The sequence below is a fragment of the Eupeodes corollae genome, chromosome 1 (genome assembly GCF_945859685.1).
Source record: "Eupeodes corollae chromosome 1, idEupCoro1.1, whole genome shotgun sequence".
NCBI lineage: Eukaryota > Metazoa > Arthropoda > Insecta > Diptera > Syrphidae > Eupeodes > Eupeodes corollae.
This window is the reverse complement of record NC_079147.1, coordinates 225,135,455-225,423,812: the sequence shown is the minus strand read 5'-3', so window position 1 is coordinate 225,423,812 and position 288,358 is coordinate 225,135,455. Positions and strand designations below refer to the sequence as shown.

The 288,358-nt window shown below is 35.6% G+C and overlaps 4 protein-coding genes across 4 annotated transcripts; 1 reads left to right on the top strand and 3 right to left on the bottom strand.

The window, feature by feature from the left end:
* Positions 1 to 42,404: 42,404 nt before the first annotated feature.
* Positions 42,405 to 43,496, bottom strand: LOC129948926 (uncharacterized). The gene has a single exon (XM_056060079.1). The coding sequence runs from the start codon at positions 43,494 to 43,496 to the stop codon at positions 42,405 to 42,407; it is 1,092 nt and encodes a 363-aa protein (XP_055916054.1).
* A 42,384-nt stretch (positions 43,497 to 85,880) lies between these two features.
* LOC129941365 (TWiK family of potassium channels protein 7) lies at positions 85,881 to 277,993 on the bottom strand. The gene is made up of 6 exons (XM_056049980.1): positions 276,776 to 277,993; positions 153,086 to 153,989; positions 134,147 to 134,303; positions 127,571 to 127,667; positions 114,371 to 114,500; positions 85,881 to 87,540 (listed from the first exon to the last, which is right to left on the bottom strand). The coding sequence occupies exons 2-6, from the start codon at positions 153,258 to 153,260 to the stop codon at positions 86,906 to 86,908; spliced, it is 1,194 nt and encodes a 397-aa protein (XP_055905955.1). The 5' UTR covers positions 153,261 to 153,989; positions 276,776 to 277,993; the 3' UTR covers positions 85,881 to 86,905.
* On the bottom strand, positions 176,458 to 178,497 carry LOC129941366 (uncharacterized). The gene is made up of 2 exons (XM_056049981.1): positions 178,312 to 178,497; positions 176,458 to 177,688 (listed from the first exon to the last, which is right to left on the bottom strand). The coding sequence occupies exon 2, from the start codon at positions 177,649 to 177,651 to the stop codon at positions 176,713 to 176,715; it is 939 nt and encodes a 312-aa protein (XP_055905956.1). The 5' UTR covers positions 177,652 to 177,688; positions 178,312 to 178,497; the 3' UTR covers positions 176,458 to 176,712.
* Positions 277,994 to 284,338: 6,345 nt separating the features above from the next.
* Positions 284,339 to 285,338, top strand: LOC129938831 (transmembrane emp24 domain-containing protein 2). The gene is made up of 3 exons (XM_056046620.1): positions 284,339 to 284,586; positions 284,664 to 284,998; positions 285,060 to 285,338. The coding sequence occupies exons 1-3, from the start codon at positions 284,448 to 284,450 to the stop codon at positions 285,207 to 285,209; spliced, it is 624 nt and encodes a 207-aa protein (XP_055902595.1). The 5' UTR covers positions 284,339 to 284,447; the 3' UTR covers positions 285,210 to 285,338.
* The last annotated feature ends 3,020 nt before the right edge of the window (positions 285,339 to 288,358 follow it).

Here is a 288,358-nt window from a genome sequence, read left to right as displayed (position 1 = left end):
TACCTGTGAATTTCGTTCCACATGTACATTAAAGTTTTGAACTTCATTCCTGTTTTTAAACCTATCAACATCTGCGACCGCACGCTTCTCATGCAATCTCTTTTTCCTCTTGAGAAGTCGGTGTTCTTATCGCCTCTTCTGCTCATAGAGCTCATGAGCAGCTTTCGTCCTTTTATGCAGCGCCGCTTTGCGTGCCTGTGGTTTTTTTCTGCATTTGCCTGCCGACATTCCTCATCAAACCAGGATTTCCTTGTTGGTGGTTCCTTGAAACCCAGCACATCAAAAGCGGTTTCTCAGATTGCATCTTGTCGATGTTGCCACTCGTTTTCGATACATTGTTTTGGCGGCAGGAAACTTAGATAGAGGTTACTTGTAACTCGGTCGGAAAAGGATTTGGCGATCTCTTGCGATTGTAGCCATTCGACGTTGTACCTTCCCAGCACTTCCCTGTTTTGCCTTGAGTCTGGAAATCCGAAGTGCTACCTTGGCTACAATACGTAGTGGTCCGAGTAGATGTTAGCTCCTCGGAAAGTTCGGGCATCCATGATGCTGGAAGCGTGTCTGGCGTCGATGGCAATGTGGTCAATCTGTTTGACGGTGGATTGATCTGGAGATCTCCAAGTTTCTTTGTGGATGTTGCGGTGTGGAAAACGCATACTTTCTACCATGACGTTTCGCCCCGCAGCAAAATCTATGAGTCTGAATCCGTTGTCGTGCAGGCTGTTTTTGCCGATTATTCCACCAAAGATGTCTTCCCTTCCTAGCTTGGCATTAAAATCACCCAGGACAGTTTTAATATCGTAGCTAGGACACAGTTCACATGTTTTGTAGAAGAGCTCGAAGACCACATCTTTGGTGTTGTCATCCTTCTCTTCTGTGCGGGGTGTGCTCGCATATCAGGGTAATGTTGCCGAATTTGATGCGGATGGTCTTGAGACTCTCGTTAATGCACCTATAGCTCAAGAGTTGTTGCCTAACTCTGGCTCCAATGACAAAGCCGCAACCAAATAAGCGCTGTTGGTTTTCGGGGTAGCAGCCACCATAGCACATGTCGCAGTTTTTCATCCTCTTTTTTTGCTAACCCAAACAACTTTCCACTGGGGCCGGAACCCAATCTCCAGTTGAGTTAATAGGCACCCGATGTTCACCACGGGATGGTGAGAGACTAGTTAATAAACAGAGGTGGGGTTTTCAGAAAAACCTGTGGACCCTTGTGTCCTCTTAAATGCACATGTCTTCCATTTGAACATCCTTACATTATTTAGCATGTACAAGATAACAGCTATAGCAACTAAACTAACTAAATTTCAAGAAACTTTTGGTGGGCGGATGTGGTAGCTGTAATTCGACGGATAGTGTTGACATTTGATAGATCTTAGATTTTTGCCAGAGTCTCAACTACGTTGCCTGTTTCAGTATCTACAAAAATATACCAGATTGTAAGAGGTGTTTCACAATTTGATGATTCCTCTGGAGTGTAGAACTGTTTGCTGTAAACAGTGTTTTTCCTGTTCTTACTCCTAATACATTCTTCTCTGCTAAAGGATTAATTGTATTAGATATGTGTGTTGCAGGGTTGATGTTTTCGAAGAAAGGTTAGAGCGTTTTGAGCCATTTTTCTGAAAGCTCTAACTTTTGAAAATGTGTGAAAGTTGTTTTCAAAAGGTATTGTAGTTTAGGATACTCATCTATCTAAGGGTAGCGAATAGCGTGTTTTTCTGCAAGGTAAGCGGCATCATTTCCTTCTGTTCCGTAGTGTCCTTGTATCCAAGCTAAGGTGATATTTGTGTTGTAGTAGAAGCAGTTTCTTAAGGTTTGGAGAGATGGACTTTTGTTATTAACATTGCCTAGCCCCTTGAGTATACCAAGATTGTCGGTGAGGATTAAGAAACGTTCAGAATTTAGTTGAGCTGCTTGCATATTCTGGAAATTAAGCCTGGTGAAAAGTGGTGAATTAGGCATTGTGTTGGAACTCTACAACATCATAAGAGCACGAATGATATTCTTTTTGCGAGCTTTGCGTCCGTGTAAAAGATTCTGTCTGCTTTTATGTTTGCGATAAGTTCTTCATGTAGCATTTTGTATATAGCACTCGAGCACTACCAATTCGAATAGCTGTTTCTATATGTGGTCCTCTTTTCTTTGATCCGCTTATCACCTTGTTGACATGTTAATCCTATTTCAAGTTCTTTGGAAATATTACTTCAAGAATTTTTGCTTCTTTATTTTTAATGGACTAGGAGCGTTACGCAAGGAGAGTGGAATGCAAATGCATTTTCTTTTTCTGCAAAGATGAAGTGTCTCAATTTTTGATGGTAGTATAATTACACCCATTTTTTCCGGACCACCTTGACATTGACAAGTCCGCTTGTTGACTAATATTTTGAACCTAACTTGGGATGCCGGCACTACAACTTAGATATTATCGGTGTAAACTCCAATAAAATCAAGATTGTAAGTTGGTTGTGAAAGCTAAGTTATCAATGAGTCTATGCATGCGTTGTACAACACTACAGAAAGTGGTGAACCTTGAGTTGTGCCATTGTCCAATTTCCTTAGGAAAAGTCGTACCCATCCACATTTACGTTAAAGGTTCTTTTAGCCATAAAAGATATAAGTATTTTCTTAAGTAAACCCATTTATAAAGCTGCTCGATTACCGGAACCATTGTTACTCTGTCAAAAGTTACTCTGTCTTTAGTTTTCAAAAAATGTTCTGCTAGTTTATGTTCCAATAGATGCAAAAGCGTTGATAATCCTCTATTTGGCCTGTAAGCGCGTTGTTCGAAGCTAACCTTTTTCTCGAGTAACCAACTATTTCAATATTTTTTCGAAAATAAAATAATGTCATTGAACAATGCACAGAATCTGTTTTTGAGGCTTGTATCACTAAGTTCAATCATCTTGCAGGTGATTTTGTCTTCCCCCGGGCTGCTTCCTTTTGGTAATTTTAGTGTCATTTGATTTTCGATAAGCTCTATTACTTTGCACTCTTTGCAGTGCTTCTTAACCACTTTTGTAACCATTTCAGTTTGTAGGAAACGATATAGATCACCGTTTTTACATACAGTTTTGTTTATAAAAATAGCAGTGCTAGTACCATTTTATTATATTGTCAAGTATTTAAAGAACGAAAATTCTTACGAAAAAAATTAACATGTTACTTGCATCTAACGGTCTTTCGTTTTCATATTAGAGACTTTTAGCTTGAAGTTATACTCTACTTTTCCCGGTGAACACTCATTATTTCAAACTCTCTGGATATAGAGTGTTCATAAAAATAGCAGTGGTTTTGATTTTATAATTAAAAAGTGTTAAAAATTCAATTTTTTAAATTTTTCGGTAAATAAATATTTTACTATATAAAGTTTTAAGTATTTGTAACATACTAGAATATAAACAATTAATAAATATTAGCTTAAAAATAAACAATCAGACGGTCAATACACTGCACGCTTTAAAATGGCAAAATAAACTGAAAACGCGAGACCCAAAAAAGATGACTACTGAAAGAACTGACAGAAAAATTGTTCAGTTAGCAAAAGAGAGCACTTCCATAGGCTCTAGGAAAATAAGAAATGGGCTTCAATTGTCTGTTAGCGTTGTCACAATACGAAGACGTCTTTTATAAGCGAAGTTACCAGCCCGAAGTCCACGCAAGGTACCATTCTTGACGAAAAGGCATGTGGCCAAGAGAATGGAGTTTACTAGAGCGTATAGAGATTGGGCAAAAGAGAAATTGAGAAATGTTCTGTGAAGCGATGAAAGCAAAGTCTTCCTTTTTGGGACCAATTAATGGTCGTCGAGAATATGTGAGAAGACCCTAAAATGCAGCATACTATCCACGGTACACTAAAAGAACAGTGAAGCATGGTGGAGGAAAAATTAGGATATGGGCTTGGTTTTCATATAAAGGGGTTGGGCCTATTTACCCCATGGGGTGTATAAGGGATGCAACCGTGTATGTTAAAATTCTCAAGGAGGTTATGTTACCATATGCTGAAGAGGAAATGTCGTTGGTTTGATTATACCAACAAGACTATGACCCAAAGTATACGTCAAAAAATGCAAAATCATGGTTTGCGCAGAAGAAGTTATCCGTTATGGAGTGTCCCGCTCAATCCCCCGACCTTAACCAAGACCTTAACCCCATCCATAAATTTGTGGGGGGATGTTAAGAACGCAGTTCATAAAGCAAAACCCAAGAATTCGAAAGAACTGTGGGAAGCAGTGCTTGATTCGCGGAACGCAATACCAGTCGAGAGGTATTAAGTTTTAGTGGACTCGATGCCACGTAGATGCAAGACAGTCATAAAAAACAATGCTTATGCAACAAAGTACTAATTGTAAGCTAACATTATTTGTATACTTTCATATAATTGATTACAGTTTTTCTTACTTCTTACGTAATAGATTCAGTACTTTGTCATGCACTGCAATTTTTATGAACAGCCATATATTTAAAAAAACGGTTTTTACTGTGACAAAGCTAACGGTAAAAAAGTACCTGGGGTGCGACCCACACTGATAACTTCCCATTCAGTCTGTCGATTTGTCTTGCTTAAAAGTTTGTCTTTATGTACTCGTATCAATTTTTACCAACTTTGCGTACTATTTCTTGTAGATTTTATTTTTTATGAAAAAACGGGCTGTTGGATTTTTATATAAAAATTACTGAATATCGAAAACACTATTTTCTGTGAAATAAAATAAGTTTGAAGTCAATATTTTTAATTTTTGAAAAGCTATTTGAGTCGAAAGTAAATTTTTACCAACTTTTGTTATTTTTTTTCGGTTTTTAATTTTTTTGTAAAAAAACTGTCAATTCGATTTTTTTCTAAATTTTACTGAATGTTGACAACAATATTTTTTGAAAGATAAAAGTAAATTAAAGCCAATATCTCAAAGTTTTGAAAAGATATTTGAGTCGAAAATCAATTTTTGCCAACTTTTACTAATTTTTTTTTAGGTTTCTATTTTTTGTAAAAAAAAACTGTCAATTCGATTTTTCACAACATTTTTCAGAATGTTGAAAACAATATTTGTTAGAAGAAAAAATAAGTTTAAAGCCTCAATTTCAAGTTTTTGAAAAGATATTTGAATCGATATTCAATTTTTACCAACTTTGAGTAATGTTTTTTTAGATTTTTATTTTTAAAAAAAAAAAAACTGTCAATTCGATTTTTCTCAAAATTTGATCAGATGTCAAGAACATTATATTTCGTTGCACAAAATTGTTTTGGAGATGAAATCATATTTTAGTCGTACATTTTTGGAGGTAACAAATTTTTTTGTTCAGTTTTTTTGATTTATAAAAAAACCGTTAAATGTACATATGTGTTTCGATTTATTTCATGTTTTCTTAAGTACGGAAGGGATCGTAGACAAAAATGCAAAAACTCTTTTCTGAATGGCTTTGAGTCTTGTGACATGTGTGGCGTAGTAAAGTGACTGTCCAGGCATATTCCAAACTGGTCTCACAAATGAAACTAAAAGTAATTTTAAAACATATCGATTATGGAAATCACGATACAATCTCTTAATGAAACCAAGAAATCTATTTACTTTTTTAACTTTTAAATGTTAGTTCAGAATCTACGAATCTCGTAAGACAACACCCAAGTCAGAAAATACGTAAACATACTCTACTTAAAGGACAAGAATCAAATATGTAATTGAAAACGATTGAAACTTTTTTGCTTAAAAAACTTAAGATTTTAAATTTGGCAACATTTAAACAAAAAGCCGATTATTATTGCACCATTCCCTGAATATTATTAAGTCTTCTTGCAAAAGAGGACAGTCAGATGTAAAGTCATTTTTTTTTAAAATTAAGTCATCAGCATGTATTAGGAGAGACCAATTTTGTATGATTGAAACCAAGTCATTTATAAAACAAAAAGCAAATAGAATAGGACCAAAATAGTTACCCTGAGGGACACCAGAATACACAACAAATGAACTTGAACACTCGTGACGAAATTAAACACTTTAACGTCTATCTTTAATATAAAAGGAGATCCAGTTAATGAAATAGTCGTTAAGGCTTTGCTGAAATTAGTAAGACACTTGTTAACGTCTTTCAAAAACATCTAAACAAAAGGACATAAAGTGAAACAGATTCGTAACAGTTGAACGCTTTTAAGAAAACCATGCTGGTTATCACAGATGATTAAAATTCTGCTGTACTACAGTGACTTTTCCAACAAAACACACGAATATTTGACAGTCAGTTTATGAAAAAGTATTTGGTTTCGAGCAGTATTAGTTGTAATATAGTTTTTGAATACACTTAAGTATAGGAAGCTTTCGTGATTCTTTTGTTTCTATAATTCAAAATTAATGCATCGGGTTTTTCAATATGAGCGCTACAAATGTTTTTTTGAATAAAACAAAAACGGTTTTGGATATCCATGAAATTGTATATTCCTGTGAAATATAAATCGATGCCTTTATGTATGGAACACTTGCAGAAGTCCAAACACTGAACCCAATTTTCTACGGTTTTCAAGCATAAATCGGCTGACACTGCTGCAATTTAAAGTTCGATATTAGTACGAAGTTCATCAATTGTCGCTGGTTTGTTGGCATTTACCGTAGAATTGACGTAGCCCCACAGGACAAATTCTAACGACGTTAAATTAATTGCCCGACCGAGCGGCCAAGCAACTGGGCCATGTTTCCAATAAATTGATTGTGACATTCGCTGGGTGGCATGTGCGCCGTCCTTTTGGAACCACATGTCTTTCAAGTCCATATCATCCAATTGGGGTCAAAATGATTCGGTTATTATTAAACAGCAGCGATCACAGTAACGTGCCAATCCTGATCATCACGGAAGAAGTCCGGTCCAATGACGTTACCACGGCCCATAAACCACGCAATGATGACTCATGGAGAACGTGTGGATTACTGCCTGACGAGTACCCCATATTTTGTTAATTGATGAATCAATCCAGCCATAATTGAGCCCTATTGCTGAAGATGATTTTTTGATGAACATACGACTGACGTTTCTGGTGGTCAAGCGGCTTCAGTTCTTGCGTCAATTTAGTCTTGTAAAGATGTAGGCCAAGACCGACGTGTGAGAGACAAATTTGAGCTTTCTTTCAACTGGAACTTCATCGGCAGCAATATTCTCGACTCAACGGACACTTCTTTGTCTCACTGGCATGGAAACATTCTGTTGACCTGCTAGGACGATTATGACGACCATAAATTGGACGTAGCGTTCTAAACATTAAGGCCACTGACTCCGAATTTCGGCAGTAAATTTAAATTATTTCGACTCGTTGCTGGCCCGTATATCTTTCCATCATGAAATGTCAAACTTTACTGCAGAGAAATGTCAAAAGAGCGTCAAGAAATATGGCGGCATTTGCTGTCCCTATCTCTCTACTTTTATAGCGTCCCTTTTAGAAAAACCTGTGCAACTAAATGCAACTCTTAACTTTCAAAAAACATGACACTTTAGTACAATCACGGGTGTGCTGGTGGCGCTGGTGATTTCCCTCCAATTCTACCCGAATAAGTTGCTTGATGGCTGTCTACCACAGATGTCGCTTCGGTCATTCCTCCCTATAACACTTTTAGTGCAATAGTGTATAAATAATGTAAAATATTACAAAGATATCTTTGGATGGAATAAAATTTTACCAAACCCAAAACACAATTGTCGAAAATTCACAACAACACACACAAAATTTAAGAACAAACAAATGAAGGACGTGTCCATCAGGCACAGCCAACGCATTGATACCATAAAACAAAATGTTTTAATTTACTTTTTGTTTAATCGAATTTACCAGAGATTAATTTTTCTTTTGTATACGCAGTGGCGTGCATTTAAAAGCTTTGGCGAAACTTTTTCGGGACAAACGAATATAAAATCATCGAAAAACATCCGTTTAACATTAATTGCAATTAAATTTTTAATATGGGCAATTAAACTTCGGAGTTTTGGTATGTTGCGTTTTTCCATTTGTTTGTTTTTTAATTTTGTTTTTTTTTTTAATGTTTTTTAAAGATATTGTGTACATAGGTTTTAAAATAAACTTTTAAGTGAGCGCAAAAATGAGTGTAATGCGAAAAGTACATTGAAAAGTCGTCTGCTAAAATTGTCGTCGCAGTCGTACTACCATGCGTCGTCGCGTCGTTGTCGACGTCGTGGTCGTGGTCGTGACGCGTCGCGTTGGTTGGTCGTAAGAGCAAACAAACTTATGTCCAGTATTTTATTTTTCAATTTTTATTTTTTTTTTTTTGTTATTTTAAGCTCCCTGATGGGTTAAGCGGTTTTTCAATTCTGTAAATTATGTGCTTGCTTCAAGAGTATGTATAAGTAGTGCGGCCAGAGCGGCGAGGCGTATTTGGGATGCGTTGTACATTAAAAAAAATAAAAAAGGACTCTTTGGCAATGCAACGGTTTTCATTAATTGTTAATTTTATGGGAGAGCATGTCATGAAACCAGGTGAAGTGTATTTCATGCTTGTACCAATTAAAATAAATTAATTGAAAAAAATGTTGTACAATTGTTCATGAAAGGTTTTTTTTTGTTTTTAAATTTTATTTTGTCTGAAAATGACATTTGGTAAAACTTGTAGACGTTTTCATATACGACAAAAGTCAATGCGTGTGGTTTTCCTGATATTCATTTAAAAGCAAGGACATTTTTAAAATTTAATAAAATGATTTAACGAAAGTTTTGTTCTTTGAAAAAACATATTTCAATGTTCAAGTATTTAGGTTGGTAGCGATTTTTTGGATTATTTAAAAAATCGAACTTTGAAATCGAATCGGCCTTCAAACGAAAATATAGAGAATGTAGGAACGGTGCATCTGTTGTCGGCCATTCTGCAGACGGTGTTAATAACTGAATATTATGATGGGAGAGAAAATATGCAAAATTGAAGCTTCAAATAACAATGGCTGTTATTTTTTATTGTACGCAATTTTCAATAATAGGCGGAAAGTAATTTTAAAAGTCCTGTTATTTAAATGATTCGATATAGGTATTCCCAGCATGCGGAATGGCTTCATCAGGTGTTCTTTGTTTATCATTATATTAATAGGTGGACATATTCAAGAGAATACTATTGCCATAGTTTAAATTTGAAAAAGAAGATAATGGAATTTTTTTTAAATGAATAAGATGACTTTTATTCAGTTTGAGGACATATTGAATGCATATCGAAAAATCTGCATTCATTGAATAATTGGTTAAGCGAAGGACCTCTACAACCCATTTTAAGAGTTAAACGTGTTTATTTTTCATATATGTATAATTAAGTAACACCCAAAATATTGCATTGTGGGTTATCTAGGGTTTTCTTTATTTATTTTTCACTATCAGATCTTTGTTTAAGGAAGCTTAACGCAGGCTATGTTTTACGAACAAAGAATTGGTAACACAAATTGGTCACTTCTGGGTCATCACTTGAGCAGTGTTAGTAGTTAGCTTGCAAGGATCAGACCATAGCAGACCTCTTAAAGCGACACGTATGAAGTTGTGTAAAACTGATTCTATCTTTCTCATAAAGATCCTGAAATTCTTTAGGCCAGCAGTGTTGAATAAATCCTCACATTGAGTTGGTTTTACTAACTATCAAATTAATATGCTCTGCGAAATTGCTTGACATTTGATTGGTTTAAGTCTTAGCCCATTCTTTTTGTACCAAATAACCAAACTTGTAACATCATCTTGGAGTTTTAATCATTCGTTTAGAGATTTAATGATTTTGCTGATTTTCATGTCATCTGCATTGATTAAAATGTTACTGTATCTTATAGAAAGAGGTGCATTAAATATAATCATCAGATAAAAAGTGGTGGTCCTTAATGACCACCATGGGGAACTCCTGATTTGGCAATGAAAGTTTAGGAGAAAGAACTTCTAAATTTAACTTGATAAGACGTATTTTTGAAGATTAGAAGAAATCCATGTTATGAATTGGAGGAAACCATATTACCTTTAGCCTAAATGTGATGAAAGCATGAGAAGGTTGGTCAAAAGCCTTATAATAATCAGTTTAAATAAAGCTCTTGACCCATTTCTAGCGTATTTGGACTTATTAAATGTAGATCTAGAGAGAGAGGAGAGGAGTTTCTACTGAGGCACCTCTCCTTATCCAGACGAAAACAGAGGAATTCCCGAGATGGCATTAATGGTGGCGTCTACATTTCCAGTCAGGTTGAACTACTTAGTGAAACACCTTATAAGGCTTCTACGATATAAACGGTGATTTTTTAAGAGCTTGAGAACTTTTTAAAAAAAAAAACGCATAAAATTTGGAAAATATCATCGATTCTTTATTTGAAACGTTAGATTGGTCCATGACATTTACTTTTTGAAGATAATTTCATTTAAATGTTGACCGCGGCTGCGTCTTAGGTGGTCCATTCGGAAAGTCCAATTTTGGGTAACTTTTTCGAGCATTTCGGCCGGAATAGCCCGAATTTCTTCGGAAATGTTGTCTTCCAAAGCTGGAATAGTTGCTGGCTTATTTGTGTAGACTTTAGACTTGACGTAGCCCCACAAAAAATAGTCTAAAGGCGTCAAATCGCATGATCTTGGTGGCCAACTTACCGGTCCATTCCTTGAGATGAATTGTTCTCCGAAGTTTTCTCTCAAAATGGCCATAGAGTCGCGAGCTGTGTGGCATGTAGCGCCATCTTGTTGAAACCACATGTCAACCAAGTTCAATTCTTCCATTTTTGGCAACAAAAAGTTTGTTAGCATTGAACGATAGCGATCGCCATTCACCGTAACGTTGCGTCCAACAGCATCTTTGAAAAAATACGGTCCAATGATTCCACCAGCGTACAAACCACACCAAACAGTGCATTTTTCGGGATGCATGGGCAGTTCTTGAACGGCTTCTGGTTGCTCTTCACTCCAAATGCGGCAATTTTGCTTATTTACGTAGCCATTTAACCAGAAATGAGCCTCATCGCTGAACAAAATTTGTCGATAAAAAAGCGGATTTTCTGCCAACTTTTCTAGGGCCCATTCACTGAAAATTCGACGTTCGGCTTCAGTTCTTGCACGAGCTGTATTTTATACGGTTTTACACCAAGATCTTTGCGTAAAATCTTTCATGTGGTCGAATAACACAAACCCAATTGCTGCGAACGGCGACGAATCGACATTTCACGGTCTTCAGCAACACTCTCAGAAACAGACGCAATATTCTCTTCTGTACGCACTGTACGCATTAGTGTGGTTGGTTTAATGTCCAATAAAGTTAACTGAGAGCGAAACTTGGTCACAATCGCATTAATTGTTTACTCACTTGGTCGATTATGTTGACCATAAATCGGACGTAAAGCGCGAAACACATTTCGAACCGAACACTGATTTTGGTAATAAAATTCAATGATTTGCAAGCGTTGCTCATTAGTAAGTCTATTCATGATGAAATGTCAAAGCATACTGAGCATCTTTCTCTTTGACACTATGTCTGAAATCCCGCGAGATCGGTCAAATACTAATGCATGAAAATCCTTACCTCAAAAAAATCACCCTTTATTAGAGCCCAGGCCTATAAGAAGCGGTTTATCTGGCTTCCCGTCATTGGAGGATCTGGCCCTCCAGGTTGAGGATTGTGCCGACAGGGTGACTTCCTGGTCACGTAAAAGCTTTCATAGTTGCGAAGCACCAACAAGCCTCGGATACGGACGGATTTACTGTTGACAACCCACATAAGCGAATTAAGGACAACGAACTTCGGGTATGGACGTGTAATGTTAGGTAACTTAACAGACCACGTAAAGCTGAACAATAAGCGGAAACCCTTAACTGCTGCAAGGCAAATATTACCTCCATCCAAGAAGTGCGATGGGATGGACTGGGCAACGCAAACTATGCAATGTATACTACGGCGACTGCTACCGAGGACAAAGACAGCGTCTATTTAGGTGTGGATTTGTTGTTGGAACTAGGCTCAGGCAAAAAGTCTTGAGTTTCAACAGTGTGAGCGAGCGCATCATGACAATCCGCATCAAGGCTAAATTCGCCAACATAAGCCTAATATGCGCGAATGCCCCAACAGAGCAGAAAGATGAAGACACCAAAGACATATTCTTTGAGCTCTTGGACAAGACATATGAGCAGTGCCCTGGCTATGACATTAAAATTGTCTTAGGAGATTTTAATGCCAAGCTAGGAAGAGAAGACATCTTTGGTGGCATAATCGGGAGATACAGCCTGCACGACACTACCTCCGACAACGGATTCAGGCTGATAGATTTCGCTGCGGGGCGAGATTTAGGGGAAATTGAAATCTCTTGATCAATCAACTTGGCCACATTGCGTTCGACGCACGAAGGTTTTAAATAGAGTGATGCGCTGCGATGCGATTTTTTTTAACATCGTACTTGAAAGAATAATTCAGAGCTCCCTCTTCAAAACTAGAGGTACTATCCTTCAAAAGTCTGTCCAATTATTAGCATATCGCATATGCTGATGACATTGGAATAATCGGAAGAACTCAGCGTGGTGTCAATGGGTCTACACTACAAGTATTGTGGCGAGGCGGCAAAAATGGGTTTAACGTTTAATGAGGGCAAAACAAAGTACATGGTGCCATCAAAAAAGGCTTACAACACCAAACGTCTCGGTCAAAACGCCACCATCGACACACGTAACTTTGAAGTAGTCAAGGCCTTCTATTTAGGCTTCGCTATGAAGGGAAGTGGAGAAGAAGATAGAACAACGAGCAGGGCGGGCTATACAGTGACGTAGACTTTCCCAGAAGGGTAAAAGTCTATCGACTAAGATGGCTGGGTCACGTAGAGCGCATGGAAATCAATGCTCCAGCCCGGAAAGTCTTCGAATCCACACCCACTGGACAGCGCAGTAGAGGAAGACCGTGGATCTGGGAGTTTTGAAGGTATGTGAGTGTAAGGTTTTATTGGAAACTTTTACTTTATCTATTCATTACAGAGGCCAAAGATCCAAAAACTTTTCTTAAAAAGGACAATGTCGTAAAAAGGGTTTATTTTGAATGCTTGCACCTTACAATAAAGAGGAAATACTGTTAAATTGATCCATAGTATGCACACCTAGAATACTACAAAGATATATTTAGATGAAGATGGATTTTAAATTGATTAAGACCTTGAAAATGGTTTAGCATAACAATTACTCAATACCTGACGTAGAGTACGTTTTAGATAATAAGCAAAATAAAAATGATAATCCGGATCCAGGAGCAAATGAGACTTAAAAAATTGTTTTGCTCTTATCATGTTAGAAGAATACACTTCCTTTTCCCTTTCTGTTGGAACAGATAAAGTGACGAAAAATACATTATTCATAATACAAAAAGAATAATAAATATACATATATATCTCTTAAAACAAAAACTCATGAATTATTCAGTCAGTGTTATTTATTAAATGATTCCTGCAGACAACAATCTGCATTTCAAGAAACCAACAAAGAATAAAATAAAATAAAAAAAAATAAACTATATCAAAAACTAAGACACAAAAAGTAAAAAATAAGGACGACATACATACATACGTACATACATACATCAAACATCAAGCAAGAAACCGGAAACGGAAGGCTAAACAAGGATGGTGATCCCAAAAGTCATTTGATTGCAAATGAACATGCTACAAAACCGAAATGTATCCCTGATAAAACAAATACTCCAGAGGCAAGATTACGATTACGTACTGATACTGAAGTATTAGAGCTGAAGTGAAGATACGAGTATATTTATACTATTGAACTCAAGCTGAAGCTGTGAAGCAAGCGTATGTACGACTTGAGTATATATATACTCGTACTTAGTCTAAAATGGTTGGTCTTAATCAGATGCAGAAAATTCATCATCGTCATCATCATCATCATCGTCATCGTCATCAATGCAACATCTTGGGTCGTCGTTCTCATTTCTAAGAAAATATTTGTTGGTATTTTGACGAAATTCTTCCCCGCGAAGCAATAAGAACAAATATCCTTCTTCATATTGTGCAGAGAGGGATTGAAGAATAGGAAGTGTTATGTCTTATGTTCAGTTGATGTTTTAAGGGAGGAGGAAATAATAAAGGAAAAGGGTAGATGGATTTTTCGTTTTGTTATTAGTTCAGTATAAAATTATCTATAAACATAAATATAAATGTATAAAGGATGCGCACTCGAATCAAAATTAAAAAGAAAAAACAATTTTCTATCAGGATGGGAAATTTAGGTTTTCTTTTTATTTCATCGCATCCGATGTTTAGAATAAGGAAGAAAAATATAGCAAGAGTTTTCAATGGAAAACAATCAAAGCTTTGTTTACAAAACAGAAAATGTTTTTTTTTTCTAATAGATTATTATTAATTAAGTACATTTTGATCGGAAGGAATCAACTAAAGTATATTCTTTACGTATTACTCGTAATTCACTATTACTTTAATATTCCAAGTGCTTTGAGCTTTTTTTCTTATTTTTCTTAAAACATTTTAGTTTATATTCTCTGCAAAAAAAATATCACTCAAAAACAAAAACTAATCGTGGTACACAGCACATCACTTTCAAAAGCACTAAAATTGGTAAACGATGGAAAGTGTCCTTGGTATTCCCATGGAAGTGCTTAGGTTGGCATTAAGAAAAACGGGCTAAGGCATGTGATGGGTGCTCACGGAGTCGGCAATTGCAATGATATTGGTGAGCGTAGCATTGACTTCTGCAATGCCTATGGTGGCACTATGTTTGAACATAAACCCTGTCATAAAATTAGCTGGACAGGCAAGCGTCTGACAACCAAATTGACCACTTCGCGATTGGTCGACGCTTTAGAAGCAGTCTCTTGGATGTACGAAACAGAAGAGGCGCCGATATGGGACTTGTCCGTGACCACCACTAAATGATAGCTACTCAAGATTGTGTACACCTGCAGTTCGAAGATCCAACGGAACAACACGAGCCCCAAAACTCAACATCGCCAGACTAAAGGCTCCCACGACCCGTTAACAATTTAGGGACCTCCCGTCACACGAAATGAGAATAATCAGCAGCACAGTACATGACGACATCGAACACCATTGGAATGCTGTGAAAAATGTTTTCATTTCAGGTTCTGACAGAATAGTGGGTCGGAAAAAAGGAAGCAACAACGTTTGGATTTCAGAAGAATCTTGGGCAATAATCAACGAACGCAAACAGTTAAGGGCTCGAATAACTGCTGCACAAGAGGAAAAAAGAAACGAGCTGGAGTCCTCGTATCGCATTACAAAGAGAGAGGTTCACCGCAGTGTGCGCCACGACAAGCGTAACTACATCCACGCATTGGCGCAAGAAGCAGAAGATGCTGAGAACAGGTACAATAGCAGGATCCTTTACAGAACAACCAGAGAGCTGACTGGTGCACACAGCTCCAAGCAACACCTGGTGAAAGAAGTAGATAGTACTGTGATAAGTTCGGTAGATGAGCAAGTCCGAAGTTAGAAAGAACACTTTTCCTCGGTTTTAAACCGCCTGAAAAAACTGATCCCCGAATCCGCACCACACCTCCTAGTAAAGGTGAGATCGTTGCCGCAATTAAAGCACTTAAGAACTACAAAGCGGTAGGGCTTGATGGAATTCCCCCAAGCAGCACCAACGTCATCAAGCGAATTGCTTCATCCACTCATAAAAGAAGCCTGGATCACTGAAAACTTCCTCTGTGAGTGGAAATAGGGAATTATCGTCAAGTTCCCAAATAATGAAGATCGAACAAAGTGCGAAAACTGGGGAGGAATTTGCGTTCTACCAGCCGTTGCCAAAATAGTAGCAAAAGTTATACTAGAACGCATCAGAGAACACCTTGAGGCCACACTCGATGCCGAATAAGCAAGATTCCGCGCTGGATCCTCCTGCATTGATCATATTAAAACCCTGCCGATCATAATGGAACAGTGCGTTGAATATCGATCACCACTGCACCTGCTGTTAATTGACTTCGAGATGGCCTTTGATAGCGTTAACAGGGAGTATATCTGGTTAGCTTTGCGGAGGAAAAGCATCCCAGAAAAAAGAATTGCTACAGTACTTGGAAGGTTACTTCAGCCATAACAAGAAAGCTGCAAACCTTCGTAAATAGATGTCTTCGTAACATCCTAAGGATTTTATGGCCAGGCCGTATATCAAATGAGGTCCTTTATAGAAGGACAGGTCAGGAACCACTAGAATATATAACATGAAGACGTAAGTGGTAATGAATTGGACATGTGCTTCCAAAAGTTAACAACTGCATTGCAGGCCAAGCAGTGGAATCCGCTCACACAAGAAAGAAGAAGAGTTGGGCGACCGAGAAGCACATGGCACAGGACGGTCAAGGCGGAATAAGCGTCACTAGGCAAGAGTTGGAGTGAGCTGAAACATATCTCCGGAAACCGTACACGATAGCACGTAAGCTTGGTAGAGGCCCTATGTTCCTTAAGGGGTTCCCAATGGACTGAACACGTCTAAGGACCTAAGTAAGTAAACATAGAAAGGTATTGAAATGGGTCCGATCTGTCGAATTGGAAATAATTTTGACATTTCTTGACGTTTCCAGGTCCCTAGAGTCGAAATAAAGCATTTTTAGAAAGATGTCTGTGTTTGCTAGTGTACGTACGTTCGTACGACTGTACGGTTTCAGAGCCAGTTACTCGACAGTGTACCAAATTTCCTACGAAGCTAAAAGGAACTTTACTATTTCTTCGTGGATTTTAAAGCAACGTTTATGCGGAGGACAAAAATAAATAGGTTATCAGATGTTGTCTATACTGACTTTTCTAAAAATTTTGACAGAGTCAATCATGATGCTTTACCTATGATGATAAATAAAGTAGGTTTTCACTCAAATTTTTTGAAATGGCTAAATTCATACTTAGGGGATCGTATTCAGTACGTTCGTATAAATACCATTATTTCTGCACCGGTATATGTTATGTCGGGTGTCCCGCAAGGAAGCCATCTTGGTCCTCTTCTTTTTTCTTGTTTATAAACGACATTCCTGATATGTTTTTAAATTCAAAGTGCTTGATGTACGCAGATGATCTTAAGGTATTTCGTTGTATAAAATCTGAACATGATTGTTATCTTCTGCAACAAGATCTTGATGTTTTATCGGACTGGTGTTTAGCTAACTGTTTACATTTGAACATTTTCAAATGCCAAAGCCTAACGTTGTCTCGAAACCATCGTCCAATCAATTTTATCTATAAAAACAATCATATGCCATTGTCCGTTATAACCTTTAAAAAAGATCTTGGTGTGATTTTTGATAAAAAACTTGACTTTGTAAAGCATATAGATGTTTTAGTTGCTAAAGGTTAAGGCAGTTCAATATTAGGTTTCATATTGCGAAACTCAAAGGAGTTTTCCGATCCATACACCTTAAAGTTTGTAAGGTCTAATCTTGAATACTGAAGTGTAATCTGGAATCAGTTTGAGGATCAACTTATTTTCCAAATCTTTTATTTTCACGATTGATAGTTTTTAAAGCTTTATTAGAGCCGTAAAGGATGTGTTGTGATAAAAACCCCTGTCAGTTATGGTAAAGCAATTGACATTTAGGTCGTTAAATTTAAAATTATTGCAGCACCACACAATTGAAGTGTGTTTCGAATGTCATTTGATTTAATTTATTTTAAGCATATAAATGAGCTGTGAGTTGAAAGTCACTAAGCTCTAGTTCTCAACGGACTGTTACGCCACCCGAAGCTCTACTACATTTTAATCTACAGTTCTTTTATTATCGGGCGTATGAGTGCTTTTTTACAACTCTCAAATATTCCTATTTGCGAGTAATGTTATCAACCATGAAGGGGACCTACATTTATAAGCCGAATCCAAATCCTAATTTAGGAATGCATTTTTTAAGAAAAGAAAAACTCTTGGAGGATTTGTCAATTTTACGCAAGAGGCATGCAGCCGTGAAAAACACTTTTCATCGAACAGACAGGGGTTTAACCTAAGACCCCTGAGAACGACAGTCCTAGGTAGTAACTATCACGCCACGAGTATTAGCACAACTATGTTTTTTATTTTACTAACATTAAATTAAATTAACTTCGAAAAAATTTTACACAAATGTTTTGCTACTAGTATTTAAAACTTCAAAAGACTCCTATAACAAACAGAAATGCCACTCCTTAGTGCAGTGCACGGGTTTTCCTAACTCCAATAGATTAGGAAGTTTTGAAATGATGAAAAATAAAAGTCTCTAAATAGGTTTCGTAATGTTACCTCTAAACAAAAAGCCCCAACAACATGCACAAACCACCAATGGCACCAATTGTACTACAGCATGAGAGCTTCCGCCTTTACTAGAAAATTACAGTTCTCAACTAAGACATACCCCGTATCAAAAAAGCCAAGAAAATTACATGTCCTCTATCCTATTTTATATCCCTAGCACTGCTGTAGCTGAAAATGAGAGCTACATGCGGTAAGTTACGAACATAATTGGTGCCCTGTATGATGGTTATTAACTTCATGTTGTTTTGTTCAAACAATTCACCAATTTAGGGTCTTTCAAAAACTCTTGAGCTAGTCAAATAAAAGGGAGAAAAGTATTGTTTATGTGTTCTCGAAACACTAAAAATGAATAAGTTGTGTAATAAACTAAATGTTGTTGTACTAAAAACATGGAAATTTGATGTTCTTCAAAACAATTTTGAGACTTTAATCGAAACCTTATTCAACATAGCTCTTTTCTTTAAAATACATTTAAACTGCATCAAGGATAATGATTGCACAATGAGCTGAATTTTAAACAACAAACCAATTTTTCGTTTTGAATTCGAATAACATTCGAACTGCTGTTACCTTTTATCTTGATCTTTTTTTTTTAATGGACAATCCCTGAAAAATCAAGATATCCAAGACAAATTTCATTCTAATAGAGTTTTAAGATTTATGTATATAATTTTTGTCATGATAAACTTCTCTTTAATAAAAAGCCTCGATGTAAAAATTTACTCTCTGTTTTTTTTTGAGTCCTTTATCCTATTTTATATCAAACCCTACCCAGTTACAGCCTTGGCCACAACCAAGTCCAATTGATTACATTCGTAATTGTACTCCAAATAATAATATACCTACATTTTCATCAACAACAAAAAGTATATAAAATAACAAGTCAAAATGGAAAAAAGGGAATACCTACTGTTTGAGAGGTTTGGGAGCATAAGGACCTAAGTCCATTTGGTTTTTGTTGCTGCTTTTGCTGTTGCTGTCACTGTCGTCAGTCCCTAATTCAAATATAAATACATAATAATCTTCAGTAAAAGTACTGCCTCGAGAAGAATTGTCATTTCATCTCCTTCGATATGTGTATTGCTGTGTGTGCGTGTGAGTTGGTGTGTACGTGTATTTGTCATCATAATCAACGAAATACTTGGTCCCTATTTCCGAAAATTAACTGACGAAAATTAAACCCAAACCAACAACAACAATGGCAACAAAAAACTCCAAAAAACCCGAGAAGAAAACAAAATGGATTACATCTCGAGAAGGCCCAAATTCTTGAAGGAAATATGTTTACAGTTATGGCTTAAAACAAAGGAACATTACTTACTTTCGAGTTCAACTGTTTATTTGTTCAATAACAAAACTAACTAAGCAACAGTCCTTGGAAAACTAGATCCTTGCCACCAACAACTCTCAACCATTCCTGTTCGCGATTGATTTCAGGACACCTTCAGTTTTGGTGCCTGCGTCGTTAGTTAGATAGATCGCCAAAGGTCAACAAAACCACTTTTTCAAAACTATATCCGTAACTGTAAACTCAATAATTGTAATTAATGACAATAAAGTCAAGTGCTTAGAAAATCTTGTGGAGCACTCAGTCTTGTTCACAATCCTCCGGTTTATGAAATCAGTTTATTCAAACTGAAAATTAATTGACTTTTCACAGCTATCATGAAGGTAGTTAAAGAAAATGGAATCTTTGATAAAATTATCTATCAAACTATCTTACTTTTATTTTAATACTTATTTGCTAAGCTTTATGAGATTTAAAGCCTTAATCGACGTTTTCCATGTGAGATATATCTCCTATGTCATTGGCTAGAAGTGGTGCATCATCTGCACTCTGGAGGTCTTCTATGTCATTGGTTCCTCTTCGTCGAGACCGAATCCATATTTTATCAAGCGTTAAGGAGTGAAATTGTGGAAAATAGGGATGTCTCAAAAAGCTAGATGACCAAGTCTTGTACGAATTTGTTGTTCTTCTCGGCACCAGCCTTCTGACGCAGGGTTTCAATGATGGCATAATCTGGGTTAATTTCCAAGTGGTTCCTACAACATCTATGTCGATGAACAACTGAGAGCTTGAGCTTTTATTGTGCTTTCCATGTTTACTGTCCAATAAAACTGAGATGTTACAATACAGCAAAGAGAATCAACCAAATTAAACGGTTTGAGATAACGACTTTCTCGACTTCGTTTTTCAAGATTGGCTTCAAAATTGATTTTGCCTTCTTATCGAATCATCTTTTCCTCTTCTGGTGATTCCGAAAATTCCTTGGCCACTGACATCTACTATTTGCCTATGCATTCCTTCAATAACTGGATTACGTACGCTTCGAAGGCTTCAGTTATATAGATGACGTCAAATCCGCGTTTCTTCACACGTGATTACTTCATCCTTGGACTCTCCAGTGATGAAGTCGATTTGTTTCTGGTTCTTCTTTATGTGGCTGCCATAGTAGTCAATTTTGGCGTGGTTCGGTTGTTGATTTCAAATTTTTTATGAATTGGTCATAAAATTTCTTGTAGTTTTCCCTGTCCTCACTGAATTCCTAGAACAGCTTCATACACTTCTTGATCAAGTTCTTGCGGATGACTTAGCGAACCTTGTTGTGTTCGACATCGGAAAGTGTTGAATGATAGATCCTCTGAGTACACAACAAATTTAAGTACTTTGGAATGTGTCCATTGCAGTTTTCCATGATGAACAGACGTCAGGGATTTGTACAACTTACCATATTCTTATTGCCTCATAAAATATGTCTATAATAAGACCGTTTTAATGTCAATAACGCTCTGAGTTTAAAGGACAAAACCTTCTGACTAAACAACTAACTAAAAAGCTGAACTGTGGACTCAACTCGAAGAAAGGTGTTTGTACCAAGTTATTATTAGTAAAACTAAGACTCTAAATGATCTATCAACAAATGCAAATACATTTTACTTTTTTGTTTAAAATCACAAAAAAGAAAATAGAATATTTATCATTAAAATTAAATGGTTCAGTTTTAAATTTTCTGCCTCACGCATTTTTCAAAAGCTATATAATTAACAAAAATTATTTAGTGTTCCTATTGTTTTGCCCATAGCTGTACGTATTGTATGTGGAATGTCTGTATAGGTATGAAATGTTAAGACGAGATGCTTTCACTTGAGGGGGTTAGTTCAGGTTTAAGAAAATGGGAATTACTTACAACTGTTGGATACGTATTTTTCTTCGCTTAACCATAAAGACCGCACCAAGCCAAGACGCAAGACGGAGGAGTAGCAAAAAAGTAATTAGCGTATTTAGCATTTTTATGACGAAACATAATTGTGTTTCTTTTTTTTATAAACTTTCATTTTGTTTTTTTTTGGGTTGGTCTCGATACTGTCAAAAGTTCGTTCCCTAAGATCAACCGACCCACGATGATGACGATGACGACGACAACGAACGGGCGGCGGGCGGCGCGCGGCGTCGCCTTTGTTGTCCTTGTTGTCCTCTCGACTTCGACATCGTTGAACCGTAAGTAGTAGGTGGAATTTTTGTTTTGTTTTCTTATTTGTTTGAGTGCCTTGGTAGAGGATATTGCAAGACGTATAATCCTACGGAATGTTTATAATCACACCTCCCTCCGGTTTGCTTAGCTTGCTTGGGTTGCTTATAGGAGAGACAAGGGTAAGGCTAATTTATCAAAAGTTTCTTTATGTGTAGTTCTTTTATAAGTTTAAAATTCGCGGGTTGAATTATTTAGACCCTTGCTTTAAGGACCTTGTTTGGTTTTTGAGATCATATTTGCTTTGGCATTATTCCAGTTAAAGGGAATAACATTGGAGAAGAAATATGTACATATATCTCTTAAGTTCGACTATTTCTGTGTCAAGGTCTCGAAACTTATTTTAACTATGTAGAAATCTGGTGTCGCGGAAACTTCTTCACTAAAGTAACAGGAATAGTGTATAATAATTTTGCATCAAAAATTATTTTAAACCATACATTTTTACCCTGCTTCCTTCACCCTTTTTGTCGTCACTAATGAAGCTGTTGTTTGTAATTCAAACGAAACTTATTCGTGTGTTGAATGACAGCTGTCGTGACGGCCTAATAAAATGTGCATTACCATATTTTTTTAATTGAAATGTGATAAATACGAGTTAAGATAACAAATGACGAACAACTGTCAGTATAAGCGGCATATAAGAATTATTTGACAAGTTTTACTATCGTAAAAAAATTGATTTGAGATTTTAATCTGACATAACCATGTTAGTCAAGTCAAAAAAGTCGGTCCCGGGATTACTTCCGTTCGTGACCTTATTTTCTTAAATTTTCTCAGGAACTCATGAACCGATTTCTGGACAATACTATGTCTTGATAATATTAAGTGATTAAAATCATCAATATTGTTCTTTTGCATTTAAAAAAAATCGTACAGAAGTAGCACGTAAATATGACCAGACTTCGTGCTCCTCAAACACAAGATCAAAGAACGATAGTTTTCGGTACACATTCCAACAATTAATTTATTATTTGAGGAAAGCTAGCTTGTTCAAAAACTATCTTCTTGTTTTGCAGTCTATTAAAAATCAGAATAAACTGCCATAACCCAGGAATATTTCCGCAACCAAATTTTGTTACCAAGTAACGTCATTCAAAATTTAACTAATGTCTTAAAATTTCTGTACTTGTCTCAGTTTTTCTTGATTTTATAAATTTCGAAAAACAATTTTTAATACACTGTCAAAAATTCATCTTAATGCAAATCAATTTTTCCATCCCGAACTGTAAGCCACTATGTACTTGCCACATTCAACTTTTCTAATATGTATCGTAAATCATTGCGAATTGTGTTGGCACTTCAATTTACCTGCTTTTAATATCTTAATATACCTAAATTCCTATCGAAATAATTGTGAGCAAAGACATAGTAGGTTTTTGAATCATCAGAAACTTTGTTTTCAATATCCTCTTTTTCTTCTCTAATATCAAACCTACCCATAAGTAGGTGAACGCAAATTTCCAACGAAAATCATTTATCCACATTGACCAAACATTAAGAAATCTATGGAATTAATCCCAAACCCCAAAAGGAAATAAGACACATAAAAACCATAAAGCTTCGATAACATTGATTACCACTGTTAAATTTTTCCTGGGATAAGTTTCTATTTTCAGTATGATGTGTTCCTGAGGTATGGACTAAGATATGCTTGGTTTTAACCGCCCACAAACTAATTCCTTATGGTTCTTAGCTAAGGTTTTCCTAGGTATGTGATGACGTAAGAAATAACTCATCCCAAAAATATGACATACTTTGAAACTTAGTTATCAAAAGATATGGTTTGTGTATACGATTAGCTCGTTCAAAAACAAAAAAAAATTCCATTGATATATTTTTCCCCCAGTATTCCATATTTGAAGCCTAATGATTCTTTTCAAGTTATTGCCTCAACGATCCGTTGAGAACTAGGGTCTAGTGACTGACAACTTTTAACCATTCCTGTGTGTGTGTGACGTTGTTTCGAATGGAGGGGACCAACAATTTTTAAATTTGAGAAAGCACTTTTCCTAACAAGATTTACTCTTAGAACATTTGTCAACTCCTGACAAGAGGCAATATCCGTGAAACAAAACTTTAGATGAAACAGGCAGGTATAAAACCCAAGCCCCCTACCATGACAGTCTTACGCTCTAACCAACACTCCACGGGTACTATATTTAAGTAGTCAATTTATATTAAATAAAAATCCAATCCAAGTCTAAAAACAGCGGGAAGTTGCTTCGGAGTTGAAGATATCGAAGGGCTGCGTTCCATTGAGTGGCACGCTGAAACTGGTATTCTTGAGGATAAACTACACTCAGGACGATATAGATCTACAACTACAACCAGAGGATCTTCTAATAGTAACAACAAGCAAACGAAACAGGAAAAAAATAGCACCGGAAATATACGTGACGAAATAATTCAAACTTGGGACAAGCAGCTATCATTGACAACGGTCAAACGCGGAGGCTAAGATGCTGGACTAATTGGACGAATTGCAGTTCGACAAGCTCTCCTTCGGCCACAAAACAAGGTAAAACGGTTAGAGCGGGCCAAAAAGAATAGAGACTGGACTCCGAAGAGATTTCAATCGAGTTATTAAAAAAATTAACAAGGAGGCGAACATGAACAATAAGCCCTTACAGTTTCTACACCGAACGTTTAGCCATATTTTGACAGCATTGATTTATCTTAGTTTTTGAAAAACTCTTAAAGTATTTTCTTTACTGAGTTGCTCATCTCGTATATGGCGCAATGACTCAAATGAGCTCCTCTTTCTAAGTTACCAAAATTAATCAAATTCACTTTCCCTGGTAACCTTTGGTCCTGGTTTTTCCCATATTTAAGTATTGATTTGTCAAGCAATCCAAATCAATGTTCCATGCTTGTAGGATAACCACAACCACCAATATACTCTCATGATGAGGCAGCCATCCCATATATGTCCCTAGATTTAACCAGTGGGCTGACTGCTAGTCTTCGATGAAGTAATACCGAGGGAAAGGAATTCTAGAAATGGTCGTCAAACATGATAAAAAAAGTAATTGAATATAAATAAGGATTTGTATTTCACTCAAAATTTTCTTCGATGCTAGAATTTGGTTTTCCTTCGTTAATTAAGAACTGACTCTAACTTTTGGCCTAGAGTATAACAAATAAAAACGAAACTCGACCCAACTTCAACTCAATACTTACATTTTTATCAAAAGTTTGTTAAGGGACATGAAGCTTAATATACAAAAATAATTGAAATAATTTAAACTTTAACACCTCATACGAAGCGGACTGAAAATCTAAACGAAAATTCATAAACCCAAAAAGATTAAAAGAAATGAAAAGTTCATAAGTTGTTGTGTTTGGAATATTGTTTAGAATATTTCAGTTCGCTCAAAATACAGAACAACAATTTTTTAATAAAAAATTCTGATTAGATTTCCTGGTATCTCTCGCAAAAAATTCTTAATCTGAGCGGTAAAATTAACTAGAACTGCGTTTTTAAGCTCTCAAATAAACCATCTAAATTTCTAGTGAATTAAACAAGAACTATAAGTTTCAAAATTTTACAATGCATGTACTGTACATCAACCCATTCTCCCCTATGGTATTATACATTACGTTGTTTTGCTGCAACAAAAATTTAGAATTTAGAGGTTTTTTACGACTCTGTTGTTTTTTTGTGGAGGTAGTCCTTCACGTCGAAAGGGAAAATCCCACTTAAAACACGAAACCATAAGCTTGAGATTCATGCATGTCCTCATAAGTTGGGATGTAATTGTAATGATATGGCACACAGGTTATGTTGAGACACAACAAATTCAAAACAACCGTCTCTATCCCCAAAAAACAAAACTTCATTTTTGTTGTATGCCAAGAGAGGGCTGGTTTACATTTAAGTTATAACGGTGCGGATAATTTCAAGTGAAATTCTAAAGCTGAAGCTGAAGCTATAAACAGAGGGATTGAAATTACTATACTATATACCTTCTATAATAGAACTGCACATTGAAACAGCGGCATTTTTTTGAAATTTATGTTTACGTTTCAAAAAAATATACACATACATGTATACAAATATACGTTCGTACATACGTTGGGGTGATAAAAATAATACATAATAAGACAAAAAAAAAAGAAGGAATAAAAATGGGATCCAAATTAAAAATAAAAACAAGATTTATTGTTTCCACCTCCACGTGGTCTTTGTATTCGGATTATATAAGCGTGTTGCACGACTGGGTGATGCTTAACTGGAATCCCCGAGCGAGGGATTACAAGCTGGTTGGTATGGTAGTGGTCGCGGTCGATACCAGTGGAACATTCTATACAAAAGCAAGGTTACCAATTAAGTTAGTTTTAAATCGTCAAAACTTAAGTTACGAACAATAATTCTCATTGCTTTGATTAGGGCTGAAAACCCTTATAGACTTTTAGAATGCGATACTATCATTCTGTTTTTTATTTTAAAAACTCTTACGAACAAAAATGTTTAAAATTTAATGTCAGATGTTCTTCAACATTTCTCCCAAACGAATCACTCTTCCAGTAACAAACTTTTATTAGTTCATTATTTTTTAATTGATGGTGTTTAAGGTTAATTAAGACCAAATGTTTGCTTCATGAAAAAAGGATCATTAATATTTCGGTTGGTAAAGTAAAGCTCAATAAAACACACACGGCGATAAACTTTTGATGAATGTTTGATTCCATTATGAAGTTTGGACTTTGCAATTAAATTGTGTCAAACAATATCATTCAATTTGTCGCATTGGAAATACCAGTTTTTGAAGTTATTCGCATAGTAACGGTATAACAGCATGATATAGCCAGAATTTGCAGTTAAGCGTTCAGACAATTTCTCACGCAATTAAGCCACAATTTCTTAGGAGCCGCTATTTTGGAACCATATATAGTCCTATAAACAACCTTTAATCATACAAATCACAATGATTTTATCGTGTAACACTTTATTTACTTACTTAAGATGGCGCTACAGTCCTGTGTGAACTAGGGCCTCACCCAACAAACTTCTCGATCTAGCTCGGCCCCTAGCTAGATGTCTCCAGTTTCACGCTCCAAGTTGAGTGAGGTCACTTTCCACTTGTGCGCGTCACCTGATACACGGTCGTCCTCTACTGCGCTGTAATTGCAAAAGCTTTTGAAAGATAGTGCCTCTAGTGTTGAAGTTTAAAAAAACTGCATGACAGCGCATCACCTTGTCTATAAAATTTTTTGACATCGACAGGTTCTGTGAAGTTGTTCCAACCTTCATGGAAAAGCATGAATTCTCCATAGTCATTCTGCACAAACGGACGAGATTGGCAGTTACCAAAACTAGACAAAGTTTTTTACAGCTCGTCCCTGTAGATGCTAACAAATGCAGCCTTGAAATCGATGAAAAGATGGTGGATGTCGATTTGGTGTTCTTCTGTTTTTTCCAGGATCTGCCGCAATGTTAATATTTGATCGACTGTGGACTTTCCTGGTCTAAGACCACACTGATAAGGACCTATCAGGTTGTTGACAATGGGTTTCAGACGTTCACATATTACGTCAGTGAAGATTTTATAAGCGATATTAAGTAGACTGATTGCTCTATAGTTGGTTCAGTTTAGAAGGTCTCCTTTTTTCAGAATCGGGCAAACAATACTGAGGTATCATTCATCGGGCATGCTTTCTTCCGACCATATCTTACAGATAAGTTATTGCATGCTACTAACCAACTTATCTGCAGCTGCTTCAAAGAGCTCGGCATTCAAGCCATCCGCTCCAGCGGCTTTATTAGACTTCAGCTTAGTTAGGACAATCTTTACTTCGTCTAAGTCGGGAGGACGGGTTTGTTGGCTTTCGTTGTCTATGTTGAATGGATCATCATGCCTTCAGCGGAATTCAGTTCGTCGTCGCCGTTATACAGTCTGCTGCAGTGGTCCTTCCATATCCTCAACATTGACTTGACTTTCGAACTTCATTCCTGCTATTAAACCTCTCAACATCTTCAGAAACACGCTTCTCATGCCCTCTATTTTATCTTCTGAGAAGTCGGTGTTCCTCTCGCCTCTTCTGCTCATAGAGCTCTCTCGTCCTTTTATGCAGGGCCGCTTTAGATGCCTGTTGTTTGGCTGGATTTGCCTACCGACATTCCTAATCAAAACAGGGGTTTCTTGTTGGTGGTTGCTTGAAACCCGGCACTTCAGAAGCGGCTTCTCTGATGGCATATAGGCAATGTTGCCACTCGTTTTCAATACATTGTGTTGGCGGCAGAGAGAGGTTACTTGTAACTCTATCGGAGAAGTATTTGGGGATCTCTTGCGATTGTAGCCGTTCGACGTTGTACCTTCTCCCAGCATCACCCTGTTTTGCCTTGGGTCTGGAAACGCGAAGTGCTACCATGGATACAACAAGGTAGTGGTCCGAGTCGATGTTAGCTCTTCGGAAAGTTCGGACATCGATGACGCTGGAAACGTCGATCGCAATATTGTTAATCTGGTTGACGGTAGAAGACCAAGTTCTTTTGTGGATGTTGATGTGTGGAAAACGCGTACTGGCTACCATCACATTTCGCCCGCCAGCAAAATCTTTGAGCCTGAATCCGTTGTGGGAAGTGTTGTCGTGAAGGCTGTTCTTCCCGATTATTCCACCAAAGATGTCATCCCTTCCTAACTTGGCATTAAAATCGCCCAGGACAATTTTAATATCGTAACTAAGACACTGCTCATATGTTTTGTTTAAGAGCTCGAAGAACATATCTTTTCTGTTGTCATCCTTCTCTTCAGTGGGGGCATGCGCGAATATCAGGCTAATGTTGCCGAACTTAGCCTTGATACGGATGGTCATGAGGCACTCGTTGATGCGCCTATAGCTCAAGACTTCTTGCCTAAGCCTGGCTACAGTGACAAAGTCGCATCAAAATAAGCGCTGTTGGTTTTCTCGGTAGCAGTCCCATTGTATTTTCTGGATGGTGGTGATATTTGATTTATAGCATTCTAGGGCCTCCACTAATTCTTCGGCTGCACGTGGTCTGTTAAGGAACTTAACATTCCACGTGCATATCCGAAGTTCGTTGCCCTTAATTCGTTTGCTTAGGTTGTTAACTTGTAATCCGTCCGAGGCTCGTTGGTACTTCTTTACTTTATTTATTATTATATCAGCAACGGACTTGCAGCAATATTTTTTAGACTGAGTGTAGATTACGCTGATGCAAAAGCCTTTCAACATCTACGACACTTCTCTTTACTTTTCTTTACAATTTGACCGATTGTTTGTGTGTAACGCGTGAAAAGTAGTTATTTCTAAATCACCAGTTTTTAAGTAAGTTTAATAATTTAAACTAATTTTTCAAATGTTAATCGATCTGTTGTCGTAAATGCCGATATTCAACCAATGTTTTGAAACTTCAAATGACTGCTGTTATTGACAGGTCTCATAATGCCAACGCTATCAATTCGAAACAAAATGTATGACCTTGTAATTAACTTTAAAAGCTATTTCAATAATATGCCACAGATTTATATTTTCTTAGAATGAATATTTAAAAAAAGCAATATAATCTAACAGAACATATTATAACTTGTCAAGACTCTTTTAATCCAGAAATCTAACCACAAATTCAAAACTGCTGCGTTGTAAGCCTATGGTCTTAAGTGTAGTCACTTATTGATCCAAGACTTGGGTTTTGAGTTTAAGTCACCTTAAACTCTTATTGGTGTTAGAGTAAAAAGTCTTCTGGAGAATAGTTTTAGAACAAAAGTTGAAAAAAGAGAGTGTTTTGACTCCGCCTGTACTTGAGAATGTAAATGATTTTATGGAAGTAATCTTCTTTCGTAGTCGTACTAGCTAGAGTCCTTTAAGATCTGCTTATCATTTGAAAATCCGCTGAAACCGATATTGTTCTTGAAGAAATGTTCTTCAACCTTGGAAAAACCACTGCGTAAGCGTTTTTAGCTATCGTACTCTTCAAGTCTCGTTCTGAACGGATGAAAAACAACATTTGTCCAGAACTTACCACAAAAAGTTAAATTCTTCTCCCCCTTATTTATCGACAGATTGGACTTATGTCTCTTCTTTCTAAGTCCATGAAAACAATGCTTTATTATCAATTCAAGAAATGTCTTTAAGACAGAAAGCTTTTCAATAACCGGCAATACGGCTTTCGAAGCAATAGATCCACTAGTGATCTCATTTTTCATTTCAAATGTGGAACAAATCTTTGCATCGTTTTGGAGAAAGTAAGATTTTTACGGTTGATATTTCAAAAGCATTTGATAGAATTTGTCATCATGCTTTTTTATAAAAATGGGTGAATTACTGCTTCGATGGACAAAAAATTACCTTTCGACCCCCAAAATAGCATGTAATATTGAATAGGTTAAAGTCTGGAAAACACAAAATAAATACCGGAGCGCTCCAAGGCTCTGTTTTGTCTCCAACACATTTTCATATTTTATTAATTATCTCTTGTTAGTAATTCGAACTTTTTGCTTTGCAATTGCTTAAATGTCTTGACAGTTTTAACAACCAACCATCAACCCGGGAGATAATTTGTTTGTGTTTTCGTAGGAATTCGTAGTACCCGTGGCATGATGGTTAGTGCGTATGGAATGTCATGCCAAAGGTAATGGGTTTGATCCATGCCTATGCCATCTTAAATCTTTTCACGGGTACTGCCTCTTACAAGGAATTGACAAATTCTCCAAGAGTAATTCTTGTCAAGAAAATAACTTTCTCAAAATAGCCGTTTGGATTCGGCATATAAACTGTAGGTCCCCTCCATCCCTGCAATTACTCGCACACAGGAATGGTTGAGAGTTGGAAGCCACTAGACCCTGGTTCGACGGACTGTTGCGCCACCTAATTTATTTAATTTATTTAGACGAATGTGGAATGCCTTTCCGCACTCTTTCTTTTCCTGTTATTGCAATGTTTAAGAGTTAAAAACCAATGTATACCGATACCTTCCTAATGCTCATACTGTGGTTCCAACATATCAAAGGTATTTAAAACCCTTTGAGTGTGTTCTAATCATATACAAAAATACTTGGTTTCATTGACAAAACGTCACCATCACAGCTTTAACTTTTAGGTAGTTGAGGACTTTGTCTACCTACTACGCTGCTTCTTTGGACTAGATAATAAAGTTCTCTCTCGAGCATCTAAAAACACCATTTATAAGACACTCATCATCACGGTTCTCAATTAGGGTGCTGAGACCTGGACCCTATCAAAAAAAGATGAAAGCGTCTTAGGATGGATAAAAATTCTTCGGGTGATTTTTGGCCCCTTCTGCATAAATGGAGAATGGAGGAGAAGATATAACGACAAACTGTACGGGGTGTACAGCGGCACTGACCTAGTAAATAGAAATAAAGTCTAACGGTTTGGATGGCTAGGTCATGAATGGAATCAACGCTCCAGCCCGGAAGGTCTTTGAATCCAATCCCGAGGGAAAGCGCAGCAGAAGAGGACCGTGACTCAGGTGCCGCACGCGGTTGGGTGAAGAACTCAACCAACTTGGCGTGCGAAACTGGAGACAGTTAGCTAGGGACCGAGCTGGCTGAAGACGCATGTTGGTTGAGGCCCAGGTCCGCCCCGGACTGTAGCGCCACCTTAAGTAAGTAAGTATTGGTTTTCATTTGTTATGTCTTATAAAGAAACCGTAAGTGGTCTTAAAATCCTATCAATTCTCAATGAGGCCTTATAATGCTCAGAATTTTTGTTTTGTTTTAATAAGCACACATTCAAGATGATATTACTACCCTTATTATGCAGAGACACAGTGTGAGCATTAGGAAGAAGAGAGAGGGTTTGAAATTAGATGTCGGTGCACATTGGTTTTGAATCCCTGAATATTTCAATGGCTGGGAAAACTAGAGTGTGATAATGCATTCCACATTCGCTTAGTACGACTAAGGAACGAATCATTGTTATCTATCTTAAACTCATTCAGTTCAAGTGAAACATTATGCAATCGGGCAAGTCGAGTCCTTTCCTTAAACGACGATGCTTCTGTTCGCAAAAGAACCTTCATGATGGATGGTTGAAGATTCAAACTTTGTTTACTCATTACTCTTGTTAGAAAATCTAGATGCAATTTCAAATTTTTAATATATCAACTCAAATTCTTCAAAATAGGTGTAACCAAAAACTTTAATATCGTAAGACAAGGAATTATTAATGGTAGCTAGGAAAACTCGGTATTTAGATCCTAAGTCTATGTTTTTGTTTGAGAAGGAAGTTGGCCACATTATGTTGAGAGCTACTTCAGCTTTTTTATTCTTACGCTGAACATGTTTATTGAAGCTACCGTTAGCAGACATTAACACTCCTAGATATTTGAATTCCTGTACTATTTCAATAGGTTGGTTGTTAAGGAACCACCTTTCTTCTCTCAACCTTCTACAACTCCGTGCCTCAAATACCATTATCTTTATTTTCTCTGAGTTTATTGTAAGCTCCCAGATATTAAAGTACTTTTGGACCCTATTGATATGTAGCTGGAGAGAAGATTGGTTATCCGATAGCATAACCAAGTCATCCGCGTAAAGATGTACTTTTATACGAATATCAGAAAAACAAACTCCACCGGGTAAATTATCTGAAATATCATCAATGTAGAGGGCAAACAAGATTGGTCTGAGGGTACATCCTTGGGGAACACCTGTAGCCGTTTGAAACCAATTTGAAACCTCGGACCCATCCCAAACTGTAGCATAAGTTTTACATTCAAATTGTTTTTAGATATTTAGAAAATTTCTAGGTATACCAAGTGAAGCCATTTTATAAATCACAGCATGTCGATTGACGGTGTCAAATGCAGCTTTTAGTTGATAAAGCAATCAAACATCTTCTTTTTCTTTTGGATAAATTTGTTAGCAATACTCAATAAAGCAAAAATATGGTCTCCGTTAAAAAGCCCTTACGAAAATCAGCTTGAAACATACTTAAGCGTTTGTTTGATTCTACACAATTGATAAGTCATTTGTATAAGATTCTAGGAAATACTTTTCTAATGGAATTTAAAATTGATTTGAATGCCTATAATTCTCAGGTAAGCAAGCATCACCTTTCTTTAAAATTGAGAATATAACAGCTTTAAGAAAGCTCATGTTAACGCAAGCGGAATCGTACAAGTTGTTGTAAAAAGAAAGAAGATATTGCTTGTATTCTTAAGATGAGTTTTTAAGAAATTCAACGGGAATGCCATTAATTCCTGGGGGCTTATTGTTTTTCATGTTAAAAAGAGCAAGTTCCAGTTTATTAAGGACTATTAAAGAATCAAGCAAATTATCAAGTGTCTGGGGAAGCGTAATGAAACGAGTGCAAGTTATCTTGACATGTCAACAAGGATCGGAAATGGGATGCCATAACTTCAACTTGTAATACACTTGAAGACGTACGATTTTTTCCATCCAACTCCCTTACATTATACGAAAAATTCTTTGAATCCTTACACCTTTCTAAGCAGGTCGCTAAATTAAGTGTATAATTTTTTTGTATATTTTGTTAGCTTCCAGATATGCAGACTTAAAATGGTCTAAATTAAATCTTCTAAATAACTTAAGGAAAGCGAATGATTTTTTTCTGAGCCTCAAAGATTCGGAATCAAACGATTTATTTCTGAGTTGCAGCTGCTAGGGATTACTAATACGCGAAGCAGATAATCTAACAATTTCGCTTATTTTTTCTCCTAAGTGGTCAATTGCAGAGGGGCAGCGACCCAACGTAAAGGTTTAATCTTTCTCGGAATAGCGAGTATTACGGTTGAACTGTTTAAGGGGAGGGATGAAGCTGGCTATTTCATGGTAGAATTAAAGTCTCTTAATATACTTCAGGACGAACAAGTTCACCCTTTCTGAGAATGGTTTGAGTTAATATATTTGAATTTCCATCAATTTTTAGTTTTAAAAAATTAAAATCCCAGTACCAAGGTGAAACGTGTTGTTGATGTAACTTTTATTTCACTCTGAACACTTTTTGGGGATCCGTTTGTTGTCATAAAATCGTTTTTTTCCGATGATGTTTCGATTTGTTTTTAACTTAATTAGATAGATTTTTTAATTGGCAACCATGCCAACGTTATATAAAACCAACCAAACGAATTACTGATGCTTTGTGCATTCTTTTTGTTTTGTATTTCCGTCCGTATTTTTTTTGTTTAAGTTCAAGTGAAACTATTGATTTTAGCCGTGAGGTTTTAGCTGAAAAGGTTGAGTTTATGTATTCATGGCTTCAATGGTTAATGATAGTGCAAGTTGCAAATACCACTGTTGTTCGCACAGACAATGCGTTTTTAATTGGCTGCATCAATTTGTTTCACGATGTTCCTACAACAATGAGAATTTGTGCTCGTCAATGTTTTATTGATTCCAATACACAAAAACACCAAACAGAATAAAAATTTAAAAAATAAAAACATGTCGTCGTGAATTGAATTTGTTGTGTCAATCTTTTTGTAGTTGTCGATAAAAAATAAATACATATTATTTTTTAAGGGTATGTACCTACCTCTATACAACATACCCTGGAAAACAATAAGTAATTGTCGGTATTCAAAGTTGACAGCTGTTGTGTTGGTTTGAAAAGGTTTTTGAAACTTACTTTAAATTTCCTGGTTCCGGGTTGGGGGTTTTTCGGTTCCGGGTGTGCGATAAAGTTCGCATCATGTACATGGAACATTTTATATAAAAACAATTGGTTAGCCATATCGAGAAATCAATCTTGATAAATGTGATGTGGGTTTGTTTCTCCTTGTTTTTCCTTGTTTTTCCCAGTTTTTCCCTGTTTTCTTTTGTTTTTTTTTTCTTTTTTTATTTGCATGTTTTCTATTCAATTAAGGCTGATGCCTTCCTTGGTGGGAAAACTTGACATTATTTGATATGGAAACACTTGGATTTTCATTGTGATGCTGCACAAAGGAAGAAACACTCTTTAAAAAGAATTATTTTGACACTTAAAATGACAGGTACAAAATACTTGCTTTTATCGTTGAAAGATTAAAGTTTGACTTGAGATTAATGACGATAAAAAAGACGGTGGAAGTCTTAAAGATGCGAAAAGTAATTTTAATGAAATGTAAATAAAAGTTTAAAAGCTTAAGTCTGCATGACACTATGTAGGTTAGTATTTAGTGTGTACGTATGTACGTACATTTGATTTTCTTGATTTTTAGCTCATTAAATGCTGCTTAGGCAGCAGACGAGAGGAAAGCTCATCAGAGAAGGTATTTAAAAAATAATTACGAGCACAATATCTCTGAATGTAGCTTATCATTTTGTATAGCCTGCAATGAAATCGATAGATTGTTCATTTGTTTTGAAATGAACAATAAAATGATGAAAAAGTTCAAAATAATAGTTTTTACGTTCCGTTCATTCTTCGTGGATCTATAAATATCCATTAAAATTAGCTGAAGTCTTCCACAGCAACTTCAAGGCTTCGGACATTGTGGTAAACAACATCTCTCCGGGTAACCAAATTTTGACATTCTTATAGGTGATTTCTTTGCTATTTTCTTTTTGGAAATACTGGATTTGACAGCTCACTCACATTTCGGGGTTTGTCCCACTTTGAAACATCTTCTATTTGGTCTATAATTTAACCATGTATTTTTACACAAACGAACTGTGCATATGTAAATAATTCGCGCAAATGCAAGCACAACTTTAAAATATTTAAACATTAATTAATTTTCCTAAATTCATTTAGTTCATTTTAAATAATATTAAATACGTTCCACAAATTGTTAAATAAGATAAGAATGTCATTTGAATGTCAAGATTATATAACGAAATTAATGGATTGTATATATTTTGTATTGTACACTAGGTCATATGATAAAAATTAAAGATTATTCTAATTACAAGTTTGAACAAGACAACGTCAGTAGCAATTCACCGAGAAAGTCAGCAGCCGTAGCCGCAGCCGCAGCATACAAGCACTAAGTCGTTGCTTTTCTTGTTAGTAAAACCAGTCCTGGAAAAATTATATAAGTATGGGGAATTGCAAAAGGGGTTACTTACAAAAATCATCAACAACCTTACTAATTTCAAAAAGGCTCCAAAAGAGCGGAGAACACCAGCTTAAGCATCACAAACTGGCTTGCTTTTCACGACAGATTTCAGGCTCTCATCCATAAAAACACGATCCTAGAGGACATCGACAAACTGCATTTCCTACAAACGTGTTTAACAGTGATGCACATCGTTTTATGCAAAACATTGCTGTTAAGTCTGCAAGGTATGAAAAGGCATGGGAACTTTTGGAACAGCGCTACAATCATCAATGCATTCTGGTGTAAATCCAAATGCAATTGCTTTTTGGTCAACCCTTATTGACGCGAGAAACGGCATCTAGTCTCAAGGAGCTCAAGAGAATGTTTTCTCGATCTTAAAAACTTTGAGGTTCCGATTTCTTGGTGGGATACAGTCTTGATATGTTTCCTTGTACAAAAGCTTCCTAGTACAAGTCTAAAGTTATTGGGGGAAAAATTAGGGAATAGCAACGGCTTACCGAAATTTGATGCGTTTTCCGAATTTTAAGAGACACGATTCCGTACGCTTGAAGTTATGGGCCAACAAGAGCTAGCTTCGTCCACCAGGCACAAAGAAAAGTCATCTGTTAATTTAAGGCCACGCTTTCAACCATCGACTTCAAAGGTTTTACATACAAAGCATCAACCTCAGAAAATTCCGAAGCACTTTCAAACTAGCCAAAGTTCTTTGCAAATTCTGCAACCAAAACAATTACTCTCTTAGAAAATGTCAGACATTTTTGGCAATGGACAGTGTCAAACGCCGAGAAGTAGTTCGGGGAATCCATGTTTGTGAAAATTGTCTCACATATAGGCATTCTCTCCAGGAATGCCAGAGATTGAGCCGGTGCTATTTTTGTCAGCAGCAACATCACTCACTCCTGCATTTGCAACATCAGAATAACTCTTTTCAACCTCAACAACTAGGTTCTGAACATCAGCCTCAAGTCGAAACATCAAGCCAAGGTATGCCAGCCGTCTCAACTACCGGTTCTAGTTCTAACACATTTCAGGCGTCAGTGTAGTGTAGTCCGAAACGTCTTTCATAACAGAAGCTGCTGCTCGGATGCTGAAGTTGGAAAAGTGACGTGACATTGTTGAGGTATCGGGGTTGGGGTTGGTCAGCAGCGGCTAAACGCAGCATATTGTCGAAGTTCATTTTGCTTCTCGCCATTCGACGTTTGAAACTTCCACACAGGCATTGGTTTTTAAGACGCTGACTGGGTATCTCCCGGCCCAATGAGTGGTACCCAACAATTGGAATCACCTCAAGGGTCTTTCGTTAGCAGATCCCTATCCCTACAATCCTGCTCCTATCGATTTATTGTTTGGAAGTGATGTTTGCACCCAAATACTGCTACCGGAAATAAGAAGGTATCGGGATAACAACGGACCGATAGCGCAAAATACGCATTTAGGGTGGGTCGTGTTAGGGAAAGTTCCAGAGGAAATTCCCCGGCAAATTCGAAGTTTCGTGCAGGTTACTGACCTCGGAATTCAGCTACAGAAGTTTTGGGAGATGGAAGAAACGCCGTTCAGAAACATGAAACCCTAGACACCATTGCTTCTGCCGTTCAAAGAAGGTCTTCCAGCGATGGGATCCAGCCGTCAAGGAGCTACTCGACGATTTCTCCATCTCGAGAAAATACTCGCCGCGTATCCTAAGCTTTGTGAGGACTATTCAAAGTGCATAAATGAGTACATCAAGCTCAAACACATGAAAAAAATAGATGAAGACGACACGGTTTTGGCGACCCCTTACCACTATTTTCTTCCGCACCATGCAGTTTTTAAGGAAGCGAGTTTCACAAAAATGCTAAGAATAGTGCTTGACTCAGCTTCTAAAGCTTTGGATGGGAAATCCCTCAATGAACATCTCTTCTTGTAGGTCCAAAATTGCAGACCAATATCATCGGTCTTCAAATAGACGATTAACTCCAAGGCTCTTCTGGAAGACATCACTGCTGAGGATCGAGAATTGATTTGGAACTCCCGCTTAACACCTCAAATCATGTCAAGACACTCGGCATCAAATGTTTTCCACTTGACAACTACTTTTCGTTTCAAAATCTGTTAGTTTCACCAGAAGACATCACAAAGCGATCAATGTTGTCCACCATCGCTAAGCTGTTTGACCCACTTGGTTGGATATCACCCTGCATCATCACGGCGAAACTAATGATGCAACGCCTCTGGAAGCATAGTTGTGATTGGGACGATCCAATTCCAACTGCCTTAAAGACGGAATGGGAAGCTTTTTTGTTAAACTTTTAATACGTGTTTCAACCTTCTCTTCCTGTAAAGCCGCCTTCAGGTGAAAGGTGAAACTCAGCTGTCATTTGAAGCGTTATAATACCAGTTGAATTTTTGTCATTTACGACAATGAATCACTTAACAAACGAGTAACACGTTGAAATTATTGAAAAGCGTTATGTAATGTCTATAAATCTATGAATTGTGAAATTCAAAGAGAGTTTAATCATCCCTTACAAAAAATTGACATGCTTGAAATGACACATGATCAAGCCTATGGAGGTTAAAACAAATTAAACCAATTAACGGCATTAAATGCTGTATTTATTTATTTATATAAAGATTTGATATGGCCTCCTAACTCAAAATAGGTTTTTAAGGCCCAGTAACATTAATATTTTACATTTTTTTTTTCTCTTAAAACTAAGTGATAAGATGAATGATAGATATATGTATAATGCATTACATAAATTATGTTCAAAGAAGATTAAAATAAAGTGTTTTTAATTCTGTAGATAATACAAAAGAAAAATAGAAAGATATATTCATGTGATTCAGAATTAAAAGAAAACAAAATAAAGAGAAAGAATTATACATGGGTAGGTATTCTCGATAAAGTAACTTAACCTAATATAAAAAAAATAATTATGTACGATATAACAAAACAACAAGAAACATTTTTTATTTCCTTAAATTAATCTAAATTTTACTGTAAAGTCCAATTTGTTTAAGAAAATTAAGACATCGTTTTAAAGAATTAAAATCATTTTGGTTTAATATATGGATATTTTGTATTTCAAAAGAGTTTCTCTCCTGTGCAGATAAGAAACAATTCTCAAATATATGTCTAACAGACAGAACCCCACTGCAAGCACATCTAGGGAGCTCGTTAGGTTGTATAAATAAGTAATCATGAGTGAGTCTAGTATGACCTATTCTAAGCCTGGTAATTATTGTAGCTTCTCTTCGACTAAGGAAATCTATTGAGTTAAATGGGATATCTAACCTATCTTTTATGAATCGGAGTTTATTTGTTGTTGGCAGTGATATCCACTGAGTATTACATTGAATTTTTATTTGTTTCTTTATATGTTGTTTCAAATCTTTGTATTGAAAAGCAAAATTTCTGTCTGTAGGTTGTAAGGTTGATTTTTTTGCCAGACAATCAACTTCATCATTAAAACCTAATGCTAAATGACCAGGTATCCAGAAAAATACGAAATTCTTATCTTGCTGTTTATTTAATATGTCTTTGATTTGTATTGCTATTGAGTTTGTTGTATATAATTGCTGCAGGGTCTGGATTGCAGCTAGTGACTCCGAACAAACTAAAATATTTGAGATGTTACTTTTTTCAAAATATTCTACTGATTTAAATATCGCATAGAGCTCCGCAGACAAAATGCTGGTATTTTCTGAAAGTTTAAATAAAAATTCTACAGAGTCAATTTTAAATGCACATCCAGTTTGTCCATTTAAAACAGAACCATCAGTATAGCATTTTTGAAAATCTGTATATTTTGAGTCTAATTGTTCCAAGAAAGTTGCCATGAACTGCTCCTTAAGGGTTTCTTTTTTAGTGAATTGGGTGAGGGATAGGTTGAACTTGAAATTTTTAAATTGCCATGGAGGATATTTCTGAAATCTTGTTTGGTCGAAATTGTGATTTAAGGGAATTTGGAGTCTATTGAGTGTAGTTTTTGCTCGAGTTATGGAAGATTGAAATCTTAGAGGTCTATTTTTAAGTTTATTAAATATTTCATCATCTAAGAACTTTTCGTAGAGTATATGGTTCTTAATAGAAAGTATCTTGATCATATAAAACGAAATTTGCTTATCACGGCGGAATCTAAGGGAAAACTGTTCGCTTTCAGCTAAAATGCTAGGTACAGGACTTGTTCGAAAAGCACCTGTAGAAATTCGAATTCCAGTGTTGTGTATAGATTCTAGTTTGTTAAGATTTAATTTGTTTGTTGAGCTATACAGAAAACTTCCATAATCAATTATCGGGAGTATAACCATGTTATGGATTCTAAGAAGAAGTTTTCTGTCTGATCCATAATTAGTATTTGCAAGAATTTTAAGAAGATTGAGAGCTCTTGTTGATTTTGAAACAATTTGTTTTATATGCTGATTCCAGTTTAATTTTGAGTCAAAAATTATGCCTAAAAACTTATGTTCTTTTGTATATGTGATCAATTGATTATTCAAAAACAGGTCAGGATAGTATACATTTTTAATTTTTCTAGTAAATAGTATGGCTTTTGTTTTGTTGTCTGAAAATTGAAATCCGGTTTCGTTACTCCATTCGCTAAGATTATCTAACGCACTTTGGATAGTTCTTTTGAGTTGGTCTAAGTTTTTTGATGTCGAAAAAATTATTAGATCGTCAGCATACATCGCTATTTTAACTTGTGATTTGATTTTAACAAAAATATTATTAACAGCAATAAGGAATAATGAAACACTTAACACAGATCCTTGAGGGATTCCGTTTTCCATTTTTTGAATAGATGACATATATTTTCCCAAAACCGTATAGCAAGTGCGATCTTCAAGAAAATTTTCGACAAAATGAACGATATGCCCTTTAAGACCCATTACTAACAATTCTTCGACAATTTTACGTTTCCATACCATATCATATGCTTTTTTAATATCAAAAAAGATAGATAGGACGAATTTATTGGAAGCAAATGCTTCCATAACTTCAGACTCGAGAAAAATCAAATTATCAGATGTAGATCGGCCCTGCCTGAAACCTGATTGGCATCTACTAATTTTGTCGTTGCTTTCGAGAAACCATTTTAAACGCTTATTAATCATCCTTTCTAAAATCTTACATAAGCAATTTGTCAGGGCTATGGGTCGATAACTGGAGGTTGAATTAGAATTGTTTCCCTTTTTAAGAACTGGGATGAGAATAGCTGTTCTCCAATTAGATGGAAAGGTGTTGGTTAGATATACTTTATTAAAAAAATCAAGTAAATAACATTTATTCCAGAAGTCCATATTTTTGATCATATCATAGTGTATTTTATCAGGTCCAGCAGATGAACCTTTACAATCTAAAAGAGTATTTTCAAGCTCATCAATTGAAAAGGCTTGATTATAACTGATTGTTTTATCAGGAGGAATTTTAAGACGTTTGGATTCAGATACATTTTTATGATTAAGGAAAGTTTGAGAATAATTATCAGAGTTTGAGAATTTATGGAAAGAGACGGCAATTTCTTCACAAATGTCTTTTTGTAAAGTTATTAATTTTTCATTAACAATAAGTGACGTAATTTGGGTAGATTTAGATTTCCCGTTAAGCTGTCTAAGTTTCTTAAATACTTCTGATACAGAAGTTTTACTAGAAATGCTACCGACGTATTCTTCCCAGGATTTTTGTTTATGAAATCTTATTATCTTTCTGGTTTTATATTTTACAGCTATAAAATTTTTATAGTCAACCAAATCCAAAGACCTTTTATATTTGCGAAATAATCGGTAACGAGTCTTAATAAGGTTCTTAATTTCATCATTATACCATGGGACGCTTTTATGGCACTTCGCATTCTTTGAAAAAGGCATTGATCTATCGGCAGCTGTTAAAATATTGCGTCTTATAAAATCTTCATACTCGTCAATTGTTACGTCATCATTTTCTATTTTTAAGTTGAGTTCTTGTCTAAAAATGTCCCAATTTGCTTTTTTTGTTAAATAGATTTCCCTGTGATTATTATTAGATTCTGAGTTTAGAATTGGCATGATGACAGGAAAATGATCACTGCTATGTAAATCATCTTCAACAAGCCATTCAAAATAGTTTTGAATAGTGGGGGAAACAAGTGTGAGGTCGATTGCACTAAACGTTTTATGGGCAAAACTAAAGTGAGTTGGTTTACCATTATTCAAAATATTAAGACAGTGCTCATGAATAAGATTTTCTATTATTTTACCTCTAACGTCACATTTTTCAGAACCCCAAAGAAAGTTATGAGCATTAAAGTCACCGAGTAAAATATATGGAGCATCTAACTGGCTTATAAGATTCCCTAAAACTGACCTTGAAATATTTTCTGAACCAGGTAAATAAATATTGCAAATTATAAACTTTATGGGATAAAAAATTTTAACAGCAATGGCTTGTAGATCTGTTTGCAGTGAGAGCTCTTCCGAAACAAAATTTGAGTCTACTAAAGTAGCAACTCCTCCATGAGAGTTTGTAGTAGATTCACAATTTTTATAAAAAACATTATAATTCTTAAATGAGGGTACATAATTTTCTTTAAATCTTGTTTCTTGAATACAAAAAATAAATGAGTTATATTTATTAACTAATAATTTAAATTCATCGAAATGGTTGAGAAAACCATTGCAATTCCACTGTACTAAATTAAGTTGTTTACTCATGATCGCTTAGATTTAAACTGGATAAGCTGCTTACTTCCATCTTATTATTTTTGTCGGTTTTATTTTGTTTTTTAAGTTCTCTTTTCTTTCGTGTACTTAGCTTAGTTGGAAGAATAGAAATTCTCTCTCTTCCTGTGTCAATGATTTTAATGGGTGGTTGGTCATTCGATGATGATGTTGATAATGATGACGCAGATTCTGCTTCTTTCACACGTTTGTTTGTTTCTACATTATTTGGTTGTTCTGCAAGTGTTGTTGTTGTATTGTTTTTCTGGGAGACTTTAGGTGTTGTTTCTTTCTCTTTTGCCTTACAGGTGCAGCGGCATTGGCAATTTTGATTTTTGATGGTGGTGGTAGGTGGAGATGTCGAGGTTTGTAGTCGTTCTCTATGTCTTTTGATTGCTTCTTTGATGCTGACTCGTTCTAATGCCTTGATTTTTTGCACCTCTCTTTCATGGACGTATTTAATGCAAGACGTTGAAAGGGCATTATGGTTAAGTTGGTAATTGATGCAAAAAGGTGGTCTGTTACATTTCTCCATCTCATCTTCTCCGCTGTTGCTATGGAAAGTTTGGGAGCAGTTGGCACATTTTTTTTCGGCAGTGCAATTAACAGTTATATGTCCAAACCTTAGACATGTAGTGCAACGTAGCGGTGCGGGGATATATGGCCTGATTTTAATGTTATCGTAGCAAACGCTAATTTCTTTAGGAAGGTCGTATGATGAAAAATGAAAAATATAAAGATTCCCTTCTTCGTACTTATTGTTGGTTGGGTTTTTAGTTTTGATTCTTTTAAAATCAATTACGAGTTGGTCTTTTAATCCATCAAGTATTTCATCTCTTGATAAGGAGTTAAACTGAGGACAGTGTGCTACACCTTTACTTCCGTTTAGGGTCTCATGTTCCGATATTGAAATTTTGATGAAGGGATTTAGAGTTTTAAGCTTTATGAGCTTGTTAGCTTGGGATAGTGTTTTTGTTTTAAGCAAAATCTTTCCATCACGCAAACGAGTGCACTGATCGATGGGACCACTTACCTTAGCAATCACGCGTTGTAGCAAAAAAGGGGAAACGTTATTCATAGTTTGTCCATCGCATCTCTCCATAAGTAAAAACTTTGGACCGATTGTTTGGTTTTTTAATTCTATGGAGTTGTCGAAAAAAAGTTCTTCAATTTTTGTGAGATTGGATGAATTATTTGTTTCACCCATTTTAAATTATGTTGCACTTAGTTAATTTTATTTAAAGTAGGTAAACAAACACTTTAAGGTCACTTCAAATTTCACACTTCACAATTTAACTGACAAAAGATTAAACGACCCGTTCGTGGAGACTATCAATGGTCAACTGAAATGCTGTATTAAAAGTTTGAGAACTAAGATCTACAAACAGCCCACACCAATAAGAGGCAGAACGAGTGACCTTGCCAAATCTTATTTTACTGCAAGTGGGTAGTATTGATTTAGTAAGAGATAGTCATCTTGTTATAGCATTGATCTCTGCCACTACAGTATGGAAGTGGAAATCTCAAGTTAGTCTATTTTCAAAGTTTAAACCTAAATTTTGAATTTGAGTAACATACTCGTATTTAATTATGAAATTATTTAATATTCCGAAAAAAAAAATGTTCAGGTTTGTTTTTTTTTTTTTTTTTTTTTTTTTTTTTTTTTTTTTTTTTTTTTTTTTAACTATTGGAAGAGCTTTTGTTTTTCCGGTATTAAGTTTAAGCCCGCTACGTTACGACCACTCATGATGATAGACTGCAATGTTCATGTACAGCGCCTTTAATCATGCGTTAAGGAAAAATTATTTATGAATGGACTTCGTCAGTATAGATATGATATTGGCAGAAAGATAAAGCAAGGGCCAGTATGAACAGGAAGGATAGATGTCAGTTTATTTATGCAAGATAAGTTAAACTAAGTCGTCAGTTTATAACAAACTTCGCCATCTAGCTCGGTCTCTAGCTAGTTGTCTTCACTTTCATGCTCCAAGTTGGTTGAGGTCACTTTCCACTTGTGTGCGCCATGTGATCCATCTTAGTCGTTGCAATTTTACCCTTCTGAGAAAATCTATGTCGCTGTGAAGCCTGTATAGCTCGTCGTTCCATCTTCTCCTCCACTCCTCTTCGATGCATACGGGGCCGTAGATCACACGAAGAACTTTTCCCTCAAAACGACCGAAGGTGCTTTCATCCACTTTTGTCATAATCCATGCTTCTGCACCGTATAGCAGGATGGAATGATGAGGGTCTTATATAGCGACACTTTGGTCCCTTGTGAAAGGGCTTTGCTACTCAATTGCTTTCTTAGCCCAATGAAACAGCGGTTATCAAGAATTATTCTTCGTTTGATTTCAGCGCTGGTGTTGTTTTCTGCTTTCATAGGATAGGTATAGCCTAGGTAGACAAAGTCCTTAACTACCTCAAAAATACGTCTGTTGATGGTGACGTTTTGACCAAGACGTCGGTGTTGTATGTCCTTTCTTGACGACAGGATGTGCTTTGTTTTTGTCCTCATTAACCGTTAAACCCGTTTTTGCCGCCTCTGTCTCAAAAGCCCTATTGACATTGCGCTGAGTTCTTCCAATTTTGTTAATTTCATCAGCGTATGCTAGAAATTTAACAGATTTTTGAAGGATAGTACCTCTAGAGTTGACGTGGGAGCAGCTCTGCACTATTCTTTCAAGTACGATGTTAAAAAAATGTCATGCGCATCACCTTGTCTTAATCCTTTTTTGACATCGAAAGGTTCTATGAAGTTGTATCCAACTTTTACAAACGGACGAGTTTGGCAGGGATGCCAAAACTAGACATGGCTCGTCCCTGTAGATGCTGTCATATGCGGCTTTGAAATCGTTGAAAAGATGGTGGGTGTCGATTTGGTGTTCTTGGGTTTTTTCCAGGATCTGCTGTAATGTTAATATTTGATCAACTGTGGACTAAACCACTGTGTGGTCTAAAACCACACTGATAAATACCTATCAGGTTGTTGACTATGGGCTTCAGTCGTTTACATATTACGGCAGAGAAGATTTGATAGGCGATGTTAAGCAGACTGATTCCTCTATAGTTGTTGCAGTTTAGAGGGTCTCCTTTTTTCAAGTTTGGGCAAACAGTACTGAGGTTCAATTCATCGGGCATGAGTTCTTCCGACCATATCTTACAGATAACTTGGTGCATGCTATAACCGAATTATGTCCAGCTGCTTTGAAGAGCTCGGCATTTAAGCCATCTGCTCCAGGGGATTCATAAGACTTCAGCTTAGACATGGCAATCTTTACTTCGTGTAAGTTGGGATGCTATAGTCGTCTATGTTGAATGTGTCATCTTGTCTGACACCGGAATTCGGTTCGTCATCGCCGTTATGTAAACTACAGAAGTGGTCCTTCCATATCCTTAGCATTGACTGCGGTTCCACTATGATGTTTCCACTTTCGTCCTTGCAGCCTTCGGTTCTAGGGTTATGTACCTGTGAATTTCGTTTCACAAGTTCATAAAACTTTCGATATTCATTAGTGCTTTTAAACCTCTCAACATCTTCGACCACACGCTTCTCATGCGGTTACTTGTAACTCGTCGGAAAAGGATTTGGCGATCTCTTGCGATTGTAGTCGTTCGACGTTGTACCTTCTCCCAGCAACTTCCTGTTTTGCCTTTGGCCTCGAAACCCTAAGTGCTACCTTGGCTACAACGAGGTAGTGGTCCGAGTCGATGTTAGCTCCTCGGAAAGTTCGGATATCCATGATGCTGGAAGCGCGTCTTTCGTCGATCGTAATGTAGTCAACCTGGTTGACGAAAATGAGTCGTGCTTAAATACAAAACACTCCGAAAATGGTGAGCTTTTTATTGGCATTGTCAAAAAGCAACTACAATACTTGATTTTACCAAGGTCGAAAATTTGTCCCCTTCCTAGCTTGGCATTAAAATCGCCCTGGATTATTTTAATATCGTAGCTAGAACACTGCTTATATGTTTTGTCTTAGATCTAGAACAACATATCTTTGGTGTTGTCATCTTTCGCTTCTGTGGGGTCGTGTCCGCATATCAGGCTAATATTGTAGAATTTAGCCTTGATCCATATGGTCATGAGGCGCTCATTGATGCACCTATAGCTCAAGACTTCTTGCCTAAGTCTGGCTCCAATGACGAACCCGCATCCAAATAAGCGCTGTTGGTTTTCGTGGCAGCAGTCACCATAGTAAATATCGCAGTTTTTCATCCTCTTTTTGCCCGGCCCATCCCATCGTATTTCCTGGATGGCGGTGATGACTGCTTTATAGCAGTTTAGGGCCTCCGCTAATTCTTCGGTCTGTTAAGGGACCTAACATTCTACGTGCAAATCCGAAGTTCGTTGTCCTTAATTCGTTTGCGTAGGTTGTCAACTGTAAATCCGTCCGTATCCGAGGCTTGTTGGTGCTTCGCAAACTATGAAAGCTTTTACGTGGCCAGGAAGTCACCGTGAAGGCACAACCCCCAACCCTTTCTGCATCTTTATGAATTATTATCTGTTTCACAAAATTTGTTTGAAGTCGATATATCTTTTGGTTCTTGAGCTATGAGAACGATAAAAACGTCGCGAAAGTAAAAATCTTTCATTTAGACTCTAGTGACCTCGAAACGTCGAGAAATGTCAAAATTTTCAATTTGTCAAATCGGACCCATTACAATAACTTCCTATGGGAAGTTAAAAAACGAAAAAGGATATAAAATAGGATTGTGCCAATTTTTTGTGGTAAATTTTACAGTTACTCCGTTTTTTAATGTTTGTATTGGAAACTTTAAACGACGACTTTTTTAAGCTTGCCAAAAAGTCTTTAAAGGCTGGCTTAACCCCTAAATGAAACCAAGCTGTTGAATATTGCCAGACGCACATCTCCAACAATAATTCATATTTAAACTTGTAATTTATAACGAATATGAGTATAAATGTAAGTTCTGCCCCCTTAAAATTAAAAGCACTTATCCGCATAGGAATCCTTAAAAAAATATTAAATTCCCAGTATTTTGCCTGCAGCATGATTTATTTTTTAGTTTGAATGAAAATGTATTTGTATAAATGCAAATCTAATCAAAGCAAATACCTTACAATGTTTGAGAACTCTCAAATATACAAAAACAACTCTTTTTTTCGATGTATGGATGTGCTATTTCGTTTAATTTAAAATCATAAATGTTGTAATTGGATTAAAACAGCAATTGCAAAATAAATTTATATTGAAAACGATTTCATTTAAATTTGAAAATAAATAAAAATTATCAATGGAAAAATACAAACTTAAAACTTCCTTTAAATTACATATTTTTAATTTTAATTTACATAATTTACTTTTATCCTTATTTTTATTGTACACAATCATTAATTTGTTAACATGAAACAAAAACAGATACGAATTTCTTTATGTGCAGATATAAATTCAAAAGTTAAATAATTAAGAAGGTAGGTATGTTTGTGTTGTGTTGATTTTAACACTTGACTGGAAAAACCTTTTCCCATCATGTATTGATTTTATCATTTTATGCTTTTTGTAGGTATGCATGTAGCTTTGAGGTATGAGACTTTGTTAGGAAATCAAGACATCTGTCAAAGGTCAAGTTATGTTCCCTAAATACAAAATCTAACTCCTCCCTTACAAATATAATTTGAATTATTTCATTAAAGATGCTGGGCAACAATTTATATTGATCCTTATCCTTATACCGCCATCGCTACCGCTTTCGCCGCCACAATGCGTACAACATGATATAACGAATATTCTGCGGCACATTAAATTCAAGGTCCTTTTCGAACCGAAAAAGAAGTAAATTTGAAATGTCAACTGCACGTCCAAATGGGAATATGAAAATACACAAACCAAGAGTTAATACGTTTCTTCATTTTATTTTTTTTTTTTTTTTGAGAAAGAAGTCCTTTTTTGGGGAATGAGGAGCGGTTGGGATAGAGAAAGAGGTTGTTGTTAAGGGCTGTTACCAGGAAGTTCTTAGCTGCGTATATGGGGTAGTTTGTCATTTCGCCGTCTCGTAGATCGCAGATAAGAGAGATTAATGTGAAGAAGATAAATATTGCTGGTAGGGCTGCAACAGGGACTGGTTTATAAAGAGGATACGCTATAGAGGGATAGGGATAAGGACACAGCTCCTAAAATTACATCGTTTACACACATACTCGTATATATGAAATAAATGGGTTGAAGCCAATACATAAATTATTCAAAGGTCACATATGTGAGTTAGTCAAGGGAGAGTCATTGTCGTATAATTCGTCTAGAAATTAATTTAACCCAAAAAATAAACAGCTAACGAGAACGAAAATAAACTTTGGAGAAGTGGAGAAGTCTAAGCGAAAGTGTCCAAAATGTCAACTAAACTAAACTTGCATACTTAAATTCTTATATGCAAAGAATTCGAGACAAAATTATGGTGGCGCCACATGTAAAATTAATCCAAGTCCAATGACTTTAACTCTTCATATACGTACGACTGGGTTTTAAGTTGAACTTGCTGAGACCTTACAGCACGAGCACCGAACATAAAACCAATTAAACTTAAGATAATGTTTTTCGACAGTCACGATGTGATGATGATGGGATGAAGGCTCAGGGTGATTACGATACGAGTGGGAATTTTTGGAAGTCTGAAAATTTAATATTTTAAGATATATGCCAGAGGTTAATACAAAGTGGTGTAGGTATTAAAGTAATTAAAAAAGAAACAATCCCATACCTGGGTACTTTTTGATTTAGAGACCAAAAATATTGTTATGGAAATAATTTGATACCTTCTATCACGGGAGTTAAAAAGACTAACGACGACGGGTAGACGTTGAAAGCGGCGACGTTTTAGTTAAGAAGAATTTGATATTAAGTCCATTAATTTTCAGATAGAGGAGAGGAAAGAATTTAAGTTATTGACTTGGTAAGAAAATGTAGATTCCAATCAAAGGCATTTAAAGAAAAGTCTTCAGCAAGTGATTTAAAATAAAGATGCAGGAGAACATTGATTACAATCTTCTAAATATCATTGCCTATTATTTAATGTTTTACTATTTAATGGTTACATTACAATTTAATAAGTTCGCAAAATCCCTCCTTAAGAATTTGTTGTACAGTCTCATTTATTTGTTAAACAAAAAGCAACACATATACAGCGACTTTTAAAATCCATCCAATCCTATAAAATCCAAATGCACCCGACTTGACAGCATTCATTAAGGCTTTATTGAAATTTAACTAACTTTTTACTTTTTCACATCATTCCTTCTTTATCGAAGGCTTTTGCAACTCTTATACGTAACTAATTAAAAGAAATTTATTCAAGACAAACAATTTCTTCATCCTCTGCAGTCAGGATTTCAGTCTAGACATAGTCGCGTTTCAGTTTTGCTTGATGTGCATGATAACATAAGACTTATGCCTTAGACAAAAGAAAACATATTATGATAACTTCACTTGTTTGCGTAAATTCTAATCTTGGCTGTGATAAGCTTACACCTCATGTTAACATCTTTAATTGTATGCAAACCGTATCTTGTAATGACGAACTGAATTCGTCCTGTTCATTATGGTCTTCCGCAAGAATGAATCCTTGGACCCTCATTGTTTTCGTTACTAAATCATTTCGTTCTGTTTTATCGTTCTGATAATTTTATATCTACGATTATGATGATGATAACGGTCTGCACGACAACACTTCCGATAACGGATTCAGGCTCATAGATTTTGCTGCGGGGCGAAACGTCATGGTGGCCAAAACGCGCTTTCCACACCTCAACATCCACAACGGAGCTTGAAGTTCTCCAGATCGATCTACCGTCAACCAGATGACCATATTGCGATCGACACCAGACACGCTTCCAGCATCATGGATGTACGAACTTTCCGAGGAGCTAACATCGACTCGGACCACTATCTTGTTGTTGCTGAGGTGCTGGGAGAAGGTACAACGTCGAACGGCTACAATCGCAAGAGATCGCCAAACCCTTTTCCGACCGAGTTACAAGTAACCTCTCTTGAAGTTCTTTGCCGCGAACATAATGTATCGAAAACCAGTGGCAACATTGCCAAGATGCCATCAGAGAAGCCGCCTCTGATGTGCTGGGTTTCAAGCAGACACCAAAAACGAACCCCTGATTTGATGAGGAATGTCGGCAGGCAAATGCAGCCAAACAACAGGCACGTAAAGCGGCGCTGCATAAAAGGACGAGAGCTGCTTATGAGCTCTATGAGCAGAACGGGCGAGAGGAACGCCTACTTCTCAGAAGAAAAAAGAGAGGGCATGAGAAGCGTGCGGTCAAAGATGTTGAGAGGTATAAAAGCAGGAATGAATTTCGAAAGTTTTATGAACAGGTGAAATGAAATTCACAGGTAAATAAACCTAGAACCGAAAGCTGCAAAGACGAAATTGGAAACTGCAGACTGTATAACGGCAACGACGAACTGAATTCCGCTGTCAGGCAGGATTATCAATTCAACATGGACGACGAAAACCTCCCGACTTAGACGAAGTAAAGATTGCCATGTCTAAGCTGAAGTCTAATAAAACCGCTGGAACGGATGGCTTGAATGCCGAGTTCTTTAAAGCAGCTATAGATAGATTGGTAAGGAGCATGCACCAACTTATCTGTAAGATATGGTCGGAAGAAAGCATGCCCGATGAATAGAACGTAAGTGTTGTTTGCCCGATTCTGAAAAAACTAGACCCTCTAAACTGCACCAACTATATAGAGGAATCAGTCTTCTTATCATAGCTTACAAAATCTTTTTCTGCCGTAATATGTGAACGTCTCCAGCCCATCGTCAACAACCTGATGGGTCGTAATCAGTGTGATCTTACACCAGGAAAGTCTACAGTCGATCAAATATTAACATTACGGCAGTTCCTGGAAAAAACCCCAAGAACATAAAATCGACACCCACCATCTTTTCATCGATTTCAAGGCCGCATATGACAGCATCTATAGGGACGAGCTGTATAGAGCCATGAGGGCAAAACAAAGTACAAGGACATACAACACCGACGTCTTGGTCCAAACGTCACCATCGGCAGATGTAACTTTGAGGTAGTTTAGGACTTCGTTTACCTAGTCTCCGCTGTTAACGCAGAAAACAACACCAGCGCTGAGATCAAACGCAGAATAACTCTTGGTAACCGGTTATTCTTTGGGCTGACTGGTAAAGTCCTCTCTCCAGCGAGCAAAGTGTTGCTTTATAAGACCCTTATAATCCCCGTCGTGCAAAGATTGCAACGGCAATATTAATTTTTAAAGACAAACAACAATGGAACTAAATCGAAAGATGGAAAACTAGTTTTTATTGATTTTTCTTATTTTGACGCAAATCAGCTGATTTTGACACTCCGAAAGTATTTCTCTGTTTCAATGCTTTTTTGATTTCGTTCAGGACTTATGATCTAAATTTGTTCGTCCTCGCCGTAAAAAAATTTTTGGGGGCTCTCTACGAGGGACTCTGTGATAGAGGTGATTGTTTTGTTTGTGCTACAAAAAAAGAACGAAATTTTGTCGACCAGTGTTATCAACCATCAGGTATTTGGTCATAACACATAACAAGTTTCCTTTTCAATCACATGTAGCTAAAAATAAAATTTTGATGTACAGGCAACTTTTTTAGAAATTTTTAGATAGATGATACAACCTGGAATCGCTTTGAACTTGAATTGTATCCTCATGGGTGCAGCCAGTACATTTCAAATCTTCATATTTGTATTCAGATACCTTTATGCTGAAACTCTTCAACCGTATATTCGAAAATAATCTATATTCCATCCTCTCAAGATAAAAGTCAATAAAAATAAAAGACTTTTAGTCAAAACAATTTGCATTTTCCTTTCCTCTGTTTACTTGCATCTGCATATTTTTCCTCTGCAATGTTATTTACATTTCAATCATTTTTACATCCCCACATCCACGAATTCGATTTGTGGAAAGTGTATTTCAAACAAAACATTCAATTCCATGCGGTTTTAATCCAATTGCTATGTTTTTTTATTTTGTTTTGTTTTCAATCCAATATTTAAAATATTGAAATGCTCTCTAAATTGTCACTTTGAAGCCACATCCTTTATTGTTTATTTAATTTTAGAATTTATATTTTCATTGCATGGGTTTGTTAAACATTCATTTATTAGTTTTTGATTAAAAATAAAAATTCATATCATTTTATTATTTTACTATGTACCCACTATAAAGGTGGGTGCTCTTCATGTACACCTATTTTTATGTCAGGTGAATAGGACGATGGTTTTGGGTACATTCAAAATGATGATAACTTTTTGTGGAATTTTTGTTTTCATAAATCTGCAACACACGTCAGTGAAATATTAAATAAAAGCAGCAGATATTTCAGCACATTCCCAACAAAAGTAAGGATTATATTTTTTTTTGTTTGTGTTGAGAGAGATGGAACTTTTAAAAATATATAAAATACTTTATACATAAATATATTTACATATACGTTGCATGGTGCTTCTAAAAAGAATGGAAAATATGTTTGGGTGTGTTTTCGACAACGACAAACTTAAATACCTTTTGAATATGTACCGCACCATAGTTTAAATTGCCAGAAAAATCACGAGTAGTCGCTCTTTTCGAAATTCTAAAGCTTCTTGTAGATTTTGTTCTTGAACTTCTTGATAAAATTTTAATGAAAACCTTTTTGTATTTTCAATTCAGTTCTTAAAATTGAATTATTACCATTGTTAAGTCCCGATGAAGAAGTTGAAAAAATATTCAAATAATTGTTAAAAAGGCGGTGCAAAATTTTGTATCAGTACAAGCAACAATCTTAATAAACAAATTTACAAATTCAAAAATGATTCACTCAGTACATTCCTAAGGAATTTAACGACTGATGCTTCAACCGATTTTTCGCTATGGAAAGCAGCCAAGCACCTGAAAAGACCGCAGTTACAAAACTCGCCCTTGAAATCTCAAGATTGGAAATGGATCAGTCGCCCGAAAGAAAAGGCTAACCTTTTGGTTGAACATCTTGCGAATGTTTTTAAGCCATAGGTACTCATCAAACGCGGCTGAAAATAACTTACAGTTTGTTGATAAGAAAGATGAAAGTGAAATACCAATTGTAAGACTACCAAATAAAAAGTCACCAGGTTACGATCTAATTACTGCTCAGGTTATGAAAGAAATGCCATTAAAAACCTTAATAAAACTACAATATATAATAAATGCATGCCTTAAGCAACGGTATGTCCCGCACCATTGGAAAATTGCTGAAGTAGGCCATTGTGATACCACATGAATCTTGAGGCTTCCTCCTAAGCTCAATGGAAGCAGCTTGAGTCCCTTACGAAAAGTGAGAGGCTGATTATACCGATATGATTTAGATCGTTTAGATCGTTAAGGAAGAATTCTCCTAGGTAATTCTTGCGTTTTCGAGCTAGAGCAGGGCATGTGCAGAGAAGAACCGTTTCTTCCTCTTCCTCGTCCATACAGCTTCTGCAAAAGTCATTTGAGAATACGCCTAGTCTCGTGGCGTGCTTTCCTATTAGACAGTGTCCGGTTATGATACCTATTATCGAGCTTATATGCGATCTGCTTAGAGAGAGCAAGCACCTTGAACGTTTTAAATCCAGTGTTGGCCAGATGTTTTTTGTGGCTTGACACGTGGTTATGTTGGTCCACCTGGTGCCTGCCCTCCTCGCAGCGTCTTGCATTAGTAGCAGTTTACAAGTAGCGATTGGTATGCCAGTGATTGCCAGTACTTGCCAGACGTGGTAGGATGGGCTGTACTGTACCGTTCCTGGCGAGTTCATCTGCCTTACAGTTGTCTCGAATGTCTCTATGGCCCGGCACCCAGCAAAGGTGAATATTAAACTGTTGCGCCATCTCCATTAGAGATGATCGACAGTTATGGACTGTGATAGAGTTTGTAGAGACAGAGTCCAGAGATTTGATAGCGGCCTGGCTGTCAGAGAAAATACGGATATCAGATGTTGATATCACGTTTTCTTTGAGCCAAGACAAGACTTCCTTGATCGCCAAAAGTTCCGCCTGGAACACGCTACAATGATTGGGAAGGCGGAATGAGAGACTTAATTTCAGTCGTTCAGAGTACACACCACCACCAACCCCTTCTTTGGTTTTTGAGCCATCTGTGTAAAAGTGGATTGACGCATCCTCCAAAAATGTCCTATCCTCCCAAAAAGATCTGGTAGGTATAGAAATCTGGAAATTTCTGTCGAATTGTAGTTGGGGGATGGTGTAGTCTGTGTGCTTTGGAATTGATTCTAAGTACCTTAGAATTACGGAGTGGCCAATGTTGTTGTTAGTCCACTGCGACGAAGCATTGGGGCGAATAGCAGAGCTTGCAGCTATTTGTTTACTTAATATGTCAAGAGGTGTAAGGTTGTGCAAGGTGTCTAGTGCCGCAGACGGGGTCGTGCGAAGCGATCCGCTTATACATAGCCAGGCTGAACGTTGGACTTTATTTAACTTATCCCTGTTTATACCTTTCTCTAAAGCAGTCCACCATACTGCTACACCGTACGTTAAAATCGGTCTGATTACCGATGTGTATAGCCAATGCGTGATTCTGGGTTGTAAACCCCATTTATTACCAATAGCTTTTTAGCAAGAAAAGAGAGCTACAGTAGCTTTTTTGACTCTTTCCTGTACGTTGCGTTTCCAATTTAGTTTTTTGTCTAAGACAAGACCTAGGTATTTAGCCTCGTCTGAGAATTTTAATTGGATTCCTTTAATTTAAGGTGGGTTGACAAATGGAATTTTGTATCTCCTCGAAAATAAGACCAGATCGGTTTTGTGTGGGTTAACACCCAGTCCACACCGATCAGCCCAAAGTATTAGTCTGTCCAAGGCATTTTGTAAGAGTTCTTTCAGGATATTAAGGTGCTTTCCTGAAACTGCTATAGCAACGTCGTCCGCATAGGCTGTCACTCTGAAACCCTCCGCATCCAGACTAGTTAGGATATGGCAAAAGTTTTTGAAAAACTGCTTCTGAAGAGACTTAGCAAAATCATAAAAGAGAGAAGGTTAATCCCAAACAATCAGTTTGGCTATAGAAATAAACATTCCACTATAGACCAAGTTCATAGAATATCGGATTTAACAGAAAAATCATTCGAAGAAAAACAAGTATGTTCAACTATTTTCTTAGATGTTGCTCAAGCTTTTGACAAGGTTTGACATGAGGGACTTGAGTAAAAACTGCAAAGGGATCTTCCCAGGCAGTAGTTTGAAATATTAAAATCGTACATCTCAGACCGATTGTTTAGAGTAAGGTACAATCAAGAATACTCGGAATTGAAGAAAATAGAAGCTGGTGTACCACAAGAAAGTGTCCTAGGTCCTACCCTGTATTTACTATACACAAGGGATATTCCACTTGGTAATCACACCATAATGGCTACTTTTGCAGATGATACCGCAATTTTGGTACCCGATAAATGCGTCTCTAAGGCAGCAGTAAAACTACACAGTGAGAGCTTGGACTGAAAAATGGCGTATCAAACTCAATGAAACAAAATCTTCACATATAAACTTTACAAATAAAAAGATGAACAATATTCCAATATTCATTAATAATCAAGCTGTACCTTACGCCAATAAGGCCAAATACCTTGAAATGACTTTGGATGCAAAGCTTAAGTGGAAAGAGCACATCAAAAAGAAAAGAGAAGAACTAAACTTGAAATATAGAAAAATGTACTGGTCATTTGATAACAACGCTGATTTATCAATCCAAAACATAATAATGCTGTATAACCAAGTACTAAAGCCTGCTTGGACCTATGGAATCCAATTATGGGGCTATACAGAGAAAACAAATACCGAAATCATCTAAAAATTCCAAAACAAAGACCTTCGTGGAAAAGTTAATGCACCTTGGTACATAAGAAATACCGATCTACATCGTGACTTACAAATAGAAATGGTTACAGAAGTTGTTAAAAAATACGCTGTATCACACAACCAGAGACTGCAAAGTCATACTAATTCTGAAATGGAGTCCGTCTTGAATAGAAGGGACCATGTTCGGAGATTAAGAAGAACCAAGCCTCATGAGCTTATGGTCTAAGAAAAAACATTGGAAAGTATTAAAAGTTTAAACTTCCCCCAAAGTGATTGTACAAAATTAAGAAAGAAAAATCGGAAGTCGATCCTTCAAGATTGGTCCTGATGAAGAGGTGGTTTTAGTGGTTGAGAGTTTTTGAAAATGAAACGTCGATTGTTGCGCCGATTAATAAAGACCGTTTGTAATATTTTCATATTTTACATTTCACACTAATACTTGTTCGTTAATATTGGGATTTTTAGGCATGATTCTAAATAAATATATCAAATACAACTCTTTTCATTGAAAAATTGAGCAAAATATTGTTGGAAATAGTGAGGCTTTTAAAGCTCTATTGCAGTTTTGAGGACCACGCTTATTTCCAGGTGTGTGGAAAAATTTAAACATACACTGAGTTAAAAAAAATCGGGGCAGTCATATTTTATGATGTATTGTGATTATTTTGATAATATATCACTTTATTTTTAAAGATATATTAGGTGCCTTAAACCCTTCGAGATTGTCACCAAACAGCCGTTGAAGAGTCTCACAGACTGAGAGGGATCACTTTGAATGCTTTGATTTTTCTGGGCAAACAATGAAAAACCTGAGCCACCACGATACCTTCACAAGGAGGTCATCCCATATAATGTTCATGGAATTAACAATGGGGCTGCAATATGTCCCGTGGTACCACATCTTCAGTAGGGTGTTAATATAGGTCCTTGATGTGTTGCCATTCAGGGAAGATGACCCTAGAAGTGGCCGCTAGGCTTTATGTGAAGCTATTATCTCAAATTTTTGAAAAGATATTTGAGTCGAAAATCTTTTTTTACCAACTTTTGTTAATATTTTTTCGGTTTTTAATTTTTTGTTAAAAAACTGTCAATTCGATTTCCTTCAAAATTTTACTGAATTTTTACAACAATATTTTTTGAAAGATAAAAGTAAATCAAAGCCAATATCTCAAAGTTTGAAAAGATATTTGAGTCGAAAATCAGTTTTTATTAATTTTTGTTTTAGGTTTGTATTTTTTGTAAAAAAAGTGTCAATTCGATTTTTCTCAAAATTTTATCAGATGTCAAAAACATTATTCTTCATTGCACAAAATTGTTTTGGAGATGAAATGAGGTGAGAAATTTTTTGTTCAGTTTTTTTGATTTATAAAAAAAACGTTAAAGGGATTTTTTTCAAAAAATGTACTTCTTTGATATCACGTAACAATATATATATGAGCAGTGAACTGGCTATGACATTAAAATTGTCTTAGGAGATTTTAATGCCAAGCTAGGAAGAGAAGACATCTTTGGTGGGATAATCGGGAGATACAGCCTGCACGACACCACCTCCGACAACGGATTCAGGCTGGTCAATTTCGCTGCGGGGCGAGACGTTCTGGTAGCTAGTCCACAAGGGGACATGGAAATCTTTTGATCAATCAACCGTCAACCAGAATGACCAAATTGCGATCGACGCACGACACTTCTCCAGTATACAGGATATCCGAACATTCCGAGAGGCCAACATTGACTCGGACCACAACCTCGTTGTAGCCAAGGTACGGCTACGGATATCCCGATCCAAGCCAAAACAAGGAAGTACAGTGAGAAGATTCGACGTTCGACGGCTACAATCGCAAGAGACTGCCATGTCCTTATCCGGTCGAGTCTCTAATAACCTTTAAAGGAGTCCTATGTTGCCTGCATTAAGCATTGAAAACCAGTGGCAACATTGCCTTGCAGACATCAGAGATGCCGCCTCTGAAGTGCTACGTTTCACACGGCCACCGCAGCGAAACCCTTGGTTTAACGACGAATGCTGGCAAGCGCACGCAGCAAAACAAGAGGCATACAAAACGGCGCTGCACAAAAGAACTAGAGCTGCTCGTGAGCTCTAAAAGCAGAAGAGGAGAGAGGAACATCGGCTTCTTAGACGGAAAACAATAGAGCATGAGAAGCGCTCGATCGAGAAGATAGAGGGATGTCAGAACAGGAATGAGGTTCGTAAATTTTACCAAAAGGTAAAAAAAACCTCCCAAGGGTACCAGCCACGAACCGAAGCCTGTAAAGACGATCAGGGGAACATCGTAGTTGAACCACAGTCGATGCTGAGAATATGGAAAGATCACTTCTCCAAATTATATACCGGCGATGACGAACCGAATTCCGCTGTAAGGGAGATAGAACCACTCAACCTCGGCGACGCAGATCAACAATTCCGCCTACCCGACCTTGACGAAGTGAAAATAGCTATATCTAAACTTAAGTCAAACAAAACTGCTGGAGCTGACGGCATCGCTGCCGAACTATTCAAAGAAGCAGGCGATGACTTGGTACGGAGCATGCACCAAGTCATCTGCATGGTCGGAAGAAAGCATGCCCGATGAGTGGAATCTCAGCATAGTGTGCCCGATACATAAGAAAGAAAGAAAACCCTCTAAACTGCGCCAACTGCAGAGGTATCAGTCTCCTTAACATTGCATATAAGATACTCCCTGCCGTATTATGTGAACGTCTAAGGCCATTTGTCAACAACCTGATTGGTCCTTATCAGTGTGGCTTTAGACCAGGAAAGTCCACTATCGACCAAATATTCACACTACGGCAGATCTTGGAAAAAACCCAGGAGCTTCAAATCGATACCCACCATCTCTACCGAGCAATGTCTAGTTTTGGCATCCCTGTCAAACTTATCCGTTTGTGCCGAATGACGATGGAGAATGCACGCTGCTCTATCAAGGTTGGATAAGATCTCACCGATGCATTTGATGTCAAAAAATGTTTAAGACAAGACGATGCACTGTCATGCGACTTCTTCAACATCGTTCTGGAAAGAATTGTGCAAAACTCAACCGTCAACACTAGAGACACAATCTTCCAAAGGTCCATTCAATTACTTGGATATGCAGATGATATTGACATAATTGGAAGATCAAAGCGTGATGTCAGTGAAGCGTTTTTGAGCATTGCGACGGAAGCGAAGAAGATGGGTTTAGTGGTCAATCAGGGCAAGACCAAGTTTATGTTGTCATCAGAAAAGGACACTGAACGACGACGTCTTGGACAAAACGTCACCATGGACAGCTATAACTTTGAGGTAGTTAAGGACTTTATTTACCTAGGCAACGCTATTAATGCAGACAACGACACCAGCGCTGAAATCAAACGAAGAATAACTCTTGCAAATCGCTGCTCCTTTGGACATAGAAGGCCATTGAGAAGTAAAGTTCTCTCTCGAGCATGTAAAATCACCATCTATAAGACACTCATCATCCCGGTTCTCATTTATGGCGCTGAGGCCTGGACCCTGTTAAAGAAAGATGAGAGCATCTTAGGATGCTTCGAAAGAAGAATTCTTCGGTTGATTTTTGGTCCCTTACGCATAGATGGAGAATGGAGGAGAAGATATAACGACGAACTATACGGGCTGTACAGAGATACTGACCTAGTTAGCAGAATTATAGTCCAACGGCTTAGATGGCTAGGTCATGTAGAGCGGATGGACATCAACGCTCCAGCCCGTCAGGTCTTCGAATCCAATCCCGAGGGACGCCGCAGTAGAGGAAGACCGCGACTCAGGTGGCGCACCCAGGTGGGAGAGGACTCCAACCAACTTGGCGTGTGAAACTGGAGACGCTGTCTGGAGACGCTTGTTGGTTGAGGCCCAGGTCCGCCCTGGACTGTAGCGCTACCTTAAGTAAGTAAGTAAGTAAGTAAGTAAGTAATTGTAAATCAATATAATATTTAAAGTAAACTCAAGCTTAGCAAAAATGTAAAGAGTAAAACTTTAACCTGATAGACATCCTTAACAAGTTATTTTCCTGACTAATTTTAAACACCAGCATAATCTTGTTTTTGTAACCACTTTTTTAAGAAAATATCTATCTATCGATTAATGCAATAGGATTAGTTTTTAATTGAAAGGAAATTCTACGAAAATACAAACAGATTATCTCCCATGGAGGGGAGGTCATGACCCCAAAGACCCTCTCCCCCTTTGGATCCACTATTGAACGATAAAAAAAAACACTCCAATTAAATCTTTTAATTAAAAATGTCAAGACATTTTGTCTACAAAAACGAAAGATACCATATGGATTAAGCAAATTGCAAAAAGTTCAAGTACCAATTGAGTGATTTCAGCTTCAAGAAATAGTTAGATGCTATAATCCTTTAAAATTAACTAAATCATCTTTTAAGCTTAGTTAATTGCTAAAAATGGCTTAAACTAATCATTATCAAAATTTTGTGCCAACAGAAATTATATTCTTTGGTTTCATATCGAACTAAATAATCTTATTCGAAAACCCTTGCCAATAAGTTCCAACCAAAGTATCTTTCTTAAACGATTGCAGATTTTTGAAACAGGTTTATATATGTATTTGAATATTACCAAAACATTTTAATAAAACAAAAATGCACCAGTTTATGCATAAAGTGAGTAAATCATACGCACTTAGATTATGAGCAATGAGTTTGAATTTTATTTTTTAAAAAGTGTTTTGTACTTATGAAAAACATTAAAACTTCTATTATTATGTTTTTTCTCATTTCAGTGTTTTTTGATGTTAAAATTAACTTTTCCACTTGAAAGAAGAAATAAAACCGTGAGTATAATAAAAATATTTTATATCTGCCTTTAAAAGATCTGTTGCCATTTTTCGGTGTCGTCTATATGACATCTCTAAAAAGTACAAACACATATCATAGACGTATCATATATGTACTGTTATGATAACAAGACGAATCACAATTCAAATATACGCATTTTTAAGGACTTTAGTCTGATATTTTTGGGCTGCTGTTATAACTAAACTTAATACTTTTGGTAAATTTCGTTAATGTATGTATGTTAATATGGAAACTTATTACAAGCTTCACTACCATCCCCTTTTGGTTCTAGAAAATGTTGGCTTAAAAAAATGATAATTATTATTATGGAAAACGAGTACTTTTAACTCTTTAGCTATGAGCCCCTCTTTTAGAAGAAATAAAATTGTGTTAATAACACAGGCCTTAATATTCTTAGAAGTTATTTAAGAATAACTTTAAAAGTAGACATTTGTCCCTAATTCATTCGTGCGAAGCTTTTATTCAAGGACCGAGAACTTTTTTTTCACTTTTTTTTTATAATAAACGGGCACTCAAGGGGTTATTAATATCCTTAACATGTTTAAAGTTTAAACACAGTGCGAGCGTTAGGAAAATAGGGAAGGACTAAAGAGGAGATACCGATGCACATTGGTCTTAAAGTTTTGAATATCAAATGATAGGGAAAAACAGAGCTGGGTAAAGCATTCCACATTCTCGATGTGCGGTTAAAAAAAGAATATCTATACTAAACAGTACGTCCGAAATTGAGCTCAAGGTTAAACAACGAAAGGCATAAACCATTGCGGCAGTGTTCAAGTGACGTAATTGTTTTGGTTATAGTTCAATCGCCTATCATTTTCCAAGCTCTTTTGGATCCTGTCCAAGATACTTAAACTTGGTTTGGGGCACCTGCCCAAATATGGGAGTTATATTCAAGTTTTGGACGAATGAAGGCTTTTTAAATTACCGCCAGATCAGAAGAGGTGAAAAATTTCTTGCACCGTCGGAGAAATCCTAAGCACCTAGCAGCATTTTTTACAATATCGAATATGTGATCATTCCATAAGAGGTAATATGTGATCTTCATACTGAGTACTGAAAGTTGATTAGTTTCCTGGATGCAAGTGCCGCTCATGGATAGCGGCATCTGGGGTGGGTTACGCTTTAGCGACAAGAGACAGCATTGAGTTTTCAAAGCATTAAATTCTACACGGTTTTTGATTCCCCATTGTACAATGCTATTGAGATTAGAACTTTCTTTGAAGTTCCACATCCGAAGGACAAGGATGAGAATCTAAAAACGAATATGAAAAGCTGAGGGTACTGTCATCAGCGAAACAATTTAGTGGATTAGAGGTTTCAGAAAAAAGATCATTTATAAAAATAAATAAAAGTGTGGGAGACAAAACGGAGCCCTGGGGCACACCAGCGTTTATTTTGTGAATATCAGATTAGATTACAAATTATTTGGCCTCCAACACTTAAAGGTTTTTAAGGCCCTGTTCCATTTAAATAATTATATTTGACTTTATAAAATAAAATAATACCTTACAATTTTTTTTTCCATAATTGAATGAAATGTGAAAAATAGATAAATACGAAAGTATAATATGCATAAATTTATAATATTAATAAACAAATTTACAATAACTTCAAAATTCTTAAAAAATTATTTGAAACAGAAACAATAGAATTCAAAAAGGATAATTAATACTTATTTTAATAATGATTTAAATTTTATCATACAGTTGAATGGCTTTCAAAAATTCTAAAATGTTCTTCATATCAGTACTTATTTCTGAGCCAATAATATCAAAACTATTTATTTTAAATATTTTTCTTGAATTTATATAATGAGTACATTCCGAAAAAATATGTTTAATAGAAAGTACATAAGCAATGTACTGGTTCAGTTCTATTTATTACAAAATTATGAGTTAGGTTGGTGTGCCCTATTCTTAATCTTGTCAATACAATTGAGTCTTTTCTTTTAAAATTGTATGTTGTAAACCATTCTTCAGTTGTGGCTTTTAGAGATCGGAGTTTGTTTGTAAGGGGAACGTCTTGCCATTTGTGTTTCCATTTATCGTTTATTGTAAATTTAATTTTTTCCTTTAAATCTTTATAAAAATACAAAAAATATTCATCGAGAGGTTCAAATATTGATTGTTTCGCTAGTTCATCTGCACTTTCATTATGTCCAATATTCATATGACTGGGAACCCAAAAAAGCACAAAGTTTTTTGGAGATTGGTATTTAAGTTCTTTTATTTTGTAAGCGATTGGATGACTACCATAAACTTTTTTCAAAATTTGAATAAAACTTAATGAATCTGTGCAGATTAAGAAATTTGAAAGGCTGGTTGAAACCGCATAAGCTACAGCTTTTTGGATTGCGTATAGTTGTGCTGTGCAAATGCTTGAAAACTTTCGATTGAGTTGTGTTTGAATGCACAGCCCGTCTCAGAATTTAAAACAGATCCATCTGTAAAAATTTGATCATAATCGCTGTATTTTAAACTACATCTTTCTTGGAAAAGGGCTTTAAATTGAAAAAGAAGTGTTTCTTATTTTTTAAATTTTGAAAGGGTTGTGTCTATTTTAAAGCAAGTAGAAAGCCAAGGTGGAGAAATCTGGGTTTTTTCCTTATTAAAAATTATAACTTGGCTGATGTTTTCTTGATAGCTACATTTAAGTCGGACGTATGCTGGCTGGTAATTTAGTGGGCGTGTCTTAAGTTTAGTGAACATTTGCTCATTTTGAATTTTATCAACTAAAGGATGAGATTTAAAAGAGCCTATTTTGGTATAGCAAAAAAGTTCTTGCTCCAGTCTTTTAGATTCCAATGGGCGTTGTCCTGCAGCAACCATTAGACTATCAATTGGACTGGTTCGAAAGGCTCCTATATTTATTCTTACACCAGCATTATGAACAGAGTCAAGTGATTGGAGTAATGATTTTCTTGCAGAAAGATATAAAATGCTCCCGTAGTCTATGATTGGTAAAACTATCATATTATGTAATCTAAGTAATAGTTTTCTGTCAGATCCATAATTTGTGTTAGCAAGAAGTTTCAAAAGATTTAGATTTTTGGATGCTTTAGCCTTTTTTTTCTTTTATATGTTCCGTCCATTTCAATTTCTTGTCAAAAGTCATTCCTAGGAACTTATATGATTCAACAAACTTTAATACAGTTTCATTTAGAAATAAATTGGGCAGTGTTATAATTTTTCGCTTTCTAGAAAAAAGCATGCCAACAGTTTTTTCCTGAGAAAAACTAAAACCTTTTTGATCACACCAGTGCTTCAGTTTATCAAGGCATGTTTGCAATTTGATTGTCAAAATATTTATGTTTTTCGAGGAGCTAAAAACGACTAAGTCATCGGCATACATAGCAATTTTGATAGGATCTTTAACTTGGGAAAGGATACTATTAACAGCGATCAAGAACAATGTAACGCTTATAACTGATCCTTGCGGGATGCCATTTTCGAGTATATTTTCATCAGAGAAACAATCGCCTATTACAACTTGGAATGACCTTTCTGTAAGGAAATTACTAACAAATTTTACTAAGTTTCCTCTTAATCCCATTTGTATCATCTCGTCGATAATATTTCTCCTCCATACGGTCTCGTAAGCCTTTTTCATATCAAGGAATATAGCCAAGAGAAATTTTCTAGCTGCGAAAGCCTCCATAACTTCAGATTCTAAATACAAAACGTTATCAATAGTACTTCTATGTTTACGGAATCCAGATTGAAATTTATTAATTAAAGAATTACTTTCTAGAAACCATTGAAGTCTTTTGTTTATAATTCGTTCTAAGACTTTGCAAAGACAATTTGTTAGGCCTGTAGTTATTCGTATTAAGAGGGTCTTTTCCATGCTTAAGTATTGGTATTATTAAAGCTTTTTTCCGCATTTTTGGAAAGGTGCCGGTACTAAAAATTTTTTTGTAAAAATTAAGTAAACAGGAAAGGTCAAAAGTGTTCACATTTTTTATCATGTCATAATGGATCATGTCTGGACCTGGAGATGATCCCATGCATTCTGAAATAGCGTTTTGAAGTTCTTGAAAAGAAAATGATCGATTACAAATATCAGTTTGGTTTGAAGGGATATTCAAACCGACTGATTCGGTATAATTTTTATGTGCTAAAAATAATGAGTTGTAGTTGTTTGAATTGGAGTTTTCAGAGAAAATTTTCGAAAATTCTTCTGCAATATCTTTCATATTTGTTAATATTTGGTTGTTAGATAAAATAGACGTAATATTTGTAGATTTTATTTTTACGTTCATACTTCTCAGTTTTCTAAAAACTTCTGAAGACGGTGTTCCGCTAGATATTGTACTTATGTATTCCTCCCAAGATTTTTTTTTAAACATACGAATCATTTGTCTTGCCTTATATTTAGCTGATATAAAATTTTTGTAATCGGTTAGGTTTAATGTTTTATTATAGATTCTGAGCAATTTTTGCTTTTTGCTAACAGAATTATGAGAATGTGATAATGGTATAGACTTGTTAACTGCTTCGAGTATTTTAGTACGTATGAAATTTTTATGTTGGTCAATGTCTTCAAAATCAGTGTTCTGTAAATCTAATGATAAATTTTCTCTATAAATATCCCAATTTGCTTTTAACCAAAAATTGTTTACGTTTGTTATCTTCATTTGTACTATTTATGATGGGTATTATAATAGGGAAATGATCGCTACTATGTAAATCGTCACAAACAAACCATTCAAAATAATTTTCTAAAGTAGGTGATACAATTGTAAGGTCAATACAACTATAGGTTTTATAGGCTAGACTGAAATGTGTAGCGTCGCCATTATTAAGGAGACTTAATTGATAAGTATTCAATACATTTTCTATCATTTTTCCTCTGCTATCAATTTTAACAGAGCCCCACAAATTATTGTGGCAATTAAAATCTCCCAATAGTAAAAATGGGCTGTCAAATTGGTTAATAACATTTTCTATATCCAATTGAAAAATAGTTTCAGATCCTGGTAAATAAATGCTACAAATAATAAATTTAATAGGAAAAAACATCCGTATTGCCACACCTTGAAGATTGGTTTGTAAATTTAGTTCTTCACAACAAAAATTATCTCTCACGAATAAGGCGACACCACAATGGGAAATCGTATTGGAATTAAAAATTTTATAAAATATTTTATAATTTTTTAGTTTTGGATCGTGATCAAATTTAAATTTGGTTTCCTGATACTACAAACTAAAGGCTTATATTTAGTTCAAATAAGTTGAAATTTATTATAATGGCTATAGAAGCCATCACAATTCCATTGAATTATATTTAAGCTATTCATATTTATATAAACTCTGATTCTGAATGTAAATCACTTGATAGACTTAAGCTATCGTTGTTGTTATTTTTACTATTTTTAACTTCCCATAGAAAGTTATTGTAATGGGTCCGATTTGTCAAATTGAAAATTTTGACATTTCTCGACGTTTCAAGGTCCCTAGAGTCGAAATAAAAGATTTTTAGAAAGATGTCTGTGCGTGCGTGTGTACGTACGTTCGTACGTCCGTACGTCCGTACGTTCGCGACGTTTTTTTCGTCGTCCATAGCTCAAGAACCAGAAGAGATATCGACTTCAAATAAATTTTGTTATACAAATAATAAGGCAGAAAGATGCAGAAAGGGCTCTCAAGAAAATTGCGTACTTGGTTTTTTTTACCATAGCAGTTTAAAAAAAAGGTGAAAATTTTGGTTAACCCTTAATATCTTACGAACCAAAAACGCTAGAGACTTGAATTAAATTTTATATAATAGACTGTAACGTGATCTCAAAGAAGTATATTTTTTGAAAAAAATCTATCTAACGGTTTTTTTCTAAATCAAAAAAACTGAAAAAAAAAAATTTGTCACCTCCAAAATTTTACGACTGAAATATGATTTCATCTGTAAAACAATTTTGAGCAACGGAGAATAATGTTTTAAAAATCCGATAAAATTTTGAGAAAAATCGAATTGACAGTTTTTTTTATAAAAAATAAAAATCTAAAAAAACATTACTCAAAATTCGTAAAAATTAAATATCGATTCAAATATCTTTTCAAAAACCTGAAATTTGGGTTTTAAGCTTATTTTATCTTATAAGAAATATTGAGTTCAACATTCAATAAAATTTTGAGAAAAATCGAATTTACAGGTTTTTTTACAAAAAATAAAAACCTAAAAAAAAAATTAATAAAAGTTGGTAAAAATTGGTTTTCGACTCAAATATCTTTTCAAAACTTTGAGATATTGGCTTTAATTTATTTTTATCTTTAGAAAAATATTGTTGTCAACATTCAGTAAAATTTTGAACAAAATCGAATTGACAGTTTTTTTTATAAAAAATTAAAAACCGAACAAAATTTGGTAAAAATTGAATATGGATTCAAATATCTTTTCAAAACTTTGAGATATTGGCTTTAATGTACTTTTATCTTTCAAAAAATATTGTTGTCAACATTCAGTAAAATTTTGAATAAAATCGAATTGACAGTTTTTTTTACAAAAAATAAAAACCTGAAAAAAAAATTTATAAAAGTTGGTTAAAATTGATTTTCGACTCAAATATCTCTTCAAAAATTTTAAATATTGGCTTCAAACTAGTTTTATCTTATAAGAAATATTGTTTTCAACATTTGGTAAAATTTTTAAAAAATTCAAATTGACAGTTTTTTTTACAATAAATAAAACTATAAAAAAACAATACTAAAACTTGGTAAAAATTTACTTTCGTCTCAAATAGCTTTTCAAAAATTAAAAATATTGGGTTCAAACTTATTTTATTTCAGAGAAAATATTGTTTTCAATATTCAGTAATTTTTATATAAAAATCCAACAGTCCGTTTTTTTCATAAAAAATAAAATCTACAAAAAATAGTGCGCAAATTTGGTAAAAATACATATAGACAAACTTTTAAGCAAGACAAATCGACAGACGGGATGGGAAGTTATCAGTGTGGGTCGCATCCCAGCCTCTTTTTTTTATTTGTATTTTTAATGTTACGCTTTGCTCTATTCGATAGTTTAGCGGGATATATTTTAAGAGTACCTTGGTCTTTCGTAATAATTTTTTTAAGGGGAAGGTCCAGAGAATTTTCGTCTGATGACTTAATGGGTTTGAGTCTTTATTTTTAAGCAGTTCTAATTGTTTCTGTGAGTGACATCGACAACAACAACTGATGATCGAAAAAAAGAGCGGATTTCTCTCACGGTAAAGTTTTTTTGCTTCTCCTATGTCCACTTTTTCCAATACTCGGATGCGCTGAATTTCTTTCTCATTAATAAAGATTGGGCATAGCCTTGAAAATGCATGATGACATCCAAGACAGTTCATGCACTTACTTGGCTTTTTACATTTCTCTTCTTCTTTAAGGTGGAATTTTTCTGAACAGTTAGAACAAGTTTTGGTTAATCTGCAAACTACTGCAACGTGACCAAAATGCAGACAATTCATGCACCTAAGTGGAAAAGGTATATAAGGGCGCACTTTAGCTCTCATGTAGCCAATATCAATGAATTCGGGAATACATGAGGTCGAAAAAATTAATGTGTATAGACTGCTGTCTTCTAAGACACCTGTTGATTTATTTTTCAACTTCATTAGTCTTATGTCAATGACATTTCGTTCACTTAGATTATAAAGAATATAATCTTTTTCCATGTAATCAAATTCCGGACAAAAAACAACGCCTTTTACATTATTAAGGGTAGGATGTTCTGTAATTTTTATGAAAATGTTTGAACTTAAATTTGTGAATTTTATTAATTTATTTGCTTGTTTTATGTCTTTTGTATATACTAGGACAGTTCCGTTTCTAATTTTCGCGCACTTAAGAACGTCACCACAAACGAGAGAAATTACTTTTTTTAACAGAAATGGGGACACTTTTTCATACTCATATTCTGCTCACATCTCTCAATAATCAAAAATTTAGGGCCTGGTGAAACGTTAATTAGTTTTTTTGTTTCGTCGAATAAAAGCTTATTCCACAATAATTGCGACTGTTCTTCCATTATGAGAGAAAAATAAAGAAAACAAAAATTGGTATCGATCACTCTTACTAGCTTCTTTACTCTTTTGTGTGAATATCAGATTTGAACCCGTCCAACACTACTTGAATTGAACGGTCCGAAAGGTAATTTCTAACCCGACCAAGAAGGGATTCTTCTATACCAAAAGCACGCATTTTTGATAAGAGAGCTTGGTGCTAAACTCTATCAAATGCGTTTTGAAATATCAAGTGCAATAATCTTACTTTCTCCAAAACGATGTAAAGATTTGTTCCACTATTCGGTGAGATAAACCCTGACATCACCAGTGGACCTATTGCTACGAAAGCCATACTGCCGGTCATTAAGAAGCTTCCGTTCTTCAAGATATTTCTTAAGCTGATATTTAATCAGCGTTTTCCTGACCTTGGAAAGAAGAGACGTGAGTGCTATTGGACGATAGTTAGAGGGGAGGGGGGTACAAATGCTATTTTCCATCCGTTTGGAATTTTCCTACTCTGTAGAGTAGGAAAAAATATAAAATCTTACGCAGTGGTTTTGCCAGGGTAGAAGAACACCTCTTCAGAACATTAGGGGGAATACTATCCGGGCCATCGGATTTGTGTATGTCAAGGTCTCTTAGTACTTTTGAAACTGCACGATTGCAAAAGAAGATTCGTTCAAATAATAATTCAAGCGTCGCAATTTTTACCATTTATTGTTCGTCGAGATATGTGTACTTAATTTGTTTGTTCTGAAATGGTTAATTAGTTTTGAATTTAGGCTCCTAAATTACTTTTGTTTTACTATTTACTTTTAATTCATATTTTGTAATTGAGGATATTATTGTATTCATGTTGTGAAAAATATCGGCTTAAGTCCCTCTAGGTGTGTAAATATGAAAAAACCTCACATCCACAACTACATATGCATGTGTACCATTTTACATACCTAGTACATGAATAAACTGCTCATTGATATTTAAAATATGGTTAATTTTTGACATGCTACTGAAACACAAAATAATATTCATTAAGTTACACACACCATTGTTTATTCAATTCACCTATATTCTATTATTATACACTTTCTATAATAGATGGCATAATAAAATATCATGACCGCAAACATGATAGCCTTTAGTAACATAACCTAATTAGTGCTTGACTGATTTAAACTTTACCAAATATTATGTATTAAAATTTTAAAATTGAAAAAAAAAAACATAATGAAAGACATTTCAACAATTTGTTCTGACAGAAAAACAAAAATATATATTTACGTATAATAAAATAATTAATAACAAATAAAATAAGTCTGTATAAATATTGTTTTTTATTTGTTTTATTTTTTGGTAAGTAGCTATCTAATTAAGGTATCACAATAAAATAAATTACCAAATTTACTTTTCATTTAGTTTATGCTTCCGCAGTGAGCTTATACAAAAAAAGTTATATATAAAAAATACCAAAATCATAACTCAATATCTCAAAAATAAAAACCTTTGCAAAAAGGTGAACGAGATACACTCCGCTTCAACTGAATAGACACACAAATTGTGTGGGGTATGTTGTTAATTTTTTCATAACATTGAGCTGCCACCATTATTCGTTATTACTTTAAATAGTCCAGCGAAATTTAACTCAACGCTTATTTAATAGCTACTATAAGGGACTCTCTGTCCCCAAACTGACGGCCAGACTGATACACTTTTCGTACGAACCACCTCCATACATTTTCAATAAGGTTCAGGTCGGGTGCCGTACTCATCCGACCTGAACCTTTTCAATTGAAGCAATTCAATATTTTAGTCCTGTATCCAACTTTTGACAACGTGTCCTGTTGAAAATTCCAATCATTATTTCCAAAAATATCCGAAAATTTTGGAAAATTTCTTCCCAAAATTCTTTTGTATGTAATCGCAGTCACTTTTGACGTTGAAACTCAAGTTCAACAGTCCCATATTAGGGAACTGCTCCCCATACCAAAACTCCACCTTGCCGACTATGGTGCTGCTCTAAAAATCTTTATTCTTTCCTCGCATCATGAAAGTAATAATTAAAACCATCAAACTTACACTTTTTTTTTATCAGAAAAAAACTACTTTGCGCCACTCAATTTTCCAACTCATATGAAGTAAATTCTACACGAATCACCTTTTTTTTACGTTTAAGAGATCGCCAAACCCTTCTCCGACCAAGGTACACGTAACCTCTCTCGAAGTTCTTTGCCGCCAACACAATGTATCGAAAACCAGTGGCAACATTGCCAAGATGCAATCAGAGAAGCCGACTCTGATGTGCCGGGTTTGAAGCAGCCACCAACAAGGAAGCCCTGATTTGATGAGGAATGTCGGCAGGCAAATGCAGCCAAACAAAAGGGACGCAAAGCGGCGGTGCATAAATGGACGAGAGCTGCTCATGAGCTCTATGAGTAGAAGAGGCGAGAGGAACACCGACTTCTCAGAATTAAAAAGGAAGGGCATGTGAAGCGTGTGGTCGAAAAAGTTTAGAGGTTTAAAAGCAGGAATGAAGTTCGAAAGTTTTATGAATAGGTGAAACGAAATACACAAGTCCATAAGCCTAGAACCGAAGGCTGCAAAGATGAAAGTGGAAACATATAGAAGGACTACTTCTGCAAGCTGTATAACGGCGACAACGAAATGAATTCCGCTGTCAGGCAGGATGATCCATTCAACATAGACGACGAAAGCAAACAATCCCGTCACCCCGACTTAGACGAAGTAAAGATTGCCCTAACTAAGCTAAAGTCTAATAAAGCTGCTGGAACGGATAGCTTCAGTGCCGAGCTCTTTAAAGCAGCTGGAGATAAGTTGGTTAGGAGCATGCACCAACTTATCTTTAAAATATAGTCGGAAGAAAGAATGCCCGATGAATGGAACCTCAGTATTGTTTGTCCGATCCTGAAAAAAGAAGACCCTCTTAACTGCAATAACTATAGAGGTATCAGTCTACCCAAAATGGCTTATAAAATCTTCTCTGCCGTAAAATGTGAATGTCTAGTATTTTTTTTTAGACTAGGAAAGCCCACAGTCGTTCAAATATTCACATTACGACAGATCAAGGAAAAAACCCAAGGGCACCAAATCGACACCCACCATTTTTTCATCGATTTCAAGGCCGCATATGACAGCATCTACAGGGACGAGCTGTATAGAGCCATGTCTAGTTTTAACATCCCTGCCAAACTCGTCCGTTTGTGCAGAATGTTGGAAACAGCTTAACAGAACATTTCGATGTCAAAAAAGGATTTTTTAATATCGTACTGGAAAGAATAGTGCAGAGCTCACACGATAGCACTAGAGTCACTATCTTTCAAAAGTCTGTCCAACTACTAACATATGCTGATGACATTAACATAATTGGAAGAACTCAACGTGATTTCAATGGGTCTACACCACGAGTATTGTATCGTAAAAATTATCTTGAAGAACAAAAGCTTCTTAATTACCGTCAGTATAGCTTTTGTAGCAATATAGGACCACTAGTAATCTCATGGTCTTATCGAAACTGCGTGAATTTGGTATTGATGAATTTCTTCTTGGTTGGGTTAGAAATATTCTTTAGAAATTTTCAGTTCAAGTAGTATTGGACGAGTTCAAATCTGATATCCACTAAATAAAATCTTCGTGTGGCCAAGGTCTCCGTTTTGTCTCCGAAACTATTTCTTATTTTTTTAAATGATGAAGCAAGGATGCGTTTTAAGTGCGTTACTGTTCAGTCTATACATAAACGATATAACAAGCTCAGTGAGAGGTGGTATAATGCTTAGTGGAAAATCCATTCCTGGTCTCATGTATATGCTGACGATATAGTTTTCATGACCAAATCTATAGATGGAATGCAGCAGATGATGAATAGACTTCAGTGCTATTGCAAAGTCTGGAACCTATCAGTTAATTTATTAAATTCCAAAAGAATGATATTTAGAAGCGGTTGATGTAGATCTCTAGAATGGAAAAATTGACTTTTCAAGTAGAAGCCGTAGAAATAGTTAAGGAATACAAGTATCGGGGTGTATTGATAACTTCGAACCTGAATCTCAGAAATACAGACACCTCCGTGCGTGCAACGTCTGGAGAAGTTGTTTTTTTAAGAAATCACGTTTCACATATTGTTAAATACAAAGTGTTTCGAGGAACTGCAATTACAATTCTTTTTTTATGGAGCATAAGTGTAGAGATATAAGAGTGGTATATAATGGCGAACGATTGCTCAACAACTTTTTAATATCTATTGGAGATGACCTTTCTTCTCTTAATTCGAAATTTGATGCTTTCTTGATGATAATCGGAAACAGGAAGTATCATAATTATGTAGAGCTTACTACAGTAAAGTTAACTACTTAATGGAAAAAAGACCTACTTCTTGGCCGATTACACCATATTGCGTATGTATCAGTACAATCTTTACAAAGAAAATTGTGAATAGTATTAAAATATTGAAGTCAATAAAACTAAAACTTATTAAACTACAAATACTGTTCTGTCTGAAACTTCTAACCCACTGAATTTTTATGATGATGAAAGTATCCTCAGCTTTTCATATTCGTTATAAGATTATTAAAAGTGTCCTTCGGATGTGACGAGCCGTATTATAAGCTCATTCATCAATCAATCAAAAACCTTAAAAAACTAATTGCTTCGAAAACTCAATGATGTCTACTGGGCAAAGGCGGAACTTTCCCTAATGCCAATATCCAAGGTTGGCACTTGCATCGATAAGGCAGAAAATGCTGTTAAGTGTTTAAGTTTTCCCGGACAATGCAAGAAGCTTTGTTTCGTCTTCTGATCTGGCTAGAATTTATAAACAATTGAGTCTCTTAGACATAATTAAAAAAAGAGCTCTTAACATGATAGGATATCGTTGTCTTACTTTTGCATTTGCTAATCTTGAACACCACTGTAAGGCCTCTAGCCTATCATTTTTTTACCAACCAACATTTTCACAAGCAATGCTCTATTTAAAGAGCCAGTTGCATTCATTCCCTTAAACAATTTAACCGGAATACCTGTACTTTTAAGAATGTTCATTAGTGATCTGAATTTTGGACGTACTGTTAGGGATTCTTTCTTCAGCTGAACCACAAGAATGTGTAATGCTATACCAGGCTCAATATTTCCCACTCATTTCAATGTTCAGCCATTCAAACAAATGTACATCGGTATTTTCTTTCTAATCATTATAAGGGTATTCATAAACCAATATGAACAAAAAGTTTTCCTGATTATCAGAAAGCAATTGAAAGTGCAATATCGAATTGTTTTCGATGAAAATAGAAAATCATGATGAGAACAATTTGCAGAACAAGACAACGTCAAAGATTTTACATCTATAATTGTTTTTTCTCTACGGCTACGCAAAAAACCGTTTTTACACAAAAAGCCCTCAAACTGTAGAACCTAATGGCAAATTAGCAAAATTTGACTTACTTAACTTTGGAAACCGATGTTCAAGTGGTAGACATGTGCATTCAAGAGGACACAAGCGTCCACAGGTTTTTCTCAAAACCCACTTCTGTCTATTAACTCCTACTCTCACCTCCCCGCGGTGAACATCGGGTACCAAGTACCTCAACTGGAGATTGGTTTCTAACCCCAGTGGAAAGTTGTTGGGGGCAGCAACCAAGAGGGGGGAGAGGTGTTTCCACTCAGGCACCTCTCCTTATCCAGACGGCAACGGACGAATTCTTAAGATGGAATCAACGGTGGCGTCTACAGTTCCAGTAAGGTTGGACTTCTTAGTGAACACCTTATAGGGCTTCTTCGACTTATTCGGAGCCCAGGCCTGTAACGAGCAGTTTATCTGGCTCCCCTTCCTTGGAGTTATATTAAGGATCTGACCCTACAGGTTGGGGGTTGTACCGTCAGGGTGACTTGCTGGCCACGTAAACAATACCTTTAGTTGCGAAGCGCCAACAAGCCTCGGATACGGAGGGATTCACTGTTGACAACCCACGAAAACGAAATAAGGACAACGAACTTCAGATCTGTACGTGAATTGTTAGGTCCCTTAATAGACCACGTGCAGCGGAACAATTAAATTTCTGCAAGGCAGATATTACCGCCGTGCATGATGGTTAGTGCATTGGACTGTCATGCAAGAGGTCTTGGGTTCAATCCCTGCCTGTGCCACCTTAATTTAAAAAATTAATTTTCGCGGGTACTGCCTCTTGCGAGGAATTGATAATTTCTTCAAGAGTAATTCTTGTCATGAAAAAGTGCTTTCTCAAATTAGCCGTTCGGATTCGGCCTAAAATTGTAGGTCCCTTTCCATTCCTGACAGCAGTACTCGCACACAGGAATGGTTGCGAGTTGTAAGTTACTAGGCTCTGGTTCACAACGGACTGTTGCGCCACCCAATTTATTTATTTTATAGATATTACCGCCATCCAAGAAGTGCGATGAGATGGACCGGGCAAATACAAATTAAAAAACTGCGATATGTGCTACGGCGATTGATTCCGAGAACAACGACTGCGTCTATTTGGGTGTGGATTTCTTGTTAGGACTAGACTCAGGCAAAAAGTCTTGAGTTTCAACAGTGTGAGTTGACAACAATCCGCATCAAGGCTAAATTCGCCAACATAAGCCTTATATGCGCGCATGCCCCAACAGAGGAAAAATGTGAAAACACCAAAGACATATTCTTTGAGCTCTAGTACAAGACTTATGAGCAGTGCCCTGGCTGTGGCATTAAAATTATTTAAGGGGATTTTAACGCCAAGCTAGGAAGAGAAGACATCTTTGGTGGCACAATCGGGAGATACAGCCTGCACGACACCACAACCGACAACGGATTCAGGCTGATCGATTTCGCTGCGGGCGAGACGTTCTCACATATTAATATCCACAAGGGGACATGGAAATCTCCTGATCAATCAACCGTCAACCAGATTGACCTAATTGCGATCGACGCATGACACTTCTCCAGTATCCAGGATATCCGAACATTCCGAGAGGCCAACATTGACTTGGACCACTAATTCGTTGTAGCCAAGGTACGGCTACGGATATCCCAGTCCAAACCAAAACAAGGAAGTACTGTGAGAAGATTCGACGTTAGACTGCTTCTATCGCAAGAGACTGACATGTCCTTTTCTGATCGAGTCTCTAATGACCTTTTAAGGAGTCCTATGCTGCCTGCATTAAGCATTAAAAAATAGTGGCAACATTGCCTTGCAGCCATCAGAGATGCCGCCTCTGAAGTGCTAGGTTCCACACGGCCACAGCAGCGAAACCCCTGGTTTGACGACGAATGCCGGCAAGCGCACGCAGCGAAACAAGAGGCATACAAACGGACCTGCTCGCGAGCTCTACGAGCAGAAGAGGAGAGATAAACACCGTCTTCTCAGATGGAAAAAAGAGAGCACGAGAAGCATGCGATCGAGAAGATGGAGGGATATCACAACAGGAATGAGGTTCTTCAATTTATCAAAATGTAAAAAAAACTGTAAATACGATCAAGGGAACATCGTCTATGTTGAGAATATGGACAGACCACATCTCCAAATTATATAACGGCGATGACGAACCGAATTCCGCTGTAAGGGAGATAAAACCACTCAACCTCGGTTACGCAGATCAACAATTCTGCCTACCCGACCTCGATGAAGTGAAGATAGCTATATCTAAACTGAAGTCAAACAAAGCTGCTGGGTCTGATGGCATCGCTGCCGAAAAAAGCAGCAGGCGATGACTTGGTAGGGAGCATGCAGCAACTCATATGGTCAGAAGAAAGCATGCCCCATTAGTGGAATCTGAACATAGTGTGCCCGATACATAAGAAAGGAGGCCCTCTAAAATGCGCTAACTATAGAGGCATCAGTCTCCTTAACATTGCATATAAGATCCTCTCTGACCTATAATGTCAACGTCTGAAGCCGCTCGTCAACAACCTAATTGGTCCTTATCAGTTTGGCTTCAGACCAGGAAAGTCCACAATCGACCAAATATTCACACTACGGCAGATCTTGGAATAAACCCAGGAGCTTCAAATCGATACCCACCATCTCTTTATCGATTTTAAAGCCGCGTATGACAGCGGGAAGAGCTCTACAGAGCAATGTCTAGTTTCGGCATCCCTGTCAAACTTATCCGGTTGTGCAGAATGACGATGGAGAATGCAAGCTGCTCTATCAAGGTCGGAAAATATCAAACCGATGCATCATTTGATGTCAAAAAAAGTTTTAGGAAAGGCGATGCACTGTCATGCGACTTCTTCAACATCGTTCTGGAAAGAATTGTTCAAAACTCAACCGTCAACACTAGAGGCAGAATTTCCCAAAGGTCCATCCAATTACTCGGATACGCAGATGATGTTGACATAATTGAAAGATCAAAGCGTGATGTCAGTGGAGCGTTTTTGAGGATTGCGACGGAAACGAAGAAGATGGGTTTATTGGTCAATGAGGGCAAGACCAAGTATATGCTGTCATCAAAAAAGGACACTGAACAACGACGTCTTAGACAAAACATTACCATGGACAGCTATAACTTTGAGGTAGTTAAGGACTTTGTCTACCTAGACACCGCTATTAACACAGACAACGACACCAGCGGTGAAATCAAACGAAGAATAACTCTTGCCAATCGCTGCTTCTGTGGACTTAGGAGGCAATTGTGAAGTTAAATAATCTCTCGAGCATCCAAAATCACCATCTATAAGACACTCATCATCCCGGTTCTCGTTTATGGTGCTGAGGCCTGGACCCTGTCAAAGAAAGATGAGAGTGTCTTAGGATGCTTCGAGAGAAAAATTCTTCAGGTGATTTTTGGTCCCTTACGCATAGATGGAGAATGGAGGAGAAGATATAACGACGAACTGTACGGGCTGTACAGCGACACTGACCTAGTTAGCAGAATTAAAGTCCAACGGCTTAGATGGCTAGGTCATGTAGAGCGGATAGACATCAACGCTCCAGCCCGGAAGGTCTTCGAATCCAATCCCGAGAGTCGGCGGCGCAGTAGAGGAAGACCGCGACTCAGTTGGAGCACCCAGGTGGCGTACGAAACTGGATACAGCTAGCTAAGGACCGAGCTGGCTAGAGACGCATGTTGGTTGAGGCCCAGGTCTGCCCCGGACTGTAGCGAGTAAGTAAGTAACTTTCGAAACCGAAAAATGTATGAGCTTTTACTAGAACCTAAGAGGAAATGGTTAGTGCGTGAGACTTCCTAGTCTCTTGAGGAACCGATAAATCCTATTGTTTCGATAAAGTTCTTCCCAAATCATTAAATGCCTTGTCACTTCTTCCAGTTTTACCCATAAGCTGCGCCATGCCTTGGTTTTATAAAAGCTTTCCCTGGCATATTTTAAAAATAGCCAAAGATTGAAATAATGGCTCGATTCATAGTCAAAAGGCTTACCTGAGGGTCATGAAATTACCACAAAATAATAACATTTTAAATTACATTTCTTGTTCGCCTTTATTGATTTGTTCAAAACTTCATCAAAAATTTGTTTAATTTTTTTTTTGTTTTGTTTGTGTTTCGTATTTTTCAACACATTATTATTACACAAGTTTTTTGTTTTCTAGAATTGTTTTATTTGTTTTTTTTTTTTTTTATTTTTAATATAAATCCTGAAAATTACTTTTTTTTTTACTAATTTTCACATTTTATTTTCATTATTTTCTTATACAATTTAATTTTATTAATTTTTTACAAATTTACTACTTTACAAGTTCATTTTACGAATTCGATTTACTTAAAAAAAAATATTTACTTAGTAATTATTTTTTATTTATATTTAAGGACATGCATTATAGTTTTTTGTTTTAATTTTTTTTTAAATTTATTTCTATACATTTTTTAATTCTAATTATTTTTGTTTACGAAAAAGAATACCTTTTTTTTGTAAGGATTAATGATGTAGAATAATTTGTTTGGTTTTATATAATACTCGTAATTTGAATTTTGTTTTTTAATTATGTGAATTGGCAAATGTTTGTTTTCCTATTTTTATATATATTTTTAACACATTTATGTATATAAATATTTAGGTAAACATATTTTCTATACATTTATTTTAAACGTACATATGTTAAAGTTTATGTTTGATGTTTAAACAAAAATAAGAAAAAACAGTTAATAAATTTAGAACTATGATTTTTGTTTTGTTCAATATTAAATAAATTACTTTGTATTGATAAAACTTAACAAAAGTGATGAGTTATATTTGGTTTTTGTTGTTGTTTTTGACTAATTTATTTACAGATTTGTAAGGCTTTTTGATATAGAAACTTTTGGTTCTGTTTAAAATTAAGGACAAAAATGCGTTTGATGATGTGTGTTTATGTTTTTATTTTTGTGTTTGTGTTTTTTAAAAATTAAAACACTGCCTGGATATTTGAATTTTTTTATTTTTTTTGGTTTTTTATTTTGTACAACTATAAGATCAAATTTTTAAAATTTATTTTAGTATCAAAAAGTTTATTTGTAATACATATTTTGATTTTTATATTTTTAGTTTATTTTTATATCTTACATTAATTCTAAGTTTTTGTTTTATGTTTTGGCTTGTAATTTTTGGCATTTACATTTATATATTAATTTCTTAATAAATAAAAAAATAAATAAGAAATTGCGATTTCAAATTTAGCGAAGTTAAAAAAGAATGTTTGGCTTTCATATTGCGTCTCGTTTTCTTTCTTCCCCTTTTCGAATATCTGCTTTTTGAAAACTCTGATTTTATCAGACACGCTTTCTTTTTATAAGATCATAGAAGAGATTATCAAATGAAAAGCTTTTTAATAGAACCAAATCACATTATAATCAATCAATAAAAGGTTTCATTTTGATACTCAAAACCATATCAAATTAATTTTCATTTTATTACCAAGAGGAAATCATTACAATAGGTACGTTTTTGGGCAAAAATATCCGTTGTGAAGTTGGATTTTACAACTCTTCACTGCAGATGAAAGTAGAAGTAGAATTGAAGTGTAGATAGAATTTTGACAACTACTAGAGTCTCTTACAAAATGTTGGAACTATTAATAACTCTTGTGTATCTCGAAGGCATGTTCGTAGAGTATGATAAGAAGTTTGTTGTTTCGAATTTTTCAATTTTAATTGAGAGCTCACGCTTTGAACTTAACTTTTAAAATTTCATGTTTTATCTTAAACCAAATTAACGCGGAATAAAAATGCAACAGAATTAAAACACATTATTATAAGAAAAACTGTGAAAGCTTTGTAATCTGTTAACTTTAGTAATCCATGGTTTCAGCAGTAATCGCACTGTAAGACCATAATTTACGAACGAACCCCCTTCGTTCAGTTTTTATTTTAATCATCGTTCTTTACTTTCTTGATACATTAAAAATCTTTTAAGGAATTTCAAAAAATCATCGAATTAGCGAATTACCCCAGACACAATGATACACGAAACCTACCAAGATTAGAACCATGAATACAAAGAAGTAAGTTACTTCGAGGAGATAACAACCGATATGAAGAAATGCTCAACCTCATTGAAGATGCTTACCAAGCAATCAATAACCAAGACCCGGCTGCACATACGAATCAAAAGACCTGACTTCACAATAGCAACGCTATAAACGGCAGAAAAATAAAATAGCTTTATTTGTACGTTAATACAATAAACTGAAGGAAGTTTTAGCTCAATCACTGTCAATTCTGGCATGCGAACAATATTTAGAAAAGTTGGAAGAGTATTGGAAGGACATCATGCAACCTCACGATGACATCATAGCAAACGCTATCTCTCCAGACGAATCAGACTACCTCAAGCAGGACGAATATGCTGAAATAGAATAAATGTACCAAGAAATCAGAAAAAATATCTTTTGTATCGACGTTTTAGTCCCGCCTCACTAACATATGAAGAACTTGAGACCATAATGATAGAAATCGAGGCAGTTTTAAGCTCTCGACCTGCTAATGACTTAACAGCACTTACACCAGGCCATTTCATCATTGGTGAACTATTAACTAATACAACAGATACAACCGCCGAAACACTTCATGTCAAGCCTTCGAAACAACTCAAAATGATTGCAGACATCAAAGAAGAATTCTGGAAAAGATGGAAAGATGCACACCGAATATCTCCATTAACTTCAACAAAGACATAAATAGCAACGAAAATGGGAAAACCTCTTACCGGAAACAATGGTAATTATAAAAGAAGACAACTGTCCAGTCATGAAATGGCCCATTGGAAGAGTAATTCAGACGTTCCCTGGTGCAGATGGAGTGGTAAGAGTCGCTAAGATCCTGACAGCAACTAGTACATTACGAAGACCAATACACAGACTAGCTGAAACAAACACAAATCAGCAGGCTTCGACATGTATAGCAACATTCTCTAAGCCAATTGAGGAGCTTGAAGACGGTGAGATTGGACAAGGCGATGACATAAGTCCATCCGAAAAGAAAATACAACCCCTTCAATATTTGGGTTGCAGTACTCACATCCTTACTAAAACTACCAATGGTCATGTGCAGCCAGGTCAATGTACCACCATTCAAAACAACCTCCGGAATTCACTTTGGAAAAATTGGGAACTGCACATATCATCTCTGAGTAATGGGATATACTTCGTCTTAAGCCTCCAAAAGGATATACTTTCTATACAGTTGTTTACTTTTTCCTAAACCTCGTTCTTGGAGCTTGGAGGTATATGTATATGCTGAAACAATGAATAAATGTCCTGTTGCCATTTAAATTTTTAAGCACAGTATTTCGACGTCAGTTAATCGAAAGTCGTCAATCAGGTAACTAGTGAGAGTATTGTTGATAGCGACAAGAATTCTGCCACCAACGCAACGGCGCGGTGTTTGAATCGAGGAGTCAAAAAGCTCCGAGTCCGTGATATCGTGAGGAAGATTCTTAATGTTTTTGTAAACCATGTTGGTCTTTGTCCGAAGTCCATTTACGTTTTGGTAGTGGTCCATTTACCTTTTTAAGTGGTTTAGCGTTTTTCGATACTGACGATAAGGGTTGTTTGACTTATTCATTAATTCATGAACTATTACTCCTTTGGGCCAAAATGATGGTGAATGATTAACATGGAAAATTGAGCCGAATTGAGACGAATACTTAATTATGTAAATTTTTCTCAACATTTAACGTAAATGGGAAACCCACCTTTTCGGACAAGTGATTTATGTCAAATGCATTTGTAGACGGGAGATGATAGTAGAGTAGTTTCGTAAGTGATTTTTTTAAATACGGAGGTTGCAACTTTCTTTGGTAAATGGCATAAATCAGAATTTTCTTCGTCAAGATCATCGTTTTTCGAAAGAAAAGTAAATTGTTTCTCCAGTTTTTCCAGGTATATTATATTTTTTATGACGTCTCAGACAAAATTCTTTTCATGAAAAACTCTTCGACAATTACCGCTACACATAATGGAGTCGATCATGTAATCAGAGAGGGTATGGTTAATATTTTTAGTTTGTATGCCGTGTTTTGTGTTTGTTTATAAATTAAGTTTTAAATTAATTTTAAATATTGATTTCAAACTTTTGATTTTTAGTGTACTTAGAAAATATAAAAATTTAATTTTAGTACGAGTTAAGTCAAATAAAAATGATGTCAAAGAAGCCAGAAGGTTTGGTTTCTGTCACATTACCGACTTCCGTATCGTCGGTGTCACCAGTTACCCTTAAAAGCACAAATTTGCCAGCAGCATAGAGACACTGGCTCAGTTTATATTCAAAATTTATGTACGTGCTTCTAGCCTCGAGGAGCAACCAGATAGCCAAAAAGTAGCATTGTTGCTACATTATATGGGTCCTGATTATTTCCTTCCAAAGGTGAATATCATAATGGAAAGGTATTAATTTTTTTCCAGGCGGCAAGGTCCAGACGAATCCATTGATGAATTTGTTACATTGCTCAAAAACCTATGTTCGTCCGACATGCGACTTTGGAACCCGACATATTCATTTGTGGCCTTCATAAAAAGTTTTCTCATTTAAAAATAATCTTCTCAATGAAGACAAAATAACTTTGGAAAAGGCAGTCCTAACATCCAGAAGCATGGAACTCAACAAAGAGCACGTCCAACAATTGCAAGCCCAGCAAACAAGCAGTCTCATCGGTGCTTTGCAGAAACATAAGAACAACTCGTCATCAGAAGCCCAGAGTCATCGTCATCGTCGTCATCACCACAATCTCATATAAATCCGTCTTCAAATCGTCAAAACTCATTTCGCTATTCACGTCATAACCAGCAACAAACCGGTCGAAAAAATTATAATCAGCAGAGTTCACAGTACACTTCATCGAACGGTAAGAACTCGTGTAAAAATTGTTGATTGGTTCACAAATACACTTGTCCAGCTATGGGTGTAACTTGCTACTGGTGTAGAGGTAAATATCATTTTTCGAAAATGTGTTCAAGGAATCTTCAAGTCCGCAACATCGAATTTGCTCCTGATGTGTTTGATACAGAATCAGCCTTGTCAACATTGTTTATTGGCGTTCTAAAACAACAACAGAACTAAAAAATCAACAACGTCAACGTCATCATAGTCCCCATCATAAGTTCAAAATCAACAACGTTATCAACATGATGAAGACGAGTTGATAAAATTAAATTTATAATTGTTGAAATTGATTGCAAGTGTCTTATAGGTCTTAAAAAGTGTTTAGAAATGAATTTAATTAAGAAAAATGACGAACATACTTTAAATGGAATACAATGTGTTCTGAAATTGATTAAAAGGATATTCATAATTTGGCAAATTTTGTAAAAGAGTTTAAAGATGTCTTTAAAGGTTTAAGTTGTTTAAAAGAAAACTGCCATTTTAAAGTTAAATGTGATGTCACTCCGGTAGTCGACACCTCTCGTAAAATTCCATTCGCGTTAATGTCGGATTTTAAAAAAGAGCTCCAAAGGTTAGAAAATCTTACTGTCATAACAGAATTTAAAGAGCCTTATACTCCGTGGGTTAACTCTTTTGGTTAAAAAAGCCAATGGGAATTTACGTTTGTGTCTTGATCCATGTAACTTAAACAAAGCGATTCTTCTCCCACATTTTCAATTTCCGAATGTGGAATATTTTAAAGCCCAATTGAGTGGTTCAAAATATTTTTCCGTTTTAGATGCAAACTGGGGTTTTTGGATGATTCAATTAGACGAAGAATCTTCAATGTTGTGCACTTTTCATACGCCTTTTGGCTGCAGCGCCTGAAATTTTTCATTGTGAAATAGTTAAACAGTTCAGTGATATCCCAAACCTAGAAATTTATATTGATGATTTTTTGATTCATGCTAAGACCAAAGAAGAGCATGAAAAAGTATTGAAGTTTGCTAAGAGACAGGGATATAGGTTTAAAGTTTAATCAAAGTGAAGTAAGATGGTGTTCGTCCTGATCTATCCAAAGTTGAAGCGATATGTACTATACCCAGGCCAAAGTCCAAGACGGAGTTACAACGCTTCCTGAATATGGTTAATTATTTAGGTACATTTGTCATATACATTTTAAAGGAAGATGTAGAATGGCATTGGTCCGTTGACCATGCAAAAGAATTTAAAAAACTAAAAAAGTCCTTACTTATTTTGATTTCAATATACCATTGACACTTTCAGTTGACGCGTCTAAAATGCAGTTGGAACTGTAATTTCTCGTGAATTTTGTTGAGTGACAATGGGCCCACTTATAACTCAGATGAGTTCAAATAATTTTTTGAAAAGTGGGGAATTGTTCGTATTACCTCAAGTCCATATTTCCCTAGGCCCAATAGATTGGCTGAACGTTCTGTTCAGACCATTCAAAATTGCTTAAAAAATGTCACGCAACAAATTCAGATCCATACGTAGCTCTTGCACTATAGGATAACTCGAAAGGGAAATATTAACTCGCCTTAAGAACTTTTAATGTCTATGCCTAGATATTAGGAATAAAACTACCCGTTTTAAATGAAAATTTAAAGCCTGTCAATGTTGACCAAGATGAGCAAAATAAGAAAATAAAACTCCATCAAAATAAGACCCGTGATTATTATGACAAAAATGCTTACGCATTGCCAACTTTGACCAATGGTCAACATATTTATTATAAGAAAACTCCAATTTCAAATTGGGAGCCAAGTATAGTAGTACAGAAATATCCAGAGCCTCGGTCTTATTTAATTGGTTCAAAAGACAGCTCAGAATATCGTCGTAATAAGGAGCATCTCCTAGAGGGATCCTCAATTGACACTGAAAAAATTAAATCAAAAAATGTTGACGATATTCGAATTATGAAAAATGTCAGCAAGAATCTTTGGCTGTCGAATTAAAAGGTAATGAAGATGTACCTCATGTACCTCGGGTGATTCGAATAGCCTCACTCCAACGCCTGAGCTTATAACTCGTTTCGGAAGAATCGTTTCGGTTTTGATTAAAATTAATTATCTACTGAAAATACATACAAAAAAATCCAATTTTTGAATTGTAAAATTTTATAATTAATTTTTGAATTATTAAATATTTTATTCATCTTTTAAATATGAACTGTAACTAAGACAATATTGAATAATTAAATATACATATGTATTAATTTTAAATATCTTTTAAATGTATATTATATATATTTTTAACTGGATGTCAAATGTCCTTCAAATTTATATCATACATTTAAAAGATATGTAAAATAAATATACCTAAGTAAATAATCAAGAACTCGTTAAAGTTCTTTAAATGATTGTTTTGCATATTTCAAATAGTGAAAGAAATAAGTTTAAAGATATTTATTGTGAAAATAAAAAACAAATTGGTTAATAGTATTTCTTCACCATTTCTTGCAGTGCATTGTTATTATTCCTTTAAAAAGTGTATTATTCCATGTTTGTAATAGCATACGTTTTACTTGTCAACTGTCAATAAATGACAGCTACAAAAATGACAGTTGCTACAGATAATGTTTGCTATTCAAATTGAAACCCCCTAATGGAAAATAAATCAAAACCTAGACTGATAAATTATTTATATGTTTCAAAATGCGGATATTCGAAAGAAATTATTATGAAAATGTGACGCAATTTATTCAAGTGACACGAAGTGTATAAAAATGAAACTGCGCATATTATCATAATGGTTAAGAATGAATTAAGGAAAGACTAAAAATAAAAACATTTCGCCACATTACCCTCAAATCTACACATAATATCTTATAGTCTTATTATCTAAGCCTCATACATCTTAAAGATACACATACATACATTACTATATACCAACTATAATGCCATCTACTTGTTTATACACATATAACATCGCCTGGCGATGAGCTTTTGAGATCATTGCCGTCTTCAAGGCTACACGTTTCCTTACCTTCAACCACCCTGTATTCGACAACTTCTTCGTCGTTGATGCCTTCGGATGGTCACAATTGTTCACGTCACATAAACACATCTCCACTAACTGGCCCTGTCACTTTTCTGGGTGTTGTTGGGACACCATGCGGACAAGTTGTTCCCTTGCCGCTGGACTCGTCTTCGAACGTAACCATTTTTTCGCGAGGTTTCATTAGGATCTGTGGTGGGGGCGGTGGAGGTGGGGCACACATAATTGTCTGAGTCTGTAAATTATGGCTGGTATTGCTGACTTGAATGGGCGAACGTCTTGGCGGTGGCAGAGCCAGATCTCCCACACCTGAGAGATTGAACTCACTTATACTACGTGGCACAAAATATTCCATGTGGTTTTCTGGAACTCCAACTCCAGTTGACCTACGGACCGGAGTATTGCGTTGGAAGGCCGACGAACGACGCGGCAGCGAGCTGTACTGGGTGAGTGTGTGCTGTGCGAAGAGTGGATTTTGATGGTTATTGGGCATGAGTTCGGTCTGGCGCTGTCAGGACTTGGGGGTCACAGACACCGACACCAAAGCAACATCATCGGAAGCGGGCAGCACATGGTCTTGCACACTAAATTTGCGCAACCAGAGAATTATTTCGGTCTGAATAAGACTGAAGCACATGGCGACTACCGCCATTCCGATGAGAATATAGCCAGAGGCCAGGTAGAGACTTAGATTGCCCGTGGGAGCGAGATCGCCGAAACCGATGGTACCGAGAGAAGTGAAGCAAAAATACAGAGATTCCAGAACACTCCAGTTCTGCATTTTATGAAATATTACCGCCCCCAGGGTTACGTAGCATATGAGTACCATGATGCATATGGATATGGGCACACTAGGCGAAGTGGCGAGTTGATATGATGGCATTGTGTAATGGTGAATCTTGCCGGCTGTGTGATGAGCAAAGTGATTGGCTGCTGCACTGGCTGATGGGTCTTGTGGAGGTGCCTTCGTCCCGGATGAGCCTCCTGGATTTTTCGGACGTGCCTTCCGGAACAGACAACGCATTGCCGACGATAATCCCTCGCCCATTGCAGAGAGATAAAGCAGAATAATTGGAATGCCGAAGAGGGCGTAGATTAGAGCAGCTATCCGGCCCCACTGGGTTCGAGGGGATACACCACCATATCCTGCAAAGAAACACACAAAAAATGAGAAGAAGAACAAAGCAAACAAAAAACGAATGAAAATCTTTGAAAAACGATTAAGAACACAGATAATGGGAATTGGTTTAGACTTTTGGAATTTAGGAATTTTTCGTTTGTAACTTTTTAAGTGTTTTATTCTTTTACCATCTAACAGTTCTTTTGTTGAGCATCGCAAAACAGACAAATTATACGATGGTGTTTTTTTTTATTCGTTATTCTTTATTTTTATTTCACTGTGATTGGAACCAAGATAAATTGGTCTTCTTGCTAAGTTTTACAAATTTCCAGACAGGTACGAGTATCTATTGATTTATTTGCAGGCTTTGGGATTGGAAGAATTTTTTTGCGTTAGTACATATATAAAATGTAATTAACGTAACTAAGCAACTTTGAGGCATTTAATAGAATTTTTGTTGAGATTGAAGAAAAATAAAAAAGCTTATCCTATTACAGCTAAGGCTGTGTCTTTAATGGGGTAAGGGCTGAGAAAAATATCTTTTACGTTGTTTTTTTTTTTGTCGATGGATCCAAAGAATTTAATTTACTTGCGGGAGGTTTTGCAGTGAAATTAATTTACTCAGGTAAGTTTGTTTTGGATGGGTTGCTTTAAAGTGGAACATTGCTTCAAAAATAGTGTTTCAGAGTCAAAAATGTCTTTCAAAACTTCTAATCGATATTTTCTAAGTTTATGAAGGTGTTTAAATTGGGCTCTTTTGATTTTGGAGGTGACTTATTTCATTTTATCTTCATTTCTTCTCGTCTCCAGGGCAGTGACTTTTAATTTTTTACTGAGTAAAAGGATGTAATGTGAGAGGCCGACATTGGCTGCCTTCATTCGCAGGTAGCTTTTTGTTAGTGTCTCACATGTAAAATAACAGATCATCCATAATAGCTGTCAAAAAATAAATCCAAAGCTATCTAAGAACTTCAAGAAGCAGAATACGATGTTCATAGGGAGGCAGATCATAAGGATCTGCCCAAGGAAGACCCTTTAGGGCAAAGCAAATAAAATTATGTTGAATTGATTCAATACGTTCTCTATGAATTTCAAGATGAGGACGAACATGACAATTGTACAAAGAAAGAGTATCATGGGGACCTTTGCCCTGCCCAGCGTTTTATAAAACCAAGCATAGAAGTTGCCTTATCGACAATTAAATTAATGTAATGCTTAAATTCTAAGTTGGAACAGAAATGAACACCTTATCTTTAAATGTGGAGACGCCACAGAGTTTATGCTGTGATATACAATAATCAAATAGACTACCGATTCGTTTTTTTAGTAAAAGTTATCATCTGGCATTTTAAAGGGTTGAGTGAAAGGCTATTTTTCCCACATTAAATGTGAAACTATCAATGTCGACCTGTAAAAGAATACCACCCATGACTTTATTTTAAAAATCTTCATGTCATCAGCAAAAGTGAGAAGTTCACTTAAACTTAGACATGACGATACATCGTTAATAGATAGGATGAGAAGGAAAGGGCCAAGGTGGCTCCCCTGACTTTCAGAAACAACTTGTTTAAACACCTTGTTACCTTACCGTCTTGTTACCTTTCTTGAAAATTGGCGTTAGAAATATTTTGGGAAATTTTCCAGTTTTTAGAGAAAGTTTGAATAAGAACGTAAGAGGTTCAACTAAAGCATTATAAAACTTTTTAGGTACTAACAGGGGAATACTATCGGAACGGCTAAATAGTCATCATTCAAGGCGGATAAGAGATCAAAGACGTGTATTCTGTAGCGCAAGTATGTGACTACATATAGTTTAAGAAAAGGAGTGACGATTATAAAAATATACTTCATCAACTTCTTGAGGGCTATTAATACATGACTTACGGACATTTACTGCGAAAGCGTTACAGATATCAACAGATTCATCTAATGAAAGGCTCTTGTAAGTGAAGTTAACTGGCAAGCCACCTCATTTTTTCTTTACGTTGCTAGTTTCCAAAAGCGGTGCCCATATCAGTAACATAACAAGCGTATACATAATAAGAAAGAGACTTAAATTCATTAAAGAATTCAAGCAGGACTTAATGGCTGCATTGCGAGAAAAAAGTCGCAAAAAACAAATTGGAAATTTCGAAGACATCTTTGGTGAAATAATCGGGAAGAACAGCCTGCACGACAACACTTTCCGCAACTGATTCAAGCTTATAGATTTTGCTGCGGGGCGAAACGTCATGGTAGCCAGTACGCGTTTTCCATACCTCAACATCCTCAAAGGAACTTGGAGTTCTCCAGATCAATCTACCGTCAACCAGATTGACCACATTGCGATCGATGCCAGGCACGCCTCCAGCATCATGGATGTCCAAACTTTCCGAGGAGCTAACATCGACTTGGACCACTACCTCGTTGTAGCCAAGGTAGCACTTCGGGTTTCGAGACCAAAGGCAAAACAGGAAGTTGCTGGGAGAAGGTACAACGTCGAACGGCTACAATCGCAAGAGATCGCCAAATCCTTTTCTGACCAAGTTAAAAATAACCTCTCTCGAAGATCTCTGCATCGGACACAATATATCGAAAACCAGTGGCCACAGATGCAATCAGAGAAGCCGCCTCTGACGTGCTGGGTTTCAAGCAGCCACCAACAAGGAACCCATGGTTTCATGAGGAACGTCGGCAGGCAAATGCAGCCAAACAACAGGCACGCAAAGCAGAGCTGCATAAAAGGACGAGAGCTGCTCATTAGCTCTATAAGTAGAAGAGGCGAGATTTAAGGGCATGAGAAGCGTGCGGTCGAAGTTGTTGAGAGGTTTAAAAGCAGGAATAAAGTTCGAAAGTTTTATGAACAGGTGAAACGAAATTCACAAGTCCATAAGCCTAGAACCGAAGGCTGCAAAGATGAAAGTTGGAACATCATAGTGGAACCGCAGTCAATGCTGAGGATATGGAAGGACCACTTCTGCAGACTGTATAACGGCGACGACGAACCGAATTCGGCTGCCATGAATGATGATCCATTCAACCTAGACGACGAAAGCCAACAATCCCGTCCCCACGACTTAGACGAAGTAAAGATTGCCATATCTAAGCTGAAGTCTAATAAAGCCGCTGGAGTGGATGGCTCGAATGCCGACCATTTTAAGCAGCTGGAGATAAATTGGTTAGGAGCATGCACCACCTTATCTGTAAGATATGGTCGGAAGAAAGCGTGCTCGATGAATCAAACCTTAGTATTGTTTGCCCGATCCTGAAAAAAGGAGACCCTCTAAACTGCACCAGCTATAGAGGAATCAGTCTACTTTACACCGCCTATAAAATCTTCTCTGCCGTAATATGTGAACGTCTAAAGCCCATCGTCAACAACCTGATAGGTCCGTATTAGTGTTGTTTTAGACCAGGAAAGTTCACAGTCGATCAAATATTCACATTACGGCAGATCCTGGAAAAAACCCAAGAACATAAAATCCCCACCCACAATCTTTTCATCAACTTCAAGGCCGCATATGACAGCATCTACAGAGACGAACTATATAGAGCAATGTCTAGTTTTGGCATCCCTGCCAAACTCGTCCGTTTGTGCAGGATGACCATGGAGAATTCACGCTGCTGCATAAAGGTTGGAAACAACTTAACAGAACCTTTCGATGTCAAAAAAGTTTTAGATAGGTGATGCGTTGTCATGTGATTTTTTTTAACATCGTGCTTGAAAGAATAGTGCAGAGCTCACACATCAACACTAGGGGCAATGTCTTTCAAAAGTCTGTCCAATTACTAGCATAATGCTGATGAAATTGACGTAATCGGAAGAACTTAGTGTGATGTCAATGGGGCTTTTGTGAGTATTGAAGAAGAGGCGGCAAAAATGGATTTAACGGTTAATGAGGGCAAAACAAAGTACATGCTGTCGTCAAGAAAGGACATACAACACCGACGTCTTGGTCAAAACGTCACCATCGCCAGACGTAACTTTGAGGTAGTCAAGGACTTCGTCTACCGCTTCCGCTATTAACGCAGAAAATAATACCAGCGCTGAGGTCAAACGCAGAATAACTCTTGCTTACCGCTTTTTCTTTCTTTAGACTAAGAAAGAAATTGAGTGGTAAAGTCCTCTTTCGAGGGACCAAAGTGCTGCTATATAAGACCCATATCATCCCCGTCCTGCTCTACGGTGCAGAAGCATGGACTATGACAAAAACGGATGAAAGCACTTTTGGGTCGGTTCGAGAGAAAAGTTCTTCTTGTGATCTACGGCCCCGTATACATCGAAAGGGAGTGGACGAGAAGATGGAACGATGAGCTTTACGGGCTGTAGAGTGAAGTAGACTTAGCCAGAAGGGTAAAAGTCCAAAGACTAAGATGGCTGGTCACGTAGAAAGTAACCACACCCAACTTGGAGTGCAAAACTGGAGACATCTAGCTAGGGACCGAGCTAGATGAAGATTTATTTAATCTAAACTTAGATAAACCTTTGGTGGAAACAGCAACATTTAGTTATCTTTTCTATTGTTTTCTCTTCTAAAATAAGCCCAGTAAATCCGTTTTCATTTACAAAACTGAATAATATGATCAGTTACAGATTGATGTTTTCCCCAACGGAAAACACATGATTCTAAATGCACAACTACTCAACGAAAACAGCTATCTTGATGCAAGTGCAATATCAATGTTTCCAACATTTGACAACGAAATCACATAAGATCAATTCGAGACTCGTATAGGTACCTAAATGTCAAAAACCTATCCCTAGTAAGATTTTACTCTAACTTCAATAGCTAGTTTTCATATTGTTTTTCGTTTAATGGCTGAAACACAATTAATCTTCAGCTTCGGCTTTGCCTGACGTTTACTAGTTCAGCCATAGGAATTCAATGCATGCTATCACAATAAACCTTCGACCTCAAGTTTTATTTGACAATCGTAAGCAAATAAGCTCTTGTTCAAATTTGAACATTTGCTTTGTCAACAAACAAAATACATTTGCTTTTGGAGGGATTCCCATTGGTTATTATAGGCTGTGTAAGCTACTTCCGTGGTAAATTTAATTCTTTCGATTTCAAAATTCATTTTTTTATTTTGAGAAAAAATAACAGCTGCTATTGACAGAAGTGTCATTTTAGAAATTTCGTATTGGAAGTGTCATTCAAAGTAACTTCAAAGTAGGCCCAACGTAACGCAGACGAAGCCAAAGCTGAAGCGTGTTTGTGTTTCAGCCATAAAATCCTACTATACTATGGATAAATTTTCAAAAAAAAAAGCACTCGTATTGTTATAACCTTACTGTTTGAAGTGCTCTAAGAGCAAAGAAAATCATGTCTCCATATTTCTGAACAAATGAAACTGGCCATAATGAGACAATGAAAGGTGAACTTATGTTATGTTATGTGAAAGCGCTTGTCTACACAGACAAGCTCCTTACGATCGACGCCTTAAAACACAATATTCGAGACCGTATTGCTGACATATGACATAAATAACTGCTAAAAGTGATTGAAAATTTGGCCTCTCAGCTGGATTGAAATTAATCCAACTACTCCTAGCAGTTGTCTGAAGTCATTTTTTAAACATAATTGTAAATTCCTATCTTCATAATAAATCGAAATGCTTGGCCACAGCATAAAATTATATTATGTTTTATTTCATTTTCAAAAACCAAACTTGCGTCTAAAAAAAACACCTGTTAATTGTAATTTTTTTCACAACTTAAAAAAAACATGAAATCGTGGCAACCATTTTTAATTAAGAAAATAAAAACTATGAGTCGCCTAAAAAGAGACCAATGTGAACGTTGGTTCTCACTTCATATTTATTAATTTTCTTGCTTGTTCCAACCTTCTAACTTCCTTAGCCTTACCTTACAGAATATAATGCTGTGCTGTTTTGTTTGTTGTCTCATCACACTTTTCCTTCATCAAATATCAAAAAAAAGCTTATGCTCTCTCGTACTCTCTTCGTTGCACTTAAATTAAGCATTTGTCGCCAATTTGTGTAATTTGAGTGAGCATTGCAGTGATGTAGTGATCATGAACATGATAGTTCCTGTTTAATGGCGGGTGTGTAGTGTTTACAATTTTAAGCTCTAGAATTTTCCTTTATATAAATAAGTGCCGTTTAAAATTAATCGTTGTGTTTAAAGTAAATTAATAAATAAGAATAATAATTCGGGTAAAAAGTGTTTGTGTTAAAATTTAAAGCAGTGAGTTTATTTGCATTAAAAGTGCAACGCAGTGTTTGAAAGTGTTTTAAAAATTGTTTCTACGCAAATTGCAATAGAATATCTACCAAGATATATATGTATGTACCTAGGATAAGAGTAGGTACCCAAAAATTGGTAAGTCTTATTATTATTGAAATATGTGCTGCTTCTTTTATTAATAAACTTTAAATGTTAAGTTGTATAAATGCCTTTAAAGTGCATACGATTAAAGAAAACATACAAACTTTATGCTGAATCCTTTAGAAACGTATTTTATAGGCGGAGTTTACAAAAGATTAAGTCTTCTTTTACCTTAAGCTTGACCTTTATTTACAAGCTAGTTAGTGATTTTTGAATTTAAGCGAAATCTGGATTAGAAAAATTAGGAAATGATGAATTCATAAACTGACGTGATCATTTTATGAGTTAAGCACACGACTTAAAAGCTAAACATCAAAACATTCAAAATCTAACTATGAGTATATGTAGGTATCAACATTTTTAAAGTTCCTATAGAACGGTTTTCCAATTCTATTAAAAGTACATGGTTAATAATTTTTGGTAGACCCTCAAATTAAAAAAAAGAACAAAAATCAAATCATTTAAAATATGATAACGAAAAATTTATATTTTACAAAAGAGAAACAAAATTTATTTAAAAACAAGAATTACTTTTATTTCAAATTTACTTACTTACTTACTTAAGGTGGCCCTGCAGTCCTGTGTGAACTAGGGCCTTACCCAACAAACTTCTCCATTTAGCAAAATATTCGTGTGCTGTCAGGAAATCGCTCAACAATAAACATAAAAAGTATCAAATCCCAAAACCTTCTTATTTTAACTGACCAAGACAATCAGCCCTATCTTGCATTCCATCGTAATCGGAAATTTTTACGAATCCTGAGAAACTGTATCATAAAATCCGTTTTTCGAGATTCGTAAAAATTTCCGATTACGATGGAATTCAAAATAGGGCTGAATATCTGTGACGTTTTTGCCCATACCTGGTCGAGCTCCTCTTATGACTCAAACCTTTACTCTGAATTCAATAACATTAAGACTCTTACTTTAAATAACCCCTCACCATTACACTAACCCTGCCGCTAGACGAATTAATGAACCAATTTCTTTTATAAAATTTGAGACTTGTCTTACCAAAATGAAAGGCAAAACACCTGCAAGAGATGGTGTAAATCACCCAATGTTGAAAAATTTACCAAATGAAGCTAAAATCCGACTTTATACAATAATATAAAGTCGATTCAAAAAATATTCCACAGAGCTGGAAAACAGCTTCACTGCTTCCTATCCTCTAGTCAAATAAAGATAATAATCTAGTTGAAAATTATCGGCCAATTTCATTGATCCTTTGCCTATCCAAAGACTTAGGAAAAATTGTAGCCAAACGTCTGCTTTGGTTTGTCGAAATAAAAAAAACTAATCTCAACCAATCAAGTTGCCTTTAAAGCGAACAGAGGATTTGTCGACGCTCATCTTCACATTGACAATTATGTTTCTAAGGCATTGCCCGCCAAAAACCATGCATCTGTTCTTACCTTAGGCTTCGAAAAAGGTTTTGATAAGATTCATTATTTTTATTATTTTAACAAAACTTGGAAAATTGGGTGTAGGGAAAAAAATTTACGGATATGTAAGATCTTTCTTAACCAAAAGATAAATGTAAAATTCATCTTCTAAGCGTGACCGTCCTCAATTTTAATAATATAAATATTGTTAACGTTGATAATTTAAATATCCTAGGAATAGTTTTCAATACAAAACATAAATGGAGCCAACATTATTCATATACGGTAACTGCCCTAAATCTACCCTAAGCATTTAAAAACCAACGTATCACCATGCAGCTAGAAGATTCATCAATGCATTCCCCACATCTCCCATCAAAAATATTCTTGTAGAAGCAGGGCTTCCTTCAATTAAAGAAAGAAAAGAAGACATCACCTGCACATCACAGAAGACAAACTGGCTTTTTCCAAGACAAGGATATATTAGAATCTAAAAGACACAAAAAAAAATCCCTTCCGCAATCAGCATCATTCTCGAAAAAGCTGTACAATTGGATCAATAAACCTTTAACTTCAGTTTCAAGCTTCCGGGTGGGCATCATAATCCCATTGAGAGATTTGGTCCCACTCTTAATCTTTGTTTAAAATCGTACAAAAATTCTCCTAAGCTGTAGCGCCCAAGGCATGATGGTTAGTGCGTTAAACAGTACGATTCCTTGGCAAATGTCATAATCGCCGAGCAAACGGGAACAAGTCCCTTGTAAGTGACGAAGGTCGAGCTTCAGCTCATCTTCAACTCAATATTAAACTAAAAGTCAGCAGGTGTCTATGGTATATCCAACGTTGTACTAAGGCATTTACCCATGGAGGCAATTGACATTTACACCACGCTCTTCAATAATGCACTAAATAATGCATATTATCCAGTGCATTGTAAGACCACTGTGGTTCATTCTCTCCCGAAAAAGGGAAAGGACAACTCCAATCCGTCAAATCTTCGGTCGATGAGTTTTCTTCCGAGCATCAGCAGTTTTCGACAAGATCATCAATAGGGCTCTGACTAAGTGGGCTGCGGACAACAAAACAATTCCTCATAAACAGTTCGGGTTCAAGGCGGGTCATGACACAATTCATGCTGCGTCTAAACTCGTTTCTGATATCCAATGGAATAAATCAAAACAACAATGCACATGTGCTGTTTTGGTTGATTTGGAAAAGCCCTTTTACAGAGGGTTAGAGGGTCTTTACCTTAAACTGAGCAGGGTTGGCATAATCAAGCCATTGTTGTAACGACTTTATCATATGCTTAACGGTAGAAAGTTTGTTGTCAAAAGTGGCAATGTAATTTCTACCACAGCATTCTTAATTAAAAATGGTCTTCAACAGGGACCGTTGAATTCGCCGATTCTTTTCAGCATACAAAGGCAATTGCGTACGCCGACGATCTAATTGCGTACGGCCCGAAAGGTTGAGGTTATTAGAATTCTCTTGCAGCGTGATTTAGACAAGATTCAGCGATATTGCGAAGACTGGAAACTGAAAATAAATGTCCAGAAGTCGGAGACAATTCTGTTCCGGACTCCGTTGGCTAGGGCCACGTGTAAGAATTGGCGCAAGATGGTCATCGTTGATCTTCACGGGCAGCCATTAGCGAGCAAAAGTGTAGTGAAGTACCTCGGTATCTGTTGCTGTTCTGACCAGCGCCCAAGGAGCCTTCACTCTGACGGAACGGTTGTATTACAGCAGTAGGCTTGACCCCAGAGTGAAGGTAATTTGCTACATGGCCCTCATACCGCCGACGATCGTTTATGGTTGTCCTGTGTGGTTCAACGTTGCCCGTTCCCAGATGGAGAAGTTTCGGGTATTTCGAACAGCTGAATCTCCTTTCTTGCATTACTTACCCAACGAGGTCCTATACAACGGTGCTCGAATCAACAGAATTGACAATTTCTTGATAAAACTCGTTCGAGGTCAATATTTTTAGTTTCGTTCGGAGGGTCTGATAAATTAAAGTTATGTCTTAATCTGAGATCTAAATCAGAGTTCTAACGCCTGAGAACTTGATGAAGAAATGAAATTCAATCGAGTTCTTTTATACCCAGTTTCAGAGGCTAGAATTTTTCAACAAATTTGCCGTAAGTTTAGTACCTTGTTTAGTAATAAACCGCCTCTGAAAAGTTAGGTTTCACACAGCCACAACTGCAAAACCCCTGGTTTGACGACGAACGCCGGCAAGCCTACGCAGCGAAACAAGAGGCATACTAAACGTCGCTATACAGAAGGACCAGAGTTGCTCGCGAGCTGTACGAGCAGAAGAGGAGCGAGGAACACTGGCTTCTTAGATTGAAAAAAAGGGAGCCTGAGAAGCACGCGATCGAGGAGATAGAGGGATGTCACAACAGGAATGAGGTGCGTAAATTTTACCAAAAAACCTCCCAATGGTACCACGAACCGAAGCCTGTAAAAACGATCAGGGGAACATTGTAATAGAACCGCAGTCGATGCTGAGAATATGGAAAGATCACTTCTCCAAATTATATAACGCTGTAAGGGAGATAGAACCGTTCAACCTAGGCGACGCAGATCAACAATTCCGCCTATCCGACCGTGACGTATTGAAGATAGCTATATCTAAACTGAAGTCAAACCAAGCTGTTGGAGCTGACGGCATCGCTGCTGAACTATCCAAAGCAGCAGGCGAAGACTTGGTAGGGAGCATGCACCAACTCATCTCCAAAATATGGTCGGAAGAAAGCGATGAGTAGAATCTCAGCTTTGTGTGCCCGATACATAAGAAAGGAGACCCTCTAAATTGCGCCAACTATAGAGGCCCCTTAACATTACATAGAAGATCCTTTCTGATTTATTATGTGAACGTCTGAAGCCGTTCGCCAACAACCTGATTGGTCCTTATAAGTGTGGCTTCAGACCAGGAAAGTCCACTATCGACCAAATATTCACACTACGGCAGATCTGGGAAAAAAGCCAGGAACTTCAAATCGATACCCACCATCTCTTAATCGATTTCAAAGCCGCGTATGACAGCATCTATAGGGAGGAGCTCTACCGAGCAATGTCTACTTTTGGCATTCCTGTCAAACTTATCCGTTTGTGCAGAATGACGATGGAGAATGCACGCTGCTTTATCAAGGTCGGAAAAGATCTCACCGAAGCATTTGATGTCAAAAAAGGTTTCAGACAAGGTGATGCACTGTCATGCGACTTCTCAACCGTCAACACTAGAGGCACAATCTTCCAAAGGTCCATCCAATTACTCGAATACGCAGATGATAGTGACATAATTGGAAGATCATTATATCGATTCTCATTTATGGCGCTAAAGCCTGGACCCTGTCAAAGAAAGATGAGAGCGTCTTAGGATGCTTCGAGAGAAAAATTATTTTTGGTCTCGTCTGCATAGATGGGGAATGGAGAAGAAGATATAATGACGAACTTAACGGGCTGTACAACGACACTGATCTAGTTAACAGAATTAAAGTCCAACGGCTTAGATGGCTAGGTTATATAGAGCGAATGGACATCAACGCTCCAGCCCTGAAGGTCTTCGAATCCAATCCCGAAGGACGGCGGCAGCGCAGTAGAGGAAGACCTCAACCAACTTGGCGTGCGAAACTGGAGACAGCTAGCTAGGGACCGAGCTGGCTGGAGACGCATGTTGATTGAGGCAAAGGTCCGCCCGGACTTTAGCGCCACCTTAAGGAAGAACCAGGGCATAGTGCCTTGCAACTGTCAACCATTCCTGTGTGCCCGGTAATTTTGTCAGGGATGTAATACCCGTAGCGTGATGGTTACTGCGTTGGACTGTCATGCAAGGGGTCTTGAATTCAATCCCTGCCTGTGACTTTTTTCACTTGTACTGCCTTTTGCGAGGATTTGACAAATCCTCCAAGAGTAATTCTTGTCATGAAAAATTAGCCGTTCGGATTTGGCATATTAACTGTAGGACCCTTCCATCCCTGACTTATCAAGAAAAGGGTTTCTTAAATTAATTTAATTCACAGAAATGGTTGAGAAATGTAAACAGCAACAGGCCATAGTTTTAAAGAAAAGCTGGAACATATTTTAAAATTTGGTTGGTTTTCATTTTACGAGAAAAATAACTAAGATTAGTTGTGAAATAATTTTTGTCAATTAGAAAGAAAAAATAAATTGAACTTTCTCCGAAATTAGCAATACTCAAGAGGAAATCATGAGCACAGAAAAAGCTTTTGCGAAGAAGAAGCTATAAAAATCCTCACTGTTCCACTTAAAAAATCCAGCAAGGATGAGGTTTTTGTTGTTGTTGTTGCTTTCCCAAAGTCAAAGACAAACTACTCTGTGATTATATCACCGTCCATGTCCTGTCCACTTAAGTGCACCATACTGCCAGCCGATAAAATGTTTATCTCTTTTTTAGAGACCAATAATATATCCTCATGTGTTAGGTGCTCTTCCTGTCACACTCACATAAAATATAAATGGTTTTAATAGAATGCTATTAAAGCCTATGGCTTGATGGCTTGGCCATAGGTTCATATGTCGCCATATGTTTCAATTAGTTTGACCCAAATTATTTCCACAAAACTATATTAACAACAAAAACATAAAATTAAAGCGTTAAAAAAAAATTAACAAAAAAAACAAAACGAAAAACAAATTCAAACTCAAATAAAACAATTTCCTTTTTTATCCCAACAATTTAATCTCTAAGATAAAATCTACCATTAGTCGTCATCACTTAACAGAAATTTCATTAAAAATTACGCATGCAATATGCAAATGATAATACTTTCATCTGCAAAACTTCACAATTTAATTAAATGTGATTATGGCCATGTGTGTGTATGTATATGTGTTAGAGACAAAAGCACAAACCATAAACAAATTGTTGTTTGGCTCGATATTATTGGCTCAACATTTCCGGCTCGTAATTCTATTTAAGGTTGTTAGGCTTGTGATTGTGATTGTGATGTTTGCAACCCTGAGCATTAACAAGTGAACGCAACGCACTAAACATAAAACTCGCCTCCTAAAGGTTCGATTCGATAGGTACTCGAAGTTCGAGTACTGAATGTCCTTACTTCCAATGTTCAATACCAACATAATAGACAGCTATGAATAAAACAATAGGTACATTCAGATGAATTTTCAAGAAGCTTTTGGCTAGTGAGTCTAATAAGCCTACTTGGAAAAGATAAATAAGAGGTTTGCTGGAAGCCAGAACTGCTAGAAAGTTCTGTTGAACACGAAGAATTTATTCTAAATGACGCAACTTCGAAAAATAAATTGTTCTACTTTTGCACCGATCTTTATGCGTTCAAGAAGCAGAAGATGTTGCAAAAAGGTGCGACAGCAGGACCGTTTACAGAATAACCAAAAGGCTGACCGGTACACACAGCTCAAAGCAACACCTGGTGAAAGAAATTGACAGTACTGTGATAAGTTTGGTGGATGAGCAAATCAGAAGGTGGAAACAACACTTTTCCTGGGTTTTAAACCGAGTAATTGCAAACAACGTGCAGCCGATAATTTCTGAAGCGCCTGAAAGAACTAGTCCCCGAATCCACACCGCACCTCCTAGATCGTTGCCGCAATTAAAGAACATAAGAACAATAAAGCGGTAGGACTTGATGGAATTCCCGCAGAGCTTTTACAAGCAGCGCCAACGTTATCAAGCGAACTGCTTCATCCGCTCATAAAAGAAGCCTGGACCACTGAAAACTTCCTTCATGAGTGGAAGAAGGGAATTATCGTCAAGCTCCCAAAAAAGTAGATTTTACAAAGTGCGAAAACTGGAGAGAAATTCGCGTTCTACCTGCCGTTGCCAAAATAGTAGCAAAAGTCATACTGGAACGCATCAGAGAACATCTTGAGGCCACACTCGACTCCGAATAAGTAGGATTTCGCGCTGGATCCTCCTGTATTGATCATATTAACACCCTGCGGATCATTATTGAACAGTGCGTTGAATATCGATCACCACTACACCTGCTATTCATCGACTTCGAGATGGCCTTTGATAGCGTTAACAGGGAGAATATCTGGTTAGCTTTGCGGAGGAGAGGCATCCCATAAAAACTAATTGCTATTATTAAAGCAGCATATGATGGATCCAAGCGTCAAGTTCTGCTCGATGGTAGGTTGTCAGATGACTTTGAAATCCGAAGCGTAGTCAGACAGGGCTGTATTCTGTCGTCGATATTGTTTTTGTTTTTGATAAACGAAGTACTGCGCTCAGTTCTGTCAGGTAGCGGAGGGATCCAAAAGACTTTGACATCCTATTTAAAGCACTCGGATTTCGCGGACGGTGTTTGCTTACTCTCTCAAAGGATCATGGATCTCCATCAAATGACAACAAGTGTAGAGAGAGAAGCAGAAGTTGTGGGGCTGAAAATTAAATCCGGCAAAACAAAAATGATCAGCCTCGGAACCCGAGCATCCCCTCGAATAAATATTTTCTCGCAATCGGTGGAAAAAAGTGAAGAGCTTTCAATAACTTGGAAGCATCGTTTCCATCGAAGGCGGAACCGAACAAGACGTCATCTGCCGCATCAGCAAAACTAAAGCGGCTTTCGTTCAAAAATTTGGAGAAATAACTCGTATCAGCTTAAAAACAAAGCTACAATTGTTTCGCACAAATGTCGAATCTGTGCTTCTTTATGGGTGCAGCACTTGGAAGGTTACTTCAGCCATTACAAGAAAGCGGCAAACCTTCTCAAATAGATGTCTTCGTAATATCCTAAGGATTTTCTGGCAAAACCTTATTTCAAATCAGGTCTTTCATAGAAGGACAAGTCAGGAACCTATAGAATCTATAATACGAAGACGTAAGTGGCAATGGATTGGACATATGCTTCGAAAAGGTAACGACTGCTTTCCAGGCTATGCAATGCAGTGGAACCAGCTCACACAAGAAGGAAGAAGAGCTGGGCGACCGAGAAGCACATGGCGCAGGACAGTCGAGGCGGAATCAGCGTCACTTGGCAAGAGATGGAGGGAGCTGAAACATATCTCCGAAAACCGTACACGACGGCGTAGAGTAGGTGGGTAGAGCCCCTATGCCCCTTAAGGCGTTCCCAACGGACTTAACAGGTGTGAGGACCTAAGTAAGTAGTAAGTAAGTTTATGCGTTCAATCGAAATAGCAAAACTTCAAAGCTTGTGAATTGCACTGAATAATTGTCTAAATGCCAAAAATTAATATGAACTTCCAGACTTATTGTTAGTATGCGAAGTATTGCATATTTTTACATCTACATTTAAGACCTTCAGATCGAGCTAGAAGTAGTTAACAAAGATAAAATATTTGATGTGTTGACAATGTGTATGTGAAAGGAATTTTGAGAAGAGCAATAATGACGAAAACTTAGCTTTTGAGGCCCTTTTTGGAAAACAGAAAAGAAGGGGCTTACTTTAGATTTGTAAAAACAAAGCACACTGGCTTTGAGACAGCAGAAAATGGATTGCCAAAAGAAGACGAAACAGAATTGGAGGCAATATCCTGAATAGCAACTTAGGTCATTTAATTGTCAAAATGGACGTCTTGTCTTCTATAAACACATTTATCTGCAATGTTATCTTTTCATGTTGTCAATTGGAATATTGGCTAGATTGGATGTTATTTCTCGACAAATTTTAAATAGCATGTTTGGCTATTTCTGAAGGCTCATAACTCGTGGTTATTGAAGACGCAAAAATGTCTATGATCACCAAACTTTAAGTAAATAGTTGGCTAAATGCACTTTATTTAAAAAAAATTATTATTGAACATTAAAATTGTCATAGTCTGAATTTTAATCAAAACCCGGAATGAATCTTTAAATTAGGCTTTCGGAAGAAGTAAAAACATTGCTGAACCAATTTCTAATATCTTAGACCCTCCAATTTTAGGCCTAAGGTCTATCTCAACATTTACATCTGAGTTCTAACTTTTGCGAACTAAGAGTTAGATTTCAATCAAGTTCTAATTTATCAATAAACCTCGTTTTAGAGATTCGAACTTTGTCAAAAAGTTAAACGTAAATAAATTTTGGTATGTTCCGACAATATCAAGAAATCTGTTTTTAATTTTGGCTGCTCAAGAAACTTTTGTTGCAGTCTTCTACCTGCTAAATAGAAGTGAATGTTTCGAAAGTATTTTAAGAAAGTTGTCAAGTGAATAAATTTTTGTACAAGGCAACTGTTAAACCAATCGTTTCGAAAGTTAAATCCAGAATGTAATTCCAACTGCGATGGGGGGAGGCATGTTAAGCAAATGCTTGAAAAGGCATTTGGCATCAAAGTAAAGCCTGACCAAAGCATTTGTGAGTCATGTAAATATATGATTAGGCCAATAGATTACCATTTGGAACAAGAAAAATAGTGGTAACATCATTAGAAGTGGTGTAAGCAGATGCAACTCAATGATGTAGAAAAAGTATTAAGGTATGTTAAAAGATAGCTACTTTAAGTTCCGATAGACGTTTGCCATAAAACACAAGTCAGAAGAAGCTAAAAATGTATAAAAAAAAAAATTAATTGCACATGCGAAAGAATTGGGACATTCAATTTAAGAACTATTAAGCGACAATGCTGGTAAACTTGACAATGAAGAAGTTAGCTGATTTCCCGATCAAATGGTATAACGTAAAGAAAAGACTGACAGCGCAAGACTGAAGTTTTGCAGGAATGTTGTTTAATTTCAAACAAAGAACAATCAGAAGATATCCGCAGAAAAACTTTAGTAAGACAATCTAAAGCTCTATCTTGATACAGAAGTTCTTAAACGGTTTTCTTTTCGTACAGGAGGTAAACCTTAAAGCACAATCTCCATAGAAGTTGCAATTTGCAAACGTAATACATACTACATAAACCATGATAGTTTGAAGGCGTAAAGGAGATGAGGAACACAATTTAAAGTTATAGAAAAAAGTTAATTTATTTGGTATAGATTGAAAAATATGTCGCCAGACCAATATTTTAAGTTGGAGGACAAGTCTGGTTTACTTCTCTTGGGTAACCGCGTTTCCGATTTCTGTTTTGGATTAATTAATTTGGGAAAAGTCGTAAATGATCACATACTTTAGAATATTAAAGCATGCCCCTAGATGGAGTTTTCAGAAGGATAACGACCGATTTTAGGCTGCTGTCCGAAGACTTTTTGGACTTAGAGTTTTTTTTTTTACAAAATATTAACCATTAAAAGTCCCAAATACATGTTGATAAAAAATTAATCTGTGTTCCTATTATTATGGCCATAGCTGTGTATGTATTGTAGTAGTATAGTTGCCAAACAAAATGACCACATTTTGGCATATTATCAGTGTGATTATCCTTTCCTCTGGTCATTGACAATGTGCGTTCGTTCGGTTTTGTATGTTGTCCTTTGGTGAATATGTGTCGTCATAGTCATAGTCATTTTTGTTGTATCGAATATCGATGCTTCGTAGGGACGACATTGGTACCGCACATGCAACGAAATTAACTCCACAATCAATAAGCATAAATTAAGATTATATCAAATCATCATACAAAGCACCAATTTATGCAGTTATGCACAGATTCCTTTAGGCTATAGGCATTCGGCTGGCGTTTGGTGTCTGTGTCTGCTACTGCACATTGGTTGGAGATTATAAATGAAAGCTGCCTGCCTTAGTGTGCCTTGACCGCAGGCAGCTTTCAGGCTTACGATATACAATTCTTTGAAGGAGAATCAAAAATTTAACATGGAACGATAGTGTATAGGGGAATGTGGAGCACTTTTAAGCTTTGTGGATTTTATTTTGTTAGCTTAGGTACTTAGGTTAGGGCTCTTATCAAAATGTTTTACGTTCCAAAATAAAGTAAAAAAAAAACTTCATAGATAATCATGATTTTATAATCCTTATTCTTTTTTTTTACGTTGGACAAAAAGGTCTTCAACTACTTATATTTTTCGACGTTTCAAAGTCCCTAGAGTCGAAATAAAAGATTTTTAGAAAAATGTCCGTACGTTCGCGACGTTTTTTTCGTCGTCCATAGCTCAAGAACCAGAAGAGATATCGACTTCAAATAAATTTTGTTATACAGATAAAAAGGCAGAAAAATGCAGAAAGGGCTCTCAAAAAAATTGCGTGGGCAGTTTTTGTACCATAGCAGTTAAAAAAAGGTGAACATTTTGGTAAGCCCTTAATATCTTACGAACCAAAATCGCTAGAGGCTTGAATTAAATTTTATACAATGAATTGTAATAAAATCTTAAAAGAAAATTTTACAAAAGTTGGTAAAAATTGATTTTCGACTCAAATATCTTTTCAAAACTTTAAGACATTGGCTTTAAACTACTTTTAGTTTTCAAAAAATATTCATGTCAACATTCGGTATAAAAAACTTTCCGACAAAATGAAGTCGGTCAGTATTTATGTCCTGGTAGTAGTTTCTTTCATTAAGATTATAATTCAGCCTGCTATAGATCATCCGATGAAGGGAGCTGGATGCCTGTTCTGTGAACACATTTCTAAAATTTTCATCCAGACGCCTGTTCACTGAGATTTAAAGTTACACTTCTTTCTTCTACTACCCCAATCCACTCTTTAACCTTTGCTTTGTATCGCTTGTAAAGCAACTTTTTTTGGTAAGCCATTGTTGGGCATATTCAATACTTTCAGAATGTGTATCGACTTGCAGCTTCAACGTTTTTATGAAGAGTGGGGATAATCCTGTTTCTAACATTATCATGTAGTTTGGGTGCATGAAGGAAGGCGGAATGTTTGTTTTAAATAAAATCTCAGGAGTTTTCCACAGTCTCCCCACACTTGGGCTGCGTAGAACAGGATTGACTGGAATAATGCTTCGAAAACTTTATGTTTACTGCTATGCGCAATGTTTTTGTTTGTTCAAACATTCTTTCCATGCCACGTTAATAGCGGTTTTATCCTTGAGAAGTTTTTCGCTGAGGCGTTTTTTTTTACTTAAGTTTTGGGTAAAGTATACTCCTAAGTATTTGTATTCTTTCACTCTTTCTATGTTCTCTTTGTTGAAGTTCCATTGTTCACTTCCTCCACCTTTCTTGATAACCGTCACTTTCGTTTTGATCAGGTTCACTACCAAGCCCCATCGTCTACAGTATTTCGAAAGTCGATTTATCATAAGCTGTAAGGATTGCTGTGAGTTTGCCAGCAATACTATCTCATCTGCGAAGAGTAAGGCTTTAATGACCTCTCCAGCATATCTAACACCTCCTGCAAACAAGCTAGGACTGAGCGCGCAGCCCTGTCTTACGCCCGACTGCGTCTGAAACCATTCAGATAACTGCTTTCCAAGTTCTGAATAACTCTTCCAAAACTTAAACGACATCCCGGGTACAAACAACTTGAACATCAATGCGTTTCAATCAACTGAGTCCAATGTAGCTTTAAGAGCCACAAAAAAAGTGTATACCTTCTTATTTTTTTCCTAAAAAGACTCAGCAATGCTCTTTAGAACGAATATATGATCGATGGTCGAGTAACCCGACCCGAATCAAGCTTGAGGCTCACATACAAGATTATTCGAGTCTATCCACGTGTTCAGCCGCTTTAGTAGAATACTAAATAAGATTCCTCTCTAGTTGGCTGGGTCTTCGACGTTGCCTTTTTTGTGTATCTGAAAAATCAAAGCATCTTTAAACTACTGAGCGATGATTCCAGTTTCAAAAATTTGATGATATATGTTTGCCAGGTTCTTAATCAGTTCGTCAGTGTTATATCTGTAGAATTCCTCTGGTATCCTGTCTGCACCTGCCGCTTTTCCATCTGCTTGTGAGTTGACCGATACGCGAGCCTCGTCATGAATATAGGGTTGGGCATAGTCAATACTGGGTCCAACATTACTGGGTTCAGCAGTTCATTGAAATGATTTCGTCGAGTAGAAGTATCCAATCCACGACTGATAATATACTTCGATCCATTTAGTTTTTGGGACAAGTTCCAAAATTCAGAAGGACTACTACATCTGGCTAGCTTTTCTGCCTCAGCTTCATAATAGTTTACTTCTTTTTCTTTACAAAGAGCTTTATAAATTTGATTGGGTTCAATACATTGGTTTTTTGCATAGCATTCGTTACTACATCTAAACTCATTAAGCCAAGCAAATGATAATTTTTTCACCAAGGTTCTTTAAATTTCTTTTTTCCTTTCTGTGTCACCTAAAGTTTTTTTTTTCATGGATACTCCATTTGCGAGGAGTCGACATACTCTTCAAGGGTACTTCTTGTCATTAAAAAGTGCTTTCTCAAATTATCCGCTTGGTTTGGCATACAAACCCTGCATTCCTGACAATATATCTGTACACAGTAGGAATTATTTCCGAAAAAGTGGAAAACCTAGAAAAAATTGTAGAAAAGCAGGAAATGAAAAAAAGAAACAAATGTAACGATTAATTAAGCTTCTAATAGCAAACAATCTTAAACAACCGCACCCTGAACCAAAGCCCGAAACCTCCTGCCCTAAGAAAAATAAACAAACACAAACCCGCAACACATCATCAACAAAAAAAAACAGCAACTCCAACACAAGACCCAAGCAACATCAACAACATCAACAACATCGGGAGAGCAAGAGAAGGATCCTTATATGGTTACAGATCGAACAAATTAGTGGGATCTTACATCGAATACACTGAACAAATACCTAATACTTATAAAATGCATCGTAAAATCTTATCTAATCCCTGACAAAAACGCTAAACAAGTAGGGAAACAAAAATGGTTCGATAATGAATGCAGAGAGGCGAGAAAACTATCTTTCAATTTATTGAACAAAATAAGGGATTCAGCTGATGTTGATGGAAGACTTCTTTCGAGTTACAGCCAAGCAAAGGCTAGTTTAAAAAAAAACTATTTAGGAAAAAGAAAAAGGAATATATACAACAAACTGTACGAAAACTCGCAACCGAAAGAATTCCAAAGAAGTATTGGAGGCAATTACAAATCCTGAAAAGACAAGGATACAAATGTGGAGTAACCATTAATGGAACCGTACTGAGAGACCACTTCAGAAAATTGCTCAACATTTGTACCATTTGCAGAAAACCAAATTCTTAATGATGGTATATCGCTAGATGAGATAGTTTTGGTAGTTCAACAAGTAAAAACAGGGAAAGCTGCAGGACCAAATCGCATCCCAACAGAATTTTACAAAAACGCAACAAACCAATTTCTTCGAAAAATATGCGAAAGTCATAACTTTATTTTTAACACGGGCCAAGTACCTGACTCTTTCAAAGAAGCTTTAGTATTTCCCATGCATAAGAAAGGAGACTTAAACTACAAGGAGACAAAGACTACAAACGCAATAGCAAAAATGTTTACAGCAGTGTTACTTTCACGTATAACAAAATGGATAGACGGAAATAACCTCCGCTGTAAATACCAATCAGGTTTCCGCTCAGGTTTCTCGACAACAGATAATATCTTCGTGATAAATACAATTATCCAGGACTTCCGACTCCGTCAACTCAAATTATACATATTCTTCATTGATTTCAACGCCGCTTTCAACACTATAGATAGAAAAGCTCTTTTCTTCAAATTAAACCAACTGGGAATTTCGAAAAAAAATTAAGAACAATTAAAGAACTTTACAACGGATGTAAGTCAGCAGTATGGGATGGAACAAAAGTATCAGAATGGTTTGAAACTAAAACTGGATTAAAACAAGGATGTTTATTGAGCGCCATGTTGTTTGTCCTTTTCATAGATGATGTAACATCTTATTTACCTGCCGGAATCAACATAGCTAGTACAGTAATAAAATCTCTTCTTTATGCTGATGATTTGATACTACTTACCGAATCACCTGGGAGCTTACAGTTGATGATTAATAAGTTGAAGGAATATTGTATTTTTTGAAATCTTATTAATATTATCAACATAGATAAATCTAAAGTTATGATAGCGGGATATACGAGAGGAAGTTCTTCACAAAGAGAGAAATGGTATTACGGTAGAGAAAATATTGAAGTCGTCAAAAGTTACAAATACCTTGGAATAGATGTAACTCTATCCTTCAATATGAAACAACATCTTGCATCAAAACTTGTCACAACAAAAATGCAATTAATGTTAGTTGGAATCTACTATTAAAAAAGAAAGAGGTACCGAATTCAGTCAAATACAAAGTTTATGGGGTGGTACTACGTTCAATGATGTGCTATGGGGCCCATGACTGGGGTTTTCAAGAATACCAGGAAGTCGAAAAGCTTCAAAGATTCTTCATTGAAAAGATCATTTCAGCTACCTTAAAATACACCAAAACTACATGATTCATCTTGAAACTGGACTGGCTGCACTCTACATATACACACTAAAACTCCATGTTGACTACATTATAAAAGTTATCTCAACCTATAGTCAAGAAAGATTACAACACATTCTAGGACTGCACGCTATTGGAAGGAACCACCCCTTTACACAAAAATGGAAAGATTTAGCGGAGTCAGTTGCCTCTCTTTTGGGACGTTATTTATAAATACTGCGAAGCAGCTTTGCACTACCGAAAACTAATTATTTTAGAACTTAATTAAATCACTTAAAATATTATAAGTACATGTTACTCACTCTAGCAGACGGCTATTTTGGCCATTGTCATCTCTTTTTCATTTAAAGCATTGTAACACGATCATGTTAAATATTTAAAAACTCTTTAATAAATGAATCTATCTATCTTTCTACTCGTACACAGGAATAGCTCACAAGACCTTGGTTCTCTACGAGCTAATGCGCGACCTAATTGATTTATTTCTAAATCAATTTCATAACAGCAAAAAGATAATCCATGATACCCATAGCCAGATTAACTCTCAGTTGATGGTGTAAAAGCCTTTTCAAAATCAAAAAATAACAGGTGAAAATATGATGGTTATAGCACGTAGCTCGATCAGCGTCAATCTTTGATACTATTAAGGCGAATTGGTAGATAAACCGCATATTCTTCTTCTATTTCCGCACTTCATCAGGTCTTTTCGTTTAGTATCAATTATTACTTTTCCCTACTTTTCTTTTGGGAAGCGTTCAGATATCCATACTTTATCTATGAGCGATTGCAGCATTTTGCTCTATAGTATTTTAGCTGCTTGTTCCAATTGCTCGGGAATGTCCTCAAGTCCTTTTGTTTTGTTGGTTTTCAGTGTTTTGATCGCGGTATGGATCTCTTTCTTTATTGCTTAAATTTGTCGCATCGGGCAGCTCAGAGGATTTAGGATGATAGCGAGGACCAGTTCCGGGCTTATAACACCAGTAAACTCATTTGATAATCCTATTTGGAGGGTTCTGCTGTCCCACGTGCTTGACCGTGCATGACCGATTATACTAATAATAACATTATATTTCACAGCCCTCCATGGGCTTTCTATGGGCTAGGCCCAGGGCTGCTGACTGTTCTCATTTCTTGTGAAAGTTCTTCATCCTTTCAGTGTGAATTTGGGCAAATAATTCTAGTGATTGCATTCCATCGCCGAAATGCAGAATTGCTTATTCTTACTGTATAGCTATTGTCTCCGGAATTCTTCAAAATTCCTTAAAAATTCAAATTACTAGATCCCTTCTAATTCAACTTAATTCTTGAAAAAAATGATTTAAAATAAAATAAAAATTAAAATACATTAAAGTAATTAAAAAAACAAAAACTAAATAATCACTTTAATTTAAAATATAAATTTGTAAAAAAAGCGAAAAAGTCTATTATGTATACAATATTCCCACATTTCCCTCGAATACCCTTACATAAGTCCATACAAGGATAGAAGACACTTTGACTTAGCAAAACTTAGATACTGACACACTTCCACACATTCGTACATAAATTGAAAACGTAATGACATCGTGTAAAGCAAAGATGGAAGAAACATTCCAGGCCAGTTCGGCCATAAAAGACTATTCTAGCAGCAGATTTATTGAATCATACTTTTCCGGTTGACATTGTTAGGGCCTCTTCTTCTTTTTCTTCTATCGTTGATGCTCTGCTATTCACATTTTTCGCTTCATTTCTGTCGTTACTGGTATTCTGGGTGTTAATGGCAAAAAGCAAAGAAAAGAAGAGGGCAAAAAAGTCGGAAGCATCAGGACCACGACTTCACACATAGGAAAATCAAAAGAAATATAAGGGTGTTGAAAATTAAGCGCAGAAATTGTCCTCTTTAAAGAGGGCATTGTATCTTCGACATGTTGACAAATGCACACCATTGACACATATTTCAAAAAATTCAACAAAGAAAACATAGCTTTTTATAGTTTATGACTTTTCTTTGTTATTGTTGTTGTTGCTTCCTTGGTGTCGTCTAAACACACATTATAGGGTATGTTTGTATAGTGTGAATATAGTTTGTATTTCAATTAGAGAAAAATGGAAAAAGAAGATGGATAATAACATAGAAGCGAGAGTCATCATCATTAGGGATATCAAATGAACTAATACTTCAACTCTTAAGAAGACGAAGATGACTGTGAAGACAAACGAAAGCCTCATCATCAGTCTGAGCTTAAAAGGATGTCAGCTAAGGAGCTAAGCTAAAAAAAAAAAACACAACAACTATGATACAGATAGGCTTTTGGTTAAACACAGGGGTGAATTTAAAGAAAAATGGGCCTTGCTATCTTTCAAAAGTTAGGCAGAGCGTTTTTCGGCATTTCCTTAACTTAAATCGCAAAATGTTATAAAACCCATAATTTGTCACAAATCCCAAAGCAAATGTCTTCACGCCCAAAGTATTAATTGTCGTTTGCCCCAAAGAATTTTTAATTTTGAATTTGGGTCTTATGACATAGGGGTTGGGGTTTGTGATATTTATTTGTGGCATTGCGACCCATGATTTTCCACAAAGCCCAAAGTCAATGTCTTCACGTCCAAAGGATTAATTGTCATTATGCCCCAAAGAATTTTTTTATTTTGAATTTGGGTCTTATGACATAGGAGTTGGGCTTTGTGATATTTATTTTGGGCCCTGTGACAATTATAGTTTCTTATGTCGTATCATCAGACTAAGGCCGGCCCAACTTTCAATGTAGTAACGCCACAATTTTTAAAATGTCCGAACTTCCCAAATTTTGTATTTAGCAAACATTTTTAGTTGTTAGGCTTTGAAACGCGTATAAAAAGATAGTCCCCTGCAACCCCCTGCTTTCTGAATGTAAAGAAATGCCAAACATACTTGTTACACTTTTTTGACGTTCCGAGTTTTTGGGCGATCAGAAATTTGTTTTGTTTAATGTTTGCGGTTAGGCGAAAAAATGTACGACTCATGATGTCGTAGAGTCCAAACTAAGCACACAAATTTGTCAGAATATCCAAATTTCGAAACACATGACATCTTTTGGGCGATATGATATTTTAAAATTCATATGACATTGATTTTGGGCTCTGCAGCGTTTTTTACTGAAAATGTTTTTGGGCTATAGAACAATTTTTTGATGGTATGACATTTTTAATATTTTGGCGTCATTTTAATGTGAAATAAGACTGAACAAACTCTTTTACTTTGTAACGTTCGAAACTCAAAACAGTCTTAACTCAGAAAGGTTTGATAATATTGCTCAAATTGTTCAGCAACAAAATGCTAATAAAATTGTTTTGAGCGCTATGACATTTTTAAATTGGGTGATATGATTTTTGGGGCGACAAGACCTAAAGCCCGTTTAATTTTCTTACCAGGATTTAAGAAATTAAGACCATTTTTTAGAAAGATAAACTATCAAAAAGGAAATTGACTTATATTGGAATATCGTAAATGAAATAGAAGATATTTATTAAAGGAAAATAGAGCTTGCCATCTAAAAGAATTTCAAATTTTAATATTTCAACTGATAATTGACAAATTTCGAAATTAGACAATCGTGATTTTATTTATTTACAAATTTTATTCAGCTTTTAGTTTAGAGAATTTCAAATTGTATTATTTTTCAAAACCATTAGCAGTTGGTTTATTAAATGTCAAACTTTGATGTTTATCAATTGATATTTTAAACTTTGAACACCTGTGATGGCTTGTGGTAATTTCTTCTAATCTATTTTGCGTATTTAAGCTGTTTCGAATGCTGTTCACTGTACTTCAAAAGAAAGACTATCGTTCTTAATGACGAACAAACTACTTAAACGTCTAATATTAGGGCTAAAAGTAATTTTCACAACTTACATTTAATTAAATAAGAATCAATTCCACTATACAAGTGGTAAAACATTTAGGGATAACTTCTTCATAGTAGATTAAGTTTATCACAAAACTTTCTGAGGTCCTGCTTCTAATTCAATGGCGTTAATCAAATCATAATTAACTTATCAAACTATGGATTCCTTTATACAAATGTTGGTTTACAAGCATATTTCAGTAAGCTGGAATAATACAAATGGGCTTATTGTGTACAAAGCAGCCGCTAGTGAAGAATTTATTCTCAATATTAATATAAACTGAAGAGTGTTTTAAAATATCGCTTTTGAGAACTGAAGTATAAGAACAAATTCTCTATATTAGATATTTCGAAAGGAATTTACTTTACACATTCAACCTTTTGAATTGTTTTCCGAAAAATATTAGAATATTTTTTCCCTGAATTAATAATTCCTTCTTTCTGAGAAAGTTGTCTTCTTGTGAAGTACTAGAGCCGCCCTTCTATCCTTTTTTTTTGAAGGGCAGTTTCCTGAAACTTCTCCATGAATCCAGCACTGCTTTGGCTATTATAAAAAAGTCCTTCCAGCAAATTCAAATAAAAATAAACCCGAGAACTTCTCCACATTTTCCTCTGGTCTTTTGGGAGTTGTCCATAGTGGGTTGGGGAGGTATACTATACTCGAAGTCAGGGAGATAGTGTACTTTTTAGTATATACTGTTAATGGAATTGATGAAGACGAAGAGTACACAAGGGAACGCAGAGGTTTATAGTTTTATATTTTCCTTTTTTCTCTTAAATTTTCTTTTTTTGGTTGCTGGGAGGGTTGGAAATTTATTGGACTGACTCCAGGAAGTTGTTATGTGATTAAAAATAATAAAATCGAAAACTCCAGATTTGACGAAATTTGGGGAGCCCCATCAGCTATAGAAAATCAATAATTCTGGAATTTTCCAAAAGTTTATTTTGAAGAGCAAAGCAAATCCTTGTGTTGTGGAAATGGAAAATAACAAAACTAGAAAACGGATTGAATTTAAAAATACTCACCGATTGTTGTTATCAGAGTGAGGGAGTAGAGGAAGGCTGAAGCGTAGGACCATTTGTGTCCAGTCGGCAGCATCAATTGGACACCAGGTTGTTGCACTTTTGATTGACGCACAGCTCGAAGTAGAGTATCCTGGAAATAAAAATGGAAATTGTTTTTTTTTTTTAAATATGACAATCTTCATCTTTATGTTAAATATTTCTTGTTCGTTCGGAATACCGAAACACTGCGTGATTTGAAAAAGAAGAATGTCTCATTTCCGATGTTAATCTTTTTTTTTATTGTGAATTCATTCAATCAAGAAAGAGTTTCTTAGAAATTCTTCTCAAGTAATTGCATTAGATATTAATCGGTATTTTTGAGAGAGAACGAAAACACGAAGTTTTTGAAAAGTTTTTGACATGAATAGAGATTAATTTCTTTGGGTAAACCGCATCGAAATGTACGTTAATTATTCAAAGTAAGCAATTCATCTAGATACAAAATCTTTCTTTGTAAGTCTATATCATACCTATACAGACACATACACATAAACTGAAAGTGAAGGATAAATTTTATAAGGTTCAATTTCTTGTCTTATTGAAAATGTTTTAATGACTTTGACGTCGTTAAAATAAGGAAGATATTTTGGAAAGATAAGACCAGAAGAAGAAGAAGAAGAAGAAGGAGGTATGGCATTTTATGAAATGAGATTTTATCTTGAGCATTGTTTTAAATTTTAATGATTATGTCATTTTTAAAAAAATTGTATTGGTAATGTTTTGTCTTTTGAAAAGAACTCGAAAGTTTATTCGGTCTATGAAATTTCTATAAATTCACAAATTTCAAGTATGCGGGTATATTATTCTCAAAAGCAATTAATTTAATACATGTTTATAGTTTTCTTGAATATCGCTCACATATACATATAAATCAATTTTTATTATTATTATAGGACCGGTTCGGATATGTGTCAAAAATGTTGGAACGAAGGGCCAAGGGTGGTACCAAATGAAAGGTAAGTGTTAGTAAATTATAATTTTAAACTTTAAAACAAATTATATGAGAATTTTGAGATACTACAGTTTGAAGTTGATACTTACTTAAATCAGCAAATAAACGTCATTTGTTTTACGAACAAAATTTCCTTACTAATATTAGATCTTCCATATTTCTAAAGTAAACATTAATCAATATCCTTTAGGGTTTTCTAATAAGAGGATTTACTGTGAATAGAACGATTTTTGAAAAGCTGTCATATTTTTGACATTTGACATTTAAGACAGTGCCTCTTCAATCCAATCCATTAAGATTCTCAAACTTTACTAAAAAATGCGTTACATTTTACATCCACACTTTTTTTTTATTTTTGCCAGAAAAATTATCTAACCGTCTCGATGAGTTGATCACAATTTTTTGTCACTCAGATGTTGTGATTTAACGTCTTGAGACTTTTTGATTCGATTCAAGGCCTTATAGATGGCATTTTTAGAGTAATAGTAGGTAAGATGACCTTTAATTATAAAACTACTAGCTATTACAGTGTGAGCGAGCGCATCACGACAATCCGCATCAAGGCTAAACTCGCCAACATAAGCCTTATATGCGCGCATGCCCCAACAGAGGAAAAAGGTGAAAACACCAAAGACATATTCTTTGAGCTCTTGGACAAGACTTATGAGCAGTGCCCTGGCTATGGCATTAAAATTATTTAAGGGGATTTTATCGCCAAGCTAGGAAGAGAAGACATCTTTGGTGGCACAATCGGGAGATACAGCCTGCACGACACCACATCCGACAACTGATTCAGGCTGATCGAATTCGCTGCGGGGCGAGACGTTCTGGTAGCTAGAACGCAGTTCACACATATTAATATCCACAAGGGGACATGGAAATCTCCTGATAAATCAACCGTCAACCAGATTGACCACATTGCGATCGACGCACGACACTTCTCCAGTATCCAGGATATCCGAACATTCCGAGAGGCCAACATTGACTCGGACCACTACCTCGTTGTAACCAAGGTACGGCTACGGATATCCCAGTCCAAACCAAAACAAGGAAGTACTGTGAGAAGATTCGACGTTAGACTGCTACTATCGCAAAAGACTGACATGTCCTTTTCTGATCGAGTCTCTAATTACCTTTTAAGGAGTCCTATGCTGCCTGCATTAAGCATTAAAAATAGTGGCACCATTGCCTTGCAGCCATCAGAGATGCCGCCTCTGAAGTGCTAGGTTCCACACGGCCACAGCAGCGAAACCCCTGGTTTGACGACGAATGCCGAACGCAAGCGCACGCAGCGAAACAAGAGGCATACAAACGGACCTGCTCGCGAGCTCTACGAGCAGAAGAGGAGAGAGGAACACCGTCTTCTTAGATGGAAAAAAGAGAGCACGAGAAGCTCGCGATCGAGAAGATGGAGGGATATCACAACAGGAATGAGGTTCGTCAATTTTATCAAAAGGTAAAAAAACCTGTAAATACGATCAAGGGAACATCGTCTATGTTAAGAATATGGAAAGACCACATCTCCAAATTATAACGGCGATGACAAACCGAATTCCGCTGTAAGGGAGATAAAACCACTCAACCTCGGCTACGCAGATCAACAATTCTACCTACCCGACCTTGACGAAGTGAAGATAGCTATATCTAAAATCTAAACTGAAGTCAAAAAAAGCTGTTGGGTCTAATGGAATCGCTGCCGAAAAAAGCAGCAGGCGATGACTTGGTAGGGAGCATGCAGCAACTCATATGGTCAGAGGAAAGCATGCCCGATTAGTGGAATCTCAACATAGTGTGCCCGATACATATGAAAGGAGGCCCTCTAAATTGCGCTAACTATAGAGGCATCAGTCTCCTTAACATTGCATATAAGATCCTCTCTGCCGTATAATGTGAACGTCTGAAGCCGCTCGTCAACAACATAATTGGTCCTTATCAGTTTGGCTTCAGACCAGGAAAGTCCACAATCGACCAAATATTCACACTACGGCAGATCTTGGAATAAACCCAGGAGCTTCAAATCGATACCCACCATCTCTTTATCGATTTTAAAGCCGCGTATCACAGGGTCTACAGGCAAGAGCTCTACAGAGCAATGTCTAGTTTCGGCATCCCTGTCAAACTTATCCGTTTGTGCAGAATGACGATGGAGGATGCAAGCTGCTCTATCAAGGTCGGAAAATATCTAACCGATGCATCATTTGATGTCAAAAAAAGTTTTAGGAAAGGCGATGCACTGTCATGCGACTTCTTCAACGTCGTTCTGGAAAGAATTGTTCAAAACTCAACCGTCAACACTAGAGGCACAATTTCCCAAAGGTCCATCCAATTACTCGGATACGCAGATGATGTTGACATAATTGAAAGATCAAAGCGTGATGTCAGTGGAGCGTTTTTGAGGATTGCGACGGAAACGAAGAAGATTTGTTTAGTGGTCTTTGAAGGCGAGACCAACTATACGCTGTCATCAAAAAAGGACATTGAACAACGACGTCTTGGACAAAACGTCACCATGGACAGCTATAACTTTGAAGTAGTTGAGGACTTTGTCCACCTAGGCACCGTTATAAACACAGACAACGAAACCAGCGTTGAAATCAAGCGAAGAATAACTCTTGCAAATCGCTGCTTCTTTGGACTTAGAAGGCAATTGAGTAGTATAGTCCTCTCTCGTGGGACCAAAGTGTTGCTATATAAGACCCTTATTATTCCCGTCCAGCTATACGGTGCAGAGGCATGGACTATTCGAGAGAAAAGTTCTTCGTGTGATCTACGGTCCCGTATGCATCGAAGGGTAGTGGAGAAGATGGAACGACGAGCTGTAGGGGCTGTTCAGTGACTTTGTCTTAGATAGCAGAATTAAAGTCAAACGGCTTGAATGGCTAGGTCATGTAGAGCGAATGGACATCAACGCTCCAGCCCGGAAGGTCTTCGAATGCAATCCCGAGAGACCGCGCAGTAGCGGAAGACCGCGACTCAGGTGGCGCACCTAGGTGGGAGAGGACCTCAACCAACTTGTGCGAAACTGGAGACAGCTAGTTAGGGACCGAGCTGGCTGGAGACGCTTGTTGGTTGAGGCCCAGGTCCGCCCCGGACTGTTGGGTCTTGTTAAGTAAGTAAGTAAGTATTTGAGTTTGGTGTATTACTTTAGAAAAAGCTAAACATCGTCAAAAACTAAATAAAGTCCAACGTTCAACTACTGAACACCTTACCTCTTGATATATTTAGCAATCAAAAAGCTGCAATCTCTGATGCTAAAGTCGCTACTCTGTAATTCTTAAGTATTTAGAATGAATTCCAAAGCACACACAGAGCACCATCCCCAAGTGCAATTAAACAGAACCTTCCATATTTCTGTACCTTCCAGATTTTTTTGATAAGATAGGGCATTCCTGGAAGACGAGTCAGTCCACTTTTACACAGATGAATCAAAAACAAAAGAAGGGTTTGTTGGAGGTGTGTACTCTGAACGACTTAAATTAAGCCTATCATTCCGCCTTCCCAATCATTGTAGTGTGTTCCAGGCGGAACTTTTGGCGATAAAAGAAGTCTTGTCTTGGCTCAAAGAAAACATGATATCAACATCTGGCATCCGTATTTTCTCAGATAGTCAGTCCGCTATGAAATCTCTGGACTCTGTCTGTACAAACTCTATAACAGTCCATAACTGTCGATCATCTCTAATGGAGAAGGCACAACAGTTTAATATTCACCTTTGCTGATTGCCGGAAATAGAGAAATTCTAGGTAACTGTAAGGCAGATAAACTCGCCAGGAACGGAACAATACAACCAATTCTACCACGTTTGGAAAATGCACACATCAGTTTGAACAACATCACAACGTGTCAGATCAGAAAAAACACCTGGTCTTCACTAGATTTAGAGCGCTGAAGGTGCTAGCTATCTCCAGGTATGTCGTTCGATAATCGGGGTCATAACCCTGCACTGTCTAATAAGAAAGCACTCTCAAACGACTTTTGTAGAAGCTATATTTGATACTTATTCTGTACCTAGGAGAATTCTTATACGTAGTAGTACCCGTGGCTTGATGGTTAGTGCGTTGGACTGTCATTCCAGAGTTCTAGGGTTCGATCAATGCCTATGCCATCTAAGGTTTTTACACCGGTATTACCTCTTGCGAAGAATTGACAAATCCTGTAAAAGTAATTCTTGTTATGAAAAGTGCTTTCTCAAATTAGCCGTTCGGATTCGCTTTAAAACTATATAGGTCCCCTTCACTCCTGACATTACAACTTATCTTAGATGGAATGTTTTGAGTTTGGGTCACATTCCCAACTTAATTTTAAAATTAAGCAACTAAAGCTTCTACCAATTTTAAGCAAATTATTTTTATGTTGAAGGCATTGTTCCCAATATTTATTGTATATTATTATTATTTTATTTTAATATTATTCATGCACATAATCTAAAAACTATAAACAACGTTTTATTTTATTATATAAATTTTAATTAATGAAATTTTGTGTCTGAATAATTCTCATAATTATCTAAACTTTTGCGTTCTTAAAACGATTTCAAAGGCTTTTCATTCAGAGACTATGAATTTGTAGAGAGAAATATAAACTTCTTATTTATAGAAATAAATAGAAACCAACTTCAAGAAAAGTATTAACAACAAAAATAAAACATCTGAAATAACTGGAAGACATAAAAGTGCATACATTTATATGATTTCTGAGAATCACCTACGAGTAGATATGCAATTTATTACACATCATTTCATTCGGAAGTTTTATACTGAATCCAGTTCTTTTTTCTGGAATTTTATTCTAACAGCGCATAAGCACACAGAGAAAACTATTTGCATGGGATCACAGCCGTGTAGTTAAAGATTGAAAATAACTTGCAAAAAGCTTTATTCACTTCACTTAACAGAGATGATATGCAAAGTATAAATAAAGGAAATGTTTCCAAAGAATTTTATTGAGTGTCGCATTTAATTTTGATTCACTTAAAAATCAAAACATTTTAAGCGAAAACAAATATATCTCTTTTGTTTTATACAAATTTGTAAACCTTTTTTAAAATTGTGTACAGGGTTTTCCAAGTTTAAAGGTGTTAAATCTCAAGATCACAGGGGCTTGCTTAGGGGCCATTCATTGAGATGATCTTCAAAAGTTGTCTAAATCTGGTTTATAACCCTCAGCGGTGGAGAGATAAAAAGGTAGTTTTCATTCCCAAGGCGGGTAAATGCTTACATGTCAACCCCAAAGATCTAAGACCTATTAGCCTGTCATCATTCATTCTCAAAACTCTGGAACGATTGATTGATATCCATGCACGTAATAGAATTGATTAGAGACTTTCGATGTCTCATCATGCTTACTGCAAAGGGAAATAGGTAGAAACAGCCTTGCACACTCTGGTAAGAATCTGTGAGTTGACTAATCTAATGCTAAAAACTAGGATCATCAATTTTAAGATTGGGGGATTTTCGTACGAAAAGGTCTGTCGGTAAAGGCACTCCGCAAGGTGGTGTTCTGTCCCCTCTCTTGTGGAATATAGTGGTTAACGAACTATTAATATCCCTTGAGAGGGAAGACTACAGAGTGGTTGCGTATGCCGATGATGTTGCTATCCCCGTCACAGGAGAACATCCTAATACACTGAGAGACCTCCTCCAAAACGCACTCAATATGCTCACTAGATGGGCTGATCACTGCGGACTTAGTATTAATCCTCAAAAAATAGACCTCGTCCTTTTTACACGGAAATACAAGATCCCAGTAATTTTACCTCCTTTAATAAAAGGTGTACCACTAATTTTTACCAATGAAGCCAAATATCTTGGTCTGATATTGGAAAAAAAATTAAGTTGGAAACCTATAATTCAGGAAAGAGTTAAAAAAGCTACAGTAGCTCTTTTCCTTTGCAAGAAAGCCATAGGAAGCAAATGGGGTTTTCAACTTCGTATTACCTATTGGCTATAAACATCGGTCAACCGACAAACTCAGTAGAGTCCAACGCACTGCATGTCTCTGCAAAAGCGGGGCAATGAGAACCGCACCCTTAGCATCGTTAGACACTCTCCTCCATCTGACACCCCTCGACATTTTCACCAAACGTGTTGGCAGCGAGTTCAGCTATAAGACTCAACGCCTCACCTCAATGGACCAACAACAATGTGGGGCACTTCATCATTTTGAACCTCTTTGGTTCTATACCGAAGTACCAAAGTTCCTAAGTCCCAATTTTGAAAAAAACTTAAAAGTATTCATTCCATCCAGAGATAAATGGGAAGACAAAAAACTCCTAGATAACACAAGCATTCATTTTTATACAGATGGATCCAAGACAAATGAGGGAGTTGGTAGTGGTGTGTACTTAGAAAAGCTTCATCTAAGCATCGCATTCCGCCTCCCTAATCATTGTATCGTCTTCCAAGCTGAACTTTAAGCGATCAAAAATATTCTCTCCTGGCTAAGAGAAAACGAGATATCAACTTCTCATACCCGCATCTTCTCTGACAGTCAGGCTGCTATTAAATCTCTTTACGGTGTCTCAACCACATCTCAAACGAACCTTGATTGTCGATCGTCTCTTATGGAGATGGCGCAGCAATTTAACATTCACCTCTGTGCCGGGCCACAGAGACATCACGGGAAATTGTAGAGCCGATGAACTCGCTAAAAATGGAACCGTCATGCCTATTTCACCTGAAACGGAGAAGATAAGTATACCGATAGCTACATGTAAACTTATGCTAAAAGAAACAGCTTTTGCGATAGCAAATTCTAGGTGGCACAGCTTACCAACATGCGCAGCCACAAACCTCATATGGCCTTCACTGGACTTAAAGCGCTTTAACAACTTGTTATCTCAAAGCAGACTTAATATTAGCTCCCTTATCCCTTACGGGACACTGTTTCATATACAGACACACAATACGGCTTGGTGTAGCCTCAAATGACTTCTGCAGGAGCTGAATGGACGGGGAAGTATAGGAAACAATCTCCCACCTTCTCTGCACTTGCCCTGCTCTTTCACTAAGACGCAAACTTCATCTGGGAGACTTCTCTTTTGATAATCACAGTGAACTAGCTAAAAAGGATATCAAATATCACCTTCGCTTTATAAAAAGCTTAAAATGGTTCGCCTAGTAAGAAGTAATTCTCTTGATTCATGTGGTATCACAATGGGCCTTTTCTTCTGGCCTAAGTTTGTGGATTCTGAATCCGCAGCCACTTTAACCTAACCTAACCTAACCTAACCTAGGGGCCAATTATAGCTATCATTTGTTTTCATCATTGAATCCAATCACTGTAATTTTTTGGCATTAAAAATGTCTGTCATTGAAAAAAATTTCCTGATTGAAATCTATTGAAAAATGTTTAGTTACAGAAATCTGTCATTGGAATTGTGCGAAATTAGAACACAAATCAGTTTAACGATTCGTATTGCTTTTGAATATAAAATTATCTGCTGTTCAGGAAAATAATTTTCAGTCTGTAAAATTGAAAAATACATTTTGTTTGATTTCCGATCGATCAGTATATAATTTGCATTTCTAATTAAAGGGAAACATAATCAAATATTTATTCAAAAATGTTTCCAGATTGATTTCAATGATAGCTATAACTGGCCCCTTACAACAATATCTTCCAAATTCGGGCATAGACACAGAATTTTACAATATTGACTTTAAAACTCGGAATTTAATTTTTGTACGCATCCTTTCAATAACCAAAGAACTGTCATTGTCAATCTATCCACTTCATTCAACATTTTCATCATGGTAAATTACACGAACCAGTAACGTTTGCAAAATTATAACGAAATTTCTACAGAAAATTCGGAATAGGTGACCGCAACTTTAAGAGCGTTAACTCCAATTTTTAGTAAAATTTGTTGCCCTAATAGACAAGTTTAGTTAAACGGTTGAGGAATCTTTGCCGTGTCAGTGAGACAATGGGTTGGTTGAAAATATCACTGGCGTTCAGGTTTCCTTAGCAAACGATCCAAAGCAGTTAATACCATTTCGGCGTTTTCAAGAATTTGAATCAGTCAGACCACATACAAAATCAAGCTAACTCACAAACTTAAGCCGATGGACTATTTGAACTTAACGTACGATCTTCGCTTGGGCTTTTGAGAATTCAATCCTTTTTTATTTTCTTTAAACAACACGAACACCACAGTAGTGATGCAAACCACGATGGGCACGGATTTTCTTCCAACGCTCCTTTTCATCAGGGAATTTTGATTCAAATGACGCAGAGTTGTAGTGCTGATACTTGCCTTCAATAACATCCTTTTGTCTGTTGAAAAACCAGTTGCGGATTTCAAAGTGCCTTGGGTTATAGATGATATCGACAATTTTGTCGACCTTTTTCTCTGAGCACTCTCCGTCACGCTTGGTGAGATCAAGATCAATTAAAAACTACTCGACAATTGACCAAAATTTTTCATTAATAAATATTGCTGATATCTATAAAAGTAAAGGAAAAAAGCTTTACGCTTATTTTGTGGATTTTCGAGCAGCATTCGATTGAATTCCCCGAGAACCACTTTTTTACAAGCTTTATAAATATGGAATCTAAACTAAACTTATATCAATTTTGGGAATTCACTTTAAGGTGAGTTTGGTAATTCAATGGGCGTTAAGCAAGATCGTTTTAAGTACTCTTCTCTTTGTCTTATACATAAATGACATAACTGATTCGGTGAAAGGTGGTATTGCTATAAGAGGAATGAATATTGCAGGATTGATGATTGCGGACGATAGTGTTTTCCTAGCTGAAACTATAGACGGGATGAAGGTAATGATAAATAGTCTTCAAATTTATTTATATGGAAACGGACACACTTGGGCCAGTTAAATGGCCCATTGTGATACTACATGAATCTTGAGGCTTCCTCCTTAGCTCAATGGAACCAGTTTGAGTCCCTTACGAAACGTGAGAGGCTGATTATACCGATATAGCAACGTCGTCCGCATAGGCTATCACTCTGAAACCCTCCACATCCAGACTAGTAAGGGTTTCATTCACCACTAGGTTCCAGAGGAGAGGGGATGGAACTCCACCTTGCTGTGTCCCTCTATTAACGAATCGTCTACTAGAAGAGTTGTCCAGTTTTGAGTTAATTATTCTGCTAGTAAACATTAAATGAATTAACTCCCAAAGCGATCGCAGATGTGTTCACTCCCGAAGCGATTGCAGATGTGTGTGCGTTTAGCACATAGCTAAACACAGAGTGTTTCGAGCTACCGCAATTGCAATACTGTTTTAAGGAGCCCTAGTATGGGGGTATCGATCGTTTGAAGCTGTGGAAAAGTTCCTCCGTTTTTTTAATAAAAGTAAATTCAACTTGTCAAGTACGACGCCAAAATATATGGTAAATCTTGAAACAGGAATAGGACCCCTCTTTTTAGACACACTTAAATTACATTTCAACTCCTTGTCAACAGTTTTGACGAAGGGTGAAGACAGAATTCTGCGAATAGTACTCACACAAGCTATCAATTCTGAAGTTTCGTGTGTTAAAGAGTGGAGGAAACTGGCAATAGAATGCTCAATATCAGCAGACGAAAGTATGGAGGTGCTTAAGTTGAATTTTGATGACTTGCTGAAAAAAGTCGGCAACATGATGTACGATAAGTTTATGAGTGAAGCTGAAGCATCTATTTACAGATCTTACTACAGTAAAGTTAACCATTTCTTAAACCACAACACCTACTTCTTTTCCAAAAACAATACACAAGAAATCAGCATGTTACTTAAAGTAAGAGGTGAACTCATCAATTCGAACTACATTCCTCACCGTCCAGAATTGCCAATATTGTGAAGAGCGCGAACATGTATTTCATTTCCTGGGAGTTTGTCCAATACTCAAGGAGTTCCGAAAGCGCTATTTCGGGATAGATATACTCGGTTTAGAAGAAACGATCAACATCTTAAATGGAGAACTAGGTTGGGACCTTCTGTATGAATACTCATTGAAAGCTCTTCGTAATAGATCGTATATATAAATTTAAAAAAAAAATGTCAGTCTGGCAGACGGCCTCCTGCCGAACCATTTAAAGACTTGTGTAATCTTACAATTAAGAATATAATGTTCTGTTCTTGTATCTTTGAAGTCAATAAAACTAACTCATCTTCAGTGAGGAAGCTCATTTTTGGATCAATGAGTTCGTCAATTAGCAAAATATGCGTTCTTCATGAACGTTTGGTAAGGCTTGCATGCCAGTGGCGTTATTGGGGCGTTGACGATAACGACCATCACGTTACTGTGAATGGCCAGCGTTGTTGCGCCATGATAACCGATAATTTTTGCCCCGAGTGTGGTTTCATCTGGAGGGTGACCATCGATTTATTGAAGAATTAGTTTTATGAGCGTGTTTTCTCAAGGAATGGACCAGCCTCTTTCGTGCGATTTAACGCCTCTAGACAATTTTCTTTGAGGCTACTTTAAGTCTTTGGCTTATGGCAACAAGCCGATGAAGTTGGAAGAGCCAAAAAAAAGCTAACAAAGCGCCGGCGTTTTCGTTTGTTTGACCGAGTTATAAAAAATTATGTCCAATATATAGACCGTTTTAAACATGCTCGCTGTAGTCATATAAACGAAGTCAAGTTCCCTTCTAAAATCGCAACATTTAAGAATTGGCGATTTTTCAACAAGTATTTTTTGAGTTTCCGAGTCCTGAACGCGACAAGATGTTTGTATGCATTTTCAGAATCCATTCAGCGCGGCGACCGGCTTGAGTTCTTGTATTGACTGAACTTTAAATGTATTATGATCTAAGTATTCAAAATAAGATATAACGTCGTCGTTTGTGGAAACCTTATTCCAAAGGTACCAGACGAATTGATAAACTGGTGATTTTTTCAATACTTCGGCTATAAGAGCAATTTTTTAATTTTAACGATTTCGAACGAGATTTTCTCTCACGTTTTAGTAATGGCGTAGTTTAAACTTGTTTAACGTAAAAATATGACAAAAAAAACATATATTATTCAAACTCAAACCTTTTATTCGATATTCCTCTAGGATTTAGTAATCCATTTAAAAAACTCTTTTTAATGAGTTAGACAGTTAAATTTTTAGATCACGCTCGACTTTCAATACCGCTGTCTATTTATATTATGGATCATGGAAACGTTTAACTTTGTATTCAAAAAGGCAATATGTCAGGATTTTTCAAAAACAAAACGTTTTAATTCTCTTCAAAATGAGTTTTTAGAGTATACATAAGTACGACGCCTCTCAACGATATAGGCAATTTTAACATATGAATTATAATCCTTGAAGTAAACACGATCTGAAAGCTGCAGAGTATAAAAATACCAATATTTTGTCTATACTTTGTATAACATGAACTTTTATTGCAGAAAAAAATTCCCTGACATTTTTACAAAACTACTTTTCATGTTTAAGTTTTTGTGTGTGCAATGTACAATGTACGTATACGAGTGCTACATATTTATGTACATAGGTACACATAATTTTGAAAGGATTTATCTGGTACAGACATCGACTTTATTGGTCATAAATTGGTACCCAGATCATTTGCCAACATGACTTGAACAGTTTTTTATTTATTTTTTTGTTCAAACAAAAGCTTTCATACGTTAATATGCGATGCCTTCAAGGCTTCAAGTCTCCCAACATGCATAAAATTTCATACCACCCCATCCCAAGCCAAGCCATTGCATTAGTACGTGTTACACGCTTCAAAGGATTTTCTACATCATAGCCCATTGAATTGCTCTCTGTCTCTCACTGGATGGTCAACGTGCGGTTTTCCAATAAACATTGATTCACTGCCATCGCAACTTTGAACCCTCAGTCCCTCGAGAACAATCAAAGTGGTACTCGTACCAGCCACTAGCCAGCAGTACAACAAGCAGCACCAGAGAACTAAGATAAACACAGCCAACTCAACTTGCCTCGTTAAAAGAAAAAACAACATTGGCTCTGCCAAACTGCAAACAAAACACCTTATAGCTGACGCCCAACCTTTTACCCTCGAGTTAGCAATTTCCATACAATGTTCTGCTGAATTGGCAGCTTTCATCTTACGAACGACCGACGACCCACGACGACGAGTACTACGTATATACCGCATCCGCACTGGGATGAAACATCGCGACGACCGGCCCACCTACGCGACCCACCACACAAACGACGACGAACATCAGGAAGGGAATTATGTTTTTCTGCAATGAGGGCAATTCCCAAGTTAACTTACCTGAAAATGTTGCACTTCTTGGGCAGCCAATCGCGTCCAATTTTCCTTATACAAAATGTTCAAATCTTCCGTAATTGACCACAGTCGATCGACGGTCCTGCAACGGAAAAAGATAAAAAAATATTTTAATTTTGTTGAAAGCAAACTTTTTTCCTTTTTCGCTACACTTCCTTGCTGGTTCATGCTTTTTAAATCAATGGCAAAAAGGACCAAAGACCAAACAAAAAAAAAAGAAACGAGCGAGTAGAATAAACCAGAGAATCAGGTATTTTTCTTAACATTTATTTTGATAGCCAAGACTTTGAGGAAACCAACATTGGGTTGAACTAATTTCAAAACTGGAATTAAATCAACATCAACAAAAACCACCGAAATGATAATGATAATAATTAACTGTTATATAAATTTTATAGAATTGAGTGAAACTCAGCAATTAAGTTAAAGACGGATTGTGATTTGTGTTTTTCCTTATTAAAAATATCGCTTCAGAAGTCTTTTGCTAATTTAAAACTTCTCTCTCAGCAATTTTTACAATTTGCGATTACAGCTGAAGCTACCTTCGATTGGTGTTTTGGCTCATTTAACTTGTTTTATTTTGTGAATAAAGATTTTTTGAAAACATTTACTTAGAAAAACATAATATCGGAAGTTAAGGTTAGCTAAGAGATAAAAAATCTTGAAAACAAAATTACAACCGAGAAAGAATAGAGCTATAAGCGAACTCAGAAAAACTATTGGATCTAAAATAACGAAATATATTAAAATGCACCCGAAATGACAGGATATCATCAGAAATGTTAACATATGGGAAAAATTCCCTTTCCAATTCATTAACAAACATATTTAAAGAAACAATGGTAGAAATCAACGATACCAATAATAAACAAGGAAGGAAAGAATCACGATATCAATAACTAAAGACCTTTAAATAAAATTTTGGCAATTTAATAGCACTTTTTCAAGACCATCAACAAAGAATTCAACTACAATCTACCAAGAGAATAAAATGGATTTAGAGAAGGATTCTCCACAACAGGCCACTTTTTTTTAAATAATGTACAGACACTCAAGGGGATATTAATACCCTTAACACGTTTACGGTTAAACACAGTGCGAGTATTAGAAAAATAGGGAAGGATGAAAGAGAAGATACCGGTGCACATTATTCTTAAAATTTTGAATATTGAAATGGAAGCATTCCACGTCCTCGATGAATGGTTTAAAACCGAATCTCTAACAGTACGTCCGAAATTGAGTCCAAGGTTAAACTGATGTACATTCCTAGAAGTGCGAGTATTACGGCTGAATTGTTTGAGGGGGGAATGCAACTGGCTAACTCGACAGACATTTTTTGTAAAAGTATCTGTAAAACAACAAAAGGCATGAAACATTGCGCCGGTGTTCGAAAGATGTAAATGTTCCGGTTATAGTTCTATCGCCTATAATTTTCAAAGCCCTTCTTTATATCCCACCTAAAAGGTACAAACTTGTTTTAGAGGCTCCCGTCCAAATATTCGAGTTATATTCAAGTTTTACACGAATGAAGGGTTTGTAAATTACCGTAAACAATTTCTTGCAACGTCGGAGAAATCCTAAGCACATGGCAGCATTTTTGGCAAAATCAAATATGTGATCATTCCATAAGAGGTGATTTGTGATACACATACCGAGTACTGAAAGTTGATTAGTTTCCTGGATGCAAATGCCACTCATAGATAGCGGCATCAAGGGTGTTTTAGGCTTAAATGACAGGAGACAGCATTGAGTTTTCGAAGTATTAAATTCTACACGGTTTTTGATTTCCCATTGGACAATGCTGTCAAGATCAGAATTTGATGAACTTAACATGCGCTGCCGTTGAAGTTCCACATCCGAAGGACAAGGATTTGAATATAGAAACGAATATGAAAAGCTGAGGGTACTGTCATCAGACAAAAGAACAATTATAAAAACAAGTAAGGAGCCCTGGGGCACACCAGCGTTTATTTTTTGGATATCAGATTTGAATCTGCCCAACACTACTTGAATTGAACGGTCCGCAAGGTAATTTCTAACCAAACGAAGAAGAAATTCTTCTATACCAAATGCACGCATTTTCGATAAGAGAGCTTGGTGCCAAACTCTATCAAACGCCTTTCAAATATCAAGAGCAATCATCTTTCTTTCTCTAAAACTATGTAAATATTTGTTCCACTGTTCGGTGAGATGTACCATGAGATCCCCAGCGGACCTATTGCTTCGAAAGCCGTACTGCCGTTCATTAAGAAGCTTCTGTTCAGCGTTTCCATGATCTTGGAAAGAAGTGACGTAAGTGCTATTGGACGATAGTTAGAGAAAGAGGACAGGCTGGACAAATGCTGCACTCAGAAAGAGACCTGTATAGTAGGAAAGATGGAAAAGATTACGCAGTTGTTTTGCCAGCGTTAAAGAACGATAGGGGGAATACTATCCGGGCCAGCGGATTTGTGTATGTCAAGGTCTTTCAGTACTCTTGCAACTGCACGAGTGCGAAAGAAGATTCGGTTCATCGAATATGACAGGTCTTTCTAGCTTGTTTGAACTTATTCCGGTTTTCCTCAGTCGGGTTGGCCTTACAACAACGGAAACTTACATCTCTGAACCTAATAACCTCTTTATTGCTTGAATCAAACCATGAGTTCTCTTTGGGTTTGATAGATTTGGACCGTACTTCTTCAAAGATGATGCGTATCGTAACGTAACTGTGAATGGTGAGCGCTACCGTGAGATGATATCCAGCTTTGTTTGCCCAAAATGCAAGAGCTTGACTTGCATGATATGTGGTTTTAACAAGAATGTGCCACATGTTACACAGCAAGCTCAAAAAGGGACTTATTGAGAGGCGAGTTCGGTGAACATTTTATTTAATTTGTGATTTATCGACTTTAAACTAGTTCTTGTGGGACTAAATTAAAGATCATGTCTATTGTCTATACAGACAAGCCTGCTTCAAGTTTATGGAGCTTTGTAAGACTAAAGAAAAGTTATGCGCTGAAAAGCAAGCAGTTCGATTAGCAGCTTGTAAAAACTCCGCTGATTTTTGGAAAGTGGCTAGGGAGCTGAATGGAAAACGTTTTACTATCCCCACAAAACTGTGCATTTACATTTATCGATTTGGAGGAACGCTGGAGACGCTTAAAGATGGAAAAGCAGCGGTTACGAATGGTATTCTAGTGGATTTTTTTAAATATGGGACTGTCATGCTCAAAGAGCACCTTTAAAAACTTTTTAAATACATTTTTGGAGGGAGGATTGTAACCAGATGTTTCCAATCCACTAAAAAGGATCGTTATTTGATGCAGCTAACTACAGAGGGATTGCCTTTTTTAATGCATCTTACAAGATATTTACAACGATGGTGCCTAAGCGTCTTGTAAGTTCGATTGAGACCGGAAACTTGCTGAGGAAGCTCCAGGCTGGATTGAGACCAGAATATTAAGCAATAGATAACATTTTTATATTTAGGAGCTTTACAGAGAATTGAAACAAAGGAAAAAGCTGTACGTATTTTTAATCGATTTTAAAGCAGCTTTTTTTCTTTTTTGTCCCGTTCGGACACAGCCCTACTGAACCGAAGGAGCTCTGCTCCGCCTTGTGCCATGACGCCCCATTGTATACACGAGTCGCCTATCCACGGTTCGTCGTCTAACTTGGGAGATTAACGGAACTGCCAATCTATCCTGTATCAGACCGCATCTGTCTAAAAAGATGAATGCCTCTAGCCACTCTCAAAATACTCTTCATTCGGATAAAAAATTAAATTGTTGGTCGAAGACATAGCTCTTGCAATGTGACCTCGAAAGAGTTTTATCACAAAATTGTCAATTCTGTTGATTTGAGCCCCGTTGTATATGTATAGGACCTCGATGGAATAGTAGTGTACGAAAGAAGACTCGGATGTTCGATATAAGCCGGTACAGCGTGCCGCTCGAACACCCGAAACTTCTCCACCTGGGAAGGGGAAACGTTGAACCACACAGGACAACCATAAACGATCATCGGCCGTATGAGGGCCATGTCCCAATTTTCCTTCACTCTGGGGTCTGGGGTCAGCCGTTTTTCATAGCGAGGGCTTCTCTGGTCCTAGCCAGAGTATTATTTATATGTCTGTCGAAATATAAATACTGATCTAACCAGAGACCGAGGTACTTCACTACACCTTTGCTTGGTAATGGCTGCCAGTGAAGATCAACGATGACCATCTTTCGCCAATTCTTGCAATTATCCCTCGTGGCTCTAGACAAGGGAGTCCGGAACAGAATTGTCTCCAACTTCTGGACATTTATTTTCAGTTTCCAGTTTTCGCAATATCGCTGAATCTTGTCGAAATCACGCTGCAAGAGAATTCTAATAACCTCAACCTTTCGGGCCGCTCTGTGCGCAATTTGATCGTTGGCGTACGCAATTGCTATTGTAAGACTACCTATAAGATCGCTGGTGTAATTGCTGAAGAGAATCGGCACATTCCCTGCTGAAGACCATTTTAAATTAAGAATGTTGTGGTAGAAGTTACATTGCCACTTTTGACAACAAACTTTCAACCGTTAAACATATCATGAAGTATATACAACAATGGCTTGCTTATGCCAAGCCTGCTCAGTTTTACTTAAAAACCCTCTAGCCATACGTTGTGAAAGGTCTTTTCCAAACCAGCCAGGACAGCACCTGTGCATTGTTGTTTTGATTTATTCCATTCGATATCAGAAACTAGTTTAGACGCAGCATGAATTGTGTTATGACCTGCCTTAAACCCGAGCGGTTTACCCGGAATTATTTTGTTGTCCGCAGCCCACTTAGTCAGAGCTCTATTGATGGTCTTTTCGAAAACTTTGGTGATGATCGGAAGAAGACTTATCGACCGAAGATTTGAAGGGTTGGAGTTGTCCTTTCCCTTTTTCGGGAGATGACGAACCACAGCGGTCTTCCAATGCACTGGATAATATGCCTTATTTAGTGCATTATGGAAGCGCGTGGTGTAAATGTCAATTGCTTCCATCGGTAAATGTCTTCTTACAACGTTGGATATACAATCGATACCTACTGACTTTTTGTTTTTTATTGAGTTGAAGATGAGCTGAAGCTCAACCTCCGTCACCAACAAGGGACTTGGTCCCGTTTGCTCGGCGATCATGGCATTTGCCAAGGAATCGTCATTGAACCGCATGAAACCGCGGTTCTCAGATCGCCATTGTGCCATATCATTTCGAAGGTAAAAGTGATTAAGTAGGGCGCTGTTTTCCAGGTCGTGGTTGAGGCGAGTGCTAACATTCACCTTGTACACTTGCTGGGAGGCAGCTTCCACCGCCTCCACTTTTTCCTTCGGGTCTTCAATTATATAAAAGCCAACTATTATTTCGCATCTAATACACAATAAAGAATGTCATACTTTTGCCTTGATTTTATGTATATGACTTTTTGAAACACGTATTTCGATTGATCCACCATGATTTAGAAATCTAGTTTACTTAAGAGATAAGTTGTCCCATTGTACGTTTACCAGTTCAAATAATAGTTGTTCAGTTTCCTTAAAATCCTTTGATTTTAAATATAAAAAGATCAAAAGGCTGAAAAACAGAGGCAGAGGAAAAATTAAATTCCTATCGTTTAGTTCCTGTTCGAGACAAGGCAAGCAAAGAATCCGGAAAGAATTCATTATAAAACGGCACCGAAGAAAAACGTTCACGTAGTAATCATTGCAATACAATCAGCTTCAGCACAAAATCAGCACAAAAAGATGCGTATTTGTCTTCTTGTACTAGAAATTTCCTTTTTCCCATAACAGCACGTAAAATATTTGCCAAGAACAGAAACGGAGTAGACATTAGACAATATAAGAGCAGAACTGGAAGCTGGACATTGGACAGGTGTATTGTCCCCTTCCTAAAAATATACAAACAATAGTTTCCGTTTGTGTATAATAGTGGATGGAAGTCGACTTCAACTCTCAGATAGAGGACCGAAACCGACATGACAGAGACAGACGACCAACGACGGAGAAAAATGAGGACTAAGAGGGACTCATCCAATGCAAACACAGCATCAGAATCAGAATCAGCACAGGAACAACACTGTGGGAATAGTGCAAAACAAATTTTAAATCAACAGTGCAGACAGTGATTGGTCAAGGCATTCCAAAAGCGGATCCGGATATACACAAAGAACGCTACAGACCATCTTGCCACTTCATATACATCCTTATACCTATGTAGATGGAACAGAGTAGAATAAAGCAACAGACAGCTTCCTGCTTATCGGTCCAAGGAGTTTTTTACTATTTGCTGTCCTCATTCCACTTCGTATAGTCGTATCCATACAAGAACGAGAATGTTGACGACGTCGTCGTCGGCGGACGGATACGATAACGACAACAACGAATTGAAGAAAATAAAATTTAATGACATACACAATACAGCAAGGACGAAAACAGCATCGGGGGAATACTCTACTTCTACTCGACTGCACATAAACTCGTCCTATATATGTACATACTGGTGGCAGTTTTGGTCTTTTGGATATTTACGAAATACCGAAATACGATAACGAATAAAGAGAACTTACCTTGATCTTATTTCAGCATTCGCCAGTTCTGTCCGGGGATATGGCTTTGATGCGGCCACAGCAGTTTCCAAGGAGTTGCTATCATCGACTTCACCCTCAAGTGTTACGAAAATAATCGAACCCATTGCGGTGTACAGGAGCACCAATATTAGGACACCTATAAAAAATATAAGAGAATGATGAAATTAAGTTAATAGAATTACCACCCATGGAGCTCAGAGGGTGGGTCTGGGTTGTGGGTTCCTTCTGGGCACCAAACACCAAAGTCAGCACAGGTCAAGTCAGATTTCAAATACAAACAAAACCAGAGGAAATCAAATTAAATAAAGAAAAAATTGGTACCGAGACGGAAATGATAGTGATAACATTATAGCCAATGGTGGTTTTTACGTTTTAGATAAACCAGGTACGCCAGCATCAGCACTGTGTCCTTGAATGCGGTAATTTTATTATAAACTTCCCAATTAGATGGAGAATATCATCGTTAACATTTGACGGGACTTCTTTACGGTAAATTATAGTCTTTCCGTCTTTTTGCTATGAGTATCTTTTTTTTTCTTTTTAAATTGTTGCCAAGGACATTTTTGTCTAATCAGGCAAAGTGCGTGTTTATTATGGTAAATTAATTTTATAAAAATGCTTGACGTTGACAAACTAAAGAACTGGCAACTTGGTTTGTAATATTTTTAGGAGGGCGATGGCGTTAAATTTTAAGAATGATTACATTTTGATTGGAAATTTAATTGACACTTTTGAATGATATTAAGTCAGACAAATTTGAAGTCCTTAAGGAAGATTCTATTGCTGGCCATGAGCTTAGTTGGTAGGATATGTATACCTGTATGTAATATATAAAGTAAGTATATACTATACTAAGTGCCATATCAAAATAAACGTGAAGCTAGGCATTTATTTTACAACTTATCTAGCCTGCTGAGTTTTTTAATTAAAATTGTTTTCTTATGATCACATAATGAATACTATGTTCTTAAAGAGTCAGCTCAGCAAATTTTAAATGTAAGGCAATGAGATAGGTTTTTAAGCTCACTTTATATTTTAACATATCAACAACTTTGGTAGGTAATTGAAGTTGTATCTATCAAAATATTGTGTCATTTATAAGTCCGTTTTTTTTTTCAAAACAACGCAGTAACGTTAGAAAGCAAGTGCAAAAAGAGGCTGGGATGATGACTTCCCATCCTTTCTGTTGATTTGTCTTGCTCAAAAGGTTTGTAGGTTATCGTGTTTTCTTAAAAAAAGTTATCAGTTAAATTATTCTAATTTTTTTTAAATTAATAACAATATTTTACATATGATGAAAAAGTTTGATTTCAAAACGTATTTTTTTTTAACGAGAGTTTTTACTCGTTAACCAATTTTTATGCAAAAAAGTACTGTTGGATTTTTATCAAAAATTCATTGAATGTCAAAAACAATATTTTTTGTGAGATGAAATAAGTTTGAAACCAATATTTTTGAAAAGATATTTGAGACGAAACTAAATTTTTACCTACTTTTGTAAAATTTACTTTTAAGTTTTTATTTTTTTGTAAAAAAAAAACTGTCAATTCGGTTTTTTTTTAAATTTTGCTAATTGTTGACAACAATATTTGTTATAAGATAAAATGAGTTCGAAGCCATAATCTCAAATTTTTGAAAAGATATTTGAGTCGAAAGCCAATTTTTACCAACTTTGAGTAACGTTTTTTTAAGGCCAGTGTCTTAAAGTTTTGTAAAGATATTTGAGTCGAAAATCAATCTTTATCAACTTTCATTTGTTTTCTTGTTTAGATTTTTATTTTTTGTAAAAAAAACTGTCAATTCCGCATATTGAAAACAATATTTTTTTATAAAATAACGCAAATGCTCGGCATATCCTTTGGGGAAGTTCTGTGATCAACGAACGAAGTGAGTCACTTTTTGATTTTATTATTGAAAATAATATGACCATTTGTAACAGAGGTAATACCCCCACTTTCGTCTTTCCGTGCTCGGAAAATTATGATGGGGAGGATGTGCTTGATGTGACTTTAGTAAACAACCGTAATTTATGAGTGGAGAATTGGAGAGTTTCCCCTTTGAATTCGTTTTTGGATCACAATTGGATTCTTTTTCAAATTAATTTCGAGTCGAAATACACTCCGCCTTACAGAAATCCCAAAAAAACTGACTGGACGAAATTCAGTCAAATTGCGAATTCCAAACTAAGCAAATTACCGAATCTCACTCAATCGATAGGAGACCTTGCATCAAAGGTGAAAACCTTTGAAACTTTTATACGTAAAGCTTTTAGAGTCTTTTGCCCAGTAAAATATAGTCGTAAAACCCTTCCTTCTTGGTGGAATGAGGAACTGTCCAGTCTTTGGAAAATGACGAGGACAATTTTCATTATCTGTCACTAACATAAGTTTTAACAACAGTATAAAGACTCTCTTAAAATTTACAAGCCCCGTCATCAGCCAAAAGACAAGGCTGGAGAGAATACTGTCAATCAATCGAAGACATAAAGGACTCCGCAAAGTTTTATCGAAGGAACATTGTAATCTTTCATTTCTAAAAAAGCCTGATGGAACCTGGACAGCCTCTCCAGCCGAATCTCTTGAGCTACTAATGAAGACGCACTTTCCGGGTTGCGAGAGTGATAACCCCGAATCGCTTAAAACCACAGAGCTAAACGTAGCTCATGTGGAGCAAGTCAATTCCGTTATAACCAGAGAGAATATTTTGTGGGCCATCAATACTTTTTCTCCATATAAATCCCCAGGCATGGATGGCATACTGCCAGTTATGCTCCATGGCTGGAACAAATGTTCAAAGGATATCTCCTTCTCTAACACGTGTCCATGTCGTGGAGACAGGTCAAAGTAGTTTTTATCCCGAAAGTGGGTAGACGAGGTCACGAATCCGCGAAGGATTTCAGACCAATAAGCTTAACATCTTTTGTGCTTAAAACCTTGGAGCTCATTCTTGATTACCATATTAGAGAAATCCTAGTTGGACGACCAAACAATCCATTATAAAGAATTTACTCTTGCCACCTTCCTAGACATAGAATGTGCTTTTAACAACGTCCTTACAGAATTAATAGAAGAATCGCTCGTTAAGTTCGGTGTAGAAGACTTCATTCGAGAATGGATTATTTCCATGCTCAATGGTAGGAAGATTCGAGCCTCTCTAGGCAATACAATCGCAACAAAACACGTGAGTAGGGGAACACCCCAGGGTGGTGTTCTTTCGCCTCTTCTATGGCTTCTGGTCATGGATACAATTAGAGAAATGTGGAGTGAAGGCGGTAGCCTATGCGGATGTTTTGGTGCTATTGGTGTCAGGAAAGTACACCTCTGTGATAAGTGAAATCACGGAGTCAGCTTTGAAGAAAGTTAGCAGCTGGGCCATGAGTTGTGGACTAGGAGTTAAATAAAGTAAAACTGAACTGTTGCTCTTTACCACCAAAACTAAAGTACCGCCCTTCACGCTACCTCGACTCAACAGTCAAATCCTATCATTGTCTTCCAGTGCAAAATACTTGGGAGTTATACTCGACCCTAAACTAAACTGGAAACCAAATATTGAAGTACGAGTTAAGAAGGCCTGCGTTGCCTTCTACGCCTGCAGCAAAACTTTCGGCAAAAAGTGGCGACTTCAGTCGAAGATGATTTTATGGACGTACACAGCCGTAGTACGTCCAATCTTAACATATGGTTCGACTGTGTGGTGGCCTGCTCTTAGCAAAGCCTATAATATTGATAAGCCAAAGAAGGTTCAGAGAACAGCTTGCGTGGTCACCACAGGGGCCCAACTTGCCTAACGGACGCCTTAAACGTTATTTTGGATCTTCTACCAATCGAACTTTTTATTAAATACATAGTTTCCTGCAGCGCTATTAGGCTTAAGGAATCAAACAGCTGGTTGTCAAAACCTTATGGCCACAGCAACACAACGGAATTGATTCCCTCAGATATTATCTCGCTAGACACTGACTACTGCACTCCTACTTTGAGCCTAAGTAAGGGTTTTAAGGTTATTTTCCCATCCAGAGAAGATTGGGAGGATGACATTGTGTCGATAGGTTTCGACACAACCATCTTTACTGACGGCTCAAAGATGGAGTGCGGAGTTGGTTCTGGGATGTTTTCTGAGTCCCTAAATGTAGCTAAATCCTTTAGGCTTCCTGACTTTCCTGGCGTTTTCAGGCTGAACTGCTGGCAATAAGGGAGGCATGTAAGATACTTAAACAAAGCCCAAACCAAAACCGAAATGCGGCGATCTTTACAGAAAGTCAGGCAGCTGTCAAAGCCATTAACTCGGCCACATCCTCCAGGCAAGGACCGGCTCTTCATATAGCTCACTTGCGGAAATGGTTAAAATTCCTCTTGGTGCTATGAAGGGTAAAATCTTTTCTATCTACCAAACTGAATCAAACCGAAGGTTAAGCAATTTACCCAACTGCATTACATAGGATTGTTGCGGTTTGTATCGGACATTGCCCTATAGGAGTTCATGCGAAGAAGTTGGGTATCTCCTACAACACCTTTTGCCATAGTTGTAGTGACCAAAGGGAAAGTGTAACGATAATACATTTCCTCTACAAATGTCCTGGTTTGGCAAACACTAAAATGAAATATTTTGGAAAAGCATTCTTTCACGAACTTGATGAGCTATCTGAGACAAAGATTAGAGACATAATATTTTTTCTCAATGCGACAAAATGGCTCTAACATAATCGCTATGAAGCTTCTCTATAAATCTTTCTCTTTCTATCACAGGTCAAACGAGTTTTTGTTATCAAAACCAAAAAGCACTACAGCGCTAATTGGATCTCAGGCTAGTTTGCCTTGAGATCGCCATTTCTTCCTACATGGGCTCTAGCTTACTTAAACCGAAATTTGATTTCATAGGAGCCACTAGGTGAACGGATTTTCAAAGCCAGATTCTGGAGTACCGTTGGTAACATCACCGTCACACTGAGTTACACTCCAACGATACTAGTGCCAGACTAAGAGAAAATTGGCTAAGTGCCGTTTACAATAACACACCGCGAGAAGACATCAGATTTGAATGCTAAGATTAAACATTACAACGAAGGGATTTTGCAGTTGCAACGACAATAGTGAGAAGTGTTTTTTTGACTTCAACAATGCTAACCATCTTGTGAAAAATAACACCTTGGTGTAAGCCCAAGGTTTTCGATCAAATTAATCACTTCCCGATAAGTTGTCACTTAAGAACAAGTAAGCTGCAGTTTGGAGATCGAATTTGAGCATTTCGCTTTGGTTGTAAACCAGGTATTTGAAAACAAGGGTCAACGGACCTCATCAGAGTTTCCCTACGCTACAAATTCCCTATTATGTATTGCATAAGGAAAGAGATCAATGCACTGATAGAGAAAAAAGTGTCAGGGCTAACCGGCTTTCCCCATGAATTGTTACAAGCAGCGCTCTTAGAAACAGAATGGGGTCTGAACGCGTGCCTCCCCGAAAATGGTGAGTATAAGGAGTTACAATTGTCATGTCTTACACTGAGGTACCTTGTCAGAAAAGTTTGAAGTTTAATGTGGAGTCAGACAGGGCTGCATACTGTCATCAATTCTATTTATATCGGTTATCAGTGATGTACTGCGCCCGCCTTTTCAGTTCCTATGAGGTATTGCCTCTGGATCGGATGGCTTGAATGCCGAGCTCTTTAAATCAGCTGGAGATAAGTTGCTTTGGAGCATGCACCAACTTATCTGTAAGATATGGTCGGATGAAAGCATGCCCGATGAATGAAAAGGCAGTATAGTTAGCCCGATCCTGATAAAAGGTGACCTTCTAAACTGCGCTAACTATAGAAGAATCAGTCTACTTAATACCGCCTACAAAATATTCTCTCCCATAATATGTAAACGTCTAAAGCCCATCGTCAACAACTTGATAGGTCCTTATCAGTGTGGTTTTAGAACAGGAAAGTCCACAGTCGATCAAATATTCACATTACAACAGATCCTGGAAAAAACCCCAAGAACATCAAATCGGTAACCACCATCTTTTCATCGATTTCAGAGCCGCATATGACAGTATCTACAGGGACAGTTTTTCCATCCCTGCCAATCTCGTCCGTTTGTGCAGGATGACCGTGGAGAATTCACGCTGCACCATAAAGGTTGGACACAACTTAACAGAACCTTTCGATTTCAAAAAAGGTGTTAGACAACGTGATGCGCTGTCATGTGATTTGTTTAACATCGTGCTTGAAAGAATAGTGCAGAGCTACATTAACACTAGGCACTATCTTTCAAAAGTCTGTCCAATTACTAGCATATGCTGATAACATTGACATAATCGGAAGAACTCAGCAAGATGTCAATGGGGCTTTTGTGAGTATTGAAGCAGAGGCAAAATAAGTTTAACAGTTAATGAGGTCAAGACAAAGTACATCCTGTCGTCAAGAAAGGACCTACAACACCGAAGTCTCGGTGAAAACGTCACCAATCGACAGACAAAAATTTGAGGTAGTTAAGGACTTTGTCTACCTAGGCTCCGCTATTAACGCAAAAAACAACCCCAGTGCTGAGATCAAACGATGAATAACTCTTGCTAACAGCTGTTTCTTTGGGCTAAGAAAGCAATTGAGTGGTAAAGTCCTCTCTCGAAAGACCCTAAAAGTCGCTATATAAGACCCTCATCATCCCCTTTCTGCTATACGGTGCAGAACCATGGACTATGACAAAAGCGGATGAAAGCACCTTGAGTTGTTTCGAGAGAAAAATTCTTCGTGTGAACTAGAAGATGGAACGAGGAGCTGTACGGCGAGCTCTACGGGCTGTACAGCGACGTAGACTTAGCTAGAAGGGTAAAAGTCCAACGACTAAGATGGTTGGGTCACGTAGAGCGCTAGAAACCAATGCTTTAGCTCGGAAAGTCTTCAAATCCACACCCACAGTACAGCGCAGCATAGGAAGACCGCGAATCAGGTAGCGCGTACAAGTGGAAAGTGACCTCACCTAACTTGTAGGGCGATATTGGAGACATCTAGCTGGGGACCGAGCTAGATGGAGAAGTTTGTTGGGTGAGGACGTAGTTCACACAGGACTGTAGAGCAACCTTAAGCAAGTAAGTCAGTATGAGGTATTGCCTCTACTGAAATTGAAATGGAACAAGATTTCGCAAGCAGTTTCGGGATATCTAAAGATGTGTCCGGAATGTTTTTCAATGTTTGGAGGAACAACTTCAAAAGTAACATGGGGCTCAATTACATCGCCGAAAACCATGTAGCATAATCAAGTTAAGTTGCTGTTGTAGTATTCAAACCATACGAATCTTTAAATAATTGAATAAGTGCCAGAAGCTTAAAAGTCATATGAAATCTACTAATTATTAAAGGTCTCATTTGCATAGTTTGTAGCCTTGTTATTGTTTCCTTTCTATAAGAATTCCCTTCTAGTAAAAATTTGTATAAAACATAAATCTGAAGAACAGATCATTAATTCGAAATGTCAAAAACTCAAACGTCGAAACGATAATCTAAAACCGACCTTCTAATTTTATTTATTTATTTTATTTAATCTTAGGGTTGTTCGTTGTAATTGAGTACTTATTTATTTTATAATATTATTTCTATTTCCAAATCCATTACTTAAATTCTCTATCGTCTTTGTTGGAATTGGAAGTATGACTATAACCAAGATGTTTGTCTATATCAGGTGATTCTGCTAAATTCTATTTTATTAAAAACATTTCAATGAGAATTGTCAAAATTCAGGTTAAAATGTTCAATTGGATCCAATACCAAAGTTTGCTCTTAGATAATATTTACAGATTAATGTTAGTTGAGTTTATTGCTTTTCATTTATCGAGAACCCTCTTAGCCGCTTCCAATCTTCTTGGTATTTAAATACCACACTTTCTGCTAAAAGCTTAATCCTTAATCCAATCTACGTCTTCCGAGAATCATAAAAGTCACAATTTAACTCTTCTAAGGAAAAAGAAAGATATCATACAAATTTAGAAAATTACTTAAGGGTGTCCTAAAGTTCACACAAACTTTGAGTTTTGCAAAATTACAAACAATGTTGTCAACAGAAACAAATAAATAAAGTGACAGCACAGGAAAAGATTGAACCCAAGCCATTAATATGACAAGTCTACGCACTTACCATCACACCACAGATACTTCGGTATTTAGCAATAAATAATTGAAATATTTAGAAAGTTTTGAATATTCGTAAAAACTAAAAAAAGCAATTTCTTCTTTCGCTGATTTTTGAAAACTGTTTAAATTCAAAAATACTTTCAACGCTAATAATGTAATGAACTTTAAGCAGAACATTTTTGGCTACATTAACTTGTTTAGCACTGCAACTTTGCAACCACCGCACACGAATTCCATTCCAAACCGCAAAAACCCCAAAACGAAAGCTAGCTGAACGATGTTGCAAAAAATAAACTCCAATTTAAGTTTTTGTTTGTTTTACAACATTCATGGTTTACCAAAACCCAACATCGCTACATCACAGATGCTGTTTTGAAAATTGCTATCGTACCAACTTCCATTTTCTACCTTAGTCAATTAAGTATGAAGAAAACTAATGTTTTTTAAATATGTGAATACTTGATTTAAGCAACATTATTGTTGTAACAAAAACATTTCAATTAAAATTTAGTTTTGAAACAAAAATAAAAAAACATGTAAAAATTCCATCATGCTATTAAATTATCCCTTAGTTATTGTATTTTAACACCTGTGATTTTCCCAAAAACCAATAAATTAGTATAATGAGCAGAGCGTCAACTTTCAATACTCTCAAATAAGAAATCATGATCCTTTGGCAAAATAAGATTACCCAAGGGCCATATAAGTGGCCAAAACTTTTATGATTTTTCCTAAATATGAAGACCAAATGATTATGGCCAAACAACGAAACAAGCAGACACAGCAACAAAAATAACACTAAAAAACAATTTACCCACTCACATCTTCGCTCTAATCCTCAAAAAGCTTAAATGAAAAAGTTTACTCCAAGACTTATGTATGTACATATAGAAAAACATAACTGAATTGTATCTTATAAGTTAAAAACTCAAGATACTATACATATTTCATATAGTGACTTTATGTACAGCTATGGACAAAATAATAGGAACAAAACTTAGTTTTTGGAAATTATGTGTTCTGCACTTGTCCAAGTCAAGAATTCTAATCATAAATATTTTGTTATTGTTTTTTAATAAGTGATTTTTAAAAAAGTATTATTTACTGTCAGAACTTTGGAGTAGCAAGTTTCCATAAAAAGCTGGGGAACGATCCAAAAAAATTAAAAGACTTTATTTAAATTTTAAAAATGGATAAATTTTGAAAAAAATGTCAACTTTTCTTATTTCATATTTTTCATAAAACCAATTCATTAGTGACATTGTTCTTGAAGAGTTAAGTTCCATATTACAGTGACATATGACAGTTCTCTAAGGATTGGTTTTAATAAAAGGCTTTTGTGTTTTCTTTTTAATCTTTAATTTTTGGTTTAATAAAGTGCAAAATCTTAATCAGATTCAGGTCCAATTATATAAAACTGCTCTCAAAACCATAAAGTTTATTGCTTTTAAACTGAACTTCATTAACATTACTGTACACTTGGTGGCATTATCGTGCTGGGAAGAATATCGAAGTAGCGTATTTAGCGTAGCCAACATTCCAAAGTATGTAAACATATACGTACAACTTTTTCCAAATTATTTCTTCCAAAACAAAAATTTGATACACAGTCATCCAAGCAAACTCATGCTGTCATCTCCAAGTTATAACTTTTGTTTTACAAGCAAAGCTTTCCTCATTCTTTTTATGGTATGTTTACACTTAAAGGGATTTTTTATTACCCTAATTATTTCAAAACAAAGATTGAGCATTAGGAAAATGAATGATGAAATTGAAAGATGTCTGTGTGCATTGGTTTTAAATTTCCGCATATTGCAATTACTGTGAAAGACAGAATTTGGTAAAGCATTCAGCATTCACGTAGTACGGCTAAAGAACCAATCTATGTAATTGAAAGTATAACCGAAGTTGGGCTCGGAGATTAAAAGAGAGAAGACAAATAGAAACTTCACGACGCACGGTGTTCAAGCGATGTAAATGGCTTTCGTAGCAATAGGTCCATTGGTGATCTTATGGTTCATCTCACCGAACAGTGGAACAAATCTTTACATCGTTTTGGAGAAAGTAAGATATTGCACTTCATATTTCAAAAGCATTTGATAGAGTTTGGAACCAAGCTCTCTTATCGAAAATGCGTGCTTTTGGTATTGATGAATCTCTTCTTCGTTGAATTAGAAATTACCTTTCTAACCGTTCAATACAAGTTGTATTGGATGGTTTCAAGTCTGAAATTCATAAAATAAATGCTGGTGTACCCCAGGGCTCCGTTTTGTCTCCGACTCTCTTCCTTATATTCATAAACGATCTTTTGTCTGTCACTTCTAATCCATTACACTATTTCGCCGTCGACAGTACCCTCAGCTTTTCATATTCGTTTCTAGATTCGCATTCTTGTCCTTCGGATGTGGAATTTAAACGGCAGCGTATGATAAGCTCATTAAATTCTGATCTTGACAGCATTGTCCAATAGGGAATCAAAAACCGTGAAGAATTTATTGCTTCGAAAACTCAATACTGTCTCCTGTCGTTAAAGCGTAACCCTCCCACAGATGCTTAGGATTTCTCCGAAGATGCAAGAAATTTTTTACCCCTTCTGATCTGGCTATAATCTACAAAGCTTTTATCCGTCCAAAGCTTGAATATAATTCGCATATCTGGGCAGGTGCCCCCAAAACAAGTTTAAATCTCTTGGATAGAATTCAAAAAAGGGCTTTAAAAATGATAGGCGACAGAACTATAATCGAAGCATTTACATCGCTAGAACACCGTCGCAATGTTTCATGCCTTTCGTTATTTTATAGATATTTTTACAAACAATGTTTTGTCGAATTAGCCAGTTGCATTCCACCCCTTAAACAATTCAGCCGTAATACTCGCACTTCTAGGAATGCTCATCAGTTTACCCTTGAGCTCAATTTCGGGCGTACTGTCAAGTAAAGAGATTCTTTCTTAAATCGCACATCGAGAATGTAGAACGCTTTGGCCAACTCTGTTTTTCCCTCCCATTTTGATCCTTAAGACCAATGTGCACCGGTTTCTTCTTTTAAATTCTTCCCTATTTTCCTAACGCTCGCACTGTGTTTAAATATAAACATATAAAGGGTACTAATAACCCCTTGAGTGCTTGTGAATAAACAAAAAAAAAATCAACGATGATATAATCACCAACCAATTTGAATACTCTACGTTGAACGCTTTAAAAGACATTTAAGTAAGTTAGAGGTGCGCAGGCCCAGAGATAGGAATTATACTCAAGTCTTGGAAGTATATAAGTCTTAAAGGTAATCACTTAAACTCCGATTGTCGTTTTTGGAGTCGTATCGTTTTGGTGGCGTTTCATTAGCCGTATTCCGTAACCATGTAAAACTCCACGAAAACAGCTAACATTTGACATACAAGTTTTTCAAATGCAATTGAAAAATTGGGTTTGAATGTTTGTTTGTGTTTGAGTTTCAACACAAAAATGTTTGGATAGTGACTTTTCTCAGCTACGTTCTGCTGCAGTTCCAACAATCATGAAGCTAACTGCCACCCTTAGATTATTTGTAGAACGAAGCTACCAAAAAGAAGACGTATCACAGCCTACCTTAGGTAAAAGACTCAAGAAAATGTTAAACACTCCGAATTAAAATGGAGCTCTGGCAACCAGAAAGAAGTCTTAAACACAAAAATTATTTTCTTTTGCTGTAAACTTTGAAGTTTCTTCACTTTTTGCCATTCTTTTCTATTTCCAACGGTGATCCAAGAGAATTCACATCGTTTGTCAAGAACTCCCATCCAGCAGACACCTCTCTTGAAGTTTTTGGCAAGGTGCTCATTTTGATCCATGAGCTTCTTTTGGGTTATTTAACCCTAGATAACGATTTTTAAAAGTATAAAACAAAAAGCTTGCGAAAAAGTCTTACATTTTGTGTATTTTCGTTATATCCGTTATCAAGTTTTCGGACGACAGAAATTGGCGTAGAGGCAGATGTGTTTGTTTTTAAAACCAATAACGGAATATAAAACAAAAATTTAGGAATGCGTTGCACTACTATTTAACGTCGAGCGCCGTAAGTAGTGCCAAATTCGGTTTGTCGATTGTCGATGTGACGTTCAAAGCCTTACGGTGAAATGCCAGACCAGAGGAGGAAAAACCTTCTTGCATCGCTAAAGGAATCCAAAACATATAGCTGCATTTTTGGCAACATAGCGTATGTGATCCTTCCTCGAGAGGGATACACAATTCCAGTGGTAAAGGTTATAAATTATGTTTTAACGGTAGTAAGCCCCATTCAGTTTTCGACGCTTTACATTTTTCTCGATTTTTTGATTCCCCATTTATCAACGTTATCTACGTTTAGAGTTTAATGAGCTTGTCATACATACGAGCACAATGCTGTTTAAGAACCAGATTTGAAAAAAATGTATGTAAATCTAAAATTAAAAGCTAAGCTAGCTATCGGCAAAAAGAAAATGAAAATGAGAAAGTGTGTAGTACACACAACAGAGCCCTGGGGCACACCAATATTTTGTTCGTGTTTCTCAAACTTCAACTCATCCATTACTACTTGTATTGAACGTTCTGAAAGGTTATTTACTATCCAACGAAAGTGGTATACGCTAATACCGTGGCCATGCACTTTCGATTAGAGAACTTGCTGCCGAACTCTGTTAAACATCTTTTTGAAATGTCAAAAATAATAATCTAACAATTACCAAAACGATGTAATGATTTAATCCACTCTTCTGTGAGATACCCTTACGATCACCAGTCGACTTCTTGTCACCAAAACCATACTGCCTTTCACTCTGAACATTCGTTTTTCAAAATATTTCTCAAACTATTAATAAATAAATCAGACGTAAGTGATATTGGATGATCAGGGAGAGAAAATGTTTATGTTTTGACTGGACAAATGCCATTTTTCATCCACTGGGAACGACAAATGAAGAGTAGGATATATGAGAAAGCTTACGCAATTGGTATTAAAGAAAACTAATAAATTTATTGAATTTGACGTTTTTAACTAAACAAAACTATTGTAAGAGGTTATTTTGAAACGGGAACTATTGACCTAGTAAATATTAATCTCAGTTTGAGAACATATTTACCGTCAATAGAAAAACATAGCCTTTTCATGGCGTTTTAACTTAACTTAAATGAAAACAATAGTTACACTCAGTCAAAAGTCCGAAATGTCTCTATTTTATTGGCCATAGCTGTACATATGTGTTTGATATGTATTTCGTGTACGAGTGAATTGGCTACACGTAGGCATAATTATTAGTTTATTCTTTATATTCTCCAAAACTTCTTGACGATCTGCATTTAAAGATACGAAATCTGAATTTGAGTGTGTGCTCCTTTTGGAAGAATATAAAAGTTCTTCTTTTCTCAAGTCATTAAACACAGCATAAAGGAAAGAAGTCATGTTAAGTACTTAACTTATGTATACCCGTCATGTCATAATGTGTTAATTTTTAATGTCATAGAAGAAATTCATAAACACATGAAAAAGGGAGGGCCTGAGGAGTCAGACGAACACGAATTTGAGAGACTCAATTTAATGTAATGTTATGCTTTACATATACGCAATGTAGCGCAGGTACGTAAGCAAAAATATGGTGTTAAGTGCGGTATATTCAACAACCCACCAGCACCACCACCACCGCCACCGCCGCGCCGCGCCGTCATCAACTTTGACAGTATTAATTTAATGGGATTTTCAAAACTTTGAAATTTAAATTTGAGAGTTAAGAACTCTTGTTAAGTTAAAAGTATTTTTCCACAAAAATCAAGTTGCTTCTAAAATTATAATAATAATTTGCTATAATAACGGGTGTTTTTTTTCTTCGAACAATCTTGCAATCATTTTTTCGGGGTTGGTCTTTTTTAAAGCTGTCACTTCATTTATGCACAGTTTTGTTCAATTTTTCATAATAAATAGATTAACTCCCGAGCAACGTTTGGACGGTTCACGAGACACTTCATTTCAATCAATTTATTGAAGGAAGCATTGAGTGAGTTCATTATCTCGCGTCGTGTGCCTGTGATGTGGCCTCCAAGACCATGCGATTTGACACCGCTTCATTATTTTTTGTGTTGTTATGTGAAGTTGATTGTCCACGCAGATAAGGTCGAGACTTTCTTCAAAAAGTGGGTGAAATTTGGGCCTGCCGGTGCATGGCAAGCCGTTTCTTTTCTATAACATTATTACATTAATTATTAGCGTTTTATTAACTCCCCCAAGGAAGTTATTGTTATCGGTCCAATTTGTCGAATTGATAATTTTGACATTTATCGACGTTTCAAGGTCCCTAAAGTCGAAATTTAAGATTTTTATAGAGATGTCTGTGGCGTACGTCCGTACGTCAGTATGTTCGGGAAGTTTTTTTCGTCGTAGCTCAGGAAGCAGTAGAGATATCGACTCCAATTAAATTTTGTGATAATAATGCAGAAAAATTCAGAAAGGATTCTTAAAATAAGTAAGTTGGTGGTTTTTTAATTGATTTTTGACTGAAATATCTTTTCAAAAACTAAAGATATTGGCTTTAAACTAATTTAATCTCATAAAAAATATTGTTTAATAAAAGAGGAACAAGAAAAAAAACAATGCTAAAATTTGGTAAACATTTACTTTCAACTCAAATATCTTTTTTTTTTTAAATTGAAGGTATTAGCGTCAAACTTATTTTATCTTACATTTCGTTACTCATTGAATTTGTTATAAAAATTCGACAATGCAATCTGTAGTTGTTTATAAAAAAATTAAAAACTTTCAAAAAATGGTACTAAAATTGATTTTCAACTAAAAATCTCATCAACAAAAAAAAGATTGTGAAATCAAACAATTTCATCATATGCAAAATATTGTTGGTATTTTTTGTTTATTTGTTAGAATAATTTAACCGACAACTTTTTTAACAAAACACGTTAAACTTCGAACCTTTTAAGCAAGATTAATCAACATGCGGGATGGGAAGTTATCAGTGTGGGTGTTATCACAGCCTCTTTTTTCTTCTTGAAAAGCATACGTCTAAACAAACAACCTTTAATAATGACTAATGGTTAGTAAATAATTTAAATGGTTTGTTTAAAAACTCCACTGTTTGTACGAATAAAGTCATATAGGTTATATTTACATTGGCAGCTGTTTCCTCTCAACATTTTGATAGAAGTTCAGTATCATTTTAATGCTTATCAAAAAGAGTCGATTTACGCTTGAATAACGTGTTGTCCTGTGTTGCACGCAACTTTATGTAAAAAGTTAGTAAAACTAAACCTCTTCTAATGTTCTGGACTTCATCGCCGTAATAACTTGAACATTGCATTCAATTGTAGTATAAAGGTCACTATTTCGGTAATAGCAACCTTACAATTGCGACAACTTTCGTTTCTAAAAAAAAAGAGCAAATATTCAGGTTCTTAAGAAGAAACCTTGAATAAGAGAGCGTCAAATTTAAAATATGTGATTTTTTTAAACTCTCTCTAAATTTTGAATTCTTAATTTGGTTTCTTTTACAAGAAAAACATATTTTGGTATTACTCCCGAAGGGTGCCACTCATAAAACCTTTATTTTGTTTTCAAGTTTTATCCATAACTAATGGACCAATTTCAATAATCTTCTCTTTTTGTGCAAGCTCTTGTCAATTATCAAATGATCAAATTGTTGATAATTTTTAATTTTTATTTTATTTTATTTTATTTCTTTCCAAATGGATTTTCAGTTGAATACAAAAGATCTTAAGAAATTAAATAAATTTCTTTTTGAATTGATTTTGATTTTGATGCTCTAAAACTTCCCCGTCCTGGGAGTTATAATAAGGATCTGGCCCTCCAGGTTGGGGGTTGTGCCGTCGCGTCGGGGTGACTTCCTGGCCACGTAAAAATACCTTAGTTGCAAAGCACCAACAAGCCTCGGATACGGACCGATTCACTGTTGACAACCCATGCAAACGAAATAAGGACAACGAACTTCGGATCTGTCCGTGGAATGTTAGGTCCCTTAACAAACCACGTGCAGCCAAACAATTAGCGGAAGACCTACACTGCTGCAAGGCAGATAATACCGCCATCCAAGAAGTGCGATGGGATGGACTGGGCAGACGCAAACTAAAATGCTGCGATGTATACCAGCCGAGAAAAAAAGACAGCGTCTTTTTTGGTGTGGATTTGTTGTTGGAACTATACTCTACTTGGTCCACTACCTCGTTGTAGCCAAGGTACGGCTACGGATATCCTGGTCCAAGCCAAAACAAGGAAGTACTGTGAGAAGTTTCGACGCTAGACGGCTGCAATCCCAAGAGACTGCCATGTCTTTTTCTGATCGAGTCTCTAATAACCTCTTAAGGAGTCCTATACTGACTGCATTAAGCATTGAAAACCAGTGTCAACATTGCCTTGCAGCCAACAGAGATGCCGCCTCTGAAGTGCTAAGTTCACACGGCCACCACAGCGAAACCCTTGGTTTGACGACAAATGCCGACAAGCGCACGCAGCGAAACAGCAGGCCTACAAAACGGTGCTGCATACAAAGACCACAGCTGCTCGCGAGCTCTAGGAGCAGAAGACGAGAGAAGAACACCGGCTTCTTAGATGGAAAAAAAGAGAGTATGAGAAACGCGCGATCGAGGAGATAGAGGGATGTCACAACAGGAATGAGGTTCGTTAATTTTACCAAAAGGTAAAAAAAATTTCCCAAGGGTACCAGCCACGAACGGAAGCCTGTAAAGACGATCAAGGGCAACATCGTTGTAGAACCGCAGTCGATAATGAGAATATGGAAAGACCACTTCTCCAAATTATATAACGGCGATGACGAATCGAATTCCGCTGTAAGGGAGATAGAACCACTCAACCTAGGCGACTCAGATCAACAATTCCGTCTACCCGACCTTGACGAAGTCAAGATAGCTATATCTAAACTTAAGTCAAACAAAGCAGCTGGAGCTGACGGCATTGCTGCCGAACAGCAGGCGATGACTTGATCAGTGGAGCGTTTTTTGAGCATTGCGACGGAAGCGAAGAAGATGGGTTTAGTGGTCAATGAGGGCAAGACCAAGCTATAACTTTGAGGTAGTTAAGGACTTTGTCTACCTTGGCACCGCTATTAATGCAGACAACGACACCAGCGCTGAAATCAAACGAAGAATAACTCATGCTAATCGGTGCTTCTTTGGACTTAGAAGGCAATTGAGAAGAAAAGTCCTCTCTCGAGCATCTAAAATCACCATCTATAAGACAGTCATCATCATGGTTCTCATTTATGGCGCTGAGGCCTGGACCCTGTCAAAGAAAGAAGAGAGCGTCTTAGGATGCTTCGAGAGAAAATTTCTTCGGGTGATTTTTGGTCCCGTCTGCATAGATGGAGAATGGAGGAGAAGATACTCGTATAACGACGAATTGTACAGCGACACTGACCTAGCTGACAGAATTTAAGTCCAACGGCTTAGATGGCTTGGTCATGTAGAGCGAATGGACATCAGCACTCCAGCCCGGTTTGTCTTCGAATCCAACCCCGAGGGACTGTGCAGTAGAGGAAGACCGCTACTCACGTAGCGCATCCAGGTAGGAGAGGACCTCAACCAACTAGGCGTGCAAAACTGGAGACAGCTAGCTAGGGACTGAGCTGGCTAGAGACGCATATTGGTTGAGGCTCATGTTCGCCCCGGACTGTAGCGTCACCTTAAGTAAGCAAATAAGTTATTCCTTTAAGATCAAAATGCGAGTAAGCAGACTAATAGCGATAGTAATAATAGACTCGCGAAAATTGAGTCCGAAAAAACTACGTCAAAAAAAGCCCGACAATACTTAATACCAGATTCTATCGCATTTTCTGGATTTTTGAATTTTTAAAACGTTCTTCGTATTAAAAGAGATGGAAACAAGAAAAGTACATTTTATTTGAAAAAAAATTACGTTTCAAAACAATTTCCTACATTTCTTCGTGAAATGCACCAAAAACCGTCTAAGCTACTGTGTTTAGCTCTGAAATATGACATATTTAGAAAACTATTGAAACCTTGGAATGCTTTTATAAACCTATAGCGAGTCAATCAAATTAAATAGTTAGACCATATCTTGCTGGACAACAGTGTTCTAACATAATTTGGTAACTAAAGTTGTCACTTGAGCAATTGAAATGTTTTAATAATGTGAGGTTAATTTACACATTGTGTTATTTAAATTTTGTTATCCTTTTTTACGAAACATTAAAAAACATTCTAAGCGGTGAGTAAAAACTGATCTAAGTGTCTAGTATCCTAGTATCAACACCCAGTAGTTGGATGGAAAAGCTGAGAGATTGACACTCAATTCATAAACTTCAACTAGCAATCAATCCCAATAGCTCTACATTTTACGCTCTAGCTCAAGGAACTGCAATCTCGTATTATTAGCATACTAAGTGTCAGAAATTGAAGACACATGACTGTACGATTCACTTGGTTATCGCTTGGAAATTTAGGGCTTAGAACAAGTTTAAAAGCAATTTTTCATTTTAATTTCAACGGTTTCGCATGTACAAAGGCAAAGTTGCCAGATGTGAACTCGAAAAACGCGCACGTTATTGTCAAAAAGCCAATGTTTCCAAACTTTCACAGAGAATGAAAGATTGTGGAGTGGACCGTGTTTCTTAAAAAAGAAAATAAACATCAAAGCATATCGATTCCGTCAAGTTTCGGTACCTAGTAAACTGATCGAAGCAAAATCGTCTAATTCTATTAAGTTATAAAAACCATTCATAGTCGTAAAATAAAACATATTAAAACGTTGAACATTTTAAATATAAAAAAACCTTAAAAGCATTATAAAATTTTGTGCTTACCAGTTGCAGAAATACAATGTGATTTGGGCGCCCGTTGGCAACCACATAGTCCAGGATGATGTTCACGTTGTTTTTCGTTCTTTGACGATGGAAAACACATTGAAGGACTTGTCGGATTCTTGACGCTACTAACGAATGTAGTCAATTGAATAGGCGGTGGAGGTTTTTTGTTCATAATCTGAACCTCAACGTTTTCACAGACTCAAAGGCTGTTTTATTATTCCACGGTATATCCAATTCACCATTAAACTTCTTCTTTTTGATATTGAATCGTTTTCGTTCTCTTTCACCATACATGAAATTGAATTTCCCTCTTAATCAATTTTGATGCCGCGTGTAACGTAACACTAACGCACACCCCACTAAACATAACGGGTTAGGCCTGCTATCATCCTTGCCTTTTCTAATTTCCTATAACATATAACCATTCATGCATTCAGCACTTCATATCAATACCATGGGACTTGAATCATCAGTTTGAAGCACAAAAATATGCTAAGTAGGGAGGAGGCTCCACACAAAAAGTGCCTCGTAAGCTCGTAAGCGAGATTTGATATTTATTTTCTGTCTCTGTTTTTATCTCTGTCTCGTTTTGTTGCCGCCTCTCCCTTGAATGCGTTCCACAGCCGTTACGTTACAAGTTGATTGCAATTTTACTCGCTCACTTTCATTTCGATTTTGGATTTCGATTTAAATTTTCTTATAGCGGGATAAATAATAATTTGTAATTTCCATTCGACATTCGACGACCATAATTGAATTCGCATTCACACTGAACTCCAATCTACTATTCGGTTCGGCCGTAGTCTCTCTCCGTAGTTAGTTTGACTGCTGTTGTAAAAGGACGCGACGATGATGGCGGAAATGTGCTGTTTGAAGCATCCGATGGAAATTACAGGAAACACTGAAAATGAAAAATAACAGTAAAATACAGTGTGAGTTGATGATGAGCGATATGAAGTTTTTATTGAATTTAAAAATATAAATGGTTTTTGTTTTCTGAGTTTTACTCAATATTTATATGGATTAGGTTGAAGTATAACAATATTTCTATATAAACCAGTGAAAAATACTTTAAACTTTTTTGAACTTGAAAGTTTTGCTCTTTCGTCTAGGTACTCTCCAAAATCTTGTCCTAACTATCACGAATTCCATCGTAATCGGAAACTTCTACAAATTCCAAAAATCAACTATTACCTAATACGTTCGTAGTGGAAAATCTCACTACAATTTTGCAATACGAACGGATTTTGTAATACAGTTTTTCGGAATTCGTAGAAGATACGATAGAATTCGTGATTGGTCATGGTATTCAAAACGTCAATTCGAATTAAGCCTCAGTATTGCCAATGCCGACTAAATTATAGGGTTTTCAAATAAAAGGTTTAATATTTTCGTTCCGTGTCTGGACATATGTAGGTAGAAACAATCAAAATTAGAAACAAATATTCAGGCCCAGTTTTTCAGTGGAAGTTTAATTTTAACCTAATGAGTGGCATTATAATTTGATATGACTGAAAGTTTATCGATTTAGTTGTCAAAAAAACTATCGAAATCTACAGATTTTGACATTGTTTTTTTTGGTTGACAACCACCAGCGTTGTTTTTAATCTCACTTAACCAAGTAACTTAAAAAAATTTGGTCGCGATCTAAAAAGTCATTTTTTTCTCAAAACATTTAAACTTAAAATTTTGTATAATTACCCATCGTTCTGTTCTGACCCTGAAAATGAAAATCATTCATATTTTCACAAAAAATAAATAAAAATAACTGTTCCATTACTATTTCAGTATCTAGCAAAAACATCTGCATATTTAAACCAGAGTTAACTCACCAAATTTGAAGGGTTAACTTACAGTTAGCTATAAGATTATAATAGACTGGAAAACATGTTTCAGGAGTTAACTCGAATTTAACTTTGAACCTAAGAAAATCTCGCAATGAAAACTGTTCTTAAATAAATCACAACTTGACGAGTGTAGTCTAGGTCTTAAAACACGATTGATGAAGCATAGTAATGGAAGCAGTTATGGAAACTCTTACATTTAATAGTTTCTTCTCGTCTCAAGAGTCTGTATTCCCAGTAATAGGCATTTCGAAAAATTAAATTTACGGTTTTTTGTAAATCAAGAAAATTGAAAAAAAAAAAAATAACCGGCACCTCGAATATTTAACGAGCATTAAATGGTTTCATCTCTAAAATAATTTTAAGCAAGGAAGTATAACACTTTTAACAACTGGTAAAATTTTGAAAAAATGTACAGTTTTTTTACAAAACAAATGAAAACCTAAATAAAAATATAGTCTTCAACATTCAGAAAAATTTTGGGAAAGATTAAAAAGATCGAAGCGACAGTTTTGTCTTTCAAAAATAAAAACGTATAAAAACATTACTAAAACTTGGTAAAAATTGATGTTCGATTCTCGAAAATGACTTTTTTATGAGCTTAATTTTCTTAGAAAAATTCAATCTGTATTTGTTTATACAGGAAATAAAAAATTTCAAAATATGCTATTAAAATCGGTACAAATTGGTTTTCGACTAAAAATAGATTTTGAAATCAAAATATTTCATCATATGCAAAGTATTCTTTGAAATTTGTAGTTAATTTCTAAACAAATTCAACTGATAGGGTTTTTAACAAAATCACAGCCTCGTTTTTCAAAAACATTTCGAGGGGCATATCTGAACACATTTTCAATTCTATTCATATTTAACTCGGTTGTAGAGTTTCAAACAAAACAGGCAGTTCCGTACATAAGGCAATGAGAATTTTTAAAAACATTTAAAAGATTATTTATAAAAAGTATGAATAATAAAGGACCCAAATGACTACCTTCTGGAACACCACAACTTACATTATTTTCTTTTGAAAAAAAAAATCACCGATCATTTCATATTGTTTTCGATTTAGGATAGGAAAAAAAATCATTTCAGTAGACATCCATGGAAGTCATGAAGTTTCTCCGAAGACCTACGTTATGGTCGTTTTCGGCCCATTTCTTTTGCGTTATTGAAAATATTAAAATAACTAGTTTTTATATTTGGTTGTTTTATCATGAATTTGTTCCATGCGCCTTCATGCATCGAATTCAAGCTGTTTTAAGTTTAAAAACTAAGCTGTCTACAATTTTTTTTTTTTAATTTTTGTGTTTTCGGTCAAATTTGGTCGTTGTTGACCCTTAATATGAAAACCCATTTGGGTGTGTTTTTCATCAAGTAATGTCGACTATTTCGCTGGTTTTGATGAAGATTTTGTGTCTAAAGTTTGAAGTACTAAAAATGAATAGTTCGATTCACCTGAATCATAGAATGGTTGTGAAGAAAAACCTTTAGATTCGGCGATTGCCAATTCTCAATTTGTCTCTAAAAACTATATACTTTGGAGCCCAACTCTACTGAATCTATCAGGTATGTTACAATTTTGTCAATTGCAGGGTTCATTTTTCCAGAAGTTCTTGCTTCCAGTCACATGCGCTCGAGCTCAAAACATAGTTTTAAATTCTTGTTGATGTTGATGTTTGGGAGAGTTCATACATTACACCTATTCAGCATTTAATAGGGTAACCCGTGAATTATTATTGAATAAACTCAAATCGCTAGGTTTTTATTCTCAGATTTTTGACTGGATTAAGAGTTATCTGTTAATATTCAAATCATTAAAATCGGTTCCATGAAATCAGTTCCAATTTCAAATTACTCCGGAGTTCCCCAAGGCAGTCACCTGGGTCCTCTATTACTTTTATTTTTCGTTAACGACTTACCGAAATTTATTTTAGATTCACAATGGTTGGTTTTCGCAGATGACATGAAGATATACAGGCTCATAAATTCAATCTCTGTGGGTAAACCGCTCCAAGATGATTTAAAATAACTATCTAAATGGTGTCTTTTAAATAATTTTGGATTGAATATCAATAAATGTTGTGTTCACACGCTTACTAGATCTTTCAATCCTATTATCTTTGACTGTAGTTTATCTGCGAGTGTCCTGCAAAGAGTTTCTAATCATAAGGATTTGGGAGTTGTACTCGATTCCAAACTGGATTTCAGAATGCATCTAGATTACATCGTGTCAAGAGGTAATTCTATGCTTGGATTTTAGAAATTCTAGCTAAGTCTCTTTTTATCAATTTTGTTCGACCTATTCTGGAATATGTTGTGTAGTTTGGTCTCCACTACAAAAACGCTTCCAATAGAATAGAAAGTATTTAAAAAAGGTTTACCAAGTATTCTCTTATGAAACTTCATTGAACCCAGCCCTTTCCATCATATAAGTCTCGGTGCGCTTTGATTGACATAAAACCTCTTGAGATTAGGAGAACCTATTTCTTGATTTCACTTGCAAGAGACAATTGGTCATATTGATTGTACTGAATTACGTGAACTATTTATCAAACATACTCCAGTTCGTTGTTTGAGGGTAAATCATTTTTTTTACAGCCCAACACTCGACTAATTACGGACTTAATGAGCCCATTACAAAAGCTTGTCTACTTTTAAACAAATATGCCGATATAATCGAACTTGAACTTCCGATACATGTTTTCAAACAAAAAGTTATAATGTATTCTTTAAAAATTATCAATATTATTATTACTCTTTTTTTATTATTATTTTTATTATTATGGAAATATTTCTAAGAAATTAGTTTGTACTTATAGACGAATAAATAACTATATAAATAAACTTGTTTCCCACTGCTTAGAGTACTAAGGCAAAATTGTCTGAATTCGACTAGATTAGTATTAGAAGACCCACCTTTCCAAAAGTCATGTTGGTATTTATTTGCATGTTGTCTTATGATGGATTAAAATCTATCTTCGACAAGGCCATCTAAAAGCTTTGGAACAATCGCTAGTTTAGTTATTGGTCATAGTTAGTTACCAAATTTGTTTACCAAAATCGGATCAGCGATAAAGTATAAAGTATAAAGTATATATATATATATAAAGAAAGTAACAGACCGGACGGAATCGCGAGACAAACTTTTTTCGACTTCTCCTCCATCGTAATATCATATTTGATTAAAATCTCGAGCGGAACAGAAAGAGAACTTGAAGAATGACGAAAAATAAATAAATGTCCACTTTTCTTAGGGTTAAATTTAACCAAAGCGTCTTCTTCACTATCACTCAAGTCGAAAACTATAGGGTCATATTGGTCATGACACCCCCGCTCCCCTGGGAGATAATTAATTTGTTACTAGACGATCCAGGGGTGGTCAGATGAGCAATAAAGCTCAGCTAAGTTGTTTAAGGAAAGAATTCAAATAAAGATTTGTTAGTAATTTAACGACATTCGCCAAAAAGTGGTTTGCTGTCAAAAACAATTATATTAGAATTTGAAAAAACTTTAGTGCTTTAAATTATTTTCGTAAATTTTTTTTCTAAGAAAAACAGCAAATATTTAGGTTTTTAAGAAGAAACTTTGAATAAGAAATCGTCAATTGTATATTAAGTTGCCTTTAAATTCCTGAAACTAACCTTCAATGCCATCTTATTTTTTTGACGCACATAAATAGTGAATGAATGGTTTTTACTTGCGACATATAGGAACAATATGGCAAGGTTTGCATTTGTAAAAACTTTCGGACTCGAGTTTTCAATCAAACATAAAAACATAGAAAATTCAAAAAAGTTGGTCTGCCGATCCCGTCCGTCTGTCTGTCCTGGCCCCTACAGCTCAAACGATTGTGTCGATTGAAATAAAAGTTTTTAGCCGATTAGGTTAGGTAAGGTTAGGTTAAAGTGGCTGCGGATTTAGAATCACACACTTAGGCCAAATGAAAATTCCCATTGTGATACCACATGAATCTAGAGAATTACTTCTTACTAGTCGAACCATTTTGAGCTTTTTATAAAGCGAAGAAGAGCAGGGCAAGTGCAGAGAAGGTGAGAGATTGTTTCCTCTACTTCCTCGTCCATACAGCTCCTGCAGAAGTCATTTGAGGCTTCACCGTGTCTGCATATAAGACAGTGTCCGTAAGGACACCTATAAGGGAGCTAATATGAAGTCTGCTTTATAAGATAACAAGTCTTTAGAGTGGTTTAGGTCCAGTGAAGGCTGCGCATGTTGGTCAATTGTGCCACATACAGTTTGCTATCGCAAAAGCTGTTTCTTTTAGCAGAAGTTTACATGTAGCTATCGGTATACCTTTCTACTCCTTTTCAGGTGAAATAGGCATGACGGTTCCATTTTTAGCGAGTTCATCCGCTCTTCAATTTTCCGTGATGTTAAATTTGCTGCGCCATCTCCATAAGAGACGATCGACAATCAATGGCCGTTTAAGATTTGGTTGAGACACCGTCAAGAAATTTAATAGTAACCTGACTTGCAGAGAAAATGCGGATATCAGAAGTTGATATCACATTTTGCTCTTAGCCAGGAGAGAACCTCTTTGATCGCTAAAATTTTCGCTTGGAATGATAAGGGAGACGGAATGAGATGCTAAGATTAAGCTTTTCTGAGTAAACACCACTACCAACTCCCTCATTTCTCTTGAATCCATCTGTATAAAAATGAATGATTTTGTCATCCAGGAGTTTTTTGTCTTCCCATTCATCTCTGGATGGAATGGATACCTGGAAGTTTTTTCCAAATTTGGGTTTAGGAATAGTGTAGTCTATGTACTATGTATAGAACCAAAGATATTCAAAATGATGGATTGTTGTTGGTCCATTGGGATGAGGCGTTGAGTCTTATAGCTGTACTCGCTGCTACTTGTTTACTGAAGATGTCGAGAGGTGTCAGATGGAGGAGAGTGTCTACCGCGGCTGAAGGGTGTGGTTATGCAGAGACATGTTGTGCATTGGATTCTGCTGAGTTTGTCGTAGAATGTGACTTTCTCCAGTGCAGTCCACCATACTGAAGCCCATACATAAGTATTGGTCGGATGACCGATGTGTGTAGCGAGGTTGAAAACCCCATTTGCTTCTTATGGTTTTCTCGCAAAGGAAAGGAGCTATACTGTAGCTTCTTTAACACTTTCCTGAATATTAGATTTCCAACTTAATTTTGTGTCGAATATCAGACCAAGATGTTTGGCTTCATTGGTAAAAATTAGTGGTACACCATTTATTGAAGGAAGTGCAATTTCATTATACAAATTTGTTGGTTATAAATTGAAAATTCGTTTTTTTTCCAAAAATGAACCGATAGATATTTTGAAAACTTTCTTCAACAAAAAACATATTTTGATATTGCTAATGAAAGGTGCCCTTCATAAAACCGTCATTTTTTATTTTAAAAAAAATATAAATTTGTTTTTACATTTCGATATTGTGAACATTTTTAACGAAATTTAATTGTATAATGTTTGCTTATTACCACTTTATTTAGTACTTACCAAAAATATTTTTTAAACAAAATTTATTTAAAATTTGAATTGATAGTCTTTTTTGAGAAATAAAAGTACATTTACATTTTTAAGAAAACTTATTTTGAAGGTTTATTTTTAAATCTTAAAATATAGGAAATATTCTGAAACAAACTTTTTGGAAGAAATTATCAAGTTCTAGCTTATTTTCTTATTTTCTGTTGAATAAAAACATTAAACAAATCTACTTTTTGAAGTAAATTTGCTTAAAATGTCTTAAAACTGAGGTTTAAACACGAATTTTAAGAATATAAATGTCCTTAAAACACTTTTGTTAAAATAATGGCTTATTGATAACAAAATCAACGTTTCATAACTATTATAGTATTAAAGCTTTGAATCTCTTGAGAACTGAAGTGATAAGATATTCTGAAACGTTTAATTTGTGAGTTCCTCACAAACATTTTTCTCTCTATAGTTTTTAAGTTTTGTTGACTTCTTTGAGAGCAACAAATTTTCTAGCATCAGCTCCAATCTACGAGTAAGCAGATTGTAATAATAGACTCCAGAAAATTAATTTTGAAAAACACGTAAAAAAGCCAGGAAATTCTTGATATCAGATACTTCCTCGTTTTCTGGGTTTTTGAATTTTTGTAGTGTTTTTCGCTAATGGCAATAAAAAAGCAATATAAGAACAAAAGCTATTAAGCTATTGTGTTTTAGCTCTTAAAAATAAAAACCTCAAAAACTGTAATAACTGACACGGTATCACAGTTCTGTCCATTTTTCCGAAGTTAATGGCAACTATTATTCTCGGGAGGATTAAGCCCAGGATCGAGTCTACTCTCAACAGGCACCAAGCGGGGCTTCGCAGTGGCCGATCTTGCGTCGACCACATCAACACCTTGTGAATCATACTCGAACAATCATCGCTGTACCTGATGCTTGTAAATTTTGAGAAGATGTTTGATCGGGTCAATCGTGAATGCATCTGCAGATCGCTTATTGCGCGAGGAATTCCTGAGAAAATTGTCGCTGTTATTAAAGAATAGTACAACAACTCCTTTGATGTGGGTCAAGGAGTGAGACAAGGAGATGTCTTGTCACCAATTCTGTTTTTGCTGATGGCGATTGACGATGTGATGACTGCCACGGTGGGTACAAATGAAAGACACGGTATCCAATGGAGTCTGTTTGACAAGCTTAGCTATAAGATTATGCTGACGATATATATCTCATGGCAAACAACAAGGCAGGCTTAAATCAGATGTGTCATTGGCTGCAATTGAATGGAGAGGTGGCTGGGTTAAGGATTAACACAAATAAGACCAAAGTAATGACCACGGGCCAAAGCACACAAGTTATTCTAAGGCAGGGGACCATAGAGTAGGAAGAGTAGTTTAAATATCTGGGAAGTTCTATAGCTCTCGATCTCGATGGCGGAACGGACCTGGATGTTAACAGCAGAATAAACAAACCCGTAGTGCATTTGGAATTCTTTCTCCTGTGTGGAACTCTAGCAAAATATCGCTACGCACCAAGCTGAAACTCTTCGAATCCAACGTCAAATCAGTGCTGTTATATGCTTCTGAAACATGGAAATGCTCTGCCAACATCTTGAGCAGACTACAAGTTTTCGTTAACCGTTGTCTGAGCTCTATACTGAAGATCGTGTGGCTGTAAACTATATCCAACGTTGAGCTGTGGAATAGGACCGGACAGAAAAAATTGGACGTAGACATCATGCAACGGAAATAGCGTTAGATAGGCCATACACTGAGGAAACCTGACGAATCCCCAGGGTAATAGACGCGTTAGAAGACCAAAGACAACTTGAATTTCATCAGTTTTGAAGGAGGCTCGGTCTCAAGGTATTCAATCGTGGCCATCAGCTGAGATCAGTTGCGGTGAATCGGGATAGGTGGAAGGATCTTGTTGCTGCTGTACTTGCAGCCGGATAACATATATATCATAAATATGGCATATTTAGAAATGCTTTCATATCTTGGAATGCTTTCATAAGTAGAGAGTAGTTCAAATTAAATAGTTAGACTCTAACAATAGTGTTTCAAAATAATTCAATAACTTAAGTTGTCACTTTATCCCTTGAAATGTGTAGATTTAAGCTTAATACACATTATATTATGTTATTCATATTTTGTTAGCCTCCCTTACACCCGTAGCGGTTTGTGTCTAGGGTTGTCACGCCAAAGGTCTTGGGTTCAAACCCTGCCTGCGCCTCTTGCGAGGAATTGACAAATCCTCCAAGATTAATTCTTGTCATGAAAAGTGCTTTCTTAAATTGGCCGTTCAGATTCGGCTTAAAAGGCTGTAGGTCCCCTCAATACCTGGCAACTTTATTAGGCCCTAGTCAAGTAATTTATAGGTATATTTATTTTATAGCCTCATTTACAAAACATTAAAGAATATTTTTAAGCGGTGAGTAAAAACTCGTCTATATGTGAGGTGTGTGATCCCCCCCCCCTGATTAAAAGTCTGGATCCGCCCTTGATTACTAGTTTTATTTTTGAAATAAAACATGCACAGTCATTGGAGATCCAACTCTATTTTGTTTTATATTTATAAATTTCGAAAAGGAAACTGGAGATTGCTTGAGATAACTTTCAACAGAACGGAAATATTTGGACTGTATACATTTCAAAAGAAGAACAAACTTTTTATCGAGTCGAGAAAAAAGTGCATACGAATCAGTTGAATACCCCATTACCTGCCATTCTGGAAGATGTCACATTTTGACATTTGAAAAGTGAAAAGTGAAAACTAAGACTTTTTCTTTGGGACTATAATATGTAAAAGAAAAGATCTACATTAATAATTCACAATCGACTTAAGACTTTAGTACCATTTTATAGGTCTTGACTCGGTCGTAAAGTTATCGATGACATACAGCCGTAAAAGTGCGATTTTTTTATGGAAAATATCCCGAAAAGGATGTGAAGCTATAACCGTATTTTATTTTCCTTTTTGCAATGAGATAAAATGATTTCTCTCTTTTTCGGGAAAACCTTATAAATACAACTTAAATAAATAAAAATACTTGACGATTTAAGAATTTTCATTTTATAAACTATTTGACTTTGAATTTAATCCTGATTCTATCACAAAAGCATCCGACATTGATATTCTTCCTCTCAAGCCATTTTTCCCCTTCATAACAAAACCCCAGATACAGGAGTGATGTAAAGAAGATAAGCTGCCAAAATATAGTATAAGTTCTTTTTTTTATCTTATTTTTTCCTCTCTAAACGTTTTGTACTCAAGACTAGGATATGTACGAGTATATCCCTACAACTTTCTACATGAAGGAAACAAACCAAACCAAGAGGATAATGTGTTATATGAAACTTTAATCAAAATAACGGATAAGGAATCCTTGCATTAAAAATTCAATATAAAATGTGGGGCGATTGCTGTTGTGTAAAGTATACTGCCGTACCCTGCAAGAATATCAATTGAATGGGGTTAGATGGATGTTGTATGTATTTGTATGTAGGTAAAATGTAGATACATATGTTTGTTTTCTTCAGTTCAGACTTATATTCAATGCTGTATGGTGGGTGGGTCTTGTGCAGCTCCTGCTCAAATTCTACCCGAATGACACGTAAGATATCTTATTTCGTTCCAACTCACGAGGAGAAGAGGTACCGACTACAAATCTTAAGCAAATGCGGCAAACGCTCAGTACCTACAGCACAAGAACGTGTGCGCCATATTGATAAGGACAAAGAGTCCTGATGAAAATGAAAAATAAAAACAAGACAATACAAAAGCAGAATACACCGTCAAAAAGGCAAAATAAATAAATAAAATAAAACTACAAAAATAAAGAATACCGAAATCTAAACCTCAATTCGATCCAAAAGGATCTGTTTCAATTTATGCGTTCTTTGGAAAAAGTTTAAACTAGTGTGCATAAGAAAATAGTTAAGTGCTGCCAGCCCACCTTGCCATTGGGACAACACTGCGAGAACGAGCACGGTGAGTGGTGACGGCAGCGGTGGCGACCAACCGACCGACGAACGACGACGATGAGGGCGATACTATTGAATGAATTTATTCGGGGATATCTAATCTGATAAACATTTCACATTTAACTTGAATTTAGATAAGCAAAATCCCACATCAGCATGTCCCAAATGGTTTTGAGAAGTTTCAAAAGGTGGTAGGTCTGGGGTTTGGGGCCTGGCAGCGCCTGGATGGGTTGGGCATAGGCTTGGGATTGGGCAGTCACTCGTATATGTTCTTATGGTCTTTATGGCTTTTCTCTAATTGAAATGTAAACTCTGTCGAAAGCTGATTGAATTTGAGAATCTCCTGAGGAACAGACAGAGTTGAAAAGGATATTTTAAAATCCCATCCTTTCTTTCTTAGAAACAGGGTGTCCCTGCAGTAAAAAGAAATAACCAATTGTAGTTGACCCTAAAGTCTGTCATTTGAACTTACATTGTCTATTCTAACAGCAAATAAATTTGGCCAAATCGTGTTGTTAGAAAAGTCATTGTCCACCATTTTCATACAACGTTTGAAACTTTCAGAAGTCCTTGTTTAAGGCGTCTGCAAATAGTTGACAATTTTTTCGTTGGCATTTAAAAGGCAGAAGCATAATAGAATGAGCTAAGCATTTTTAGAAATGTATTAAATATTATCATTTTGAAAGCTTATTGTCAGAGAAGTCTTTAGCGTCCACTTTAGGGGATTTTTGAAACCCTTACCATGCCAAGACATACCGTGAACATAAGGAAAGAGAGAGAGGGTTGGAGCTGTGCACATTAGTTTTAAATTCCTAAATTTTGCAATGATTGGGAAAGACAGAGTTCGGTAAATAATTTCACATTCGTGTAGTACTGCTAAAGAACGAATCTCTATGCTTGATAACTGATAAGAATTACTGGAATCCCGAGTATTACGATTGTATTACTTGAGAAGAGGAATGCAGCTGGCTATTGCATAATCCGTTAAAATAAATGAAATTACGACGGTTTTCAAGCGGTTTAATGCTTTAAGTTCAATACTGTCTAACTGACTTAAGTTAGTTCTTTAAGCACCAACAAAGAGTTATAAATAATACTCAAGCTTTCCAAGTATATAAGTCTTATAGATAAGAGCCGATGAGAGTAGGCAAAAAACCTACTGGCCTTAGTAAGCCCAAAAATTTAGAATTTTGAGGTTTGAGCCTCATTGATACAAGTGCCAAAAATATATTGAGACGAAGGTGATAAGTTATGTTTTAACAACAGTGAGCAGCGTTACGTTTTCGACGCATTCAATTCCACTCGATTTCTGACTCCCCAACCAATGCTGTCTAGCTTGAAAAATTGGTAACTTACATTGCTGCTGAAGATCCACAAATAAGAATTTAAAAACGGTCATGAAATGCTGAATGTACTATCGCGAAATTTGTAAGCGGATTAGAAGTTTCAAGAAAAAGATAATTTAAAAAAAATAAGAAAGAGTATCGGAGACAAAACAGAGCCCTGGGGCAGACCAGCATTTCTTTTGTGTACAATACAAATAGTTCGTTTGGAAAGGTTATTTCTAATCCAAGGCACGTAATTTCGATAAGAGACCTTGATAAAAAAAAGGTATCAAAAGCTTTTAAACAATCAAGTGCTTATTACTACCCTTATTATGCATAGGCACAGTGTTTAATAGGAGATGTCGGTGCACATTGGTTTTGAATTCCAGAATATTGCAATGAGTAGGGAAGACAGAGTGTGGTGAGCCATACCACATTTGAGTAGTATGGCTGAAAAACGAATCTCTGTATTTGACAATACGGCCGAAGTTGGGCTCGAGGGTATACTGATGAACATTCCTAGAAGCGCTAATATTACGGTTGAACTGTTTAAGGGGAGGAATGCAACTGGCTATTTCATTAGAGCATAAGCCGTTAAAATAACGGTAAAAAAAGGTCAGACAAGAGACCTTACGACGATGTTCAAGCGAAGTAAATGAACTTATGATGATATCATCATCTATCACTTCAAATGTTCTACGTTCAATACTATCTAAAAGGCTTAAGTAAGTTGCAAGAGCACCAGCCTAGAGATCGGAGTTATACTCAAGGTTTGGACGTATGTAAGTCTTGTAGATAATAGCCAGATCAGAAGTTGTGAAATATTTCTTGCATCGCCTAAGGAAACCTAAACACCTTGCGGTGGTTGGTGAGACACATACCGAGAACATCGAGGTGTTCAGTCTCAGCATTGCGTTTTCGAAATATTAAATTCCACGCGGAAATTGAACAATACTGTTTAGGTCGGAATTTATTGAGCTTATCATATTTTGTCGTTCCAGATCCACATCCGAAGAAGAGGGATGTGAGTCTGAATATGAAAATCTAAGAGTACTATCGTCAGCGAAACAATGTATTGGATTAGATGTTGCAGACATTAGATCATTAATAAAATTAGAAAGAGTGTTGGAGATAAAACAGAGCCCTGGGGCACACCAGTATTTATTTTATGGTTTTCAGACTTGAATCCATCCAATACTACTTATATTGAACGATCCGAAAGGTAATTACTAATCCAATGAAGCAGGGATTCATGAAAACCCTGAAAGGACGCATTTTCGATAAGAGAGCAAGATGCCAAACTTTATCAAATGCCTTTGAAATATCTAGTGCAATAATCTTACTTCCTTCAAAACGATGTAAAGATTTGTTCCACTGTTCGGTGAGATGAACCAGTGGACCTATTGCTACGAAAGCCGTATTGCCGGTCATTAAGAAGCTTTGGATCATCAAGTTGTTTCTTGAGCTGATAATTAATCAGCGTTTCCATGACCTTGGAAAGAAGGGACGTAAGTGCAATCGGTAGGTAGTTAGAGGGTGAGGAAAATTCGCAGTTTTTGGGAATTGGCTGGACAAATGCCGTTTTCCATCCATTCGGAACGAGGCCTAAGGAGGAGGATAGATGAAAAAGCTTACGCAGTTGTTTTGCCAGCGTTGAAGAACACCTCTTCAGAACAATAGCGGGGACACCATCCGGACCAGTGGATTTATGTGTGTTTAGATCTCTTAGGACTCTTGCCACAGTACGAGTGCGAAAAAGATTGGTCCCACAGAATCACTAACTCGCTCAAGAACAGGTGGAATCATAACACTCGCTGGCAGCGTAGAATTGGCGGCGAACTGCCTTGCAAAGAGATTAACTTCTCTAAAGAGACAAAAGAAGTGTCATTGACGACGAGAGTAGGAACTAGGAACCGAAGAAGAATGACCAAACATTTTTAATGCCTTTGGGACATTGCAGTATTTTTTGCCGTAACTTTTGGTCATGTAAAAATTTGGTCCGTCAAATATGGGTGTTGCAGGCCTTCCTGGCTTGTTTGAACTTTTTCCGGCTTTCCTCAGTACGGTTGGCTTTAAAGCAACCGAAACTTACCTCTTTGGCCCTAATAACCTCTTTACAGCTCTCATCAAACCAAACGTTTTCCTTGGGTCTGATATTTTTAATCCTGTTCGGTATAAAAGTTCTCATTCATTCTTCTCTTCATTTGCTGAAATCACCAGTGGACCAATTGCTTCAAAACCTTTGATATATTTCTTGAGCTGTTAATTAATCAGCGTTTGCATGACCTTGGAAGGAAAAAACTGAAGTGAAATCGGTCAATAATTAGAAGGTAGGAAGGATTTACCTGAAGTTCAAGTGTTTCAGTAAAGTAATTTGCTAACTTTAAGTGTTTTGTTGAACTTTTCCGAAAAAAGTGCATAATGCAGTTTTGTGAGAGTATAAAACCACTAAACTATCCACAAAATATAAACTGGACACCCTGCATATAAAAGGCTAGCTCTATTCTAATTTTTCTTAAGTGCTAAGTAAAGTTTAGCATCAGAACTCAAGTGTTATGGCATTGTGAATAAAAGCACGCACATCCCAGCACCAACAATCAGAATTGTTTGAATATCAAAAATAGAATATTTGAAAATAAATAAAAAGGCCCTAAAAGCATCATCGTCTTCGTCCTTCTTCCATTTATTATTATAGAGGTATTATACACGAAGGTCGAAACCGAAACCGAATGCCATAATAATGTCTATCAGTGTCTACGTCAGGTTCTCCATCATTCAGACTAAATACTTTCGGAAAACGTTTAAGTAATTCAATACTTTGAGCACAGTTATCTATGCATTAGTAAAGAAGCGACACGAAAACTCTTCAATTTTCATAGCAAAAAGTTCAAGTACTCAAAAAGTTCAAGTATTTGATAAATGAGTTTGGGTTTTTTTTTTAAATATTAAACATCCCGCACGTCTAAAGTTCAAGCCAATGATGATGATGATGACGATGATGATGATATTCTAAAGCAAAACATTTTTTGTTTCTTAAAAAAAAAAAAAAAAAAAAACAGATTAATAAAATAATTCGAAGCAGGGAAAAGTTTTGCAAGTGGAAGCAAAACACTCGTCTTTTTATTGGGGGACAAAAGCATTAGACTTTGGTGACATCTTTGATTGTTTAATTTTGAAAAGTTCTTTACTGAGTCGGAGTCCATTGTTGCGTTGTTGTTAGCATTTATTCTATACCTACATAAGTATGAATACTTTTCATTGTCATTATTTTAATAATAAACCCATGAAAAAGTGCGGTAATTTATGTTTTTTAGGAACAGGTGGTTTGGGGAAGTACATAAAATGTATACCTATCTAATTTAATGTTGAAAAAGAAAATGTAAAATGTAAAATGTGTATACCTACCCAAGCACGCTGGGTTTTGAGTTTTACATTTCATTATTCATTGAGTTTGGAATGCTGTGTTTTTCTGTTGGGAGTTTCCAGAAATATGTAAAAGGTATTGAAAGTTTGGTTTAAAATGAAAAGAAAGTTTAAATGGAACAAAAACAAAAAGGTTAGGACTACCCTTGCCACAGACATAAATTGGAGTTATATATTGCTCGTATATTGTATGTATGATATTACACAAAGTTAATTAATTTACTGCATAGATAAATGTGTTCAAATAAGTTTTAATGAATTTGTTCCTTGGTTTGTTTTATAGAATTAAACAAACTTAATTTCCTTACATTAGTCTAAAGCTATGTTATATTAGTACCTAGTCCAGCTAGGTACTACGTAGACCTTACAAAATACTATTACCCCTGCATTTCTTCAAATCCCTAGGACCAGAATGATTTTGGTAATAAATTAGCATTTGAAATATTATTTTTCTATTAGTTTGATATAGAAATCAATTGGTACCAATTCAAGTACTAACCAAACCAGTTCCTTGTTTGTTTTTTAAAGGAGTTGCCTAGAAATACGGTCCTAATAAGTATTCGGCTTCAAATTGATAGCACGAGACCCTCTTCCTCTCGAGCGAAGAAATGAATTGATACCGATTTGAGTACTAATTCCAGGACTTCTACCGATCTCAACGTTAGAACTATTTGGGCGTTAAACATTTAGACATTTTAAAATATCAATTTTGTAAAAAAACTGTCAATTCGATTTTTTTCAAAATTTTACCGAATGTTGAAAACAATATTTGTTATAAGATCAAATAAGTTTTAAGCCTCAATTTCAAGTTTTTGAAAAGATATTTGAATAGATATTCAATTTTTACCAACTTTGAGTAATGTTTTTTTTAGATTTTTATTTTTTATAAAAAAACTGTCAATTCGATTTTTCTCAAAATTTTATCAGATTTTAAAAATATTGTTCTCCGTTGCTCAAAATTGTTTTGGAGATGAAATTATATTTTAGTCGTTAAAATTTGAAGGTGACAAATTTTTTTTTTTTCAGTTTTTTAGATTTTTAAAAAAAACCGTTAAATAGATTTTTTTTTTAAATATACTTCTTTGAGATCACGTTACAATTTATTATATAAAATTTAATTCAAGTGTCTAACGTTTTTGGTTCGTAAGATATTTAGGGTTAACCAAAATTTTCACCTTTTTTTTAAACTGCTATGGTAAAAAAACCACCCACGCAATTTTCTTGAGAGCCCTTTCTGCATCATTCTGCCTTATTATCTGTATAACAAAATTTATTTGAAATCTATATCTCTTCTGGTTCTTGAGCTATGGACAACGAAAAAAACGTCGCGAACGTACGGACGTACGGACGTACGAACGTACGTACACACGCACGCACAGACATCTTTCTAAAAATCTTTTATTTCGACTCTATTGACCTTGAAACGTCGAGAAATGTCAAAATTTTCAATTTGACAAATCGGACCCATTACAATAACTTCCTATGGGAAGTTAAAAAACGATCCTCAGTAGTCCAGTTCTTATAAACGGTGATTTTTTAAGAGCTTGAGAACTTTTAAAAAAAAAAAAAAACGCATACAATTTGCAAAATCTCATCGATTCTTTATTTGAAACGTTTGATTGGCCCATGCCATTTACTTTTTGAAGATAATTTCATTTAAATGTTGACCGCGGCTGCGTCTTAGGTGGTCCATTCGGAAAGTCCAATTTTTTGTAACTTTTTCGAGCATTTCGGCCGGAATAGCCCGAATTTCTTCGGAAATGTTGTCTTCCAAAGCTGGAATAGTTGCTGGCTTATTTGTGTAGACTTTAGATTTGACGTAGCCCCACAAAAATAGTCTAAAGGCGTCAAATCGCATGATATTGGTGGCCAACTTACCGGTCCATTCCTTGAGATGAATTGTTCTCCGAAGTTTTCCCTCAAAATGGCCATAGAATCGCGAGCTGTGTGGCATGTAGCGCCATCTTGTTGAAACCACATGTCAACCAAGTTCAGTTCTTCCATTTTTGGCAACAAAAAGTTTGTTAGCATTGAACGATAGCGATCGCCATTCACCGTAACGTTGCGTCCAACAGCATCTTTAAAAAAATACGGTCCAATGATTCCACCAGCGTACAAGCCACACCAAACAGTGCATTTTTCGGGATGCATGGGCAGTTCTTGAACGGCTTCTGGTTGCTCTTCATTCCAAATGCGGCAATTTTGCTTATTTACGTAGCCATTCAACCAGAAATGAGCCTCATCGCTGAACAAAATTTGTCGATAAAAAAGCGGATTTTCTGCCAACTTTTCTAGGGCCCATTCACTGAAAATTCGACGTTGTGGCAGATCGTTCGGCTTCAGTTCTTGCACGAGCTGTATTTTATACGGTTTTACACCAAGATCTTTGCGTAAAATCTTCCATGTGGTCGAATAACACAAACCCAATTGCTGCGAACGGCGACGAATCGACATTTCACGGTCTTCAGCAACACTCTCAGAAACAGACGCAATATTCTCTTCTGTACGCACTGTACGCATTCGTGTGGTTGGTTTAATGTCCAATAAAGTAAACTGAGTGCGAAACTTGGTCACAATCGCATTAATTGTTTGCTCACTTGGTCGATTATGTAGACCATAAATCGGACGTAAAGCGCGAAACACATTTCGAACCGAACACTGATTTTGGTAATAAAATTCAATGATTTGCAAGCGTTGCTCGTTAGTGAGTCTATTTATGATGAAATGTCAAAGCATACTGAGCATCTTTCACTGTGACACCATGTCTGAAATCCCGCGTGATCTGTCAAATACTAATGCATGAAAATCCTAACCTCAAAAAAATCACCCTTTATAATTAAGTTTTTTATCGCTGTTCGTGCAATTTTTTGACCTTTTATTTCCTACTTTGCCTCATTTGTTGTATTTTTTTTCAAGAAGTTTGTACTAATTTATTAACTCCCATAGGAAGTTATTGTAATGGGCCCGATTTGTCAAATTGAAAATTTTGACATTTCTTGACGTTTCAAGGTCCCTAGAGTCGAAATAAAAGATTTTTAGAAAGATGTCTGTGCGTGCGTGTGTACGTTCGTTCGTAAGTCATTACATTCGCGACGTTTTTTTTCGTCGTCCATAGATCAAGAACCAGATGATATATCGATTTAAAATAATTTTTGTTATACAGATAATAAGGCAGAAAGATGCAGAAATGGCTCTCAAGAAAATTGAGTGGGTGTCTTTTTTACCATAGCAGTTTGAAAAAAGGTGAGAATTTTGGTTAACCCTAAAAATCTTACGAACCAAAAACGCTAGAGACTTGAATTAAATTTTATATTATAAATTGTAACGTGATATCAAAGAAGTATATTTTTCAAAAAAAATCCATTAAACGTTTTTTTATAAATCAAAAAAACTGAACAAGTAAATTTCTCACCTCCAAAATTTTACGACTAAAATATGATTTCATCTCTAAAACAATTTTGTGATAGTTTTTTTATAACAAATAAAAATCTAAAAAAACATAACTCAAAATTGGTAAAAATTGAATATCGATTCAAATATCTTTTTAAAAACTTATAATTTAGGCTTCAAACTTATTTTATCTTATAAGAAATATTGTTTTCAACATTCTGAAAAATGTTGAGAAAAATCGAATTGACAGTTTTTTACAAAAAATAAAAACCTAAAACAAATTAATAAAAATTGGTAAAAATTGATTTTCGACTCAAATAGCTTTTCAAAAATTAAAAATATTGGCTTCAAACTTATTTTATTTCACAGAAAGTATTGTTTTCGATATTCAGTAGTTTTTATTATATCTTTCAAATTAATTTTATTCATCCAATTTGTAAAAAATTAAGAAATGCTACTTAAATTGGTAAAATTTGTTTTCGACTAAAAATCTATCAAACAAAACTAGATTTTCAAACTAAACTATTTCTTGATATGAAAAATATTGTTGGTAATTTCGAAATTTTTAAGAATAATTCAACTAACAACTTTTTTCACCCAACACAAAAACCTACAAACTTATAAGCAAGACAAATTGACAGTCGGGATGGGAAGTTATCAGTGTGGGTCGCATCCCGGCCTCTTTTTTAGAATTTGTCTGCTGACACCAGCTCCAATCTACAAGTAAGCTGAGTGTCAACGATAGTAATAATCGGCTTCCGAAAATTGAGTCGGGGAAAAATCCCATACAATTCTGCATACCAGATTTTCTTCTATTTTCCTACGAATAAAAATCAGAACTGGCGAACTTTTTTCATATTCCAAGTTTCTGCATTTAGATTTTTTTAGCGTTCTTCACATTTATAGAAGAACCAACAAAACAGAAAATATTGTTTTTAGAAAAAAGCTCTTTAATATGGCGTATTTAGAAAAATGTTAGAATCTTAAAATGCTTTCATATGATGGGAATCTTCCAAATTAAATAATTATACCCCATCTTGCTGGATAAAAGTGTTTGAAAATAATTTAAAAATAGATGTTGTTACTTAAAACCTTGAAATATGGTTTTCAAAAATTGGTCTTTATATTAAGTGTGTACACATCTTCAGCAATATTAGAACTGTTCCACTTTTTTCTTCGAACAATAAGCTATGTACTTCGTTTCGATCAACATTAAGCGTTACTGAGTCATCTTAACCAATTTTAAACTTCCCATAGGAAGTTATTTTAACCAGTCCAATTTGTCGAATAGAATGTTTTGATATTTCTCGATCTTTCAAGGTCCCTAGAGTCGACCTTAAAGATTTTAAAAGAGATGTCATGATATGCAAACATTTAAAAATGTTTAGGAATACGTTTACTACCAAAACGTAGGAGGAGTAAAATTGTTTAGTCCCATTTAATGTTTCGACTGATATTGAGATTTCAGTTATTGATTTATACAGTGAGTTTAATTTTACAGTTTGTTTAAATTTCGCGGGTACTGCCTCTTGCGAGGATTGACTAATCCTTCAATTGTAATTCTTGTCAAGAAAAAGTGCTTTCTCATTTGCCGTTTGGATTCGGCCTAAAATTGTAGGTCCCTTCCATTTCTGACAACAGTACTCGCACACAGGAATGGTTGAGAGTTGTAAGTCACTAGGCCCTGGTTCACAACGGACTGTTGCGCCACCCAATTTATTTATTTATTTTATTAACCGTACGCAATTAAATTATATTCAAAATATGATAAATCGCATTCTTGATTTAGTTTTTGTTAATAGACAACTTGAAGTAAATTTAGATAGAATCAATTTTCCAGTTGTTAATAACACCACGTATCATGTCTATCTATTAATTGCAAGTTATTGGCATGTATCTCAAACTGTCATGACATTATTGAGTTCTATGATCTTAAACGCGGAAATTTTGGTGCAATGAATATATTTCTTGGTTCCATTGATTGGGAGACTATCTTTTTAGATAAAGATTTAACTCAAGTGTTTGACATATTCAAATTGTATTTAAAACAAGCCTCTGACAGTTATATTCCAAGAAAAATTGTTAAAAAAAAACTCCAACCCTTCTTGGTTTAACAAAATGTTATCAAATCTTAAAAAAAGAAAAAAAAGGAATTATAAAAAGGATAGAATTATTTTGGTTTATCTTCATAAGTATTTAACTTCACAAAAAGAGTTTCATGTGCTTAAAAAGTTTTTATATAATAACTTCATTTAAAATGCTGAATCACAAAACAAGGTTGACGTAAACATTTTTGGAAATTTATTAACACAAAGAAAAAATCAACTGGATTGCCAAATTGCATGGAGTTTTGCGACAGCATTTCCAGTGATTCCTCAACCTTATGCAATATTTTTGATGATTATTTTGAGTCGGTATATCCTCTTACATCACCTAATGTACTTCCACAGTTTTCACCACCCAAATTTGTCGATGTTGTTGTCGAGCATCAATTTAAGCAAAATGGAAGTATCTGAAGCTTTAAGAGGTATTAATGAAAATAAAAGTGCTGGACCGGATAATATTTCTTCTAAGATCATAAAAAAATGTGCTACATCTCTCACGATACCCCTTTGCTTTATTTTTAATATTTCCCTACGAGCTGGTTAATTCATAGATGAATGGAAAACATCTTTCATCTCTCCAATTTTCAAAGCAGGATCGAGACAAAAAGTATGTAACTATAGACCGATTTGTAAGCTATCTGTAATTCCAAAAATATTTGAAATATTTGTTTGTGATGAACTTTATCTTTTTACCCAAAATGTAATTGCTGAACAAAGCACGGTTTCGTGTCAGGCAGGTCAACAGCTTCCAATCTTACTGTTTTTTGTAATTTCGTAGTAAAAGGTTTTGATAAAGGTTTTCAGACAGACATACATAGTTTTCACAGATTTTGCTAAGGCCTTTGAAAGGGTAAATCATGAAATTCTTGGTCATAAACTTTCTTTGCTGGGATTCCATTTTTTAAAATGGATAAGCTCTTATTTGAGCAACCGGACCCATTTCGTGAAAATAAATAAATTCAAGTCTAAATCTAAACATCAGGTGTTCCACAAGGGAGTCATTGGACCCTTGTTTTTTTATACTTTTTATAAATGATATTCCTGATACTTTTATATTTTCTAATTATTTATTGTATGCTGATGATGTTAAAATTTTTGAAACCATTAAATCTATTGATGATTGTCTATTATTACAAGAGGATCGAAATGAATTGGCATTGTGGTGTAATAGAAATTTACTCTTTCTAAATGTCTCTAAGTGTCAAAGTTTTACGTGTTTTAGGAGAAAATCATAAATTTTGTTTGATTACTCAATTAATGACATTGTTTTGGAAAAAGTTATTCAAAAAAAAACTTAGGAGTCATATTATATTATAAACTTTAAATTTCAACATTGATTTTGTTTGTAAATAAAGCTTATAAGATGCTCGGACTTGTACAAAGAAACATAAAAGAATTTACTGATCCTTACGCGCTCAAATGCCTTTACTTAGCCTTTTTTAGATCAAATCTTGAGTATTGTAATGTTGTTTGGAATCCGTACTATAACACTCATTCCTTAAGAATAGAAAGAATGCAGAAATCCTTCACTAGGTATGCTTTTAATAAGCTTAATTTGTGTATTGATAGACCTCCATATCCTGTAAGGTGTCAGCACTTTGGTATGTAAGCCATTGAGTTAAGAAGGAGATATTTTTCAGTAATGATGGTAAAAGATATCTTAACTAACCACAACTCAACTCTGTTCAAGAGATAGTTTTAAAAGGTATGTCATGCTTGTTTTGCTATCTAATCAACACATAGTTACTTAATTTCATATATATTTATTTACCAACGCCGATTAAACATATAATTATAAAGTATTTAATGTTATTTTATTAAGAATTAATTACAATTTACGAAATCAATTGAAATACTAATAGAAAATGTAAGTTATTAATAGAAAATGTAAGTTCAATGCGCAGAAGGATGTTCTTAGGTCGAGCTGTAGATGAGAAGTGAGTAATGTCCCATTCCAGTTATGAACACTTCCTTATTCAATTGGGGAACGGATGGAATTGGAATTGGCTTGAAGCGGGGATGTTATAGACTCGGCCATCCTATCATTTTCGTCGTCCTCGTCGAAATCTGCGTCAAGTTGAATTAAAACTTCTGTTTATTGCCGGCTTAGAATACATTGGTGTCATAACGTGGCTTGAAATTGGTTTTGACCGGGAACTTTTCCTTATGTTTTCACACAACTTGATTTTGTCAACAAGATCTGGAATATCTTTGAAGCTACTTGCTGCAAGATTTGCACTCATCTCGCGATCGTTTAATCCAGTTAAAATATATTGGGTTATAGATTTTTCTGTGAGGTTTATTCTTTTACCTAGCATATTTACTTCGAAACAATAACTTTCGATATTTTCATCTGGACGTCGAACTCTTTTAATAAGTTCTTGATGAATCTCTAGCTCATTATATCGATTTGGGAAATTAAGTTTTAATCCACTTGCCAATTGTTCCCAAGATATTGTCGACTCTTGCAATGTATCCCACCAGAACTTTGCAGGTCCGATCAATTTGGAAGCAGCAGCCATAAGGAGAAGTTTTTCTTCCCATTCGTATACTTTCCTTAAATTTTCAACGCGAGTAACCCATGCTTCGGCTGACATCGATGTTATGTCGCTGGGTGAAAACGAAGGAATTGTATCTGCAATTTCTCGAATGCTGCACTGGATTTTATGTACACGCTGCTCGGATGCAGGTACGCTTGATTTTGAAAACAACATTAATTTTTCTCGCAGTAATCTATCCTGAGCCAAAAATTGTCGCTCTTTTGCAATGATGTCTTTTTCACGACGAATCATGTCCCATTCTCTGGCACGAAGCGCATCATCATCTATGAAACTGTTGGAAGAGCATTCTGTTGATGCAGTTTCCTGCGAAATATTTGTTGATTTAGGTTGCGCGTTATCATACTCGAGTATACGTTGAAGCAATTGTCGCTTTGTACCATTATGAGGTAAGTTTCGTTTTATTAATTCGTCTTTTAGTTCTTTGATCGATTTTTTATTCATTGTGAGCATATTTTGATTTAAAAATTATGTTCTTCTTTTCAAATACCTGTAAACAGAAGAAAACTGGGTACGTACATAAATAGAACAATTTTTAAGCTAAACTTCATTGGACGCATGCTCAAACAACCTGGAACATTCTGTTGCTTCTTCGCATGTTCCAAATCTATTCCATTGCAAAGCAAACATTTTTTTTTTTTAATTTCATTTTTTTTTTCAAATACGTTTCTAGAACAAAAGTCAACCATTTTCCGTTCTCTTCATTTCCAAAGAAGTTTCAGGAACAAAATGTCCACTCAGACATTTTGTTTCAGTGCAAACAACTTTTTTTTTTTTTTTGTTCTCTTTTTTTTTTTAATTAAATATATCGCTCTTCCTGTATCGCTCAATGGAAAGAGAGGTTTTATAAACTAAAACATCCCAGCTCAAAGGAGTCCAAAGAGGCAACAACAACAACGTGAACGACGTTATAAGTGACATAGCAACAAGTCAAATTTTGAGCCCAAAATACGACCAACAAAATAAGCGACCGAATAATACAACACGTCTGAACATGCATCCAATAAACGAAAATTATTCGCAATATGTCGGAAAGCGACTGAGAATGAATCATATTTTGTAGACCAAAATATAATTGCATCTTCCTTTTTGTAACTAATTTAAACTTCTTACCAACCGTAAGTCTTCAATTTACGAAACACAGGTTCTGATTATCCCACTTCTGATTTTATAAAGAATTTAATGTTATTTTATTAAGAATTAATTACAATTTACGAAATCAATTGAAATACTAATAGAAAATGTAAGTTATTAATAGAAAATGTAAGTTCAATGCGCAGAAGGATGTTCTTAGGTCGAGCTGTAGATGAGATTCCAGTTATGAACACTTCCTTATTCAATTGGGGAACGGATGGAATTGGAATTGGCTTGAAGCGGGGATGTTATATAATACAATAAGTTAGTTATTTATTTCAAGCAAAATTTTCTCTAGAAATTATTTATATGAAAAGACAACGTTTGTTGGGTCAGCTAGTTTTTTATATAAGTAGTAATCTATAAGAGATTGTTAAACTCTGCTTGATGAAATAAAAAAATACAAACAAAATTATTCAACTGAAAACTTTTTTAACAAAACACGAAAACCTACAAATCTTTAAAGACGAGATTAAAAGTTATCAGTGTAGATCTCATCCCAGTCTCTTTTTTTTTAATTTAAAATAGATTTGGACGAATTATTTTTATGTAAATATCTTAGAGCCTCTTTTGACCTCTTAAGAAGACGTATTCCTCCAAATTTAATAAGAATGTTTATTGTTACTGGTGAATCCATTCAACTTAAATAATGTTGGAGCTTATAAGCCGTGCTTAAACTGTAACCTTCCAGCAACTTGAGAGAATTTTTAATTTCCCTAACTGTCGGGGTTGTTTAGTGTGTTCTTGGTAAAAGCTCAAATAGTTCCTTAAGACAAAGGAAATTCTTAATAACCTCTTGAATGAAACATAAAGTAAATCATTCTTCTGAGAATGGATTTTACTCCGATACTTGTAAAATATTTAACACAATAATCTTCGTTTCTGGAAAAGCACAGCGATGAAAGGAATATTTAACTATACGCTTATACTGTTATTCATTAAAGAGCTATCTTTCGAATATAAAGATTATTTTATTAAGGGGTGATATATTCGCTTGAATGCTTTTCATTTGTAAAAATTCACTCGAAAAATAAACATCGTGTGAGTCATTGAACTACGATAGAGAAGGGTTTCACTTGATTTAATTTTGAAGCATAAATGATTCCATTTATTCTTATATTTTTGGATCGAATCTAGAAACTCTGAGCTGTAGCCCCTCTATTATGAGGCCCATCACCTCTTGGCACTCTCCAATTTATATAAAGTATTCGTGTTGATATTGATAAACCTCCCTCCCGGTACACAATATTGCAAAAACTTCAATCTTCATATTTGATAGACTATACCTATAAAAAATGTAAGTAGAACCAAAATGTTCGTATTTGTATGTACCTTTAACTTGATCCGAAGTATTGTGCTATTAAATTACATCGATTTTATCAGCTCAGGAACATGAAGATGAAGAATGCCTCAAGCATCTTGAACCAGTGTAATAAATATCAAAAAATATTGTTTTATTCGAATAATATTGGCTATTGTTTTTTCTTGTGGTTGTAATAAATATTGTGTTTTGCGAAATTTGTATATATTCGGTAATAAAGTTTACCTATGAGCCATTTTCGAATAAAGAACAAAGAACCTTCATCATTTAAAAGGATGGAAACTAGTTTATATGAGCTGAAAAAACATAAACATGGAGACATGCAGATTGCTGAACGGATATGCTGTCATTAAATAAAGGATATAGAAAACTTTTTTTGTTCTTAGTTCTGAAGGAATTTATTCAGTTCCTTTTTATCATTTTTTATTGCTGGTTAATGTTGGTAGATGTCCTGTCCATGGCGGCGCGGCGTAGTCGTTTAGTGCTTTTTTTCCACGGTTTATCTTGCAAATCCAATTCACTTATTAGTATTCTGCTAAGCATTGGAAGTAAATCTGTATTGAAGTCGGTAACGTCGGTAATACTACTCAGTATTCTGTAAACGCATTTATTCTAAACAATTGTTATGCGGATATAAAATGTTGCTGATTTTTTAAATGAAATGTACATAAAAACAAATATTGTATGCTTAGTTCAAAATATTTGTTTGAAATAAACATTTTTAGTGATAGGTAACACGACAACAAAAAACAAATTTACTGAAATAATTTTTTGGAATTAAATTAAACCACCTGAGTCCACTATAATGAAGGAGGTGATTTAGTAGAAAAAGGTAGATTTTGAAACAACTTAATTGCAAATCTATTCTCCTAAAAGCAAAGTTTACAGATTTTGGCGAGAAAAAATGAAGAAAAACTATCCCATGACAAACTAGAACTTTGAGAAAAAAAGTACATACAATTTCAGAAGGAAAAGTGGGAGTTATTGCATTCATTGATTTTTTTGGAAATCTGTGTCAATATCCAATACATAACAAAATGCTTGTTTATTTAACAGAACATTTTTGCAAAAACTACTAAACTAAACTTCAAACCAATTTGGAATATTTGGTTTGAAAATAAATAAACGTATGTACGTTTTATCAGTTCCTTTTTATTGTTGATTTTTTAACAATTCTTCTCTGCTGCTGTCATTTAGAAATTAAGTTCAATATTGTCTGTTTCCAAATTTAGTTTACATATTTACGGGGTGGTTAAACTTGAAATTTCTATAACACTGAAACAATTTATCTTAGATTTTCTCAGGAACAGCTGTTTCAAGTGGATGTCGAGTGGGAATGCTGCCTCTTGCACACTACAGGATTTGGGGCAGGTTCGAGGTTGAGTGTATGTAAAGGTTTGCGTTTATCATACTGTTGAAAGTTAAACAAAACCAATATGACTTTTTTCACTTTGTTTAAATGTAATAAGACCAACTATTGAAAACTACACATAACAAAAGTAAAATAAGGCCAATTTTTCAAATTTAGCCTTATTTCGCTTGTACTTGTGGAGTGACGGTTGTTAGTGCGTAGGACTGTGTCACGCCAGAGGTCTTGGGTCCAATTCCTGCCCATGCCACGGGTACTGGCTCTTGCGAGTAATTCTTGTTATGAAAAGCTGAATGTTGACAACAATATTTTTTAAAAGATTAAAGTAGTTTAAAGCCAAAGCTCAAAGCTTTTAAAAGAAATTTGAGTGGAAAATCAATTTTTACCAACTTTTATTAGTTTTCTTGTTTAGGTTTTTATTTTTTGTAAGAAAAACTGTCAATTCGATTTTTCTCAAAATCTTACCAGATGTTAAAAACGTTATTTTTCGTTGCACAAAATTGTTTTGGAGATAAAATCATTTTGTATTCCAGATTACATAAAGAAGCTAAACGAAGCTATACCTCAGTACGTTGTCCGTGAAGATCACATTAATTCAAGATGTGTGACAATAAAAAAGTGTGTGTACGAAGCCAATGGACGATCTAACAAAAAGGTTATATAAAATTCGAAAAGAAGAAACCTTGGTATGATTTACAGTGTCACATTGCTAGAAAAGAATCCTTGAAAGCACTGAGAGTATTTAAGAAATATATCCTGAAAGCTAGTAGAAACAATTATGCCGCAGCAATAAAAAAAATATAAGGCCCTCGTAAGTCCAAACAGTATGAATATTTACAAAACATCTCTCGACAACTTGCATCTGTGAATTCGGCAAAAGAATGATGGAGAATCGCAAAAGAAATACGTGGAAATTCAACGAACATTATAATACAAATCACGAGTTCATTGAACATTTCAATGGCGCACTGAATCCAGTTTCGTCACGTATTACGTTACCTATAACAGTTTTCGAAACCATTCATATTCCAATGCTTGATAGTCAAATAGATCTATCTGAAGTGTCCCCAGCAATAAAAACAACAAAAGAAAACAAAGCACCCGGTATAGATGGTATTCCGAATGAGTTCTACAAAAACGAAAGCATTTCACTCTACTAAGAGATATTCAGTATCTTTGAAATAGGAAATATACCTTCTTCCTTCAGAAAGTCAATAATTGTCCCTGTATACAAAAAGGGTGATGTATCGCTTCCAACTATCGCGGGCTCTTCTTTCTGGACACGCTTTACAAAATATTTACAGCAATTCTGCTTAGGAGGCTCACTTTCTGGATTGAAGAGAACAATATACTCGACGAATACCAGGCTGCATACAGAAAACAATATAAAGAGTGATTTTTTTGAGGTTAGGATTTTCATGCATTAGTATTTGACAGATCACGCGGGATTGCAGACATGGTGTCAAAGAGAAAGATGCTCAGTATGCTTTAACATTTCATCATGAATAGACTTACTAACGAGCAACGCTTGCAAATCATTGAATTTTATTACCAAAATCAGTGTTCGGCTCGAAATGTGTTTCGCGCTTTACGTCCGATTTATGGTCTACATAATCGACCAATTGAGCAAACAATTAATGCGATTGTGACCAAGTTTCGCACTCAGTTTACTTTATTGGACATTAAACCAACCGCACGAATGCGTACAGAAGAGAATATTGCGTCTGTTTCTGAGAGTGTTGCTGAAGACCGTGAAATGTCGATTCGTCCCCGTTCGCAGCAATTGGGTATGTGTTATTCGACCACATGGAAGATTTTACGCAAAGATCTTGGTGTAAAATCGTATAAAATACAGCTCGTGCAAGAACTGAAGCCGAACGATCTGCCACAACGTCCAATTTTCAGTGAATGGGCCCTAGAAAAGTTGGCAGAAAATCCGCTTTTTTATCGACAAATTTTGTTCAGCGATGAGGCTCATTTCTGGTTGAATGGCTACGTAAATAAGCAAAATTGCCGCATTTGGAGTGAAGAGCAACCAGAAGCCGTTCAAGAACTGCCCATGCATCCCGAAAAATGCACTGTTTGATGTGGTTTGTACGCTGGTGGAATCATTGGACCGTATTTTTTCAAAGATGCTGTTGGACGCAACGTTACGGTGAATGGCGATCGCTATCGTTCAATGCTAACAAACTTTTTGTTGCCAAAAATGGAAGAACTGAACTTGGTTGACATGTGGTTTCAACAAGATGGCGCTACATGCCACACAGCTCGCGATTCTATGGCCATTTTGAGGGAAAACTTCGGAGAACAATCCATCTCAAGGAATGGACCGGTAAGTTGGCCACCAAGATCATGCGATTTGACGCCTTTAGACTATTTTTTGTGGGGCTACGTCAAGTCTAAAGTCTACACAAATAAGCCAGCAACTATTCCAGCTTTGGAAGACAACATTTCCGAAGAAATTCGGGCTATTCCGGCCGAAATGCTCGAAAAAGTTACCCAAAATTGGACTTTCCGAATGGACCACCTAAGACGCAGCCGCGGTCAACATTTAAATGAAATTATCTTCAAAAAGTAAATGTCATGGACCAATCTAACGTTTCAAATAAAGAATCGATGAGATTTTGCATATTTTATGCGTTTTTTTTTAAAGTTCTCAAGCTCTTAAAAAATCACCGTTTAGTACAGTTGATCAAGTCTAGATTGTAGATTTGTCATAATACGCCTCACTATGCAATACACTTCGCTTTCCTAAGTACATTAAAGATACATCTGTCATACATACGTAGAGTTATGTTAACGCCACGTAGCCGCTTACCGCGTATCCTCTCTGAAGCAGTCATCGAGAAAAATATTTATTGGGCCCAGGAATGGTCAGGCCTTTTCCAAAGATGGAGATTGATTTCAGTCCCGAATCTCCAGTTTCAGAATGGAATCAAATGCACAAATTGCTGCTGACAAAGCTAGTAGAAAAGCACCGGGGCGATTTTACCAGCAATGCAATGCAGTCACAGTTTCAATACGAATATTGCAATCTTTTGTATGCGGAAGTCCCGAATTACTTTGAAGATAATAATGTCCGTGACATAATCAGCTTAATCTTCAAAGCAAGCTGAGGTCTTTTAAACTTAAATGCTAAAGCTTTTCGCAACGACTCTGTTGGCCTATGCACTCTATGTAATCAGGATGCGACAGAAAATACTTACTTCATTGGTGTGTGCCCCATATTAAGAGGATACCGACAAAAATATCTTGGAATTGTAACTTTAGATCGGCCACATTCCTAAACATTTTAAATGAATCCTGCTACCCAAAACTCTACAATTTTTTAAAAGACTCGCTTAACTATCGTAGTTTAATAATAAACGAATTTTGTTAAACTTCCTAAGCTTTGCTTTAATTTAATTAAATAATTTTTTTTTGAACCTTACAGACGACTTAAAAACAAGTTATTGTCATACTTAATTTTGAATACCAGTCTAATAATGTTTTTGTTAATTTTTTTAATGGAAATAAAATTACATTATCGATCTATCTATCATTTTGTATTCGTAACATTTTCGAGGTGACAATTTTTTTTTTCAGTTTTTTTGATTTATAAAAAAAAACCTTGATTGGATTTTTTTTCAAACAATATACTTGTAGGTATCACGTTGTATAAAATTGTATAAAATTTAAATCAAGTCCCTAGCTTTTTAAGTTCGTAAGATATTTAGGGTTAACCAAAATTTTTACCTTTTTTATTAAACTACTTTGGTAAAGTTCTGCAAGAAACCTAAATAGAAGAGGTAACTGAGCTATTTATGGAACTAAACAAAAGTTACAAAAATAAAAACAAATATGGCAATGAGTAAAACAAATAGATATAATACCCCAGGTGGCAATCCAGATAAACTGGTAAATCCACTCTCTTCGGAGATCGGTCCTATGGATTCTGGGGAGGACCAATTATTGCTTCTAGGAAATAGACGGAGTTCAAAAACACTAAGAACTCCACCAAAAATATCACCAAGGGTTACTCCATCGAAACCCCCAACGCAAAATCAAATGACATAGAAGTCATTAACGAAAAAGGAACCATCCATGAAAAGATCGAAACAAAAGATCAGCAGTGTTTCACAAAAAACAACGAGATCCACCAAGTTGAATCCGAAAATTATTTCGATAAATGGCAAATAGAAATCTTAGCCAGAAAACAACTTGAAGCCCTTGTTGAAAGTCTTCAGCAACAAGTGAAGAGACTCGAAGAAAAAGTCAGCTTGCTCGATAAAAAGTCCGTGAAAGACAATATATCAAGTCAAAAGTCACCAGTAGTGAAAAGCCCACAAAAAACTGCTAATGAGTTTCATACTGATGAGGAAGAGCTCCTCCTTGAAACTGAAGGAAACCGAAATAAACGTAAGTCAAAGAAACGAAAAGCAGAGAGTAGCCCAGAGGCTGTTATAAAATGTCAGCAAACAGGTTCAAAATCAGATACTGCTACAAAAATGAGAGCATCCAATAAAGAAATAAGAGATTTACCCCAAAATAAGTCTCACGTTAAAGGTACCAGGCAAACTGCCCCACCCCCAATTATGATCTCCGGATTGGCAATGTTTGGCGAGCTAAAGAGCATAGTAGAAAAATGCACGAATAAGGCATGTAAATATACATCATACAATAAAGACAATTGGAAAGTCATTGTTGAAGACGCCGATGCGTATAGATCTGTCACTGAAGAATTGAACAAAAAGAAAATTCAGTGGCACTCGTACGAAAATAAAGCTATAAGATCGATAAAAGTAGTAGCAAGAGGCCTTCACTCTTCATGTGTTGCCAAAGAAATTGTCGAAGACCTTATACAAAAAGGCTTTCAAGCTCTCGATGCCAATAATCTTATTAAAAATGAGATAGTAAAAGACTCCACTGGGGTATCAACGACAAAAAAGAGATCTCTACCTTTATTTATGCTCACGTTTGAAAATAAAGAAAGTCTCGATAAGATTTACAGTATTAAATCAATTATGGGCATAGTTGTCAAAATTGAACCACTGCGAAAGTCGAAAAGTGTTCCACAATGTAAGCGCTGTCAAGCCTTTGGGCATACACAAAAATACTGCAATCGCGAGTTCGCTTGTGTTAAATGTGAAGGCAGACATGCAACCAAAAACTGTCCCATGGGCAGAGAACAGAAAGCGAAATGTGTTAATTGTCAAGGCAATCATCCTGCAAGTTACAGAGGATGTCCAGTAGCAAAAAAGTTCCAAGACACAAAAAGAAAAAACAAAACTGGGAACAAGTTTAGAAACTCAACCAACACAAAACCAGTAGTTGAAAGCAAAAAAGTAACGGTCGATAACATTACTAAAAATCAACCGGGAAAAGCAATTGCACTAAGCAAAAGTGATGAAAATAAATCCTATTCCCAGATTGTAAAAAATGTGCGGAAGAATGAGGAAACTTCTATAAAAGAAATGCTGGAACTCATCCTGAAAAGGATTGACCAACAAGATTTAAACATAAAACAGCTAAGCGAAGAAGTCGCTCTTAAAAAACAATGATGGACAAAACACTCAAAATCGCAACATGGAATGCAAACGGTCTCTTACAGCATGTATCAGAACTAAACATCTTTTTAGACATAGAGCATATAGACATTTGTTTGGTGTCCGAAACCCACCTCGCTATTGAACAAAATCTTGATAATAAATTACCAAACTATACATGTTATCACGCTCCGCACCCAGCTGACAAAGCTAGGGGAGGATCAGCAATACTTATAAAAAAGTGCTTAACACACTTTGAAGAACCAAAGTTTACTAAAGAAAACATGCAAGTAACAACAATTAGTATTGGTATAAAAAAGAAAGAATTCAAAATAGCAGCTATATACTGCCCTCCGAGGCGCTCTCCAACTGAAGAAGACTATGCAGAACTCCTACATTTGTTAGGACATAACTTCCTTGTTGGTGGCGACTTCAATGCTAAACACACCCAATGGGGATCTAGGCTCATAACAACAAAAGGTAAACGGCTATACCAAGCAGGCCGAAAATACAACTGCGAATTTTATTCTTCTGGTTCGCCAACATATTGGCCATCTGATACTAACAAAATACCAGACCTTATAGACTTTTTCGTAGTTAAAGGTATTAAATGAAATCATATAAGTGTCGAAGGTAATTATGATTTATCATCAGATCATACTCCAGTAATTTTATCACTGAGCGAAACAGAAATAATAGAAAAAAGTAATCCCAAGCTCGTGAATAACAGAACAAACTGGAACAAATTCAGAGACAAACTTGAAAATTTTATAAACCTAAGATCCCCTATGCAAACAATTGAACAAATTGATCATGAAGTAGAACAATTTATTGCTGATGTGCAGCAGGCTGCAGAAGAAAGTACTCAAACTATTTCGAATGCGAGAGAAAAAGAAATAAAATATCCTATCGAAATAAAGGAGTTGATATTGGAAAAAAAGAAGAGCTAGAAGAAAATGGCAATCCACGAGATTCCCAGATGATAAGGTAGTTTTTAACCGTCTTAACAACGAATTAAAAAAAAGAATCTGTGAGTTTAAAAATGATTCACTAAGTAGATTCCTGAAAAGTCTGACGACGGATGCTTCTACAGAATACTCCTTATGGAAAGCAACTAAGCGCCTAAAAAGACCTCAGACACAAAACCCGCCGATAAAATCTCAAGATGGTAAATGGATCGGAAACCCGAAACAAAAGGCTGATCTCTTTGCTGAACATCTCGCGAATGTTTTCAAGCCATTCCCAGCAAGCACAGCTACAGATCCCTTACAGTTTGTTGACAGAAACGACGAATGTGAAATACCTTTTGTCACGCTCAAAGAAGTAAGAAGCATGTGTCAACATAAGCTGTCAAACAAAAAATCACCAGGGTACGATCTTATAACTGCTCAGGTTCTGAAAGAAATGCCTCTTATAGCCTTCAAGAAACTCCAATTTATAATAAACGCATGCCTTAAACTAAGATATGTGCCACATCATTGGAAAATTGCGGAAGTCATTGTTATACCTAAACAAGGTAAGCCACCAACAGAAGTTACATCTTACAGACCAATATCGCTTATACCAATCATGGCAAAAGTTTTTGAAAAACTGCTACTTAAAAGGCTTAACAAAATAATTGAAGAAAGAAGACTAATTCCGAGCCATCAGTTTGGATTTAGAAATAAACATTCCACGATAGACCAAGTGCATCGAATTACGGATGTTGTGGAAAAGGCACTTGAAGAAAAACAAGTATGCTCGTCTGTATTCTTAGATGTTGCTCAAGCTTTTGACAAGGTTTGGCACTTGGGACTTGAGTACAAACTGCATAGGGACTTCCCCAGGCAGTACTACGAAATACTGAAATCCTACATTACGAACCGACTCTTTAGAGTACGGTACGACCAAAATTACTCGGAACTTAAGAAAATTGAAGCCGGTGTACCACAAGGAAGTGTCCTAGGACCAACCCTGTATCTGTTATATACAAGGGATATTCCAGTGGACATCAACGCTATCATGGCCACCTTTGCTGATGATACTGCAATATTGGTGCCAGATAAATCCGTTACGAAGGCTACACAAAAATTGCAAAATGCAGTCGATAAAGTTAGTTATTGGACGCACAAATGGCGTATCAAATTAAACGAAACAAAATCGACGCATATAAACTTTACAAACAAAAACATAAACAATGTTCCAATTTTTATAAACAGTACAGAAGTACCTTACTCCAATACCGCCAAATACCTTGGAATGAATTTGGATGCAAAGCTTAAATGGAAAGAACACATCAAAAAGAAAAGAGAAGAACTAAACTTGAAGTACAGAAAAATGTACTGGTTAATAGGAAAGAACTCTGACCTATCTATCCAGAACAAACTAATGTTATATAAGCAAGTATTGAAACCCGTTTGGACATATGGCATCCAACTATGGGGCTGTACAAAGAAAACAAATGCTGAACCCATCCAAAAATTCCAAAGCAAGGTCCTTCGTGGAATAATAAATGCCCCTTGGTATATAAGAAATAGCGATCTACATCGTGACCTTCAAATTGAAATGGTTACAGAAGTGGTTAAGAAACACGCTGTATCACACAATAAGCGGCTGCAAAGTCATACTAACTCTGAAATGGAGACCGTATTAAATGTACGAGACAATGTTCGGAGATTAAGAAGAACCAAGCCTCATGAGCTGATGGGCTAAAAGCTACGGGAAAGTGTTATAACCTTAAACTTCCCCCAATGCGATTTTAAAAATTAAGAAATAAAAATCATTTGTCGATCTTTCATAGATTGGTCCTGATTCACCGGTGGTTTTAGTGCGGTAAGAGTCCCACACTACTCGGTACCGATTCTTACCGAGTGTCTTTTGAAGATTTCCATCGGATATAAAAAAAAAAAAAAAAAAAAAAAAAACTTTGGTAAAAAATCACCCACGTAATTTTCTTGAGAGGCCTTTCTGCATTTTTCTGCATTATTATCTGTATAACAAAATTTATTTGAAGTCGATATCTCTTCTGCTTCTTGAGCAATGGACGACGAAAAAAACGTCGCGAATGTATGAACGTACGAACGAACGTACATACGCACGCAAACATTTTTCTAAAAATCTTTTATTTCGACTCTAGGGACCTTGAAACGTCGAGAAATGTCAATGTTTTCAATTCGACAAATCGGACCCATTACAATAACTTCCTATGGGAATTTAATAAGAATGACATAAAGCACTCTGCCAAATCAGCTAATTCAATATAAATTGTCAAAAACATCCTTTTTTTGTACCTATGTAGTACCAATCTTAAATTTTCTACGGAATAGGTATGCTGTTTTTCGCTACTGATCCTGATACTCTTTTGTACTTTTTAAAATTGACAGAAAGAACTGGTAAATTAAGAAAAGGAATTCTTGAAACTGCAATATTTTTCTCAGAAACAGAAACCAACCAATTTCCAACGATTTTCCATTGACATCAATCAATTACTTCAAAGAACGTTGAAATTTGTGTCCGCAAAACATTTTGTCTCAATCACAATAAAATTTTGTAAAAAAAAAAAACAGAAATTGTGAAAAATTAAAAACATCCTTTCGCTTGGTCAAACAGCAGTTTGGTATACATCAGCGCTCTATCATGTATCTCAGTAGGTACCTACCTTTATGCAAGAATGCATGTCCTTGTTGGAGCTCTATATATATGGCTATATAGGTATTGGGATAGATAATGGTTTTGAGTGCCAAACAATGTTAAAATGAAATTCCTTGCTAATTTTCAAATGTATATGTTGTGTACAAGTATTAATATACGTATGTGTATGTATTTAAGCTGTGCATAGAGGTATGTATGTGACAAATGTATATGTATAGGTACTAGTTTAATTAATCAATACGAACTGCAATACAGAAACCATCAAAATGTGAACCAGAGAAACTCATTCGGAAACAGTTACAGCAACGCGAACCGCACTCTATCTACAAATATTATATATGTATACAATGCACTATGTATATGGTATAAGGACTGCCTGCCTCAAAAGGGTCAAATCAATCTCCCTGTGTCGTCCTTGTACATTTCCTGCAACCAGAGTTAAATTGGTTTCATGTACAGTACTGGTACATGTGTATATAGAACCATTTACCATTTTTGTGTGTAAGTAAGTACATATTTTTTAGTTTTTTTTTTTTTTGTAAGTATTTCAAGAGGAAAAATAGTTCCTAAGTGTATCCATCCAAAAACATTCTAAACCGTTTATATATGTATTTCGCCACTTAACCAGTGTCACCCACAACTTTTCAATGCCAACTGCCATCATCAAATAAAAATCGTTGCACCATTAAAAACAATTCCAACTTAAATTCTTCATTGTTCCGTTTCGTCTGCCATTACATTTCAATTTCAGGCGCCAATTTAATTGCGAAAAGACGGCGGCAATAAATTTCAATGGTCAATAAAAAGCTAACTCGGCATTTATGCTGCTCTCGACAGCAGCATTTTTAACGCAAATGATATCAAGAGACAAACGCACACATAAACACACAAACGCACACATTTAAAATAATATTCATATACCGTAAAATGCATTATTTTTACATCTTTTAACCGAACCCGAAAAACATTGATATTTGGCGTATATAAAAATATTCCAAGTACTTAACTTACCATTGACAGATCGAAGCTTACAAGGCCTTAGGCTCAGAAAGCGGTCTTCGAGAAAATTGCAATAAGGTTATTTGTTAAACGTTTACTGGCCTATAAGTTTTTTAATAGTAACATTTCAAAAAGTTCTGTAGTGCCCTGCGAAGTTCTAGGGGGATGAGAGGCCAACGCACGGGCCCACGACACACTTTATCACAACCCATCACAGTCTAACTCATCACAACCTAATACCTCTTCTGGTCTTCATGATGAGTTGTCCGCTGTGGGGGATTAGGTTGTGATGAGTTAGACTGTGATGGTTGTATCTGGCTTTTAGCTTTCTTTCTGTTGATTGCATTTTTTGATGTTGCAAGCCTCTTTGTCAGATGTTCAGACCAATATATATTATATGTAAAGACGACGCCAAGATATTTTTACTGGTTTGTTATTTTTACTTCTACACCTTTGAAATTCTATTTTTCACTTAATGCCCTTCGGCCTCCATTCCTTTAAATAACAATTTCAGATTTCTCAAGATTAACTTCAAAGTTCCATTTATCGCAATAGCTGCTGAACTTGTTTATAATTGTTTGAAGTAAATCTGGACTCTCTGCCAAAATAACAATATCATCAGCATATTCCTTCCACATGTATTCCGATAGGGAGTTCAGAATGCAGGTCATTTAAGAACAAAGCAAAAAACAGAACGCTCAGAACGCATCCTTGTTTAACGCCTTTGCTCGTTCTAAAGGAATTAGAGGTACTGCTTCCCTCCTATACGGCGGCAACTGTATCTTGGAATAATAGTTTGATAATTTTAATCTTTTTTGTCGAGATGCCCAATGTTATAAGTTTGTGAATAAGAGCTTCTCTGTTAATATTGTCGAACGCAGCTTTTTAGTCTACGAACTAAGCATAAAGTTTCTTTTTCTGCAGCTGAATAAGGCATGAAAGATTGAAAATCTGATCAATGGTACTATAATCTTTTCGATATGCAGTCTGGATATCATTGAGTACATTGTTGTTTTCGATACAAGTAGTGAGGAGGTTTAGGAGAACTGAGGTGAATAATTTGTAGAGGGTTTCTAAAAATGCGAGCCCACGATAGTTAGATACAAGACTAGCGTCACCTTTTTTGAATGATTTTTTTGATTTTTTAGAGGATGTTGTAATTGTTTCTGCTTCGTAGATTCTTTTCAGCAAAGTATGAACCTCCCCAATAAAAGAATTACTCGCATTTTTATAAAACTCATATGGAATGCCGTCGATACCCGGAGCTTTGTTTTATTTTGAAGATTCAATCGCAAACTTTACTTCATTCAAATCAATTGGGTGATCAAGTTCAGGTATTTCAACTAGAATTGTTTCCCAGGAATATTCTCCACTGCTTAATCGATCTGAATTAAGGGAGTTTTCGAAATATACCATGAATTCAAAAACTGCAATTTGAGTTCAAGTATTCGTAGGCTTACCTCGAATCTCTTTAGCCAGTTTCCACCAACCTTTGCTGCGTTAATACTTGCAAGTTGACTGGAAATGCATTGGTAGTACGATCTTTGTTTTTCTTTACATAGGGCTTTGTACTTTTTATTCGCTTTACAATAGGTTTTTCTGATTGCATCGAGATTATATTTTCTGTAACCAGGGTTTCGTTGAACTTGACATTGGTAGTTATAGGGTTCCCATATGCTGCATAGATACACTCTTTTAAGGAGTTGCATTGTGTTTCAACACTATCCAAAAGCAAACACAGCAACTTAATCAATTCTGTTCATGTATAAAACGCGTTTATTGGTAAACCATTTAAGTCTTGGAAAGCAACAATGAACTGAGGGAACTTTGCGTATCTTCAAAAGCTTTACGACCTAAAACTAGCGGCATGTAGTCCGAAAATTTTGTACTTTCAATTGAGAAACTTTTAATCATTTTCATTGCACTGTATGAAGGGCAGCAGTAGTCAATAACTGAGGACCCTCTAGTTGCCATAAAAGTAAACTCTCCAGTTTTATCGCCAAAGCCTCTTCCATTAAGGATAAATGCACCGATGTCTTCCAAGAGCTTACAAAACATATTGCTGTTGCTGTCACTTACAGTATCTTTTGAAATTCTCACTTCAGTGAAAAGTTCTGATATCTTTAAATCGACTGTTCCTTTGATTCCTGTTCTGACGTTAAGATCTCCCATAAGACTAAAGTGGTTTGATTGAAATTCATCAAAGAATGTTTTTAATTTTACGAAATCACGCATCCAATGATTGCAGTTTAAATAGCTTGGGACCAAATTTACTTTCTTATGAATGGTTTGGTCTCACCACCCCATCCACGTTTTACCTTAGGCTTGAAGTGGTAATAATCATAAAATTAAAGCTCAAAAAACACCAGACTTAGACCTGTTTAAATAAATTGGGTGGCGCAACAGTTCATTCAGAACTAGGGCCTACCTCAACCATTCCTGTGTGCGAGTAATGTTGTCCGGGATGGAGGGAACCTAAGCCAAATCCGAACGACTTATTTGAGAAAGCACTTTTCATGACAAGAATTACTCTTGGAGAATTTATCAATTCCAGGCAAGAAGCATTACCCGTGAAAAAAACTTAAGACGGCATAGGCAGGAATCGAACCCAAGACCTCTGCCATGACAGTCCAATGCACTAACCATCATGCCACGGGTGCTACAACCTGTTTATTTACAATTATTTCCTCTTTAGAAGTAAAACGTTATTAAGGTTGAGGGTGCCTCCTTGAATCCTTCCGATTTTTGAAAAAAAAGTATGTTTTTCAGTGTTAAAAACGAGACGTCACACGGATTGTCGCCATCTCCCAACTGCAATTAAACAGAAACTTCCAGATTTGTATACTTTCCAGATCTTTACCTTTCTGGGAGTATAGGAAATTGCTAGAAGACGAGTTAGTGCACTTTTCGGAGATGGACCAAAAGCAAAAGAATTGGTGAAGGTGTGTACTGTAAATGACTGAAATTAAATCTCTCTCATTCCGGACTTTTTGGCGATAAAAGAAGCCTTGTCCTGGCTTAGGGAAATTGTGATATCAACATCTGATACCCGTATTTTCTCAGATAGTCAGTTCGCTCTCAAATCTCTGGACTCATCTCTACAAACTTTATACCAGTCCATAACTGTCTATCATCTTTAATGGAGATGGTACAACAATTTAATATTCTCATTTTCTGGATGCTGGGCCATAGCGACATTTCAGGAAATTGTAGCGCAGATGAACTCGTCAGAAATGGTGCAGTACAATTCATTTTACCACTTTCGCTAATACTGGCATACCAATCGCTACATGCAAACTATTGTTAACACAAGACGCTATGAATAAAGCCAATATCAGGTGGAATAACATCACCACATGTCAGGTCACGAAAAACATCTGGCCTACCCTAAATTTAAAGCGATCAAGGTGCTTGCTATCTCTAAGCAGATCGCATATAAGCTCGATAATCGGTGTCTAATATTAAAGCACGAAACGCGGCTAGACGTATTATCAAATGACTTTTGCAAAAGCTGTTTGGATGATTAAGAGAAGGAAACACTTCTTCCCTTCTTATATGTTCATGCCCTGCTCTAGCTCATAAACGCAAGATTTACCCAGGAAAATTCTTCTAAATCGATCTCAATCATATAACCATAACCAGTCTCTCACGTTTCGTAAAGGACTTAAATTGGTTTCATTAAGCTTAAAAGAAATCCTCAAGATTTATGTGGTATCACTATGGGCCTAAGTTTATCCTATTCCATCACGGACCTAGGCTAGGCCATTAACAAAAAAAAATTAAGACCTGCTTAGTTGAAGTAACTTTCTTTTCTCTTTTTCCTGGAAATATTCCCATATTGCCATAACACGTATCATAGGCTTTTCATCTGTTGTTTGCAGTTTTGAGGAAGCTTTGATGAATTTTGCAGTTGTCATGTTTCAGTGTTGCAAACAATGTTCCGGATTGCTTCGAGTCAAGTAGTCATCAGCTTTTAAACAATGTGTCTGTCATTTGTCAGTCTTGTAAACATCATTCTTATCTGGAGCCTCTAAGGTTAACGTGTTCATTCCGCAAAACAAACGCAACTCCCAACGGCGATGCCTTATCAGTTTTGAAATTGTAACAACAGAGAATGTGGTTTTGATTGCAGTCTATAGCTGTCGATATAAGTGTCTATGTTTGAAAAACACTACAATAGTCTGAGAGCTTTATAGAAAGTTACAGTAAAGAGGGTAAGGTGAACAATATCAGACCATAACATCTCTAATGGCTTTTAGTTATTCTCAAAGGCTATAGTTTCCTATCATAAACCTGTTTTCGGAAATGTCTGTAAGGGCTCCTGGCATAAAATCAACGCACGAATTTAAATTGTCTGTTTTGACTTTTGTATGTCTCTATCAGTGGTGTTCATTAGGTTTCCATAACCGAAAAGGGCACCCTGACTTTGAAATAATTGAAATTTTGCTTAAATTATCCAGTTTGCAGTTTTGAATATCCGTAAAACGTTATCTTAGTCTCTTACGAACTTATCATTTCGCCAATAGCAGACGAGACTGACATAAGGTTAAGCAAATTCTATATCTTCGAGCTCAATCAAAGGGCACACATCAAAATGCAAGAGGTTGTTTCCAATTCAGAAATTCAGCCCTGGACAGTATGGAACTCGAACATTAAAGTGCACTTCAACAAAAGTGTAAAGAAGTAGGTACTAATATTCTTTTTCCTTTTTAGCTTCCCCTTTTTGGAATTTCGGATAGACCCATTGGTGTGAAGATAAGAAGTAAGACGATCCTGAATTTCAATTTTAATGACAAATGGCAAGCACGAGTTGTGAATGCAAATGGGAAATCATTAAGTGGACAAATGCAATGCTGCCGTTCATTCTCTTTGTGTCGTTTCCTGACAGGCAGTCCTTCGAACTCGCATTCCAATTGGCATTTTCACATTCAACATATACACTAATACAATAGAAACGTAACGGGTAGCAGCAGTTAGCATTATAGTTGGTAGATAGTGTGTAGTGGCAGTAGGTTGTGGGTTGTGGGCTTTGGGCTGTGGGCTTGTTGTTCTGTTCTTGTTCTGTATCTCATATCATTTTCTTCTGCATGTGTCGTCTCAAGAACTGTGAAGTGTGTATATAGCGAAGTCTTTAACTCTCCATCTTTGTCAAATTCAAATGCCGTTAGAGAAAGCGCTGGCAAACAGACAGGACTAGGATACTGATGCTAGGATGCTGGATGCAAATGCATATTTTCTAAATTTATTTCAAGACATATATCTCTCGCATATATCGTCAACCTTGTTGGTTGGGTGTCGTGTCGTCTTTACAGACATTTCCATAATTGTTTGCATGCCGAATGTGAATCCCAACCTAAAATATAAATATAGTATAGAAACCTCCTTCATACAAGTATGTATCTATACATTTCTAGATATATTACCAACAGGATTTGAATTTGCGGCGAAATGGAAGTGGAAATAGCTGTACAAGAATATGGCTACATGGTGACGGGTGGCGAAAGCGTATGTAAATACATATGTGTTTGTATGATGAAGAGTAACAGAAAGGACGAATGTCAAGTCATATTAAGTTAAATTTTCATTTTTCACAATTTAATTTTATATCCTCTCCCTAGAGTGGCTTCGTCCCAATCCCATTTGCAATCCCAATCCCATATGCACCAAGCACCACCAACCCCACCACATATTCTCGTAATTTTTTGATAGGAAGTCCTCGAGTTAAAAAAGGCTAACTCACTGGCTTTTGCGTTTTGTTCTCTTCAAGCCAGCCAGCGTCAGCGCTAACTCCTACTTTTGCTTTGGTTTTTTGGTTTTTTTTTTTTTGTAGCTGCTCCTGGTGCTGAGATGAAAAATACAGGACGAGGACGAGTAGGAAATAAGATTATCATAATGTAGATAACACCCCAATATTCATGAAGTGGTTTACGTATATATGAACAGAACACAAACACGCACACATCCTGTTTGCCTTCATTTTCATATCCCTTTGCGAGCCAAACAAAATAATATACAACAAAAAGAAAACACTCTTTTTTAATGTTATCAGTAGCAGTACAGATATTTTTGAATATATTTTCACAGTGATGTGTAAAATGTCAAACTGTTGTAGAACTGTTTATATTATATAATTATTACATTATCAAATTATCATTGACCTTTATTTATCGGGTCTTTTTAAAAAAAAATCATTTTATGTAGTTTTTGACATTTCCGCTAAAAAGCTTGTTACCACTTTATCAGCATTCAATTTGAACAAAGTGTGTTCTGAGCACTCAGAATTATTTTTGAAAAACAGCTGAAAACTTAGCTGTCACTTTTTGACATTTGTCAATTTGCTTTTAATTTTTTTCTATAGAAACAGGAAATAAGATACAAAACTTATATTAGAGTAGAAAAACTAATTATTACCAAAGAAGCATTTAATTTACCTATTGATTAAATAAGTTAAGGATGAAGTCTTTGAAGCTTGTGTTCAGCATTGAAATCGTTCTGCTCGGTTATTTTATTCTTAACTTATAGAACGCTCTCTAAACACACTCAGAACACGTCCAGAGCGAAAAAAATAAACTCAAAATGGAAGCTCTGAACGTTTAGGAGAAAAAAGATATTTGTTTGATAGTTCTGCTGTGAACTGAAAATGAAAAACGGCTAGTAAATTGTAAGATTGTTTTTCAAGATGAAAGTAAGCGTTACAAAATTGTAGAATGGTTTTTCAGTTTTGAACAATTACCTCATAGTACTGCTTAATCATAATGCAGTAAATCTATTCTGGAAAACTTTCGTCCAGAGACCAAATATTTGAAGGTTATTTAGTTTTTGTGCCAGAAAAAATCGCTTCTGTTCATAACCTATGTGTTGTAAGCCATGTAGTGAGTTCTTTTTCGACCCTGATAGTCGTTTCACGCTCCAAACCACGATCAAAAAAAGGTAAGTTCTATAACTACCGGGAACGAAATAAGTCGATTTACTCTAGAATAAAGTTGAAAATATTGGAATTTATATTCAAATTCTTTGAAAAGAATATTTGTACGAAATTCAACACTAAATGCAAATTTGCGTAAAAATTTCATGAAAGAGGTGTGCTAGTTGACAGCATAAAAGATCCTCATTACGGGTGCTGTTGTTCTCAACAGTTCCACACTAGCACTAACCTAAGAAGATTTCTTCAAACAAGTTTTGGATGAACGATCTCAACGATTACAAACGTATGGCCTGAACATATCGACTTCGTTATCGTTCCACGTCTTGGAAAAACGAATTTGGGCGAAAACGACGTTTTCTGACGAGACATATTTTTGGATACCTTAATAAACAAAATTGAAGAATCCGGTGCTTTCAGCTTCGGCTTCCTCTGCGTTACGTTGGGCCTGCTTCAAGGTTGCTTTGAATGACACTTCCAATATGTCATTTCTAAAATGGCACTTCTGTCATTAGCACTTACTTACTTACTTAAGGTGACGCTACAGTCCGGACGGACCTGGTCCTCAACCAACATGCTTCTAAAGCCAGCTCGGTCAATAGCAAGCTGTCTCCAGTTTCTCACGCCAAGTTGGTGGAGGTCCTCTCCTACCTGGGTGCGCCACCTGAGTCGCGGTCTTCCTCTACTGCGCCGTCCCTCGGGATTGGATTCGAAGACCTTCCGGGCTGGAGCGTTGATGTCCATTCGCTCTACATGACCAAGCCATCTAAGCCGTTGGACTTTAATTGTGTTAGCTAGGTCAGTGTCGCTGTACAGTTCGTCGTTATATCTTCTCATCCATTCTCCATCTATGCGTACGGGACCAAAAAATAACTTGAAGAATTTTTCTCTCGAAGCGTCCTAAGACACTCTCATCTTTCTTTGACAGTGTCCAGGCCTCAGCGCCATAAATGAGAACCGGGATGATGAGTGTCTTATAGATGGTGATTTTAGATGCTCGAGAGAGGACTTTACTTCTCAATTGCCTTCTAAGTCCAAAGAAGCAGCGATTTGCGAGAGTTATTTTTCGTTTGATTTCAGCGTTGGTCTCGTTGTTTGTGTTTCTAGCGGTGCCTAGGTAGACAAAGTCCTCAACTACCTCAAAGTTATAGCTGTCCATGGTGACGTATTGTCCGAGACGTCGTTGTTCAGTGTCCTTTTTTGATGGCAGAATATACTTGGCCTTGCCCTCATTGACCACTAAACCCATCTTCTTCGCTTCCGTCGCAATGCTCAAAAACGCTCCACTGACATCATGCTTTGACCTTCCAATTGTGTCAATATCATCTGCGTATCCGAGTAATTGGATGCATCTTTGGAAGATTGTGCCTCTAGTGTTGAAGGTTCAGTTTTGCACAATTCTTTCCAGAACGATGTTGAAGAAGTCGCATGACAGTGCATCGCCTTGTCTAAAACCTTTTTTGACAGAAATGCATCGGTGAGATCTTTTCTGACCTTGATAGAGCAGCGTGCATTCTCCATTTGTCATTCTGCACAAACGGATAAGTTTGACAGGGATGCCAAAACTAGACATCTGTCATTAGCAGCTGTTGTTTTTTTTTTAAATAAAAAAAAATATGAGTTTTGAAATCGAAACAATTAAATTTATCTGAAGAAGCTTACACAGCCTATAATAACCAACGGGAATCCCTCCAAAAGCAAATGTATTTTGTTTCTTGACTTTTTTGCAGCTGTTGAGGTGTCAGACAAACTAATGGCTGAATCACAAACACGCTTCAGCTTCGGCTTCACCTGACGTTTACGAGTTCAGCCATAGGAATTCAATGCATGCTATTACAATGGAGCTTCGACCTCACCTTTCGTTTGACAATCGTAAGGAAAAGAACGTAATGTGCTCTTTGGAGAGATGAAATAATAGAAATGTCATTCAAAGCAACCTCGAAGCAGGCCCACCGTAACACAGACGAAGCTGAAGCGTGTTTGTCATTCAGCCATAAATGTTCAAAAATTTGAACTAGAGCTTCCGTTTGGTGTCACATTACGTAACATTATGTTATTTCCTTACGATTGTCAAATAAAACGTGAGGTCGAAGCTTAATTGTCATAGCATGCATTGAATTTCTATGGCTAAACTCGTAAACGTGCATCAGGCGAAGCCGAAGCCTGTTTGTGTTTCAGCCATTATTATCAAGAAGCTGATGACATTTGTTTTGAATTATGAAGTGATAGTTTCATTAAAAACAAATCCCGGCACAACATTTCGGTAAACAGAGGGCGATACAGGGCCATGTTAACCAACTTTTGTTTTGTAATAAAATGGAAAACCCAAATTTGGACGATCTTTGGTTCATGCAGGATGTCGACCTTTTAAGTTAGGTTAGGTTAAAGTGGCTGTTGGTTGGGAAGTCCAACACACTTAGACCAAAGTATGGTCCGTTGTGATACCACTTGGATCAGTTGATCAGCTTAACTCGTCGAACCATTGGAGCTCCGAATGAAGCGCAGGAGACAAATAATGTCAGAATTTTTTAGATCGCTGGTATCGTTGAAGTAGAAGTCTCCAAGGTGGATTCTACGTCTTTGTGATAAGGCAGGACATGCGCACAGAAGATAAGAGCTTGTCTCCTCCTCCTTATCGTCTATACAACTCTTACAAAAATCATTTGCAGGGGCTCCAAGTCGAATAGCATGCCTTCCTATCAAGCAGTTACCAGTCAGGACACCAATAACATAGCTAATGTGCAATCTTCTCAGAGATAATCTGGCGCTAAGATTAGGCAAAATTAGTTTAGTCGCTAAACAGGTGGTGGTGTTATTCCACCTGAAGTTTGTTTTCTCTATGGTATCTTGCTTTAGCATGAGTTTACATGTAGCTAAGGGGATACCTATGCTAGCAAGTTCGTCAGCTTTACTATTTCCTGCAATGTTTCTATGGCCCGGCACCCAGAGAAGGTGAATGTTGAACTGTGTAGCCATCTCCGTAAGAGATGATCGACAATTTAGGGCTGTTAGTGAGTTAGTAGAGACAGATTCTAGGGACTTTAACGCAGCTGACCTTTATCTCACCAATTTGTTTTATCAGACGTCTTGGTAACTTTGATTGGTAGTTTAAGAACTAGGATAAGATACCTTTGAAACCAACAATAAAATGATTCATAAGGAAGCAAGCTCCTATTGACTTCACTTCAATGATTTGGAGAAGTTTTAACACTCAATCAAATGTGAAGCACTACATAAAAATAAATTTAATAGTTCTTGAAATTTAACTTTCAACAATTTATTTAGAACCTTTACTGATGCAATTTTTAATTTACTTAAAGAAGTATTTTGAAAATGATCATCACTATGGCAATTTAGTTAAAAAAGTTCTCACCGATTTTAGTATCCGAAATCTTCCACTTAACTTTTCTAAAGTGTAAGTTGTAGCTGTCATTGGTTAACATCATTGAAAATTTTGTTTCAGAATTCAAAAGATAATAAAAGAGTCAAATTTGTTATGATTGGTGTCCATTTGAAGCTTAGTTATTGAACCCAAACGTTTTCTTTTAGTTCATTTTGAATTTTTCAGTATTGAAATAGTTTTCAGTGAACAGCTGGTTGTTGATTCTTTACATTCCGATCTGCCAGTTTTCTTTTCAACAATCAATTCTAACCTCAATCACTCAATCAGATCACGTAAAGCAATTCGATAATACTAATATCATTTTGAATATTTGTCTCCCTATCAAATTTATATTAAAAGACAAAGAGTCAAAACGATAGCAGTTCAATCGAATCGTCTTACGTGATCTGGGCCTAGGACATTTGAGTTCAATGAAAGTTATAACTAACCTACCAACAAAATTTCAATGATTGGTTTCAATGATGAAAACCAATGATAGCTATAAATGGCCTCTAATGCCCTGAATTAATATATCTTAAAATTTGACGTATATATCATCATAGTATAATATAATTTTTTTTGCACAGTACTTTAAACTTATGATGCATGACGTATAGTATACCTATAAGAATATATTTGCCAGGATCAGGGCCAAGCTTGTAGGCGTTTGAGTTTACAAATTCTTGTTTTATTTTTTGTCAAACTCATATTGTTGATCTTTCTGCTCCTTTTTACCTTCTCCTGTCACTGGCAAGTCAAAATTAGATTTATTATGGAGACCAAGTGGAATGGGGAAACAATATTTCACATAATGAAATTTATCAAACTTCAAATGGGAACGTTTTAAGCAAAGCCGAGTCGAGCAGAGTAGAGAGACAAACAAAATCCAGGGTAATGGATTTGATATGGTGTATGTCACAAAGCAAAGTCCTCCCAGCAGCAGCGCCAGCCAGCGTCAGGAAAAAAAAAACCCACACTCACATCCAACACACGCTGAAAAAAAGGTGGAATGCAATGAATTTTAAGTTATTGTGTTGAAGGTTAAGTCAAGAATACTCGCAACGATGTATTTATGAAAAGCCAAAAAAGGAAGGATATCAAAAAAACATTCAAAGGAAGTCTTTCATATTTGTTTTTCTTTTCTTCTTCACTTTCCCGCATAATATTTTCTTCTTTTTTTTTGGTTTTGAATAAATGCGGTTCAAGTTTTTGTTTGGGTTTTGAATAAATAAAGCCTAAGTAGCTTCTATATGTTGACAGGTAACACATTTGACAGTCAAAACGATGATGACGACAGCAACGACACTGGCGAATGCGACACGCCACGAAAACGCCATCTTTAGAGTTGCCACACCGCCAGCGCCACCTTGTTTGCCATTGCCACCCCAACCGAAAACCAGGTGATGGGCCAGGCATACATGCGTGGCACATTTCAAATAAATCAAAAAACCGCTCTGTGTGTGTTTTGTGCGTAGATAAAGTATCTAACATAAATAAATTTAACGGCATTCGTTTGCTTTGCATACCTACGAGTATAGCTGAGTTGACATCTTTGAAGATTGATTTCAAAAATGAATTTGAAATTCTATATTGCCCCTAAATATGTATGTACCTGATGTAATGTATTACAATTTTGAGTTTACTCTCATCATCTCAAAGTTGCAACCTGTAGGATTATAGGTCTTTGAAAAAAATGATATGTGACTTAATGTTTCATTTAGCTAAGTGAAAGGCATTAAGGGTGTAAAATGTCCCAGATTTGAATTCTAGCTATACCTTATACATATATGTATATGCTCTATAGATATGTACAGTGTACATATGTGTATTTATATGTTCTAATTTTTCTTAGCTTTAAGTTCTAGGACATGAATATAAAATGGAATATTCTATTTTGCCTTTCATCGACATAACAAGGATTTTCTTCTAGGATTATAACATCAGACTTTTTGAAAAGAGAACATAAAATAAACTTATTTTGTACAAAGCGTAGGTATAAAATATATAAAAGGAGTGTTGTCAAAATTGTCTAAGAAAATAGCTAAGGGCACAGGGTGTTTGTGTGCTTAAAGCAAATATTATGTTTAAACTATATAGTACCTAGACCTACACAACCCATAGTAAGTAGTATCTAAGAGTTAAAAGTGAAGACTGTTTTGTATATGCGGCTATATGAACGTAACAAGGATAAACAACAACAACAAGAAGAAAAAAATATATTGCACTTTATTTGTTATGCAAAGTACATTCGCATGCTTCTATACAAAGTGTGGTTAGGTATCCACAAATTTATACAAGAAACTTAGAATGTTGTCTTTCGAAAACATAAACAAAACCATAGATATCTCTAACTTCTATACATTATTTTCACTCACGAGAGGGTTGATAGTTGAGTTGAGAGTTAAGGGCTTTGGTCTACCTGCAGGAGTATAGAAAACCCAGGTGAGTAAGTAGGTACAAAATATGTATTTATTTGCACAACTATTAGGAATTTAGTATCTACTATAGCTTGCCCTACATTATTTAATGATATTATGCTATAGAGTAATATTTGTATTCCAATAAATGTGAGAAATACCAAAACTTACAAAACCTATGTATGTCTAAAAAAAAAGTCCAAAAGAACAATGTTTGAACTAAAATATAGAGTTTATTACAACACATGTATTTTATTATGTGCATAGGGTTGTTTTTAGTAAAGTTTATAGTTAGAAATGGTTTTTTTGAAAAGATTCTAAAGGACGAAGAAAAAGGTACCTACAGGTACCAGGATACAAACAAATTCTTCATTAATTTAATTATTTAAGGTATTTAAACAAATAAAGGAGGAAAATTGCCTATTTGTCTCTTAAATTGTGTCCAAAGCTAGAGTGTCTCGAAAAGGCTTTGAAATTTAACTTATGACAATTATCTCAAATAAACATTTTATGTCAGAGATCAGAAATAAATATGTAACTTTTGAAATTTTGTTTAAAGGCTATTTTTGCTTTATTTTTAGTCCTTTTTTTATTTTGTATCGTATTAATAAAGTTAAGAGTTTTCTCTTATAATAAAGTAAATTTCTTTAATCAAAATGTCCGTCAAGTCAAAGGTGCAAGATCAATCAATGGTAATTATGCTGATCAGCAAGATTATGCAGATGCCAAATATTCTGTGGTTTTTGAAAGTGTGACTTCGAATTCGACTTAATCTATAATTCTATGAGATACAAGTTACAACCTTTTATACTTCAACAAAAAAAATGTGCATTCAGCTTTTTTGAGGCTTTAGAAATTAATGAAGTCGTTTTTTTGTCAATAAAATTTGTAATGATTTTTCGGATATAAAATCCGACGAGATAAGTCCAGAGACCCACTGGCAGCTTTGCAAACAATCCATGAGGAATGCTGCAGAAGAGATGCAAGGTTTCTCACAGCCGCCACATAGGAACCCCTGACTCCGAATGTGCTCAGGCAAACAAAGCCAAAGCGGAGGCATACAGATTTTGGCAGCAAAGGAGGACACGATCTTCCGCGCCAGTTCTAATCCAACAAGAAAAGGGATGAGATATGAGAACCGCTTGCTCAGAAGAAAGAAAAAAGCCCATGAGCAACGTGAAGTCGAGGAGATCCCGGGATGTTTTAACAAAAAACAGGGCTTTTCTAGAAGAGTCAACAAGAAAACAACGGGATTGGCTAGCCGTCCTGGAGCCTGCAAAGATAAGGAGGGGACTACCGTAGTCGAGACGCAGTCAATGGTTAAAAATCTGGAGTGGTCATTTAAACGGAGGAATTCCCGAGGTGGAATCAATGGTGGCGACTACAGTTCCAGTAAGGTTGAACTACTTAGTGAACACCTTATAGGGCTTCTTCGACTGATTCGGAGCCCAGGCCTGTAAGGAGCGGTTTTATCCGGCTCAACATCCTTGGAGTTATACTTAGGATCTGGCCCTTCAGGTTGGGGGTTGTGCGTCGGGGTGACTTCCTGGCCACGTAAAAGCTTTCATAGTTGCGAAGCACCAACAAGCCTCGGATACGGACGGATTTACTGTTGACAACCAACGCAAACGAATGAAGGACAACGAACTTCGGATATGCACATGGAATGTTAGGTCCCTTAACAGACCACGTGCGGCCGAAGAATTAGCGGAGGCCCTAGAACGATATAAAGCAGATATCACCGCCATCCAGGAAATACGATGGGATGGCCCGGGCAAAAAGAGGATGAAAAACTGCGATATTTACTATGGTGACTGCTACCACGAAAAACCAACAGCGTTTATTTGGATGCGGATTCGTCATTGGAGCCAGACTTAGGCAAGAAGTCTTGAGCTATAGGTGCGTCAATGAGCGCCTCATGACCATACGCATCAAGGCTAAACTCGGCAACATAAGCCTGAAATGCGCGCACGTCCCCACAGAAGAGAAAGACGACAACACCAAAGATATGTTCTTCGAGCTCTAAGACAAAACATATGAGCAGTGCCCTAGCTACGATATTAAAATAGTCCTGGGCGATTTTAATGCCAAGCTAGGAAGGGAAGACATCTTTGGTGGAATAATCGGGAAGAACAGCCTGCACGATAACACTTCCGACAATGGATTCAGGCTCATAGATTTTGCTGCGGGGCGAAACGTCATGGTAGCCAGTACGCGTTTTCCACACCTCAACATCCACAAAGGAACTTGGACTTCTGCAGATCAATCTACAGTCAACCAAATTGACCACATTGCGATTGACGCCAGACACGCTTCCAGCATCATGGATGTACGAACTTTCCGGAGGAGCTCACACCGACGTCTTTTACAAAATGTCACCATCGACAGACGTAACTTTGAGGTAGTCAAGGACTTATTCTACCTAGGCTCCGCTGTAAACGCAGAAAACAACACCAGCGCTGAGATCAAAAGCAGAATAACTCTTGCTAACCGCTGTTTCTTTCTACTAAGAAAGCAATTGAGTGGTAAAGTTCTATTAAGAGGGACCAAAGTGTCATCTTTGTCATCTCCGTCCTGCTATACGATGCAGAAGCATGAACTATGACAAAAACGGATGAAAGCACCTTGGGTCTCTTCAAGAGAAAAGTTATTCATGTGATCTACGGTCCCGTATGCAAAGTAGAGGAAGACCCCGGATCAGGTGGCGCGCACAAGTGAAAAGTGACCTCGACCAACTTGGAGGGCGAAATTGGAGACATCTAGCTAGGGACCGAGCTAGATTGAGAATTGTTGGGTGAGGCCCTAGTTCACACAGGACTGTAGCGCCACCTTAAGTAAATAAGTAAGGTCATTTAAACCAGCTGCTTAATGGTGATGAAGTCAACGATTCCGCCAGCGAGCAGCCATGTCGAATCCATTTGGTTGACGATCTGGTTCTACCCTCCCGACCAGAGTGAGATCAAACTATAACCATCACCAGGCTGAAATCAAACAAAGTGGCCGGTGATGACGGTCTGCAGGCGGAGCTTTTTAAGTACGCTGGAGCAGATCTGATAAGGAGCATGTAATAGCTAGTTACTAAAATGTGATCGGAAGAAAGAATGCCCGACGAGTGAAACTTAGGCATCTGCCCGATCCATAAAAAAGGTGACCGCCTTTTCTGCCCCAACTGCAGAGACATTAGCCTTTAAGCATCGCATACAAGATCTTGTCAAGCGTTTTATGTGAACGACTGAAATATTTACTGACGAACTAATTGGCCTTTACCAGTGTGGCTTCATGCCTGGAAAATCTACCATGGAACAAATTTTCACTTTACGCCAAATCCTGGAAAAGACCCAAGAACATAACATCGGAGCTCACCATCTTTTCATCGATTTTAAAGCAACTCATGACAGTGTAGATAGGAACGAACTATACCGTGCCATGTTGAGTTTTGGTATCGCTACCAAACTGATACGACTTATCAGGATGACGAAGTTGGAAAATGCTCCTTGCTGCGTCAAAATTGAAAAAGACTCAACAGAAACGTTCGAAAGCACCAGAGGACTTCGACATAAGGCGATGCGCTGATGTCATGTACATTGTACATAGCTGTTTCAATACTGTTCTTGAAAGAGTGGTGCGCAACACCAACGCCAATACAAGTGGCAACATCTGTTAAAAATTGAATACTATTTCCTTTAATTGTTTTAAAGTGGCATCACTTTTCATTTTGAATTATTTCTTATATATTGAAATTTTGCAAATTATGTTCATCTCTTTAAACTTTATACATATATATGTATGTACATTATATTAAAAGTTAAACTGTAAGTTTTAGCATTATATAAACCCATGCAAATTATGAATTCGACAGTTAACGATTTTCTTTGACCCGATATCATTCGGTTAAATTTAACTTAATAAAATAAAAACTTGTTATAAATTGGACATTTTCGTTTTCATTTACCCGGACTTTTAGTTTAAAATTTTCTTCAACATCTTTCAAAAATACACACAATATCTTGGATATGCAGACAGAGACTCCTTAAGAGGTTATTAGAGACTCGATCGGGAAAGGACATGGCAGTCTCTTGCGATTGTGGCCGTCTAACGTCGAATCTTCTCACAGTACTTCCTTGTTTTGTCTTGGATCGGGATATCCGTAGCCGTACCTTGGCTACAACGAGGTAGTAGTCCGAGTCAATGTTGGCCTCTCGGAATATTCGGATATCCTGTGTCGTGCAATGTGGTCAATCTGGTTGACGGTTGGTTGATCAGGAGATTTCCATTTCCCCTTGTGGATATTAAGATGCGTGAACTGCGTACTAGCTACCAGAACGTCTCGCTCCGCAGTGAAATCGACCAGCCTGAGTCCTTTGTCGGAGGTGGTGTCGTGCAGGTGTCTTCATCTTTCTCCTCTGTTAAGGGACCTAACATTCCTCGTACATTTCCGTAGTTCGTTGTCCTTATTTCGTTTGCGTGGGTTGTCAACAGTGAATCCGCCCGTATCCGAGGCTTGTTGGTGTTTCGCTACTAAAAGTATTTTTTACGTGGCCAGGAAGTCACCCCGACGGCACAACCCTCAACCTGGAGGGCCAGATGCTTAGTATTACTCCAAGGAAGGGAGCCGGATAAATTGCTCCTTGCAGGCCTGGGCTCCGAATATGTCGAAGAAGCCCTATAAGGTGTTCACTAAGTAGTTCAACCTTACTGGAACTGTAGACGCCACCGTTGATTCCATCTCCAGAATTCGTGCGCTGCCACCTGGATAAGGAGAGGTGCCTTAGTGGAAACACTCTCACCTTCTCTCTCGTTTGCTGCCCCCAACAACTTTCCACTGGGGATGGAACCCAATCTCCAGTTGAGGTACTAGGCATCCGATGTTCACCGCGGGGAGGTGAGAGTAGGATTTGATAGACAGAGGTGGGTTTTGAGGAAAACCTGTGGACGCTTGTGTTCTCTCGACATAATGGGAAGAACCAAACGAGTAGTGACGGGTGCCTTCTCTAATCTCGAGTCTGAGGCGAAGTATTTACTATCGTCAAATAGAGGCGATTCACACTGTAGACTTGGTCAAAATGTGACAATGGACAGGTATAGTTTCGGGGTGGTAAACGAATTAGGTTATCTGGGCACTGCTGTGAATTCTGCAAATGACATAAGAGCAGAGATGAAACGCAGAATTACCCTAGCTAATCGCTGTTTCTTTGGCCTAAGCAAGTAGTTGAGGAATAAGTCTCTACTCGAAGTACCAAAGAGACACTGCACAAAACCTTAATCATCCCAGTCTTGTTGAGTGGTGCAGTGACATGGACCCTCTCCCAGGCGGATGAAGGATCTCTTGGTATCTTCGAGAGGAAGGTGCTACGTACGATCTATGGTCCGGTTTGTGTCGACAAGCAAAGTAACATCTGGAGGAGAACATATAATCATGAGTTATACGAGCTGTACAACGACTTGCCGCTGGTCAAAAAAATGTGTGTTCAAAGCTTAAGATGGCTAGGGCGTATCGAGTGAATTAACATCAAAGCTCCAGTCCGTAAGGTTTTTAACGCCAAGCCCGATTGAACAAGAAGCAGAGGCAGGCCTCATCTCCGGTGAAGTGATCAAGTTGAGGCCGACGCACATCAACGTAGTATTCGAAACTGGAGGCAGCAAAGAAAATTTTTAAAGAAGAGTTTAAAATTCAGTAATTTTTAACCCTTAATATTGCTTTGTTTCTGCATCAGAAAAAAGCGTAGTTTTGTCGACAAGAACTGACAATTAAGTTGAAGATCTGACAATTAAGTTGTAGATTTACACGGTTTCGTTTGACAACGAAAAATTGTGTGATGTAAAGAAAAATTGACAATTTTTTAAGACATTTTTACATGTTTTAACTGGCAGGTTTGACAAAAGCCGCATCTTTTGGTAACATAAAGTTAAAAGTTAGTCCAGTCTATAATAGAATGCTATACTCACTAATATATCTCACGTTTAATTTAATTTTTATATTTGGTATCAATGGCATTGTCAACAAAGCTTATTCTTGAATTTGTTTGCAGGAGTGTGTTCAGGAGTTTTGTATTTCTCTGCAATTAAAATATTCAGGGAAACGCAGGTCAAAAGGTACATGACTTTTCTCATTTTCGTATCTGCACGTAGGTGACCCTTGCATACTAGAAAAAAATTGATTTACTCATGAGCTCGTGTTTGTAAAAGGCGAATTGTGTATCTAAATCATATTTGATTAATTTTTACTGAAGAAAGCCGAATAACTTTTGTTATTACTTGACTCGTTTTATGAAATGACATTTTCAACACTTACTCATTCTAAAATATTCAAATGAAACTAGAAAATTCAGTCTCTAGTACCTACTCAAATAGTTTCATCTTAAGTTCCTCAAGGAAGTTACCTTGGACCACTTCTTTTCACTTATCGAAAAAAACACGGCTAATATCTCCCAATCATATTAAACTGTAGAAGGTCTCGTAGAAAAATGGTTTTCAGGCCTATTCTGCTATTCATCGGGGGAATTTTACTTGAATTTTCACTAATCATTATTCTGCTATTCATTCGAAGTGAATCTGTGTATGTCGGTAAAGTCGGTAATACTGTGCGGTATTCTTCTATTCACCTGAAAGCATTTATTCTATACAATTCAGATCCGCATACAAAATGCAGCGGATTTTTCATTTGATGTCTGGTTTGTTAATTTTTGTAAGCAAAATGTAAGTGAAAAGAATGTAGTTTTATAAATAAAAGAATATTAACATTTTTAATAGAAGGAAAACACTTTTTACATTTCTCCTTATGATCGTTTTAATGCTGTGTTTTTAATTCCAAAATACTTCTATAACACTAAAAGCATAAACGTTTTTTAATTCCGAAGTAATTGTAAGTGTAAGTGAAAACACAAATTGTAATTCCTCAAATTTTCTAATCCTCAAGCAAAAAACAAAGCAGAATTCCCCAAGAAACCCCCACTAAGACCTCACACAAATTTATACGAAGATTTAACATTTAACCCAGGTGATTGCATACAATTTTGGTATATTTACACAAATTAATCTGCAAAATCATAATTTAATAAAAATGAAAACTTATGGTTACCTTTTTGTTCATGTATACCCCAAAGATTTCAAAGAATGGAAACTTTCTTCATAGCACCAAAAGAAAAAAAAATGTAAGCAACAAGACTTGAGAAATGTCCTCTCCTTACTTTTCTCTCTTAACTTCCTCCTTTCCTTCAATGTTTCTGCGATGGAAATTTTCCTACATATGTACAGTACACATACCAAAAGTCTGGGGACCTACCTTCCATTCCATCCGGAAGCAATATATTCAACAATCCAACCAACCAACAAACAACATAAACCTTTATTAATTTTAACAACAATTCCTGGGTATGATGTAACCGAGAGAATCAAGAACTTTCCTAAAATAATAACACACAAATTCATTACCATACCAACAACTATCAGAGCACATATACACACGAGTATTCAGATTTCCAGAGTCTGCAGAAATTCTTGTTTTTCTTGATATTAAATTCCAAAATAGTTAAGTTGAAACAACAGAATTCAAAATTCTCATTCATGGAAGCCTGCACCTGCACCCTTCAATCACACACTCACTACTCACTTCAATGGATTGTTAAACAAAAAGTTATACGAATACGTTTTATGTTTTATGTTTAAAGTTTAATCTCTTCTATAGCTTACCTGCCTTATGATGTGATGTCAATTCATTGAAATGGAAACATAAAACCTTTCGAACTTTCAACATACAATAGCCTTGTTTTATAATTGTGCAGAATCGATTTGAATGTACCTTGAATTGATTGTGATCAAAGGAGCCTGGTGAAGAACTCTCTGTGTCTATAATTTGAAACAAGGCAAATTTTACTGCCTACTAGTGTCATACATCAAACTAGAAGCCTTGAGAGCCCAATTGCAAATGGGGGGGAAATACAACATAGAGCGTCTGGTGAGGTGGAACAAAGTGTAAATTTTAAATTTTATTTTGTGAACACTAAAATGAAATATTTTTGATTTCCAATATTAAAATCTTACTAAAAAGGAAACAAGTCTTAAGGGTTTAAATCACAAGATTCCGATGGTCAATTGTTATCACATCTTCGAGAAATAAAGCTGTGATTTTTTCGTTTCTTGGTTGGCATGACTCTGATCCACTACATCAATTTCTGTATGAGATTTCAAGGTTTGTTAAACAATATCAACAGAAACCAAAGTTTCAATTTTTTTAATTGATTTTCAACATTGAGGACTGAACTTTCAAAAACGTCTTTGGCAGAACGTCTAACTAACTATTAAACCACAGATTTCAAAATTGATTATTTCCATGTTTTCCACGAAAAAATGTTATTAAAAATAAACGTTGTCTATTAATCTTAATTCCGTCATTCACGAGCCACATTTTCGAATAAGTAAGGTCCAATAACACAGGTAGCTGACCAAATACAGACAAATATCATTCTTGAATTTCCCAAAACCCAAATGTTACAATTTTGTTTAGTAACGTAGCCTCCGAAATGAAATGGGCCTGATGGCGTTAATTTGGTTGTGGTCCGTTTCCAACTGTATGCGTCGCTTGAGAAGCGGTCTTCCTCTATTGCGCAACCCCTTGGTATTAGTTTGGAAGGCATTCCGGGCTGAAGCACTGTTACAGTACAGCCCGAACAGTCAGTCGTTGTATCTTCTATTCCGTTCCCCTTCTATGCAGAAGAGACCAAAAATCAACCGAACAATTGTTCCCCAAAGCTTCCTTAGACGTTCTCATCTTGCCTCGTAAAGGTCCAAACCTCGACGCCAGAAATAAGAGATTGACTTTTATTGTCCGAAAAAGGGCCTTACTACTGACTTAATTGAATTCTAAGTCAAAAGGAGCATTAATTGAGCAATGCCTCTTGCGAGGAATTGACAAGTCCTCTAGAAGAAATTCTTGTCATGAAAAGTTCTTTCTCAAATTAGCCGTTCGAATTCGGCTCAAAACTGAAGGTCCTGTCCACCCCTGACAACAGTTGAATGGTTGAGAGATGTAAGTAACGGTAGGCCCTAGTTCTCAACTGATTATTACACTTGTAACCGACCAGTTTGTGACAAGTTGTGGATTGAGATGGAGAGACTTTTCAACTATCATTCTTGGATTTTACGAGCCCTAAATGCTACGTTTCGGCTTATTAATTTTTCCTCTGAGGTAAAATTCGGATCATTTCGATGTATTCCAATCACCCAATCAGTGAAGATACGACGTTCCTAGTAATCAACTAATTTGAGTTCTTGTGTTAACTAAACCTTAAAAAACTTAGCCTTATTCTTAAGGTTAGCGAATAATCGCCTTTTTTAAGAAAATCGTCCATTTATTTTTCGTAAAAAATTTATTGTTCTATTTTCCGGAAAGAAATTCATTTTCGGGAACAGCTGATACTTTCATGATCACAAGTGAAACGAATTGTTTCACTGATTTGTGTTCCAATTTCACACAATTCCAATGACAAATTTCTGTCAGTAAATTTTTTTGGTAGATTTTAATCAGGAAATTTTTTTTAATAACAGAAATGTTGGTAGCAATAAACGATCAACCAAAAAAATTCCGATGATTGGTTTCGATGATGAACTAGACTAGATTCGTGTCTCTGTATACAACCATTACAGTTCGTCGTTCTGTCTTCTCCTCCATTCACCTTAGACATTCTTACTTTGTCTTGACAAGGTCAAGGTGCTTCATGCCGACATAAATGAGAATTAGGATGATTGATTAGTGTCTTATAAAGGATAACTTAAGTTTCTCAAAAAAAAAACGACTTTACTAAATTATTAGTCCTAGAAGCAACGATCTGCTAGAGTAATTCTCCGTTTGATTTCAGCGCTTATATCGTCATTTGAATTTATAGAGGTGCCAAAGTAGACACCTTTCTCAACTAGCTCAAAGTTAAAGCTGTCCATAGGGACGGTTTGTTCAATACGCCGCCATCGTTCTTTCTTAATAACATCATATACTTGGTCTTACCCAAATTGACCACTAAACCCATTCTGTTTCGCAACGCCCCAAAAACTCACTCCTGACATGGGTTTATTCTAAGATCTACCGTACCTAATGCGAATATGTGATCAATGGTCTAAAGCAACGCCCATATGGACCTATCACGTTGTAAACAAACGGCTTCAGACGTTCATATTATACGGCAGAAAGGATAGGCGATGTTCAGGACTTGGAGCAGATCAAAGAGTTTCTTTTTTTGAGGATTGATTGCGTCTCCAGCCAGCTCGGTCTCCAGGTCTTCACTCACCTCGCTCTCATCTTTCTTTTACAGGTCCAGGCTTCAGCGCCATAAATGAGAACCGGGATGATGAGTGTCTTATAGATGGTGATTTTAGATGCTCGAGAGAGGACTTTACCTCTCAAGTGCCTTCTAAGTCCAAAGAAGCAGCGATTTGCAAGAGTTATTCTTCGTTTGATTTTAGCGGTGGCGAAGTTGTCTGAGTTTATAGCGGTGCCTAGGTAGACAAAGTCCTTAACTACCTCAATGTTATAGCTGTCCATGGTGACGTTTTGTCCAAAACGTCGTTGTTCAATGTAGTTTTTTCATGACAGCATATACTTGGTCTTGCCCTCATTGACCACCAAACCCATCTTCTTCGCTTCCGTCGCAATGCTCAAAAACGTGCCGCTGACATCACGTCATCTGTGTATCCGAGTAAATGGATGGACCTTTGGAAGATTGTGCCTCTAGTGTTGACGGTTCAGTTTTGCATAATTCTTTCCAAAACGATGTTGAAGAAGTCGCATGACAGTGCATCGCCTTGTCTAAAACCTTTTTTGACATGAAATGCATCGGTGAGATCTTTTCCGACCTTGATAGAGCAGCGTGCGTTCTCCATCGTCGGAAAAGTTTGACAGGGATGCCAAAACAAGAAATTTCTCTGTAGAGCTCTGCCCTATAGATGCTGTCATAAGGGCCTTAAAAATCGATAAGGTGGGTATCGATTTGAAGTTCCTAAGTTTTTTCCAAGATCTGCGGTAGTGTAAATATTTGGTCGATAGCTCAGACTTTTCTGGTCTGAAGCCACACTGATAAGGACCTATCAGGTTGTTGACGAACGGCTTCAGACGTTCACATAATACGGCAGAGAAGATCTTATATGCAATGTTGAGGAGACTGAGTTAAGATCTCTTATGTATCGGGCACACTATGCTGAGATTCCACTCATCGGGCATGCTTCTTTCCGACCATATTTTGCAGATGAGTTGGTTCATACTCCCTACCAAGTCATAGCCTACTGCTTTAAATAGTTCGGCAGCGATGCCGTCAGCTCCAGCAGCTTTGTTTGACTTCAGTTTAGATATAGCTTTCTTCACTTCGTCCGGGTCGGAAAGGCGGAATTGTTGATCTGCGTCGCCTAGGTTGAATAGTTCTATATCCCTTACAGCGGAATTCGGTTCGTCATCACCGTTATATAATTTGGAGAAGTGGTCTTTTTATATTGTCAATATAGACTGCGGTTCTTGTTTCGCTGCGTGTGCTTACCGGCATTCGTCGTCATTCCAAGGGGTTCGCTGTTGCTGCCGTGTGAAACCTAGCACTTCTGAGGCGGCATCTCTGATGGCTGCAAGGCAATGTTGCCACTGGTTTTCAATGCTTAATGCAGGCAGTATAGGATTAAGCTGAGTTTACAATAATCGGGAAAACTTTCTTTTGACCATATTTTGCAGAAATCGGTCATGTTAGCCCGTTATTTTACATTTTAGCCCTTTGCCTAGGCCAATTAAGGGGGCCCCAAATCTTAATTTTAGAAGGTTTAGCACATTTATATTTATTTATAATATTTAAACAGTTTCAAAATGAAGCAAAAAAACACATTTTTTTGGTGAGTTAAGTCACTAAAAAATATTATATTATTAAAAAAAAAAAAACTTTTTGAAAATTAATTACTTGAAAACTTTATGTAATATTATTGAAGTCGAATTCAATGTGGTAATTAAAAATCTCTTCATGAGATATATGACGGGTTTGGGTTTGATGAACTGTTTGGAAAATTTAAATGAAAATGAAAAAGAAGGTTTCAAAGTCAGTTCAAAAATGTTATAAAGAACTTTAAAAACAGCTTAAAAGTCGATAAAGTTTATGTGACAAATTGTTAATAGATTTTCAAATTCTAGATAATTATAAGACATTTGAGATTTATTTCTAGTCATTTGAAAACTCTATTAATACAATTTATTCAGCCTCAACGAAATTATAATAGCTTGAGTGCTACAAAAGTGTTAAAAAGAAATAAATAAAGAAGACGCTATTAAATGCTTGGTTAAGTTGAACGAAAATGAAAAATTTGGTTAGTGATCATTTATTTAAAAATATTTCTCCATCTGCTGAGCGAATTTGTTCGTTTCTAAAAAATATTAAAACAGTTAATCGGAAAAGGTTATCGTATGAAATTATTCCCTTCTTAATAAGCTTCAAGGATGAGTGACTGTGGTTAATTTAATCCTAATTTGATTAACTTAAAATATTTATAAATATTAAGTTTAGATAATAAGCCAAAAAGATGTTTATGATTTTTCCATTTCCTTTTTTTTAAGATGCGGTGCATACTCCTTATACCAAATCGTCACTAACTGCTTTGAATATTTCGTCAGCCATACCCAGTTTCAGCAGTTTGTTGGACTTCAGATTCGAAACAGCCATTTTAACTGGGTCGAGATCAGGTAAGAGACATTGAGTTGAATGACGTTTAATTTGTAAAATATACCTCATTATTAGTCGAGATAACTACATTTTTCGAGATATTTATTCAAAGCCTCTGTTAAGTCTTTGTAACTTAAGTAATAAAAAAACAAGGCTTACAAGTCCGGAACAGAATTGTCTACGACTTCTGTATATTTTTTTTTTCAGTTTCCAGCCGTCGCAATATCGCTGAATCTTGTCGAAATCACGCTGCAAGAGAATTCTAATAACCCCAACCTTTCGGGCCGTTCTGTACGCAATTAGATTGTCGGCGTACGCAATTGCCTTTGTTAGACTACCTATCAGATCGCTGGTGTAAATGCTAGAGAATTGACGAATTCACCGCTCCCTGTTGAATACCATTTTTAATTGTGAATGTTGTGGTAGAAGTTACATTGCCACTTTTGACAACAAACTTTCTACCGTTAAGCATATCATAAAGTATGTACAACAATGGCTTGCTAATGTCAAGCCTGCTCAGTTTTAGGTAAAGACCCTCTAACCATACGGTGTCAAAGGCCTTTTCCAAATCAACCAGAACAGCACCTGTGCATTGTTGTTTTGATTTATTCCATATGATATCAGAAACGAGTTTAGACGCAGCATGAATTGTGTCATGGCCCGCCTTGAAATCGAACTGTTTATCCGGAATTATTTTGTTGTCCGCAGCCCACTTAGTCAGAGCCCTATTAATGGTTTTTTCGAAAACTTTGCTGATGCTCGGAAGAAGACTTTTCTACCGAAGATTTGACGGGTTGGAGTTGTCCTTTCCCTTTTTCGGGAGAGGGTGAACCACAGCGGTCTTCCAGTGCACTGTATAATATGCATTATTCGGTGGATTATTGAAGAGTGTGGTGTAAATGTCAATTGCCTCCATCAGTAAATGTCTTATTACAACGTTGGATATACCATCGACACCTGCTGACTTTTTGTTTTTTATTGAGTTGAAGATGAGGTGAAGCTCAACCTTCGTCACTTACAAGGGACTTGGTCCCGTTTGCTTGGCCATAATGGCATTTGCCAAGGAATCGTCATTGAACCGCGGTTCTCAGAACGCCATTGTGTTATATCATTTCGGAGGTAAGAGTGATTAAGTGGGGCTCTGTTTTCCAGGTAGTGGTTGGGGCAAATTCTAACATTCACCTTGTACACTTGCTGGAAAGCAGCTCCCACCACCTCCACTTTTTCCTTCGGATCTTCAATTATAAAAAAGCCATCGTCAAAGATGGCTTCTTCTGGATTTATTTGCGCTGTTTTGACTAAGTCTCTGTTCTCTTTAGTTCTTTGAAGTTTCAGACAAGGAAGGTCATTATCGTTCTTTTTCCTGAATATCTTTTTGATTTTAGGGAATATACTAGGGTCACTAGAATTTACTGACCGGATCTTGCGATCCCAATACTTGTTAATTGATAACCTGTAGTTTTCCTTAATCAACAGATTGACGTTTATTATTGACGACTTCAGTGTCCTAAGCTCCAAGTTTTGTCAGGAGCGTCCATTTGGTCCCGTTCATTATGCTTTGGAATTGTCCGTTCCATCGTTCGTTTTATTGTTTCGTCCATCTGTTGTAAATATTGGTCAATTTCTGTATTTATCAGGTTTCTGTTGTTTGGTGGGGCTATGTCACTCGAACGAAGTTCTTTCGCTAGGGCAATGGTGAAACGAGGCCAACGCATCTTATACTGTAATTGTAAAAGTGCGTTGCAACGTATTCCTCCAACTCCACGCGTTCGTTCGGAATCTTCATTACAGCAGCCAGTGATCACTGTTATACTCGACTGTCTATAAGCAGTTTCGAGTGTGATTATACCCTCTTTGACTGTTACTGTCAGTCTGGTGTCGTACAGCAAAAGATCCAGAAAAGAGCTGCTTCTTGGACACGATGGCTTTTCAGAAGCCAGCAGGTCGACGCACTAACCATTATGTCACGGGTACTTCCAATGGGAAATTAATAAATCTTTAAGACATAACACCATTTTCATTGTTTATTAAAAAAAAAAGTAATCATAAATGTTTAAATGTTATATTTTGTAAAATTTAATTAACTTGACATCGCTCTAAAAACGAAAGATGTAGCTTCTAAATACCTTGAACATTTGAAAAATGTCAATTTCGACCAAATAGGGAGATTTTCTACATAATAACCATTATAAAGAGTTTAAAACCGTATGACTTCGTTTGATTCTTTATTCATTTAAATTTGACAAAGAAACCTTGAGTTATGAAACCATAAAATACAGTTTATACCTTCCCATAAATGTATATCCCGTACACGTTTTTCAAATATTATTGTTTTTTTACCTTGAGGATGGAAATAATTCTTCTAACTTGTTTTAAGTAATTTACACAACAAAGTATTAATGTTCTTTCCAAAGTATGTTGGTAATATATTTTATCAGTGAACATTCAAAACAAAGTAAATTGTAATCATTCTAATAGTCCTTATAACAAGCTCACAGTGGTAGTCATTCAAAGTGAGACATTTCATTTTCAAAACGAAACAAAAAGAAGGAGGAGAATACGCCTTGAGCACCAAATTTAATCCATAGTATTCGTCTATACTCCACCTTCTACCAATGGAACATAATCATCAAACATTTGACCCAAATCTGTGTGCTTTGTTATGATCCCCCTAATATAGAACTCATAATCTATTCCTCTACATTTAGTCCTTTGGTGCTTGCAAACACTCCCCTCCCCCATATCAAAGCTATGAACGAGTATATTTCATATCGAAAACACATAATACAAAAATGAATCCTTTTAAGGGAGATTTGTATAGAATTTATCACAACAAAAATTGTTTTAATTATATTCACATGTCACATGAACTTGTATTCATCCTGCCGTGCGTTGTCGTCGTTGTTATTCTTCGTCCTTGCCACGAATATGTATGTACGAGTATGTGTGTTTATTTATAGATATTAAGATAAACATATTTGGTGTCAAAAGAATAAAGCAAATGAATGGATTGGCATTAATTTTGAATGCTTTGTTTCTTATTATTTTGCACCCTTTCCCATCAGCTCTTCTTTCAAAATATCCTTCCAAGCCAATTCCCCTCTCTTCTCTTCTCGTTCTCAGACAGACACGACAAGGTGTTATCGGAATAAATAAAATTTCATTGTACTACGGTTGTTATACTCAATTGATCCGGTTAAAGTAAAAGCACCTGAATTATTAACTTGGAATTATATTCAGAGAGTTTCCAGCTACTGGGTTTTTCAGTTTATGATGGTAGATTCCTTTACGTAGCTACGAACTTACAAAATCTTTACATAAATACAACTTCGTATTCGTATTGATAAACGTATTTCAACAGAAGAGGATATCATTGAATTGCGAAAGAAGTGGGTAATCCTTTTCAATGAGTAATGGTTATTGATGCTCGTATTCGTATGGCCTTAAAATCGTTCCTTATGTAATATGTAGACAGACAGAGTGCTACTCTTCTCGTATTGTTGAAAATTAAAAAGAAAAGTATAGTAAGTTGAATATCATTGCCTTCCTTCTCAAGGAAGCTATATAATCCCTTGAAGATAGAAAATTTATTAACACCCAAGATTATAATTGACAGAAAAACTAAGCTATGTATGCTAGGGAAGCAATTCTATAGCTTTTGCAAAAAGCTCAAGAAGCAAACTACTATAGATATTCTCAAAAAGGATTAAGTTTCAAAATTTATAACACACAGTAGTCCATATTGATAAAGCTTTAATAAGACAATAAAGGAACCTATCTTACATCTGAATTTAAATCCTACACAAGATAGTTTGAGTGCATTTATGTATGTTAGTATTGTAAATACACACACATATGCACGTATGAAGGTATTTTCTTACATTTAAGAGAGATTTTGTAACATTTTCTTGGAAAATACTTTTGCATGTTCATCGTTATCTGTCATGAACTTAAAAGTAAAATTCAATTTCTAACAAATCTTTCTTTTGGAGAAATTACGATTGAGCAAACATTTTTGAGATACTTGAAAACTGCATTTTAAAGATTTTGAGACAGTCTTGGACACCTGCAGAAGCCTTAGGTTAGGTTAGGTTGGAGTGGCTGTCCAGATGTCATTGACACACGTAGACCTCAAAGGTCCATTGTGATACCACTAATGAGGTTACTCATGGGAGAGTAATGAATTTTAACAAACCATTTTGTACTTTTAATAAAGTTAGAGAGACGTTTTGTGTCAATCTTTGCCAGTTCACCGGTGTTATCGAAGAAGGGATTACAGAGAAAGTAATTCCTTCTAATGGAGAGTGCTGGACATGTACATAGAAGGTGTTGGACTGTTTCCTCTTCCTCCTCGTCCATGCAGCTTCTACAGAAGTCATTTGTGTAGACCCCTAGCCTCAGAGCTTGTCTTCCTATGAGGCAGTGTCCCGTTATTACTTTTTTTTTTTTTTTTTTTTTTGACCGTTTTAAGTCAATACTTGGCCATATTTGCTTGGTTGCCAGGCAGGTGGTACTTTGTGACCATCTAGCATTTGTTGTTTCTAGAGCATATTGCTTGAGAAGATATTTGCATGTAGCAAATGCTGTTCCTATGTTATGTTTTTGTCTAACATAAGGCAGAAGTGTTCCGTTTTTGGCGAGCTCATCGGCTTTGCAATTTCCCGGAATGTCTCTGTAGCCCGGCACCCAAATGAGGTGAATGTTTAACTGTTCCGTGATCTCATTCAGAGATGATTGACAATCGTGGACTGTTTGAGAGTTTGTGAAGACAGACTCGAGAGATTTAAGAGCGGCTTGGCTGTCTGAGAAGATTCGTATATCCTTACAAGATATAACGTTTTCTTTGAACCAGGATAGTACTTCTTTAATCGCCATTACTTCTGCCTGGAATACACTACATTGATTGGGAAGTCTATAGGATAGACTGAGATTCATTTGTTCTGAAAAGATACCACTTCAAACTCCGTGATCGGTCTTTGAACCGTCAGTATAGAAGTGTACCGCATCGTCTTCCAGGGGTCTCTCTTCTTCACAGGAGGATCTTGAAGTAATGGACACATGGAATCTTTTACCAAATACCATTTTTGGGGTGGTATAGTCTAAGCGATCTGGGATAGATCTGAAATAGTCTAGAATAGTAGTATGTCCAGTATTGTTACTGGTCCATTGAGAGGTGGCTCTAAGCCTTACACATGAGTTGGCAGCCACCTTTTTAGAGAAGATGTCAAGTGGTGTTAGGTTTAAAAGCACTTCCAGTGCTGCGGTTGGTGTGTGCGAAGTGCTCCTGTGATGCACATACCTGCTGACCGCTGGACTTTGCTGAGCTTATTTAGATTTACCATCTTGTCCAGTGCGGTCCACCATACGACGACGGCTCCATAAATGAGTATCGGCCTGATTACCGAAGTGTATAGCCAGTGGGTTATTTTTGGGGAGAAGCCCCATTTTGATCCTATAGCCTTTTTACAAGTAAAAAGCGCTACAGTAGCCTTTTTGACTCTTTCATCAATATTTGCCTTCCAATTTGGTTTTTTGTCTAAAATGAGGCCCAAATATTTAACTTGATCGGAAAAGCTTAATGGTATTCCTCTAATCTTGGGTGAGCTAATCTGAGGAATTTTATATCTCCTCAAAAAGAGTATTAATTCTGTTTTGTGTGGGTTGGCGTCCAATTCACATTGCTTAGCCCATTTAGTTAGCCTGTTTAGGGCATTTTGTAGGAGTTCCGAGAGAACTTGGGGGTGCTTCCCAGATACGGATATCGCAACGTCGTCAGCATAGGCAATCACCTTAAGACCCTCTACTTCCAATGCTGTAAGTAAGTCGTTTACTACCATGTTCCATAAAAGAGGCGAAAGGACTCCAACTTGGAGTTTCACCGATTCACCGATCAGATGGTAGTAAAACTTTTCATGTTAGAGATTATTGTCCTGCTTTTGAGCATGAGACTTGTAACATCTAACTGCAGAAGCCTTATACAAGACGAACTTTATAAGTTCAAGGGAAATGGATACATATCTGATTCTGATTGATAGCACTCAGTGACAGGCCTGTAGCCAGGATTTCGGTTCGGGGGGTTCAATTTTGAAGAAGTAATTCTATATACAAAAATCAAAAAAAAAAAACTACATAATGTAAATGTTTTATTTTTGTTTGTATTTTTTGTATTTATTTAAAAAAAAAAATTGGATTTTTACAGCAATAAACGCCTTGTCTTTTTTTAGACATAATGTCGATCGCTTCATCTGGATCCGCATCAATACCTGAGTGAACAGACAGCATTGCAAGTGCGCTTAGTCTTGAATGGCCCATAAAGCTTCTGGATACTGTTTTGATCCTTTTCATCGTTGAAAAGGTTCTTTCAACGCTAGCTGTTGTAACTGGTAGTGTGGCCAAAAATGTAACCAAGTAGCTTATGCTCTTGAAGTAGGGCTTGTCACAAATATCTAGCAGTTTCAGAACATCGGAAGAGGGATCCATCGACGAATTTTTTTCGCACCAGAGTATGTACTCCGCTTTAACAGCTCACAAGGATATTGCATTATCGAAGTAGAGTGCTAGATTTTCAAATTCATTTACTCAATTGGTGGCAGAAAAAACCTGGAAGCAGGGCTTGAAACGATAGTAAAACGTCCTCGTTGACCATAAATCTTTCAGTAAGGTTTTGTTTAAGAGAATCTAGACAGGGAATAAGTATAGAAACTATAAAATAGTCTTCTGGACATGATGTCTCTGGATTAGAGCGCGTTGTTTGTTTTAAAGAAAGCCTTTGATTTGTTATGCGGACTTCAAATATCCCTGGCAAGTTGTGATGCGGATTGAAAAGCGTCTCTGAAAAAGTGTCTGGCAGTTTCTTTTTTGTTCTTAAGAGAACTTAAGACTTGTTTCGTGTGATTTATTGCAGACACAAAATTTAAAGATTCATTTTGAAGGAAAATTGTCAAGGGTAGCGTTAAACTAAAAAGTTTTTCGCATACCATGATTCTTACCAGAAAATCACTTCTTTGAATTGCTGCTAACAGAGTTGATGCTTTTGAAGACATTGCCCACGTCTTAGTGGATATTTCTTCAAGACTAATAGCAATACATTTGAAGAGCTCTACAAATAAAAGAATGCTGTCATGCCTTTCAATAAACCTTGTTTCATAAAGGCGGAAGAAATTAGCTATTTCGCTTACTACACCAAGACAATTGCGAATCGAGGGTGTTGACATGGAATTAGACAGAGCCAGGTTCAAGTGATGACTTGCACAGAGAACTCCACTTGAGTGATCTGACATATTTGCCACTCCGTCATGACCTTGGCCAACACACTTGTTCATATCTAGATGTAGTTCCTCACATCGCTGCAATATGGTTTTAGTCAGGTTTTCAGAAGTTTGGTCATCAACAGGAATAAAACCTACAAAATCTTCCCGAAGCATACTTTTCGTGGGCTCTGTACAGCAGTCAACATATCGGACACATATTGAAAGTAGCTCAGCGCCAGAAACATGCATTTTTTCATCAGCCAGAATGCTTAAACAACTCGATCTTATAACCCGGTTAGATATTTTTCTGGTGACAATGTCAGAGCATATATCCAAGATTTGGTTTTGGATATCTGGGCTTATATAGATTCTATTTTTTGAACTGGTTACGTTGTGCTTGATCCCCTCTAGCCCCCCCCCTCTGGCTACGTGCCTGCTCAGTGATGTTTAATCTTAAGTAGTCACTTCCAAAAAAAATTAACTCAAACTAATTAAAAGGTGTTTAAAAATAAACTAAACCATCAAACTACCTTTAAACAATTCACCATAATTTAAATTAGAGTATCTGTGGAATAACACCTGCTGCTGTTAAAGGATATTAAAAAGTTAATGACTTTCTCCTTAACTTCTGCTTCATTTTTAATGTTCAAAAAAAACTAAAGGCTTTCTTTATGAATGAAGAACAAAAAATCAAAACATCAGGTTTAATTTTTTACTGAGGTGATTTGAACGCCTTTCCTTATTAATATCTTTTTTATAATATCAAAAAAAAGCTTAATGCTTCTTCATTTATACATTAATGTTAGATTATGATGAATGAGGGCTTAATTTAACTGCTTTATGGAGGACATTTACTTTGGATGTGTCCTTTATTTTAAATTCGACATTTCTTAATGTTTTATGTCTATGCTCTAAGTAATCTCAGACTTTAAGTACTTTTTATTGAAAAGGCCATCAGAGGAGTTTTTTTTTTAATGTCTTTTGACTGAAAAATGACTTTAAATCCTCTGCACATTAAACAGCTTCAACTTCATTTATTTCAACTTAATTTTGTGGATTGAAAATAAAAAATTATGTAGATTTTTCACAATTTGTTTTATTGAAATTCAAGTCTGTTTGACTGATAAAACAAATTTAAATTAAAATTCCGCTCAACTTAAACAAAATAAAAGTAAATAGCTGTAGATTTACATAAGTGTGTATTTTATTTATATAGTATAGTAACTATAATTCAATTAATCCTTTTAACTTAAATCGATTTGATTTTGAAACAAAATTCATAAATATTGACATTTTGCACTTTTAGGTTACTTTTCTAAATTGATAAAGATAATTAAGTGTTAAAAATATTTGTTCTTTAAGTGGTAGTTGAATTCTTTTATGTGACTTAAAAAAACATTAATTTGTTTATTTTTTGTTAAAAATCCAATTTGAAACAAAATTCAGTTATTGATTCATAAGTGTCTATCAATTTATTCTCCATAAGTGTCCTCTATTAAAAATAACCTAATTCTCAATTCTCTTAACAGTTATGAAACTTTAATTTGTTGTTAATTTTGAATTATCAAGTCCTAGAAAATGAGCCTGATATTGATTTAAAATAATATTTGTAGAGTCAAAGGTTTTTGCATTCTTAAATAATTAATGTATGACGATAATGCTGTCCATTATGTTGCCGGAACTAGTTCCTTTAAATAATTAATATTCATGTCGATTACTAAATTCTAATAATTTTGCTCTTAATGATTCAACTCGATCCACTGACTTTTCGCATTCGTTGAAACACTTGGTTATGAAATTCACCGAATTACCTACATTGTCGATTCCTAAGACTACTTTATCATTTCTTAACTAGCTTATCGACGCTGTCAGTTTTGACACACACAAAGCATCTATGAAATCTCAGATTCCCGTGTACGACTTGTAGGTACATTTTTACGTATTCTTTTGTTTTTAAAGCCTAGTACATACTTCCTCGTGAAGTGAACGTTCGCCAGTGGAGAAAGTGAACTTTTGACATTGCTCACTGGTACACACTTGTGAGTACACGTTGTGAACATGAACAAACCAAATGTCAAAGCTTCACCAACAGTTCCCGTACATTTTGCACGTGAATTGCCCGTGAACGAAAACTCTCCACTTTGTTCTCCACTCAGCTTCACGAGCAAGTTCACGGGTGAACTAAAAACTGAAATTTGTATGGGTTCACGAGATGGTTCACAAGTATGTACTAGGCTTAAGGTACAATAATTTTTCATTTATTGTGGTAATTTTAAGTTAAATTAAGAACCCTAATAAAATGCAAATACTGTTCGGTGGGTACAACAAATCAAGCCCTTCCCACCATTTTATTGTAAGCGACATTTTCAATAAAAAAAAAAAAAACTTAACTTTTAAAATTTTCCAGTAACACAAAGAGCCTTGAAGGCTTTTGTCATATTACTCGTAACTTAAGCATATTTAATAATTTCCAATACTGATTATGGGTACAAGTTGTATCTTGTATCAAGGACCAGCAGTAAGCTTTTGATTTGTCGTTTACGATAAAATTTATTTTGTCGCTCAAGATAAATTGGCGGGAAGGGCTCGAAATTTTGTTTGGGAATTTTCTTTACGTTTTTCTTTTCGTAATAAAATATTTTAGACTTTCAAAATTAGTCAATCATGCTTCAAAAACGAATGTCAGAATTTTAATAATGAGTACCAAACTTAAATTTACGAATTCAAGTATTGGAGCCCGTATATGTCTTTTAAGAGTAATTTTTTCATTTCACTCGAATATTTATGTATTGTTCTCATTTAATTAAAAATTTACTTCAGATTCTTCCGGACATTGTTGGGAATGAAAAATTATAGAAAACTTATGTAGTGCGAAAAGGTTGCGCTTCCAAATATGTTGAACCAACCAAATGTCGGTGGTATAGAGCGACATTTGTTCAACATTCTTTCGTCGGATTTGGCTATAGAAAAAAATTAAAAAATATTTTAAACTGTCACTTTAGCTCATTTGCCAAATTCTGTAATTATTATAAAAGTGCCAAAGGAAGTTTAAATGTTTCTTACTCTTGCAATAAACAAGAATATGTGTGAACATCTTTATAATCAAAAATATTTCCAATCTCTCCATCAATTTGTTTTTTTCTTTCCTTCTTTTAAGGAGACGCATAAGTCATAAAAACAACAAAAATCTGTGTGACAGTTAATTTTAATAGAAACCATTATATTCAAATAGTATTAGGCGGGCTTAAATCTGATGTCCACAAAATGAAGGGTAGTGTGCCCCAGGGCTCGGTCTTATAACTTTATTAAAAAGCATTGAATATTAAAAACAGAACTAGTAGATTTGTACTTTTTAACTAAGCTTGACCAAAATAATTTAGGTTTAATTTAATTTTTAAGGTTGTACTACTTAGTGAACACCTTACAGGGCTTCTACGACTTATTCGGAGCCCAGTCCTAAAATTACCAGTTTTATCCGGCTCCCCGTAATTATAGTTATACTAAGGATTTGACCTTCCTGGTTGGGGGTTGTGCCGTTGGGGTGACTTCCTGCCACGTAAAGAATTCACAGTGGTGAAGAACCAACAAGCCTCTGGTACGGAAGTATTTACTGTTGACAACCTACGCAAACGAATAAAGGACAACGCAATTCGGATATGCACGTGGAATGTTAGGTCCCTTAACAGCCGAAGAATTAGTGGAGACCCTAAACTGCTATAAAGCAGACATCCAGGAAATGCGATGGGATGGGCTGGACAAAAAGAGGATGAAAAACTACGATATATATTATGGTAACTGCTACCACGAAAACCGGCAGCGCTTATTTGGATGCGGCTTTGTCATTGGAGCCAGACTAAAGCAAGATGTCTTGAGCTATAAGTGCATCAATGAGCGCCTCATGACCATACGCATCAAGGCTAAATTCGGCAAAATTAGCCTGATAGACAAAACATATGAAAAGTGTCCTAGCTACAATATTAAAATTATCCTGGGCGATTTTAATGCCAAGCTAGGCAGGGAACACATCTTTGGTGGAATAATCGGGAAGAACAGCCTGCACGACAACATTTCCGACAGTGGATTCAGGCTCATAGATTTTGCTGTGCTTAACGTCATGGTAGACAGTACGTGTTTTCCACACCTCAATATCCACAAAGGAACTTGGAGATCTCCAGATCAATCTACCGTCAACCAGATTGACCATATTGCGATAAACGCCAGACACGCTTCCAGCATTATGGATGTCCGAACTTTCCGAGTAGCTAACATTGACTCGGACTACTACCTCGTTGTAGCCAAGGTAGCACTTCGAATTTCCAGACAAAAGACAAAACAGAGAGGTGCTGGGAGAAGGTACAACGTCGAACGGCTACAATCGCAGCAGATCGCCAAATCCTTTTCCGACCGAGTTACAAGTAACCTCTCTCGAAGTTCTGTGCCACCAACACAATATATCGAAAACCAGTGGCAACATTGCCAAGATGCAATCAGAGAAGCCACTTCTGATGTTCTGGTTTTACATAAACCTAGAACCGAAAGCTGCAAAGGCGAAAGTAGAAACGGAAACGCAGTCAATGCTGAGGATATGGAAGGACCACTTCTGCAAACTGTATAACGGCGACGACGAACCGAATTCCGCTGTCAGGTAGGATGATCCATTCAACATAGACGACGAAAACCAACAATTTCGTGTTCCCGACTTACACGAAGTAAATATTGCCATATTTAAGCTGAAGTCTAATAAAGCCGCTGGAGCGGATGGCTTGAATGCCGAGCTGTTTAAAGCAGCTGGAGATAAGTTGGTTAGGAGCATGGACCAACTTATCTGTAAGATATGGTCGGAAGAAAGCATGCCCGATGATTGGAACCTCAGTATTGTTTGTCCGATCCTGAAAAAGAGAGACACTCTAAACTGCACCAACTATAGAGGAATCAGTCTACTTAACATCGCTTACAAAATCTTCTCTGCCGTAATGTGTGAACGTCTAAAGCCCATCGTCAACAACCTGAAAAGTCCTTATCAGTGTGGTTTTAGACCAGGAAAGTCCACAGTCGATATTCACATTACGGCAGATCCTTTAAAAATCCAAGAACACCAAATCGACACCCACCATTTTTTCATCGATTTCGAGGCTTCATATGACAGCATCTACAGCGTCGAGCTGTATGAAGCCATGGCTAGTTTGGAATCCATGCCAAACTCGTCCGTTTGTTCAGGATGACCATGGAGAATTCACGCTGTTCCATAAAGGTTGGAAACAACTTAACAGAACGTTTCGATGTCAAAAAACGTTTTAGACAAGGTGATGCGCTGTCATGTGATTTTTTTAACATCGTCCTTGAAAGAATAGTGCAGAGATCACATGTCAATACTAGGGGCACTACCTTTCAAAAGTATGTCTAATTACTAGCGTATGATGACATTGACATAATCGGAAGAACTCAGCGTGATGTCAATGGGGCTTTTGTAAGTATTGAGTCAGAGGCGGCAAAAATGGGTTTAACGGTTAATGAGAGCAAGACAAAGTGCATGCCGTCCTCAAGAAAGGACATAGAACACCGACGTCTTAGTCAAAACATCACCATCGACAGACGTAACTTTGAGGTGGTCAAGGACTTTGTCTACCTAGGCACCGCTGTAAACGCAGAAAACAACACCAGCGCTGAGATCAAACGCAGAATAACTCTTGCTAACCGCTGTTTTTTTTGGGCTAAGAAAGCAATTGAGTAGTAAAGTCCTCTCTCGAGGGACCAAAGTGTTGCTATATAAGACCCTTATCATTTGATTCCATCAATCGAGGTGCACTATTCTATCAGCTGTATAGTCTTGGAAGTTTAGTGAAACCGGGCTGCTGTATGGAGAGGTGAAGAACTCTCAGACTGGTTTGAAACCTTATCGTTAGTGTGACAAGGTTGTACATTAAGCCCTACTTGGTTTGCACTATTCATAGACTACCTGCCGATTGGAGTGGATTTCACAGAGATGCGATTAAGGCACTTCGCAGACAATATAGTTATGTCTGCGCTTTCTCCGGAAAATCTGCAGCTTATTAATAGGGGTTACCAGTATTGTCAGCTATGGAATTTAATAGTAAAAACAGATAAATCAAAGGTTATGGTTATTAAAAGTTGTGGTGGAATCAAGCAATGCATCAAATGAAAAATGTAGCTTTAATCGCGAAAACATTGAATGTGTGCGAGACTACAAATACCTTGTCACTACCGTTACAAATAATTTAAATATGTCAAAACACCAGAAGGAGAAATTGGTTAACTCGAAAACTGCTATTAATATGACATGGAAACACTGCTTTATGAATAAATGTATAGCGCATATAGCTGCAAGTTTAAAGTAGTAGCTAAGAGCATGAAGTCATTTTTAAGGTTCATGAGAAATGTAGAGCTGAATATATTACTGAATCGTCTGATTCGTCGTAGAGAACAACTAACAGCAGATTAAATCCTAACCTTACGGAGAGCAACTATTTTAGGGATTCCAATAATGTTCGTTTGATTTCTATGATGGTCGCATATACGTAGTGAACTAATGGGTTTAAATTTCATTCCACACAGACCAGTTTTACCCCTAGAGTGTAATATGTGCAACCTATCAGAAAGAAAGGATACCGTCCACTTCTTTGGAAAATACCCCATTCTTAGAAAAATCAGAATGAATCTATTCAGAAATAACTTTTTGTCGGAAATCTAGTGATAAGTTTATTGAATGAAATGAATGTTGCCAAACTTTACAAATTTTGCAAAACAGCGCTTTGAAATAATACTGCTATAATGAACGATGATTACTGATTGTGTTTCCATTCACTGTTTTTTAAATCATTTTAAATCTATCATCTAATTTTTATTTAATCTATTGTTAAAAAATTATACACTTTTTTGTTGCTCAGTAATAATCATTTTGAGTTACCATTTGGGTTTTCTAGAAGCGAAAACTTGGGTGTCAAAAACTCTCGAGTCTACATACTAGTAGTTCGTGATAACTTCACTTCAAAACTTCACACTCTGATTTTTGGCTATTCGGCTTACTCGGTAGACACCGCTTTTAATTGGTAATTGAAGTAGAAACGAAACCGAAGTGAAGAAGGAATTAAAGGCTTTAACGGAAGGGGACTTTGTTTTTATAATTTGAAAACGTTGGTACGAAGTTACTGCAAAAGTTGTAGGAGATTACTTTGACAGGGATGAAGTTAATTTAGAAAATTATGTACAGAAGTTAATTCTAGAATTTTCCATAGTTTTTACCTGTTGTACTAAAAACAAAAAAAAACAACAGCGCTCCACAAAAGATGCTGTTCTCGAATTTGTATTTTGTTTTGATTTTGAAAAACAATGTTTCATATTTTATACCAAAATAATTATTCCAATATAATCATACTTTCAGCCTCCTTAAAAGCATCATGACAAAAAGCCTATGATTGGATTTAAAAAGACTTTACAATTTACTGAAGATTGAAAGCTTCAATATAAAATGTTTGTGTATCTCTTTCAAAGCTTTAAGAAGTGTAACAATAATAGACGGAAAGACTGATATAATTAATTCGTTAGCTAAAGTAGTCTGAAACGATTGCGGTTAAAGAAGAAGTCGTCTTAAATAACACCCTCGGTGCCCTATTAAATGTTTATTCGATTAACCATTTAATATTAATGGCTAATTTGAAAGACTTGCAATTTGTTTCTTTATTGTAATCCAACAGTTTTATTTCAAGCTGCGGTTATGGTAAATATTTAAGGTTATATGAAACTCCTGTCAAATAAATTAGTCTTAAAAGTTTCAAAATATTAAATTGTTCTATAGACCGTGAGGTTTTTGATATGATTTATTGTTCAATATTCTTTTTCATCTTAAGGGGTGAAAGTAAAAGTAACTTTATAATAAAAGAACTTATACAAGAGAAAGAGAAAACTTAAAATAAATTTGAAAGTAAATTTAGAATGAAAGAATAAGACTTAAAGTGCTATTGAAGGTAGGTATACCCAAAACCATCCACAAGGGAATTCAAAATTGAAATATAAATGATATTTTGGGTAATATTTAATAATGCGAGTAGTATACGTATGAAAGTAAAATAATGGGGGGGTTCTGGGGGATTCTAACATATATTAATTTTGTTTTGCAAGAAGACTTAGAAATCATGACCAAATTGAATATTGGGCCAAGAATTGGTATGCTTATGTGAGGCAGGATTGTGATGGTTAAGGTTCGGATAACTTTCAAGTACTTCAGAAGAATTTTTACCTCACAACAAAACTTATATTCTCCAGAATCTCAAGGAAAAACCAATTGGTTTTCTGTTTAAACGACCTTCGCGTCGCGTCGAATCAAGTCGAGTCGTCGTCATGTTGTTTAAGCTTGCTTTCCATGAAATATTGAGTTTATTTTTGTTTTTTACTTTGCCTCAAAGCTTGAAAAAGCCATCGTTTTTTCACCACCTCTCTTATGGATATACATATATTTTTATTTCTTTGAAATATAATTTTCTCTTACCCCCCAAAGACTACACAAAACCATAGCCATACCAGAGAAAAAATAAAACTTTGTGGAGATTTCCACAAAATAAACACTTCAGACAATTTTAACCGAATTAAAGAACCTTTTTTCCCTCAATATCCTTCTTAAAAAATTACTTAGGGAAAAAAAAAATATAGCCACACATTTTTATTTATATCCATCTCCCCAAAGCTTGGATAAAACAATAAAGCATTCTTTGACAATGTAGGTCAGATATAGTCATTCAACCTAAACCGTCTTACTCAATAAACTCTTACCCGAGTCATCATCCAACCGAACACGAACAACAAATCTCTAGTGTAAATGTCTTTCTCACTGCTTCACTATAATGAATTCCCAAACACGTATTCCATATATCAAGCCCAGATTTTCAAAAATATATACAAAATAAAAAATAAAAAAAAAATATATAAATCCCGATGGACAACTTAAAATCCCTCGTTTTATTCGTTTTAGGACGTTATCAATCCTGGGCCACATCAACCACATATACACACACACACACTATGCACAAGGTCGTCGCATCCCTTTTTCATTATTTAAGCGAAGATTTACCCCATTTGAATACTACGATGAGCCCATATAATACAACATACACCGTAATAAACAAAATCCACCCTCTAATCAAGTCTTACGTATAAAATAGAGATACATATTGCTTCAAAATATTTATAGAAAACCGCCCGTCTCCAGCTTCATTCCTGTACCCATCCTCTGCGACGACGTCACCTTCTCCATTCTATCATTTCTACGATTTTTATTATTATTTTTATTTAGATTGCCTCTGGAAAGTCCACCTTATAAATTCCCATCAATAAGTCATTGAAAATGCAATTCGATTTTTATTACTCAATTTTAGGGCCGAATCATTAGGAACACAGTATTCACATTTCGAAAACTCACATATACCCATTTACTTTCTTTTTTTATTCATAAACATATTATGAAAGGATTTTTCTTATCTTCGCGTCCCAACCTTTGCCTGGGGACCGCTTTTCATCGTCGACTCGTAAAATAAGTATTCGCGTTGATTTTTTCAGGAAAAACAGAGGAAATTATTTAAACAATCTATCTGATGTCCTTATGTATTTACATTCGAACAATTTACAAAAATTCATTGACAATAATAATAGCTGGAAGTATTTACATACATTTATGTAAATACATATGTATATTCATGTGTATATGACAAGTGTAGCATTAATTTACATTAGACTGATTCAAAAATTATTTAAAATGTTTTTAATTTTCAACGTTACTACCATTTTGGTTAGAGCTTTTGGTGAAATTATTTTTTTGTCCAAATTTCAGCATTTTAGATTAGCCGGGTTATTTTAGGGATGCAATATTAAGTACAATGAGAAATTGTCAAAAAAACGATCCAAGTCCGGTTTTTATATTTAAAAAGAGGCTGGGATGCGACCCACACTGATAACTTCCCATCCCGTCTGTCGATTTGTCCTGCTTAAAAGTTTGTCTATATGTACTCGTACCAATTTTTAACAAATTTGAGTACTATTTTTTATAGATTTTATTTTTATGAAAAGACGGACTGTTGGATTTTTATATACAAATTACTAGTATCGAAAACAATATTTTCTGTGAAATAAAATAAGTTTAAGCCAATATTTTTAATTTTTGAAAAGCTATTTGAGTCGAAAACCAATTTTTACCAACTTTTATTAATTTTTTTTGTTTGGTTTTTATTTTTTGTAAAAAAACTGTCAATTTGATTTTTTTAAAAATTTTACCAAATGTTGAAAACAATATTTCTTATGAGATAAAATTAGTTTGAAGCCAATATTTAAAATTTTTGAAGAGATATTTGAGTCGAAAATCATTTTTTACCAACTTTTTTTGTAATTTTTTTTCGGTTTTTAATTCTTTGTACAAAAACTGTCAAATCGATTTTTTTCAAAATTTTACTGAATGTCGACAACAGTATTTTTTTTAAAGATAAAAGTAGCTTAAAGCCAATATCTACAATTTTTGAAAAGATATTGAAAAGATATTTGAGTGAAAAATCAATTTTTACCAACTTTTATTAATTTTTTTCGGTTTTTAATTTTTTGTAAAAAAACTGTCAAATCGATTTTTTTCAAAATTTTACTGAATGTCGACAACAATATTTTTTGAAAAATAAAAGGAAATTAAAGCCAATGACTCAAAGTTTTGAAAAGTTATTTGAGTCGAAAATGAAATTTTACCAACTTTTGTTATTTTTTTTACTTTTTTTATTTTTTGTAAAAAAAAACTGTAAATTTGATTTTTCTCAAAATTTTATCAGATGTCAAAAACATTATTCTTTGTTGCACAAAATTTATTTTGAGATGAAATCATATTTTAATCGTAAAATTTTGGAGGTGACAAATTTTTTTTTTGATTTATAAAAAAAAAACAGTTAGATGGATTTTTTTCAAAAAATATATTTTTTTGATATCATGTTACAATTTAATTCAAGTCTCTAACGTTTTTGGTTCGTAAGATATTTAGGGTTAACCAAGATGTTCACCTTTTTTCAAACTGCTATGGTAAAAAATCCACCCACGCAATTTTGTTGAGAGCCCTTTCTGCATCTTTCTGCCTTATTATCTGTATAACAAAATTTATTTCAAATCGATATCTCTTCTGGTTCTTGAGCTATTGACGAAGAAAAAACGTCGCGAACGTACGGACGTAGGAACGTACGAACGTACGAACGTACATACACACGCACGCACAGACATCTTTCTAAAAATCTTTTATTTCGACTCTAGGGCCCTTGAAAAGTCGAGAAATGTCAAAATTTTCAATTTTCAAATCGGACCCATTACAATTACTTCCTATGGGAAGTTAAAAAACGATCCGCTCTCGTTTGTATATTTAAAATCTAATAGAGTTTAGCATTTTTCAGAATTATTTAAAACAACATTTTTCGAAATTTTACGAGATCAAGAAGAGAATTATTTAAAAAACATCAATAATAATTTATTTTCATGCTGTTTGCCATTTTCTAACTTGAAGCTGAACGAAAAAGAACTGAAGAAAAGGGTATGTTCATAGATTATGGTCTAACTATATGTAGATCGTCCCGCGCAACAGATGGCGCTACAAATAATATATTACAGCTTATGATAATGACTTTTATTTAAAGAAAAATCTTGCGAAGAAAATATCTTTTGAGATCACAAAATTCAGAAACAACTCTTGGAACCATAAGCTCAGTTCCCTTGAGCCAAATTCTAAACCGTTTTGGAACATCGCCAAGGTCTTAAAAAAGAAAAATAGATCCATACCTCATCTTGAAAATAATGATTTTCTCATTGTTACCAATGAAGAAAAAGCAAACATTTTTGCTGATACATTTGCGCAAAACTTCAACAATCCTATGTTAGCACAAGTAAGCACGGTAACAAATGCAGTTACTGATTCGGTAAATACTTTGAGGAATACAGTAGTGCCCTTACCGACAGATGTCTATGTTTCAGGAGAAGATATTGAGTATTTTATTAGCAATTTGCGAATAAAAAAATCTGCAGGTTTTGACAGCAAAGAAAATATTTACCTGAAAGATCTGCCAAATATTGCTATCCGTTTTATTTGCGTCATAGTTAACGCTTGTATCAAATTGCAGTACTTCCCAGAAACTTGGAAGATGGCAAGAATTGTCCCTTTACTTAAACTACGAAAACCACCAAATAAAGCTAGTAGTGATCGTCCAAAAAGTCTTTTAATCAACGTAAGCAAAATCTTGGAAAAAGTGATTAAAACTAAGCTATTAAATTTTCTTAAAAACAACCATATTATACGAAACAACCAGTTTGGATTTAGACAAGGACATAATACTTCTCATCAAGTGTTACGTATATGTAATCATGTTAAAGATACATTTTCTGTAAAGCAATCTACTTATATTGTACTCTTAGATGTAGAAAAAGCATTTGATAGTATATGGCATGAAGAAATTCTTTACAAACTCAAACTCTTTGGCTGTCCGGATTACATTATTAAGTTTGTTCAAAGCTTTTTGCAAGAAAGAACATTTAAAACAAACTTAAATAATATTTGCTCTAGTTCCAAAAAATATATATTCAGGAGTTCCGCAAGGATCTGTCTTAGGGCCTCTTTTATACATTGTTTATGTTTCCGATTTACCAGACCTTCTCAACTGCCAAATAGCTATGTTCGCTGATGACACTGTTATATTTAGCTCAAATGAATTAGGTTATAATATCGAAAGTTCTCTTCAATACGCACTTGATACTATACTTCAATACTTTGAATCGTGGAAGAAAACACAAGCTTTCTTTCTCAATAGAAAAGAAAAGCTTGTGCTTTAAAGTTAAGTAACTTTAAAATTAAAAATTTAGATATTCCCTGGGTTGTTGTTAGACCTAGTCTGGCATTTCTCAACTTCAAGATTAGATTAGATTAGAAATAGTGGTGTATTAAAAATTTCTGGGAAAATTGAAAAGCTCAATAAAAAATTCTTCTATAATTGTAAAGATTCTGAAAATTTGCTTATTAAGAACTTGCAAATATAAACTGTAAAAAATTCAAACAAATCTCTGTGATATCAATGTCACTTTTAATGTTAAATTATTGTTGTATTTCTTTTATTCCTTTTTTTATTTATATATTTATTTTTTAAATATTTAATTAATTAGTTTACTTATTTATTTATTTATTTATCTACCTATGTATTTACTCATTTATTTATTTATGTATGTATTTTCAGCTTAGAAAACAAAACTATATTTTTATTTAATTTAACAATTCATTATTCTGTACTCAAAAGGTAAAAGCTCTTGAGTCGACTTAAGTGGTTTTCTCCATTTATTCTTATTTTATATATATTCCAAATGTCAAATGTCCAAAAATGTTGTCTTTTTTTTCCCTCATTTAGAAATCTTTTAAAAGAAAAAATTTAACCATTCGTCAAATAGCTTAAGATTAATTCATAGGTTTTTTGAAATGGTAAAACAACTTAAGTAGAGAATAATGGTTTGTCTTATGTACCGATTCTTTTTATTTAAAAGATAATAGGACCAAATGATTTTTGTAAATTATCTTAAGTGGTTTTATGTTCGATATTAATCAAAAAAATGAAACTTCTTATGTTAACTTAAGATATTTTACCACAACATTTTTTTTATAATTTTTTTACAATATTTGGTAAAGATAAAAGAATGCATATAAAAACACAATGACGTTTAAATCGACTCAAATAGTCACACAATTGTATTTATGAAGGAAAAATTACTGAAAGCTTTAATCTTCATATCCTTCTTAATTTTTTTTGAACGAAGATTGCAAGTTGAAATCCACTTTCTGAAAAACTATAAAAATAGACTTAAGAGCTTTTAACTTTTAAACACATTATAAAAACAATTACAATGACGCGCAAATAACTCAAAAACCGAGTTTATGCTAAGCAGCGTTGAAAACCAGAACGAGAAGCAAGGGTTGAAGTTTATTACATTAATTTTTTTTTTTTAACTTGACAAGATACATTTAAGATTTAATTCTGAAAGTTGATACAAAGCCACCACAAAATTTTGTAGGAATATCAAATCATTAAAAACATGCATTTTTGCCGAGTTAGAGTAGGAACAATTATGAAACCTGGGGTTACTGAAATTAGACAGTTAAGGTCGATTTTGTTCATACTATTGTTCTACTTACCGAAATATTCAAATTTGAACAACTCCGGAGTTGGTTGTAACTCGAAATTTTATTGAAAGTTGAAAATTGGTTTTGTTGTTTGACTATTTCAATTCTCATTTTAGAAGTTTAGATTCAAAAATAAGCTAGCTTTCAGGTTTGACAATTTTCCTGGTATATTTAAGAAAGTCGTCACCAAATGTCAGTCTCAACTTTATATTTGACATTATTGAATACGGTTGTTCTTTATTGATTGAAATTATGTTCGATTTGTTTTAAATATTTAAAAATAAAAATGGACAAATCAAATGAAATATAAAATAAAACAGCAAAAATTGTGTGACAAGGTGTGGGAGAAGATTTCAAATGCATTGAATGTTGCTTCACTATTATCCATTGCGAAATTCATCCATTGTTATTATTTCGCATTGTACAGCAACTTTTTTCGACAAACGGCAACGAGTCTTGCGTTAATTCAAGTACCATCATTGTTGTCCACTTCGAGTTAAGGAAGCTGTAGATAAACTCGTCTCATTTGGTAAGATCAACACGTTGAAGAATCTTGTTCTTTTGTCTTTCGAAATGCAAATTTCCTCCATCGTTGCTAGAAAATGATTAATAATAATAATATGAATCATTTTTATTCTTTAATAATTTATATTTTTGACGAAAGATGTCGAGAGCAAACGGGCAACAACGGAAATTGAATAAATAAAAATTAAACAAAGTCTCAATGTTACTCCATTATATTCTACATTTTTGAGCAGTTGATAAAATCTTAAGTTAATCAACTCTAGAATTTAAAATCAAAAGGTGAAAGTGTCAAATTTTGGTGAGTAAAAAGAAATGCACAAGTAAAAGAAAAAAATCCTCAAGTTAAGTTCAACTTTGAGTGAACGAAATTGCCTAAGAGACCTTATGTTGCTTAAAAGTGTTGGCTTAGGAAAGATTACACAGCTTTTTATGACATTTAACAAGATACAAAACGCAGCTCTTATAAAATTATAAAAATTCTGTCGTTAGCTTGATAAAACATTAAATCTCAAAAACTGCAGCCAATATTAGAAGTTGTCAGCTCTCACTGAAAAATAGAAAACGCGAGCCAACATCCTACTTATCATACAAACATTCTTTCTCAAAATTCTATCCGCAGTTGGATCCTTCTTCTTTTTATTCATTTTACTTCGAATATTTTTTCCAAAAAAAACCCACCCAATGCATATGACTTTCACTTGACAAAATTCGAACGGTATTGACATTTTTTTCTATTCACTGTGCTATCAAACCTTTTTAAAGGATTAAGTTGTCCTGAAAACGAATATCGCTTAAGAATTTTTCTATCACATCAGGTTTTTGAAATTTGTCTCTTTAAAAATGTTAAAGACAACTAAAAACAATATTTTTAACGTTATCGTAAAGTACAACATAATTCCTTACAATAAACTGTATGAATATTTTACACAGTACAAATCTTTGTATCTCGATACGTTTTAATCATTATAGTATCTTACTAAGTTTTTGGAAATTCCCAATACTTATGAGAATTTTATTTTAATTTCTTATGAAGTTTTGAGAAACCTGCTAAACGTTTTGCACTTAATTTAAAGTGCTGATTTCGATTTAATCACTTGTTAAAATGTTTAAAATATCTGTTTTCAACACGATTTTTATATTATTTAAATATATTCTAAAAACAAAAACTACCTTCAAATCGTTTTACCTTTTTCTGTTCAAAACTGTTTTAGCATAATTGTGTCAGTGTTCTTACAGTGTTCTAGTTGAATCTAACAACCAGTGGAGATTTCTCGAAAATTTCAAGAAATACTATGAATATTTAAACTTAATATTGAAGATAAAAAGTATAGATTTGGAAGACCATCAGAAAAAACTACTTTATGAATTAATATAGTCTCAAAAGCTATATATGTATGTATGTACATATATTTGTTTTTGTTTTCGAGTTTTTGAAAGTAATATATTGAAAACCTGCTGTGATAGAGTGACTTCAGAGCCTGATTGGAATTTAGACTATCAAAACCAATTGGGAAGGGTACTTTGATTGCCAGGTACAAAACTTTGTCGACCAGAGAGCGTACTCGTTTTAAAGTCAGCCTTAACTTCAGATTTGACAGTTTTGAATACGGTTATTCTTTATTAATTCAAATTGTGTTCGATGTGTTTCAATAACTTTAAAATAAAAATGGACAGATCAAACGAAACAAAGAAATTTTTGACAACCGATGTCAAGAGCAAACAACTAGATTGAATAAACAAAAATGAAAGAAAGTCTCAAGGTTGCTTTATTATCTTCTACTACTTTGGGCAGTTAAAAAATCTAAGGTTGATCAACTCTAGAGTTTAAAATCAAAAGCTGGAAGCATCAAATTTGGGTGGGTAAAAATAATTTCTCAAGTTAAAGATAGAAATGCTCAAGTTAATACCAACCTTTAATTGAACGAAATTGCCTTAGAGACCTTATGTTGTTGCTTCAAAAATGTGTTTCCTTTCGAGAGATTACACAGCTTTCTATGATCCCTAACAAAATCCAAAATGTAGCGTTTTTCTTATAAAAAATCAGTTGTTAGTTAAGTTGCAGACAAAACATAAAATTTCAAAAATTGCTGCAACAATAAGGGTAAGCTTCAGTGAAAAATTAAAAACACCGAAACATACTCTACGAATATGCCTTCTCAAAATATGACTTTCACTTGAAAGAAGTTGAATGGTCTTGACATATTTTCTTATTGATGTTGGCCTGAATTCGAATCTTTCTTTTGAATTTTTCTACCACATCAGGTTTGTGAAATTTGCTTCTTTAAAAATGTTAAAGAAAACCACAAACAGTGTTTTTGAGGATAAGATAAAGCCGAACAAAGTTCTTTACAATAAATCGTATAATAATTTTGCAAAGTACAAATCTTCGTCTGCTAGACAAAGATTGAATCATTTTTGTATCTTGCTTAGTTTTTGGAAATTTTTATTAGTTATGAATCTTCATTTGACGTTTTGCAATTGATTAAAGTGCTGATTTAGAATCCGAACTCCGATTTTAATTATTTGTTGTAAATTTAAAAATACCAATTTTCCAACATATTGTTAAACCATTTCAATATCTTTTAAAATCAAAAAATACTTTCAAATCGTTTTGCCTTTTTCTGTTATAAATTGAACAACAAGCGCAGATCTTCTAGGGGTATTGATATGCGATGTATCTTTTAAAGAAAAACAAAGCAGCTGGACTTGGTGTATTCCCGCAGAGTTCCTAAAACCAGACCCTGAGGGAGCTTCCTGTATTTTGCTTAAACTCGTGCTCGTGAAACTTACCCAAGGGAGTTTAAGGATGGAGTTATTGTAAAGTTACCAAAGAAAGGAAACTTCGAAAACTGTAATAACTTGCGCGGTATCACACTTCTGTCCGTTTTTCCTAAATTAATGGCAACAATTATTCTCGAGAGGATTAATTCCAGGATCGAGTCTACCCTCAACAGGCACCAAGCGGGGCTTCGCAGTGGCCGATCATGCGTCGACCACATCAACACCTTGCGAATCATACTCGAACAATCATCTGACTACCAAATACCGCTGTACCTAATGTTTGTAGATTTTGAGAAGGAGTTTGATCGGGTCAATCGTGAATGCATCTGGAGATCTTGAGCGAGGAATCCCTGAGAAAATTGTCGCTGTTATTAGAGAATCGTACAAAAAACGCAAGGTGTTTTCTGTTGCACAAAGGACAGCTTTCCGACTCCATCGATGTGCGTCGCGGAGTGAGACAAGGAGATCTCTTGTCACCAATTCTGTTTTCGCTGGCGATTGACGATGTGATAACTGCCATGGTGGGTACAAATGAAAGACACGGTATCCAATGGAGTCTGTTTAACAAGCTTAGCCACATAGATTATGCTGACGATATATGTCTCATGGCAAATAACACGGCAGGCTTAAATCAGATGTGTCATTCGCTGCAATTGATTAAACAAAAAAGGCTAAAGTAATGACCACGGGCCTAAGGCAGGGGACATAGAGGAGGTCGAGCAGTTTAATTATCTGGGAAGTTTTATAGCTCTCGATGGCGGAACGGACCTGGATGTTTACAGTAGAGTAAACAAAGCACTTAGTGCATTTGGAATCCTTTCTCCTGTGTGGAAAAATATCGCTACGCACCAAGTTGAAACTCTTCGAATGATACAATGTCAAATCAGTGCTGTTATATGCTACTGAAACATGGAAATGCTCCGCCAACATCTCTAGCAGACTACAAGCTTTAGTTAACCGTTGTCTGCGCTCTATTCTGAAGATCCGGTGGCCGCAAACCATTTCTAAAGTTGAGCTGTGGAATAGGACCGGACAGAAAAAATTGGACGTAGATATCATGCAACGGAAGTGGCGTTAGATAGGCCATACACTGAGGAAACTTGACGACAATATAGCAAAACAATCCGTCCAATTGAATCCCCAGGGTAAGAGACGCGTTGGAAGAGCAAAGACAACTTGAATTTCACCAGTTTTGTAGGAGGCTCGGTCTCAAGGTATTCAATCGCGGCTGATATATTTATGAATTACGATCGCCTCAAAAAGACTTACATATATGTATATGTCTTATTCGAATTTTAAATACCTAAAGTTAGACATAAATATAGGTTAATAAAACCTATCAAAAAATGCAATTTGGCTTCCAGAAATATAACTTTGCTTTACTCGTTTCGAAGTTATCAAGGGTTCCGCCAAAAATCATGGTTGTTCATACTATTTTTTGGATCTCAGCGATTATCAGCGTTAATATACCATTTTATTAGGTTATTAGAAAGCTGGAAAAAATTTAAAGTGGTTATTTGGTGTTATTAACTTCAGTTCATTCTGCCAATCATTTCGATGGTAACAATTTGTTTGTGATTAAAATGTGTTCGAAAAATAAGTATTATACATATGTTGATAAATGCTTATAATAGCTGATAATTTAAAGAAGTGAATAAATAGTTAAATTAGCCATGAATTCCATGTAAACCCTTAAAGGGAGTTCAAAAATAAGATATGTCTTTAAAGGCTATTCTTAATTCACATGACTGAAGCCAAAAGCCAAATTTCTGTAGAAAATTAAAACAAACTCTAAATGGTTAGCAAACTCTAAATATCAATCTAAAATGCTGAAACTCCAACGGCAGTATTCTTACATCAAACTCCAACCAAAAAAAAAACAATTTGCATTCAAAATCGAAGACATTTCCTATTGTTTTGAAACAGTCTAATGTAAATATGTAAACAAAGTAGGCATACTTACGAGTCCTTGAGCAATTTGAAGGCATTTGTGCGTTTATCGTTTTAACTGCTTATTTCTGTACACAGACACTCCACATTTAAGTCAAATTACGGAAATGATATAAAATCATGTATGTGCATAAAATTGTATTCCAAATGGGAACCGGAAATAAGTGGGTGTTCTTTTCAAAATGGCAGGCCAAATTACGTTCGAAGAAAAGACCTATGTACGTCTATAGTACGCATATAGTAGCTGTCAAAGTGTCGAATGACTTAAATAGAAGAAATTAAAAGGAAGTTGTTTGTATTTTACTTTCCTTATGTATACCTACTCGTATATCCTTGTGCTATATGAACATCGAGAAAGAAGAAAGTTTATATAAAAATAGAGAATTATATTGTACGAGTATCTGAAAGATACAAAAACAAATAAATAACCTCCACTTAACCTCGAAAATATTGAATAATAAAGTGTACACGCGTAGGCGGCAAATTTTATAAATAAATAAACATTCATACAAACATACAATCCTTATATATGTATATGTATGTATTAAGTCTCTCATAAACTCAACCTAACATGTAATATTTTCATATTCGTTTTATGGGTGTGGCCCTATTTATAGAAATTCGAAAAGATTGACTGACATAAATTAGAATTAAATGAAAAAAAAAGAATGAAAATGAAAACAAAATTATGTACATACATAAGTCACACAAAATGTGGTCTTTTCACTCTGTTAAGAAAGATCAACGTTCAAAATGCTTATGAATAAATTTCGTAGGTAGGTATTTATATCTATACAAATACAAAGTTATTTATACAAAATAAAAGGAGTCTAAGACTTTTTTTTTAACTAAGGTCCTTACATGATGCTTACAACATTATCAAAGAATACCCATCAGTATAATAAAAACAAAATTGTGGACTATTCTGAGCAGTTCCTTCTTTTGTTGCTGTAAAAGAGAAAAAAAGGATGTAGGAAGGAAAACCTCATTAGCAGAACTGCCATCAAAAACTATTCAAGCCTCGTCTAGAGGGCACTGCAAAATATTATCAAATTTGAATTTTTCTTAAACTAGCTGATGGGACTTACTTCGCATCGCATTTTTGATTTATTCTCAAAATTTCGCATTTTCACTTAGTCAAATATTTATATTTTTTTGGACTTATCTTTGATGTTAAAAGTTAAAGGTTGTCGCAAACTAGCTTTTCCCGTTTTTTGTAAATATGCCAAATACAGTGTAACATATAGATTTTTTTAGAAAACTAATAGTATCCAACAGAACTTTGAAAATTTATTTTAAGCCAGTCCCGCATTTTTCAGCATTGGGAGTTATCCGCCAAGACATTTTCAAGCGGTTGCATCTGTCAGAAATGATTCAAAAACTTGTATTTCTTATGAATTGAATCCAAAAAGGACAATGGTTGTTTTTGACATTTTTTTTCATCTCATCTATACGAGTGATAAAAATGAATCCATTAGAGGTAGGTGTCGTGTTTTGTTGGGAAATCTATCAATAGTATAGCAGGATTTTACAGGAATAACAAAAACAATATCCGCAGTATGAATACTACCGATAAAAGTTAAAGTAGAATCTTTCTACAGATGGGTTTTTGACATTTATACGAGTCTCGAATGGATCGTATGTAATTTCGTTTTCAAATGTTGGTACGATTGATATTGCATTTGTATCAGGTATTTGGAAACATGTGTTTTCCATTGGCGAAAAAAAATCAATCTGTTACTGTTGATATTATTTATTTTTGTTAATGAAAATAGACTAACTGGGTTTATTTTGCAAGAGAAAGCAAAAGAAAAGATAAATAATTTTTGCTACGTTTCCACCGAAGGTTTATTTCGTTTATATTAAATAAATCTTTTTGGTGTTTTAACGGCACAAGAAGATTTAAAAATGATTAAGTTTGACAGCACTTTCTAAAATGCAAATGGTGCTTGATGCAAACATGCAAATAAACAACCATAATGCATTATCTGTAAAACCAACTCCTCCACACAGGTTTTTCTTCACAAATTTTGACTCGACTCCGATCCCCGACCGTAATCGAGTCGAATCAAGCTCATTTCAACTCGATTCAGGTATATAACCAAGTTTCAAGCTCGCTTGAACACCACATATTAATGTGGTACTCTACGAACAAACCCCCTTCTCGAAGTTTTTATTTATTGTCAAAGATGCAATTGTTAAATGAACTATTATTATAGAATCTCAATTTCCAGATGTTTTCTTCCCATTTCTTCCTGAAAATTGTCCATTTTATTAGTTTTAGTAAGTTTTGTTTGCTGAAGTTTATTTTAACTTTTGATTTTCACAAAACTTTCTTTTACTTGTATGTGTTTTTTTTTTAATTATTATTCTGACTACTTCCGATGCGTTTTCTTGGGAATTTCCTTTTATACTATTTATAGAATGCCAACAAAACAAGGGTACTGTATGGGTTAGAATACTGCTTTTAAAAAATTTGTATTACAAAATTCAGTATGAAAAATTCTGTAGGCCAAATAATTGTATTCCAAAATCATGTCTGGTTCAAATTTAGTATTTCAAATTCTTAATAAATATTCTTAAAAAGATCATTTAGCGGAAATTCAAACCTGACAAATATTCAATGTTATTAAACTGGTGGAATGTCAAAATCTAATGACAAAAATCCTACCGAGTACTATAAAAGATGTGAGTTAATCGCTTAAACTTTGTTTTAGAAAACCGAGATATTTACATAACTCAGTAATAAATTTACAATGAGTTCTAAGTATATAGAAAGTGAAGAAATGCTGAGTTTAAATATTTAAAAAACAAAGCTACAAAAATGAACCGAGAGTTATTACATATATCGAGTTTAAATTAATTTAGAAAACTTTGTCAAGGAATATGCAGTTAGAAAATTTATTGTTGACCCATTCTTGAAAAAGTCAAGAAATAATGAACGAATGTAGCTTATTAACAACCTTAACAGGATAAATAATATTCAGTTTTTAACAAGTATTGATTTTTGAATACATTTTCCTCCATATGTTTCCTACAACACGAACCATTATAGATTGTTCCATATTTTTACAATCATAACATTAGAGTTCAAGAGCTTTATTAAAATTCATGATGTAAAATACTCAAACCAACATTATATTTTATTTTCCAACTCAAAATTCGCTAATAACGTGAATTTATAAATATTCTATCTGCTGGATTGATTTTATTTTATCAAATCAGAAAAACCTTCAATTAAGGAATCTGTTATAAAAACATATTCATGCATCAATATTAAATAAGTTCTAAAACCTCTGTGGTCATATCCTCATTATTTTACTAATGTGTTTGATTTAATCCTATTTTGTTTCCCTAATTTCATGTGGAAAAAAATACCGAAAAAAACATGAAAAATAAATTAATTCTAATCAAATTTAACTCAACATGTCCCTATAGTCTAGTATCCTTTTTGTGGTTCTCCCAGCACGTTTATAATCATGCGCAGCCAACAACAACAAAAAAAAATAGAAAAATTATTAACCATCAGTGACAATTATGAGGTTATTCTAATTAAAGGATCACGAACCAGAAATGAACAATTATTATTACTGCAGTATTCTGAAATTACTGCCTCACTTCTGTCCTGCTCCTGCTTCTGTTCCTGCTCCTATTCCTGTTGCTGATGATGTTATGCTTCTGCAACTGGAAAGAACATTCAATGACACTTCTAAATACTGTCCCTGCTTTTCACTGATGGCCATGGTTATAGTGAAGCCATCATGCACTGCGGTAGAATCCATAACAAACAATCAACGAAGCTTTATTTATTTATAAAATTAGCAGCACAGACGAGTGATTCTTCCGCATGTAGTCCCCGATGAAGTCTTCGCTAAAATAGTTTTAGTTTACTGGAAATATTTTATCAACGACAAATATATATTGAGGGCTAATGGCTACACTTTTTAAATCTACAAATTAAAAGTTTTCATTTCATTACACGAGATATATTGTCAACAATTCTTGCCACTTGCCATTTGCCATTATACTTTTACTTTTTCCTCAAATAGTATCCGCATGACCAGGGTCGGACTGAGGCGGTTATTTACTTGAACTCTAAGTGGCTTCTTACTTACGAAATTCTAAACTTGATGCATACCTCCAATTACCGACAAAAGTACATTTTCTTCTGTGCTGAAAAACAGAACAATATCTTTTTAATGGATATAGAAGTCCTGAATTCGAATCTCGCCTTTAAAGTTTTCTATCACATGTAGGGACTGTTTCACCAAAAACTTATCAATTTTGCAACTTTGCACTTTTACTTTGCAAATTACATTTCACGAAACTCAAATTTGGAAAATTCAAAGACTTTTCTGAAAATGAAAAGTTTTGTTATTGTGCAAAGAAAATGTCCTTTTTTTACAAAACAATCAACTTCGAAAATTGTATCAAGATTTTTGTAAAGCTTTTCAGTAATATGCTAAGAGAAATTTTTATTTTGCAAATAAGAGATTGTTTTGAAAAGTTGACGAAAAGTAGTAAATGAAATTTGACAAATGTTTCTTTTGAAAATCTGTTGTGTATAAAACGAAGAAGTTAAAAATAGTGACCAAAGACTAGTGAAACTAAGAACTAAGTTCGATATTGGAAATGGTTTTTCAACAAAAGAGTTTTCGATTATCGGAAAGTACCATCAAATTTGTGTTGTCTAAAATTATAAATAAATAGCTAAAGGAATATATGTTTAAGTCCCTTGCAACAACTTTTATGAACACTACAATGGCCTGAAATGGAGCCAAATGTTACGGTGTTGCATCTTTTGCACGGAATAAGCAAAGCAACTGTCGGTAAAGTGGTTCATCTAATGTCGAATATTATCATTGATGCAATTTTCTCCACACCATTTACTGGGCACAAAATTATTCAGACATAGCCTTGAAATTTTTTTCCAAGGCCATTTTCTTTGTAGCTGGATGTCTTGACTGTACCATTGTTTCACCAATTTTTGATCTTTATAAACACAATCTAAGATTTACTTTGCAAATTTTCAAAATAGTAATTAATTAAAATTGGTGAAACACTTTTAGTTTTCAAATAGAGCCTGCCAAATTTTGTAAAACACTTTGCGATTTGCTTTGCAGGATATTACTTTTTTATTAAAGTGAAAAGTGTTTATCGAAAATGGCTCCAGGCTTTTGAAATACATATGGGCCTTTTAAAAATGCTAATGACAGACAAAAACGCTAAGGCTACATTAAAACTCAACAATAAACTTAACAATAAAGTAAAATTCTAATTTTCGTAATTTTTCAAAAGTTATGAGATGACCTATGGGTCTGATTGGGAACATTATACGACCAGTCAACGTATTTTTAAGGTCGAAACACAACGAGCAAAACGTAGCTCATGAATTGCCTTCTGCGACGAATTAGAAAGAACAAATGTATCAGACTCAGGAAAATTCTGACCAAAGATTCAGTCACTCTAGGATCTCTCAAAAAACCTACAGGCAGCTAGACTGAATCCGGTGGCGAAACGGTTGAGCCCCTTGTGATTACTCATTCTCCTATCTGCGTAGCTGATATCCGCAGTCCAGAAACAGAGTCTCATACCGAAACCCTAGTACCATCGGATATTATAATGGAAGAAAGGATAAAGTGGGCCATTCACTCCTTTTCCCCGTACAGATCCACTTCCCTATGATGCTTCAGAAGAGCATAAACCTTATCATCCCACACCTAGCTATAGCATTTTCAATAATAGCCTTAAATGGGGGTATGTTCCCTTATCGTGGCGTGAGTTAAAGGTAGTTTTCACCTCTAAGGCTGGTAAACCTAGCAACCTGAAACCGGACTTTATATCGGAATTTCAACACACCTACATTAAAGGAAAAAGCGTTGAAACAGCATTACACAGTGTTGTCAGCGTCATAGAAAAATCACTGAATGACAAGGAATACACCCTCGCAACGTTCTTGGATATTGAGGGAGCCTTCAATAACGTGAAGAACGAAACAGTGAAGCAAGTCTTGGACGACCACAAAGTCGAAAAGGCAATAACACAGTGGTTAATATGTATGCTCAGAAAGAGACAAATTAACTCTGAGCTGGCGGAAGAAAGGTTGAGAGTAACCACATCCAGGGGCACTCCTCAGGGTTGGGTTCTCTCACCGCTACTTTGGGTTCTGGAGTAGAACAATAGCCTACGCTGATGATCTTGCATTACTAGCGACTGGCTAGTCCCTACCCACTATCAGTGAACAAACCGAATACGCCCTCTCGTTGGTAAGCAAAATCCAGCTTAAACAGAACTAGTGCTATTTACTACCAGGCGCAAAATACCTTCAATTGAAGGTGGCTGGCCTCATAAAATCTCTGATCACGCAAAGTATCTCAGTGTGATCTTAGATAAAAAAAACTAATCTGCGACCTGAACACCAAAGAAAGATTCAAAAAGGCATCATTTTCCTTCTACTCCTGCAAAGAATTTTCGGGAAAACCTGGGGACCAAACCCTTAAATTATCAGATAGATGTATTCGGCAATAATTAGACCAATACTAACCTATGGTAAGTTGGTATGGTGGAAAGCTTAAGAAAAGAGCACGAACCTGAAAACTTTGACAAAAGTTCAAAGACTTGCGTGCACGGGAGCATTGATAACCACTCCAACTGCGGGACTGGAAGTTATGCTCAATGTAATTCCCCTAGACCTCCTTGTTCAAGAATCTGCGGCCAAAAGTGCAATTAGACTTAGTCAAACTTGCCCAGATCCTTCATAAACTTATGGGTCATAGTACTACCACTGACTATAAAACATCCGAACTTGATTTTCATAAACCATTCCAGGCTGCCATCCCAAGCAGAGAGGAATGGATAGATAATATACCATACTCCAGTGAGTTGTCAATAGCTATCTATACCAATGGCTCTAAAATGGACACTGGTGTAGGGGCAGGCTTCTATTCTGAAGCTCTCAAGCTAACCGCATGGCTTAGGCTTCCAAACTACAGTAGCGTCTTCCCAGCGGAGGTCCTGGCAGTGACAACAGCTGCTAAAAAGGTATCAATGATGGCGACACCACGAGCTGATATCACCTTTTACATTGATAGCCAACCGGCTGTAAAAGCGATTACTGCAACTGAGGTAAAATGAAAGCTTGTTTCATGCTGCCGCGAAGAGCTTAAGGTTCTTTGCGCACAGTACAACATTAGACTCTGCTGGGTCCCAGGCAACAAGAAAGCAGATGAATTAGCAAGATTAGGGTCAATGCTTGACGTAAGCCAAGCTCATCTAGTTAGCACCCCTACCAGTTATTTTACACAGGAAAGAAGAATAGCTATTAAGGCCGATGAAAGGTGGAACCTTCTTGAAACCTGCGGCATTACAAAAAAGATCTGGCCCTGTTTTAACAAACAAAGAATGATAAGAATTATGCATTATCACCGGACATAATCTGTTAGGTTATCATATGAAAAAGATGAGAATCTGATCAAATGATCTATGCAGAGGATGCGGTGACGAAGAGGTGCATGAAGACACTCCGCAGTCCGCACTGTCTGTGTCACTGTCCCGCACTCTCCCATCAAAGGAAGAAACTGTTTGGCAACTATTTCTTCGGGGATTTAGAAGAACTCTCTAGTACGCCAGGTACGAACACTCTGAACTTCGTCAAAGCCTCGAAATGGCTTGACTAACTGAACACATAGGTTTTTCTTATTAACTTGAGTAGCAATACTCACGAGTATCACAATGGATCTGTATTGATCTAAGAGAGACGGTAAAGACATCAACTGTCAGCACCTCAACCTAACCTAACCTATGGGTCTTCTATTAACTCTTTATGATGTTTGAAAAAACCTCGAATGTAATTTAATGTTTTCAAAAAATTCGTTTATTGTTAGTTTTGATTCCCAATTAACCACCAGAAATACATATTCCAAGGACTTGATGTTATAATCTTAAGACTTCTTATTAATAAAATCATTCATTACTTTGTTAAGCATTCTTTTAAAGTTAATGTATGAAAGTTGAAAAGGGTTTTTTGGGAAACAAGTAACGTACTGAACATTTTTTAAAATGAATATTGAGAACATTGAAAAAATAAATTAAAAGCTTTCGCTAGGAATTTGGGGCCCCTTGAATTTAGCAGCTATAAAACTTTATCGGTCCACACGACCGACCGCCCGCCGCCGCTACTGGCTAAACTTCTCCGTTTTAATACAAAAAATTAAGTCGGTGATGAGGGTGTTAAATTAGGTTCTTTTTATTGCCACCACACAAATCGATTTGGTAGTTAGGCATCAGAGGCAGAGGCATTAGCTGATGGGTCGCGAGGTCGGTAGGTCGGTCGGTTTTTGGTTTCGATTTGGAAACGTAGTCAAGTCGAAATCGTGATGTTTCTTTCTCATGGCCATACTTTGGGTTGATTTGTTGAAATTCGATGATTTTTCTTTTCACCATGAGAGACACATAATGCTTTTGGTTTATAAAATGTTCTTGAGATTTTATTGCTTCTTTCTTAGTTTTTTTTTTCTAACTTCTATATACCTCAGGATAATTGTATACGAGTATTGTAGTTCGTATAAATTTTGTACGTCTTCTATTTTTTATTCTGATCAGAAATTGAAGAGGCAGGAAAAGGCAGGGTAAGGCAGAGCAAGGCAGGGTAAGACAGTGTAAAGCAGGGTAAAGTAGGGCAGAGCAGGATAGGGCAGGGTATATGTATGATTTAAGGACCAATAACGTGACTGTATATAAATTTTGATTTATAATTGTGGTGTGGCCTTCACTTAGGTTAAGTGGTCGATTTACGAGAAACATCCATCATTAAACTCATATATGAGCTAGAGCGAGAGTTTAACTCATTTCGATTTCATTTCGAGAGTCTGAAGGATGGATGGATTGGATTTGATAAATGTTTCTCCTACGATTTATCGACATTTACCAATTTCGATATCCTGTATAATTTTTCGTCCGTGGTCACAATTTCCTATGTATAAAACTTTTACTTTTATTTTCTTTTCTTTTCAAAAAGCTTCTTCCTCTGCTGGATAGTATAATCTAAAAATTCGCTCACATACTTCAGTGGAACACGAGCGTATAATTTGAGTTAGAAAAAGTTGCTTCTCTTATACCAGACTATAGACTTACACTATGGATAGGTTAGGTACTACTTTTAAAGAGTCCCCAAGGAAATTGTAGAAGCGTTGGCGTTAGCTTTGGCTTTGGCTTTGGCTTTGGTGGTGGCGAAGACCAAAACCGCAACAGAACTAAACAACCAGAACCTATAGTATGAGGCAAAGGCACAGTTTGTTGAAGAAGTTTTGTGTTTTCGTTTTTTTTCTCTTATTTTGTGAGAAAACTTTCGAATTTAAATTCGACTTCTTTATGTAGAATTTTAGATCATCCAAGGAAGAATCTTTTATTGGTGTTTTGAGTTTGCATTTTAGTTTAAAGTTTCAGGGTTCTTTATTGAGAAGTGCAGAGAGGAAACGAGAGATATTGGAGTGCAAAAAAAAAAAAGGCGAAGAAAATAAATTTCAAAAATGGGATAACGATACCCATAGGATTAGCCAATAAGAGACTCTGATGAGCTCATTTAGGATTGCAAAGTTTATGATATATGAAACACAAATTGCAATTGACAAACTGAAGCAAACCTAACCTATACTCCATGCAGAATAAGTTCGTAAGTTTACAAAAATAAAATGTCTTGTAAATTCCTTTAACTAAGATTTCAAATCAATTCTTATGTGTCTTTCATTTAAACTCATTCTATATTTTCTGATCCCTTTGCAACAAAAAATAACAATGTCTTTAACCCAATTTATCAGAAAATTAACTTTATGACGATAAAATTGCCGGACTTCTCCCAGGTGAATACAAAGATATGAAAAATTAATAAAGGTTGGTCAATTTGTGGAGTCATCTTATGTGTATACCTAAGTAACCTACATCAGGTAGGTGGTACCTTGGGAAAGATATTTATTTCATCAATAACCAATGTAGCATGAATATGTAAACATGTACATATATTCGTTTCGATATTAGGATTCACGCAAAATATCGACCAAACATTTTACGAAAAACATTTGAAATCAATCAGTGTGAACTTTTAGCCTTCATCAAACTCTGATAAAAAAAGACATTTGGGGGAATACTTTTTATATAAGGAACATTGTTCCCAAAATCCATATCTTAATATCCAGGTCCAGGACTCTTAAAAAAATTTCCTATTTTTTACGACACACAGATGGTGCAAAAATGAATTAGTATGGTGAGACATTGAGTCTTGGTCTCATCTTACGATACCTATGGTATTATCATCGAGGTTTCTTACAGGGGTGTCATTTTGTGGCTAAGGCAACACTAGCTATTGCAGTTTTTTGTGTACTTTACTTTTGTACATAAAACTTCCAAAAACTTCCAACGACACCTTTAGGCTACGGTGCGGTGGCGTTGCGAGCTTAAAAAAAAGACAGCTCAATGATAATACTTTAGATTTTATATTATACAAATTTGTCATTAGTTTCGTTTTAAAATCGAAAATGATAAATATAGTTTATTTTTTAACACGTAATATAAAATATGTAGTACCCGTAGCATGATGGTTAGTGCGTTGGACTGTCACGCAAGGGGTCTTGGGTTTAATCCCTGCCTGTGCCACCTTAATTTAAAAAAAAAAAATAATAATTTTCGCGGGTACTGCCTCTTGTGAGGAATTGACAAATCCTTCAAGAGTAATTCTTGTCATGAAAAAGTGTTTTCTCAAATTAGCCGTTCGGATTCAGCCTAAAATTGTAGGTCCCTTCCATTCCTGAAAACAGTACTCGTTTGTTTTTAGAATGTCGTGAACTTAGTCGGTCACAAGAATGTTTTTTTCACCAAAACGGGTAAGTAGAAAATGTTCAAGTCTTTTCACATTTCGATTTTCATTTGTCAGAAATCACCTCCACCCCTGGTTTTTATTTAGGTTAATTTCAGAAGCCTAAAAATTAGTTTTCATTTTGACGGCTAGATGACTGTTTTGTGTTTAAAATGATAAGGTAGTGTGAACTGTAGTTGAAATTAAAGAGGCGGATGTTTGGCAAATGTTTGAAAAGTAAATATACATAAGAAAAAAAACAGATAGCTGTATGAAAGTTTAACCTATGAAAGATAACCTATGAACGTCTGGAACGATTTTCCTTCTTACTTTTGATTATTTTATTCCGTCCAGTGCCAAACAGCTCAATAACTTTAAAAGTATTGCCATCTTGTTTATTTAAATTATATTTTATTTTATTTTGACACTGACAGATGCATTTTGATAACAATCTTGACAGAAATTCAATATCATACCTTTGTGTTATAAATAAGTAGCTTTACACTTAAATAGTGGAGAAATATTACAAACTCAAATTTAAGGTAAGTGCTTTGAAGCGTTTTATGAAAAGAAGTTTTAGCCGCTCGCTGTACCCAAGTTTGGGCAGACAATTCATGAAACTGGTATGCAAGTGGACATTTTAAGGTCCTCGCCATCTTACGATCCGTAAAGGCAAGAATGTATACATAGCTGCATTATCTGAGAGTGTGAGACGCGGTTCACAAAAACTAACTGTGGTCATCGATGTTAAAAGCTTAACATTTCACTGCAGTTACAACTAGAAGTACGATCCCATCTCGGATACAATTTTGACGTTTGCTCAAGTTTCGAATATAAATGTTAGTGTAATTGATAGCTCTTGTATATCTTGAAGCCATTTTGTTAAAGTATGATGTGTAGTTTGTTATTTAGGATTTCCCAGTTTCCTATAAGAGTTTATGCTGCACTTTTTGAGAGTTCGCACACCTTTCAGAAAAAAAATAAAGCATTATTGTTGCAAGTCGTCAAAAAAGTATAGAAATTAGAAAAAAATTTAAATCTTATTTTTCTAGTTTTCAACGTTACTTAGCATAAAATCGATCTTTGAGTTCTCCTCGCGTTCGTAGTAATCTTTTTTATAATTAGTTTTAAAATTAAATAAGCTGACTCGACTTAGTTATATAGTTTTAATGTTTGTTATTTTGTAAAAACTGTCAACAAATATAGCGCCACCTGTAGGACGTAAAGATCATACACCATAATCTAGGAACACGCCCCTTTCCTTTAGTTCTTATTTCATTCAGTTTCATTCGAAAAGATATCGACTAACCAAGCTGCGTCGTATGTTTTGCTTACTCGGTAACAGAGTTGTACCTATAATACGCGAGGCTAAATACCAACATTTTTCTCAACACCTTAGCATAAGTTCAAATGGTCGCCAACTCTGGAAAAATCTACGCAAAATCGGAAAGACAAAATTCGATGCTGATGAGGACATTGATGGCAATAAACTTAATGTAAAATTAATTTCTTCTCCACCGCCACAGGTCCCACAAATTTGGCCTTCAATTTCTTTTGATGACCAACGCGTCAGTAATGAGAATGGTATTGAATTTTCTGCAGTAGGAAGTCAATCGTATTGAATTTTCTGCAGTAGGTAGTCCTGATTAAGTCAAAAGCTGTTGGGCTCGATGATATACATCCTACCTTTTTGTGTATGATATTTTCAGTTATATTGCCCTATATGACTTTTGCTTTCAATACTATTTTAATGACTTCGATATACCCTGAGTCATGGAAAGTTGCTAAAATCATTTCTCTTCCCAAAAACGCTAAAAGAGATGAATTAAAACCTATTTAGGTATTGCCATTTTTGTCTAAAGTTATTGAAAGAATCCTTCAAAAGCAAATTAACGTCTTTCCATCTACAAACTCACTACTCAGCCCTTGTCAATCTGGTTTTCGGAAGAAAAAGCTGTGTTACCGCACTTTTAAACGTTCCTGATGACATTAGAAAAGCATGATAGGAAGCGAGCAATGCAAGTTGGTGACACCCTGTCAAATTTGTTGCCGAATGTCACTGGTGTACCACAAGGTTCCATACTGGGTCCACTCTTGTTTTCTGCTTATGTAAATGAACTTCCATCTTCATTAGTTAATTGCAGCTCTCACTTGTATGCTGATGACGTTCAGCTTTACTTCAGCTGTCCATGGTCATATCGAACATGGAGTTTTCTGCGTCAATGAAGACCTGAAGAGAGTGGCAAATTGGTCTTTGTCAACCGGACTTATGTTGAACCCTAAAAAATAAAAACATTTTCCACCGATTGTTCTGAGCAATTCTCCAATCGAATATGTGGTTTCAGCAAAGAATCTTGGTCTAACTTTTAATCGTCTTTTGACTTGGGATGATCAAATGGACTAGTTGGTAAGGTTTATGGAATACTTTCTTGGTAATTCCTATCCTGGTTCATGGTTGTGAAATCTACTGTCACTGCAGTTTCACGGGCAGGCGATCTTTCGTTATGTTTTTGGATTACGTAAATATGATAGGATATCTGATTTTCCCTAGCGCTTACTAGACATGCCTTTCGGAAAATATATAGAACTTCGTATCTTGATTTTGCTTTCCGACAAATTTATCGCACAACAAACACAATATTGTTTTGACAGAGTAAGAAGGGCGACCTCAAACAGATCTCATCAGCTTATTATCCCACCTAACTCATATTTAACATGGGAACGTACATTTTTTGTAGATTCAGTTAAGCTTTGAAACACTTTACCTCGTAATATAAAACAAAAACTGAAAGCAACAAGCATAAAAAGAGTGTTTAGATCTCACTTTTCAATATACGCATTTTTAATAATCATTGAAGTTTTGTATCTTATGATAGTTTTAATAATTAAAGTGCATTTTTTTGTTTTATTATCTCGGCTCATCCTTTTTGTAAAATAAGCTTTATAAGATTTTAAATCTTACTGTTCTTATAAATTTAAGATCTCCCATGGATACAATCGAGCAAATTGACCATGAAGTGGAACAATTAATTGCTGATGTGCAACAGGCCGCTGAAGAAAGTACTCCAACATTTTCTAATATGCAAAATGAAATAAAATATCCTTTAGAGATAAGAGAGTTGATAATAGAAAAAAGAAGAGCTCGATAAAACAACGTTTCACCGTTTAAGCAACAATCTTAAAAAACAAATTTACAAATTCAGAAATGATTCACTCAGTACATTCCTAAGAAATTTAACGACTGGTGCTTCAACCGATTTTTTGCTATAGAAAGCAGCCAAGCACCTGAAAAGACCGCAGTTACAAAACTTGCCCTTGAAATCTTGGGAAATGGATCGGTAACCCGAAAGAAAAAGTTAATCTTTTCGTTGAACATCTTGCGAATGTTTTAAAGCCATACTCATCAAACGCGGCTGAAAATAGCTTACAGTTTGTTGATAAGATAGATGAAAGTGAAATACCAATTGTAAGACTTAGTGAAATAAAAAGTATGTGCTTACATCAACTATCAAATACAAAATTACCAGGTTACGATCTAATTACTGCTCAGGTTATGAAAAAAATTCCATCGAAAGCCTTCATAAAACTCCAATATATAATAAATGCATGCCTTAAGCACCGGTATATCCCGCACCATTGGAAAATTGCTGAAGTAATTGTCATACCACAGCAGGGTAAACCACCTACAGAAGTCACGGCTTACAGACCAATATCGCTTATACCAATTATGGCAAAAGTTTTTGAAAAACTGCTTCTGAAGAGACTTAGCAAAATCATAGAAGAAAGAAGGTTAATCCCAAACCATCAGTTTGGCTTTAGAAATAAACATTCCACGATAGACCAAGTTCATAGAATATCGGATGTAATAGAAAAAGCATTAGAAGAAAAACAAGTATGTTCAGCTATTTTCTTAGATGTTGCTCAAGCTTTTGACAAGGTTTGACATGAGGGACTTGAGCACAAACTGCAAAGGGATCTTCCCAGGCAGTACTTTGAAATATTAAAACCGTACATCTCAGACCGATTGTTTAGAGTAAGGTATGATCAAGAATACTCGGAATTGAAGAAAATAGAAGCCGGTGTACCACAAGGAAATGTCCTAGGTCCTACCCTGTATTTACTCTACACAAGGGATATTCCAGTTAGTAATCACACCATAATGGCTACTTTTGCAGATGATACCGCAATTTCGGTACCCGACAAATGTGTCTCTAAGGCAGCAGTAAAACTACAAAATGCCGTCGACACAGTGAGAGCTTGGACCAAAAACTGGCGTATCAAATGAATGAAACAAAATCTTCACATATAAACTTTACTAATAAAAAGATAAACAATATTCCAATAATCATTAATAATCAAGCTGTACGTTACGCCAATAAGACAAAATACCTTGGAATGACTTTGGATGCAAAGCTTAAGTGGAAAGAGCACATCAAAAAGAAGAGAAGAACTAAACTTAAAATATAGAAAAATCCAAAACAAAATAATGCTGTATAACCAAGTACTAAAGCCTGCTTGGACCTATGGAGTCCAATTATGGGGCTATACAAAGAAAACAAATACCGAAAATCCAAAAATTCCAAAACAACACCTTGGTACCAACATAAGAAATACCGATCTACATCGTGACTTAGAAATAGAAATGGTTACAGAAGTTGTTAAAAAATACGCTGTATCGCACAACCAGAGACTGCAAAGTCATACTAATTTTAAAATGGAGTCCGTCTTGAATATAAGAAACCATGTTCGGAGATTAAGAAGAACCAAGCTTCATGAGCTTATGGTCTAAAAAAACATTTGAAAGTATTAAAAATTTAAACTTCCCCAAAGTGATTGTAAAAAATTAAGAAAGAAAAATCTGAAGTCGATCCTTCAAGATTGGTCCTGATAAAAAGGTGGTTTTAGTGGTTAAGAGTCCCACACTACTTGGTGTCGAACACTGCCATGTGTCTTTTGAAGATTTCCTCCTATCAAAAAAAAAATTCTTAATCTACCATAATCTTAATCTTGGAATCCCAAGAAACTATAGCGTTGACTCTTTGCGCCTTAAGCACTGGTCAATCAGTTTGCGGCTTGGAAAAACGAGATACAAATTTGACTGTCGCGTTCTCTGTCTTCTTTTAATTATACGTTGCTGTTCAAACTTAATGCAATCAAGGCCAGCGGTCACAAATGGAACGTGACGGTCAAATTGAAGTTGTGGATTCTTACAAGGAATGCAACTTGTCAATCGCCCAACCCAAAAACAAAAAAAGGTGAAGAGGGCCTTATGTTCACGAAAACCTTAAATTCTCCACAAAAATTCATAATTTTTTCTTTTTAAAAAGAAGATTGGAATTTTGTTAATTATGTTGCTGAATTGTTATTTGTCGCAGCAAAGAAAAAAAGAGTTGTCTTGACTTTTAGAACTGGGTCAATATAACACTGAAAGAAGGCCCCGTTATGTTTGACGTATCAGAACACGGAAAACAGCAGAGCTTTCTGACAATCGTGACGGACAGCCTTCTGTTTGACCAAGCTTTTAGGTCAGTTTAAATTGGATGAAGATTTTGATTTTAGCGATGTCAAACTGGTCACAACTGTGATAACTGATATTATGCCAACAATTCAATATCAAGCCAATCGGCAAGGTTAGTTTGAGTGACAGAATGACCTATTGCGAACGCAGCTACATTTGGCGCTTGACCACCCATTAAACGTACTTTTTGAATTCCTCTTTTTTTAACAAATATTCTTCCACTTTCCATTGAATGACTTAGCGTTGATTTATGTAACGAATTAAAAACTTTTAAGAACGAAAGCTACAAAGTTGTGTCTGCTAGTTTTACGTAAATGCATCCCAACAACTTGTTAAACATTAATCTTTTACTTGAAGTAGAGTGATATTAATTTCAATAGCTTAATCTTAAGAAAAGTACTCTTTTTTAAAATATCTTTGAAGCCGTTAATATTCTCAAAGTGCAGCGTCCTTAACTGCACTAAATAAAGATATAAACCTATGATAACGTTAAAAAATACTTCTAATACCCTCGGCAAGTTCTCATAGCACTTTTTTTTTTTAAAACCATTTTCAATAGAATTCATCAAGAATTTAAATCTCTTGATATACATTCTCAAAGAGCTCTTTGGCTGTGAGGAAGACGTTTTATACTTGATAGTCAAATGAAGGCGGACAGTTTTCTATACCAGCTTACCTAATATCTTCTTGCTTTTAACCTCCTTTAACAAGTTTTGTGTCTGATGCCTTGAGCGGTGGATTTTTTTTGAGAAAAAGAAAAACACTTCGCTTAGGTACTTTAAATCTATCGATACTTTTACGATTTTAATTATATTCACTTAGATGCCCACAATATGTAAGAATTTTTTAAGTTAACGTATTTGTATATTTATTTTAATGTAAGGAGCTTATACATTAAGCTTAGTCACCACATTAAAGGTTTTCTTTCAAGGGTATACTTGCACTTTTTTTTCGCCAGACAACAACTATTTCCATCATTTCTTGCTCCATTTAAAATTTGTGTAACCTTCGATTTTTCAAGGATTCTTATCTTCAGATTAATCATTAGTTGAAGTGAACATCATCGTCTGCATAAAGCAGTTTTCTTCTTCTATTTTTCTTTTTTATTCAAGCAAATTTTAACTCAGCAAATTCAATGCCTTCAGGCAACCAGTTCATTAGGTTCTCAATGAATAATGCAAATAAATGAGGTCTAAGGGAGTAGAGTAGGGCAGAGCACAGTTTGTCTGTGGTAATTCTAAATATTCAAAACGATACCTACCACGCGAAATATACAAAATCTAATGCGATTTCGTGGTAAACTTAAGCTTCGACTACATAGTTAAAAATTCATTCCCAAACAATGGAAAGGTACTTTATTTCACTTTACATCATAATTTCAAGGCAGACAAAATTACATAAAATCGAGGGTAGGAGATGCCTATGTAAAAGATCTGTTTTTAGAATTTTTATTTTTTCCTTATTGAGTCCCTTGTTAACAGCTCAAGAGATTGTTTCCTTTATGTATTTGTATTAATGTACATAGATACTGTAGGTATCTATGGTAAGTGGTAAGCAGAAAATTGAACTTGAAATTAATTTTTAAATCTTACTTTTCTTTTTCAGGTTGTAAAGGTGGTGCAGTGTAGGATGATTTCGGCCCCTCTCTAGAGAATTAGTTTCAATACTCAAAGCGAACAGTGTGATTTCATGAGCCGAACAATTTGAAATCGTAATTTCTCAAACAAAGGTAAATAATTTTGATCATTTTTAATATTATTATTTTGAAATCAAAACCAGCTTTGCAATATATTCAAATGGACAAACATTCCAAATTCAAGCATGGCACATAATTTAATATTTTAAATCCTCGTATTAATTATTTGATTCATATAACTCAAAACCGATTTGTAAGATCGTTGTCTCCTCAAAAACAGCTTAAGAACTACCAAAATACTAGTACAGGTACAGGAAAATTCACGGATAAATAATAACAATGGGCGAACTGCTGCAAAAACAAAACAATAATTTCTTAAATGATTAAGATGTCCTGACGGGTTTTTAAAATAAGCTCCATTTTAAAAAATGCTAAACACAACCAAAAACGGTTTCTTTTAGCCTAAGTTAAAGCACAAAATATCCTTTAACAATTAATTATTTGATGATTTTGCAAATTACAAACCTTGGTCCTGTCTGTCGATTTGTCTTGCTTTAAAGTTTTTCTATATGTACTCGTATCAATTTTTGCCAAATTTGCGTACTATTTTTTGTAGATTTTATTTTTTATGAAAAAACGGACTGATTTTTAACAATATTTTCTGTGAAATAAAATAAGTTTGAACCCAATATTTTTAATTTTTTTTAGTCGAAAGAAAATTTTTACCAAGTTTTGTTATATTTTTTTAGGTTTTTAATTTTTTGTACAAAAACTGTCAATTCGATTTTTTTCAAAATTGTACTGAATGTTAACAATAATATTTTTCGAAAGATAAAAGTAGTTTAAAGCCAATATCTACAATTATTTAACAGATATTTGAGTCGAAAATCAATTTTTACCCACTTTTATAATTTTTTTTGTAGGTTTTTATTTTTTGTAAAAAAGCTGTCAAATCGATTTTTTTCAAGATTTGTCCTAATGTTGAAAACAATATTTCTTATAACTAAAAATTATATAGAAGATATTATCTTAAATTTAAAAAAAAAATATTTGAGTCGAAAATCATTAGATTTTTATTTATTATAAAAAAAAACTGTCAATTCGATTTTTCTCAAAATTTTATCAGATGTCAGTTTTTTTGATTTATTAAAAAAACGTTAAATGGTTTTTTTTCAAAAAATATACTTCTATGATATCACGTCACATTATATTATATAAAATTTAATTCAAGTCTCTAGCGTTTTTTGTTCGTAAGATATTTAGGGTTAACCAACATTTTTACATTTTTTTCAAACTGCTATGGTAAAAAAACCACCTAGCAGTTTTCTTGAGAGCCCTTTCTGCCTTATTATCTGTATAACAACATTTATTTGAAATCGACATCTCTTCTGGTTCTTGGGCTATGGAGGACGAAAAAAACGTTGCGAACGTACGGACGTACGAACGAACGTACACACTCACGCACAGACATCTTTCTAAAAATCTTTTATTTCGACTCTAGGGACCTTGAAACGTCGAGAAATGTCAAAATTTCTCATTACAATAACTTCCTATTGGAAGTTTAAATTTATTTAAATTTTTAATTAAAAATCATCATGAATTAACACAGTGTCAAATGAGATATTAAACATCTACTGCAATAGTGTTTTTTGCAGACAAATTCGAAATAATGTAACCAAAACCCTTCGGGAAAGTATAGTTTTATTTCCAGGACTAGTTGTTGTCCATTGCAAGTTACAAAAGACAAAATGGCATAGAAATTCAACAGCAAATATTTAATTTTTGCACCGTTTAATAATACAGTGTTGGCAACGGAAAAATTATAACAATTTGACAGCTGACAGTTCGGGATTGTTAAAAATGGAGCGGTATAAAAAAGAAGCATTACATTTTCATTGTCAAGAAATTTGCTGATTTTTTTTAACAAAACCATCTTCAGGAAATGCTCAAGTCTTTCACAAGGTTTTTAAACATGGGATTGAGGAATTGAGTAAAAATTGCAAAGAGACTTTCTCAAGCAGTACTACGAAATATTGAAATTTTGTGTTACCAACCGACTCTTTAGAGTACGGTACGTACAAAATTACCCGAAACCAAGGAAATTAAAAGCCGGTGTACCGCGAGGATGTGTTTAAGGACCAAAGTGAAGATAAGAACTAAACTTGAACTAAAGAAGAATATACTGCTTAATAGGAAGGAACTCTGACCTATCTATCCAGAAAAATTCCCTTTGTACTTATGGCATCAAACTATGGGAGAAAGAAAACGAATGCTGAACCTATCCCAAAACTCTTAATCAAAGTCCTTCGCGGAGTAATAAATTCCTCTTGGTATTAAAGAAACAGCGACCTACGCATCAAGCTTCAACTTGGAATAGTTCCAGATTGGGTTTAAAAAACACTGCATCAATCACATAATCTTCTCCTGCCGACTCTCAGAAATAGAGAACGTCTTGAAACAATTTTTGGATTTAGGAAAAACAAGCTTTATGATGAACGAATGGTCTAAAAATGATGGGAAAGTATGAAAACTATAAACTTTCGCTAAAGTGAATTATAAATTAAGACAATCATTTGTTGATGTCTCATAGGTCTTGTTTAACTGTTCAGTTATAGTGCGGTGAGAGTCTCACACTACTCGGTACCGATTTTAACCGAGTGTCTTTTGAAGATTTCCATCGGATAGAAACAAAAAATGTATGTAGTGAGGGTTAATCCGTAGGATTGTCATGCCAGAGGTCTTGGGCTTAATGCCTGTGTTTTTTTCACGGGTAAGACCTATTGCCAGGAATTTAAAAAACATCCAAGAGTTATTCTTGTCTTCAAAAGTGACTTCTCAAATTAGCCATTCAGGTTCGGCATAAAACTCTAGGTCCCCTCCATACCTGACATGACTCACACAGAGGAATGGTTGAGAGGTCTAAATCGCTAGGACAGGCCCTAGTTCTTAACGTATTGTTGCTTCAACTAATTTTTAAAGAAACAAAACAAATCTTCAGTGATGAAGCTTGCTGTTGTTCTCTCTTTTCTGCCCTTCTGTCTTGTAAATTTTATTTTCTTTTGTTGTTATCATATATATAGTATATACTGCCTCAAGACTCTGAGTAGCGTTTAATGAAATGCAATACCCATAATAGGATTATACACGAATAACAAAAACAATATCCGTAGTATCAATACTACCGATAAAAGTTAATGTAGAATCTTACTACGGATGGGTTTTCGAAATTTATACGAGTCTCGAATGGATCTTATTTGATTTCGTTCTCAAATGTGGGTACGATTCATATTGTATTTGTATCTATATGGCTGTGTTCGTTATTAAGAAGTTGTGCATTTGGAATCATGTGTTTTCCATTGGGAAAAAAAAATCAATCTGTTTCTGTTGATATTAATTAGTTTTGTTAATGAAAATTAACTAACTGGGCTTATATTGCAAGAGAAAACAATAAAAAAGATTAATAATTTTTGCTATGTTTCCACCAATGGTTTATCTCAGTTTAGATTAAATAAATCTTTTTGGTGTTTCCACCGCACAAGAAGATTTAAAAATGACTAAGTTTGACACCACTTTCTAAAATGCAAATGGTGTTTAAATGTTTCTTATGAATAGTTCAGCCCCATATAAGAATATGCTACCAAATATCAAATATCAAAACAAAACTGTATTTTTTGTAGATACAAAAAATGCAAATAAACAGACCATAATACATTATCTGTAAAACCAACTCCTCCACACAAGTTTTAATTCAAAAATGTTGACTCGACTCCGATCCCCGACCGGAATGGAGTCGAATCAATGCTTATTTGAACTGGATTCAGTTATATAAAGAATTGAGACGAGCTTCAAGCATGCTTTAACACCACATGTTATAATGTAGTAGTTTACGAACAAACCCCTGTTTTGAAGTTTTTATTTTATAGAACCTCAATTTCCAGAAGTTTTCTTAACATTTCTTCTTGAAAATTTTCTATTTTATTAGTTTTACTTAGTTTTTTTGCTAAGTTAATTTTAACTTTTGATTTTCACAAAACTTTTTTCTATTTGTGTTTTTTTTTATTATTATTCTGACAGTTCTTCACTAAGTTTTACCAATTTTTAAATACAAAAATTTGGCTACTGTCGATGCGTTTTCTTGGGAATTTTCAACTATATTACTCAAAAATGCCAAAAAACAAGGGTGAAGTAATTTTGAACGTCAAAATGTTGACATTTAGTCTTTACATAGTCAAAAATAGTTCACTATCGTGACATTATAACTGAAGTTCTTCGAGCCTAAATTACAAAATATGAACGCAACCAACATATCAATTCAATACTCTAAGTTATAAAACATAACTTTAATAATGGTGCCCTGGGCTTTAAGAACTTTGTTTACTTCATTAATATTTTTTAAAAGTTTTATAGAATTTCGCAATTTGTCATCACTTAAAAGAAAACTACAACGTCTCTCTAGTCAGCTGATATTTAACTACCCATAAACAAAAACCAGGTGAACTTTTACATATCTTCAATTGATAGTTTGATTTTACCTGATAGCTATTAAAAATGCACACTTTCTCTTTTTGTTCAATGTACTTTTTAAAACAAAGATATGAAAAGTAAAATAAGAAACCTTCATGGATAAATTCTATGTTTTTGACGCAATATGTCAAAAAATCACTTGAAAAATTCTGTTCACAAAATGTTGAATGGAATCTTGAAGACCCCGGAGACTTCAATTTAATCTGAACACACCTTTTTGTGTATGTTCATGGATTGAACATTGAAGTAAATATTTCTAACATTAAATTTTTCTTCTGCGTCAATCGCTGTCAAAAACGCATTTTATATTTTGGGTTTGTGATGATGATGTAACATTTCATTTGATTTATTAACACAGATTAAAGTGTATAAAGCGTAAACATAGGTACCTACCTTTATATTATATTTGTTGGAATTTATACAACTACTTAAATATTAATCCTACGCTTCAACAAGTTAGGTCGGAATAACATGTGACAGGAGCTGTATGTTTACACAACATCTTTACATGCGAGATTTATGTTTGGTATTTTTTGTTGTATGATGTTTCCGTAAATAAACGAATAAAATCCTACGGGAAACTTTTTGTTTTTGAAGTTTTTTGTATGTAATGTACTTTTGTACATATATTCGATATTAATATATAGCTGTCCGATACATAGATTGATTGGATAAGAAATAGCTATGTTCATTTTGATACTTTTCTGAAAGTCTTTATTTATAGCTGTCAAAAATTATATTTCAAAAAATACTATCGATTTCCATAAAGCAAGAAACATGAATTTGTGGGTAATGAAACTTCACTCGAATTCATATTGGAATAGTCAGGAATTCAGGGAAAAAGTTTTATCCATCCAATACTTCAATTGATTTACCTTACCAGGAATTTTGATATCGAAGAATAAACTTAATCAAGTAATCATCTACAATAGTAAATTATTCTACACATTCAGTCTAATGGTATAAAGGGAGCATCATAATAAGCAAAAACTATTTCACTTATAAGTAAAGTAAAAGCAAAATAAACACTGTCTTTAAGAATGGCAATGTTTGTAAAATCATAATCTTTAAGCTACTTTCTTTTGTTGGTACCTAACTTCATTTCCGTTTCCGTATCCGTGTGAAAAGAAAGCTAAGAGAAAAGTCAAACAAGAAACTCTTCAACAACTTGTTTTACCGGATAAATAGGGGCTGTCCAAAAAGAAAATACTGTCTATATAATAGCTGTGTTTTTTGGGTTCCATAAATAGTTAAGCGAGAAATTGCCAAAAAATATATTCCGCAGTAGTCTAATTTTTATATTTGGAAGTTGGTACAATTGTACATTTGTCAAAATCATTTGTGAGAAAATGGAAAAAGAACTAATTTCAACTCAATAAAATGGACAATTTTAAAGGAGATATGTTGAGAAATATTTAGAATTTAAATCATTTGTTTGTTTTTCATTTTGTAAATTAAAGCTGAATGAAATAAGAACTGAAGAAAAGGGGTTCGTTCGTAGATCATGGTCTAACTGTGTAAGGTCTATACATACGTGTGCAACAGATGGCGCTTTATTTGTTGACAATGTCTATTATGTCCATTTTCGTATTCTTAAAAGATAACAACGGTTTGTAGATAATTTAAAGATCGATTATATTCTAAGTAACTTTAAAACCCAGAATGAGAAGTACAATTTAAATTTGTTCACTTTTTTGGACGACTTGCCCAGTTACTTTTTTGTTCTGTTTTGGAAGGTTTTCGTACTAGAGTTGATACGGAGTTGCCACACAATTTTGTAGGACTAAAGAATAGGAAAGGAATCATGTGATTTTTTTAACATCGTGCTTGAAAGAATAGTGCAGAGCTCACACGTCAACACTAGAGGCACTATCTTTCAAAAGTCTTTCCAATTACTAGCATATGCTGATGACTTTGACATAATCTGAAGAACTCAGCGTGATGTCAAATAGGGCTTTTGTAAGTATTGAGGCAGAGGCGGCAAAAATGGGTTTAACGGTTAATGAGGGCAAAACAAAGTACATGCTGTCGTCAAGAAAGGACATACAACACCGACGTCTTGGTCAAAACGTCACCAAGGACAGACGTAACTTTGAGGTAGTCAAGGACTTCGTATACCTAGGCTCCGCTGTAATCGCAGAAAACAACACCAGCGCTGAGATCAAACGCAAAATAACTCTTGCTAACCGCTGTTTTTTTGGACTAAGAAAGCAATTGAGTGGTAAAGTTCTCTCTCGAGGGACCAAAGTGTTGCTATATAAGACCCTTATCATCCCAGTCCTGCTATACGGTGCAGAACCATGGACTATGACAAAAACGGATGAAAGCACCTTGGGTCGGTCCGAGAGAAAAGTTCTTCGTGTGATCTACGGTCCCGTATGCATCAAAGGGGAGTGGAGAAGAAGATGGAACGACGAGCTGTACGGGCTGTACAGCGACGTAGACTTAGCCAGAAGGGTAAAAGTCCAACGACTAAGATGGCTGGGTCACGTAGAGCGCATGAAAACCAATGCTCCGGCCCGGAAAGTCTTCGAATCCACACCCACAGGACAGCGCAGTAGAGTAAGACCGCGGATCAGGTGGCGCGCACAAGTGGAAGGTAACCTCACCCAACTTGGAGCGCGAAACTGGAGACATCTAGCTAGGGACCGAGCTAGATGGAGAAGTTTGTTGGGTGAGGCCCTAGTTCAAACAGGACTGTAGCGCCACCTTAAGTAAGTAAGTAAGTAAGAAGAATAGGAAAAGGATTAAATAAAACTTCAGTCGACAGCTCATTGGAAAAACACACAAGTAGAAAATATTAGTTGAAATAAATTGAAAAGATTCTGTCGAAATATCAGAGTTCATCTTCTAAAATGACGTTTATAGAGCTTTGTATGTTAGACCCTACTCTACGAACACATCCACAGAGACTCAAGGAGGTACTAAACATTCCAACATCTTAAAATGAAAAACTCGAAAATTGATTTCGATACATGAACAAAAGTCAAATCTCTATTGGTAGCAGGATTTCACATTATCATTCACCTGCGGATGTTGTATTTTGTATACATACACATCTCTACTGTACTACGGATGGATTTTCCAAGAAAACTCACTTATTATGAATTAAACCCCCAATTTATAAACCCCCCCTTGGATTTATTTAACTTTAAGATTTGAACATATGTCCATTTCATTTAGGATCTACTTATTTCACTTTAAAAGCAAAAAGTTAGAACGTTGCTTTTAATGAATTTCGGAATCATTAGGAGTTGTTTCATTAAGAATAAATATAAACATGTGAGGGGTTATTGAACGGAGCCACATTCTTAAGCCAAATTAACATTCTTAAATTGTACCAAGATTTACACTAATTATAACACTCGACTTTTATATTCGAGCTAAATTGAAAGTTTCTTTTAAAACAAATTTAATGTAGTGAAAAATTAATTTACTCAAGTGAATTAATTTCAAAGTAAATTTTTAAAATGAGATTTACATGAATTTTAAATATGTAGAATTTAATGTGCATACATTTACACGTGTTTATTTGGTTAAATGAACAATTATTTATATGGTTTTATATATTTTTTCACTGAAATATATGCATGTACTATATTTGTTTATAAATTACTTAAAAAGAAGGGTCAAATTACATGAAATTTTGTATTTTTATTGTAAATACGTGACCGCAAAAATAATAATTTTGTATAGTGTGAGCATTCAGATTTTGTCCATAAAAAAAACTTGCTGTATTTCAATTTATATCGATTTAAACGATTGAAAGGAATTCTAATTTATGATAGAACCATCAAAATTGGCAATGACTGTAATGTATGTAACGCAGTGTTCTTTTAAAATTCCAAATTTTTTTAAATTCTACTAGTTTTATAAAATTAGTTGTGAAATTATTAAATATATTACTTATTAGAGATATAAAAACAAGGTTATTTAATTCCCAAAAGAACACCTTGCAGCTGCCATAATATTGTTGTATTGATGACATTCTTAATATTCTGATTGAAAACTTTAAATTGGTTTTAATTACATTAGGTTTACTGTATTATTTGAAATAATACATATAATTAAATTGTTTGCATCTCATGTCAACTTGACAGTTTGCAATAGTTTCCTCCTTAATTCGTTTCAGCAAAAACAAAAAACGAAAACTTATTTAGGGCGAGTTCATGGTTACACCCCAGATGTCAGAAAACAAAGAATTTACTTGCCATCAGGGTGAGTACATGTTTTTCGGAAAACAAAAAAAATGCTTTGGGGCTACGACCCCAGAGGGCGACTTTATACATCTCAACGAACAAACCTAATGTTGTCTTGTTGTTTAAGATTCTGTCTGTCATGATTTTCGTAACGATGTTTGTGCTTTTAGGCAGACAACAATACAACATATGTACTTTGGAAAGGACAAGCTTTAATAGCAATTAAGATTTCAAATTAAGTTGTCCCCAATAATAGGGTTTTACATTTAAAAACAAAATCTTATTATTTTTATAGCCAAAATAGATATTGATTAAAAATAGACTAATGTCGGTAAGTCTGTCAAAATTTGTATTCAAATTCAAGGAAAGAAAATAATGTTGCTGAAATAAATAATTCATACATGTTTGAGATCAAACTGTCAGATAAACATTGATGGTGTTTAGTTCTAGGGGAGGTTATTAAATCTAAAACAAAAACCACAGATTTCTATAAAATAGGGTCCTTATTATATTTTGCTTTTTAACAAAAGTACTATTATCAGAGAGATTTTACGGCTACGGCAACATTGAGGATAAATCGAACTTTAAAAAAATGTACTATCATAGTACTATAGGTTTTACAAAGATGAGTCTAATGAACATAGAGAGTTTCTAAATTATTTTTAATAGGTAGAGTAAACCAAAGAATCTTTCTAACTCTCAAGATCTGTTTGTTTACATTCTTACATTTGTAATTTCTACATTGTGCCCACTAAAAGATGTCAAAACCTTAAACAAAAGTACTGGGGGCGCTAGCGGGACTTTACAAAGCAACAAGAAAATAGCGCGTTGAGTAAGTTTTATTTTGACAGCCACTTTCAGTCCATAAATGTCCCTGTTTTGAGATATTTGCTTTAATTTTTCCACAAAAAGGTTTTTTTTAACTTTGTTTTGAAAAAAAAAAACATGCACAACATTGTCTTATTATAATAATTTCATTCAATTTACAGTAATCATTACGAAATTCTTTGAAAATTCACCTGAAATGATTTAATTAAAGATGCATTTGAAGATTAATAAAATTAAGGCTGCTAGCACATTCAATTAAATTTTCGTTGCAAATAATTAAAATCCAAAAAAAAATAGTCAAATTAATTGATCCACATAAATTTAAAGTTTCTGTTCCAGAATTTCAGTTTCCATTATTAATTTTAATAAATTAAATCTTAAATAAAAGTTATGAGCTAAAAAATAACTTGCCCTCATTTCTGACTGATGTACTTGAAAATAAAAAAAGGGTGTTTTTCAATTCAATTCTTTATGTTACCCACAAAACGCAGAAGTTTATGAACAATTAAATGTATTGTGTTTTAGCTCCTAATTTGTCAACTGAGTTAAAATAAAACGCAGAAGCATACAGCGAACCTGGTTGGTCAACTGCAGAGCAAATAAAATGTAAATTTTGACATTTCTCACAAAATAAAAACGTCAACTATGTCCCATGCACAGCTCATTCAATATAGATGTAATCGACATGAATAGTTAATTCATGATGTTCAAAAGTTTTTCTAACTATTAACTTCACTTGGATAAATGACATGTTAATCAGTTTAATTTCCTGCCTTTTAACAGATTTCGAAAACCATTTTAGACGAAAATGTCTAAAAATATTCATATAATACAAATTTCGTAATTTTAAAGATTATTAACAATTAACGAAAAAAGAGGCTGGATGCGACCCACACTGATAACTTCCCATCACGTCTGTAGATTTGTCTTGCTTTAAAGTTTGGAGGGTTTCGTGTTTCGTTTAAAAAGTTGTCAGTTGAATTATTCTTAAAAAATTACCAACAATATAAGAAATAATTAGATTTTCTAGCTGAAAGCCTGGTGGCTATGGCTTTATAATAATTAAGTTAATATGTTATTTATTTCATGTTAATTAATAATAAAATTAAAAAAAAATTGATTTTGCAATCTATTTTTGTTAACGAGACTTTTAGCCGAAAACCAGGTTTTACCAATTTTGGTAGCATTTCCTTAAAGTTTTTATTACTTTTATAAACAAATACAAATTGGATTAATGAAATTAATTTGAAGTCAATATCTTCTTTTCTTCGCGAGATATCGAGAACCGAACATCAATTTTTACCAAACTTGCATATTTTGTTTTTAATGAAAAAAATGGACTGTTGGATGTTGATAAAAAATGAACAGAAAGTCGAAAACAATATTTTATGTGATGAGTTTGAAGACAATATTTTAAATTTTTGAAAAGATATTTGTGTCGAAAATCATTTTTTACCAACTTTTATTATTTTTCTTGTTTAGGTTTTTATATTTTTTGTAAAAAAAACTGTGAATTCGATTTTTCTCAAAAATTTTCCGAATGTTAAAATCAATATTTCTTAAAAGATAAAATTAGTTTCAAGCCATAATCTCAAATTTTTGAAAAGATATTTGAGTCGAAAATCCATTTTTACCAACTTTAATACATTTGTTTTTGGTTTTTATTTTTGGTAAGGAAACTGTCAATTCCATTTTTTCTCAAAATTATCCTGAATGTTGAAAATAATGTTTCTTATAAGATAAAATTAGTTGGAAGCCATAATCCTAATTTTTTGAAGAGATATTTAAGTCAAAAATCAATTTCTACCAACTTTGAATAATGTTTTTTTAGGTTTTTATTTTTTATACAAAATTTGTCAATTCGATTTTTCTTAAAATTTTACCAGATGTTAAAAACGTTATTTTTCGTCGGACAAAATTGTTTTGGAGATAAAATCGTATTTTGTTCGTAAAATTTTTGAGGTGACAAATATTTTTTTCAGCTTTTTTTATTTATAAAAAAAAACAACCGTCGAATGGAATTTTTTAGAAAAATATATTTGTTTGGTATCGCGTTACTATGTATAATATAAAATTTAATTCAAGCCTCTTGCATTATTGGTTTGTGAGATATTTAGGGCTAACCAAAATTTGCACCTTTTTTCTAAATTGCCATGGTGAAAAAACTATATCCACTCAATTTTTTGTGAGTCCTTTCTGCGTCTTTCTGCATTATTATCTCTATAGCAAAATTTATTTGAAGTCGATATCTCTACTGGTTCTTGATCTAAGGACGACGAATTAAAACTTCCCGAAGGTACGTACACACGCACGCATAGACATCTCTCTAAAAATCGTCAAACGTCGAGAAATGTAAAAATTTTCAATTCGTCAAATCGGAGGGATTACAATAACTTGTGGTTTTAATTTTGTTGAAATTGGAATGTTTTTGCTAGTATTTAAAAGACCTTAATTGGTCTTTTAACTAGTCCACCAAATACCAACCAGTTGAAGAGAATATTGGGTTGGCAAATAATTTAAGTCAAGGCTGGGATGCGACCCACACTGATAACTACCCATCCCGTCTGTCGATTTGTCTTGCTTAAAAGTTTGTCCATATGTACTCGTATCAATTTTTACCAAATTTGCGTACTATTTTTTGTAGATTTTATTTTTTATGAAAAAATGGACTGTTGGATTTTTATATAAAAATTAATGAATATCGAAAACAATATTTTCTGTAAAATAATATAAGTTTGAAGCCAATATTTTAAATTTTTGAAAAGATATTTGAGTTGAAAACCAATTTTACCAACTTTTGCTAATTTTTTTTTTGTTTTTAATTTTTGTAAAAAAACTGTCAATTCGATTTTTCCAAAATTTTACTGATTGTTGACAACAATATTTTTTGAAAGATAAAAGTAAATAAAAGCCAATATTTCAAAGTTTTGAAAAGATATTTGTGTCGAAAATCAATTTTTAACAACTTTTATTAATTTTGTTTTATGTTTTTATTTTTTGTAAAAAAAACTGTCAATTCGATTTTTTTTAAATATTTTTCAGAATGTTGAAAACAATATTTCTTATAAGATAAAATAAGTTTGAAGCCTAAATTTCAAGTTTTTGAAAAGATATTTAAATCGATATTTAATTTTTACCAATTTTGAGTAATGTTTTTTTTAGATTTTAATTTTTTGTAAAAAAAACTCAATTCGATTTTTCTCAAAATCTTATCACATGTCAAAAACATAATTTTTCGTTGCGCAAAATTGTTTTGCAGATGAAATCATATTTTAGTCGTAAAATTTTTGGAGACGACACATTTTTTTTCAGTTTTTTTTTATTTATAAAAAAAACGTTAGTTGGATTTTTTTTCAAAAAATATACTTCTTTGATATCACGTTACAATATATTATATAAAATTTAATTAAAGTCTCTAGCGTTTTTGGTTCGTATAAGATATTTAGGGTAAACCAAAATTTTCATCTTTTTTTCAAACGGCTATGGTAAAAAAAGCACCCACGCAATTTTCTTGAGAGCCCTTTCTGCATCTTTCTGCTTTATTATCTGTATAAAAAAATTAATTTGAAATCGATATCTCTTCTGGTTCTTTAGCTATGGACGACGAAAAAACGTCGCGAACGTACTGAGGTACGAACGTACTGAGGTACGAAAGTACGTACACACGCACGCACAGACATCTTTCTAAAAATCTTTTATTTTGACTCTAGAGACCTTGAAACGTCGCGAAATGTCAAAATTTTCAATTTGACAAATCGGACCCATTACAATAAATTCCTATGGGAAGTTAATAAGCACTTTTAACTTTAATTTTGATTGAAATTAAAAATCTATCTAATCTTTCAAATAATAATTAAAATTCTGTTGGTTAGGACAGATTTGTTTTAGAACGCACCCATGAAACTTTCGAAATGAAACAATTTGATTGGTTTGAGGACTAAAGTGCGAGAATGTGTTTGATTTTTACATAATTTTACAAACACTTTCTCATATTTCTGTTGACAACCGAAATGTGAGTCTTAATTCCTACGTGTAAACTACCAGCACAAATGTCAAACCGGGCATTTTCTAAGACAAGACTAGTTCATATATTTTCGGCTTTACGTTCTCAATAAATGCACGAATTCCATCTCTAAGGTCTTCAATGGATTGTTGAGCATTGACATAGACCTTATCTTTTACATAGAACGAATTTTGACCAGCTTTTCGAAAAATAACTGCAAATTATTCAATTTTTTTTACAATTGATCCATTTTTAGTAGTAACGTAATTTTTACTTGTCAAATGTCATAGATGACACCCTTTCATTCGAAAACTACTTCATGCTTTATTACATAAACTTTCAAAATCCGAACAAAATTCTAAAACTATTTCAAATAAAATGCTGAAGTACTTGTTCTTTGAACTGTAATAATAATTTGAAGAAATTATGTACATACACTTTTGAGTTAATCAAAGGAAAGGAACGTGCATAACATTACTTCCCTGAGACATCTTATTACTGAACCAAATATGTACCTTCTTCATTTCATACAAAATTCTAGTGATTTTTCTTTTTATTTCTCAAACATATTGACATATCAATATTAAAAAGACATCACCACTTGACAACGAACCAAAATCTAGAAAAAAAGCAAAATCTTTTAAGAATCTTTCTCGGTATATACTCGTACTACTTTACGTCGTCCTAGTACTCGTACCTATTTGAAATGAAATGCTTTAGAAGGTTTTGATACACACAAATATGTACATTTCATTGAAAAAATAACATGTTCTCTTAAGTTTTTAAAATAATATTTCTGTCGTCGAGCTTTTTTTAGAAGAGGTTGATATTTCTGCGAACGTAGAATCTCCAGCTCCCCTCGATTTGCTCTGTCACGTCACATACACCAACCGTTTGATAATCTGTTTCCGCCATGAAAAGACAGGATATTTTTTTGGGATTACATGCTAATATTCCTCTTTTTTTTGGTCGCTGTCGTTGTTGTTGTTGTCGTTGAAGAGGAAGAGTTGTGCATGAAAGTATTTTGATAGAATGAGGGTCCTTGAAGAAGATTTGTTGACTTTCTGTGACAGAAAGAATGCTATGTCATTATATGAACAATGAAAAAAGCAAAAACCTGAGGGGGAAATCTAAGAGCAAGGAAGAAAAAAAAAAAAAAAAAAAACAAGGATATAATATGTAGGTAGGTCTTATACGTAGGTAGGTTTAGATAGGTATATGATGATGATATACCAACTTGTGACTTGCGAATAGGTTATAGGTATAGGTATATGGTTGATGTTGGAAACTTATGTTTTTATATGCGTCGTTTTGTGGGATTTAGGAAACTTGAGGGGGCGCTCAGACCATTAATTAGGCAAATACGTTTTAAAATACCCGGCATTATCTTGTCAAGTATATAGAGACTGATGTTGAAAACATGATCCATCATTAATGGCAACAAAACCAACCATTATTTTTCAAATACCTCTCACTATAAGAAGGTATGTGCTGGTGCTATCTGGCTGATGTCGTATTCGCATTAAATCCACAAAGGTCCTTGAAGGTATATTTCTACTTTACTCTACTCTACTCTACTACCTTAACTATATAAGTACTTTTTTGAATATACATATATAAAACCATGCGCTCCCCTGAAGACGCACATTAAAACGAATGTTTTATGTGTTCTCGTGGAACTGGCGCGATGTAGACGGTTATTATAAAAGCTTAACGCCTGCTTTCCTCTCTAAATCCCATTATCAAGTTTGCCTAAACCCTTAAAAGACATCAATAAATTACCCAAGGATATTATGTCCTTCTCGAAAGAGGCCATCTCATAAGTTTTCTACCTCCACTTATTACACACCCTCGCAACCGTTTACACCCCACACTACACCATACACCCCACGACACGGGTTTTCGGGATCATGCAAAAATTAAATAAATTTCAAGAAAATGTCTCTTCCCCTTTCTCTTTCTTACCGACTCGTAGTTTCAACGTTCACCGTCACCGGGTGCTGTTCTTTTCGGTATTTTTTTTCTGTTTCTCCAAAATCCTAGTTAAATTCAATTAACATCCATTAGTTTTGTGTGCCATAGAATGACACTGCCACACGACAACGACGACGAGACTAAGGCGACCGTTAAACGTCAACCGACAACGCTAATGACAATGACAACGACAAAGACAACAACGAATAATAACGGTACACGAGCGTTTTGCATTTATTTAATGGTGGCGAGTGCGATAGTGATAGTGACAGTGTTGTAGTTGTTGACAACGACAGCAAAAACCAAATAGATCCGTGTTTGAAGTTGAAAACATTTTATAATCCCAAAAATGTGGAGCAGATAATAATAATTAGAACACCATTAGTAGATTAAAACCTGTGGGCACACTCTACACTATACACACGATTAATATAAATGACGGTTTTCGTTTTCCCGTTTTATGCATGCAGGTACTTTTATTTCTTTTTTAATGCAAATGCATGCCAGCAAGTGTAAACACACATTTAGAGAGTGATGTGTGTAGATTTAAGGTAGGTACCTACACTGACTGCGGTTTTAATTGTGCAAATTTTTTGGGACTTTATTTTTTTTTATTTTGTGGTTGGAAAGAAGGAGGCTGGAAAATTTTTCACTGTTTACGTGGTTCACTGAATGAAAGAAACACCCGAGCGGAAACAAAATATGTCATTGTGCAACTACATAAATATTGGAGACTTTTTTATTCTTCTATTTTTCACAAGTTTCTGTATCCGTTTTATGCTTTTTCAGTGAAGAACATCAGAATGGGGTGGGATTCTCGCACAGTTTTCACACAAAAATGGCACTTTTTGTTGGAAGAGATTACATTTTTGTAATCACCGCAGTATTGACTTAAAATTTTGGGCTGTTTTTTTAGGTTAAACTTTTTTATTTTTATGAACTTGTTTCTTATAGTTTAAAGAATTGGAATGGTTGTTTTTTCAAAGCCTTTTTTTTCTAATCACCCGGTTAGTATATAGATATATCTATAAATGGACCTTAGAGTCAAAAACAGAACAATGGTCCAGCGGATGTGAACGGAGGTACAAAACTGGGTTGAAAACGCGTAATGTGGATCTGTATCCCCGCAGAGACGTTGTAGTTGGAATGTCACCGTATCATAAGACTATTATGAAGGAGTGGATTCGAGAGCTATATGGGAATGCTTAATGTCTGCACAGAGCGCTCTGGCTATGCATTTGGTAATGGTAATGGTGCTCCATATTCTCTCACGGGAATTTCGGTCTGCACATGTCTTTTATTCCATTTCGGATAGTCGGCAGTAGTAGGATTTGATGAAAAGTGGTATTTTCTCGTGTCCTCATTTTTTTGTGGAGAAAACAGCGCAGGCGTTTTCCTTGCGTCAACACTCCTTGTGGAAGTTGTCATTTCTTTTTTTTTTATTCGTCTCCTACAGATTCTCTCACAATTGCATGAAATGGAAGGAATTGTGCAGCGGTGTTTTATAGTTGTTGTGACTTGTGAGTTGTGAGCTATGAGGATGTATATTTGGAAGAAGAGAGTTTTGATTTCTTGAAGACATGTCCATCATCACTCACTATCATTTAGGTAGGATAGGTACCTACTTTAATATGAATGAAAACAATATTGCCTGGAGAAAGAGAGTGGTTCAAATGGGGTCAGTGTGTTTGCAAATCGACTCTCCCATGATGCGCTATAAGACAAATGCCAAAGTTAGCTTCATAAAACCTCAAGAGTTCGCATAACTCGTCATTTGTTTTTAATCTAACGAAAATATAAGATATGTCAGTTTGACATGTGTGATGACATTATTAATCTTATTTTTGTGTGTTTGAATTTAGATTTGTTGAATGGATTTTTGTTTTAAAATTATAGTCACGGTTGCGTAAGGAATATTTTATTTTCGTAAAGATTTTAATATGAGGTCTTAGTTACCTTAGTTACCTTAGTATGATGTTTACATCTAACTCTTTTGAAAGGACTCATTTAGTAATTATATCTGTCACGTGCACTTAACACTTAGTAGTAGGCTGACATTTTTAATTTTATAACACATAAAGAAATGTCAAAAAAGGTTGGTTTGAAGTGTCTACTATAAATGTGATAACAAAATGTCTGTAGATGTCAAAATTTTAACATAAGTACCTGAAAAAAATGGCTACGTTTTATATTGAAAATGATCCATATGGGTTATCTTTTAAAACTTACTGCAACAATCATGTGATCCTTGTTCCTATTTGGGTCAATTTCAAAAACCTAAAATATAGTTTTCATTATGACGGATAGATGGCTATTTAGTGTTTCAAATGGTAAGGTAGTGTGAACTGTAGTTGTAAAATAGTTGACAGAAAATGTTTGAAAAGTAAACAAACTTAGTAGAGTGTGGAAGAACGCCCTTAAGTTCAGAACGAAACAGATCATAACTTAAACATAAAAATGCCTTAATGCAGCAATATAGCTTTCTCACTTTTGAAACATCAGTTTTGCACTCTTCACATTGGAAATGTCGCCATTTTGGTTTTTATTTTCTGTGTTCTCCCTCTATTCTTAATTTAAGTTTCATTATGAAACTGAACCTTTTATGAGCAAGTCGAGGAGTGCAAACTGCGGTAAGTTTTCTTTGGACAAATAATTTGTACTTCAACTAAAAGAAACCTGTTACTTTCAGAAATAAAATATTACATACAATTTATTCTTCTTACGATAAAACTTTTTTTATTAATTTTAAGCTCCTCGTTTGAAAAAGGACAGAGACATAAAACTTTCGCATAAAAGTTTTATGTCTTGCATGTACATTGTTTTATTTTCGCAGACTAAATTAAATGGGTTATTGCCGGTAGTAAAACGCTGATAATATTATCATGGAAAAGTTTAGTTTCCGTTCGCCGTAGCCACAATGTGGCGTTGACGCTTGGAGCTTTTATATGTAAAGGTTAAGTCAAAAAAGTCAGCTTGAGCTAATGTTACCGTAACTACTAAATGTCACACCGATAGTCTCTCCAGTGAGAATTATTCTACTTTTTCCATAAAAAAGAAGTTCAACAGTGTCTAATTCTAATTACTTAATCGTAGAACCCAATTGACATTTCTATTACACGCTACATAACACGAGCATTAAATTTAGTTTCAATAGCGCTGTTCTTTTGCAAAAGGTTGCGTCCTGTTGGAACCAAATATTTTCCAGATTCATATCCTCTTTCTCTAGCTCAAAATTCATCGAGCTTTAAAATCTATTTAACTCGGTCATTTTATTCTATCTAGCTTTCTATCTGCGGTTGAAAGAAGAAAGCCTTGATCATCTGATTTGTCTGAGCTCAAAAACAAACTTATCTTTTATGACAGCTCAGTTCCCTACTTTTAGCTTAAAAAAAACACCATGATTCCCGTCCTTACACAAATGTCACAATAGGGAGTCCCCTTTCGAATAATTAAACTTATCGCGTCCTTTCTGACTTCAAGAACCTTCCAACCTACATGTGGACAACATTCAAAAACTGCAAGGACATCGACAACGCGATCAACAATTGCTTTCGTTCAGCCTCAGGAGCACTAAAATCAACAAGGATCGAGGCTCTGAGACTGGAAACTGGCTATCACTCTTTTCATATCTTTGGCAAAAGAAGAGCTATTAACTAAGCAAGCCCTTGCCGAACACAAAGCAACCCTTCTATACTATTGCCAATGCAATTACTAATTCAGAAACCAATAAACTGAAAAACTTGATATCTGCACTTGTAAAAGTATTTAGCTTAATAAAAGTCCAACCAAATTCTTTGTCGGAACTAGGTTCAATAAAATATAGTCCACCACCTTCGAAACGAAATCTGCTTCAAATAGATACAAAATTAGCAGCATTTAAAAAAAATACGAAGGATAATATGTTCGAAGCTCTTCACCAAGAGATGATCGAAAAGGTCAACCCTTTTTTTTTGACAGGTGGAAATCTTCAAAAGACACTTGGCAGTATTCGACACTAAGTAGTGTGTTACTTTTAACCACTAAAACCACTTCTTCATCAGGACCAATCTTGAAGGATCGACTTCCGATTTTTCTTTCTTAATTTTGTACAATCACTTTGGGGGAAGTTTAAACTTTTAATACTTTCCCATGTTTTTTTTAGACCATAAGCTCATGAAGCTTGGTTCTTCTTAATCTCCGAACATAGTTTCTTATATTCAAGACGGACTCCATTTCAAAATTAGTATGACTTTGCAGTCTCTGGTTGTGTGATACAGCGTATTTTTTAACAACTTCTGTAACCATTTCTATTTGTAAGTCACGATGTAGATCGGTATTTCTTATGTACCAAGGTGCATTAACTATTCCACGAAGGACTTTGTTTTGGAATTTTTGAATAATTTCGATATTTGTTTTCTTTGTACAGCCCCATAATTGGATTCCATAGGTCCAAGCAGGCTTTAGTACCTGATTATGCAGCATTATTTTGTTTTGGATTGATAAATCAGAGTTGTTACCAAGTGCCCAATACATTTTTCAATATTTCAAGTTTAGTTCTTCTCTTTTCTTTTTGATGTGCTCTTTCCACTTAAGCCTTGCATCCAAAGTCATTCCAAGGTATTTTGCCGTATTGGCGTAAGGTACAGCTTGATTATTAATGAATATTGGAATATTGTACATCTTTTTATTTGTAAAGTTTATATGTGAAGATTTTGTTTCATTGAGTTTGATACGCCATTTTTCGGTCCAAGCTCTCACTGTGTCGACGGCATTTTGTAGTTTTACCGCTGCCTTAGAGACACATTTGTCGGGTACCAAAATTGCGGTATCATCTGCAAAAGTAGCCATTATGGTGTGATTACCAACTGGAATATCCCTTGTGTATAGTAAATACAGGGTTGGACCTAGGACACTTCCTTGTGGTACACCGGCTTCTATTTATTTCAATTCCGAGTATTCATGATCCTACCTTACTCTAAGCAATCGGTCTGAGATGTACGATTTAAATATTTCAAAGTACTGCCTGGGAAGATCCCTTTGCAGTTTGTACTCAAGTCCCTCATGCCAAACCTTGTCAAAAGCTTGAGCAACATCCAAGAAAATAGCTGAACATACTTGTTTTTCTTCTAATGCTTTTTTTATTACATCCGATATTCTATGAACTTGGTCTATCGTGGAATGTTTATTTTTAAAGCCAAACTGATGGTTTAGGATTAACCTTCTTCCTTCTATGATTTTGCTAAGTCTCTTCAGAAGCAGTTTTTCAAAAACTTTTGCCATAATTGGTATAAGCGATATTGGTCTGTAAGCCGTCACTTCTGCAGGCAGTTTACCTTGCTTTGGTATGACAATTACTTCAGCAATTTTCCAATGGTGCGGGACATACCGTTGCTTAAGACATGCATTTATTATTTATTGGAGTTTTATGAAGGCTTTGAACCTGAGCAGTAATTATATCGTAACCTGGTGATTTTTTATTTGATAGTTGATGTAAACACATACTTTTTATTTCTTTAAGTCTTACAATTGGTATTTCACTTTCATCTACCTTATCAACAAACTGTAAGCTATTTTCAGCCGCGTTTGATGAGTATGGCTTAAAAACATTCGCAAGATGTTCTCCGAAAAGGTTAGCTTTTTCCTTCGGGTTACCGATCCATTTCCCATCTTAAGATTTCAGGGACGAGTTTTGTAACTGCGGTCATTTCAGGCGCTTGGCTGCTTTCCATAGCGAAAAATCGGTTGAAGCATCAGTCGTTAAATTCCTTAGGAATTTACTGAGTAAATCATTTTTGAATTTGTAAATTTGTTTTTTAAGATTGTTGCTTAAACGGTTAAACGTTGTTTTATCATCTGGAAATCTAGTATTTTGCCATTTTCTTCGAGCTCTTCTTTTGTCTATTATCAACTCTCTTATCTCGAAAGGATATTTTATTTCATTTTGTCTTTTATTAGAAAATGTTGAAGTACTTTCCTCAGCGGCCTGTTGCACATCAGCAATAAATTGTTCCACTTCATGGTCAATTTGTTCGATTGTATCCATGGGAGATCTTAAATTTATAAAACTTAAAAGCCTTTCTCTAAAATCATTCCAGTTTGTCAACCCTGATCACATCTTTTATACAGATGGTTCACACAAAGATAATAGATAACTCATCTTTTGCCATAGTCACGTGGGAACAGCATTTTCAAACCTCTTCGGTCTGGCAAGGACTACTACCTAGTGAAGCAGGTAGCTATATTGCTGGACTAGCAGCAATTCAAAGAGCTATTTCAATTGCGAAAACTTATTTGGGACGAAGTTTTATTATGACAGATAACCTTGGGATATTGAAAGGCCTAAAAAATTAGTGAAACCGATGCCCTACTCTGGAACAATTAAGATGCACAATGACGGAGAACATAGTACTATCCAGGAACTAAAGATGGAACTTGAAGTTAATTGGAATAAATGCAATACTTTTCTTCGTACGCATAATCCACACCATCATCGCATTCCATATAATAGGCAACTAACAAGGGAAAATAAAAATACTCCGAATCAGAGTTGGAAAAACTATTTTTACGACCAAACACCTATATGATAATGAACTCCCAGAATTGTGTGAAGCCTGTCATGAAGTCTTATCAATTCAACACGTATTTGTAGAATGTCTTTTGTCACGGCAGATCGATCCTTCACTTGAAAGTGCCACCTAACTTTTTTCATGGGTACTTCTTCTTGCGAGGAATTGACAAATCCTCCAAGAGTAATTCTTGTCATGAAAATGTGGTTTCTCAAATTAGCCGTTCGGATTTTCCATCTCTGATAGCATTACTCGCACACAGGAATGGTGGAGAGTTGTAAGTCACTACGCCCTGGTTCTTCATGGACTGTTGTGTCACCTAATTTTAAAGTAAATATTTCTGTTTCTAAGTATTAATGTCATTACTTTCAACAATCACTTTGCTAAAGTTACTCTGTAATTAAATTTAAGTGTTCTAAAAGACGGTATCACTTATGGTCTTGTTGCCCTGATGCCTTATTAAATAATAATTTGTAAATTATTTGATTAAATAAATAAATAAATAAGAAAAGCACCTATTCTTTTGCTTTAAGATTGAGTTTTTCAATGACTGCACTAAGGAAATGTCAAAAAGAGTTTGGCAAACCATTTCAAGTTAAGATATGATTGAGAATTAAAAACGTATTTATATTAAAATTTGACCACCATTAATGTCCTACATATGCCTCTAACCTTTTTTAAAACTGTTTTCACTATCTTCTCAAATTGTCTTGTTAGGTTTGCTCTTCCTTTTGTAATAAACTTATGTCAGTTTAGTTTTCAATTCAATTCAAGTCTTCTATGGGGTGTGTGCTGTGGAAAAACGTAAAATTCTATCGTTTTGGTTTATCTACTAAAGAAACAGCTTTTTGTTAAATTAGACAAACGAGTTTCTAAGACTCTATACACAGCAATAAAATATGTTGCTGAGCAAATTCACCCTACACTATATTTCTTGCACTGCATTATCGACTCACTCTTTCTGACATTCACTGCTGCCAACCTTACTTAATCTGTCATTGAATTCACATATTTTTTGACACAATACGTGGCCTCTGCACCACATAACGAATACGAAATTATTTATCAAACAGAAACAAGTCCTCCTGAGAAAAATATCTAAAGATATTTGCGTGAAAATGAACTTCTCTGTGTATTTTACATTATTCAGCATATTATTTGTTCAACTGCTGGACAAGACTTATTCTTTCATCGTCACAGTCGATGCACACAGTGAAGAATGCTTCTTTGAAAAAGCCGAAAGCGGCACAAAACTAGGTGGGTGCTCTCTTAATCATTTTAAAACTTTCATTTTGTGCCAACAAATCAGTCTTTATCGCTCGTTCATTGAATAGGAGTCACGTTTGAAGTTATTGAGGGTGGCTTTCTAGATGTCGACATCAAAATCATTGATCCAAACCAGAATATTATCCACCAGAGTGAAAAGGAATCCTCTGGCAAGCTTAGCTTCTCGGCTCACAATTCTGGGGTCCATACTGTTTGCTTTAACAACGAGAAGTCGAGTATGACCCCGAAGGTGGTCATGTTCACAATCGATGTAGGTGAGCCCGCCCAGAGGTCTCCTGGTGCTCCTGGTGAAGATGAAGTCGGCCACACCAAGTTGGAGGATATGATTAGAGAGTTGTCCGGAACTCTAACTAGCGTGAAACATGAACAAGAGTACATGCACGTGAGTAGATACAATTGACTAAATTTCTTGAATGGATAACTGGACAAAATGTCGTTTCTAGGTACGTGACAAGATTCATCGCTCGGTCAACGAGAGCACAAACTCCCGCGTGGTTATGTGGTCGACATTTGAGGCACTCGTTCTGGTCATTATGACCGTTGGGCAAGTGTACTACCTTAAGCGTTTCTTCGAAGTCAAGCGTGTTGTATAAATTATCAAACCTCATGTTTTCTCATATTATTTAGATTATTATTTTTTTTTTTTTCATACACAAAAAACAAACAAACATCGGATTGCAAATTGGTTAAAATAAAATTCCAAATTTAGTGCGAAATCAAAATGATGTTTTTTTAATTTTAATCATATCGTAATTTAACGGTATATAAGTAAAGAATGAATTTGTATAAGAGCTTTATAGGTATCTGTGGTTCGTAGCTGCTTTAATTACAAGGAGAAATATTCTAAAGTTTCAATAGAAATCAGGAAGATTTCGACATTTATTTGCGTAGCACGTTTTGTAGTCTCCATAAAATCTGTAAATGTTAAAGTCACAACTTCTTTTATAAGTTCGAATTCGAAGCGGTTAACCAGAAGAGTCTGTTAGTACATAGAAAAATGAATATAAAATACCGCATTATTGTTTTCCTTTAGGAAACGGGCGCAGTATGTATATTAAAAGATTGACATGGGTTCCAAAAGAAAAGATATATGAAAAACAGTGGCTTCTTTATAAATCTATGCAGAATTGTTAAACTACGCATAAAATAGCATATCGGTGCTGACATTTTGCTCAATTTTTTAGTATCCTTAAAATAAGGAAACCTTAAAAATATTGATGTTGATGACGAAATAATTTCCTAAAGGACATTGGCTCTAACAAAAAAAAGTACAAATGTGAGCTTACAAAAGGTTGAAGAGCTCTAGAAAAGAATTAGCTTCCCAAATTTCTTTCCTGCCACAAGAAATTTGCAAACTTTGTAATTTAGTAGGAAATAACAAATAAAACTTACTTCACACACTGCGACAGTTAGGTATGTACATTGTCGTTGACCTGGAGGCTGTTACATATCCTGCTAAACTGGACAATTTTTTCTCTTTGAATTGGCCTCAGCTTTGAGAAAGGCAATAGAGTATTGGTCCTTCAAATCAATGGTCTTTAGTCGTTTATCATTTTCTAGTGAACCCCTCATGTTTGTTTACAAAATTCGAAACCTCTGCTTTTGACCCCCAAATCATCTTTTTAAAGCATTCCGTGTTGCTATGTATGTGAGCAACATTTTATCGAATATCGAAACCTTAGAATTCACCACTTTCAAAGTGCTGTGCGTGCTTCCTCTCCAGCGACAAACAATATCAGTCATTTTTAAAGATGCGTTGCAAACATTTTAAATGTTAAGCGCGTAATATCCCATTTTGTTTCTATAGAATTGTCTTGAGGGCCCACTGATTTTCGGAATTTGAATGTGAGTGCAGTATGTATTGTATCTTTGAAGAAACGGTTTTTGGCATCTTAACACAGTCCTTTTGGACTCAAATGCTTTTTGAACACGTTTTCATATCTGACAAAGGACAGGTTCAGACGACATAAGGGACTTGAAAGTAAGGCAAGTTGCTAGCATATGATTGGCCAGCTGCCAAAAAATTGCCTTCCAATTAAGCAACTTTATTGGAAAGTTGACTGGAAAGTTAGTCAAGAAAAATCTCCCTAACTATCAAGTCAAGTCTACTTTTGACAAAATGACAATTTATAATGCTTTTTCTTGGTGGACTTGTAGCTTGCTTGTGGAGTGTTTTGAAGACAATAATGTTTTTGGTAGTTTTTGTACTATGAACTTGAAGTAAAGGTTTGTGAAGTAAAGTTCCAAGTTTGAAGATTATGACAGTTGAAAAATTAACTAGTTGCCTTGATCAAAATTTACGTTCAAAGAATGAAGTTGACTGCAAATGAAGCCCCTTATGCTGTCTGAATCTGCCCAAAGAGTGGGTTGGCTGAATCCATAGATATCAACCACGTCCTCTTTCAAAAAATCTATATTTAAACTAAAAATCTTAATCGCTCTTCTTTTTCTTATAGTTAAGTCGTTTAAAATATTTATATTATTCACAAATTCAATAAAACTATCCATATGTTCTCGAAATACTAAAAATGAAAAGATTTCTTTTATTGCCTTTTTTAGAAATTTAAAAACGAAATTTTGATACTAGTATCCATACTTATTCCATCTCTAATACTTGGTTATTTTTCATAAATTCATTTTATCTAAAAGGTGTTATTATTTTATTTCATTGTTAGACAGTACGAAGCTCGGAGGGTCAGCTAGTTTTTTTTATGAAATTCTTATGCTACAATTAGAAGGTCAACGTAGACGTTCGTAAATATGACGTCAAAATGCGTCCCAAGGGTGACACGTCGTGTAAAAGTCTACGAAAAATACTCTCAATCTGTTGACGAGTACATTTGAAGTTCATGTTGATATATTTTTGGCTCAAAACGTTAACGTTGATTTTCTGTGTAATGTCTGATTCATTTTTCGGAATGTCGGTAATCCTAAATATGATGTTCAAATGCTAGAGATATGAAGTTTTTTCTCAAAACCTACCTCTGTCTATCAACTCCTACTCTCACCTCCCCGTGGTGAACGTGAAAGTTGTTAGGGGCAGCAAACGAGAGAGGGGGAGAGGGGTTTCTACTAAGGCATCTCTCCTTATCTAGACGGCACCGGAGGAATTCCCGAGATGGAATCAAAGGTTGCGTCTGCAGTTCCAGTAAGGTTGAACAACTTAGTGAACAATTTTTAGGGCTTCTACGACTTACTTGGAGCCTAGGTCTATAAGGAGCGGTTTTATCCCCGTCCTTGTAGTTATACTAAGGATCTGGCCCTCCAAGTTGGGGGTTGTTCCGTCGGGGTGACTTCCTGGCCACGCAAAAACATCATAGTTGCGAAGCACCAACAAGCTTTGGATGCGGACGGAATTACTGTTGACAACCTACGCAAACGAATTAAGGACAACGAACTTAGGAAATGCAAGTGGAATGTTAGGTCCCTTAACAGACAGTGTGGCCGAAGAATTAGCGGAGGCCCTATACTGGTATAAAGGAGACATCACCGCCATCCGAAAATACGATGGAATGGGCCGGGCAAAAAGAAGAGGAAAAACTGCGATATTTACTATTTATTATTGACTTTTTACGAAAACCAACAGCGCTTATTTGTATGCGGCTTTGTCATTAGAGCCAGACTAAGGCAAGAAGTCTTGAGCTATAGGTGCATCAATGAGCGCCTCATGACCATCCGCGTTAAGGCTAAATTCGGAAATATTCGCCTGATATGCGCTCACCCTCACAGAAGAGAGAGATGA

What these genes read in the sequence shown, in the direction of transcription:
- LOC129941365 (XM_056049980.1), bottom strand. Translation starts at nt 153,260, where the DNA reads ATGAACAAAAAACCTCCACCGCCTATTCAATTGACTACATTCGTTAGT. An exon ending in AAGAAGTGCAACATTTTCAG is followed by an intron (nt 114,501 to 127,570) that starts GTAAGTTAACTT and finishes TTTTATTTCCAG; the next exon opens with GATACTCTACTTCGAGCTGT. An exon ending in CACTCTGATAACAACAATCG is followed by an intron (nt 87,541 to 114,370) that starts GTGAGTATTTTT and finishes GTTTCTTTGCAG; the next exon opens with GATATGGTGGTGTATCCCCT.
- LOC129948926 (XM_056060079.1), bottom strand. Translation starts at nt 43,496, where the DNA reads ATGAATAACGTTTCCCCTTTTTTGCTACAACGCGTGATTGCTAAGGTA.
- LOC129938831 (XM_056046620.1), top strand. Translation starts at nt 284,448, where the DNA reads ATGAACTTCTCTGTGTATTTTACATTATTCAGCATATTATTTGTTCAA. An exon ending in CGAAAGCGGCACAAAACTAG is followed by an intron (nt 284,587 to 284,663) that starts GTGGGTGCTCTC and finishes TTCATTGAATAG; the next exon opens with GAGTCACGTTTGAAGTTATT. An exon ending in ATGAACAAGAGTACATGCAC is followed by an intron (nt 284,999 to 285,059) that starts GTGAGTAGATAC and finishes TGTCGTTTCTAG; the next exon opens with GTACGTGACAAGATTCATCG.
- LOC129941366 (XM_056049981.1), bottom strand. Translation starts at nt 177,651, where the DNA reads ATGCTCACAATGAATAAAAAATCGATCAAAGAACTAAAAGACGAATTA.